The 288,358-nt window shown below is 41.6% G+C and overlaps 1 long non-coding RNA gene across 2 annotated transcripts; it reads right to left on the bottom strand.

The window, feature by feature from the left end:
* Positions 1–58,506: 58,506 nt before the first annotated feature.
* Positions 58,507–280,655, bottom strand: LOC149983252 (uncharacterized). 2 transcript variants are annotated; one of them, XR_016495995.1, is made up of 3 exons: positions 279,964–280,655; positions 279,534–279,595; positions 58,507–58,628 (listed from the first exon to the last, which is right to left on the bottom strand). It is a non-coding gene; the product is annotated as an uncharacterized LOC149983252 (long non-coding RNA). The 2 variants fall into 2 exon arrangements; XR_016495996.1 differs by lacking the exon at positions 58,507–58,628 and adding an exon at positions 254,961–256,164.
* Positions 280,656–288,358: the final 7,703 nt, after the last annotated feature.

Here is a 288,358-nt window from a genome sequence, read left to right as displayed (position 1 = left end):
AGAGGAGAGGCTGCAAATAGAAACAAGTTTGATGAAGTGACTGATCATCATCAGTTAAATATGTGGGAAATCTGTCAATGAAAAAATGATAAGTCTGAATTATGTTCAGTTACCTGAAAGTGAGAGTTATGAGAGAAAATATAATTCTCATAAACACGGCTGTAGTTCCGTTGGTGGGAGTCATCCGCAGCAGGGAAGAGGAAGGCAGAAGAGTGATTGACAGCTGTCTGGGTCTGGGTTCTGTTGGAGCCGGTGAAAGTGAGGAGGAATGAGCTTCCTGTGTACTTTGGCTGAGTGGAACAGGTGATGGTGAATCTGTGGCCCCTGAACACCTCGGGCCCCTAGTGGCCCCTGGAGACTCCTCACATTTAGTAATTTAGGACGATATGAGGCTGGACCAGAAGATCTGTAACAATAGAAGAGAACAGGAACAAACGCTTCAACTAGTTTCCTATAGATATGACAATAACATCAGCATGTACCAGTGCTAGCCACCCTCCTTCACAGGGCAACATGAGTAGTGTCACTAAGACACCATATGTTAATATCAGGTTTAAGCAGGACATCTGTAACAAGAGGAGAATAAAAGAAAATGTAGCTACTGAACTACTTTCCTCCGTTGGATATGACAATAACATTGTTGTGTCAGTGCTAGCAAGCAGCGACGTTCACTGAGATGTGCAGAGGAAGTTGTATGCATGAAGGAAATCAGTTGAATATAATGTCACATATCAATGTTATTACCTGAGCAGATCACTTCTTATCCAGGAAGGAGATCACAAGTCCTTGATTAACAGTGGAGCCACAACCCAGTCCTATCTGGCTAGCCGACTGGTACTTGCTGGCCGGCCGGAACCGGCTGGTCCAAAGAGTTCCTCTTTGGGATGTGAAAGGTAGTAAGTATCCCTCTGTCTGTGTGGGGGCCAACGCTGGGGTGTGCGAAGAGGCATGCAGCCTCCTAAATCTCTGCTAGCTGTCCCTGCCCTTGTGCACACTCTTGACAACAGAGGCATTCCTCATCTGTGACCATCACCGTTAGAGAAGTAGCTATGGCTATGATGTTGCTAGGTAGTTGTTGGTTGCTGGGATGGGACTTTTAACTCTAGATCCTGCTAGCTAGCAGCAGTTAGTTAGCTGCTACCTAGCTACAACATAAGTTAACAGAAACATATTCAAATGCAAACATTCTGGCTTTAATAAAATTGTGAATATTGCTGAGAATAAAACAAAATATATTGAGCGTCAATGTCCATGCTATCAATTGGGTATTACAGTCAAGATTAAGACCATGCTGATAGATGCCTGGGAGAGGAGGGAAGGCTGGAGTGTATCCATTCTGACGATTCTGTGGCAAAATGTTTCATAAACAGCAGCAAATGGAATGGGTAAGGACCTACCTGAATTTGTCCAATAGAAACTCTTGTTTTGCTCTGTTTGCTTCCATTTGGTAAACGGTTTCTGTTATGAACACGCCCCTGTTTGTTTGGCTGGCTAACTTTATGGAGAGAGCATCGATGCAGCTGCAGGGAACAGTGTGACTTTTTCTCTAAATAGTACAGAGGTGTAGATGGCTTTGCCTAGGTAACTGCTATTTGACTTGACATGAAACTACACTAGAATTTTAATCCCGGTGCTGAGTTAGTGCATAGCAGCTAATTCTTGTATGACATGTATTTGTAGAACGTTAAGTCCCCTATTAACTAAGGTGAATGAAGCGACAAGATAATAATGGCTGGAGTAAATGTTGCTTGTTTTTGCTGTTCTCCAAAAAGCATTTGAGTTTTTAGCTTTCCTTCATTTTATTTATGGTAAAGATAGCAGAGAAAATATTTATTTTAATTACATCAACAACATCTTTCTCAGATATTCAAACGGAAGGCACTTCTGATATTTAATCTTTCTTTATGATTTGAATGTCACTGTTGACAACTTAATGGAATTTCTTAAATGTCTCCTGAGATCTTGCTTATGGGATAATGCTAATATTTCAACCCCTCTTTTTGCAAGAAAACTAGCGACCATTAAGGGGATACAGTTCTCAGCTGAGGTGCAAAATTTAGTTCAGGAATATGGAAACTCACTTTAACATTCATTGGCCAATCAAAACAAAATATTTTCTGGACTATCATCGATGATGTTCTCTTTCCAAGAACTAGACTTTTCACTTGAGAAACAGATATGACTAGCACTGTTGATTATATAATATTGCACTGAAAGCTGCAGAACGTACAGTGCACTAACAAACTGTGCTTCGGAGTGAATTTAGTGTGTGTTTCTTCATCTGGACAAATGTATTGTGGTGCTAAGAAAAGTAAAGTACCTAGACGAAGGCCTTGGGTAGTTCTTCTCAGAACTGTTTTCTGTATAAACACTTTTGGGTTAACGTCAGCTGTCCTCCAGGCTACTGGAACCACAGAAGGACACTTGATGTTACCATAGCAACTCGCTGCCTTCCTCAAACTCCCTTTGTATTCATTTGTTATTATGCAAAATGAGAGGGATTAGAACTGGAGTGACTGCAGGCAGACATTATTGTTTTTGTCCAACACCCATCATTATGCAAAGAATGCAGCCTTGATTTGTTCAAGTCTTTTATTTTCATATACTGACAGTTCCTTCGTTTCCTTATGCCCCCAGAGTAATTACAAGGTAATACTGGAGTAAGTAAAAAAAAGTTTCAGACAATATGATGCTAATATGATACAACCATATATATTCTGCTCTATGAAAGCATAGAGGTCACTGCCTGGGGAGACTCATTAAAAAAACTATAAAGCTCCTGAAACCAGGCACCTCAACGTTATAGAAAATATAAGTGTTGTGACTGTGGAAGGTTTTCCCTGACACTTGCGAAATGGATGCTGTTGATGTGTCTCCGTCTTACCTTTCACTTGGGGGATTGTGAGAGAAGAGAGGGACCAGACAGACAGCTCCTACTAGGCTGGGCTCTCGGAAGCCAGAGCTCTGATGTAAAGGTCACTTATGCTCTGAGATAAATAAAACAACACCTGGCTCTGAGAGCAGCTGCAGGCCTCCAGCCAAGTCCTACAGAGAGACAGACAGGTCTCCCAGGTGCCAAATACAGCAGCGAACTGGACTGGCCTGGGGATGGACATTAAACACTTTATCCTTGGGGATGGCTGAGGGCTGGGTGCTGCTCTCCCATGCTAGATTATCTAGGACATGGTTTAAAGTTCAAATGAAGCCACTGTCTGGCTGTCTAAATAACTAGTCCATCATCTCTAGAATGATTATTCCCTACAGGCTGATCTACGCAAATCTGAAGGATTTGGGCCAAAACACGGTTCATTCTGTGCTCAGTCATTCTCATAATGTGCAATACACTGAGTGCTCCAAAGGTAAAAACCTTTTGAATCCAGTCTAATTTGAAATATTGAGCAAATGTCTCCATCTATTTAGAGACATGGTGCCTCGGCTGAAAAAAATGTTCTCCATGTTTCATTGAATTGTGTTAGCCTTGAAATGAACTAGATCTGTAACAATTGTTTGTCATGCAGAATGGAGCAAATTAACAAAAAGAAAGAGACAAAGTAAAAAAATAAGCAAGTTCCCTCTATTTTGTGAAATATCTGTAACGGAAGAGTCCATAAGTAGAGGGGTTCCAGGCTCAGGGAGGAGAGGTGTCAGGTCCTCTTGAAGTTCTATGCATGGAAACCTAGGTGGACAGCTGCTGGTGTCGGGATGCATACAGACACTGAAAATACTGTATGTGAGGAACACACACAGATCTGACCCAAGAGAATAATAGTGAGTGACAGGCAGCTCAACCGCATTGCCACATCACCCTCACACACACACACACACTGTTGTGTCTGAGTAAAGATAAGGCTTGGGGAAATACTGACAGACATCTTATGCTGCAAGCAAGGAAAGAAGTGAGCATGGCATGTATTGATGAGTAACCATGTCTATCATTGTTTTATTAATATTCTAACTGCCTTCTTATAGTGGGTTGTAAGGTACAGCTAATAAATGGCTGCCTAATGCCTTCTTTTGCATAATTCAGAGAGCAATACACCCATAGCAAGCAAATAACACTTGAAATTGGTACACCCCGTATGCCTAAATGTTTTTATTTCGTCTGTGGGGGGGGGGGGGGTGGGGGGGGGGTTCCATGAGTTTCCCTGACTACTTCCTCTCCTGTCCCGGTGAAATATTTCTGAAAAACAGCACCTAAAGAGATAGTTTGGGGTTTTGTCAAGTTTGGGGTTTTGTCAATGAGGTCCTAAATGTACTTCCCCAGAGTCAGATGAACTTGTGGATACCATTTTAATGTACTTAAGTTTATTATGAAGGAAGTTAGAGGTACAGTACCAGTCAAAAGTTGACACACCTACTCATTCCAGAGTTTTTCTTTATTTTTACATTGTAGAATACAATGTACATTGTACATTTCTACATTGTAGAATAATAATGAAGACATCAAAACTATGAAATAACACACAACCAAAAAAAGTGTTAAACAAATCAAAATATATTTTATAGGAGATTCTTCAAAGTAGCCACCCTTTGCCTTCATGGCAGCTTCGACCATGAAGGCCTGATTCACGCAGTCTCCTCTGAACAGCTTATGTTGAGATGTGTCTGTTACTTGAACTCCTTGAAGCATTTATTTGGGCTTCAATCTGAGGTGCAGTTAACTCTAATGAACTTATCTTCTGCAGCAGAGGTAACTCTGGGTCTTCCTTTCCTGTGGCAGTCCTCATGAGAGACATATTCATCATAGTGCTTGATGGTTTTTCCGGGTTCTTGACATTTTCCAGTTTGACTGACCTTCATGTCTTAAAGTAATGATGGACTGCCATTTCTCTATGATTATTTGAGCTGTTATTGCCATAATATGGACTTGATCTTCTCTATACCACACCTACCTTGTCACAACACAGCTGATTGGCTCAAACACATTAAGAAAGAAAGAAATTCCACAAGTTAACTTTTAACAATGCACACCTGTTAATTGAATTGCATCCCAGTTGACTACATCATGAAGATGGATGAGAGAATGCCAAGAGTGTGCAAATCTGTCATCAAGGCAAAGGGTGGCTACTTTGAAGAATCTCAAATATAAAAATAAAATAAAAAATTTAACTTTTTTTGGTTGCTACATTATTCCATATGTGTTATTTCATAGTGTTGATGTCTTCACTATTATTCTGCAATGTAGAAAAATATATATATAAAGAAAACCCTTGAATGAGTAGGTGGGTCCAACATTTCGGCAGGTACTGTAGTTTTCAAGCCCATGACTATTAGCTGTTCCCATAGACTTCCAGTCAATGTGCTAACGCTAGTTAACAACATCCTTCAAACTTCCTTCACTACTGATTTGAAACAACGGAGCGATGCTTGTATCAAAGTAACAAAACCAGGTGATAATGACGTTCAAAGTCGCACCACCACTATCTGACAGGTGTTGGAAGTTGGATTTGACAAGATCATAATCATGAAAAAGGGGGTAGTAAAAAAAAAAGCAAGTGTAGTGTTTTTGCGGACTGTAGTGTTTTTGGAGACATTACTGTAGTATTTACTTCAGTATTTTTTGTGGAGAATACTGTAGTATTTACTTCAGTATTTTGTGTGGAGAATACTGTAGTATTTACTGTGGTATTGTACAGTATACTAGAACATTCTATAGTAAGTAATACATAAAAAAAATGCTGGGTTAAAAACAACCCAATTTGGGTAAATATTGGACAGAACACATAGTTATTTTGACCCAGCCAATTGGGTTGTTAGGTTGTTGAGCTATTACGCACTGGGTCAGATCAGAAGGCTGGAGTGGCTTAGTAGGGACATGACTTTTAAATAGTTATTTTTGGCCATCCGTCATTCCAATTCATGTTCATGTATTACATCTTAAGGTTGAGCACTGACACTTTTTTTGTACCCCTTTTCCTCCCCAATTGGTAGTTACAGTCTTGCCCCATCGCCGCAACTCTGTACGGACTCGGGAGAGGCTAAGGTCGAGAGCCATGCGTCCTCCAAAACAAAGCCCTGCTATGCCACATTGCTTCCTGACACTCCTCGCTTAACACGGAAGCCAGCCGCACCAATGTGTCGGAGGAAACATCGTACAACTGGTGACCGAAGTAAGCATGCAGGCCCGCCACAGGAGTCTACAAGGGCATCCCGGCCATCCTAACCCGGACATTAAATATGTAATGTGCCAGACTATTGAAGGAAAACATACATTTGCAGTATAGAAACTTAAAATTATTAAAAGGAATGACATTTATTCTCATGTGGCCAAAAAGAGCTATCTGAAAGCCACACCACAATAGGCCACACCTCCTGGAAATTACCTGATTACCCAAACAATGGTTGTGACCCAACTCTGTTCTGTCCACTATTTACCGAGCGCTGGGTTGTTTGAACCCAGCCTTGATTGAGGGATACTACAGTGTGTAGCATAGTATTCTACAGTACACAACAGTTTACTACATAATTCTATAGTAAGTACTGTAGTATTTCGAAATTAAACTGTAATATTTTTTCAAATGGGTTTCTTTGTATATGCCTATAATCATTTTATTAGTATGGGTTAGCCAGAGTGCAAAGGCTTGAATGAATTCACCCTAAAATGCAATGACACCATTAGTTCAAATTGTCCACTTGAGTGTTTGTAAACAACTATGTAATTGAGTTGAAGATTATGGCAGTACAAACTCACATGCTTTGTGCTCATTTTGTAGTCTGAAAATCTGTTTAAGTGCAGCTGAAGGAAAAAACTATTTATATTGTTGAAAACGGCCTATATTGATATTAGTCGTAAACATTGTACTAGTTGCAAAATTGACAAAATTGTAAGTGGTAGAACTCTGGACATAAAGTGAGTATCTTTCAAAACAGAGTTTTGACTCACTGTTCAAAGTGTGTTTGTCACAGCTTATTGGAGTGTTGAGTTTGAATTACAATTATGTCATGCTACCTCTTGCCCATCAACATGTGTGGCAACCCCCAGTTACCATGCGGAACACGTGTGGTCTGCTCCAGCAGCAGTAGCACGACATGTTATACATTACATTAACCAGGTACTCAATTGGCCGCTCGAACAATGAAAAATGGAAGGGATAAGATAACAAGATAACAACCTAAGCACTATGAAGCTTCTATTCGATCAAATAAACCTCATATTTATTTTATTTTTATTTAAACTTTATTTAACTTGACAAGTCAGTTAAGAACAAATTCTTATTTACAATAAGAACAGTGGGTTAATTGCCTTGTTCAGGGGCAGAACAACAGATAATTGCCTTGTTAGCTCAGAGATTCAATCTAGCAACCTTTCGGTTACGGGCCCAACGCTCTAACCACTAAGCTACCTGCTGCCCCAAATAAGCAAATAACATTTTTTATGACCTCTCACCTGCTGAAGAATACAGACTTTGGGCCGAGTTATCCCTCTCGCTTTGTCTCTTCCTCACTAGTAGCAGCTTGGTGTGCAATGCACATAATACTCAACAATCTTGAGCAGATGGCCAGGAGCCCTAGGACCATGCCTCAGGACTACCTGGCCTGATGACTCCTTGCTGTCCCCCGTCCACCTGGTCATGCTGCTGCTCCAGTTTCAGCTGTTCTGCCTGCGGCTATGGAACCTGTTCACCGGACGTGCTACCTGTCCCTGACCTGCTGTTTTCAACTCTCTAGAGACAGCAGGAGCGGTAGAGATACTCTGAATGATCGGCTATGAAAAGCCAACTGACATTTACTCCTGAAGTGCTGACCTGTTGCACCCTCTACAACCACTGTGATTATTATTATTTGACCCTGCTGGTCATCTATGAACATTTGAACATCTTGTACATGTACTGTTATAATCTCCACCCGGCACAGCCAGAAGAGGACTGGCCACCCCTCATAGCCTGGTTCCTCTCTAGGTGTCTTCCTAGGTTCTGGCCTTTCTAGGGAGTTTTCCTAGCCACCATGCTTCTACACCTGCATTCCTTGCTGTTTGGGATTTTAGGCTGGGTTTCTGTACAGCACTTTGTGACATCAGCTGATGTAAGAAGGGCTTTATACATACATTTGATTGATTGATTGATATGGATTACAGCTGTCACTAGCTACTATTTATGTGGGCTGTCAACTGTCAAACCCGAGACTGGTGTGTTGTTGGTAAGTTTGTTTATGTTATAGCTAGCTAACTACATAATTTGGTAATGCTAGCGAGCCAAGCTGACTATGATACTGTGATGTAACTAGCTAAATAATAGCTCTCCCTAACATGTAATGTCAGAGAGGAAGATTTGCAAAGCTAACGTTACACCTGACGAAAGGTTGATAAGATGTAGCCAGCTTGCTTTCAATAATGTTTCACCTCAAACTGGGTAGCTAAGATCCCTGCTAGCTAACATCAGCTAGCTAGCTCAATTATCAAGAAAACCTGATGACATGTTTTACGCATATAGCCAGCTTACTTTCAGCAATGTTTCTATTCGAACTGGCTAGCTAAGCTAGCTACCTCAAATAATCAAGCAATGCTGATGACATGTTTGATGTAGCCAGCTTGCTTTCAATAATGTTTCAAGCTAGCCACAAAAGCTATCATTGGGGAAGCTAGGTAGGTACGTCTCAGTGACTAGATGACACAGACCTAAATGCTGTATGGGATGAGTATTTTGTTTGCCACCTAACTCTGGTTTGTACAGTCTTGTACTTTTTACGGCAATTTCTACCATTTTGTATTAATGGTTCACCCCAGAGATTTTTGTACATATTAAATGTTAGGAACCATGATAACCAGCATGTTGTTGAAATCTGTATGCTGAAAATGAGTGGCCATGTCAATTCCGGAGCCATAACCACGAAAAGAGGGGCACGACCCGTTGAATGACACCCAAGAAACACCCACATCAAACGACATCCCCAAGACAACTCACGTTAGGCTTCAGTCATGGCCACTAGCATTTCTTAATGAGCAAGCTAAAGAACGAGGCCAAAGTTCAGCCCTCGTTTAAAGAATGAGGAAGAGTGCCAATGTGCCTGCTACATTATGTGAAGTTTCCCTCCATTTCTCCCCACACAATGTTTGTTTGCTAACCTACAGTAGCTACTATGCTATCACTAATTAATTCAAACATTGTGTTTAGTATCACAAACATCAAGTAAAAGCACAAACGGCAGAGTTAGGTAATCATATAATGTAGGCAATTTAAACGTATATAGGCTATTTCTTTTGTTCAAATACAAACCAGCTTTCCTCACCAATGAACTGGCTCCTAGGTGAGCAAGCATAGGTAGAGTTCACATTTTTAGCCACAAGCTGTGCGCCTCTAGTTATTTGGTTTCTCCCGTTTCATTCAAAGTTAATCAAAAACATTCATGTTTATGCAAATTATTTTTTAATGTTTTGATAAAATGTTTAATTGTTTACCATTGTAATATAGAGTGAGCATAAATATTGCCTTTCAAGCAAGTTATCACTGTTTATTAAGAATTGAGGCTGCCTGTGTAGGTGATTGAATGGTTAATGGCATGTTATAGTAGATTTTTTTTTAAAGACGCTTGTTCTCCTCATTCATCCATTGATGTGAACGCAATTATACAAGAGCTCCTGTTCCTCTTATAGAATATTAGCGCATAAGTATTGTGGAGCTCCTGCACCAAAATATAAACAGTACCAGCACCCAAAATCAGTACCGGAACCTGCAATATTTCAGGCTGTGGCCTAATAAACTGCATTGGTTTCCCAAGTCGTAGTGGGAGGACCACACATCATACCATCACACGAATCTAAGTTTTTACGTCTTCAATATGATGGTTATTATATCAACAGTTGCACATAAAACCGTTTCCACCACCATTTCTCGCATAATTAATTTGACGAAATAACAAATTATCTGTAGGAATTTATACAATTGTAACGAAACTACTTATTTCCATCAAATATGTTTATTTTTTTTAAATACGGTATGACTTTATTCACATAAAACTGTGGATGGAAATGTGGTTAATGGCTGTGAAACAACTTTAGGACATCACCATAGGACAGGGGGGCCATAGGATCAAAAGGAAACGGTGGTGGGTCCCCTCATCATTTTAAACTATAGTGTGTGTGTATGTGTGTGTGTGTGTGTGTGTGTGTGTGCCTGCATGCGAGAGAGAGATTGTAAACACTGATTTGTATGTATACTGAGAAAATAAATAAATGCAACATGTAAAGTGTTGGTCCCATGTTTCATGAGTTGAAATAAAAGATCCCAGAAGTGTTCCATACACACAAAAGCTTATTATTCTCAAATTTGGTGCACAAATGTGTTTATATCCCCGTTAGTGTGCATTTCTCCAAAGCCAAGATAGTCCATCTACCTTACAGGTGTGGTATGTCAAGAAGCTGATTAAACAGCATGATCATTACACATTTGCACCTTTTGCTGGGGCCAATAAAAGGCCACTTTTGTCACACAACACAATGCCAAGGATGTCTCAAGTTTTGGCAAATGGCATGCCTACTGCAGGAATGTACACCAGAGCTGTTGCCAGAAAATTGATGGTTAATTTCCTTACCATGAATTTAGCAGTACGTCCAACCGGCCTCACAACCGCAGACCACCTGTAACCACCCCAGCACAGAAGCTCCACATCATGCTTATTCACCTGCGGGATCGTCTGAAACTAAACCTCCCGGAGAGCTGAGGAAACTAAGGAGTATTCTGTCTGTAAGAAAGCCCTTTTGTGGGGAAAAACACAGTCTGATTGGCTGGGCTTGCTCCCCAGGTGCTGGGCCTGGCTTCCAAGTGGATGGGCCTTCCCAGGCCCACTCATGGCTGATTCCCTGCCCAGTCATGTGAAATCCATAGATTTGGGCCTAATGAATACATTTCAATTGATTGATTTCCATTGTTGTATGTTGTGTTTATATTCTTCTTTCAAATTCTCTTGAGGCTGTTTTTATTAAAGGTGTTATGTCCATGACATGGTAAAAGTACAATCCAATAATGAGTAGGTAGGGAGGTAAGTTTAGGCTAATGACTATGGTGCAGGCAATGTACATGAACGTCTGGTCGGCAGGTGACCGTAAACTTCCACATCTATGGGGTGCGCACGCTATGGAAGTGTCTGTGCACGTTCCATAATGTGCCCACCACCACTATACGCAATACACAACAAAAGGGACACATGCATTAATGATTGATCATAGTGCAGTCCAAAATGGAAAGCACATCCCCCTCTCATCTATCCACCATGAATCCATTCTTTCACCTTTCACAGTTGGTCAGTTATGGGAAATAGCCTTCTTTTTGCAATCAGTCAATCATGACAAACTGTAATTTTTAAAAGAAGGAGGGAGTCTTGGGGAAATGGGGAAGAAAAATGCATGCAATTGGCACTTGTCGAGGGGGTATAGTGTATTTCAGACCGTATTTCACTGTATGTTAATGTGAGATAATATGTAGCTTGTGTGGGAGTTGCAGGACTTTAGAGATGAATTAACATGTCCCTAATGACAGAGGTGGCCGCCTCGCTTCGCGTTCCTAGGAAACTATGCAGTTTTTTGTTTTTTTAGGTGTTATTTCTTACATTAGTACCCCAGGTCATCTTAGGTTTCATTACATACAGTCGAGAATAACTACTGAATATAAGATCAGCGTCAACTCACCATCAGTACGACCAAGAATATGTTTTTCGCGATGCGGATCCTGTGTTCTGCCTTACAAACAGGACAACGGAGCGGATCCCATGCAGCGACCCAAAAAAACGACTCCGAAAAAGAGTGAAACTTCTGGTCAGACTCCGGAGACGGGCACACCGTGCACCACTCCCTAGCATTCTTATTGCCAATGTCCAGTCTCTTGACAACAAGGTTGATGAAATCCGAGCAAGGGTAGCATTCCAGAGGGACATCAGAGACTGTAACGTTCTTTGCTTCACGGAAACGTGGCTCACTGGAGAGACGCTATCCGAGGCGGTGCTGCCAACGGGTTTCTCCACGCATCGCGCAGACAGAAACAAACATCTTTCTGGTAAGAAGAGGGGCGGGGGCGTATGCCTTATGGCTAACGTGACATGGTGTGATGAAAGAAACATACAGGAACTCAAATCCTTCTGTTCACCTGATTTAGAATTCCTCACAATCAAATGTAGACCGCATTATCTACCAAGAGAATTCTCTTCGATTATAATCACAGCCGTATATATCCCCCCCAAGCAGACACATCGATGGCTCTGAATGAACTTTATTTGACTCTTTGCAAACTGGAAACCATTTATCCGGAGGCTGCATTCATTGTAGCTGGGGATTTTAACAAGGCTAATCTGAAAACAAGACTCCCTAAATTTTATCAGCATATCGATTGCGCAACCAGGGGTCGAAAGACCTTGGATCATTGTTACTCTAACTTCCGCGACGCATATAAGGCCCTGCCCCGCCCCCCCTTCGGAAAAGCTGACCACGACTCCATTTTGTTGATCCCTGCCTACAGACAGAAACTAAAACAAGAGGCTCCCACGCTGAGGTCTGTCCAACGCTGGTCCGACCAAGCTGACTCCACACTCCAAGACTGCTTCCATCACGTGGACTGGGAGATGTTTCGTATTGCGTCAGATAACAACATTGACGAATACGCTGATTCGGTGTGCAAGTTCATTAGAACGTGCGTTGAAGATGTCGTTCCCATAGCAACGATTAAAACATTCCCTAACCAGAAACCGTGGATTGATGGCAGCATTTGTGTGAAACTGAAAGCGCGAACCACTGCTTTTAATCAGGGCAAGGTGTCTGGTAACATGACCGAATACAAACAGTGCAGCTATTCCCTCCGCAAGGCTATCAAACAAGCTAAGCGTCAGTACAGAGACAAAGTAGAATCTCAATTCAACGGCTCAGACACAAGAGGCATGTGGCAGGGTCTACAGTCAATCACGGACTACAGGAAGAAATCCAGCCCAGTCACGGACCAGGATGTCCTGCTCCCAGGCAGACTAAATAACTTTTTTGCCCGCTTTGAGGACAATATAGTGCCACTGACACGGCCTGCAACGAAAACATGCGGTCTCTCCTTCACTGCAGCCGAGGTGAGTAAGACATTTAAACGTGTTAACCCTCGCAAGGCTGCAGGCCCAGACGGCATCCCCAGCCGCGCCCTCAGAGCATGCGCAGACCAGCTGGCCGGTGTGTTTACGGACATATTCAATCAATCCCTATACCAGTCTGCTGTTCCCACATGCTTCAAGAGGGCCACCATTGTTCCTGTTCCCAAGAAAGCTAAGGTAACTGAGCTAAACGACTACCGCCCCGTAGCACTCACTTCCTTCATCATGAGGTGCTTTGAGAGACTAGTCAAGGACCATATCACCTCCACCCTACCTGACACCCTAGACCCACTCCAATTTGCTTACCGCCCAAATAGGTCCACAGACGATGCAATCTCAACCACACTGCACACTGCCCTAACCCATCTGGACAAGAGGAATACCTATGTGAGAATGCTGTTCATTGACTACAGCTCGGCATTCAACACCATAGTACCCTCCAAGCTCGTCATCAAGCTCGAGACCCTGGGTCTCGACCCCGCCCTGTGCAACTGGGTACTGGACTTCCTGACGGGCCGCCCCCAGGTGGTGAGGGTAGGCAACAACATCTCCTACCCGCTGATCCTCAACACTGGGGCCCCACAAGGGTGCGTTCTGAGCCCTCTCCTGTACTCCCTGTTCACCCACGACTGCGTGGCCACGCACGCCTCCAACTCAATCATCAAGTTTGCGGACGACACAACAGTGGTAGGCTTGATTACCAACAACGACGAGACGGCCTACAGGGAGGAGGTGAGGGCCCTCGGAGTGTGGTGTCAGGAAAATAACCTCACACTCAACGTCAACAAAACTAAGGAGATGATTGTGGACTTCATGAAACAGCAACATATATTAGCAATTTTTGACAGATTTTTTTTCCAGTTTACTAGGGGTACCCAATCTCTCCAAAGGGGGCGTATGTCTGCCATATCCTTAACAGGCTATGCCACTTTGTTTACATACTCATCTCATATGTATATACTGTACTCGATACCATCTACTGTATCTTGCCTATGCTGCTCTGTACCATCACTCATTCACATATCCTTATGTACATATTCTTTATCCCCTTACACTGTGTACAAGACAGTAGTTTTGGAATTGTTAGTTAGATTACCTGTTGGTTATTACTGCATTGTCGGAACTAGAAGCACAAGCATTTCGCTACACTCGCATTAACATCTGCTAACCATGTGTATGTGACAAATAAAATTTGATTTTGATTTGATTTGAATAATTCAACATGAATCATGATTCATTGATCTTTAGCACAACAAGCACAGTTAGGAGTAAAAAGGCACAGCCCAGGTGTAAGGACTCACTGTACCACACGTTGATGGGCGGTGTTACTACACTCATTACTGGGCCTGTGGGCCATGATACTGAAGGCACAATCATGGCATAGCCCAAATCACCTACAAATCACCTTCTGCAGCTTACTGTATCAACCTCAGTAATGAAACATGATACCGCAGCCCAATAAATGTATATTCTACTGAGGGCACAGTAACAGTCTCACCAGCTCACTGGGCTGTGACAAAACGCTTGGGCTATTTTAGAATATATCTGCGTAAACATTTCTCATCTAATGCAATGTTCAGCCACTTCTATTTAAAGGAGAACACTGCCGACCCAAACACGCTAAATTATACTGCCGAAGAAGGCATGACAAATGAATGTGGATTCTCAAAGAGCTGCTTAGCAATAGCAGTATTCAATGGGAATTAACTTGGTTTAGCTTCACTAGTGTATGGTTGGAAGGACATTAAATATGGTTGCTTTGCCCTGTGCCCTGTGTCTGTCTGGCTAGAGGAAAGAGAAAAATGGGGTTGACATGATTATGCCCTCTGGTTTATTAATACGCATCACTTTTTAATTCCACATAATAAATAATGTATTGGAATTGTGACAATATGCACCTTGGCCATTCCCCACGGGCAATCAGATTGATGGCAGGGGCTAGCACCAGGCCTTGGCCCCTGCTGACAACATTAGCCATAAATTAATGTTCAGACACTAACGCAGAAAATTTGTGATGTAAAAAACACAAGGCTTACTAAGAACACTGCAGCTGCTGCCCCTGACACCAAAGGCTTAGCACATAATGTCCTTAAGTGGGATACTGTACATTTACTGTATTTGTGCAAATATGCAACAGAAGTTTTGCATGTGGGTAGACAGTATTGTATGATACCAGGGAAGCTGACGGTATTCTCAGAATATGTGTGAGTGTGTATGATTTGCGTTGGCACCAGAGCTACTGTAGCTGAGTGTATTATCAGTGTGTGTGTGCGTATGTTAGAGAGTGTTTTTGAGTAAGTGTATGTTCTATTTTGTACTAGGGGTACAGTACTAGTGAGAGCCAGATGTGTTTTGTCCTGGGGTACAGTACTAGTGAGAGTCAGTTGTGTTTTGTCCTGGGGTACAGTACTAGTGAGAGTCAGTTGTGTTTTGTCTTGGGGTACAGTACTAGTGAGTGCATGATCTGTTTTGTACTAGGGGTACAGTACTAGTGAGAGTCAGTTCTGTTCTGCACTAGGGGTACAGTACTAGTGAGTGTATGTTCTGTTTTGTACTAGGAGTACAGTACTATTGAGTATATGTTCTGTTCTGTACTAGGGGTACAGTACTAGTGAGTGTATGTTGTGTGTGGTACTACTGTAGGGATAGCTGGTGAGGCTTGGTAAGAGCATCTGTTTCAAGAATAATGCGCGTCCCTCCCTCCTCTCGCACACTCTCATCATTAACAGTGTTTATATAAATCTGCAGCCCACTCCTGTGGTTGGTGAGGGTGCTGTTAGGGAAAGTGAGGGGTTAGATGACACACACAGGGATATCAAACTCTATCAGTTCCGGGGATGAGCAGCCTTAAAGCTGGAATCCGTTTGGGAAATTAGAACAACAAAGACATTACTTCAAACAACGACCACTGTATTTTCTCTCTGACATCATTGCACGCTGGATAGAACAGCAGAGTATGCTCTACAATTTATTTTTTTACAACAATGCTGGATGCTCATTTCCTCAAAACAAAAACAATAACAAAAGGCACCTGGGGCGGTCAGTGACGCTGTCAAAAATGTTATCAAATCAAATGTTAGTAGTCACATTCAACGACATACAACACTTTGGGGACGGCAGGTAGCCTTTTGGTTAGAGCGTTGGACTAATAACCAAAAGGTTGCAAGATTGAATCCCCAAGCGACAAGGTAAAAAATCTGTAGTTCTGTTTGTTTATTCCATGTGTAACTCTGTGCCGTTGGTGTCGCACTGCTTTTCTTCATCTTGGCCAGGTTGCAGTTGTAAATGAGAACTTGTTCTCAACTGGCCTACCTGGTTAAATAAAGGTGAAATAAAAAAATAAACTTGCGCCAAATACAACAGGTGTAGACCTAAGAGTGAAATGATTACTTACAAGCCACTAACTACCACAGCAGTTAAAAATATGAATAAGAATAAGAAATAAAAGGAACAAGTAATTAAAGAGCAGCAGTAATATAACAATAACGAGACTACAGTTGAAGTCGTACATTTACATACACTTGGAGTCATTAAAACAAATTTTCAACTACTCCACAAATTTCTTCTAAACATATTATAGTTTTGGAAAGTAGGTTAGGACATCTACTTTGTGCATGACACAAGTTAGTTAGGAGCACGTAAAACATCAGCCATCTTCTCTAGCGCCATGATAAAGTGTTGCGCCCATCACGAATCTCAGCTTAAAAATTGGTGATCGCTTCAACAGTACCAGTCAAAAGTTTAGATACGCCTAATCTTTCAAGGCTTTTTCTTTAGTATTACTATTTGACATTGTAGAATAATAGTGAAGACATCAAAACTATGCAGTAACACATATGGAAAAAGTGTTAAACAAATCAAAATATATTTAATATTTTTGATTATTCAAAGTAGCCATCCTTTGCCTTGATGACAGCTTTGCACACTCTTGGCTTTCTCTCAACTCTCAAAGGAATTCCCACATATGCTGGGTCTTTTTTGGCTGCTTTTCCTTCATTCTGTTGTCCAACTCATCCCAAACCATCGCAATAGAGTTGAGGTCAGGAGATTGTGGAGGCCAGGTCATCTGATGCAGCACGACGTCACTCTCCTTCTTGGTCAAACAGCACTTACACAGCCTGAAGGTGTGGGTCGTTGTCCTGTTGAAAAACAAATGATAGTGGGACAAAGCGCAAACCAGATTGGATGGAGTATCACTGCAGAATGCTGTTGTAGCCATGCTGGTTAAGTGTGCCTTGAATTCTGAATAAATCACAGACAGTGTGTCCAGCAAAGCACCCCCACAACATCACACCTCCTCCTCCATGCTTCACGGTGGGAAACCACACATGCAGAGATTATCTGTTCACCTTCTCTGCGTCTCACAAAGACACGGTGGGATGAACCAAAAATCTCAAATTTGTACTCATCAGACCAAAGGAGATATTTCCATTGGTTTAATGTCCATTGCTTGTGTTTCTTGGCCCAAGAAAGTCTTATTATTGGTGTCCTTTATTAGTAGTTTCTTTTTAGAAATTCAATCATGAAAGCCTGATTCACGCAGTCTCCTCTAAACAGTTCATTTTGAGATGTGTCTGTTACTTGAAATCTGTGAAGCATTTATTTGTGCTGCAATATTATGTGCAGTTAACTCTAATGAACTTACTCTGTGCAGCAGAGGAAACTCTGGATTCTTTATTTCTGTGGTTGTCCTCATGAGAGTGTCACGCCCAGATCTGTTTCACCTGTTCCTGTGATTGTCTCCACCCCCTCCAGGTGTCGCTTATTTTCCCAGTGTATTTATTCTAGTGTTTCCTGTCTCTCTGTGCCAGTTTGTCTTGTATGTTAGTCAAGTCAACAAGCATATTTTTCCCCATACTCTTTTTGCAATTCTTTTTTTCAATTGTCCTCCCGGTGTTGACCCCTGCCTGACTCTGGACTTCTTTCCTGCCTGCCTGATCATCCTGCCTGCCCTTCGGTACCTTTAGGACTCTGAACTGGTTTTGACCCTTTTGCCAGTCCACAACCATTCTCTTGTCTTCCCCTATTGGATTAATAACTCTTGTAAGACTCCAACCATCTCCCTCCTGTGTCTGCACCTGGGTCTCACCTTGTGTCATGATAAAGAGCCAGTTTCATCATAGCGCTTGATGGTTTATGCGACTGCACTTGGAGAAACTTTCTGCATTGACTGACCATGTCTTAAAGTAATGATGGACTGTCGTTTCTCTTTGCTTATTTGAACTGGTCTTGCCATAATATGGACTTGGTCTTTTAACAAATAGGGCTTTCATCTGTATACCACCCGTACCTTGTCACTACACAACTGATTGGCTCAAATGTAAGGAAGAAGGAAAGAAATTCCACAAATGAACGTTTAACAAAGCACACCTGTTAACTGAAATGCATTCCAGGTGACTACCTCATGAAGCTGGTTGAGAGAATGCCAAGAGTGTTTAAAGCTGTCATCAATGCAAATGGTGGATACTTTGAAGAATCTCAAATATAAATATATATTTTGATTTGTATAACACTTTTTGGGTTATTACTGTACATGATTCCATATGTGTTATTTCATAGTTTTGATGTCTTCTATTATTCTACATTGTAGAAAATTAAGAAAAACCCTGGAATGATTAGGTGAGTCAATTCATGTTAGAATCTCCTTTGGCAATGGTTACAGCTATGAGTCTTTCTGGGTCTCGAAGATCTTTGCACACCTGGATTGTACACTTTGTAATTAAATATATATTCTTCAAGCTCTGTCAAGTTGGGTGTTGATCATTGCTAGACCGCCATTTTTAAGCCGCTTTTAGTCAAAAGTGTAACTAGGCCACTCAGGAACATTTAATGTTGTCTTGGTAAGCAACCCCAGGGCATACTTGGCCTTGTGTTTAAAGTTATGGTCCTACTGAAAGGTGAATTTGTCTCCTAGTGTTTGCTGGAAGCAGACTTAAATAGGTTTTCCTCTAGGACTTTGCCTGTTCTTAGCTCTATTCCATTTATTTGTATTAAATACAACTCCCTAGTCCTTGGCAATGACAAGCATACCCAAACTCGGTGATGTGTTCTGTTGGATTTGCCCCAAACATAAAGCTGTGTATTCATGACTAAGTTAATTTCTTTGCCACATGTTTTGCAGTTTTACGTAGTGCCATATTGCAAACAGGATGCATGTTTTGGAATATTTGTATTCTGTACAGGCTTCGTTCTTATTATGTGACTTGTTAAGCAACCTTTTACTTCTGAACTTATTTTGGCTTGCCATAACTAAGTGGTTGAGTACTTATTGACTCAAGACATTCAAAAAAAAGTAGAATCCCACTTTGACATTATGGGGTATTGTGTGTAGGCCAGTGACACAAAATCTAAATTTAATGCATTTTAAATTCAGGCTATAACACAATAAAATGTGGAAAAAGTCAAGGGTGTGAATACTTTCAGAAGGCACTGTATTGCTCTCTTTCTCCCTCTTCCAGAATGATCTTAATTAATTATGGAGCTCCTTTCTTTCTCCCCAGAGACTACTGACTGTCACATCAACATACTGCTATGATTAATTGGAGTGTCATTTACATTTAGACCTGATGTGTATGAGCATTTAAACCACTAACATTTAAACCACATATTTCCATTTGAACACATACCTAAAAATACCCCAAACCTTTTAACAAGATGCTGTGATCAGAGATGGTGAATTTCTAAGTGTGAGAAAAATGGTTATGTGATGACATAATGGATGATGTATATTAGTGGTTCCCAACCTTTTTCGATTACTGTATCACCAAGTATATTTTGCTCTGCCCAGACTTCCCCTGAAGTACCCCCTCATGTGCATTTTACCAGTAAGCCTATGGTCTCTTGATTCTTCTCTAGTACCCCCTGTGGATAGGCCAAGTACCCCCAGTCCTAGTACCTCTGGTTAGGAAACACTGAGCTAAAGGACAAGTCCTCTTTGAGATTCAGAGGGCAAACCTTGCCTGTCTTTCTCTGCTCATATCAAGCTGCTGATTAAAACCTGCCCCCACACCTCTCCTCTCCCAGTGTTGACAGAACCTCAGGACGGGATGTCTGAATGCCCTGGAACTGGAAACCTGCAAGGTGTGACACTGATTTACTGCATGCATGGTGTTCTACCTACAGTACACAACATACACTACTATCACTTACATGTGTTTACCCTAAAGATTCAAGGTTTGGGTTTCCATGGATTTTAGTCACCCACATCCCAGGTTAGTCTCTCGCTAGTCCCTGGTGTTTAAATCAACTGACAGGTTCAGCATTAACCCAGATTGTGAACATAAAGGGCACAGAATCCTACATTATCTCCCTCCCACAGAGCGGGGACATGGCACATTAATCACAGGCAAAGCTACCCACAACACATGCACGTACGCCCCCCCCCCCCCCCCCCCCCAATTCACTGGTCAATTCACTCCACGTAACAATAGGAGTACACAGCGCCGCAAGGGTCAAAGATGATGCTCTTTAATTACAAGAATGGATGAAAGGTTTTCTTCCTCCCTTTTCTCCTCAATGAACTGCAATCACACCATAATCAGCCATTCTGAGGTCAAAATGTACTGTGTAGAATATAACTGCTGCTATCAAATGCCCTTAGGATTATTTCATTCTAATGCAACGGGGCTCTTTGTAATATGAAAATGAAAAATAACGTTTAAAATGTCAGTGCCTGATTCAGTCGAACACTGCCTTCCCAGGCCTTTGTACCTATCTACTGGAAATGTGTATGAAATGTTGATTTTCAATTACTTATGGTATTGACCTCATGACTGAGAATTGTAACTGAGAATTAGCTAATGACTACTTGTTAAATATTCCAAAAGTTTCATGGTGGGATAATTAATGATGTAATTAAATGCAGAGGGTGCAGTGCAGAATTATCTGAAAATTCATGGGAGTATATTTCATACATTACCTCTGTCTCCAACAATATCTGATTATTGTAACATTATTACATTTGTTGAAAATGAATGTGCAGGCTCCTTATGTGCCTCTTTTCAAGCAACCATCTGGAACATCAACACATATTAATCAATCACAGACCGGTATTGTGGAGAGATTGGCTACAGATGGTTGGTAGAGCCGGCCTTCAGTTCATTCGGATCCATAATTTGACCATCTTTATACAAATCAGACACAGTCCAAACTCTCATTTTAGAATACTTCAGATTGTACAGGCAGTCAAGTCGGCAGATAGTACAATTACATTTAAACATGTTTCATAAAGGATGTCCATTCCAAAACCCACCTGCATCCAGGGTCTATACATTCTTAAACTAAAAAACAAGGGGACTAGACCCTCCCTATAAAAATGGGTAAATATTTGAAGATTATTATTCAACAAATTGAATGGAAAAAGGTGTGGACATTTTTTATTTTAAGTGAAGAGAATCTAAAACACAAATGGTTCAGTACATCATAATAAATATAACTTATTGGACTCCTAAAATGTACAAGGCATAAATGACAACTGACAGCAAATGCTGTAATGTTAATCAGATGATGGTGGACTTGTACATATTGGACATAAGTTGGAAGCATGCTGGCATTTCTTTCTCCTTGACAGCAGTTTTATTGTGACTGCAAATGTATCATGATTACCAAATATATCCTTATTACATCAATGACGTATTTCATTATTATTTACATTTTGTTGCAGCCCTCCCATATATGCAACATTCTTGTTTAGACTTTTTGTTAGGATGGAATTGTGATATCTAAGGGAAGAAAAGTATAGATAGTGTATGTTTGATATGTTGTAAATAAATCATTGTTAGTAAAAACAAACAAAATATTTCACATATGTCTTTCTCTCTTTGTGTATTTTCTTTGGCTTTTTAAACATTTTACACAGCGACCATAAACAACATACTTGAATTAATATAATATGAATGATATTGCAAGTAAGCATGTTAATTATGGCCATTAATGAAAATGCTGGGTGAGATTTTTTTTTGGTGTAAACCTGTTAATACCTCATCATTGCTTCTGTCACACCTACAAGCTTTAAGCCATCTTACATAATGTCACATTGACAAAAGCCTTATATAATGGACAACCTGGCACATGGATAAGCTCCTCTTTATTGGAATGGCCCTCTGTGTATATTGGCATAGTGTCTTACAAAAAGTGGTACAGTTAGTCTGGTAACAGAACAACAATGGAATGAGAATATCATGTTACATTCAACATTTCAATTACTTTGTTTTGAATTACATTATTACTAAGATTATGTATGCAGTTGGCATAATCCATGACCGTTGTACATAATGAACTGGGTTTAATGTTTTATGCAGTTATATTTTCTCCGTTTTTCTTTTCTTTTTGTTTTATGTGTCAAACTCTAACACCTACTAATGAAGTACACTCACACTGCATTTTAAGTCACTTTTTTAACAGTGCATAAACATTGCTGTTGCAGTCACAATAGAGGCATGGAATACTGTAGATGTAGAATACTGTACATTTCCCAGCTCACATTCTCTAAAGCACAGTGTAATTATACAGGTACACTGCTGACTTTACGTAAAGTGATGAGGAATGATCTTCTGATGAAGACCTTGCCTGGGGCGGCTTAGTGGATTTATATCTTGCTCTATGGGGGAGGGAAGAGGGGAGCAGGCGGGAGCAAAGGGGAGAAAGGACAAACGCACTTTATTTTAATAAGGTGTTGTCACAGCAGATAGCCAGGTCCTATATCAGCTATGCAGTGGCTTTGGGAGCTCTGCCAGCCATGCTGAATACAGCTCTGTTTCACTGGAGCTCTTGTGTGGGTGTCATGGACCCCAAATAAAAGTCTCCCACCTGCACCAACTGTTTAATCTGTAGCATGTCGTTTGGCACTGCAATTTGTTAGGGTGGCAGGTAGCCTAGCGATTAGAGTGTTGGGCCAGTAACTGAAAGGTTGCTGGTTTCTAATACCCATGCTGACAAAGTGAAAAACTCTCACTTGCTCCAGGGGTGCCAAACTACTATGGCTGACCCTGTAAAACAACACATTTCACTACACCTACCTGATGTATGTGACAATAAAACATCTTATTTTTTCGGAAATATGAATCCAGCTCTGTATAGCTAACTCCGCCACCCTGTAGAGTACTAATAAAATCTAAAAATCAATCCCTCATTCTATACACTGCCTGCTGGTGCTCCCTGATGAACTGAGTGTACAAATCAGCTCTATAGGAACCAGGGAACTAAGAGATTGGTCCTGGCCACTACATGGCCTGTTTGGTTATTCTGAAAGACCAGGATAAGGAGGAATGCATCTCTTGCCACTGCATCTAATAGTCACTGAGAGAAATAATGCATAGGAAAGATAGAATACACAATTAGCTTACTTCCATATAATAGCACAAGATACTGGGACAGTGAACCATGTACAGTACAGTGTGTTCCTCTAAACAATAAACATACTACCACCACTAATCCATCCACCTCTCGATTAGTACTAGACTAAGTCAGTTCTTAGAAGTCATTATGGTCTAATCACTCAGTAAACACCAAGTCAGCCATTCCTCTGAGAGTGAATCACTCTCTGCTATGTCAATATCATAATCACTATTTATCCCCTATGTATCCAACACACAATAGATTGCTTAACTGCAGCTAGAAGCTGCTTGATAAATATTTATTGACATGATCACACGGCCTATTTGCTGGCATAGCAATATTTCCATGACATTGGATTCGGTTTATATGAATGCATATTTCAAACTCATTGTCCATTCATGCATATGATGCGCTAACTGTGCATTATGACCACATAACACGCATTTTACCTCGCTTTAGGTAAAGGGTTACAAGCTCATCTTTCATTGCATATGTGTTAATGACTATTTTTTGAGAAATGTAGAGTCAAACGGTGGTGTGAGGCTGTGTTATAATTTCAGATCAAATATATTCTCTGCCTGTACAAACGTGGGAATAGGTTACAACAGAAAATAATATGTCACACAGGGGAAAAGGAACTTTTTTTTTCACTTAAAATATTCAGGGTATGGTTGAAATGTAAATCTAAAAAAATAAACTATATTAGTATGTAAACTAAATATTTCTGTATTTAATTTTCAATACATTTGCTAATATAAAAGAAAAAAAACTTTGTCATTATGGGGTATCGTGTGTAGATGTATAAACTGTGTCATGTATAAACTGCTAATATAATCAAAATCACTTATCCTTGATTAGACACTCTCCTGAGGCACAAAAAGGTGCTATCTAGAACTTAAAAGGGTTATTCAGCTGTCCTTGTAGGAGAACCCTTTTGAGTTCCATGTAGAACTATTTCCACAGAAAGATCTACATGGAACCCCAAAAATTCTACCTGGAACCAAAAAGGGTTCTAGAACTAGACGTGTTTAATTCTATGGTAGAGATAGCGTTTACTGACAATTACACGTTGGGAGCACGTGGCCAAAGAGCTCTATTTTTATGTAATCTGACCATAGCACCGGTTCCAATGCAAGTGCCAATGCGGTTTCTCAAACTCCAGGCGGTGCTATGGTCATATGACATTAAAATAGAGCATTTTGGCCACGTGCTCCGAACGTGTAATTTTCAGTAAACGATAGGGAAGTCCATGAAAGCAGATTGAGGATATCAAGGATCTGGAAAGATTATATATGGAGGAATGATCTGAGATCCCTCCCAATGTGTTCTCCAATCTCATAAAACCTTTTAGAAAAAGTCTCAGTTTCGTTATCCTAGCAAGAGCAGGGTACTAGGGTATTGAAATCAGGTGTGCCAATAACTTTGACACCTATCGTTTTCACATTTGGTTGTATTACTTGTTAAACAAAATATATTTCTCTGAGCAATTGTATTTGTTTAAAATCATATAATTTCCCCCAAATAATTAGCATACACTACAGCTCAGTAATTGTATTATTTATTTTATACAGTCCTTTTTGATCATCTTTATCAAGGGTACCAATAATTATGTACCTGGCTGTATATAGGCCTACACAATTCAGTTTTTCGCTAATGTTTTTCTACTTTTCCATCGATAGTCAGCCAATAATTTATGTATAAGTGAACTCTCCTATCCATCAATCCAGTCAGGAAATGTGACAGGAGTGTCACATTTCCCTGCTCAAATCATCAAAGGCCTCCTCCTTGCCAAGCTCTGAACCTGCCTATGAGCATAAACATAACTCAGAAGAGAAGAATCAAAGACTGCTGTGTCAGCGAATGGTGTTCTGTAGTTCATTTTCTTGTATGATTGTCTTCATAAACAGCTGCTCCTCACACTTTAAAAGGCTGGCAGCAGTAGGTAAAGCATGTTTCAGTGGGGTGGTGCTAGGCCCCGGTGATTTATCCTAAACTCACCCTGCATTGGGAGGAGAAAGGATGCCAAGTCATAGGAGATTTATGAGTCTGCGTCCTGTGCCCTTTTACATGATAAGTATGAGAATGCTCTTATTGATTTATCCCTTGCTGCCACAGTGGAAATCAAAATGGATTTCTGAATCGGCTCGACTCTTAAATCCCGACCTGGAGAATTGTGATTTATGGGCCTGACGACAGGGGCGGGGCACTCTACAGACCAACTTATTCAATCAAACCGGTTGAGCTGCCTTTTGAATACCGTAAAACTTAAAAATCCAAGTCTCAAACAGACGACCGACCGTACGTTATAATAGCCGGGCAATGGCACAAATTTCAGCAAATAAATGCAAGGTCTAAATTAATTATTTATGAGGTTACCATGAATTAACATGAAATATAAAAAAATAAGCTATATGGTATTTATGTTACTTTTTGGGGGCCTTATTGTTATTAGCCCATACCAACACACGGAATAACAGATTCACTACATGGAACAACAGGAAGTCCCCCCCCAAAAAAATGTAAAGGAAGTTGGTTCTGAAGTGTCTGTCCTATATCTGAGAGATATAACAAAGATCAGGAAACATTTATTTTATTTTGTAGATGTATTTAACCCCTTATTTTTGGCACTAAACAGTCTCCATAACAAAACTCATATGGACACCTGCTCGTCGATCATCTAATTCCAAAATCATTACCTTTAATATGGAGTTGGTTTCCCCTTTGCTGCTATAACAGCCTCCACTCTTCCAAGGCTTCCACTTGATGATGGAACATTGCTACAGGGACTTGCTTCCATTCACCCACAAGAGCATTAGTGAGATTGGGCACTGATGTTGGGTGATGTGGCCTAGCTCGCAGTCGGAATTCCAATTCATCCCAAAAGTGTTTGATAGGGTTGAGGTAAGGGCTCTGTGCAGGCCAGTCAAGTTTTTCCACACCAATCTTGAAAACCAGTTTCTAAATAGACCTGCCTTTGATCACAGTGGCATTGTCATGCTGAAACAGGAAACGACCTTCCCCAAGCTGCCACAAAATTAGAAGCATAGAATCGTCTAGAATGTCATTGTATGCTGTAGTGTTAAGATTTCTCTTAACTGGAACCAACGGGCCTAGCCCGATCCATGAAAACAGCCCCAGACCATTATTCCTCCTCCACCAAATTTTGCAGTTAGCACTATGCATTTGGGCAGGTAGTACTCTCCTGGAATCTGCCAAAGCCAGATTCGTCCATCGGACTGCCAGATGGCGAGCTCTACACCACTTGCACATGGGGATCTTAGGCTTGTGTGCGGCTGCTCGGCCATACCTCAAACACTAAAAACATCAGGTAGGGCAGCAGCTGGTCCCAGTTCCTCCCATCTCTCTCGATGACCTTCTCAGCATCTGTTTCAGGGTCTTATTGAAGCATTTCACCAGCCCGTCGGTTTGTGGATGGTACATACTAGTCCTCACCTGTTTGATTCGTAACAGATTGCAGACATCCTTCATCACACGAGAGATGAACGCAGTGCCCTGGTCCATCAGGATTTCCCAAGGTTTACCCACCCGGCTAAATAAATGGAAGAGCTCCTGTGCGATACCTTTTGCTGCCGCCGTGCGTAGCGGGATTGCCTCAGGATACCGGGTGGTGTAATTAATGATTACCAGGATGTATTGGTGTCCCCTCGCGGTTTTCACCAACGGACCCACCAGATCCATTGCCACCCGCTCGAATGGCACTCCTATAATGGGCAAGGGAACCAAAGGGTTTTGATACTGCACCCTCGGAGCTATGATCTGGCACTCCGGGTAACTACGGCAGTAATCCTCAATGGTGAGCTTGACTCCGGGCCAGTGGAACCGGTTCCCAATCCGCTCCCTGGTTTTCTCCATCCCCAGATGTGCCCCAAGCAGGTGGTTTTGGGCAAGCCGCAACACAGTCCTAACATACTGGCTGGGTATGAGTTACAAGTCTTTTGTCTCCCCATTATGCTTTACAACCTGACACAATAAATTATGCTTGATAGCGAATTGGGGGTAGCACTAATCACTTACCCCAGGTAACAGTACGCCATCCACCGCAATCACCTGGCCCCTAGCGTTCTGGAGATTTGGGTCTTCTAATTGGGCCGTGAGGATTCCCGTGTTGGGAGGTCCATCTAGGGCCTCCATAAAGGGGAGCCTGAGGTCTTCCTCGCATGGTGGCTCGCTTGTCGGAGCGGGGTCGTCTCCGACTCGGGCCCAGTGGACACCTGTTGTGGTGGGGGTTGGGTTGCACAGGCCACCGTCTTTTTTCATTTTCTTCCTACCTCCCGTGCTCGCCTCCCCAGGACCCTCTTCCACAGTGCCTGGATGAGAGGGCAGTCTCAACCAACCTACACAGGTAGGTTAGGAACAGCTCCCACGTGCATCTGGCACTCCCCCTTTGGGGTTGTTATCCTCACGGGCACCGTTGGGTACCTCTTCGTGTCCCCATGTACACAGGACACTGTCACCTCCTCATCCCCGGTTCCTCCTTCCCCTCTCGTATGAGCCACTGCGGGTGGGCCAGGGTCACCATGCTGCCAGTCCAGCAGAGCGCTGGTGTTGATGCCATCGATTCATACCGGAACCATCGGAGGGGCCATCTCGGTGTGCGCCCAACAGGAGGTGACGTAACTCGCCATCCGGGTTATTCCAGAGCTAGGGAGTGCGGAGGGCATGGCCTCCTCCCGGCCGTGACAGCTCCACGCGTGGTGCCCCGGCTCACCTCACTCATAGCAGCGTCTCTGATTGGAGTCCAGCAGCCGCTGGCGTCGTCGGTTTGGGTCACCCTCCCGCTTCACAGCCTCGGCTGGTTCCGTCCGGGACCCCTTCAGCTCCTCGCCTCTCTTTGTGTTGGTCTCCCCTCTCAGCAGGTCCTGTGTGTTCTGGTGAATTTCCACCGCTGTCAGCAATTCCTCCAGGCTCTGGGGGTTCTGCATGCTGTTAACCGAATTATGTTCTCAATGTTCATAAACCAATTCAATTAACTTCTTGCTCCTACCTGAGACGCAGATGTCTCAACTAGACACCCGGAAATGCAAATGCGCTACGCAAAATGCTAAATGTACTCGTTAAAACTCAAACGTTCATTAAAACACACAAGCAGGGTATTGAATTAAAGCTACACTCGTTGTGAATCTAGCCAACAAGTCAGATTTTTAAAATGCCTTTCGGCGAAAGCATGAGAAGCTATTATCTGATAGCATGCAACACCCCGAAATACCTGAAGGCGACGTAAACAAAAGAATTAGCGTAGCCGGCGCTACACAAATAGCAGAAATAAAATATAAAACATTCATTACCTTTGACGAGCTTCTTTGTTGGCACTCCTATATGCCCCATAAACATCACTATTGGGTCTTTTTTTTCGATTAAATCGGTCCATATATACCCAAAATATCCATCTATGGAAACTGTGTGATTCAGAAAAAAACACTGTTTCAAAACGCAGCGTCATTTTTTTTAAATTAAAAAAGTTGACGATAAACTTTCACAAAACACTTCGAAATACTTTTGTAATCCAACTTTAGGTATTAGTAAACGTTAATAATCTATCAAATTGAACACGGGGCGATGTGTATTCAATAGCTCCACGTCTTCAAATCATGTTCGGGAAATCTCTCTTCCAAGACGTCCTGTCGGAGACCGGATGGAATGGAATCTCTCTCATTTGTTTGACCAAGAAATAACTCCCAGGAAATTAACAAGACTGGCGACATCGTGTGGAAGCTGTAATCTCTCTTGCAATCTCGGCCCCATTTAATTTGGTGTCCCTTAAACAATACATGCAAGTGGCGCATGGATATTTTTTTCAGTTTTCAGTGACCAGGTTTTCTTGCGCTTTTCGATGAAACACACGCTCTGTTATAGTCACAGCCGTGATTTAACCAGTTTTAGAAACTTCAGAGTGTTTTCTATCCACACATACTAATCATATGCATATGCTATATTCCTGGCATGAGTAGCAGGATGCTGAAATGTTGCGCGATTTTTAATGTTTCGAAAAAGTAGGGGGTAGACTGAAGAGGTTTTAAACTGCTCATTCTGCTAAATAAGGATTTGTAAGATACTGATTGACATGAAACAGACAAAGGCCCAGCTAAAATAGTCAATAAGGTTTATTCACGGGAAAGTCCTAAAGTCAAGAATACAAAGACATTTTAAAGCTGCGCACATACTTCCACACAAACAGTAGATATCCTACGCACATACTGTCTCACTACCCAGCCGACAGAGATTAGAGAGAACTTGAGACGTACTCCCCGTTCTCTCCCAAATCTCTAGTTAGGTCGGCACCGAATTTTACTCAGACAGTCTGTGTTTAAAATACAATAAAGACAGAAATATTCGCTATATTGTTTTACCCTAATTCTGACTAGGACTACACATTTATTGATTCTAAGTTTATACATTCTAATCATTTCCATACAATTATATGGTTTCAGGGTGGAATATTCTAATCATTCAATTAATAGATAAATCCCATTAACAATCCACCCTTAATGACTAAATATCATATCCTGCCATACGTTACACCATCTATTGCAAGCCCAACGGTTTATCCCCTCTCTGGGTGGGAAGACCTCCTTCCCTGTTATCAGATTCACAGTGGTCAAATCAAATTTATTTATATAGCCCTTCGTACATCAGCTGATATCTCAAAGTGCTGTACAGAAACCCAGCCTAAAACCCCAAACAGCAAGCCATGCAGGTGTAGAAGCACGGTGGCTAGGAAAAACTCCCTAGAAAGGCCAAAACCTAGGAAGAAACCTAGAGAGGAACCAGGCTATGTGGGGTGGCCAGTCCTCTTCTGGCTGTGCCGGGTGGAGATTATAACAGAACATGGCCAAGATGTTCATAAATGACCAGCATGGTCAAATAATAATAATCACAGGCAGAACAGTTGAAACTGGAGCAGCAACACGGCCAGGTGGATTGGGGACAGCAAGGAGTCATCATGTCAGGTAGTCCTGAGGCATGGTCCTAGGGCTCAGGTCAGAGAGAGAGAGAGAGAGAGAGCACACAGGATAGAACAGGAGAAGTACTCCAGATATAATAAACTGACCCTAGCCCCCCGACACAAACTACTGCATAAATACTGGAGGCTGAGACAGGAGGGGTCAGGAGACACTGTGGCCCCATCCGATGACACCCCCGGCCAAACAGGAAGGATATAAGCTCCCCACTTTGCCAAAGCACAGCCCCCACACCACTAGAGGGATATCTTCAACCACCAACTTACCATCCTGAGACAAGGCCGAGTATAGCCCACAAAGATCTCCGCCACGGCACAACCCAAGGGGGTGGCGCCAACCCAGACAGGAAGATCACATCCGTGACTCAACCCACTCAAGTGACGCACCCTCCTAGGGACGGTATGAAAGAGCCCTAGTAAGCCAGTGACTCAGCCCCTGTAATAGGGTTAGAGGCAGAAAATCCCACTGGAAAGAGGGGAACCGGCCAGGCAGAGACAGCAAGGGCAGTTCGTTGCTCCAGAGCCTTTCGTTCACCTTCACACTCCTGGACCAGACTACACTCAATCATATGACCCACTGAAGAGATGAGTCTTCAGTAAAGACTTAAAGGTTGAGACCGAGTTTGCGTCTCTCACATGGGTAGGCAGACCATTCCATAAAAATGGAGCTCTATAGGAGAAAGCCCTGCGTCTTGTGACCGTAGCGCTACGTGTAGGTATGTACGGCAGGACCAAATCAGAGAGATAGGTAAGAGCAAGCCCATGTAATGCTTTGTAGGTTAGCAGTGAAACCTTGAAATCAGCCCTTGCCTTGACAGGAAGCCAGTGTAGGGAGGCTAGCACTGGAGTAATATGATAATTTTTTTTGGTTCTAGTCAGGATTCTAGCAGCCGTATTTAGCGCATACTAAAGTTTATTTAGTGCTTTATCCGGGTAGCCGGAAATTAGAGCATTGCAGTAGTCTAACCTAGAAGTGACAAAAGCATGGATACATTTTTCTGCATCATTTTTGGACAGAAAGTTTCTGATTTTTGCAATGTTACGTAGATGGAAAAAAGCTGTCCTTGAAACAGTCTTGATATGTTCTTCAAAAGAGAGATGAGGGTCCAGAGTAACGCCGAGGTCCTTCAGTTTTATTTGAGACGACTGTACAACCATTAAGATTAATTGTCAGGTTCAACAGAAGATCTCTTTGTTTCTTGGGACCTAGAACAAGCATCTCTGTTTTGTTCGGGTTTAAAAGTAGAAAGTTTGCAGCCATCCACTTCCTTATGTCTGAAATGTTTTGGCAAAGTTTACAGGTAACTTTTGAGATATTTTGTAGTCACATTGAGCAAGTTGGAACTGGTGTTTTTCTGGATCAAATGTGCCAAATAAATGGACATTTTGGATATATATCGAAGGAATTAATCGAAATAAAGGAACATTTGCTATGTTTATGGGACATATTGGAGTGCCAACAAAAGAAGCTTGTCAAAGGTAAGGCATGAATTATATTATTATTTCTGCGTTTTGTGTCGCGTGTGCAGGGTTGAAATATGGTTTTCTCTCTTTGTTTACTATGGTGCTATCCTCAGATAATAGCATCGTTTGCTTTCGCCGAAAAGCCTTTTTGAAATCTGACATCTTGGCTTGATTCACAACAAGTGTAGCTTCAATTTGCTATCTTGCATGTGTGATTTAATGAAAGTTAGATTTTTACAGAAATGTATTTGAATTTGGAGCTCTGCTAGCGTCTCACATATCCCAGAGAGGTTTTAACAAAGAGAAGCCGTGCAAGGTTATTACACAGAGGTGCCTAGTTATTATTCTTTTGTTGATATCAGGTAACGTGCAACCTAACCCTGGCCCTGATATGCAATGTCTCCAAACCGCCTCTGATTTTAAATCAAGATCTGGTTTTGGGTAAAAGGGTTAAAGGGCGGGATAATCATTGGTTTTCTTCTGAGCTGTCTTGTATTATTTACGACCGTAATCTAGCCTGGGCTAAAGCAAGGAAATCATGTTCTGATGCTGATTGGCTTATTTTTAGGCAGTTACGAAACAAGTGTTTTTTTCTTCTCAGGAAGGCCAAGTCTGAATATTTTACGTCTGTTACCACTGGGGCTATTAAGTCTATGTCTGGTAACAGTAATGTTACTGAATTACCGTCATGTGTTTTGAAGGACTCTGTTGCTGTATATGACAAAACTGAAATGCTGAATTGTTTCAATGAGCACTTTGTATCATCTGGTATGCTGTTTGATTCAGTGTCCTCTGTCGCTGTACCATCCTGTGTGGAGGAATCAGTGAGAGCTGGTCAAACTTTTAGCTTTTTGCCCTTCTCAGTGCAGGTGGTACATAAAGCCCTGAAATCCTTAGATCCTTAGAAAGCCTGCAAGTCCTGATCTTTTGGATCCCTGCTTTTTAAACCTGGCAGCTGATTTCATAGCTGAACCACTTACATATCTGTTCAATCTAACCCTGGAATGTAATGAAATTCCAAAAATCTGGAAATCAGCATTTGTCCTACCACTTTTAAAAGGGGGAGATCAAACACGTTTAAATAATTATAGGCCAATCTCAAAGCTGTCACCCCTGGTGAAAATACTTGAAACCCTTGTAAGTGAACAGCTAAAAGTGTTTTTATTTAATAACTCTTTTTTATCAATGTACCAATCGGGCTTCAGGAAGAAGCATAGCACAATTACAGCAGCCATGAAGGTTTTAAATGATATCACTGAAGCCCTTGACAAAAAAACAGCACTGTGTCTCACTTTTTATTGATCTCTCTAAGGCTTTTGATACAGTTGATCATGCTATACTAAGGCAGAGATTGTCGAGTGTAGGTCTTTCAGAGCATGCAGTTGCATGGTTTGCTAACTATCTGTAACCATCAATTTGATTGGCTTAGGTCTGTTAAATTGTCCGTCTTTAATGGTGTTCCCCAAGGATCTGTACTTGGTCCTCTCTTATTCAGTATTTATATAAATGATTTAGACAAAAATGTCCAAAATGCGCAACATTTTTTGCTGATGACACTGTTATTTACTGTTGTGCCTCGTCTCTTACAAAAGCTTTCCAGAACTTGCAAACTGCTTTTTATACTGTTCAACATACCTTGTGTCAATTGTAGCTTATCCTCAATACTGACAAAACTAAACTAATGGTGTTTTCTAAAGCAAGAAATAGACCTCTGAACCTTTGACCTGACTACCTGTCAGGGCAAGGAGATTGAGGTTGCAACCTCATAAATATCTTGGAATTTTAATTGATGACGGCCCCTCTTTTAAATTGCATATTCATTCAACAACTTAGAAAAAAATTGAAGCGGAAATTGGGATTGTATTTTAGGAATAAGGCCTGTTTTTCTTTTGAGGCCAGAAGGCTAGTATCAGCTACATTTATGCCTTTACTATACTTTGGGAATATTTTATACATGAATGCTTCCGCTCAGTGTTTGAGATCAATTGACACCCTTTACCATGGCACTTTTAGATTTATTTTAACCTGCAAAACCTTTACGCACCACTGCACTTTTTATACCAGGGTTGATTGGCCTTCTCTAGTCACTTTATCCTGCTAACTGTTCCAAATGTCCGAACTGAATTTGGTAAAAGGGCTTTTATGTACTCTGCGCCATCATCTTGGAATGCCTTACAAAATACTTTTAAACTGGAAGAACTTGTCCCGATTGGTATTTTTAAATCACTGATGAATGATCTTGAGACTGATTCCCTGACCTGTCCAATGTTTTTAATTTGCTGTTTTTAATTTTGTTATACTCCTGTGAATTCGATTTACTAGATTACTTGTAGTTTTTCATGTTGATTGTCTGTCATTTTTTAATGACATGGTGCTGCCTATCTTGGCCAGGATGCTCTTGAAAAAAATATTTTAAATCTCAATGAGCCCTTCCTGGTTAAATAAAGGTTAAATAAAATAAAAATAAATACTTTCACTTCTATGAACGCCACATGGAGGATAGGGCGGGGTCAGGGAATTTTCGTTAGAGAGGTAAGCTCCGAACCCTATTGGTATTCTGTTCTTCTCCTAACTCTGATTGTTCACCAGTGTCAGCGTGACTTACCCTCTTGCAATGTGTGACATGAACCCAGGCAGCTTTTTCAGCTATTCTCACTGCGAAGGCTGTCACCAGGAGTACTTGGTATGGCCCCTCCCAACTGGGCTGCTTCCCGTCTATTCTCCTTAGGGACTGGATCCACACCCCGTCTCCTGGTTGGATTGAGTGAATCACCTTCTCCTGTAATTCACCTGTTGGACACAAAATCCTGGACATACAGATTTGGTTATCAAACAGTCTTATGTGTTCTGCTAGTATATCTTCAACTTCTATGTCTACTTGTTCTGGTCCCTAACTCTGTCATTCTGTTTGTTCTCTCCGATTAGCTAGAACGTCATCAATTATTTAAATAAATAGATCCTAGTAAACCAACTCTAGGTATAATATCTTGACCTAATATTTCAGTTACCATAATCGTGTCTGCCAAATAAGTTGGGAACGCTATAAAAAAAAGTTGTATTAGTTTATTATTCAATAGGCCACAAAGTGTCCTATCCTTTCCCCCCTTGGATACAAGGCCCTGCCCATGTATCAAAGTCAGTATCAAATAGGTGTCAAAAAGTATCAAAAAGGTGTCAGTCTTCAGACATAGTTTCAGGCTTTTATTTTGAAGAATGAGTGTGAACGACCACATTGCGTAAGTGGATAGGTGGGGGCTGTGAGTGAATTGTGCGCAAAAGAGAAAGGCGGCCATTGTTACTCCCGGTCCTAGTGAAAAGCCAACTGTCCCGGTTGATATATTATCGAATAGATATTTGAAAAACACCCTGAGGATTGATTATGAAAAACGTCTGACATGTTTCTGTGGACATAATTTTAAACTTTTGTCTGCGTTGTCGTGACCGCTCTTTCTGGTGGATTCCTGGGCATAACACACTAAACTAACGGAGGTATGTGGATATAAAATATATTTTTATGGAACAAAAGGAACATTTGTTGTCTAACTGGGAGTCTCGTGAGTGAAAACATCCGAAGATCATCAAAGGTAAACGATTAATTTGATTGCTTTTCTGATTTTCGTGACCAAGTTACCTGATGCTAAGTGTACTTATTGTTTTGTCGAGCGATCGATAAACTTACACAAACGCTTGTATCGCTTTCGCTGTAAAGAACAATTTCAGAATCTGAGACAACAGGTGAATTAACAAAAGACTAAGCTGTGTTTTGCAATATTGCACTTGTGTTTTCATGAATATGAATATTTTCTAGCAATATTATTTTATTGTGGCGCTATGCTATTCAGCGTTGCTGATGATCCGGTATGGGTGGTTCAGAGATGTTAATCTCGCTCTTGTTGTCTCTGCCTCTCTCTTTCTCTCCCGATTGTGGCGCTTATGTTTAAAATCTTTCCTGCTCTTTCCCCAAGAGTGGCGATGAAATATTCTGCTCCTGTCTGTTCTTTCTTCCGTTTCTTTTCCTTAAAGCCTCCTTTATGCTTATCTACAATTATCTCGAGGGGATCTGCTTCTTTCTTTTCCTCCTCTGGGTCTGGCTGTAGGCCTTTGACCCTCTCTATGTCTAACCCCTCGGCTTGTTGTTTATCTGCCTTGTCTCCACATGCCTTATGTGTCTGTCTCATTCTCACAATCTATGTGTATGTATTTCTATGATCTATGTATGTGCTCTTTAATTTTATCCAATTACTATAGTTGCTCTCCTGCCTGACTGTGTGTGGTCTCTCTAATCTCTTAATCTATGTGGGTATGTCCTTTCGTGGAATAGTCAGACCTGTTTTGCGCCTATGTTGCTGATTTCCTTTCTTGAAACTTTATCTATAGAGGTTTTGATCGGACATTAGGTCTCAACCGTATACAACTATAAGCTATTTTCCAGAGGTCATAAATCCCTAGTCAGCAGCCTATTTTTCTGTTGTTGCTTGTTCTTTTGATGTTAATATCTCGTATCTCCCTCCCCTATATTCTTCTTCGTTGGATGATCAGACCTAGATGTGCGTAGATCTGACTCTCACCTTTCTGCTAATATACTCTAGATCAAATGCTGTTAGATCTTAGTATGTTAGACCGGCTAATGTATCTTGACCAATTTAGCGAAACTGACAGATTTTTCTGGGTGTTTTTATATTGTATTATTTAGATTTCTGTGGGAGCGTGGACATCAACTCTAGCAAATAAACACCTAGGTTAGTAATTTAAGTTTTACGATAAGTCAAAAACATTTGTTCCTGCAATTCCTGCAGGAATATGTTTAGAATCACATACTCGACTCTAAATTACTAGCTTACTCCAGTGTCAAATAAGAACAAGATCAACTGTTCATTCATTCACATGCTTTCCCCTCTCAAGAGGAATGTTATGTTTCAGTTGAATAGGGTCCTTAAAATGAAAGTGAACATTCTGGATTCTCCCAAGGTCCCAAAGGAAACACCTTCCGCTCTCTGCACAGGATTAATAAACAGATTTGATACAGCACACCTGTCAACTCACATGATTAATGGACTTACAATCATAAATAAAACAGTTCTTGAAACTAGATATGAAAATATCCTAGCATGAAAATATTAACATCAAGTTAGAGCACTTTAGGGATATTTGGCCTTTTTGTCTCAAATGTTCACTGACCCACAAACAACTTATTCTGGATATAAAATATGACATTTCTCAGGAGTGTGAGAAGTGATTTCAACTGCTGATGCTCATGTTCATTGACATTTGAACTCAAAGTTTAGAGTTATAGTAATTTCTTTGCTACCGTTATTTGAACTGTGCATAGAAACATTTCCAGTAAAATTGTTTAGCTTTAGAATCAATGGAAATGCAAAAGACAACTGTCCCACGGTCTGACTTTTTCACACCTGAAGAATGGAGACAGACAGCATAGCTGCGCAGTCTCTTGGAAAAATAAAAAAATTATTATTCATCACTTGTCACCAAAACAGGAGAGAGAAGTAGCTCTTCTGAACATGAAAGCTTCTAAGACCAAGGACTTTGATTTGAAATGTGTTCCTGTCTTGCCAACCTACTTTTCTGACAAGACAGAACTACATCCTTTCATCCAAATGTGTGTGAAGTACGACGTAACAAGTGTTTGATCAAGTTGTAGGGCCACTGCTTCTAAAAGCTGAATTAGCTCCATGTATCCATGTCAACACAATGTCATGTGTTCCCACGGGGGACCAGTACGAAAGTATTCTGAAAATGTATGCACTTTCTACTGTAAGTTCCTCTAGATGCAGTAAGAGCGTCTGCTAAATGACTAAAATGTAAATGTGAAAATGTAATGTGACATGTATTTAATACTAAGGATTCATCATGTTATCCACATCGAGGGCCAGCTTTGTTTTGTTTTATGCAATTCTTTGTCATTTTGATGACAGAAGACATTAGCTGAATCTTTTTTAATACCACACAAATGACCGAAATGAGTGGCTACTCCAACACTGACAAACTGAGATAAATCTGGTCTTTAATTCAAACGAACAATAACCTAGGCAAATGAAGAAACACAAATTGTACAATATTAAAAGGTAATACAGTTGTAGTCGGAAGTTCACATACACCTTAGCCAAATAGATTTCAACTCAGTTTCTCACAATTCGTGACATTTAGTCCTAGTAAAAATACCCTGTATTAGGTCAGTTAGGATAACACTTTATTTTAATGTGAAATGTCTAGAATAATAGTAAAGATAATTATTTAATAAGCTTTTATTTCTTTCATCATATTCCCAGTGGTCAGAAGTTTACAAACACTCAATTGGTATTGGGTAGCATTGCCTTTAAATGGTTAAACCGTTTTGGGTAGCCTTCCACAAGCTTCCCACAAAACATTGGGTGAATTTTGGCCCATTCCTCCTGACAGAGCTGGTGTAACTGAGTCAGGTGTGTAGGCCTCCTTGCTCAAACATGCTTTTTCAGTTCGGGCCAACACATGTTCTATGGCATTTAGGTCAGGGCTTTGGAATGGCCATTCCAACACCTTGACTATGTTGTACTTAAGTAATTTTGCCACAACTTTGGAAGTATGCTTGGGGTCATTGTCCATTTGGAAGACTGATTTGCAACCAAGCTTTAACTTCCTGACTGATGTCTTGAGATGTTGCTTCAATATATCCACATAATTTCCCCTCCTCATGCCATCTATTTTGTGAAGTGCACCAGTCCCTCCTGCAGTAAAGCACCCCCACAACATGATGCTGCCACCCCCGTACTTCACGGTTACGATGGTGTTCTTCGGCTTGCAAGCCTCCCCCTTTTTCCTCCAAACATAAAGATGGTCATTATGGCCAAACAGTTCCATTTTTGTTTCATCAGACCGGAAGACATTTCTCCAAAAAGTATGATCTTTGTCCCCATGTGCAGTTGCAAACCGTAGTCTTCCTTGTTTTTTTAATGTCCGTTTTGGAACAATGGCTTCTTCCTTGCTGAGTGGCCTTTCAGGTTATGTTGATATAGGACTCATTTTACTGTGGTGTCACAAACCGGCTCGAAGCCCATAACAAAGTGAGACAACGTGGAGATAAGGAATAACAAAATTTATTTATTAACTAAGAATACGGCAGACAGAGTGGGAGGGTTAGCACAGTGGATATAGATACTTTTGTACCTGTTTCCTCCAGCATCTTCACAACATCCTTTGCTGTTGTTCTGGGATTGATTTTCACTTTTCGCACTGAAGTAAATTAATCTCTAGGAGACAGAACGCGTCTCCTTCCTGAGTGGGATGACGGGTGCGTGGTCTCATGGTGTTTATACTTGCGTAGTATTGTTTGTACAGATGAACCTGTTACCTTCAGACGTTTGGGAATTGCTCCCAAGGATGAACCAGACTTTTGGAGGTCTAGCATTTTTTTCTGAGATCTTGGCTGATTTCCCATGATTTCAAGCAAAGAGGCACTGAGTTTGAAGGTAGGCCTTGAAATACAACCACAGGTACACCTCCAATTGACAAATTATGTCAATTAGCCTATGAGAAGCTACTAAAGCCATGACATAATTTTCTGGTTATTTTCCAAGCTGTTTAAAGGCACAGTCAACTTAGTGTATGTAAACTTCTGACCCACTGGAAATGTGATACAGTGAAATAATGCTGTCTGTAAACAATTGTTGGAAAAATTACTTGTTTTATACACAAAGTAGATGTTCTAACTGACTTGCCAAAACTATAGTTTGTTAACAAGAAATTTGTGGAGTGATTGAAAAACTAGTTTTAATGACTCCAACCTAAGTGTATGTAAACTTCCGACTTCAACTATATATATATACTCAGAAAAAAATATATGTCCTCTCAGTGTCAACTGCGTTTATTTTCAGCAAACTTAACATGTTTATATTTGTATGAACATAACAAGATTCAACAATTGAGACATAAATTGAACAAGTTCCACAGACATGTGACTAACAGAAATGGAATAATGTGTCAACAAAGGGGGGGGGGTCAAAATCTAAAGTAACAGTCAGTATCTGGTGTGGCCAGCAGCTGCATTAAGTACTGCAGTGCATCTCCTCCTCATGGACTGCACCAGATTTGCCAGTTCTTGCTGTGAGATGTTACCCCACTCTTCCACCAAGGCACCTGCAAGTTCCCTGACATTTCTGGGGGGGAATGGCCCTAGCCCTCACCCTCTGATCCAACAGGTCACAGACATGCTCAATGGGATTGAGATCCGGGCTCTTCGCTGGCCTTGGCAGAACACTGACATTCCTGTCTCGCAGGAAATCACGCATAGAACGAGCAGTATGGCTGGTGGCATTGTCATGCTGGAGGGTCATGTCAGGATGAGCCCGCAGGAAAGTTATCACATGAGGAGAATGTCTTCCCTGTAATGCATAGCGTTGAGATTGCCTGCAATGACAACAATCTCAGTCCGATGATGCTTTGACATACCGCCCCAGACCATGACGGACCCTCCAACTCCAAATTGATCCCACTCCAGAGTACAGGCCTCGGTGTAACGCTCATTCCTTCAACGATAAACGTGAATCCTACCATCACCCCTGGTGAGACAAAACCGTGACTCGTCAGTGAATTGCACCTTTTGCCAGTCCTGTCTGGTCCAGTGATGGTAAGTTTGTGCCCATAGGCGACGTTGTTGCCGGTGATGTCTGGTGAGGACCTGCCTTTCAACAGGCCTACAAGCTCACAGGGACCATGGGCATCTTTCTTTTGGTGTTTTTAGAAGTCAGTAGAAAGGCCTCTTAGTGTCCTAAGCTTTCATAACTGTGACCTTAATTGCCTGCCGTCTGTAAGCTGTTAGTGTCTTAACAACGTTTCCACAGGCGCATGTTCATTAATTGTTTATCGTTCATTGAACAAGCATGGGAAACAGTGTTTAAGCCCTTTAGAAATAAAGGTCTGTGAAGTTATTTGGATTTTTACGAATTATCTTTGAAACACAGGGTCCTGAAAAAGGGATGTTTCTTTTTTTGCTGAGTTTATTTGATAGGCTACAGTATGGTACTAAATACATTTTCCATTAGCACACTGCCTCACCTATTGATAAAGATGAAGCCATAGGCTACTTCTCACAGTGATGCCCGATGCGCTCCTCCTGGCCATAGCCTATCTTAAGATGAGCTACTTTGAATAACAGTGCTGCTGGTCGCAAAAAGATAGTTGAAAAAAGTAGTTTCTATTGGTTCTACAGACAGATTAGTTATCTCTTCGTAGCGGTAGGAATTTCATTTCCAAACTGTATGTTTTTCCTGCGATTCTATTTTGACATTTGCAACCATAGAAATGTAATCCATAGATGGGAGATCCTATTTAAGTCTGGCAGCCATTCAAGAGTGGCAGCCATTGTTAGCATACCCATGAGTTTAACACTCAAATTGCCAGGGTGAGAGGTTCCAAAACACATCAATGGATTATATTGTATGTCTATGGAAACAATGCCACAATCTGTATATTTGGCTCGCATGCTGCCAGTGGTGTAAAGTACTTAAGTAAAAATAGTTTAAATTATACTTAATACTTAAGTCGTTTTTAGTGGGTATCCGTACTTTAGTTTACAATTTACATTTTTTACTACTTTTACTTTAACTTCACATCATTCCTAAAGAAAATGTTTTACTCCAAACCTTTTCCTTGACACCCAAAAGTACTCGTTACATTTTGAATGCTTAGCAGGACAGGAAAATGGTCCATTCACATACTTATTCACACACTGGCAGACTCACTAAACACACGTGCTTAGTTTGTAAATGATGTCTGAATGTTGGAGTGTGCCCGTGGCTAACCATAAATAATAATACACATTTTTAAATGGTATTGTCTGGTTTGCTTGACATAAGGAATTTTAAATACTTTTGATACTTATATTTTAGCAATTACATTTACTTTTGATACTTAAGTATATTAAAAACATAATACTTTTAGACTTTTACTCAAGTAGTCTTTTACTGGGTGACTCACTTTTAATTGAGTCAATTTCTATAAAGTGTCTTTACTTTTATTCAAGTATGACAATTGGGTACTTTTTCCACCACTGGATGCTGCACAAATTGCGGCCTACATAACTGTAGCCAATTAGTAATCAAAATAAAGAAACCACTTGAGTAAATAAGGGATACAAAGTTTGTTATAGTGTACAAGGTGCATTTTCCTGGTATGGTTTAGGTCCACTTGTAGAATTTATGCCAAGGCACATTGAAGCTGTTCTGGGAGCTCATGGTGTCCTGACAGCCTTTTAAGACACTTTATGTTATTGTTCTTTTTATTTTGGCAGTTACCTGTATGCGCTTGTGATAACTTTTAATCGACAGTTATTTAAAAAATATATATATTAATCCTCTTTGGCACAATTTGCTCTCTGGTGTATTTTGAACATTGAGAGTGGGCTCCTGTGGTTGGATAAAAATAAATAATAATCATAATAACAATAACGTAATTGTTTTGTTTTTGTCTCTTGGGCCCCTTGTGGGCTTGGGCCAGCCCTTTACTCATACAATTGACTAGTCACATGTATTTATCATGCAGTTTATTTTGTTTATTTTTTATTTATCAGTCACCCAATCAAGGCAGGGCCCCCTCAGTTACCCATGTTGTCCCCCTAGCTCCTCTCCTGCCCCGTCTGACGATTATCAAAGCGGCAGCAGACAGCACCAGGCTGTCTACACTCATTGAGAGTGGGCTCCTGAATCCTCTTGTGGTTGGCTCTGCCGTACATACCTACACGTACGCTACGGTCACAAGACGCAGGCCTCCTAATTGTCCCTAGAATTTCTAAGCAAACAGCTGGAGGCAGGGCTTTCTTCTATAGAGCTCAATTTTTATGGAACGGTCTGCCTACCCATGTCAGAGACGCAAACTCGGTCTCAACCTTTAAGTCTTTACTGAAGACTAATCTCTTCAGTGGGTCATATGATTGAGTGTAGTCTGGCCCAGGAGTGGGAAGGTGAACGGAAAGGCTCTGGAGCAACAAACCGCCCTTGCTGTCTCTGCCTGGCCGGTTCCCCTTTTTCCACTGGGATTCTCTGCCTCTAACCCTATTACAAGGGCTGAGTCACTGGCTTACTTACTGGGGCTCTCTCATACCGTCCCTGGGAGGGGTGCGTCACCTGAGTGGGTTTAGTCACTGATGTGGTCGTCCTGTCTGGGTTATATCTGGAGTACTTCTCCTGTCCTATTCGGTGTCCTGTCTGAATTTAAGTGTGCTCTCTCTAATTCTCTCTTTCTCTCTTTCTTTCTCTCTCTCGGAGGACCTGAGCCCTAGGACCATGCCTCAGGACTACCTGACATGATGACTCCTTGCTGTCCCCAGTCCACCTGGCCGTGCTGCTGCTCCAGTTTCAACTGTTCTGCCTTATTATTATTGGACCATGCTGGTCATATTTGAACATCTTGGCCATGTTCTGTTATAATCTCCACCCGGCACAGCCAGAAGAGGACTGGCCACCCCACATAGCCTGGTTCCTCTCTAGGTTTCTTCCTAGGTTTTGGCCTTTCTAGGGAGTTTTTCCTAGCCACCGTGCTTCTACACCTGCATTGCTTGCTGTTTGGGGTTTTAGGCTGTGTTTCTGTACAGCACTTTGAGATATCAGCTGATGTACGAAGGGCTATATAAATACATTTGATTTGATTTGTTGGCGGTTGCAGTAAACAAATCCAAAATATATATTACATAGCTAATGCAGTATACACATACTGCATTAGCTATGTAATATATATTTTGGATTTGTTTACTTATTTATATATATATATATATATATATATATATATATTCTTCTAATAATCTTTTGTGAATTTTGGGGCCACCATGGGCCTGGGCCTAGGGGCTTCAGCCTGTCCACACCAACCAAATAATGGGGAAGCCTACATTTAATGTCAGATAAAGGATTATTTGTTCAAATAGACATGACTGAGTGGGAGGTCATCGGTTTGGACATGACTGACATGATTGAAGTGGGACAGATGTGAATTTATCTTTAACTATTGATGGTTGCCCTCATTGCAAAATAACAATCATGTTTCCTAACCTTCATAGTCCATCATCCTGTATGCCATTCGTCCCATTTAGCTCTTTGTTAGTCACCTTGCAAATACAATTCCACTCTGTTTGGAAATATGCCAAACACACAACCATCTGAAGCTATAACCTGACAGCAAACTGGACAATGATGAGTTTGGATGTTCACAAGCTGTTCAATAACATGTTACATTTTAGCCCTCTTTGCATTAGTAGATAACGGCTGCTAAACCTATTTCTGGGAGCAATTCTCCCTCAATGACAGTAACCCCCCCCCCCCCTCCCTAAGAAAAAGAGAGTTGAGCTAACCATAATCAACAACTCACTAAAAAAAATACTCACCATAAAAAGCACAAACCAAATATATATAAAAACACAAGAAACAAGAATCAAAAGTACTGTATGACACAGAAACAAATGTCCTGGATGTGTGGATCCCTGGCCTTATCCCAGGGAAGCCAGGAGAAAATGTAGTATGGGATAGTAGATTTCAGGCCCTGTCTGTCTATCTGTCAGGGTGGTCTCACCTCCAGGGGCCTCATTAGTGGCTGGACACTCTACTTTCCACTCCCCAAATATCTGACTCCACTGGCCATAGTGTAACTTGCATTGATTAATTAAGCAATAGCACAGGCCTTATCTAGCAGCCAAGAAACCAGCACACCACATAAAGAGAGGGGGCAGAGAGAGAGAGAGAAAGAGTGAGACAGAGAGACCACCATAAACGTCCCACAATGTTGCAGTATCATCATATCCAATACTCCTCAGACCCCTTGTCTTGTGCCTGTTCTAACTGTGGACGTCTCAGCTCTACTGAGGTAATTAATGAGGACCCAGCTGGCTGATGCCAGAACATCAGAGTTCTCAACAAGAACAAATGACCTCACCAGAGTGCTGCTGGCCTCTCACACATCCTCTCCTCAGAAACAGGACACATGCATAGGAGAGTTTAATCATGCTAACAGCAGTCAAACCACTTATGCTGGAACTCCAGGCAACATCCCTCAGTGGATGCTCAGTCCTATAGTAAAATTAATGTAAATTAGACCTTTTGAGTTCATACCAAATTAGCATCATAAATCATTGTAATTTTCTTCATGGCAAACCTCTAAAATATATCAGTATACAATAATGAAAACCAGTAATTGAAATAATGTATTATATAACAACACTAGTATATTTTACATTAGATACAGTGGGGCAAAAAAGTATTTAGTCAGCCACCAATTGTGCAAGTTCTCCCACTTAAAAAGATGAGAGAGGCCTGTAATTTTCATCATAGGTACACTTCCACTATGACAGACAAAATGACAAAAAAATCCAGAAAATCACATTGTAGGATTTTTAATGATTTTATTTGCAAATACCCTTTGTTGGCAATGACAGAGGTCAAACATTTTCTGTAAGTCTTCACAAGGTTTTCACACACTGTTGCTGGTATTTTGGCCCATTCCTCCATGCAGATCTCCTCTAGAGCAGTGATGTTTTGGGGCTGTTGCTGGGCAACACGGACTTTCAACTCCCTCCAAAGATTTTCTATGGGGTTGAGATCTGGAGACTGGCTAGGCCACTCCTGGACCTTGAAATGCTTCTTATGAAGCCACTCCTTCGTTGCCTGGGCGGTGTGTTTGGGATCATTGTCATGCTGAAAGACCTAGCCACGTTTCATCTTCAATGCCCTTGCTGATGGAAGGAGGTTTTCACTCAATCTCACGATACATGCCCTCATTCATTCTTTCCTTTACAAGGATCAGTCGTCCTGGTCCCTTTGCAGGAAAACAGCCCCAAATCATGATGTTTCCACCTCCATGCTTCACAGTAGGTATGGTGTTCTTTGGATGCAAGTCAGCATTCTTTGTCCTCCAAACACGACAAGTTGAGTTTTTACCAAAAAAGTTATATTTTGATTTCATCTGACCATATGGCATTCTCCCAATCTTCTTCTGGATCATCCAAATGCTCTCTAGCAAACTTTAGACAGGCCTGGACATGTACTGGCTTAAGCAGGGGGACACGTCTGGCACTGCAGGATTTGAGTCCCTGGCGGCGTAGTGTGTTACTGATGGTAGGCTTTGTTACTTTGGTCCCAGCTCTTTGCAGGTCCCCCTGTGTGGTTCTGGGATTTTTGCTCACCATTCATGTGATCATTTTGACCCCACGGGGTGAGATCTTGCGTGGAGCCCCAGATCGAGGGAGATTATCAGTGGTCTTGTATGTCTTCCATTTCATAATAATTGCTCCCACAGTTGATTTCTTCAAACCAAGCTGCTTATCTATTGCAGATTCAGTCTTCCCAGCCTGGTGCAGGTCTACAATTTTGTTTCTGGTGTCCTTTGACAGCTCTTTGGTCTTGGACATAGTGGAGTTTGGAGTAAGACTGTTTGAGGTTGTGTACAGGTGTCTTTTATACTGATAACAAGTTCAAACAGGTGCCATTAATACAGGTAACGAGTGGAGGACAGAGGAGCCTCTTAAAGAAGAAGTTACAGGTCTGTGAGAGCCAGAAATCTTGCTTGTTTGTAGGTGACCAAATACTTATTTTCCACCATAATTTGCAAATAAATTCATAAAAAATCCTACAATGTGATTTTCTGTATTTTCTTTTCTCATTTTGTCTGTCATAGTTGAAGTGTACCTATGATGAAAATTACAGGCCTCTCTCATCTTTTTAAGTTTGCAAACTTGCACAATTGGTGGCTGACTAAATACTTTTTTGCCCCACTGTACTTTATTTTCTCTGAGGACTGTACTATGGTGAAGGTGGGAAAGGCAATAGAATAGAATGACTGGAAAATGGGGTTTGTAATGATGCATTTTATTCCCAGAAGAGTCTTCATAACTGCTAGAGAAATGGAATGGTTATTGTGCTGAGTTGGCAAATGTGTGTGTGCACTCTCAATGCATGTTCAGAAGCAATATATTCCCAGCAATTATATGACTTCAGAGTGCAGTTCCGCCAGATAGGTGTGTGAGGCAGAGAGAGCATGACTGGATTGAATTAGGGGCTCTGAAACATGCCGTGGCAGACAGAAAAAGCCCTAGGTGTTTCTCAATATGCATACTACTGTGCTCCACACTCTCATGCTCCGAGTGCATTTTCCGACCACATTCTCTTTATGTTCTTGTGAGGACAAGGGTGTGGAGAATGCATAAAATAATACATTTGAGAAGCACTCACAACCCCCCTACTGTATTACCTCACGTTTCACCTCCCTGTTCACTGAACCTCCTTCCAAGATATACACATAGAAAATATTTTACTTCAGAATTATCTGCTAGATATGTGAATAATAATAATCTAGCTAGCCAGCCAGTTAAACAGGCAAAAAGGACATAAACATAATGTTATGCAAGGCAGATGTACATTTTTTTGTGGTTAGCTACCAATTATTCGTAGCTAGCTAGCTAGCCTTATTGACTTACTCTGGACTCACCCACTCACTGAACCGTCTTCCAGCTAGGACAACAATGCCAATCGAGACAAAACAAGATATACACAAAGCAAACGTTTTATTTCCACACTCGATTAGCTAGCTGTATTTGAATCGCAATAATGTTGCTAACCAAACACATTTCATGACCAAAAGTATATGGACACCTGCTCGTCGAACATCTCTTTCCAAAATCATGGGCATTCATATGGAGTTGGTCCCCCCTTAGCTGCTATAACAGCCTCCACTCCTCTGGGAAGGTTTTCCACTAGATGTTGGAACATTGCTGCAGGGACTTGCTTCAATTCAGCCACAAGAGCATTAGTAAGGTCGGGCACATATGTTGGGCTCGCAGTCGGCATTCCAATTCATCCCAAAGGTGTTCGATGGGGTTGAGCTCAGGGTTCAATGCAGGCCAGTCAAGTTCTTCCACATGGTTCTCGACAAACCATTTCTGTAAAGACCTCGCTTTGTGCACGGAGGCATTGTCATGCTGAAACAGGAAAGGGCTTTCCCCAAACTGTTGCCACAAAGTTGGAAGCACAAAATCGTCTAGAATGTAATTGTTTGCTGTAGCGTTAAGATTTACCTTCACTGGAGATAAGAGGCCTATACCAAACCATGTAAAACAGTCTCAGACACCTTTTCCTTCTCCACCAAATGTTATACACTGCTCCAAAAAATAAAGGGAACACTTAAACAACACAATGTAACTCCAAGTCAATCACACTTCTGTGAAATCAAACTGTCCACTTAGGAAGCAACACTGATTGACAATAAATTTCACATGCTGTTGTGCAAATGGAATAGACAACAGGTTATAGGCAATTAGCAAGACACCCCCAATAAAGGAGTGGTTCTGCAGGTGGTGACCAGAGACCACTTCTCAGTTCCTATGCTTCCTGGCTGATGTTTTGGTCACTTTTGAATGCTGGCGGTGCTTTCAATCTAGTGGTAGCATGAGACGGAGTCTACAACCCACACAAGTGGCTCAGGTAGTGCAGCTCATCCAGGATGGAACATCAATGCGAGCTGTGGCTGTTGCTGTGTCTGTTAGCGTAGTGTCCAGAGCATGGAGGCGCTACCAGGAGACAGGCCAGTACATCAGGAGACGTGGAGGAGGCCGTAGGAGGGCAACAACCCAGCAGCAGGACCGCTACCTCCGCCTTTGTGCAAGGAGGAGCAGGAGGAACACTGCCAGAGCCCTGCAAAATGACCTCCAGCAGGCCACAAATGTGCATGTGTCTGCTCAAACGGTCAGAAACAGACTCCGTGAGGGTGGTATGAGGGCACGACGTCCACAGGTGGGGGTTGTGCTTACAGCCCAACACCGTGTAGGACGTTTAGCATTTGCCAGAGAACACCAAGATTGGCAAATTCGCCACTGGCGCCCTGTGCTCTTCACAGATGAAAGCAGGTTCACACTGAGCACATGTGACAGAGTCTGGAGAACGTCCTGCTGCCTGCAACATCCTCCAGCATGACCGGTTTGGCGGTGGGTCATTCATGGTGTGGGGTGGCATTTCTTTGGGGGGCCGCACAGCCCTCCATGTGCTCGCCAGAGGTAGCCTGACTGCCATTAGGTACCGAGATGAGATCCTCAGACCCCTTGTGAGACCATATGCTGGTACGGTTGGCCCTGGGTTCCTCCTAATGCGAGACAATGCTAGACCTCATGTGGCTGGAGTGTGTCAGCAGTTCCTGCAAGAGGAAGGCATTGATGCTATGGACTGGCCCGCCCGTTCCCCAGACCTAAATCCAATTGAGCACATCTGGGACATCATGTCTCGCTCCATCCACCAACGCCACGTTGCATCACAGACTGTTCAGGAGTTGGCGGATGCTTTAGTCCAGGTCTGGGAAGAGATCCCTCAGGAGACCATCCACCACCTCATCAGGAGCATGCCCAGGCGTTGTAGGGAGGTCTTACAGGCACGTGGAGGCCACACACACTACTGAGCCTCATTTTGACTTGTTTTAAGGACATTACATCAAAGTTGGATCAGCCTGTAGTGTGGTTTTCCACTTTAATTTTGAGTGTGACTCCAAATCCAGACCTCCATGGGTTGATAAATTTAATTTCCATTGATAATTTTTGTATGATTTTGTTGTCAGCACATTCAACTATGTAAAGAAAAAAGTATTTAATAAGAATATTTCATTCATTCAGATCTAGGATGTGTTATTTTAGTGTTCCCTTTATTTTTTTGAGCAGTGTATATTTGGCACTATGCATTGGGGCAGGTAGCTTTCTCCTGTCATCAGTTGTGTTGTGACAAAGTAGGGTTGGTATACAGAAGACAGCCCTATTTGATAAAAAAACAGAACAGCTCAAAGAAGCAAAGAGAAATGACAGTCCATCATTACTTTAAGACATGTAGTTCAGTCAATCCGGAACACTTCAAGAACTTCAGAAGTTTCTTCAAGTGCATTTGCAAAAACCATCAAGCGCTATGATGAAACTGGCTCTCATGAGGACTGCCACAGGAAAGGAAGACCCAGAGTTACCTCTGCTGCAGAGGAAAAATAATTATAATTATCGGCACCTCAGATTGCATCCCAAATAAATGCTTCAGAGTTCAAGTAACAGACATATCTCAACAGCAACTTTTCAGTGAATCAGGCCTTCATGGTCGAATTGCTGCAAAGAAACCATTACTAAAGGACACCAATAATAAGAAGAGACTTGCTTGGTCGAGGGAAACACGAGCAATGTACATTAGACCAGTGGAAATCTGCCCTTTGGTTTGATGAGTCCAAATTGGAGAATTTTGGTTCCAACCTCCATGTCTTTGTGTGACGCAGAGTCGGTGAACACATCATCTCTGCATGTGTGGTTCCCATCATGATGCATGGAGGAGGTGTGACGGTCTGTGGCATGCTTTGCTGGTGACACTGTCTGATTTATTTACAATTCAAGGCACACCTTACCAGCATGGCTACAACAGCATTCTGCAGCGATACGCCATCCAATCTGGTTTGCGCTTAGCGGGACTATCATTTGTTTTTCAACATGAAAATGACCCCAAACACACCTCCAGGCTGTGTAGGGCTATTTGACCAAGAAGGATGGTGGAGTGCTGCATCATATGACCTGGACTCCACAATCACCCAACCTCAACCCATTTGAGATGGTTTGGGATGAGTTGGACCGTGGAGTGAAGAAAAGCAGCCAACAAGTGCTCAGCATTTGTGGGAACTCCTTCAAGACTGTTGGAAAAGCATTCCTCATGAAGCTGGTTGCCAAGAGTGTGCAAAGTTGTCATCAAGGCAAAGGGTGGCTACTATGAAGAATCTCATATTAAATATTATGATTTGTTTAACACTTTCTTTGTTACTACATGATTCCATGTGTTATTTCATAGTTTTAATGTCTTCACTATTATTCTACAATGTGTAAAATATAAATTAAGAAAAACAATTGATTGAGTGTCTAAACTTTTGACTGGTAGTGTACTTTCATATATATAGTGTAGTTTAACATGCAGAAATGACCAAAAATGAATATTATGCAAGATAATGTAAATTCTTTGTGCATAGCTAGCTAATAATTCTTCATGGCTATCTGGCTAGCTAACAGTACTAGTAGCTAGCCAGTTAAGCCTACTGACAAAATTAATACAGCATGTATAAAATAACGGATTAAGATAAAAACATATGAGATGTGAACGGGCATGTAGCGCCTGTCGTCGGAAAGAGTGGACCAACGCGCAGCGTGAAAAGTGTTCATGATTTATTTTCTTATCAAAAATCACTCTAACAAAGTAACAAAACGAAAGAGACTAAACAGAAAATAACTACCCACAAAACACAGGTGGGAAAAAGGCTACCTAAGTATGATTCCCAATCAGAGACAACGATAGACAGCTGTCTCTGATTGGGAACCACACTCGGCCAAAAACAAAGAAATAGGAAACATAGAATGCCCACCCTAATCACACCCTGACCTAACCAAATAGAGAATTAAAACAGCTCTCTAAGGTCAGGGCGTGACAGGGCAACATTGCATTAAGAGTTTATTTTCTCTTGCTTCAGCTCAAATAATATCCGCCATAGATTTCAAGACATTTTGGGTCATTTTTTACATGGTTGTCATATTTCTTTGCTTACTTTCCATTAATGCTTGCATTGATGCATGCTTGGGCTCCAGATTGGCGCAGAGGTCTAAGGCCCTGCATCTTAGTGCTAGAGGTGTCACTACAGACACCCTGGTTCAAATCCAGGCTGTATCACAACTGGCTGTGATTGAGAGTCCCATAGGGTAGCACACAATTGGCCCAGCGTCATCTGAGTTTCTGTAGGCCATCATTGTAAATAAGAATTTGTTCTTAACTTACTTTCCTAGTTAATTAAAGGTACAACTAAATTCAAAATATGTTAAAACAGAGTGTGCATTTGAGAAATGCCATCTGGGCTGCCTATGGAAATGGCACAGAAAAAAATTAAATAAACATATGGATCAGACTCACAGATTTTAAAGGCCGCCAGTTTCTGTGGAAAGGTAGACAAATTATTTACCACACTAAAATAGAGCAAAGAGAAAAAGATACAACTGCTAAAATATTTGGTATGCATTTAAAGGCACAATAAGATTTGTGAATGAAAACAAGTTATAGTGTACATGCATGTACACTGAGTGTACAAAACATTAGGAACACCTTTGCCCTCAGAACAGCCTCAATTCATTGGGGCATGGACTCTACAAGGTGTCCAAAGCGTTCCACAGGGATGCTGGTCCATGATGACTCCAATGCTTCCCACAGTTGTGTCAAGTTGGCTGGATGGGTGGTGGACCACTCTTGATACACACGGTAAACTGCTGATACCCCGTTCAAAGGCCCTTCAATATTTTGTCTTGCCCATTCACCCTCTGAATTCCACATATACACAATCCATGTCTCAATTTAATAAAATATTCTTAAGGACCTGCCCCTTTTTTTCTTCAATTTTCACCTAACATGACATACCCAAATCTAACTGCCTGTAGCTCAGGCCCTGAAGCAAGGATATGCATATTATTGATAGCATTTGAAAGACAACTTTGAAGTTTGTGGAAATGCGACATTAATGTAGGAGAATATAACACATTAGATCTAGTAAAAGATAATACAGGGGAAAAAAACAACAGTTTTTTTGTATTTTTTGTACCATCATCTTTGAAATGCAAGAGAAAGTCCATAATGTATGATTTCAGCTGAGGCACAATTTAGATTTTGGCCACTATATGGCAGCATTGTATGTGTAAAGTTTTAGACTGATCCAATGTACCATTGCATTTATGTTCAAAATGTTGTATCAAGACTGCCCAAATGTGCCTAATTTGTAAAAAAAAAAAATGCATGTTCAAAACTTGCAACCTCATGCTAATCGCATTAGCGCACATTAGCTCAACCGGGACACCGATCTGTAGAGATCATTAAGAGGTTTTAAACTGTAACCCCCCCCCCCCCCCATTTAACAGGTGACATCAATAAGGGATCATTGTCAGTGTATGTCATGGGAAAATTTGCTGAACTAAACCCTGTACTCTTCGCTTATGTTCTCTAGCACTCATTTTTAATGACCACAAAGAGGGTGAATCCCAACTGAGCATTAGTTCCGGCAAACAAATCACTGGCAAATATAACCCAAATACAATCGTAGCTGTGGGAAATTTAGCTCGGAATGTATTTAATGACTGGGTCGGATGTGTTGGCTTGAATGTATCTACCCCTCACTTTCCCTGTCTGCAGGATCTGTGTGACGGCATTGGGCCGGTAGTTAACGGCCCGTGGTGTACCTGAACACTGTGTTTTTCTCATTATATTTTTCATTTCTAAATTACTGTCCCACCAACCAGTTAGGCTCCTGGCACCTGTAAAATTATAAATGGGGTTGCAAGGCAGACTGCACTTGCACAGATGATGTGTTAGAGCAGTAAGACGCAACTGTATGTAAATTAGCAATTTATCACATCTGTATGGAACATAATGAAAGGGGAATCTCTTACCCATGACAATAGCAGAAAGGGTAATCAACATCCATATGTCTGTCTCCCAGGACAGATGGGGTAAACAGGAATGCATTTTGCAGATGGAATCTGTCTGCCTCCTAGCCGATGCACCTGAGGGGTTTGAAGGGGATGAACAGAGCCGTGCCCCTGCTGGGCTTCACCTGCTGAGCAGCTATTACGGAAACACAGCTTCCTTTGGGGGGTGGGGGTGGGGTCTTATTCATTAGATCCCCTGTCTGGAGCTTCACTGGCAGACCTAGATGAGAAAGTTCAGAGGCGTCAGAGATTGAACAGGCTACATGAAATGGAGGCTTCAGGAGTAAATCTCCCCAGAATACTCAACGTCTCTGATCTCAGCAGGTGAGGCCTTCTGAACATGTGTCTCACTGCAGGGGTCTGATGCCCCCAAACCATCATCATGCTCTGAGGGGAGAGGTTATGCAAAGAGACAAGACAGCCAATAAAAAATAAAAAATCCCATTTGAAGATAAAGGCCCGCCCCCTCATCACTCCTCCTCCTCATCCTGATGCCCTTGTCGTGTCTCTGACTATGATTAAATTATATGACATGCTATTTTCTCAAATCGATTACCTAACGTTTAATTGATTACGTGATTGAATTAAACCATGCAACAATTAAACTATTAATAACCTGGGGCACCATGGAAGCATTCATTTATATAGAGTGGATATCTCCCGAATCTACTCTCTTAAAGATCTTTTACATCAATAGCAGTCAATTATTTATCGTCACCTCGATCAGTCTCATTATGACTGTCGTAAGTACTTGGTTATCTGCACGAACCCTAGCTAACAAGTTGAATCAGCAATACATAAATTGGCTTAATTATTTATTTACTAAATACCTAAATAATCACACAGAATTACATATATATACACAGGATAAATCATACATCGATTACAAATCATGTTATGAAAATCCCCTAGTGGGCTAACCCGATATGACGGCTGGTTACAAAAGGAAGGGGGTTGTGTTTGAATGAAAGTGTTGGACGACCTGAGGGACAAAGGGATTGGGTCTCTATCGGACCTTGAGAATCTATGCTACCGTAAATACAGAATCTTGTGCATTTTAATAACCGCCCATTCGGAAAAGGAAAATGCAGATATATATTTACTCTGAACTGCGCTTCAATAGATGGGTTGAAGATGGAAGACTGGTTTGCCCAGCAGAGATCGCCACTGTCCTTCGAAGAATCTTTCTGGTCGTAGTGTTGTAGAACAGATACGTTGAAATACTCTGTCATTCTTAGGAGATTGTCTGTCCTTTCCTAGGCCACGTACATTTACAGCTGCAGCTGATGACTCGACGTCTAGGATGTATCACTTCTTTAGTAAATAACAGTTCAAAGTTCATACTAATCAACTCATGCCGTATTCTGGCTGGTCTAGTCGAAATTCACCATTCCAGCATGCCGATCGTCACCTCCACGTGATCTGGTCTCATGTAAATTTAGTTAGAGTAGTCGTTTAAACCATTCGCAACTACAGCTCACACCAGGGTTTGCTTAGTCTAATGTGAATTGGGTCACGGGGGCTTTTGTACTGGGGATGAGAAGGGTGTGTTTCATCCCTCTCCAACCAATGTCTGTTCACTTGGGCGTGGCCACTGAGTGAGCATAAGTTTACTTATGAAAACAATTCCCTCATTTAGAAGCTGAAATCACATTTTGTCTTCTCACAAATTGTTTCATATTTAAACATATAAATTGCACAACAATTCCATGTGAAACTGAACTAGAAAGTGTAGACTTTCCAAGATCCAATTTATGCCATCCTATCATCAGATATGATGTCCCAGACAACAACTCATCTGACATCATATTCTTTAAGTACCAACAGACACTTTCAACTGATTGAGAAAGGGTAATTATTGTTCCATAAAACCCTCCTTCTGATGTTACCATACTTTCTCTGTGGTAACAAAGGGCTTTCCAAGAGTCCATTCTGTGGAGTGGAAAGAATATGGGGAAAGGTATTTATGGGGGTGTCATAAATGTCACCCAACAGGGCAATGTCATGATACCCTCCTCTGGGTGGAGATGGAGTTCAGGGAGGAACAACTTTAAGGTGACTATGAATAATCTAGTCATCCTGACACTTATTAACCTCTCTAGGGTAGGTGAGACGCTAACGTCCCACCAGGCCAACATCTGGTGAAACTGCAGATAGCTAACATTCTAAATATACCATTTGTTAGAGTAAACATTCTTGTAAATACATGTATCTTACATAATTTAAAAGATGAACATCTTATTAATCCAGCCGCTGTGTCAGGTTTCAAAAAGCCGTTACTACGAGGACGGCGCCACACACACACACAAGTATTACTAGCATTTTCCAACCAAGCATTAGTGTCATGAAAGTCGGAAATAACAATAAAATAAATTGTTTACCATTGAAGATGTTCCTCTGGTGGCAATGCCAAGTGTCCTAACTACACAGTGAATGTTCGTTTTGTTACAAGCATTTATAAACCGCTTGCGTCATGATTTCCGTCTCATTCAACTTTGGACAATGAGATTTGTGGTAATTACACACAATAAACAAACGTTTATCCAGTCATGATTGGTTTCATTGCAATCCTCTGGTTGTTACTAACACAACCATACTTGATTTGAAGACACCAATCAATGACATCATTGCGCACCAATGGTAGGACCAGTCTATTGTTGATTGACTGTATTTTGGCCCAATGACCGCTGATCATCTTGAAATCTAGCTTGGAAGATAGCCAATGAGCTGAGGTTAACGGCAATATGTAACGGTTATATGTTTGAAGACCAGCCTTTGTCGTAAATTCTGGCGTAAAAGAGGTTCATTCGCCATTGCAAATCCTACTTGACAGAGCCACGGGTGTTACGCATAGCAGTACACATTCAATAGCATTTTCAATAAGTTTATATATTTAAAATATGGCGAATAAATCAGGAAAAGCTAAAACAAAGTCTAGGTATACAGATTTAACCAAAATTATAGAGGAAATAAATAGATACGTCGTCAGGCGTGTGAAGGACAGTGCCGTGGCACGGACCACAAAAAATGTCCCCATTCCAGCTGTTGTGAAGGACTACAACAAAAGCATGGGAGGTGTGGACTTGTCAGATGCGCTGATATGATACTACAATGTTCTCCACAAGAACATGAAATGGTATCAGACATGTTTCTATCATTTCATTGACATTGCTGTGGTGGATGCCTTCATCCTCCAGAAGGAAATGGCTAAGAGCTGTGGACAGCCCCCCATCTCACAGCTAGCCTTCAGGGAGCTGCTCATCCAGGAGCTTGCTAGCCACAGCAAGTCCACTGTAGCACCTTCTGTCCCCTCTACCTCTGTCCCTTCTGCTCCAACCAGTGGTGTTCACCTGCCCAGATTCATCTCTGCAGGCATGAATGTGCCTCAGGGCAAAACGGGCACAGTAAGGAGACGTCGTTGTGCCCTTTGTCACAGGAAATTCCCCATCACCAGGACCACCTGTTCAGTAAGCCTTTACTTTACAGCAGAAAGAGACTGCTATGGGCCATGGCACCAGCAGCACAATATTGTGTAGAGGACTGAGGTTCTTCACAATATTGTAAATAGAAAATATGTAAATAGTTGCCCTTGTTAATTGTTTGTATTATTATTATTTTTTTATTTTTTTAAATATTTATGTATATTTTTTTTTTTTGGGGGGGGGGGGGGTGTTAGAATAGCATTTATGTATTTTGTATATAGTTCTTTCCTTCCAAATGTATCACTGTACCAATTTGGCCACTTGGGTACATTTGGGTACATTTATGTGGGACTCCTGGGTGACTTCATGCTAAATGTCATGTAGCTCGCTAATTTTTGAAGTTCTGTCCAAAAATTTGCTCAGCTATTGTTGCCATCTTATGTTCTTCATTCAAATCATCCCCAGCATCCTGTCTGTATGTTTGGCTGTTCTTGGTCATTTGAAAGATGATGCAGCAACAATAAAAAACAGAACATGTATGTTTATTTCCTTGTATTTTCTTCTACCAGATCTATTGTGTTATATTGTCCTACATTAAATTCACATTTCCACAAAATTCAGAGTGTTTCCTTTCAAATGATACCAAGAATATGCATATCCTTGCCTCTGGGGATGAGCTACAGGCAGTTAGATTAGGGTATGTCTTTAGGTGAAAATTGAGAAATAAGTTAACATAGGCATGCATGTGTTTAAAAGAAAATTCACACACACAGCAGTTGGCGGAATTTACACAGGCATGTACTTCAGCGGTTCAACAGTGTTGGGTCAGTAACCAAAAGCTCACTGGTTCAAATCCCTGAGCCGGCAAGGTGCAAAACTCTGCTGTTCTGCACCTTGAGCAAGGGCAGTTAACCCCAAATAACAACTGCTCCTGGGGTGATGATGTTGTTTAAGGAAGCCTCCCACACCTCTCTGATTCAGAAGGGTTGGGTTAAATGGGGAAGACACTTTCAGTTTAACTTCTTGGCGCACCCATCCGGTTAGCGGGATAATTTTCGTCAATATCCTCTGAATTGCAGAGCTCCAAATTCAAAATAACCTCTTGAAGCTAAGGGGCGCTATTTGTATGTTTGGAAGAATCACGTTCCCAAAGTAAACGGCCTATTTCTCAGGACCAGATGCGAGAATATGCATGTAATTGACATATTAGGATAGAAAACACTAAAGTTTCCAAAACTGTCAAAATATTGTCTGTGAGTATAACAGAACTGATATTGCAGGCGAAACCCTGAGGAAAATCCATTCAGGAAGTGCCTCTTATTTTGAAACCCTTATTTTCCTATGCATGCCTATCCTCCATTTAAAGGGATATCTACCAGATTCCTTTTTCTCTGGCTTCCCTAAGGTGTCAACAGTCTTTAGACATCGTTTCAGGCATTTATTTAGGAAAAATTAGCGTGAAAGATCACACTGCGTAAGTGGATAGGTGGGGGCTCTCAAATCAAATCAAATGTATTTATATAGCCCTTCGTACATCAGCTGATATCTCAAAGTGCTGTACAGAAACCCAGCCTAAAACCCCAAACAGCAAGCAATGCATGTGTAGAAGCACGGTGGCTAGGAAAAACTCCCTAGAAAGGCCAAAACCTAGCAAGAAACCTAGAGAAGAACCAGGCTATGTGGGGTGGCCAGTCCTCTTCTGGCTGTGCCGGGTGGAGATTATAACAGAACAAGGCCAAGATGTTCAAATGTTCATAAGTGACCAGCATGGTCAAATAATAATAATCACAGGCAGAACAGTTGAAACTGGAGCAGCAGCACGGCCAGGTGGATTGGGGACAGCAAGGAGTCATCATGTCAGGTAGTCCTGATGCATGGTCCTAGGGCCCAGGTCCTCTGAGAGAGAGAAAGAAAGAAAGAGAGAATTAGAGAGAGCATACTTAAATTCACACAGGACACCGGATAGGACAGGAGAAGTACTCCAGATATAACAAACTGACCCTAGCCCCCCGACACATAAACTACTGCAGCATAAATACTGGAGGCTGAGACAGGAGGTGTCAGGAGACACTGTGGCCCCATCCGACGACACCCCCGGACAGGGCCAAACAGGAAAGATATAACACTACCCACTTTGCCAAAGCACAGCCCCCACACCACTAGAGGGATATCTTCAACCACCAACTTACCATCCTGAGACAAGGCCGAGTATAGCCCACAAAGATCTACGCCACGGCACAACCCAAGGGGGAGCGCCAACCCAGACAGGAAGATCACATCAGTGACTCAACCCACTCAAGTGACGCACCCCTCCTAGGGACGGTATGAAAGAGCCCTAGTAAGCCAGTGACTCAGCCCCTGTAATAGGGTTAGAGGCAGAGAATCCCACTGGAAAGAGGTGAACCGGCCAGGCAGAGACAGCAAGGGCGGTTCGTTGCTCCAGAACCTTTCCGTTCACCTTCACACTCATGGGCCAGACTACACTCAATCATATGACCCACTGAAGAGATGAGTCTTCAGTAAAGACTTAAAGGTTGAGACCGAGTTTGCGTCTCTCACATGAGTAGGCAGACCATTCCATAAAAATGGAGCTCTATAGGAGAAAGCTCTGCCTCTAGCAGTTTGCTTAGAAATTCTAGGGACAATTAGGAGGCCTGCGTCTTGTGACCGCAGCGTACGTCTCTCAGAGAGATAGGTAGGAGCAAGCCCATGTAATGCTTTGTAGGTTAGCAGTAAAACCTTGAAATCAGCCCTTGCCTTGACAGGAAGCCAGTGCAGGGAGGCTAGCACTGGAGTAATATGATAATTTTTTAGGGTTCTAGTCAGGATTCTAGCAGCCGTATTTTGCACTAACTGAAGTTTATTTAGTGCTTTATCCGGGTAGCCGGAAAGTAGAGCATTTCAGTAGTCTAACCTAGAAGTGACAAAATTATGGATACATTTTTCTGCGTCATTTTTGGACAGAAAGTTTCTGATTTTTGTAATGTTACGTAGATGGAAAAAAGCTGTCCTTGAAACAGTCTTGATATGTTCTTCAAAAGAGAGATGAGGGTCCAGAGTAACGCCGAGGTCCTTCACAGTTTTATTTGAGACGACTGTACAACCATTAAGATTAATTGTCAGATTCAACAGAAGATCTCTTTGTTTCTTGGGACCTAGAACAATCAACTCTGTTTTGTCCGAGTTTAAAAGTAGAACGTTTGCAGCCATCCACTTCCTTATGTCTGAAACACATGCTTCTAGCGAGGGCAATTTTGGGGCTTCACCATGTTTCATTGAAATGTACAGCTGTGTGTCATCCGCATAGCAGTGAAGGTTAACATTATGTTTTCGAATGACATCCCCAAGAGGTAAAATATATAGTGAAAACAATAGTGGTCCTAAAACGGAACCTTGAGGAACACCGAAATTTACAGTTGATTTGTCAGAGGACAAACCATTCACAACTGATATCTTTCCGACAGATAAGATCTAAACCAGGCCAGAACTTGTCTGAGTGAGTTTTTGCGCTACAGAGTAAAGCCGGCATTGTTCCTCCTGCTGTTATTGAAAAACCTACACGCTCGGTTGATATATTATCGACCGCTCTTTCCTGTGGATTTCTGACCATAACGCCACAAACAAACGGAGGTATTTTGGGTATAAGAATAATCTTTATTGAACAAAAGGAACATTTGTTGTGTAACGGGAAGTCTCGTCAGTGAAAACATCCAAAGATCATCAAAGGTAAACGGATAATTTGATTGCTTTTCTGATTTTCGTGACCAAGCTTCCTGATGCTAAGTGTACATAATGCTATGTTAGGCTTTCGGTAAACTTACACAAATGCTTGGATTGCTTTCGCTGTAAAGCATAATTTCAAAATCTGAGACGACAGGTGGATTAACAAAAGGCTAAACTGTGTTTTGCAATATTGCACTTGTGATTTCATGAATATGAATACTTTTATGTAATATTATTTGACTGTTGCGCTGTGCTATTCAGCGGTTGCTGACGAAAATGATCCCGCGACAGGGATGGGTAGCGTCAAGAAGTTATTAAATTACTGAAAATATTTAATTTTCACGAAATCACAAGTGCAAAACACAGCTTAGCTTGTTGTAAATTCATCTGGTGTGTCAGATTTCAAAAAAGCTTTACAGCAAAAGCTATCCAATCGTTTATGTAAGGACATCTCTCCTAGCAGACAAAACATTACAAAGAGCTAGCAGCAAAGTAGATTGGTCACGAAAGTTAGAAAAGCAATAAAATGAATCGCTTACCTTTGATGATCTTTGGGTTTTTGCACTCACGAGACTCCCAGTTACACAATAAATGTTACTTTTGTTCGATAAAGACTATTTTTATATCCAAAAACGTGGTTGGCACGTTTTGTTCAGAAATCCACAGGCTCGAGTGGTCACGACGGGGCAGACGAAAATTCCAAAAAGTATCCGTAAAGTTCGTAGAAACATGTAAAACGTTTTTATAATCAATCCTCAGATTGTTTTTACAATAAATAATCGATAATATTTCAACCAGACCGTAGCTCTTTCAATAGGAGAGAGAGAGAAAATGTCTGCTCCAAGCTGTTGCGCATGCAAAGCTCTGCTGGCACCCAGCCATCCACTGACGCAATGTAATCGTTCTCGCTCATTTTTCAGAATAAAAGCCTGAAACTATGTCTAAAGACTGTTCACAACGTGTGCAAGCCATAGGGAAATGAATATGGTTGATATCCCTTTAAATGGAGGGAAGGCATGCAATGGAACAGGGAGATTTGTTTCTCTTAGGCACTTCCTGGTTGGATTTTCCTCAGGTTTTCGCCTACAATATCGGTTCTGTTATACTCACAGACAATATTTTGACAGTTTTGGAAACTTTTCTATCCTAATCTGACAATTATATGCATATTCTAGATTCTGGGCCTGAGAAATAGGCAGTTTCATTTGGGTACGTTTTTCATCCAAACATCATAATACTGCCCCCTACACTCAACAGGTTAAATAACTGGTGGGGGTTAACACCTCACACCCTGTTGTAAATCAAGGACAGAACATTCAGCATCTCCCTCTCCAATGTTCACCAGAGGAATGTGCCTTTGTTTTAAGAAAACTTTTACAGACTAAACTCGAACACATTCTAAAGCGAAAATTAGAACAATATTTATAATATAGATCATGGGGAAGGGTCAGAGGGGATCTAAAGACCTCTAATGTCATTTTGGTTGTTATTTTGTGATGTCGTTAAAACAATTATAAAGGAAATACAGCAATGGGACATTAAAAACTGTAATATCTTATTTTTCACAGAGTCGTGGCTGAACGATGACATGAATAAAATACAGCTGGTGGGTTTTACACTTTTTCGTCAGGATAGAACAGCAGCCTCTGCTAAGACAAGGGGTGGTGATCTATGTATATTTGTAAACAACAGCTGGTGCATGAAATCTAAGGAAGTCTCAAGGTTTTGCTCGCCTGAGATAGAGTATCATGTTAAGCTGTAGACCACACTTTTTTACCAAGAGTGTTTTCATCTATATTCTTCATAGCTGTCTATTTACCATCACAAACCAAAGCTGGCATTAAGAGCGCACTCAATGAGATGTATACGGCCGTAAGCAAACAGGAAAGCGTTCATCCAGAGGCAACGCTCCTAGTGGCCAGAGACTTTAATGCAGGGAAACTTAAATCCGTTGTACCTAATTTATACCAGCATGTTAAATGTGCAACCAGAGGGGGAAAAAACTATAGACTACCTTTACTCCACACACAGAGATGCGCACAAAGCTCTCCCTCGCCCCCCATTTGGCAAATCTGAACATAATTATATCCTCCTGATTCCTGCTTACAAGCAAAAACTAAAGCAGGAACCACCAGTAACTCTGTTAATAAAAAAGTGGTCCGATGCAGCAGATGCTAAGCTACAGAACCGTTTTGCTAGCACAGACTGGAATATGTTCCTGGATTCTTCCGATGGCATTCAGGAGTACACCACATCAGCCACTGGCTTCATCAATAAGTGCATTGATGACTTTGTCCCACTGTGACTGTACATACAGACAGCTGCAGCTTTCAAGGAACGGAACTCTAACCCGGAAGCTTATGAGAAATCCTGCTATGCCCTCCGACGAACCATCAAACAGGCAAAGCATCAATACAGGACTAAGATTTAATCTTACTACACTGGCTCCGATGCTCGTCAGATGTGGCAGGGCTTGCAAACTATTACAGACTACAAAGGGAAGCACAGCCGTAAGCTGCCCAGTGACATGATCCGACCAAACTAGCTACATTTCTTCTATGCTCGCTTCGAGGCAAGTAACACTGAAACATGCATGAGAGCATCAGCTGTTCCGGACGACTGTGTGATCACGCTCTACGTAGCCGGTGTGAGTAAGACCTTTAAACAGGTCAACATTCACAAGGCCACAGGGCCAGACGGATTACCAGGACGTGTACTCCGAGCATGCGCTGACTAACTGGCAAGTGTCTTCGCTGACATTTTCAATGTGTCCCTAAGTCTGTAATACCAACACATTTCAAGCAGATCACCATAGTCCCTGTGCCCAGGATTACTAAATCACTACCGTCCCATAGCACTCACGTATGTAGCCAAGAAGTGCTCACATCAACACCATCATCCCAGAAATCCTAGACCAACTCCGATTTGCATACTGCCCCAGCAGATCCAGAGATAATGCAATTTATATTGCTCTCCAGATTGCCCTTTCCCACCTGCACAAAAATAATTTTCTATGTGAAAATGCTTTTCATTGACTACAGCTCAGCATTCAACACCATAGTGCCCTCAAAGCTCATCATTAAGCTAAGGACCCTGGGAATCTGCCACTGCATCCGGGTTTGGCCGCCCCCAGGTGGTACAGGTAGGTAACTACACATCCGCCACTCTGATCCTCAATGCAGGGGCCCCTCAGGGGTGGGTGCTCAGTCTCTTCCTGTACTCCCTGTTCACTCATGACTGCATGGCCAGGCACGACTCCAACATCATCAAGTTTGCTGATGACACAACAGTAGGCCTGATCATCGATAACGATGAGCCAGTCTATAGGGAGGAGGTCAGAGACCTGGCCGTGTGGTGCCAGGACAACAACCTCTCCCTCAACGTGTTCAAGACAAAGGAGATGATTGTGGACTACAGGAAAAAGAGGACCAAGCATGCCCCCATTCTCATCAATGGGGCTGTAGTGGAGCAGGTTGAGAGCTTCAAGTTCCTTGGTGTCCACATCAACTATTGTGGTCCAAACACACCAAGACAGTCGTGAAGAGGGCACGATAAAGCCTATTCCCATTCAGGAGACTGAAAAGATTTGGCATGGGTCATCAGATCCTCAAAAAGTTATACAGCTGCACCAACGAGAGCATCCGGACTAGTCGCATCACTACCTGGTATGGCAACTGCTCGGTCTCCAACCGCAAGGCACTACAGAGGGTAGTGAGTACAGCCCAGTACATCACTGGGGCCAAGCTTCCTGCCATCCAGGACCTCTATACCAGGCGGTGTCAGAGAAAGACCCTAGAAATTTTCAAAGACTCCAGCCACCCTTGTCATAGACAGGATGCATGTTTTGGAATATTTTTTATTCTATACAGGCTTCTGTCTTTCCACTCTGTCAATTAGGTTATTATTGTGGAGGAACTACAATGTTGTTGATCCGTCCTTAGTTTTCTTCTATCACAGCAATTAAACTCTAATTGTTTTAAAGTCGTCATTGGCCTCATGGTGAAATCCTTCTTTTCCTTCTTCTCTGGCATCGGAATTAGGAAGCTTGTCTGTATTTTTGTAGTGACTGGGTGTATTGATACACCATCCAAAGTGAAATGAATAACTTCACCATAGTCAAATGGATATTCATTGTCTGTTTTTTGTGGTTGTTTCTTTTATCTACCAATACTGTAGGTCTCCTTCTTTGCGAGGCATTGGAAAACCTCCCTGTTCTTTGTGGTTGAATCTGTGTTTGAAGTTCCCTGCTCAAATAAGGGATCTTACAGATAATTGTACGTGTGTGGTACAGCGATGAGGTAGTTATTTTAAAAAAGCATATTATTTAAACACTATTATTGCACACAGAGTCCATGCAATTTATTATGTGACTTGTTAAGTACATTTTTAGCCTGAACTTTTTTAGGCTTGCCATAACAAAGTTACTTATTCAATCAAGACATTTCAGCTTTTCATTTTTTATTAATTTGTAAGATAATACATTTTTTTAAACATAATACCACTTTTACATTATGGGGTATTGTGTGTAGGCCAATGACCCCAAAATGTAATCAATTTTAATTTCCGGCTATAACAACAAAATGAGGAAAAAGTGAAGGGCTGTGAGTACTTTCTGAAGGCACTGTTTATTATCCACAATAGATGTATCGTCGAGTGGGTTAAGAGTGCAGGACATGGTATGGTTTATATTGTTTTAAATGTATAGAGCACCTGTCTATTGAACTATGCTACCCTTTGATATTTGCACTATATTACCGGAGTGATCATCATGTAATCAAGGACATTGTTCTTTCTCTACACTCATAGCAAAACACCACACTACATCAGAAATTATACACATCATTACGTTTAATCGGAAAGTATTCTTTGACTTCATAAAACCTAATTTAGACTGACTACAATATTTTACCCTGTGGATATTAGTATCACTTTGTATAATGATAAGAGACAGGCGCAGGAATTTGTTTATTTCTCTACCAAAAATAGCGTACGTCATGAACATGACGGGGACGAAGCCCAAAACAAACACGTGTATATATATATATACTGTATATATAACACAGGGCCCAAACAAACAAAGAGCGAATAAACATACGGGACGAGACCGGTAATAACAATACACGGGATGAGACCTGTAGTAACAAATGCACACTAACACGCAAGCCGATACAACATAGCACAGGTACTCACAAGACCAACGGACATGGAACAGAGGAAACATATACAGTTGAAGTCGGAAGTTTACATACACTTAGGTTGGAGTCATTAAAACTAGTTCTTTCAACCACCTCACACATTTTGGACATCTACTTTGTGCATGACACAAGTGATTTTTCCAACAATTGTTCACAGACAGATTATTTCACTTATAATTCACTGTATCACAATTCCAGTGGGTCAGAAGTTTACATACACTAAGTTGACTGTGCCTTTACACAGCTTGGAAAATTCCAGAAAATGATGTCATGGCAGGTAGTCAGGTAGTCCTGATGCATGGTCCTAGGGCCCAGGTCCTCTGAGAGAGAGAAAGAAAGAAAGAGAGAATTAGAGAGAGCATACTTAAATTCACACAGGACACCGGATAGGACAGGAGAAGTACTCCAGATATAACAAACTGACCCTAGCCCCCCGACACATAAACTACTGCAGCATAAATACTGGAGGCTGAGACAGGAGGTGTCAGGAGACACTGTGGCCCCATCCGACGACACCCCCGGACAGGGCCAAACAGGAAAGATATAACACTACCCACTTTGCCAAAGCACAGCCCCCACACCACTAGAGGGATATCTTCAACCACCAACTTACCATCCTGAGACAAGGCCGAGTATAGCCCACAAAGATCTACGCCACGGCACAACCCAAGGGGGAGCGCCAACCCAGACAGGAAGATCACATCAGTGACTCAACCCACTCAAGTGACGCACCCCTCCTAGGGACGGTATGAAAGAGCCCTAGTAAGCCAGTGACTCAGCCCCTGTAATAGGGTTAGAGGCAGAGAATCCCACTGGAAAGAGGTGAACCGGCCAGGCAGAGACAGCAAGGGCGGTTCGTTGCTCCAGAACCTTTCCGTTCACCTTCACACTCATGGGCCAGACTACACTCAATCATATGACCCACTGAAGAGATGAGTCTTCAGTAAAGACTTAAAGGTTGAGACCGAGTTTGCGTCTCTCACATGAGTAGGCAGACCATTCCATAAAAATGGAGCTCTATAGGAGAAAGCTCTGCCTCTAGCAGTTTGCTTAGAAATTCTAGGGACAATTAGGAGGCCTGCGTCTTGTGACCGCAGCGTACGTCTCTCAGAGAGATAGGTAGGAGCAAGCCCATGTAATGCTTTGTAGGTTAGCAGTAAAACCTTGAAATCAGCCCTTGCCTTGACAGGAAGCCAGTGCAGGGAGGCTAGCACTGGAGTAATATGATAATTTTTTAGGGTTCTAGTCAGGATTCTAGCAGCCGTATTTTGCACTAACTGAAGTTTATTTAGTGCTTTATCCGGGTAGCCGGAAAGTAGAGCATTTCAGTAGTCTAACCTAGAAGTGACAAAATTATGGATACATTTTTCTGCGTCATTTTTGGACAGAAAGTTTCTGATTTTTGTAATGTTACGTAGATGGAAAAAAGCTGTCCTTGAAACAGTCTTGATATGTTCTTCAAAAGAGAGATGAGGGTCCAGAGTAACGCCGAGGTCCTTCACAGTTTTATTTGAGACGACTGTACAACCATTAAGATTAATTGTCAGATTCAACAGAAGATCTCTTTGTTTCTTGGGACCTAGAACAATCAACTCTGTTTTGTCCGAGTTTAAAAGTAGAACGTTTGCAGCCATCCACTTCCTTATGTCTGAAACACATGCTTCTAGCGAGGGCAATTTTGGGGCTTCACCATGTTTCATTGAAATGTACAGCTGTGTGTCATCCGCATAGCAGTGAAGGTTAACATTATGTTTTCGAATGACATCCCCAAGAGGTAAAATATATAGTGAAAACAATAGTGGTCCTAAAACGGAACCTTGAGGAACACCGAAATTTACAGTTGATTTGTCAGAGGACAAACCATTCACAACTGATATCTTTCCGACAGATAAGATCTAAACCAGGCCAGAACTTGTCTGAGTGAGTTTTTGCGCTACAGAGTAAAGCCGGCATTGTTCCTCCTGCTGTTATTGAAAAACCTACACGCTCGGTTGATATATTATCGACCGCTCTTTCCTGTGGATTTCTGACCATAACGCCACAAACAAACGGAGGTATTTTGGGTATAAGAATAATCTTTATTGAACAAAAGGAACATTTGTTGTGTAACGGGAAGTCTCGTCAGTGAAAACATCCAAAGATCATCAAAGGTAAACGGATAATTTGATTGCTTTTCTGATTTTCGTGACCAAGCTTCCTGATGCTAAGTGTACATAATGCTATGTTAGGCTTTCGGTAAACTTACACAAATGCTTGGATTGCTTTCGCTGTAAAGCATAATTTCAAAATCTGAGACGACAGGTGGATTAACAAAAGGCTAAACTGTGTTTTGCAATATTGCACTTGTGATTTCATGAATATGAATACTTTTATGTAATATTATTTGACTGTTGCGCTGTGCTATTCAGCGGTTGCTGACGAAAATGATCCCGCGACAGGGATGGGTAGCGTCAAGAAGTTATTAAATTACTGAAAATATTTAATTTTCACGAAATCACAAGTGCAAAACACAGCTTAGCTTGTTGTAAATTCATCTGGTGTGTCAGATTTCAAAAAAGCTTTACAGCAAAAGCTATCCAATCGTTTATGTAAGGACATCTCTCCTAGCAGACAAAACATTACAAAGAGCTAGCAGCAAAGTAGATTGGTCACGAAAGTTAGAAAAGCAATAAAATGAATCGCTTACCTTTGATGATCTTTGGGTTTTTGCACTCACGAGACTCCCAGTTACACAATAAATGTTACTTTTGTTCGATAAAGATTATTTTTATATCCAAAAACGTGGTTGGCACGTTTTGTTCAGAAATCCACAGGCTCGAGTGGTCACGACGGGGCAGACGAAAATTCCAAAAAGTATCCGTAAAGTTCGTAGAAACATGTAAAACGTTTTTATAATCAATCCTCAGATTGTTTTTACAATAAATAATCGATAATATTTCAACCAGACCGTAGCTCTTTCAATAGGAGAGAGAGAGAAAATGTCTGCTCCAAGCTGTTGCGCATGCAAAGCTCTGCTGGCACCCAGCCATCCACTGACGCAATGTAATCGTTCTCGCTCATTTTTCAGAATAAAAGCCTGAAACTATGTCTAAAGACTGTTCACAACGTGTGCAAGCCATAGGGAAATGAATATGGTTGATATCCCTTTAAATGGAGGGAAGGCATGCAATGGAACAGGGAGATTTGTTTCTCTTAGGCACTTCCTGGTTGGATTTTCCTCAGGTTTTCGCCTACAATATCGGTTCTGTTATACTCACAGACAATATTTTGACAGTTTTGGAAACTTTTCTATCCTAATCTGACAATTATATGCATATTCTAGATTCTGGGCCTGAGAAATAGGCAGTTTCATTTGGGTACGTTTTTCATCCAAACATCATAATACTGCCCCCTACACTCAACAGGTTAAATAACTGGTGGGGGTTAACACCTCACACCCTGTTGTAAATCAAGGACAGAACATTCAGCATCTCCCTCTCCAATGTTCACCAGAGGAATGTGCCTTTGTTTTAAGAAAACTTTTACAGACTAAACTCGAACACATTCTAAAGCGAAAATTAGAACAATATTTATAATATAGATCATGGGGAAGGGTCAGAGGGGATCTAAAGACCTCTAATGTCATTTTGGTTGTTATTTTGTGATGTCGTTAAAACAATTATAAAGGAAATACAGCAATGGGACATTAAAAACTGTAATATCTTATTTTTCACAGAGTCGTGGCTGAACGATGACATGAATAAAATACAGCTGGTGGGTTTTACACTTTTTCGTCAGGATAGAACAGCAGCCTCTGCTAAGACAAGGGGTGGTGATCTATGTATATTTGTAAACAACAGCTGGTGCATGAAATCTAAGGAAGTCTCAAGGTTTTGCTCGCCTGAGATAGAGTATCATGTTAAGCTGTAGACCACACTTTTTTACCAAGAGTGTTTTCATCTATATTCTTCATAGCTGTCTATTTACCATCACAAACCAAAGCTGGCATTAAGAGCGCACTCAATGAGATGTATACGGCCGTAAGCAAACAGGAAAGCGTTCATCCAGAGGCAACGCTCCTAGTGGCCAGAGACTTTAATGCAGGGAAACTTAAATCCGTTGTACCTAATTTATACCAGCATGTTAAATGTGCAACCAGAGGGGGAAAAAACTATAGACTACCTTTACTCCACACACAGAGATGCGCACAAAGCTCTCCCTCGCCCCCCATTTGGCAAATCTGAACATAATTATATCCTCCTGATTCCTGCTTACAAGCAAAAACTAAAGCAGGAACCACCAGTAACTCTGTTAATAAAAAAGTGGTCCGATGCAGCAGATGCTAAGCTACAGAACCGTTTTGCTAGCACAGACTGGAATATGTTCCTGGATTCTTCCGATGGCATTCAGGAGTACACCACATCAGCCACTGGCTTCATCAATAAGTGCATTGATGACTTTGTCCCACTGTGACTGTACATACAGACAGCTGCAGCTTTCAAGGAACGGAACTCTAACCCGGAAGCTTATGAGAAATCCTGCTATGCCCTCCGACGAACCATCAAACAGGCAAAGCATCAATACAGGACTAAGATTTAATCTTACTACACTGGCTCCGATGCTCGTCAGATGTGGCAGGGCTTGCAAACTATTACAGACTACAAAGGGAAGCACAGCCGTAAGCTGCCCAGTGACATGATCCGACCAAACTAGCTACATTTCTTCTATGCTCGCTTCGAGGCAAGTAACACTGAAACATGCATGAGAGCATCAGCTGTTCCGGACGACTGTGTGATCACGCTCTACGTAGCCGGTGTGAGTAAGACCTTTAAACAGGTCAACATTCACAAGGCCACAGGGCCAGACGGATTACCAGGACGTGTACTCCGAGCATGCGCTGACTAACTGGCAAGTGTCTTCGCTGACATTTTCAATGTGTCCCTAAGTCTGTAATACCAACACATTTCAAGCAGATCACCATAGTCCCTGTGCCCAGGATTACTAAATCACTACCGTCCCATAGCACTCACGTATGTAGCCAAGAAGTGCTCACATCAACACCATCATCCCAGAAATCCTAGACCAACTCCGATTTGCATACTGCCCCAACAGATCCAGAGATAATGCAATTTATATTGCTCTCCAGATTGCCCTTTCCCACCTGCACAAAAATAATTTTCTATGTGAAAATGCTTTTCATTGACTACAGCTCAGCATTCAACACCATAGTGCCCTCAAAGCTCATCATTAAGCTAAGGACCCTGGGAATCTGCCACTGCATCCGGGTTTGGCCGCCCCCAGGTGGTACAGGTAGGTAACTACACATCCGCCACTCTGATCCTCAATGCAGGGGCCCCTCAGGGGTGGGTGCTCAGTCTCTTCCTGTACTCCCTGTTCACTCATGACTGCATGGCCAGGCACGACTCCAACATCATCAAGTTTGCTGATGACACAACAGTAGGCCTGATCATCGATAACGATGAGCCAGTCTATAGGGAGGAGGTCAGAGACCTGGCCGTGTGGTGCCAGGACAACAACCTCTCCCTCAACGTGTTCAAGACAAAGGAGATGATTGTGGACTACAGGAAAAAGAGGACCAAGCATGCCCCCATTCTCATCAATGGGGCTGTAGTGGAGCAGGTTGAGAGCTTCAAGTTCCTTGGTGTCCACATCAACTATTGTGGTCCAAACACACCAAGACAGTCGTGAAGAGGGCACGATAAAGCCTATTCCCATTCAGGAGACTGAAAAGATTTGGCATGGGTCATCAGATCCTCAAAAAGTTATACAGCTGCACCAACGAGAGCATCCGGACTAGTCGCATCACTACCTGGTATGGCAACTGCTCGGTCTCCAACCGCAAGGCACTACAGAGGGTAGTGAGTACAGCCCAGTACATCACTGGGGCCAAGCTTCCTGCCATCCAGGACCTCTATACCAGGCGGTGTCAGAGAAAGACCCTAGAAATTTTCAAAGACTCCAGCCACCCTTGTCATAGACAGGATGCATGTTTTGGAATATTTTTTATTCTATACAGGCTTCTGTCTTTCCACTCTGTCAATTAGGTTATTATTGTGGAGGAACTACAATGTTGTTGATCCGTCCTTAGTTTTCTTCTATCACAGCAATTAAACTCTAATTGTTTTAAAGTCGTCATTGGCCTCATGGTGAAATCCTTCTTTTCCTTCTTCTCTGGCATCGGAATTAGGAAGCTTGTCTGTATTTTTGTAGTGACTGGGTGTATTGATACACCATCCAAAGTGAAATGAATAACTTCACCATAGTCAAATGGATATTCATTGTCTGTTTTTTGTGGTTGTTTCTTTTATCTACCAATACTGTAGGTCTCCTTCTTTGCGAGGCATTGGAAAACCTCCCTGTTCTTTGTGGTTGAATCTGTGTTTGAAGTTCCCTGCTCAAATAAGGGATCTTACAGATAATTGTACGTGTGTGGTACAGCGATGAGGTAGTTATTTTAAAAAAGCATATTATTTAAACACTATTATTGCACACAGAGTCCATGCAATTTATTATGTGACTTGTTAAGTACATTTTTAGCCTGAACTTTTTTAGGCTTGCCATAACAAAGTTACTTATTCAATCAAGACATTTCAGCTTTTCATTTTTTATTAATTTGTAAGATAATACATTTTTTTAAACATAATACCACTTTTACATTATGGGGTATTGTGTGTAGGCCAATGACCCCAAAATGTAATCAATTTTAATTTCCGGCTATAACAACAAAATGAGGAAAAAGTGAAGGGCTGTGAGTACTTTCTGAAGGCACTGTTTATTATCCACAATAGATGTATCGTCGAGTGGGTTAAGAGTGCAGGACATGGTATGGTTTATATTGTTTTAAATGTATAGAGCACCTGTCTATTGAACTATGCTACCCTTTGATATTTGCACTATATTACCGGAGTGATCATCATGTAATCAAGGACATTGTTCTTTCTCTACACTCATAGCAAAACACCACACTACATCAGAAATTATACACATCATTACGTTTAATCGGAAAGTATTCTTTGACTTCATAAAACCTAATTTAGACTGACTACAATATTTTACCCTGTGGATATTAGTATCACTTTGTATAATGATAAGAGACAGGCGCAGGAATTTGTTTATTTCTCTACCAAAAATAGCGTACGTCATGAACATGACGGGGACGAAGCCCAAAACAAACACGTGTATATATATATATACTGTATATATAACACAGGGCCCAAACAAACAAAGAGCGAATAAACATACGGGACGAGACCGGTAATAACAATACACGGGATGAGACCTGTAGTAACAAATGCACACTAACACGCAAGCCGATACAACATAGCACAGGTACTCACAAGACCAACGGACATGGAACAGAGGAAACATATACAGTTGAAGTCGGAAGTTTACATACACTTAGGTTGGAGTCATTAAAACTAGTTCTTTCAACCACCTCACACATTTTGGACATCTACTTTGTGCATGACACAAGTGATTTTTCCAACAATTGTTCACAGACAGATTATTTCACTTATAATTCACTGTATCACAATTCCAGTGGGTCAGAAGTTTACATACACTAAGTTGACTGTGCCTTTACACAGCTTGGAAAATTCCAGAAAATGATGTCATGGCTTTAGAAGCTTCTGATAGGCTAATTGACATCAATTGAGTCAATTGGAGGTGTACCTATGGATGCATTTATATGCCTACCTTCAAACTCAGTGCCTCTTTAATTGACATCATGGGAAAATCAGAAGAAATCAGCCAAGACCTCAAAGAAAATTGTAGACCTCAAGTCTGGTTCATCAATGGGAGCAATTTCCAAACGCCTGAAGGTACCACGTTTATCTGTACAAACAAAAGTACGCAAGCATAAACAACATGGGACCATGCAGCCGCCATACCGCTCAGGAAGGAGACGCATTCTGTAGAGATGAACTTACTTTGGTGTGAAAAGTGCAGATCAATCCCAGAACAACAGCAAAGGACCTTGTGAAGATGATGGAGGAAATAGGTACAAAAGTTACTATATCCACAGTAAACAAGTCCTTTATTGACATAACCTGAAAAACCGCTAAGCAAGGAAGAAGCCACTGCTCCAAAACGGCCATAAAAAAAGCCAGACTACGGTTTTCAACTGCACATAGGACAAAGATTGTACTTTTTGGAGAAATGTCCTCTGGCCTGATGAAACAAAAATAGAACTGTTTGGCCATAATGACCATCTTCATGTTTGGAGGAAAAAGGGGGAGGCTTGCAAGCCGAAGAACACCATCCCAACCGTGAAGCACGGGGGTGGCAGCATCATGTTGTGTGGGTGCTGTGCTGCAGGAGGGACTGGTGCATTTCACAAAATATATGGTATCATGAGGGACGAAAAATAGGTGGATATATTGAAGTAACATCTCAAGACATCAGTCAGGAAGTTAAAGCTTGGTTGCAAATCGGTCTTCCAAATGGACAATGACCCCAAGCATGCTTCCAAAGTTGTGACAAAATGGCTTAAGGACAACATAGTAAAGGTATTGGAGTGGCAATCACAAAGCCCTGACCTCAATCCTACACCAGCTCTGTCAGGAGGAATGGGTCAAAATTCACTCAACTTATTGTGGGAAGCTTGAGTGTATGTAAACTTCTAACCCACTGGGAATGTGATGAAATAAATAAAAGCTGAAATAAATAATTCTCTCTACTATTATTCTGACATTTCACATTCTTAAAATAAGGTGGTGATCCTAACTGACCCAAGACAGGGAATGTTTTACTAGGATTAAATGTCCGGAATGGAGAAAAAAATTGTTTAAATGTATTTGCCTAAGGTGTATGTATACTTCCGACTTCAACTGTATATACATACTAATCAGGGGGAATGGGAACCAGGTGTGCGTAATGAGACAAGACAGTCCTGGGTTGGTGATAATGATCCAGTTCAGTGACGCCTAGAAGGCCGGTGACGTAGACCTCCGGAGCTGGTGAACGGAATGAGCAGCAGTACTGGGGGAATCCAAGACAATTAGCAGGGATTATCAAAAACAATATCTATTTTTTATTAGCTTCATCGGTGGAACAGCAAAGGACTAAAATATGAAGAGCGAGAGAGAGAGGTTATTTTCTTGTATTCTGAGCAAATCCAATGAGTTAATATGCATGCACAGAATACAACGACAGGATGGTGGGTTGTTCTGGTTGTGTGAGCACAAGAGTGAATTTACAGACCTGCTTGTTCCTCATTTCTTCTTTACCAGTTCCTAAATTACCCACTCATAGCAGCTTGTCCTGACAGAAGGGTATCATCATCTGTATCGGTGTGTGTTTATTGGTCTAAAGTAGAGAGGGACTCACACCGAATACAAATTACACTGTCATATGGGTGGCAGCTACATTTAAATCATCCTTTCCTCTAGCTTTGAGGCTACATAGAGAGCCATAGAGAGCTACAAATCAAGTAAAAAAAACAGTGTAAAGCTAAATGTATTGTAAATGACTGAATTAATCAAGAAAGTGAATATACTGTTAAGCAGCATGCTTAAACACACCTCAGCAGTGTTTTAGTGGGGAGAGTAATGTATGATGAGCCATTATCATGAGTGAATCAGGGAGGAGGAAGAGGAGGAGGAGGCGACCCTCTGTCGTGGTGAAGAATGCAGCAATAATGAATGTTTTGGATGATTCATCCCTCCACCAATGCATCCTGCAGACATGGGATACAGTAATAGCTATCATGTAGAGGTTCAGCACTGAGAAATCAGTTTATCATAACATATTACAGCAACATACACTAATATGACCCCATACTCTTCCCCCACACTCATCAGACCTACTGCAATACATGCAAAGGGGAGCTCTGAAGAATCAAATAGACACATACAATTATGTACGGGATGATTTATCCACCTTAAGGTTTCACTACTTTCCTTATCCATTGTTGACTAATCACAACTTGCAAATAGGGAAATAAGGCATTAACATAAGGATGATGTGGTGATAGTCTGGTCCTTGTCCCTGTGTGTAAACCCAGCCAGGGCTTCCCCTGCTCCATGCCCCTGATCTCTCCTGCTCTCTGTGTTCCCGACAGCTGTTGTAGCCAGCAGGTCCCCAAGCAGCACACAAGCGCCATCTGATATCATTTTGTCTGGTGTTCAGCAGGGCAAGAGGCTTTGTTTCCCCATCAACACCTTCACCCCAGGGCCAAGCAACGTCTGGATGTGAGAGGATCCTAACAAACACTAATAATGAGACATGCACGATTCTCAAATCTCACAAATTTCACTTAATCCATATACAGTCAAGATGGCCAGACGTTTTCCTCATTACCAAATAACAACAAATACATTATAAGCATATTAGAATGAAATCAGCTGAAGCCATGTGGTGTAAAGTAACTGTATAAACTCAAAGGGATGATAAACCGTATTAATACCTGCCCTGCTGGAGAGAGGCTTGAAAGAGCTATTTGCCTTTAATGATGAATAGGTGCAATAAACAACAATGAGCTTCATGACAGGAGTAACACATTATCTATGTAACTTATAGCCCATGTAGCTCAATTGTGTCTTTCCCCAGCTCTATCACATAATGAATGAGCTGTGTTGATGTTGCCACCTTTCCTACAGGTGCCTTTTCACTGACATTCAAAGGTTACTAGCTTAAGTAGTTGTTTAGAGAGAGCATTGGGGGGTATGATTCCTTCATATTGAGTCCAAGGTATTATCTCACAACACACAATTATAGTTCATGGAGTATATTTTCGCCCTTACAAAAAAAAGCATAAAAAAATCATGTGACAAAACACGTGTGAACAAATCATGTGAAAATTGACCCGTGCATCAATCTAAGTAACATAATAAAAAAAAATACCTTCAAAATCTATCACGTTAAGCTATCCATCAGTTTAAGCATGGGCTGGGTCTCAATCCACCTCAACCATCTATGTCGGCCTTGCGCATTTGCGATGGAAGGTGGCCGAGCTACAGTGGTGTTTGTCATACCATGAGACCTCCCGAAAATCGTGTCTTCTGGTGAAAACGTCTTTAGTGTCCGTTTGAGCTACAAACTCATATGACTCCACTATTGAAAGGAGAGACTCTCACAAACACAATATAGTTCTCAGTTTTGCTCTATGAACCCATGAGTGTCATGGGACTCATCTGAAGATAACCCATACAAACAAATGGAAGTATGAGGTAGTTTTGTGCCCCCAAAAAGCAAGGGGTAAATGTGTGTACAAATAAGGCCTTTCTTATATCTCCTTGATATATTGTACTGTAGGACAGACACTTCAAAACCTTATTCCTTATGATTTATTTTGACTGTCTGTTTTTGCCATTTAAGAATGTGTTATTCAATGAGTTTTTGACATTGCATTGTTGTTTTTACATTTACAGAGTAGATTATATATTTTGCATGATTACAGTGAATGTTTTACTCTTTCAGTGCGATCAAAAAAGTCCACTAAAATTATAAAAAGTTAACTTGAGTTAGGTCAGGGTGTGACTAGGGTGGGTAGTCTAGTTTTTTTTAAACTAAGGTAATATGTATATATATTTATATAATAAAAACATTCACTTATTTAACCCCTTTTTTTGGGTAGGCACAAAACTACGTTCATACTTCCATTCATTTAAAAAAAAATCCGGTACTGGTTACCTTCAAAAAATCCGTTACTGGTTACCGTCATGTTACACTTTTAGGGGTCAAGAGCAAAACTGAGAACACCATCATGTTCGTGAGAATCTCTGCTTTCCACAGTGGGGTTAATTTGTAGCCCTCCATATTAGTTTGTAGCCCAAACAGTTTGGAAGCTATTTACATTTTCGTGAGAAGACCGATTTTTTTTTTTCACCGCAGACGCGGAAGTGAAAATCTGGTGAAAATTGTCGACTGAGACACATCCAATGAAAATACAAGATACAATATCACCTCCTCTCTTCAAATGTCACAGCACGCTCATATGGGTATTTGATTCCTAGAATCACATAGCCAAGACATGGATGGTGGTCATTGCTCATGACATAGACTGGTCCATGGTTTAATACGATACGATGGACATGGAAGATATAAAAACCTTGTGATATCTCCTTAGGGATGAATAATAATAACTAGACAACAAGATGGAGGTAACAGCAATGTGGTGACTTACTGATAACCTTGGACTTTGCCGTTATCGTTATAATGACTTCAACAGAGCTAAAAGAGTTTGACATCCACATCCATAATATCGGGACAGTAGGAGAGTCACAAAAGTCCTCTTTCGACACAGAAGTGTATATGACTTAGATTAACATATTATTTTTATTTTTATTTATTTATTTTAACCTTTATTTAACTAGGCAAGTCAGTTAAGAACAAATTCTTATTTACAATGATGGCCTACCAAAATGCAAAAGGACCCCTGCGGGGATGGAGGCTGCGATTAAAAAAAAAAATGCAAGAGAGACAACACAACACTACATAACGAGAGACCTAAGATGACAACATAGCATGGCAGCAACAGAGATTGAGATAAAACTGTCCAGTTTGAGTGTTTGTTGCAGCTCGTTCCAGTCGCTAGCTGCAGCGAACTGAAAAGACGAGCGACCCAGGGATGTGCATGCTTTGGGGACCTTTAACAGAATGTGACTGGCAGAATGGGTGTTGTATGTGGAGGATGAGGGCTTCAGTAGATATCTCAGATAGGGGGGAGTGAGGCCTGAGAGGGTTTTATAAATAAGCAACAACCAGTGGGTCTTGCGACAGGTATAGAGAGATTATCAGTTTACAGAAAAGCATAGAGTGCAGTGGAGTGTCCTGTAAGGAGCATTGGTGGAAAATCTGATGGCCGAATGGTAAAGAACATCTAGCCACTCGAGAGCACCCTTACCTGCTGATCTATAAATTACATCTGCATAATCTGGCATGGGTAGGATGGTCATCTGAATCAGGGTTAGTTTGGCAGCTGGGGTGAAAGAGGAGTGATTAAGATAGAGGTAAAAAGTCCAAATTGAACTTTAGCCTGTAGCATTGATATGTGCTGAGAGAAGGACATTGTGCCGTCTAGCCATACTCCGAAGTACTTGTATGAGGTGACTACCTCAAGCTCTAAACCCTCAGAGGTAGCAATCACACCTGTGGGGAGATGGGCATTCTTCTTACCAAACCACATGACCTTTGATTTAAAGGTGTTCTGAACAAGGTTAAGGGTAGAGAAAGTTTGTTGGACACTAAGAAAGCTTTGTTGTAGAGTGTTTAACGCGAAGTCCGGGGAGGGGCCAGTTGAGTATAAGACCGTATCATCTGCTTATAAATGGATGAGAGAGCTTCCTACTGCCTGAGCTATGTTGTTGATGTTAATTGAGAAGAGAATGGGGCCTAGGATCGAGCCTGTTGTACACCCTTGGTGACAGGCAGTGGCTGAGACAGCAGATGTTCTGACTTTATACACTGCACTCTTTGAGAGAGGTAGTTAGCAAACCAGGCCAAAGTCCCCTCAGAGACACCAATACTCCTTAACCGCCCACAAGTATCAAAAGCTTTGGCCAAGTCAATAAATATAACTGCACAACATTGCTTTAAATCAAGGGTAATGGTGACACCATTGAGGATCTTTAACATTGCCGTGACACATCCATAACCTAAGAGGAAACCAGATTGCATACCAAAAAGAATACATCAAGAAAGCCAGTCAGTAGATTTTTGATACGTTTTTCCAACACTTTTGATAAACAGGGGAAAATAAATAGGCCTATAGCAATTAGTATCCATTTTTTTTTATCTAGGCAAGTCTGTTAAGAACAAATTCTTATTTCCCCTACTTGGGAACAGTGGGTTCAAGGCAACTGCTTTGTTAACACGACAGATTTTTAACTTGTCAGCTTAGGGATTTGATCCAGCAACCTTTTGGGTTACTTGCCCAATGATCTAACCACTAGGCTACCTGCTAGAGCCCCCCTCTTTAAATAAAGGACTTACCATGGCTGCCTTCCAAGAGGTAGGAACCTCCCCAGAGAGGAGAGACCGGTTAAAACTGTCAGAAATAGACTTGGCAATTATAGGGGTAGCAACCTTAAAGAAAAAAGGGTCTAAACCATCTGACCCATATGTTTTTTGGTCAAGTTTAAGGAGCCCCTTTAGCACCCAAGACTCAGTGACAACCTGCCGGGGAAAAAGAGGGAGGAGCATCGTGGCTAGTCGCATTAGAAGGGTGGGAGATGAGGAAATGTTGGACGGGCAAGGAGGCATGACTGAGTCAAATAGGAATCCCGACCTAATGAAGTGGTGATTAAAGAGCTCAGACATGTGTTTCTTGTCAGTAACAACCACATCATCAACTTTAAGGGACATGGGCAGCTGAGAGGAGGAGGGTTTATTCTCCAGGTCATTAACCATTTTCCAGAACTTGGGGTTAGACCAACAGAGAGAGAACTGCTCCTTAAAGTAAATAACTTTGACCTTCCGGATAGCCTGAGTGGACTTATTTCTCATTTTCCTGAACAAGAACCAGTCAGCCTGAGTATGCGTGTGCTGAGCCTTTCGCCAACTGCAATTATTGAGGTGGAGTAGCTCTGCAAGATCATGGTCGAACAAGGGGCTGAACCTGTTTTATATTCTCAGTTTCTTTATGGGGGCGTGTTTGTTAACAATATCACTGAAGATATAAAAAAAGAAGGTCCAAGCTTCTTTGACAGAGGAGATTAAGCTGATTCTATTACCAATTTGCTCATAATTTTTTTTTAGCATGTGTCTATGACAAATCAGGACAGAACATTTCACTGAGCAGCCATTACGAACACAGGCTGTAAAACAGTGATCAATAAGGTCATTACAGAAAACACCAGATGGGTACCTATCAGGATTATTTGTGAGGATAACATTATATAGGAAGATATTATCTTCAGGTGTCACTAACTGCTAAAAATACCTCTAATGGCCTTTAAAACGATTTCCTGTGGATGCCATGATATTGGGTCATAATTTATGAAGGTTTGGCTTTCTGGATCCTGTGTCATGTTTTATTTTATTTTATTTAACCTTTATTTAACCAGGAAGGGCTCATTGAGATTTAAAATCTTTTTTTCAATAGAATCCTGGCCAAGATAGGCAGCACCAAGTCATTACAAAAATTACAGACAAACAACATGAAAAACTACGAGTAATCTAGTAAAAACCATTGAATTCACAAGAGTATAACAAAATCAAAAACAGCAAATTAAAAACATTGACAGATCAGGGAATTAGTCTCAATATCATTTATCAGTGATTTAAAAATACCAATCGGGACAAGTTCTTCCAGTTCAAAAGTATTTTGTAAGGCATTCCAAGACGATGGCGCAGAGTACATAAAAGCCCTTTTACCAAATTCAGTTCGGACATTTGGAACAGTTAGCAGGATAAAGTCCAGCGAACGAAGAGAGTACCGACCACATTTCTGAACAATAAAAATGCCCAAATAAAAAGGTAGTAAACCCAAAATGGCTTTGTAAATAAAAGTATACCAGTGCCTGACTACGAGTGACTAGAGAAGGTCAGCCAATCCTGGTATACAAAGTGCAGTGGTGCGCAAGGGTTTTGCAGTTTAAAATAAACCTCAGTGTCACACCCTGACCGTAGAGATCTTTTTATTCTCTATGTTTGGTTGGTCAGGGTGTAACTCGGGTGGGAAACTCTATGTTCTGTGTTTTTTTTATTCTTTGTTTTTTTTCTATGTTTTGGCCGGGTATGGTTCTTAATCAGGGACAGCTGTCTATCGTTGTCTCTGATTGGGAAATATACTTAGGCAGCCTTTTTACTTTTGTATTTTGTGGGTCGTTGTCTTTGTTAGTGGCCTGTGTAGCCCTAGTAAGCTTTACGTTCATTTTTGTTGTTTCTTGTTTTGTTGGCGACATTATTATAAAGAAAAATGGAAGCTCACTACACTGCACCTTGGTCCGGTCATTTTCAAGACAACGATCGTGACACGAAGTGCCATGGTAAAGGGTGTCAATTGATTTCAAACACTGAGCGGAAGCATTCATATATACAATATCCCCATAGTCTAGTAAAGGCATAAATGTAGCTAATACTAGCCTCCTTCTGGCTTCAAAAGAAAAACGGGCCTTATTCCTAAAATAAAATTAAAATTTCAGCTTCAATTTTTTTTGTAAGTTGTTGAATATGCAATTAATAAAAGAGAGGCCATCATCAATTAAAATTCCAAGATATTTATATGAGGTTACAACCTCAATCGCCTTGCCCTGACAGGTAGTAAGAGGTGAAAGGTGCAGAAGTCTATTTCTTGCGTTAGAAAACACCATTAGTTTAGTTTTGTCAGTATTGAGGATAAGCTTCAATTGACACAAGGCATGTTGAACAGTATAAAAAAAAGTAGTTTGCAAGTTCTGGAAAGCTTTTGTAAGAGACGAGGCACAACAGTAAATAACAGTATCATCAGCATAAAAATGAAGTTGTGCATTTTGGACATTTTTGTCTAAATAATTTATTTAAATAGTGAATAAGAGAGGACCAAGTACAGAGCCTTGGGGCACACCATTAAAGTCAGACAATTTAACAGACATAAGCCCATCAAATTGAGTGCACTGTTCTATCAGACAGATAGTTAGCAAACCATGCAACTGCATGCTCTGAAAGACCTACACTCGACAATCTCTGCCTAAGTATAGCATGATCAACTGTATCAAAAGCCTTAGAGAGATCAATAAAAAGTGAGATACAGTGCTGTTTTTTGTCAAGGGCTTCAGTGATATCATTTAAATCCTTCATGGCTGCTGTAATTGTGCTATGCTTCTTCCTGAAGCCCGATTGGTACATTGATAAAATAGTTATTAAATAAAAACACTTTTAGCTGTTCACTCACAAGGGTTTCAAGTATTTTCACCAGGGTTGACAGCTTTGAGATTGGCCTTTAATTATTTAAACGTGTTTGATCTCCCCCTTTTAAAAGTGGTAGGACAAATGCTGATTTCCAGATTTTTGGAATTTCATTAAATTCCAGGGTTAGATTGAACAGATATGTAAGTGGTTCAGCTATGAAATCAGCTGCCAGGTTTAAAAAGCAGGGATCCAAAAGATCAGGACTTGCAGGCTTTCTCTGATCTAAGGATTTCAGGGCTTTATGTACCACCTGCACTGAGAATGGCAAAAAGCTAAAAGTTTGACCAGCTCTCACTGATTCCTCCACACAGGATGGTACAGAGACAGAGGACACTGAATCAAACAGCCTACCAGATGATGCAAAGTGCTCATTGAAACAATTCAGCATTTCAGTTTTGTCATAGACAGCAACAGAGTCCTTCAAAACACATGATGGTAATTCATTAACATTACTGTTACCAGACATAGACTTAATAGCCTTCCAAATCTTTCTACGGTCATTCAGGGTATCAGTGGTAACAGACGTAAAATATTCAGACTTGGCCTTCCTGAGAAGAAAAAAACACTTGTTTCGTAACTGCCTAAAAATAAGCCAATCAGCATCAGAACATGATTTCCTTGCTTTAGCCCAGGCTAGATTACGGTCGTGAATAATACAAGACAGCTCAGAAGAAAACCATGGATTATCCCGCCCTTTAACCCTGAACCTGAGGAATGGGGCATGTTTGTTTACTATTTGGAAAAAAACATAATGAAAGAATTTCCAGGCAGTTTCCACATCAGGGATAAGCTCAATCTAGCTACAGTCTAAATAAAACAAATCATGAAAGAAAGCCTGCTCATTAAAACACTTCTAATATCTCTTACGAATAAAACGTGGGTTTGTCCACGGAACCTTAATATTTCTAAACGGCAACAACAACAAAATGGTCGATTAAATCAGTACAAAAAACACCAACTGCAGAATATTTATGTGGAACATTTGTGAATATCAAATCTATCAGGGTAGATTTATCTGGGCATTTAAGATTTGGGTGAGTGGGTGAGTTAATCACCGGAGTAAGATTCATGGAATTACAAAACATTTTTAAATCATCAGACACCGGCTTTAACCAACACCAGTTGAGATCACCAATCAAGATAATTTCACTGTAAAGAAGTTTAGACATAAATGTATCACGAGAGCAGAGGATGGTCTATAACAGCCAATCACAGTTATAGAGAGACCCTTTCAAACCTCAATATTCAAAAAAAGAAATTCCAACTGTTTACAAATAGTTTCAGACTTTGCCACACTTACAGGGAATTTAGTTTTGACATATATAGCCACACCCCCACCTTTCTTAACTCGATCAGTGAGATAAACATGTAACCACTTATACAAATATCCTTATCAAAAACAGACTTGCTGAGCCAGGTTTCAGAAAACACAATTACATCAGCATCAGTTGACTTAGCCCAAATCCTAACCCCATCAATTTTTGACAACAGACTGCGTACATTTAAATGAAAAATACCAGAACCAGATCTTGATTTAAAATCAGAGGGAGTTTGAAGACATTGCATATCAAGGCCAGGGTTAGGTTGCACGTTACCTGATATCAACAAAAGAAGAATAACTAGGCACCCCTGTTTAATAACCTTGCACTGCTTCTCTGTTAAGAGACCTACTGCAAGTGAATTCTACAAGTGAGTTTCCAGACAATACAAAACAGTCATTTAAAACCATTAGACTTTGGTAGTGACACATTCGTACTGTTCACATCATGCCACAAATGCATCGGCACTTGGACGAGTGGACTGAGTGAAAAAGAGCGAGTTCCTGCAGACAAAATGTCTAATGGACTGGAGAGCACATTGTCAGATGTACTCACCCAGCGACAATGTTCGTTTTCTCCAGAGTTCAGTAAAGTTCAGTAACAATCATGAGGTAATGCCTATTTTGACTAAATGTCTCATAATTCCCGGAAAATATCTGTTCCTATAACCATATCCTCAAAAGAAAATCTACCTTGTAGTGCAGAGCCCGGAGCCTGTCCCCTTGATAAGCAGTTCCACAGATAGTGGCCTGGGGGCTTTGATAATGCCACCGCCGATTGGAATCCTTGACATAAATCCCAGCGCCTATTTGAAGTTGTGGGCCTTCTCGCTTCACTATTATTTTCTCTGGGTTTTAGGTGTCTGTCAGCCTCAAGAACAGAAACACAGATAAAGTGGATTCTCATGAACTATTACCAGCAGTTTGAATGACCTGTCAGATCAGCATCCCTCTTCTCCTGTTTCTGTCAAATCTGACATGTCTGCATTTCCCTCTGACTCCAATTTACATGTGCAGCAAGATAAAGTAGTCCCATCAGTTTTTCTTTCCTAATAAGCCGTATAGGTATATGAGGCAAACATATTATACATTGAAAAAGCAAGCAATGTCATCTGTTCAATTCTGCTGAATTAAATGCTGTTAGCTATTGAAGACATTATCTTTATTCAATCATTGTTTGACTCATTGTTGAACGTCACTTCTCACTTCATACTGAAATGAAATCCTGGCCAGAAAGATCAGAGGTAAATTAACACAGTAATATGGTTGCTATTCTCTTTCATCCACTGGCCATTAGAACATCAAACAGTCAAACCCAGGCTGTTTTCTCCTGAATGTTCTTTGATGGCTTCTCTCCCTGTGCATTAGCTTATCAGGCAGTCAAAGGGATCAGGACTTCCCTCTATAGCAAAGTGCTGCAGAGTTACATCTGTCACCTTTTATTCCCCACTGCGCTTATCATATTAACATATTATACAAGGCCCACGTGCAGAGAGGGGGCACAAATCAAAAGGTCATGGGCACATCAAATACGTATATCAAATAGCTACCTTCTCATTTTCATACTGCAGCACTTCCAAGCACTTGTAACAAGAGCCCTTGTACTCTACACATATCCACGTAGCTAGCCCAGCACAAGGCTCAGCACCAGATAGTTCCATCAGCCTTCGTTCCCTCTTCAGTTCTGGGGGTCTCTGCCTCATTCCCTCTATCCATATCCTTCACAATAAATATGGAACTCATAGGAGGGCCCAGACCGATTGGTTATGATGACCTCTGGCAACAATAAACAGTTGTGGTTCCCAGTACTGAGCGTAAAATGGTCTGTCGGCTGGACCATTAGAGCTATATCACAAGGAAAATCAAAAGAATAATGCATGGGGTCTAATGCAACAGTAATGTTGGTGGGTTGGCTATCATTCTCCATATATGATACATCATATAGTGCCAGTTAGTATACAAAACATTAAACATTAAGAACACTTTCTCTTTCCATAACATAGACTGACCAGCAGAATCCCTTATTGATGCCACTTGTTAAATCCACTTCAATCAGTGTAGATGACAAGGATCTGCCCCTCTTTTTCCATTTTCGCCTAAAGTTACATACCCAAATCTAACTGCCTGTAGCTCAGGCCCTGAAGCAAGGATATGCATATTCTTGGTACCATTTGAAAGGAATGTAGGAGAATATAACACATTTGATCTGGTAAAAGATAATACAAAGAAAAAACAACATTTTTTTTGTATTTATTTGTACCACATCATCTTTGAAATGCAAGAGAAAGGCCATAATGTATTATTCCAGCCCAGGTCCAATTTAGATATTGGCCACTAGATGGCAGCAGTGTATGTGCAAAGTTTTAGGCTGATCCAATGAACCATTGCATTTCTGTTCAAAATGTTGTATCAAGACTGCCCAAATATGCCTCATTTGTTTATTAATAACTCTTCATGTTCAAAATTGTGCACTCCCCTCAAACAATAGCATGGCATTAATTTACAGTAACAGCTACTGTAAATTGGACAGTGCAGTTAGATTAACAAGAATTTAAGGTTTCTGCCAATATCAGATATGTCTATGTCATGGGAAATTTTCTTGTTACTTACAACCTCATGCAAATCGCAATACCCTACGTTAGCTCAACCGTCCCGCAGGGGTGGCTTTGAAAGGGGTATGGTCATAGGTGCCAGACGCTGCTGGGTTTTTCATGCTCAACAGTTTCCCGTGTGTATCAAGAATGGTCCACCACCCAAAGGACATCCAGCTAACTTGACACAACTGTGGGAAGCATTGGAGTCAACATGGGCCAGCATCCCTGTGGAACGCAGTTGGGCACCTTGTAGAGTCCATGAATTGAGGCTGTTCTGAGGGCAAAAGTTGGTTCAATTCAATATTAGGAATGTTTTCTATAGCCTCCCACAAAGGAAACAAAGTACACTGCAGTGTATGTACAGGCCTGATTCATCTTTTACTGCTCACAGGTATTCAAAGACCAGAGGAAAGGCCTGGTTATCAATCCCATAGGTTCAAATCCTTTGGGTTCTGCATTTCCTAAGATCTCCTTAGCCATGAATGTCTCACCAGTGGGTTCTGCTTCTACCCTGGTCCAATTCCAGGCATTCCCTGATGGCCACAGCAAAGCAAGCACAGTTCTGAGAGTTAATTGTATGTGACACCCATAACACAACGCTGCTCAACCGTTATCTGCACTCTGGTAGAGATTATTGATAAGTCGAACCAGCTGTCTTTCTCGCTAGCCAGCTGTCTGACCTGCAGGAAGGCTGTGATACAACTTATAATTAATCAAAATAAAGGAGAGAAATGCTAAATTGAACCTTAACACTTCAAAAGCCTGAGGAATTCAGAGTAATTGAAACTTTTTTATAAACACTCCTAACATCGTTAAGAACTAGTCATTGAGACATTAAGAGATATCAGACAGGAAAAGGCCAAATTCTGATGAGAAAAACATTTGAATGACCTTTTTGATGTAAGGCTCCGTGAGAATAACCTGCATGGTTACAGAAATGATTCAATGACTTGGCAAGATACATAACATTTCCTGTACACAAATGTACACATCTTCTACAGCTCGTTATAAAGCATCAACCTGCCTATACCATAACAAATGTTGAGAATGCCCTGATCGAGATAAAGTAAAAATGTCCCATTTATGGGTGTCCTCAGTTGAACTCTCCTAAAATAATGAGAAGTGTGTGAATGAACAGTCCCATGGCTATTGCCCTATATTAAGCAGGGGGAGTTAGACAAATGTGCAGGGGATTGGAAATGCCGGGTTAAGTGTCTTTCTCCTGCGGGAGCTTTATCTGTGTCTCGCAGCTAAAGTGTACCATTTTAATTGCCCTCTCAAACACTGCACTTTACATACAATCACACACAGGACACACATTTGCCAACTGCCTCCTTCAGTGAAGGGAAAACATTTTCTGACTATTACTTCCCAGTCTAGTGTGAAAATGATGATAATGCCCTTTTTGTGTAAGATCTGTTTGGGGGAAAACATTTCAAACTGTTCAGGTCGGAGTTTTTGGCCCGCCTCATAACGTCACAAGTTGATCTGATTATAACAGACCAATGACTGTTCATCTTTTATTTGCTTGTATACTCCTACACTGCTTCTGGCCCCGCCCAGTCATATTGACAATCCATTCCTCATCGGTGGCAGCGTCCAGAGCTTGCTAGGCCGGGGGGGGGGGGGGGGGGGACCCTGAGTGAGTTACTTCCTACTTTAAAGCAATGAGCAAAACAAGATACAGTTGAAGTCAGAAGTTTACATAGACTTACAGTAGGTTGGAGTCATTAAAACTTGTTTTTAAACCACTCCACAAATGTCTTGTTAACAAACTATAGTTTTGGGACATCTACTGCATCACACAAGTATTTAGATTATTTCACTTATATTTCACTGTATCACAATTCCAGTGGGTCAGAAGTTTACGTACACTAAGTTGACTGTGCCTTTTAAACACCTTGGAAAATTCCAGAAAATGATGTCATGGCTTTAGAAGCTTCTGATAGGCTAATTGACATAATTTGAGTAACTCGGAGGTGTACCTGTGGATGTATTTCCAGGCCTACCTTCAAACTCAGTGCCTCTTTACTAAACATCATGGGAAAATCAAAAGAAAATAGCCAAGACCTCAGAAAAAAAATTGTAGACCACAACAAGTTTGGACAATCCCTGAGAGCAATTTCCAAATGCCTGAAGGTACCACGTTCATCTGTACAAACAGTATGCAAGAATAAACACCATGGGTCCACGCAGACATCGTACCGCTTAGGAAGGAGACGCGTTCTGTCTCCTAGATGAACGTACTTTGGTGCGAAAAGTGCAAATCAATCCCAGAACAACAGCAAAGGACCTTGTGAAGATGCTGGAGGAAACAGGTACAAAATTATCTATATCCACAGTAAAACGAGTCATATATCGACATAACCTGAAAGGCCGCTCAGCAAGGAAGAAGCCACTGCTCCAAAACCGCCGTAAAAAATCCAGACTACGGTTTGCAACTGCACATGGGGATGAAGATCGTACTTTTTGGAGAAATGTCCTCTGGTCTGATGAAACAAAAATAGAACTGTTTGGCCATAATGACCAGTTATGGTTGGAGGGAAAAAAGGGGGAGGTTTGCAAGCCGAAGAACACCGTACCAACCATGAAGCTCAGAGGTGGCAGCATCATGTTGTGGGGGTGCTTTGCTGCAGGAGGGACTGATGCACTTCACAAAATAAATGGCATCAATGAGGATGGAAAATTACGTGGATATATTGAAGCAACATCTCAAGACAGTCAGGAAGTTAAAGCTCAGTCGCAAATGGGTCTTTCAAATGGACAATGACACCAAGCATACTTCCAAAGTTGTGGCAAAATGGCTTAAGGGCAACAAAGTCAAGGTATTGGAGTGGCCATCACAAAGCCCTGACATCAATCCTATAGAAAATGTGTGGGAAGAACTGAAAAAGTGTGTGCGAGCAAGGAGGCCTACAAACCTGTCTCAGTTACTCTAAGCTCTGTCAGGAGGAATGGGCCAAATTTCACCTAATTTATTGTGGCAAGCTTGTGGAAGGCTACCTGAAACATTTGACCCAAGTTAAACAATTTAAAGGCAATGCTACCAAATACTAATTGATTGTATGTACTGTAAACTTCTGACCCACTGGGAATGTGATGAAAGAAATACAATTATTATTATATTATTCTGACATTTCACATTCTTAAAATAATGTGGTGATCCTAACTGACCCAAGACAAGGCATTTTTACTAGGATTAAATGTAAGGAATTGTGAAAAACTGAGTTTAAATGTATATGGCTAAGGTGTATGTAAACTTCCGACTTCAACTGTACCAACAGTAGATTTTAACTGGAGTACTGTCTGGTCCAACATCACCAAATGACCGACTACCATTTTGCCCATATAATTTATGTGACTCCAAAAAAAACATTTCCAGAACAACCTCAACTCAACCCTTGTCTGTATGCTCTACCCCCAGCGTACTTCTGGCACATTTATTCTTATGGTCCGGAAGTGTCCAGAGGTTTTTTCCTTTTGTCAATCTGTGGCTTCATAATTTTTAGGCATTTTGTCTAAACCCATCCCATGTCTGCCCAATGTGCCACTGCTTAATGATGACTATTCACTGAATTTAACATACAGGCAGAGAAGGATTTGGCTTGCTGGCCTAACAGCAGCCAAGAGAATGATTGCCTTATGATGGCAAGCCCCACACGCTCTGCCACATCAGAAATGTATGCATTTATTCATGGACATAGCTCATCTTGAACAGTCAATCGCTCGACTACATGGTGCAAAATCTGAGAATATTAGCATGCGGACTACAACACTTGGCAGTATGAAATCATTACTTTAAGATATGTAATTAAGTTAGCAGTTCCTGTGGGTGGAATGGGGAGGGGGTTTGGTAGTCTTGTCAAATAAAAAATAATACCATCTATATCACCAAAAAAGAGAACATTCCAAAATGTGTATTTCAAGAGTGTTTACTCATTAGTCAAACTGAAACTTTTCAATATCATCAGTATTATTCAGTATTACTTACTGTGTTTAGCCTCTAAGACGCAGAGGCTATAGTCTGCCCTACAGATTATCATGGCGTTCTGCAATGAATAGATGGCAGATAGGGTACAGGCCAGAATGGTCCACCATGCAAACAGGCTGTTTTGGGACTTGTCTTCAACTGCTGGTGAAAACAGTACAACAATGATATGGAAAATTAAGATGCATGACTATTTTGATGACAAAACAATGTGTAATTCCGTTGCTTTCAGGGTTCGACCCTGCTCTATTTTTGTTCCATAAGAACAAAGCCTCAGTGGAATAGATCCTTAGTGCAGAGTTATCCAATATCATTACATGGCTTTCAGACAACAAACTTTGTCTGCATCTTGGAAAAACAGAATCCATCTTATTTGGTTTCAGAATAAAGCTTGCAAGGTCCCCTGGTTATATTGTCTAAGTGGGCAACTCAGTGGTTACAACAAAAACCACAGTCAGCTATCTTAGGTGTGAATTATATAGGTATCTGACTGGTGAGACTATTGCCCTAAAGGTGTTAACCAAGATAAACCAAACAATCTATTTCCTAGCTCGGACCTCAACATATCTTAATAGTGTCATGCTAAATACTCTGGTAGTTCAGTGTCACTTAGATTGTGTGCATATCATGGTTCACTAGCAACCCCTGTTCCTGGGAAGCTATCCTCCTGTAGGTTTTCACTCCAACCCCAGTTAACCTGATTCAGCTTAATAACCAGCTAATTATTAGAATCAGGTGTGCTGGATTAGGGTTGGAATGAAAACCTACAGGATGGTAACTCGCCAGGAGCAGAGTTGGAGAGCTCTGATCTAAAGAATAAGCTACAGACCAGCCAAAACAAGCTTGTGAGAATTGTACAGAAACTCCCCCGTCATACTCATCTGGAGGTTGAGCATTCTAGCTGCTTATCTGTAGATATGTAATATTAGTTCAACTTGGTCTGGTCCATAGCATTATTACTGACTCAGCACACAGGTAGCTATCAAATGATTTGACTTATATTAGAGATGTCCACTAACACAACACCAGAGCCAGAGACTCTGATATTGCCTGTTTTAAATTTAAGAGTCTATCTGGTAAGAACTCACTGGCAGTTCTGAGTGGACAAACTACCACAGTAACTCAAAGCAACGCCGAACATCAATCAATCAATCAAATGTATTTCTGTAGTCCTTTTTACAACAGCTGCTGTCACAAAGTGCTACACAGAGACCCAGCCTAAAACCCCAAATAGCAAGCCATGCAGATATAGAAGTACGGTGGCTAGGAAAAACTCCCTAGAAAGGCAGAAACGTAAGAAGAAACCTAGAGAGGAACCAGGCTCTGACGGGTGACCAGTCCTCTTCTGGCTGTGCTGGGTGGAGATTATAACAGTACATGGCCAAGATGTTCAAACATTCATAATAATATTCACAGTGATTGTAGATGTTGCAGCAGGTCAGCACCTCAGGAGTAAATGTCAGTTGTCTTTTCATTGCCGAGCATTCAGAGTTCAAGACAGCAGGTGCGGTAGAAAGAGTCGAAAACATCAGGTCTGGGACAAGGTAGCACGTCCGGTGAACAGGTCAGGGTTCCATAGCCACAGGCAGAACAGCTGAAACTGGAGCAGCAGCATGACCAGGTGGACTGGGGACAGCAAGGAATCAATAGGCCGGGTAGTCCTGAGGCATGGTCTTAAGGCTCAGGTCCTCCGGGAGGGGAGGGAGAGTGAGAGAATTAGCATTCTTAAAATCACACATAGGACACACGATAAGACAGGAGAATTACACCAGATATAACAGACTGACCGTAGCCCCTGACACAAATTATTGCAGCATAGATACTGGGGACTGGAGGATGAGGCAGGAGGGGTCAGGAGACACTGTGGCCCCATCCGACGACACCCCTGGACAGGGCCAACCAGGCAGGATAAAACCTCACCCACTTTGCCAAAGCACAACACCACATCCTTAGAGGGATATCCACAAAACACCAATTTACTACCCTGAGACAAGGCTGAGAGTAGCCCACAAAGATCTCCCTCGTGGCACGAACCCAAGTGGGTGCAATCCTCTTCGTTCAAAAATTATGTCAAAAGCTGGCTGATGACCGAACAATATAAGTATTTTTTTATGTATTTATCTATGTAATGTGTCTGTATATATTTAATGTATCTGTATCTATGTAATATTGTAATGTTTTTGCACCATGGAATATAGAGACCACGATGGAAATACTGCACCTTTCTGAATTTTTTGTCATATTTGTGTCACGTTTTTAAAATGTATGTACTGTGTATGTTTTTTTTTACTAGCAAATAAATCAATCAATCAACCTTTTGGTTTGAGTGGAATCAGAGGGTAGTAGTGATTTAGTTCTTGCTTGTTGGTCATTCAGTCTGCTCTAGGGACCTGGAGCACTTCTCACATTAGCAGCAGTACTGTTCCCCTGAGCCTTGGTGACAGGGAAAAGGTAATTACAGAACATAATGTTATTAATTACCTCCTGCAATCACACTCCTGTTGGAACTGAACTCTGTTAATAGGTACAGAGAACTGTTACACCTCATGTTGTGATGCAGTCTGAACTAAAAGTTGGGGAAATGTTCACTACATCAATCACAGCTTATTCAAAGTTCCCCAACTCTAGAGCAGGGAAACAATTCTCAGAAACATAACTAACATCAACATAAAGTAAAATAACACTTTTAAGACAGTATTCTCTCAAGTCAAGGTATCACAGGAATTAAAAATAATACACACAAACATTGTAATATATTATCAGCAAGTAGTACTATTGAGATTCCTTTTCAAGAGAGCCCTTTAAAGACAGACTTTTGGCGAGATACGTTCAGAAGGCAGTTCCAAAGTCATGAATAATGTAGTTGTGTCATTCCATGACTTGTGTTTAATTTGTCTGTGTTTTTAATGAGACTCCCCACACTTGTTAGTGTGCACAGTTCAGAGGAGGACGTCGTGTTCCTTTTGTCTGGGTATGAAAGTCCTTTTCTTCCACTGTGTGGACCCGATAGGACAGAGCAACAGCAACAGCAGCAGCAGCAGTAGCAGCAGCAGCAGCAGCAGCCACTATTCTGTATTGTGTTGCAACCATTGTGTTCGCCTCCCACTCATGCATAGGATACAGTATGAATAGTGCCTTCATTCTCTCTCAGAATTCTAAAAATGGCCATTCAAACCATGAATGACTGGACAATACAACATCTACTGAGGAAATATTGAGGGTGTTGTGAGGGTAGGTATTTTTTTTAGTTAGTTAGTGAGTTACAATCCCCATTGCTATTGCTATTGGTAGCTGGCAATACTAAATCATGTTGTTTACCAAACAGCTGTTACTGAGCACTTTGTTCCAGCCTCAAAAGCAGAAAGAAAGAACAGTTAAAGCTAACCAATGCAGTGTCCATGGGGAGGAAGGAATGACAGTTGCAATTGTCCCCAAAGGCCTTTTTGGCAGCTATGTTGCATTTAGTTATTTACCTGGCTAGAAATCATTTCCCCTCTGAGCATTTCTCATCTCTGTCCAGGCCTTACAGAGTACCAATAAGATACATCTGTTCTTCTTTTGCAGTGCTGGTGTCTTGAAACGTACTGTATGTCAACTGTGGCCATCCTCTCCATGCATCACACAAGAGTGTAAGCATGGGGAGGATAGCTGGATATGACAGTCCTATTCCTTACTGCTGGATACTCGACTACATCCATAATAATTGGATGCCTGAAACAGTAGAGTAAATCCAATGCAAGATGATGCTATTGATGTTGATTTTATTGACAGTGGCCATTTTAATGATATAGATCATGATGACGATGATGATAATGATGACGATGATGATCATCATCATCATCATGTTGAATTTATTCCGCCACTGTGTGACTATTGTGTTTTTGTTGTGACAGCCTTATTGTATATCACAGTGGCGAATGAACGGGTTATAGAGCAAACAACGCAATTTTCAAAACATAGGTTGTAATATGGATTTTTGCTGGCTTGGCTTCCTCAGTCATTTTACCCACGTACCGCTACTGCAGTAGAGTTGCCAGCATGATGAAATGTAACACCGTACATCTGCAGAACAGAATGTGTTATTTGATATTGTCTACTGGATCTTTGTTGTTGCAAAGAAATGTCAGATGTTGCTACACCTCATGACAGATTCCTCTACCTCATCTTCCTCTGATGGCAACACATTTGCCACCTGTGTTTTCTTACAGTTCACGCCCAGGGTGCTATTCTCTTATTGTGAGTGAGACTAAGAACAAAGCAAAATTTAACACTGTGTTTACTTCCAGTTCCCTGCACTACAGGCAAATTACACATTTTAATATCAGGTTCATTTTTGGTATTTTGGTAATTTTGTTAGGATCCCCATTAGCTGTTGCAAAAGCAGAAGCTACTCTTCCTGGTGTCCATACAAAACATGAAACATAATACAGAATGACATAATACAGAACATCAATAGACAAGAACAGCTCAAGGACAGAACTACATACATTATTTAAAGGCACACGTAGACTACATATCAATGCATACACAAAAACTATCCAGGTCAAATAGGTGAGAGGCGTTGTGCCGTGAGGTGCTGCTTTATCTGTTTTTTAAGCAATATGAGATGGAAGGAAGTTCCATGCAATAAGTGCTCTATATAATACTGTATCCTTTCTTGAATTTGTTCTGGATTTGGGGAACGTGAAAAGACCCCTGGTGGCATGTCTGGTGGGATAAGTGTGTGTGTCAGAGCTGTGTGTAAATTGACTATGCAAACAACTTGGGATTTTCAACACACTGTTTCTTATAAAAAGAAGTTATGCAGTCAGTCTCTCCTCAACTCTTAGCCAAGAGAGACTGGCATGCATAGTATTTATATCAGCCCTCTGATTACAATGAAGAGCAAAACATGGCACTCTGTTCTGGGCCAGCTGCAGCTTAACTAGGTCTTTCCTTGAAGCACTGGACCACACAACTGGACAATAATCAAGATTATTGATTCCTCTAGGCCTGAGGACAAAGACTTTCCTTGAGGCTCAGATTAAAAATGACAGATAGGAGTGGCTATAGAGTCAGCTACCATCCTCAGTAGCGTTCCATCTAAGTTGTCAATGCCAGGAGGTTTGTCATTATTGATCGATAACATTTTTTCCACCTCTCCCACACTAACTTTACAAAATTCAAACTTGCAATGCTTTTCTTTCATTATTATTATTTTTTATGCGTGAATACAATTGCTCACTGTTCGTTGTTGGCATTTCCTGCCTAAGTTTTCCAACTTTGCCAATTAAATAATCATTAAAATAATTGCCAACATCAAATGGTTTTGTGAATTTGTCTTTCTGCCCATAATTTAATTTAAAGTACTGCAATGTTTTTTCCCATCAATCTTTATATCATTGATCTTGGCTTCATGATACAGTTTCTTCTTCTTTTAGTTGAGTTTTGTCACATAATTTCTCAGTTTGCATTAAGTCAACCAGTCAGATGTGCAGCCAGACCTATTAGCTACTCCTTTTGCCCCATCTCTTTCAACCATACCGTTTTTCAATTCCTCATTAATCCATGGAGCCTTAACAGTTCTAAAAGTCAGTTACTTAACAGGTGCATGTTTATCAATAATTGGAAGATGCAATTTCATGTATTCATCAAGTGCAGTGTCTGGATGCTCCTCATTAATCACATAAGACCAACAACTATTTTTAACATTCCCAACATAAGAGTCACAGCAAAATCGAATGTATGATCTATTTTAGCCCCAGCTATTGGAACTTTGGCTTTGCTGGGTATAGCCACTATATTGTGATCACTGCATCCAATGAGAATGGATACAGCTTTGGAACAAAGTTCTAGAGTATTAGTAAAAATGTGATCGATACATGTGGATGATCGTGTTCCTGTAGTGTTTGTTAACACCCTGGTTGTTTCATTAATAACCTGAACCAGATTACAGGCTCTGGTTACAGTACGAAGCTTCCTCTTGAGCGGACAGCAGTTGTGGATCTTAATGTTTTTCCTCATAATCCTGGACTATCGGACCACCATTTTATTACGTTTGCAAATGCAACAAATAATCTGCTCAGACCCCAACCAAGGAGCATCAAAAGTCGTGCTATAAATTCACAGACAACACAAGATTCCTTGATGCCCTTCCAGACTCCCTCTGCCTACCCAAGGGCGTCAGAGGTCAAAAATCAGTTAACCACCAAACTGAAAAACTCAATTTAACCTTGCGCAATACCCTAGATGCAGTTGCACCCCTAAAAACTAAAAACATTTCTCATAAGAAACTAGCTCTCTGGTATACAGAAAATACCCGAGCTCTGAAGCAAGCTTCCAGAAAATTGGAACGGAAATGGCGCCACACCAAACTGGAAGTCTTCCGACTAGCTTGGAAAGACAGTACCGTGCAGTATCGAAGAACCCTTACTGCTGCTCGATCATCCTATTTTTCCAACTTAATTGAGGAAAATAAGAACAATCCGAAATGTATTTTTGATACTGTCGCAAAGCTAACTAAAAAGCAGCATTCCCCAAGTGAGGATGGCTTTCACTTCAGCAGTAATACATTCATGAACTTCTTTGAGGAAAATATCATGATCAGTAAGAAAGCACATTACGGACTCCTCTTTAAATCTGCGTATTCCTCCAAAGCTCAGTTGTCCTGAGTCTGCACAACTCTGCCAGGACCTAATCATGGCCTCTAAACCTTCAAGCTGCATACTGGACCCTATTCCAACTAAACTACTGAAAGAGCAGTTTCCTGTGCTTGGCCCTCCTATGTTGAACATAATAAACGGCTCTCTATCCACTGGATGTGTACCAAACTCACTAAAAGTGGCAGTAATAAAGCCTCTCTTGAAAAAGTCAAACCTTGACGCAGAAAATCTAAAAAACTATCGGCCTATATCGAATCTTCCAATCGTCTCAAAGATTTTAGAAAAGGCTGTTGCACAGCAACTCACTGAAGTGAGCAACTCGCCTGAAGACAAACAATGTATACGAAAAGCTTCCGTCTGGTTTTAGACCCCATCATAGCACTGAGACTGCACTTGTGAAGGTGGTCAATTACATTTTAATGGCATCAGACCGAGGCTCTGCATCTGTCCTCGTGCTCCTAGACCTTAGTGCTGCTTTTGATACCATCGATCACCACATTCTTTTGGAGAGATTGGAAAGCCAAATTGGTCTACACGGACAAGTTCTGGCCTGGTTTAGATCTTATCTGTCGGAAAGATAGCAGTTTGTCTCTGTAAATGGCTTGTCCTCTGACAAATACATTTCGGTGTTCCTCAAGGTTCCGTTTTAGGACCACTATTATTTTCACTATATATTTTACCTCTTGGGGATGTCATTTGAAAACATATTGTTAACTTTCACTGTTATGCAGATGACACACAGCTGTACATTTCAATGAAACATTGTGAAGCCCCAAAATTACCCTCGCTAGAAGCCTGTGTTTTTAAACACGGACAAAACAGAGATGCTTGTTCTAGGTCCCAAGAAACAAAGAGATCTTCTGTTGAATCTGACAATTAATCTTAATGGTTGTACAGTCGTCTCAAATAAAACTGTGAAGGACCTCGGCGATCTCTCTTTTTAGGAACATATCAAGACTGTTTCAAGGACAGGTTTTTTCCATATAACGTAACATTGCAAAAATCAGAAACCTTCTGTCCAAAAATTATGCAGAAAAATGTATCCATGCTTTTGTTACTTCTAGGTTAGACTACTGCAATGCTCTACTTTCCGGCTACCCGGATAAAGCACTAAATAAACTTCAGTTAGTGCTAAATACGGCTGCTAGAATCCTGACTAGAACAAAAACATTTTTAGTGCTAGCCTCCCTACACTGACTTACTGTTAAGGCAAGGGCTGATTTCAAGGTTTTACTGCTAACCTACAAAGCATACAATGGGCTTGCTCCTACTTATCTCTCTGATTTGGTCCTGCCGTACATACCTACACGTACGCTACGGTCACAAGACGCAGGCCTCCTAATTGTCCCTAGAATTTCTAAGCAAACAGCTGGAGGCAGGTCTTTCTCCTATAGAGCTCCATTTTTATGGAATGGTCTGCCCACCCATGTGAGAGACGCAGACTCGGTCTCAACCTTTAAGTCTTTACTGAAGACTCATCTCTTCAGTGGGTCATATGATTGAGTGTAGTCTAGCCCAGGAGAGTGAAGGTGAACGGAAAGGCTCTGGAGAAACGAACCGCCCTTGCTGTCTCTGCCTGGCCGGTTCCCCTCTTTCCACTGGGATTCTCTGCCTCTAACCCTATTACAGGGGCTGAGTCACTGGCTTACTGGTGCTCTTTCATGTCGTCCCTAGGAGGGGTGCGTCACTTGAGTCACTGATGTGATCTTCCTGTCTGGGTTGGCGCTCTCCCTTGGGTTGTGCCGTGGCGGAGATCTTTGTGGGCTATACTTGGCCTTGTCTCAGGATGGTGGTTGAAGATATCCCTCTAGTGGTGTGGGGGCTGTGCTTTGGCAAAGTGGTTGGGGTTATATCCTTCCTGTTAGGCCCTGTCCGGGGGTATCATCGGATGGGGCCACAGTGTCTCCTGACCCTTCCTGTCTCAGCCTCCAGTATTTATGCTGCAGTAGTTTGTGTCGGGGGGCTAGGGTCAGTTTGTTATATCTGGAGTACTTCTCCTGTCTTATCCGGTGTCCTGTGTGAATTTAAGTATGCTCTCTCTAATTCTCTCTTTCTTTCTCTCTCTTGGAGGACCTGAGCCCTAGGACCATGCCTCAGGACTACCTGGCATGATGACTCCTTGCTGTCCCCAATCCACCTGGCCGTGCTGCTGCTCCAGTTTCAACTGTTCTGCCTGCGGCTATGTAATCCTGACCTGTTCACTGGACTTGCTACCTGTCCCAGACCTATTATTTGACCATGCTGGTCATTTATGAACATTTGAACATCTTGGCCATGTTCTGTAATAACCCTGATGAAGAAAGCTTGGCTGTCGAAACGTTGGTAATTACATTTTTGCATTTGAGCTCCTAGAGTGTGCGGCTCTCTTTTATTTTCAAACTGTTATAATCTCCACCCGGCACAGCCAGAAGAGGACTGGCCACCCCTCATAGCCTGGTTCTTCTCTAGGTTTCTTCCTAGGTTTTGGCCTTTCTAGGGAGTTTTTCCTAGCCAACGTGCTTCAACACCTGCATTGCTTGATGTTTGGGGTTTTAGGCTGGGTTTCTATACAGCACTTTGAGATATCAGCTGATGAAGGGCTATATAAATAATTTGATTTGATTTGACAGCTTGATGAAAACCAGTCAATATTCAGGTCCCCAAGAAAATAGACCTTTCTGTTGACATCACATATACTATCAAGCATTTCACACATAGTATTTAGATACTGACTGTTAGCACTTGGTGGCCTATAGCAACACACCAAAAGAAAAGGCTTTAGATGTGCCAAGTGAACCTATATATACAGCAACATCTCCCCTATAAGCATTTTTCTTCTATAGATGTTATATTCTTGTATTGCTACTGCCATGTCATCAAATTAATTATTTAAGTGAGTCTCAGAAATGGCTAATATATGAAAGTTAGCAAGTTATTGATTTCATGAACCTTATTTCTAAGGCTACATATATGGGCTATTTTCAGCGCTTTCAAATCAAAATTTGTCACGTGCGCCGAATACAACAGGTGTAGTAGACCTTACAGTGAAATGCTTACTTACAGTCTCTAACCAATGGTGCGAAAAAAAGGTATGTGTGTGTGTGTAAAGAAATAAAACGGTAAAAATACATTTGAAAAAAGAGTAGCAAGGCTATATACAGACACCTGTTAGTCAGGCTTAGTGAGGTAGTATGTACAGTGCCTTGCGAAAGTATTCGGCCCCCTTGAACTTTGCGACCTTTTGCCACATTTCAGGCTTCAAACATAAAGATATAATACTGTATTTTTTTGTGAAGAATCAACAACAAGTGGGACACAATCATGAAGTGGAACGACATTTATTGGATATTTCAAACTTTTTTAACAAATCAAAAACTGAAAGATTGTGCGTGCAAAAGTTTTCCAGTCCCGTGGGCACGCTCCACCTCAATCTTCCTGTGGTCCGTCTCAGAGATAATTTCCCTCACTTTGTTCTCAGACTCCATCCAGGTCTCATGTGGAGATTCATTAATTCCATCCACCATGTTGTTCTGCCTTGATTGTCCCTCAAGATTTATCTGGCATTGTTATCATGGATTCACACACAGAACTGATTTCCTCTCTCAATGACTTACAGATTGTTTTAATCTTGTCGCTCTCCTGTTTCAGCTCATCAAGCTGACCCTGGGAGAACTGCAAACTGTTCTTCACGTCCTGGACCTCTCTGGTCAGGTCATCCATTATTTTATTAGTAGAATCCACAAGTATTTGGAAAAAAACAATTGAAGCTATTTTCTTGTTGCTTTAGCAACTGCTTGTAGGTACATTTTTGTTTGTTTAAAAGATCCTTCACATGTGATAGAGAGACACTACGGTCCTCAATGGTACTCCTGCCGGTTTTGGTCTTTGTCATGGTAGCTAGCAATGTACAGTGCCTTGCAAAAGTATTCATCCCCCTTGGCATTTTCCTATTTTGTTGCATTAGAACCTGTATTTTAAATTGATTTTGATTTTATGCAATGGACATACACAAAATAGTCCAAACTGGTGAAGTGAAATGAAAAAAACGGAAAAGTGGTGCGTGCATATGTATTCACCCCCTTTGCTATTAAGCCCTAAATAAGATATGTTGCAACCAATTACCTTCGGAAGTCCCACAATTAGTTAGATTGTACACAGGTGGACTTTATTTAAGTGTCACATGATCTGTCACATGACCTCAGGATATATACACCTGTTCTGAAAGGCCCCAGAGTCTGCAACACCACTAAGCAAGGGGCACCATCAAGCAAGCGGCACCATGAAGACCAAGGAGCTCTCCAAATAGGTCAGGGACAAAGTTGTGGAGAAGTACAGATCATGGATGGGTTATAAAAACATCAACCTTTTATGGAGGTGGTCCCTGTACAGGGACCGCTCATCGGAAATTTCAGAGCGCCACCTATAGTACTTTACTTAGTACTCGTTAAATCTCAAACTTTCATAAAAATACACATGCAAGGTACTGAATTAAAGCTACACTCGTTGTGAATCTAGCCACCAAGTCAGATTTGTAAAATGCTTTTCGGCGAAAGCATGAGAAGCTATTATCTGATAGCATGCACCCCCCAAAATACCAGCACGACACGTAAACAACAGATTTTGCGGTAGCCGGCGCTACCCAAAACGCAGAAATAAAATATGAAACATTCATTACCTTGGACGAGCTTCTTTGTTGGCACTCCTATATGTCCCATAAACATCGCAATTGGGTCTTTTTCCCGATTAAATCCGTCATTGTATTCCCAAAATGTCATTTGCTGAAGGTCAGTCTGATGCTGCAAAAAGTCCATTTACAAGACGCAACGTTACTTTTTAAAATTACAAAAGTCGCCTATAAACTTTTACAAATCACTTCAAACAACGTTACAGTTCCCTCCTTGATGCGCGGCTCCAGCAGCGCGCCAACACCGGCCTCGGGGACGACCCAGAGGACGAGGCGCAGGACGATCCGGGTAGAGACAGTGAAATTCCTGCAGTATGGAAGGGTCCAGGATGTCCTCCACCGGCACCGAGCATCTCTCCTCTGGACCATACCCCTCCGACTCCACGAGGTACTGAAGGCCCCTCGCCCGACGTCTTGAGTCCATGATGGCTCGCACAGTATACACCGGGGCCCCCTCGATGTCCAGAGGGGGCAGAGGAAACTCCCGCACCTCAGACTGCTGGAGCGGACCAGCCACCACCGGCCTGAGGAGAGACACATGGAACGAGGGGTTAATACGGTAATCAGGGGGAGCTGTAACTTATAACAAACGTCATTCAGTCTCCTCAGGACTTTAAATGACCTCACAAACCATGGACTCTGCTTCCGGCAGGGCAGGCAAAGGGGTAGGTTTCGGGTCGAGAGCCAGACCCGGTCCCCCAGTGCATACACCGGGGCCTCACTGCCGTGGCGTACGGAATTCGCCTTCTGCCGCCTGATGGCGGCAGACCCTGATCAGAAACTATATCCTCAGGCACCCCGTAGTGCCAGAAGACATGGGTGAACAGGGCCTCCGCAGTCTGTAGAGCCATAGGGAGACCGGGCAAAGGAAGGAGACGATGGACTTAGAAAACCAATCCACAATGACCAGGATTGTGGTGTTTCCCTGTGACGGAGGAAGATCAGTCACGAAATCCACCAATAGGTCTGTCCACGGCTGTTGTGGAACGGGTAAGGTTTGTAGTTTCCCTCTGGGCGTACAACGAGCACTGGGCATACACCGAGCAGGAGGAAACATAAACCCTCACGTCCTTAGCTAAAGTGGGCCACCAGTACTTCCCACTAAGACAGTGCACTGTCCGACCGATGCCAGGATGACCAGAGGAGGGCCCAACAGATCAAACGATCGCACCACCGGTGCCACCAGGCAAGGAGCCGGAAGTATGGGAGTGGGATCCGTGGACCGCTCCTCTGAATCATACATCCGGGACAGTGCGTCTGCCTTAGCGTTCTGGGAACCTGGTCTGTAAGACAGGGTGAAAACAAAACGGGTGAAAAACATGGCCCACCTTGCCCACATCATGGTTTCGCTTTTGGTGGCGTACCCTCGAACGAGTCCACCTCTACTATAAATGCCAAGGAGGGATCAGGATAAGCCAGCACGGGAGCCGAGGTACACAGAGCCTTCAGGTGACCAAAAGCCCTGTCCGCCCCAGCTGACCACTGCAGTAGCACCGGTCCCCCCATCAGTAAGGAGGTAATGGGAGCTAAACCTTTGGTAGTAGTTGGCAAACCCTATGAACCGCTGCACCTCCTTTATCGTGGTTGGAGTCAGCCAATTACACACGGCTGAAAAGCGGTCATTTTCCATCTCCACCCCTGATGAGGACAGGCGGTACCCTAGGAAGGACTTTTGGAAGAACAGACATTTCTCAGTCTGGACGTACAGGTCAACAGTCGACCAAGGACCTTGCGCACCAGGGACACATGCTCAGCGCATGTAGCGGAGTATATTAGAATGTCATCTGTATACACCACCACACCCTGCCCATGCAGGTCCCTGAAAATCTTGTCTACAAAGGATTGGAAGACTGATGGAGTATTCATCAACCAGTACGGCAGGACGAGGTGCTCATAGTGCCCAGAGGTGGTACTAAATAAATGCCGTCTTCCACTCATCCCCCTCCCGGATAGGCACCAGGTTGTAAGCACTCCTGAGATCCAATTTTGTGAAGAAGCGCTCCCCGTGCAATGACTCTGTCACACTGGCTATGAGAGGCAACTGTACTTCACCGTGATCTGATTTATACCTCGATAGTCAATACACGGGCGTAAACCTCCATCCTTCTTCTTCACAAAAAAGAAACTCGAGGCATGTGAAGTGGAAGGCCGAATGTATCCCTGTCCCAGAGATTCGGAGACATATGTTTCCATAAATAAATTATAACGTAATAGAAACCAGGTGTGTACAATCAAGACAAAACCAATGGGGAAAAAAACGGCTAGAAAGCCGGTGACGTCGACCGCCGAACGCCGCCCGAACAAGGAGAGGCACCAACTTCAGCGGAAGTCGTGACAGGGGTGAGTAGTTATGCACACTCAAGTTTTCAATTTTTTGGTCTTATTTCTTGTTTGTTTCACAAGAAAAAAAAGAAAAAATATTTTGCATCTTCAAAGTGGTAGGCATGCTGTGTAAATCAAATGATACAAACCCCAGAAAAAATATATATTTTAATTCCAGGTTGTAAGGCAACAAAATAGGAAAAATGCCAAGAGGAGTGAATACTTTCGCAAGTATTCCATATTGGGCTTTTCAATCATTTACAAAAAGACTTAGAAATCTATTTCAATTTACAAAAAATAAAATGACAGTAAGGATCTTTAAAAATATCTTGCAGTGTTTTGTGTCGGTTCCAGACAGAGCAAGTCACAGGGAAGATTGAAAACAACAAACATCACAGCCACAAACCCGTGACAATCTGTGGTCCCAGCCACAATGGCTAGCTGCGTTGCGGGCTGCGTTCAAGAAAACCCCACTAACTTGATATGTGACGCCAAATAGCTCCTCAGACCCGTCCTTGGTCGGCAGGATCGCTGGAAAGAGACAAGCAGTCCCAGCAACTGATGCCAACTCCTAGCTACCAATAACTTTCCAATACACTTTCAAACAGCAAACTTAAAAAAAAACTAAACGGAGCTCTTCCTCGTTACGCGTTCAACAGGAAGTGATGTGGACATGGCTGAACAGGAAGCTCATTGGACATGGCTTAACAGGAAGCTCAGTGTACGTGCCTGAATGGGAAGCTCAGTGGACATGGCTGAACAGGAAGCTCAGTGGACATGACTGAACAGGAAGCTCAGTGGACATGGCTGAAGGAACTAGTCTAATATAATTGAGCTATACAATCATGGTCCACATTGCAGTCAGGGAATTAGTTCAACCATTCAACATTTTATGGACGACACCATTTGGAGAGGAGAGAAGGCTAAAATTCAAAGGTCATTCTATACCTGACCTCTACACCTCATTCACAAGCAGCTTTAACCTCCAATTCAACGGCAAAACCGAGAGATTTTAGCCAATTAAGGGGTTGTTTATGTCCCTCTGTCTAATAAACGTCACTTGTATTTTTTTTGACTTGGAAACAGAGTGTGATTAAAATTACGCCCCTCAGGGTGACCAAACGTGAAGCAGAGCCACCACTTCCATGCTGGCGGTTCCTCATGTGACATGGCTGCCCTATCCCCACTATTATTGGAGGTTAGGAAAATTGAAATAATAATCGAGAGCTTCTCCACCTTCTTTATAACATATCCAGAGCAACGAAGTCACTGGTGTAATATTATGAAAACCAACCACGGCTAGAAAAAACCTCTCGTAGCCTACTTACTTTCATGTAATTACAACAAAGGGCCTTTTTAATGTAAACTGTTTTCATGGAATACCCATTGCTTAATTTCTATTCATATCCTTAGCAGAACAATGCTCAAGTTTTCTGATTGAATGGTATGTTATAGAAAGCTATTAAGCATCTTTGATTGCATGAGGTGTCAACATGTCTTCGTGCTCTTAAGAGATCTTGTAATGACATCTAATCAGACTAACTGGCGCAGCACACACACCCCACAATGCTATGGGAAATTCGCTTTAAAACAATTTTTTTCTCTCAGCCTCATGGCTAAATGTGGAGAATAGCAGGAATTTAGCTATGGAATTCTTGAAAGTCAGGTCAATCCTTGCCAAGCAAAAAAAAAATGTATGTTTGAGCTTAAAATGTACATTTACAGGATTTTGGAGGGGGGGAATATTTGTTTTGGAGATTTTCTAAATACTGTAGCGACCCGCATAGACAGCTGTGTGTTATGTGTTAGGCTAGTTGTTGTTAGTTGTTAGGCTAGGTGGTTGTGTTGTACTTACCAGTACCCAGTGTTCGCGGGGTCCGACATGCCAATCAACCTGCTATCTGCCAATCTTGGGAATGCCTGGAATGTTCTGATGCCAGGCATCCTGGCGGTTGGCGGAGTGGCGTAGAGGGGGGTTGGGCAGGGGGATGGAGCATTGGAAGTTAAGACCAGGTTTAGCCTTTGTTCTCTCTCTTACGTCTGGGCTTCACAAGAGAAGGTCCCGATTGGCTTGTGGGTTATCTTTCATTTATTTGGCGTGGGCTACGGCCAAACAGTAGCCTGTGTAAAGTTGGTTTAATAAAGCGTCAATTCGTAAACTCAATCCTCTGTCTGGACAATCTAGTCAGGTCATTACAATACATTCAATATTATAAATGTCCATGTCGATTGTATTCCTGGAAATGCCAGGAGCAAAGGATACCAATTTCAAACTCTCCAGAAAAAGCAATAATGGGTATTAACTGAAAAATGAACTTATGTAGTTTCTTGCAATAGCCTTCTGTGATTTTAAATAATGTTTATCTCAAAACTGCGATTCCTAAAAGATGTGTCCAGAGATTTGGTGAACTCAGATTTATCTAAAATCCTAAATTAATCAGGAATGAGCTACACCATAAGTACCCTATATTCATGTCCATATTACATGTAGTGCGACAAGACCACTCGTGGTCAGTAAAGTTATCTACTTTTGATAGATTAAAATAAACAATATGTGACTCATTTCAGGAAGCTAAGCATATGTTGAGCATCACTGCTTCACAGGAGAGACATTTGTACGTACATTTTTTGGGGGGCAGAAATGCCTTCTGGAACGTGTGAACTTTAATTTGCCTTAATAACAAACTGCCATCTGTAAATACGAATAAAATGGTTAAATTACGAGCCAAGTTGGTTTAGCCATGGAAAACAGGACTTACAACTTACAGCTAGCAATGATTGACTAAGATAATGGGTGGGCTGGACATGCCGAGAAATTAGTTCGGATTGGTTTGCCATGTAGCATAATTCTGTCTATAACATAGACTAAATATGTGTAGGTAATCCTTTCTAACGAGGTTTAAAAATATATACAGTTGGGAGAACAATTATTTGATACACTGCCGATTTTGCAGGTCTTCCTACCTACAAAGCATGTAGAGGTCTGTAATTGTTATCATAGGTACACTTCAACTGTGAGAGACGGAATCTAAAACATAAATCCAGAAAATCACATTGTAAGATTTTTAAGTAATTGATTTGCATTTTATTGCATGACATAAGTATTTGACACATCAGAAAAGCAGATCTAAATATTTGGTACAGAAACGTTTCCTGTAGTTCTTGACCAGGTTTGCACACACTGCAGCAGGGATTTTGGCCCACTCCTCCATACAGACCTTCTCCAGATCCTTTAGGTTTCGGGGCTGTTGCTGGGCAATACGGACTTTCAGCTCCCTCCAAAGATTTTCTATTGGGTTCAGGTCTGGAGACTGGCTAGGCCACTCCAGGACCTTGAGATGCTTCTTACAGAGCTACTCCTTAGTTGCCCTGGCTGTGTGTTTTGGGTCGTTGTCATGCTGGAAGACCCAGCCACGACCCATCTTCAATGGTCTTACTGAGGGAAGGAGGTTGTTGGCCAAGATCTCGCGATACATGGCCCCATCCATCCTCCCCTCAATACGGTGCAGTCGTCCTGTCCCCTTTGCAGAAAAGCATCCCCAAAGAATGATGTTTCCACCTCCATGCTTCACGGTTGGGATGGTGTTCTTGAGGTTGTACTCATCCTTCTTCTTCCTCCAAACACGGCGAGTGGAGTTTAGACCAAAAACCTCTATTTTTGTCTCATCAGACCACATGACCTTCTCCCATTCCTCCTCTGGATCATCCAGATGGTCATTGGCAAACTTCAGACGGGCCTGGACATGCGCTGGCTTGAGAAGGGGGACCTTGCGTGCGCTGCAGGATTTTAATCCATAATGGCGTAGTGTGTTACTAATGGTTTTCTTTGAGACTGTGGGCCCAGCTCTCTTCAGGTCATTGACCAGGTCCTGCCGTGTAGCTCTGGGCTGATCCCTCACCTTCCTCATGATCATTGATGCCCCACGAGGTGAGATCTTGCATGGAGCCCCAGACCGAGGGTGATTGACCGTCATCTTGAACTTCTTCCATTTTCTAATAATTGCGCCAACAGTTGTTGCCTTCTCACCAAGCTGCTTGCCTATTATCCTGTAGCCCATCCCAGCCTTGTGCAGGTCTACAATTTTATCCCGGATGTCCTTACATGGCTCTCTGGTCTTGGACATTGCGGAGAGGTTGGAGTCTGTTTGATTGACAGATGTGGACAGGTGTATTTTATACAGGTAACGAGTTCAAACAGGTGCAGTAAATACAGTTAATGAGTAGAGAAAATCTAACAGGTCTGTGAGAGCCGGAATTCTTACTAGTTGGTAGGTGATCAAATACTTATGTCATGCAATATAATGCAAATTAATTACTTAAAAATCATACAATGTGATTTTCTGGATTTTAGATTCAGTCTCTCACAGTTGAAGTGTACCTATGATAAAAATTACAGCCATCTACATGCTTTGTAAGTAGGAAAACCTGCAAAATCGGCAGTGTATCAAATACTTGTTCTCCCCACTGTATACTGCATATCATGAAGAACTGCAAAAGTGTTGCTAAGGCTCTCCACTTTCTGGAGGACCTAGTTTTGAAATCAGTGGAATGCCCAGTGGAAGCAGAGTACAATAGCTAAGGAGATGGAGAAAAATTTGGTCAGAAAATAATTTTCATTGCAAGTTAAAGTGTACTATTAGCTAGCTAGCTTACATTAGCTGGCTCGCTAGCTAACGTTATTTGTATGATCTGTGTAGTAATATTATTTGTATCTCAGAGCCATTTGCATTGCTAGTTATAGCAATGTTTGCTACCTAGCCAATATCGAACCTAGTTGGTGGTTAGCTTTTAGCTACCTGTAGATTCACGCAGGAAAGTAACGTTTTTAGTTGGGATTATGGTTCATTGTTTAGCTAGCTATACAAAAGACTCCATAATGCAAGTAATCATTTCACTGTACCATCTTCTGTATCCTGTGCATGTGACAAATACACTTTGATTTTACTTGATATGGTGTTTGTTTCCCACAGACCGTATGTGAAGAACAACATGACCTGCAACAAAGTCAAATTAGGATATAACTGTAGGACAACAAGACAGTGTCCAAGTTCTAAAATTCTCTGGTAGAATGCCCTGCTTTTATTTTGTCACACTCACAACCATAAGCTATTTTCTGTAATTGTGTAATGAAACCGTAAATAATGATCTTGTTGTGAGTTTATTTTCCTGTAATAATAAATACAAACAAGCTAAAGTTAAGACATTGTCATCTACATGATATGGTCATTATTTGAACTGGATAGCCAGCTAACTTAACGTTAATACTTTTTCATAACAACAATGACAAGTTTGATGTTGGACGACAATGCTCATGATGTCACTGTGACAACTGTATACGGACATATCGATAGACGTGGTATAAACCAGCCTTTAGTCTTGAAAGCTTTGGTTGTTTAGTACACTACCGTGCACATGGCCTCACATGTGAATACTTAAAGAGATGGGTCGAGCTAAGGCTTAAGAGGGTGTAAACAATTCTGAATGGGTGTAGACAAAAAAGAGCTCTCCAGTAGGTGTACCAAAGAATTCAAGGGCCATTTTCTCAAAACTGGGATTAGTTTAGCAACTTTCAAAGCAGAATTACTTTCAAATTGTTCCTACAATTGTCTAGCTCTGAGTCTCTACTCTGATCCAATGTAAAATGCACCATTTCAAATTTTGCTATATAAGACCGAATCGAGCCAGTCGGTCATACAGTACATTCGGAAAGTACTCAGACACCTTGACTTTTTCCCACATTTCATTTCAGTACAACCTTGTTCTAAAATGGATTTAAAAAAATTATACCCTCATCAATCTAAACACATTACCCCATAATGACAAAGATATTTTTTTTACATACAGTATGTATTAAGACCCTTTCCTCAGAACTTTGTTGAAGCACCTTTGGCAGCTTTTACAGCCAGAAGTCTTCATGGGTATGACTCTACAAGCTTGGTACACCTGTATTTCTTCTCTGCAAACCCTCTCAAACTCTGTCAGGTTGGATGGGGAGCATCGCTGCACAGCTATTTTCACGTCTCTCCAGAGATGTTCGATCAGGTTCAAGTCCAGGCTCTGCCTGGGCCACTCATGGACATTCAGAGAGTTGTCCCAAAGCCACTCCTGGGTTGTCTTCGTTGTGTGCTTAGGGTCATTGTCCTGTTGGAAGGTAAACCTTCGCCCCACTCTGAGTGCTCTGGTGCACGTTTTCATCAAGGATCTCTCTGTACTTTGCTCTGTTCATCGTTCCCTCGATCCTGACTAGTCTCCCAGTCCCTGCTGCTGAAAAGCATCCCCACAGCATGATGCTACCACCACCATGCTTCACCGTAGGGATGGTAACAAGTTTCCTCTAGACGTGACGCTTGGCATTCAGGCCAAAGAGTTCAGTCTTGGTTTCATCAGACCAGATAATCTTGTTTCTTATGCTCAGAGAGTCTTTAGGTGCCTTTTGGAAAACACCAAGCAGGCTTTTATGTGCCTTTTACTGAGGAGTGGCTTCCATCTGGCCGCTCTACCATAAAGGCCTGATTGGTGGAGTGCTGCAGAGATTGTTGTCCTGGAAGTTTCTCCCCACTCCACAGAGGAACTCTGGAGCTCTGTCAATGTGACCATTGGGTTCTTGGTCACCTCCCTGAACAAGGCCCTTCTCCCCCTATTGCTCAATTTGACCGGGCGGCCAGCAGTAGGAAGAGTCTTTATGGTTCCAAACTTCTTCCATTTGGAAGGTGAACCTTCGCCCCACCCTATATAATGCTCTATGGAAATTAACCATAGAGCATTATATAGCGCTATAAAACAAAACAAAAAGAAGGTTGGAGATTTGTATAATCTAATGTTAGAATGAAACAATCAAGGCTTAAACATTGCTTTTTATTTTGTCTGATGGCATTGACATAAATCCAGTTAGTTGATCTGTTAGCAGTTGATGTTACTCTTCAATAACACAGACCCCAAAGCAAATCAGGGGGAGAAAAATAGGTTTATTCAATGAGGACAAATCATAGATGTTATGCTGAGAGGTAGATATGCATTCTCCCCTGTCCTCAGTGTTTCTCTCCACAGAACAAAGTCACAGGATGTTGTTTTATACCCCAACCCTAGCCTGTGGTTTACCAATTAGAATTCCTGATAATAAAGTTAGGCCAATGGTCATAGAACAAGTATCCCATTTCAGGCTCTTTGCATAGACAATTTGGACCAATGAGAACTTGTCATGTATCTATGAGTCCCGGACTGAAATTCCTCATGTCTCTGACCCATTAGTCATTCATTCCCTATTACAAAAAAAACACAATTTCTGTCAGGACTTCCACCGAAGTCGGCTCCTCTCCTTGTTCGGGCGGCGTTCGGCTATTGACGTCACCGGCTTTCTAGCCATCGGTGCTCCATTTTTCATATGTCCATTTGTTTTGGCTTGTCCCTGGTTTTCATTCCCTAATCAATTTACATGTATTTAGTCCTCTGTTTCCCATAATGTCCTTGTGTGTAATTGTTTGTGTGTGTTGTGGATTATTGTCGGGCGCTTTACTTTTGCCATGTTCTGTGTTTTTGGCACGTTATTGTTTTTATGTGCTGTATTTTGTAGAATGGAATTAAAGTGTGCCTGTTCACTACACTGCTTTCCTGCACCTGACTTCACCTCCCGTACACAACGTTGACAATTTCCATTGATCGTTAATTCCCTCTTGACCTCTAGCCCTCTGCAATTTGTGTATTTATCTTAAAAATATTCTGACACGTCTTATGAAAAATAAATACATTAGGAGGTTGTTCCTTGACATGGAGTGATATCTGATACTTTGGTCTATCAAAATCTATATTTCAAATATTAAGACAAATATTTTTGGAAAGAAAGAATCCCTGAGCTTTAAAACAGCAACATTTTCTCCAAGCATCATGGCAAAATCTGTGAAATAGCTTGAGATTAGCTATAAAAATGTAAATGTTTCTCTCTGCCCCATGACTCGAATGTTACGAGGTGCGCTATGCCACTGATCAGACTTTCATAACCTTTTTCATGTTGTCAGACTAATCCCTTTATGAAAAAGGAGAACTATTGAAAGACATATCGACCATTTCTATTAAAACAGCTTTTTCTAAGATAAAAGGAAAAATGGTATTGGTAAATGATAGTTTTCAGAAGGCCTATCGATACATTTTTTTTTATCTGCACATAGGACAATAAGGAGTCCTTTATGTAGGCATTTTCCCACTTCTCAATGGAAAGTCATGTGGCAATGGAACAGGCCTGAAGTCGTTTGACAGACAATGCAGGTTTAGCTGCCAAATTGTCTTTTGTTATACCCTGAAGTATGAATGATGGTACACATGATCACCCTTACAGCTGTTGATGTGTACTGTATATTAAAGATAGTGTGACACCGGCACTAGCATTTTCACAGTGATGTGCAAGGAAAGCATGTAAGATCTATTCATGAACCTAGAAAAAAGGGTTCCAAAAAGGTTCTTTGCTTGTCCCGATAGGACTATCATTTGTTTTTCAACAGGACAATGACCCAACAACCGTCAGACTGTGTAAGGGCTATTTGATCAAGAAGGAGAGTGATAGAGTGCTGCATCAGATGACCTGGGCTCCACAATCACTTGACTTCAATCCAATTGAGATGGTTTGGGATGAGTTGGACCGCAGAGTGAAGGAAAAGCAGCCAACAAGTGCTCAGCATATGTGGGAACTTCAAGAATGTTGGAAAAGCATTCCAGGTGATTACCTCGTGAAGCTGGTTGAGATAATACCAAGAGTCTGCAAAGCTGTCATCAAGGTAAAGAGTGGCTACTTTGAAAAATCTCAAATATAAAATATATTTTGATTTGTTTCACATTTTTTTTGGTTACTACAAGATTCCATATGTGTTATTGGATAGTTTTGATGCCTTCAAAATTGTTCTACAATGTAGAAATTAGTAAAAAAAAATAAAGAAAAACCCTTGAAGGAGTAGGCGTGTCCAAACTTTTGACTGGTACATATATATATTCAGTATATACACAGTTATTTTTTATTTTTTGTTGTTGCCTTACAACCTGGAATGAAAATGTATTTTAATTGGGGGGTTTGTATCATTTGATTTAGACAACATGCCTACCACTTTGAAGACAGAAAATATTTTTATTGTGAAGCAAACAAGACAAAATAAATAGAAAACTTGAGCATGCATACCTATTCACCCTCCAAAAGTAAATACTTTGTAGAGCCAGCTTTTGCAGCAATTACAGCGGCAAGTCTCTTGGGGTATGTCCCTACAAGCTTGGCACATCTAGCCACTGGGATTTTTTGCCGATTATTCAAGGCAAAACTGCTCCAGCTCCTTCAAGTTGGATGGGTTCCGTTGGTGTAAAGTAATATGTAAGTCATACCACAGATTCTCAATTGGATTGAGGTCTGAGCTTTTCTAGGCCATTCCAAGACATGTAAATGTTTCCCCTTAAATAACTGGAGTGTTGCTTTAGCAGTATGCTTAGGGTCATTGTCCTGCTGGAAGGTGAACCTCCATCCCAGTCTCAAATCTCTGGAAGACTGAAACAGGTTTCCCTCAAGAATTTAAGCACCATCCATTATTTCTTCAATTCTGACAAGTTTCAAAGTCCCTGTAGATGAAAAACATCCCCACAGCATGATGCTGCCACCACCATGCTTCACTGTGGGGATGGTATTCTCGGGGTGAAGTGAGGTGTTGGGTTTGTGCCAGACATAGCATTTTCCTTGATGGACAAAAAGCTACATTTTAGTCTCATCTGACCAGAGTACCTTCTTCCATATGTTTGTGGAGTCTTCCACATGTCTTTTGGTGAACACCAAAAGCAATGGCTTTGTTCTGGCCACTCTTCCGTAAAGCCCAGATCTGTGGAGTGTACGACTTAATGTGGTACTATGGACAGATACTCCAATCTCCGCTGTGGTGCTTTGCAGCTCCTTCAGGGTTATCTTTGGTCTCTTTCTTTCCCCTCTGATTAATGCCCTCCTTGCCTGGTCCATGAGTTTTGGTGGGTGGCCTTCTCTTGGCAGGTTTATTTTGGTGTCATATTCTTTCAATGTTTTTATAATGGATTCTGAGTTCAAAGTTTTGGATATTTTTTGTACCCAGGTGGACTTTTTTAAAACTAATTTTGTGACTTCCGAAGGTAATTGTTTGCAACATATCTTATTTAGGGGCGTAATAGCAAAAATGGTGAATACATATTCACGCACCACTTTTCCATTTTCATTTAATTTTTATTTTATTTTTTCATTTCACTTCAGCAATTTGGACTATTTTGTGTATGTCCATACAATCCCCCCCAAAATATATTTAAATTACAGGTTGTAATGCAACAACATAGGAAAATCTCCAAGAGGGACGAATACTTTTGCACAGCACTGTACATAGCCTCTAGCCATGTTATCTGTTGAGAGACAAAAGGAGAATCCTTGCCTGCCTCCCTGACCTTGGGATCTCATCAGACATCCCTCCTCCTCTCCCTTCTCCACCTGTGTGCTGAGGGCCAACATTATGCCAAGCTAGAAAGCGGTGTCTGAGAAAGATAGAGCACTTTGTCAGATCAGCTAATTGAGTAATTGGCCAAAACCAGGGGCCATTCATTAGTACCCTCCCTCCCACCCCCTCCTCTCAGTCTATGTGCCCCCAGCCTGTTCGCTGTGTGCTGCTCTGACATAGCACCCCCCCCCCCCACCCCCCCTCAATTTATCACTGTAGGATGATTCCCTGGTTTAAGTGAAAGTGATGAAGATGACTGCATTCCCACTGCGGACACAGCAGGACCCTTCAGGCTAAAGTGTCCCGATCAATCACAGGCCTATCTGGGACAGGCTGCTCCAAAGATATCAGAGGGGATATAGGACACTCTTCCACTGCTATAGACACAAAACAAACACTCACAGAAGCACTACACAATAAGATACATGGACAATACACAAGGGGCACTGGGCAACCTTTCAACAAAACAAATACAGTAACTAATGGGAAATGCCAATTTATGGGCAAATCGACGCAGAATGGTGTAGTCAGTCCACAACTCCTTATCTTGTGAGACTACACCCAGTGGAAGAGCACTTGTGCCCGGTAGGAGATTCAAATTAGAGGGCCATCCATGTGTAATCAGTGTTCCAGTGTTCTAATCAGCGTCCACAGCCGCCCTCTATTCACATTTAAACAGCTGTGAGGCCAGTGCTACTGTTGGCAGGCCTCCATTCTCCTCATGCTTCATTTGGATGATGCTGCCTCCCTAAATGCTTGTTTGGTGAGGATGCACACACATCAGAGGATTCAAAGACAAAATTGATTGAAGACAAATATAACTTCCTTTCTTAATTCAAAGAGGTGTAACATTCTAGTCTTCCAGCCTAAGCTCTGTCCATCTCCAGAGGAGGGCAGCCATGTTGCAGTATCTCATTAACCGTCGTTTAGCAGAGAGCTCTGGGACTTAGACAATAACAATATTAGTTTGGAGCAGTTGTGAAGAGAAAAAAAGTCTCTGTCTCAGAAAGATCCCTGTGGACCTGCCATCTCATGAAGCGCTGTCAGGGTCCACGGAACGGAGGTGCCAGAGGAGAGGATCAAATGAGAGCTTCAGAGAAGAGAGTGGGAAATGAAAGCTTCACAGAAGATCTTGAGAACTGGCACAAAGACACACAAACACCTCTGACACTTACTGCATTCTGGGTGCTATTCAGGCTGATAATGGGGGAGAAACTATCATGTTCACAGCAACAGAAACCTTGTCCATAATAAAGGGTACTGTGGGATCATTACTGTGTGATATGGGTTGCCCCCATGTCCCTGTCATCTTTAATAAAATAACTTAGAAAGCAGAGAGAGTAGCTAAATGGGTTGTTCTTGAATTATGGTGGCATTTGGGCATGGCCTTTTGGAAATAATTTGCATTGATTTAATGTATTTCGTTACATCTTCCTATTCTAAATCAAGTAATAGGTAGCTTAACGACATTAAATTATGTTTACCATTATGATAACATTGTGGCACCAGTAAATGTAGTAATACCAATGAGACATTTATTCTATATGAGGATTTTCTGAAATGGATGCCACAAATGCTAAAATCTAAGGTTATTAAGCCTTTAACATAAATTTCTTCATTTTTCTTAATTTAACCTTTATTTAACTAGGCAAGTCAGTTAAGAACAAATTCTTATTTACAATGATGGCCTACCGGGGAACAATGGGTTAAATGCCTTGTTCAGGGGCAGAATGACAGATTTTTACCTTGTCAGCTTGGGGATTCGATCCAGCAACATTTCGTTTACTGGCCCAAAATCTGTCGTAACCGAAATCTGTCGTAACCACTCGGCCACCTGCCGCCTAGTGTTATGATTAATTGTTTTTGCTCACAGTGTTATTTCCCTTAATTTAAGTTAAATTGAGTAACACCAAGTGACAGTAGATTTAGACACAACAAATGATCAATGGAATCCCCAAATGTATGACATATCAAAAGGGTGTGATTAGCTAATAACATTTTAAAATATAGACCCCTCCGTCAGTTTGCCACTGGAGAGAATGCTCAAGTCAAATCAAATGTATTTATAAAGCCCATCAGCTGCTGTCACAAAGTGCTGTACAGAAACCCAGCCTAAAACCCCAAACAGCAAGCAACGCAGGTGTAGAAGCACGGTGGCTAGGAAAAACTCCCTAGAAAGGCCAAAACCTAGGAAGAAACCTAGAGAGGAACCAGGCAATGAGGGGTGGCCAGTCCTCTTCTGGCTGTGCCGGGTGGAGATTATAACAGAACATGGCCAAGATGTTCCAATGTTCATAGATGACCAGCAGGGTCAAATAATAATAATCACAGTGGTTGTCGAGGGTGCAACAGGTCAGCACCTCAGGAGTAAATGTCAGTTGGCATTTCATAGCCGGTCATTCAGAGTATCTCTACCGCTCTTGCTATCTCTAGAGAGTTGAAAACAGCAGGTCTCAGACAGGTAGCACGTCCGGTAAACAGGTCAGGGTTCCATAGCCACAGGCAGAACAGTTGAAACTGGAGCAGCAGCACAGCCAGGTGGACTGGGGAGTGCAAGGAGTCATCAAGCCAGATCGTCCTGAGGCAAGGTCCTAGGGCTCAGGTCCTCAGAGAGAGAAAGAGAGAGAGAAAGGGAGAAAGAAAGAATCAGAGAGAGCATACTTAAATTCACAAAGGACAAGACAGGAGAAATACTCCAGATATAACAGACTGACCCTAGCCCCCCGACACAAACTACTGCAGCATGAATACTGGAGGCTGAGGCAGGAGGTATCAGGAGACACTGTGGCCCCATCCGATGATACCCCCGGACAGGGCCAAACAGGCAGGATATAACCCTACCCACTTTGCCAAAGCACATCCCCCACACCACTAGAGGGATATCTTCAACCACCAACTTTACCATCCTGAGACAAGGCCGAGTATAGTCCACAAAGATCTCCGCAACAGCAAAACCCAAGGGGGGATGGGGGGGAAAGGGGGGGGTGCCAACCCGGAAAGGAAAATCACGTCAGTGACTCAACCCACTCAAGTGACGCACCCCTCCTAGGGACGGCATGGAAGAGCACCAGTAAGCCGGTGAGTCAGCCGCTGTAATAGGGTTAGAGGCAGAGAATCCCAGTGGAGAGAGGGGAACCGGCCAGGCAGAGACAGCAAGGGTGGTTCGTTGCTCCAGTGCTTTACGTTCACCTTCACACTCCTGGGCTAGACTACACTACTGAAGAGATGAGTCTTCAAGAAGGACTTAAGGGTTGAGGCCGAGTCTGTGTCTCTCACATGGTTAGGCAGACCATCCCATTAAAATGGTGCTCTATAGGAGAAAGCCCTGCCTCCAGCTGTTTGCTTAGAAATTCTAGGGACAGTAAGAAGGCCTGCGTCCTGTGACCGTAGCATATGTGTAGGTATGTACGGCAGGACCAAATCGTAAAGATAGCAAAGAGCAAGCCCATGTAATGCTTTGTATGTTAGCAGTAAAACCTTGAAATCAACCCTTGCCTTAACAGGAAGCCAGTGTAGAGAGGCTAGCACTGAAGTAATATGATCCATTTTTGGGGTTCTAGTCAAGATTCTAGCAGCCGTGTTAAGCATTAACTGAAGTTTATTTAGTGGTTTATCTGGTTAGCTGGAAAGTAGAGCATTGCACTAGTTTAACCTAGAAGTGACAAAAGCATGGATACATTTTTCTGCATCATTTTTGGACAGAAAGTTTCTGATTTTTGCAATGTTACGTAGATGAAAAAAAGCTGTCCTTGAAACAATCTTGATATGGTCGTCAAAAGAGAGATCAGGGTCCAGAGTAACGCAGAGGTCCTTCACAGTTTTATTTGAGACGACTGTACAACCATCAAGATTAATTTTCAGATTCAACAGAAGATCTCTTTGTTTCTTGGGACCTAGAACTAGCATCTCTGTTTTGTCTGAGTTTAAAAGTAGAACATTTGCAGCCAACGAGGGAAATTTTGGGGCTTCACCATGTTTCATCGAAATGTACAGCTTTGTGTCATCTGCATAGCATTGAAAGTTAACATTATGTTTCCAATTGACATCACCAAAAGCTAAAATATACAGTGGGGCAAAAAAGTATTTAGTCAGCCACCAATTGTGCAAGTTCTCCCACTTAAAAAGACGAGAGAGGCCTGTAATTTTCATCATAGGTACACTTCAACTATGACAGACAAAATTAGAAAAAAACAATCCAGAAAATCACATTGTAGGATTTTTAATGAATTTATTTGCAAATTATGGTGGAAAATAAGTATTTGGTCAATAACAAAAGTTTCTCAATACTTTGTTATATACCCTTTGTTGGCAATGACAGAGGTCAAACGTCTTCTGTAAGTCTTCACAAGGTTTTCACACACTGTTGCTGGTATTTTGGCCCATTCCTCCATGCAGATATCTTCTAGAACAGTGATGTTTTGGGGCTATTGCTGGACAACACGGACTTTCAACTCCCTCCAAAGATTTTCTATGGGTTGAGATCTGGAAACTGGCTAGGCCACTCCAGGACCTTGAAATGCTTCTTACGAAGCCACTCCTTCGTTGCCTGGGCGGTGTGTTTGGGATCATTATCATGATGAAAGACCCAGCCACGTTTCATCTTCAATGCCCTTGCTGATGGAAGGAGGTTTTCACTCAAAATCTCACGATACATGGCCCCCATTCATTCTTTCCTTTACACGGATCAGTCGTCATGGTCCCTTTGCAGAAAAACAGCACCAAAACATGATGTTTCCACCCTCATGCTCCACCGTAGGTATGGTGTTCTTTGGATGCAACTCAGCATTCTTTGTCCTCCAAACACGACGAGTTGAGTTTTTACCAAAAAAGTTATATTTTGGTTTCATCTGACCATATGACATTCTCCCAATCTTCTTCAGGATCATCCAAATGTTCTCTAGCAAAGTTCAGACGGGCCTGGACATGTACTGGCTTAAGCAGGGGGACACATCTGGCACTGCAGAATTTGAGTCCCTGGCGGCGTAGTGTGTTACTGATGGTAGGCTTTGTTACTTTGGTCCCAGCTCTCTGCAGGTCATTCACTAGGTCCCCCCGTGTGGTTCTGGGATTTTTGCTCACCATTCCTATGATCATTTTGACCCCACGGGGTGAGATCTTGCGTGGAGCCCCAGATCGAGGGAGATTATCAGTGGTCTTGTATCTATTCCATTTCCTAAGAATTGCTCCCACAGTTGATTTCTTCAAACCAAGCTGCTTACCTATTGTAGATTCAGTCTTCCCAGCCTGGTGCAGGTCTACAATTTTGTTTCTGGTGTCCTTTGACAGCTCTTTGGTCTTGGCCATAGTGGAGTTTGGAATGTGACTGTTTGAGGTTGTGGACAGGTGTATTTTATATTGATAACAAGTTCAAACAGGTGCCATTAATACAGGTAACGAGTGGAGGACAGAGGAGCCTCTTACAGAAGAAGTTACAGGTCTGTGAGAGCCAGAAATCTTGCTTGTTTGTAGGTGACTAAATACTCATTTTCCACCATAATTTGCAAATAAATTCATTAAAAATCCTACAATGTGATTTTCTGGATTTTTTTTCCTCATTTTGTCTGTCATAGTTGAAGTGTACATATGATGAAAATTACAGGCCTCTCATCTTTTTAAGTGGGAGGACTTGCACAATTGGTGGCTGACTAAATACTTTTTTTGCCCCACTGTGTAGTGAAACCAATAGTGATCCTAAAACAAACCTTGGGGAACACCGAAATGTACAGTTGATTTGTCAGAGGACAAACCATCCACAGAGACAAACTGATATCTTTCCGACAGATAAGATGTAAGCCAGGCCATAACTTGTCCGTGTAGACCAATTTGTGTTTCTTATCTCTCCAAAAGAATTTGGTGATCGATGGTATCCAAAGCAGCACTATGGTCTAGGAGCACGAGGACAGCTGCAGAGACTCAGTCTGATGCCATTAAAAGGTAATTTACCACCTTCACAAGTGCAGTCTCAGTGCTATGATGGGCTTTAAAACCAGACTGAAGCATTTCATATACATTGTTTGTCCTCAGGAAGGCAGTGAGATCCTTGTATAAAGTACATTCAGAAAGCATTCAGACCTCTTGACTTTTTCCAGATTTTGTTACATTACATCCTTGTTCTAAAATGAATTAAATAAAAATCTCCAAAACATGTCACTGCAACTCTACACATCACTATTGGGACAAGTCAATTTGCTTACCCTAAGTACTTTACACATTGCATAAACATAAAGTTTGCTATTTACATGACTTGCATTGTGTTTTTATCATTGATAAACAGTCCAATATAAACAAATACATGTATGTTGTGTAACTATTTGTAATTTGTTGTTTTTCATGATTACAAAGGCAAGGGACACAAATGCCACCGCAATTCAAGAATGACCCAATTATGTCCATCTGTGCAATACTGTTATAGTTCCGAGGAGAACTCCTCTACTACCTATCACATTTCAGATGCTTTGTTGTTATGTTTATTCATATTGCTTCATAAACAAAATGTTGACTACAGCAATATGACATCATAAAATGGAATGAAAACCGCAAATAGCACAGACCTCAGCAATTAAGATCAAATCAAAGTTGACTTGTTGCATACACAGATTAGCAGATGTTTAAGCAGGTGCTGTGAAATGCTTTTGTTTCTTGCTCCAGCAGTGCAGTAAATTTCTAACAGTACAATGCTAATACACAAATAATCCCAAGAAAAAAAGAATAGAAAAAGAACACATAAACAAGAGATTCAGAAATGTCAGAATGTGCAATATCAGAATCCGGGATATAGATATGTGGTGTGTATATGAACTGTAACTCAGTAAATCTTTGAAATTGTTGCATGTTTCAACAATATTTTTGTTTAGTATAAATTCAAATCTTGGTAATGTTTTCAGTATTTAAAAACTTGTTTGGCCTCATAGCAGTGTAGCTAACTACATATTACTTTATTTTTCAAAAATAAAATATGCGTGATGTAGGAAATAATTTCCTTTCTTTTTTGGCATTAACCTGGCCGATTCTCACTACAAACATAGTTTTTGTGTTTAATAGGATAAATTACACATTCTGTTAACATCTGACTCACGAGTGATCTTTTCTTACAATTTCTAGTCTATGACATTTCGGATTTAGATGAGATAGATAATATATTACGAAATAGTTTGGATGTAGTGAACTACTTTTTCAAAGTAACTAGTTAAGTCAAAATGTAACTAAATGTAATATATAATGTAATCTACAACTCCCCAAAAGCTATTATTTATCATGAGAAGGCCATAAACAATAACTAGTAATGCTGCATACTCCAAGAAAGGTTCAAATACATTTGTAAATAGTTATACATTGCTGAGGTGTAGTCACTTTTGAGGACACAAGCTCAAGTACACAGTACAAATACTATAAAAATATAAAAATTCCATTTACATTTAAGTCATTTTGCAGACACAGTTACATCTTAAGATAACAAGGTGGGACAACCACATATCACAGTCACAGTAAGTAAAAATGATCCTCAATAATGTAGCTATGGAGAGATGTGCAAGGACTCTGCTGTCCTAGCTTCAGGGGGAAGCTGGTTCCACCATTGCGGTGCCAAGACAAAGAAAAGCTAGGACTAGGCTGAGTGGGAGCATCCCTTCTGTAGGGGTGGGAGAGCCAAGAGACCAGAGGTCGCAGAACAGAGTGCTCAGGTTGGGGTGTAGGGTTTGAGCATAGCCTGAAGGGAGGGGCAGTTCCTCTTGCTGCTCCGTAGGGAAAATACATTGGTCTTGTATTGGATGCGAGCTTCGACAGGAAGCCAGTGGAGTGTGCAGTGTGCAGAAGAGCGGGGTGACATGGGAGAACTTGGGAAGGTTGAACACAAGGCGGGCTGCAGCATTTTTGGATAAATTTCAGGGGTTTATTGGCACATGCGGGGAGCCAACAGCGAATTGAAGTAGTCCAGACGGGAGATGACAAGTGTCTCGATTAGGACCTGCACCACTTCCTGTGTGAGGTAGAGCCATATTCTACAGCTGCTTTAGAGCATGAACCTGCAGGAGCGAGTCACTGCTTTTATGTTTGCAGAGAACAACAGGGTGTTGTCCAGGGCCACGCCAATGTTCTTTGCACTCTGAGAGGGGGACACCATGGAGTTGTCAACCGTGATTTGAATGAGCAGGCCTTCCCGGGAGGAAGAGCAGCTCTGTCTTGTCGGGGTTGAGCTTGAGGTGGTGGGCCGACAACCAAGCTGAGATATCTGACAGGCATGCAGAGATGCGTGTCACCACCTGGGTGTCAGAAGGGGGAAGGAGAAACGTAGTGGAGTGTCATCCGCATGGCAATGATAGGAGAGACCATGTGACAGAGCTGAGTGACTTGGTGTATAGAGATAGGAAGAGAGGGCCTAGAACCGAGCCCTGGGAGACACCAGTCTTAAGAGTACGTGGTACAGACACAGATCCTCTCCACGTTTCACTGTGTTGAAGGCAGCGGATAGATCTAGGAGGATGAGATTTGTCAGTATGGAGAGCCTGCATAACATAAAGAAGAGTAGTCTTGGTTGAGTGACACATCTAGAAGCCTGACTAGTTAGGGTCAAGAAAATAGTACTGAGAGAGGTAAGGAGAGAGTTGGTCAGAGACAGCATGCTCAAGTGTTTTGGAAAGAAAAGAAAGGTGTGAATGGGACCAGTGAACTCAAAAGGCTGAGATAATGAGGAGCGGATGACGTCAACCTTCTTTTAAAAGTGGTTGACAAAGTTGTCCGCCGACAGGGAGGAGGGAGCGGGTGTGGGTGGAGGATTAAGGAGGGAGGAGAAGGTGGTAAATTGTTTCCTAGGGTTAGAGGCAGAAGCTTGAAATTTAGGATGGTATAAATTGGATTTAGCAGTGGATACAGAGGAAGAAAAGGTAGACAGGAGGGTGAGGAAGGTCTCCCTTCATTTTGGATGAGCTGCCACAGCCCTTTTCTGTAAGCTCACAATGAGTCACTCAGCCACGGAGCAGGAGGGGAGGGCCGAGCCGGCCAGGAGGGACAGTACGAGTCATAGGATGCGGAAAGGGAGGAGAGTAGGGTTGAAAAGGCGAAATCAGGAGACAGGAGGGAGAAGGATTTAGCAGAAGGGAGGGATGATAGGATAGAAGAGGAGAGAGTAGTGGGAGAGAGAGTACAAAGATTGTGACCATCAGCGCATGACCATCAGGGTAGGGACGGAGTGGCTAGGGTTGGAGGAAAGGGAGACCGAAAAGGAAACAAAGTAGTGATCAGAGACCTGGAGGAGGGTTGCAGTGAGATAAGTAGGCGAACATTCTCTAGTAAAGATGAGGTCAAGCGTATTGCCTGCCTTGTGAGTGGGAAGGGACTGGGAAAGGGTGAGGTCAAAAGAGGCAAGGGCGTTGGAAAGAAATGAATCGAAGGCAGATGTTGGGAGGTTGAAGTCACAAAGTTTGAAGAGTGAAATGATACATATTATGTATTCACCAAATCTGTATGAATACAGCTTGAAATGACTTAAATGCTTTTGAAATATAGTATAATCAAATTATAAAATGACTAACTATTACATTTCACCTACCTTATAACTGTAAAATAAATATTTTGTATTTTTAGTATTAGAGAAAATGTGCATATTTTCTAACGGTCTCTCTTGATCAAAATGTTTGACCCACCACTGTGAAAGTCACACCGAGCTCTAGCTTGACTTCCTGAACTCATTAGGAACTTGCATTTCATCACATATTAATCTTGTCTGAGTTGATGGGCAGTCGGAGGAGCGAATGGAATAGTTGGAAGGACATCCCAGCTTCAAGTGGTGTCAGATTTCACATCCTACGTCACATAAAATACTCCTGTGTCCCTGAAAACCAGGGCTACTGCTCAATGCAATCCATTTTAATCTACGTTGTCCCCAGATTGATTTCTAAGCAAAAATGTCAGTCAGATAGGGTACCAGAACCACGCAGGTCCCCTAAACAGGGGACTTTACATCTGTGAGGTTATTAAGGGTAGCTTTAGTGTAGCTTAACTTCTTCCAGTGTGAAGTAATTGGTAGCTTGTTCGAGAGCAATGATTTATCAATGAAAACATGCGTACATGTTATGTGCGACAGTTTGATAAATCCCAATAATTTGCTGCGCACACAAGTCCTAGAATCTCCACATACGCCTGAATTTTGTGAGTAATGTATGCACTGTTGATAAATTGGGTCTCTGTTTCTGTGCCTGTATGCTTGTCTACTAACAGTCTCTATGTGGTGTTTTTCTATTTCAGGTCTGAACAGATCAGAGAATGGCCCAGTATGAAGAAGCCTGTGGTGCAATCAGTTCCATGGTAGGTTTGTGAAAAACACAAAGAGACAGACATGAAAGCTGCTGGTTCACCTGCAGAGTGGTGATGATAATAGTGTAGTTTACTATCTTTCACATTCATTTCCTTATGGAGAGATTGGTGCTGGGATGAGAATACATGTATTATGAACTCACTGGATTGTGTGTGTGTTTGTGTGTATTTATATAAGCTGCAAAGGGCCCTGTAGCGTCAAACAGATGACTAGACATTCAGATATCCAAAGAATATTTGTTTATTTGTCAAATCCTAAAATACAGGGGAGTGTACACAATTTAGCTCAGGAGAACTGGGAATTCAACAAGAATGTTATTTGGTAAAAGTATGAACAATGTAATACAGTTTAGTGTTTCCGAGTGTGTCTCAGGTGCAGAGACACACAAGTGCAGTGAAATGTAGCTATAGATTGCTACACCAGCTAATGTGATTTACCCAAAGAAATCTTCTCTATTTCAAGTCTTCACTCATTGACTGAGACAGGTGGCTGTCCACCCCAAAGTACTTCATGTCATGATGACAGATAACTTGATCAATGAGTGATAAAATGTTAAATAGACACGATGGCGGCACACGTATTGTTGGATTACTTTATGGAGCAAAAAAGTTATTTTAATAGTGGAGCATTTTCTAAATTAAAACTGAACCCCTGCAACTGGACACTATCATGCCACAAGGCGAGACCCAGATGCAGACACAGGAGGCAGATGGTTGGAGTCTTACAATGTTTATTAATCCAAAGGGGTGAGAATGGTCGTAGACAGGTAAAAAGGTCAAAACCAGATCAGAGTCCAGGAGGTACAAAGTGGCAGATAGGCTCATGGTCCAGGCAGGCAGAATGGTCAGGCAGGCGGATAAATGGTCCAGAAACAGGCAAGGGTCAAAACCAGGAGGACTAGAAAAAGGAGAATGCAAAAAGCAGGAGAACGCGAAAACCGCTGGTTGACTTGGAAACATACAAGACGAACTGGCACAGAGAGACAGGAAACACAGGGATAAATACACTGGGGAAAATAAGCAACACCTGGAGGGGGTGGAGACAATAACAAGGACAGGTGAAACTGATCAGGGTGTGACAGACACAGACAAGTTATGAGACTCCTGTTCCCCTAAATCGAGGACGGCATCGCCAAGGTTGGTTGAAAATGATCTGTGCTACACCAATCAGTACCTATCCTGTAACTCCCAGTAATGGATACCGAAAATCTGTGGTTAAATCACATTATCTGGTATAACCATCTGTAGCTAAGAGAACTGGTAATCAGCAGATGATGGGAGAGGTGGTCATGATGAAGTTGACATTTCAGTTAAACATACAGTAAGTTTAGGGAATACTTGTAAAGCTTTGGGAGGAGTGTTGTCATGATCAAACTGTCTTTCAGGTCATGAGTCATCTGTTTGAAATCCAGCATAATGTCTAATCTCTCGAGAAGGATACAGTTCACGGAATACAGTTCTGCTACAATGAATGTTCTGCAGTTCTGCGAAGGAATGATGTTTCTGTATCTAGAATCCACTCCAGGAAGAAGCCCAGGCACCACACACTATTTTCTATAAGACAAAAAATATAATCAAAAATATAATTAAAAATATAATCAACATTAGGGTAAACTTGTCGAACATGCATACATGTGCACAGACACATAGATTACGTTTACAACAATATCAAGCCTAAAAGAAATATGGCATAACCCTCAACCTTTCCACAGTGACCAGACCTTACAAATGGTAGGTAGGCAGACAGTATCTACCTACTGTCAAGTCTATCAGGCATACTTAGGCAAATATTTTTTATAGTAAATCCAGCTTCAGTTTTAGAGATTTACATCAGTAAATTGTTGTATTATTGTTTCTCCTCACTGTTTTCAAGTAAACTTAGCCTTCTAGCTTGCTGGACATGCCATATTTTTTATTTATGTCTGATTGAAATCCTATCTTGCATCATGCCTATAATTTTGTGAGATTGAAATGCATCCAATGTCATAACTGTTACCAATGTTAACCCTCGTCAATTTTGTTACGCAGATAGCTAGTAAAATGATTTACAGTTGCTGAAGTTACACGTTTGCGAACAAGTTACAAATGCTAGGCATGGCGCATAACAAGTTAGCAGGCGCCAGGCTAACTAGCTAGCCAACTCCAGTCATGTGCTAACGTTAGCTGGTAAGCTTAGCTTTAGGTTGCTGGTTGTAACATTGTAGCTTGCTGTTTAGTAGCTAGCCATATCTATGCCTATAAAGTGAACAGGTTTTTACAATCGAGATACAAAATATCTTGATTGTAAAAACTCTACTATTTTTAGTCATAGATATGGATACCGGTAGTGGTTTAGCTAGCTAACTTAGTTATATATTGATGAGAGGAATCACTTGAGGCCATTGTGTCTAGTCAGTTCTTTCAGTTTTGCCCAAAGGATTGTTGTCAGTGTCTGTCTCTTTTTCATAAAAGGCCACTTTGGGCGAGGGACGGCGACCAGAGCATGAAGAGCACCTCCCAACTCAAGTTGTATTCTTTCAGAGACTGGAAAAAATGTGTCTGCTTGAATACTTAGCAATGAATTTTCCTATAGGAACATCGCTGAAAGACGTCCAATGGTTCTATTGAACAAGGACAACCATATCTACACCCACAAAAATGTATAGTGGGATCAGTACAACATAGAGCCTTCGCAAAATGCCACAAAGCAGGACTACATTAATTTTTAGATCCCCCCCCCAATGCACCAGAAGCTGTCATAGGGTGTATCATTCAAAATGCAAAGCCCTGACCTGCTTTCTTCCTGGAAAATTATGTGTGGAACACATCTCACTGTCCTAAAACTGCCTCAGACATGATGAAAACAAGCTCAGATTCCCACGGGGTGAAATTTCCTTTTAATGGATGACCCCATGGGATCATTTGACAGCCAGCCTCATAGGATATCACCACCCTGTCACATTCATTATCACCCTCTCTGCCTCTTATCTCCAGCACCGACACTTAACTGGATCTATAGACCAACACATGACATGTTGATCTCAGGTGTTACCATTCTTATGGCAGTCTGAATGAGTGACCACACAAACGGATCTGATTATTAGAATTCGTATGGGGTTTCTGGTGGGAATGATCAGGCTATAGACTTAACTTGGAGGGACTGGTAAAGTGTATGTAAGACTCATTGGGGACTGCCTGCTTTTAAATAAAAAGGTATCCTCTCACTAGTCTACTGCATGGGATGATCAGAGCTCACATTAAGAGTGGAACAAGATTCTGTAAATCTCAGTCTCATTCTGGTTTAACTAGAACAGTGACATGTTCAGTGACATGGCTGCATGCTCTCCCTGTTGCATGCAGCCATGTCACTGAACATATCTCCTGTCTCTACTGTTTACTACCTCTGAGGAAGAGGAGGAGGACACCTCTCTGAATCAACTTAATGTTTCTGTCAATACAGCATGTGCTGGAGAGGTGGATGTGTACAAATATTTAATGTGATCATTGCCAATCTTTCTCTTAAGTAAAGGATACAGCATACACTCTGTCTAATAATTTTAGAAAATTTCATAGGAATAGCAATACAAATATCAATGCATTAACAGAGATCCTAGTGGCCGAATCATGCTGTCCTTGACACTAATACTGTGGAATAAGATGCCTAACTGACCCATTTTCCTCCTAATCATAATTACACATGGCACAGGATGTGTGTGGCCACTGTGAGTGCTGCATGTGAATGGATTGGTTCTCTGGAGAATTAAAGTCTCCTTTTGGCCCAATGGGTCTGCGTTTGCTGCCAGATCAAAGGGGTCTCTGTGTCTCAAAGGGGCAGGTTCTGTGTCTCTGGCCTCTCCTCTCCTTTTATCTCTGGCTCCACTACACCCTCAAAGTGCCAGCCCTGAACCAGAACCTTCTTCATAAGGTGCAATCTTGTGATTTTCCTCTCCTCTTTCTCTCAAGATTATGACTTTTTTTATTGATCCTGAATGTCACTCCTTTTCGTTACATGACAGAACCTTCTGTCTATTACGCAGGAAGGCCTTCTTAGAAGAACACCCACATATACTACCCATAATTAGAGGTCTTCACGGATCTGCCTGTACTCAAATACCCGAGACCCGATCCAAGACCCTAGTGGGTCTAGATTCAGAATTCTAAATAATGTCGTGGGTCTGGGTCAGATCTGACATGATTTTCACAGGTCTCGGATGTGTGTAATTTTAACAGACTTGTCTGGAAGGGCCAGTACAGTTCCAAACTTGACTGCTGCAATAGAAAGAGGCATTTTATAATTCACGCTGCTGCTCTTACTATTCACAAGAGTGGCGTGTGTAGCTTGTTGATTTTGTTGGCCAATCACAAGTCATCAAAGCGGCAATAGGTAGTCAGAGAATCTCCGTGTGTTACGGGATATCAAAACAATGGAAGATGGAATTCCAATCAAGGAATTAAAAGTCAAAGGAGAAGGATAGGCTACAACGACCAAGAGCCAACAGCTAGGCTGCTATTTAAGGGAGTTGTTGTTATTTGTAACTGTAGGATGAGAAAGTGCATGCACTGCAGCCTCAATTAGCCTAGCTAGCAAACGTTAGTTACTGTATTTGTCTACTAAAGCGTGAGTCAGCTTGGTTGGTTGCTGTCTCTCTTCTCTCCCTCCCAGCTCCTCATGTCACTCGCTCACAGTACGGCCCCTCCCCCACCTACTAGAGCAGCACCTCTCTCCCTCCTCTCAGCTCCGGTTGATAAAAGTAGCTTTCTGCTTCTTCCCTCACTCAGATAGGACTGGGTCTGGATCCCAACAGGTCTATATGGAATAGGTATAGGGTTCCTCTTGTTCATTCGGAAGGGGTCTATATTTAAAACATTTACTTATGCATATTGGGTCCGGGTGGGAAAACACCAGGTCCATTTGGGAAGAAGGAGATCTCTACCTACATTCACACACTGTACACACACACATACAAACCCATATATATACACAAAAAAGAACCCCTCAATTGATATGGATAAACAACTTGAAAATAGGAGATACAGTCACAAGGAGAATACTCATGAATAACCTGCAGTGTCACCTGGGGATAAGTGATGAGAAAGAAAAATGTAGCAGGAGAAAGAGAGTCGATCAATAGTTTAAAAAGGTCCCAAATGAAATATGCTTCCTAAAATATGAGAGGTGCTCAGTCTCTCCTAGCCATCATCTCATCCACACCATGATGGACAGGAACCTTGAGGGTTGGCACTGAGCTCAGGGGAGTTTGGCTTCGTTTTGCCCTTGGTCCAAATTAGTGTTGACCGAGTGATTAATCCCTGTCCAGATCTCCGTGCTTCGTCAGCCTCACTCCCAGTTGAGATAAATCAGGCCGTCCCACTTTTTAACGAGAGTACTCTGATGGTAAAGTCTCCCTCACTACCTCATTAACCTGTCTGGGAGAAAAGGACACAGAAAAGAAGAACATTAATTGTGTCTTAATCTCTCACATTCAATACATACTTTACCTATCGCACTCTGGTTTGTGTAAAACACAGGCTTAGTAGTATTTTATTTTCAAATGTTTGCGTCTTTAATACAGTAAGCAACAGTTTCCCATTGGCAATGATGATATGATTGAAGTACCATCCTTCAGAACACTATGGCCGTGGAAGTAGGCTTTCATGGAGATGTCTCTGCTAGGTCTTGAGCTTTAGCGGAGTGCAACAGATATTAGCACACAACAAAAACATTTTTTTATCTCTGATCCTAAGATCTGAGATCATATACAGTTGAAGTCGGAAGTTTACATACACTTAGGTTGGAGTCATCAAAAAAAAATGTTTCAACCACTCCACAAATTTCTTGTTAACAAACTATAGTTTTGGCATGTCGGTTAGGACATCTACTTTGTGCATGACACAATCCTCTAGAAAAATGTGTGGGCAGAACTGAAAAAGCGTGTGCAGTGCAAGGAGGCCTACAAACCTGACTCCATTACACCAGCTCTGTCAGGAGGAATGGGCCAAAATTTACCCAACTTATTGTGGGAAGCTTGTGGAAAGCTACCCAAAACATTTATCCCAAGTTAAACAATTTAAAGGCAATGCTACCAAATACTAATTGAGTGTATGTAAACTTCTAACCCACCGGGAATGTGATGAAAGAAATTAAAGCTGAGATAAATAATTATCTCTACTATTATTCTGATATTTCACATTCTTGAAATAAAGTAGTGATCCGAACTGACCTAAGACAGCAATTATGAAAAAGTTTAAATGTTTTTGGCTAAGGCGTATGTAAACTTCTGACTTCAACTGTAAATGGGACATCTGTGAAGTCCAGTCCAATGATTCAGTGATAAATAGACCAATTGGAATCTAGAAATAGTGATACTGAATATTGAGATTTAATGGGCGCCAAAGGCGCTTTCAGAGAAAATGATCTAAACTTGACCTCGCCCACAGGCTTTCACACCACTCACTTCTTAGGGATATAGTCGTGAAGAGGGCATGACAAAGCCTATTCCCCCTCAGGAAACAAAAAATATTTTGCATGGGTCCTGAGATCCTCAAAAGGCTCTACAGCTGCAACATCGAGAGCATCCTGACTGATTGCATCACTGCATGGTACGGCAATCACTCGGCCTCTGACCGCAAGGCACTACAGAGGGTAGTGCGTACGGCCCAGTACATCACTGGGGCTATGCTGCCTGCCATCCAGGACCTCTACAGTAAGGCCCTAAAAATGGTCAAATACCCCAGCCACCCCAGTTATAGACTGTTCCCTCTACTACCGCATGGTAAGCGGTACTGGAGTGCCAAGTCTAGGACAAAAAGGCTTCTAAACAGTTTTTACCCCCAAGCCATAAGACTCTTGAACAGGTAATCAAATGGCTACCCGGACTATTTGAAATTATGTTGCTGCTGCGCTGCTCTGCTCTGTTTATTTTATACAACTGTCACTTTAACTATACATTCATGTACATACTACCTCAATTGGGCCGACCAACCAGTGGTCCTGCACATTGGCCAACCGGGCTATCTACATTGTGTCTCGCCACCCACCACCCGCCAACCCCTCTTTTACGTTACTGCTACTCTCTGTTCACCATATATGCATAGTCACTTTAACCATATCTACATACTACCTCAATCAGCCTGACTAACTGGTGTCTGTATGTAGCCTCGCTACTTTTATAGCCTCGCTACTACATATGGCCTGTCGTTTTACTGTTGTTTTATTTCTTTACTTACCTATTGTTCACTTAATACCTTTTTTGCACTATTGGTTAGAGCCTGTTAGTAAGCATTTCACTGTAAGATCTGTTGTATTCAGCGCACGTGGCAAATACACTTTGATTTGGTTTGAGTCCACTCGTTTTTGAGAATCATAAAAACTCCATTCCGTCTTTGGGAAGAGTAACTGGGGAAATTTAAATACCTTTTTTTTCGTCTGTGTGTTTCATGTTGAAGAAATGTGGACAGGGCAAACAAAAGGCAACCCATATTAAACCATAATCAGTCTACAGTGTTATGTCATTTTAGTTCTGCACACACTGTGCAAACTGCTTCTGGTGTACCCTTAACTGTCTCAATGAATAAACCAAATGAATGTTTCCTTAGAAAACTGTCATATGATGACACCTAGAATGGGATCTTTGTATAAATGCCTCATTTAGTGAAGGATCTCCTTGAAGGCACTGTGAATCATTAACCAACTGCTTGTAATTATACAGTGTGCTCACCCTCACACTGTTTTCAATTAGAATAAAAAATGCTGCAAATGCAATAACAGTTTAGATACTATCAATTCTGCAAGCACATTTTTAATCAGGTTTCCATACACACAACGTACCCACATTGGTTGCACTATTATCTATTAAAAAGGAAGTAATGAATACAATGAACCACATCATTCTCACACTTGTACAACTGTTATCCATGCCGAATGAAAATTATTGTATTGGTCACATACACATATATAGCAGATGTTATTGCTGGTGTAGTGAAATGCTTACCCTCTGTGCTTCAGATAAATACGAATCTGTTCAATGTCAGACTATACCACTTCCTAAGACCTCATGGTATGGGTCAAATTTAGGACAGGGCCCCTTGGAATACCAATGGGGAGGAGGCTGAGAGAATAATATCACGTTAACAGTAACCTTCACCATTGACTCTTCATCCCTCCATCTACGAGCCCTACCTCCCACCACAGCTCCCCTCTGATGACCCTGGGTGTCTAACTTAATCTCACTTGGCCAAATGTCAATAGTGCCGAGACCTTTAAACAGCAAGCTCTCTTCCATGACCTTGATAGCATTTTGGATAATTCAATACATGGCAATGTGGAACTGTGGTACAGGAACCACACTGTGCCATTCAAAAGTTAGGCATAGCATTAGATGGAATTCTGTTGTTTTTAGCTTAGAATTCTACAAGTAATACAATGTCACACATTAAAACATCTGATCCCTTGTGTGTATTCTTAGAACCGTCACCGTTAATAACAAATTCAAGCTCTACAGCCATTTAGCTAGAAATCAAATGAAGCTAGCCATATGAAAACTATTGGCTAAAATTGATTAATTACACAAGTGATGTCCACTGGGACTGCTCTGCAGTGATTGGAGCTTGGCTTTGACCCTTGGTTAATTTAGAACAAGGGGGAATTACAAAGAATTGGCTACTGGCTCCAAGGTCTGCAGTCATGGAGCAGTGGCTCTTGCTTGAAAATTAAACTTCTAATGAAAATGGCTGAATCTATTTCAGAGAACTTTGACTGAACACCTTGTCTCGTCTTTTTCGTGGCATCATCTAAAATGTTATTTTTTTATTCAAATACACTATGACGTTATTTATAATTACATTAATTATTTCTATAATCTGAACAGGGTTATATTTGGGTATTTGTAACCTTTCACTTACTGTTTGAAAAATGACCTGCCTATCCACCCCATAAGTTATAAGTAAGAACAACTTCCCCATGTATTCTCACCTTTCAGAAAAGGGATTGATTAGAATGAACCCAGCATAATTGCTTTCCCACCCATAGTGAACCAGGAATCAAGGAGGTAAAGTTTAATTCATTTCCTTTCCTTCATTTAAGGCAGAGATATCAATCTTCCTATTTGTGATTATTCCTCTTTTCAATTAAAGTCAAGGACTGTTCATTTCCAGCTGCTGTTGGGGAAGAGCACGGATGGACGGGTCCAGGGAGAAAGGGCCCGTTCTGTCAGGCTGACAGGTCTTATTGAAAAGGAGATGCCTCTGGGTAGTTACTCCTTAAAACGAGATACACAAGACTCTCTGTCTTATACCTGCAGAGATTCAAAGCATCTATTCAAATCCGGAACCCCTAAATCAATCAATTAGATTCCAACACATGGGATTTGACCACTGATATGATGGGAGAGTGATGTCAATAACAACCTACTTTTCTATTTCCCACATGTGTGTAATGATGATTACAGAATGATTCTCTGACTGACATAGACGGATGATGTCTTCATTCTGTCTCAGCGCATCAGACCTGATGATACAAAACCAGGCAAATTGAAGTTGTTACCCATGAAAGGTGGTATCTTTAACATGTTTAATTATAGACTACTATCCTGAAGGCAATAACACGAGACCTAAGGATTGGACATTTTTCATTACGAGTTTAAATTGGGTTATTGCATTCTCAGAGCATTAAAAACCCTAAAGCATTGCAACTTAAAGGGTGTTAAGATTTTTTCCAGGCACCTTTTGACAGAGTAAAATGCTCTAAAGTTTGTTGAGCCTGCAGATGGTCTATGGGAGTTAATTGGTCACAGAAAAAGACAACGTGTTGTGGTAGACACAGATAGAAGCATGTATTAATGCTGTGCACGTGTTGGTCTTGACGTTTTTGCATGGTTCCATTTGGGGTTATGACTAACCATGTTTCCATCCAACCATTTCATGTGGATGAATTACCTGACGCATGAAAAAGTAATGACAGGGCTGATGTAAACATGAAATGCCGGTACAATTTTATAAATGCCTACAGACAATTTGTTCATTTGACACGGTGGGATCTTTTTGTGTCTGCAAAGAAATGGCAGTGGAAACAACTTTATGCCCAAATATTGATAAAATAACTATCATATCGAAGTAAGCTTGGAGTCACGCGAGAAAAGGTTGTGTGGTCCTCCCACTACGACTCATCGGGAAACCATGTAGTTTATTAGGCTACAGATGAAATAAGTTACGATGAACTTGGTGATGGTGATGAGCTTGATGCTGCCTTCCAATAAATATTGGGGGTCTTATTCTGGTGACAAGATCATGTGCTTTACTCATGTAAAAAGGTTGGATGGAAACCTGGTTATTAAACTTCCGGCGCCGACAGAGATGGCCGCCTCGCTTCGCGTTGCTAGGAAACTTTTCAGTATTTTGTTTTTTTACATGTTATTTCTTACATTGGTACCCCAGGTAATCTTAGGTTTTATTACATACAGTCGGGAGGAACTACTGGATATGAGAGCAACGTCAACTCACCATCATTACGACCAGGAATACAACTTTCCCGAAGCGGATCCTGTGTTTTGCCCACCACCCAGGGCAATGGATCGGATCCCAGCCGGCGAACCAAAACAACGTCGCTGTAAAAGGGGCAGACGAAGCGATCTTCTGGTCAGGCTCCGGAGACGGGCACATTGCGCACCACTCCCTACCATACTACTCGCCAATGTCCATTCTCTTGACAACAAGGTTGATGAAATCCGAGCAAGAGTTGCCTTCTGGAGAGACATAAGAGACTGTAACGTTCTTTGCTTCACGGAAACATGGCTCACTCAAGACACGCTATCGGAGTCGGTACAGCCAGCTGGTTTCTTCACGCATCGTGCGGACAGAAACAAGCATCTTTCTGGTAAGAAGAGGGGCGGGGTGGTATGCCTTATGATTAACGAGAAATGGTGTGATCATAACATTTCCGGTCAGAACTTGCAGACTTGTTTACGTGTTGCTGTGCGTTTTTGTTGCCAACCTTACTTTGCTACCTGACAACTTTACGGTTTTTACTACTCAACTTTTTTTCATTCAACTTTTTCACTCCGGGCGATTTATCTGGACATGGTTCGTCAGGACCTCCAACAGCCGAAGCTAAGTACTAACATTAACATGATGACTTCTAATTGCAGTCGCTGTACTCATAATATACAGGAGAACGATCGCCTTACTGCAAGGATAGCTGTGGTATAAGCATAGTTACAGACGCAATCGTTATGCAAGGGTAATTTCAGTGTAGGAAAGGATGAAACAGCGTTTGTGCCACCAGTAAGTACAGATAGTAACGTTAGTATAAATCCCCTTGCATGGTCACCGCAGCCGGACAACTTTCTCATGGCTTCTGGAGGGAAATGCTGTAGGAAAGATCAACCGGTGTCGCTCATTCAGCCTACAGAAACTTTCAACCGGTTTTCCATATTAAGCAGCAAGTCGGGAGTCTGAGGCCGAGCCTTCTCTTGTCTGTACTCCTCCCGTTACAGGGTCTGAGATGCCGAAGCCTCCCACCATTAGCTATGACAAATTGAAAACCCTAGTCATTGGCAACTCCATTACCCACATTATTAGACTTAAAACAAATCATCCAGCGATCATACACTGTTTACCAGGGGCAAGGGCTACCGACGTTAAGGCTAATCTGAAGATGGTGCTGGCTAAAGCTAAAACTGGCGAGTGTAGAGAGTAAAGAGATATTGTTATCCACGTCAGCACCAACGATGTTAGGATGAAACAGTCAGAGGTCACCAAGCGCAACAGAGCTTCAGAAAGATGTGTCGGCATCGAGTAATTGTCTCTGGCCCTCCCAGTTAGGGGGAGTGATGAGCTCTACAGCAGAGTCTCACAACTCAAACGCGGGTTGAAAACTGTTTTCTGCCCCTCCCAAAATATAGAATTTGTAGATAATTGGCCCTCTTTCTGGGACTCACCCACAAACAGGACCATGCCTGGCCTGCTAAGGGGTGACGGACTCCATCCTAGCTGGAAGGGTGCTCTCTTCTTATCTACCAACATAGACAGGGCTCTAACTCCTTTAGCTCCACAATGAAATAGGGTGCAGGCCAGGCAGCAGGCTGTTAGCCAGCCTGCCAGCTTAGTGGAGTCTGCCACTAGCACAGTCAGTGTTGTCAGCTCAGCTATCCCCATTGAGACTGTGACTGTGCCTCGACCTAGGTTGGGCAAAACTAAACATGGCGGTGTTCGCCTTAGCAATCTCACTAGGATAAAGACCTCCTCCATTCCTGTCATTATTGAAAGAGATCATGATACCTCACATCTCAAAATAGGGCTACTTAGTGTTAGATCCCTCACTTCAAAGGCAGTTATAGTCAATTAACTAATCACTGATCATAATCTTGATGTGAATGGCCTGACTGAAACATGGCTTAAGCCTGATTTTACTGTGTTAAATGAGCCCTCACCTCCTGGTTACACTAGTGACCATATCCCCCATGCATCCCGCAAAAGCGGAGGTGTTGCTAACATTTACGATAGCAAATTTCCATTTACAAAAAAATAAAATGTTTTCGTCTTTTGTGCTTCTAGTCATGAAATCTATGCAGCCTACTCAATCACTTTTTATAGCTACTGTTTACAGGCCTCCTGGGCCATATACAGCATTCCTCACTGAGTTCCCTGAATTTCTATCGGACCTTGTAGTCATAGCAGATAATATTCACATTTTTGGTGACTTTAATATTCACATGGAAAAGTTCACAGACCCACTCCAAAAGGCTTTCGGAGCCATCATCGACTCAGTGTGTTTTGTCCAACATGTCTCTGGACCAGCTCACCGTCACAGTCATTCTCTGGACCTAGTTTTGTCCCATGGAATAAATGTTGTGGATCTTAATGTTTTTCCTCATAATCCTGGACTATCGGACAACCAGCATCAAAAGTCGTGCTATAAATTCTCAGACAACACAAAGATTCCTTGATGCCCTTCTAGACTCCCTCTGCTTACCCAAGGACGTCAGAGGACAAACATCAGTTAACCACTAAACTGAGGAACTCAATTTAACCTTGCGCAATACCCTAGATGCAGTTGAAATCCTATAAGCTAAAAACATTTCTCATAAGAAACTAGCTCCCTGGTATACAGAAAATACCCGAGCTCTGAAGCAAGCTTCCAGAAAATTGGAACAGAAATGGCGCCACACCAAACTGGAAGTCTTCCGACTAGCTTGGAAAGACAGTACCGTGCAGTATCGAAGAGCCCTCACTGCTCCTCGATCATCCTATTTTTCCAAATTAATTGAGGAAAATAAGAACAATCCGAAATGTATTTTTGATATTGTCGCAAACCTAGCTAAAAAGCAGCATTCCCCAAGTGAGGATGGCTTTCACTTCAGCAGTAATACATTCATGGACTTCTTTGAGGAAAAGATCATGATCAATAAAAAGCACATTACGGACTCCTCTTTAAATCTGCGTATTCCTCCAAAGCTCAGTTGTCCTGAGTCTGCACAGCTCTGCCAGGACCTAGGATCAAGAGAGACACTCAAGTGTTTTAGTACTATATCTCTTGAAACAATGATGAAAATAATCATGGCCTCTAAACCTTCAAGCTGCATACTGGACCCTATTCCAACTAAACTACTGAAAGAGCTGCTTCCTGTGCTTGGCCCTCCTATGTTGAACATAATAAATGGCTCTCTATCCACCGGATGTGTACCAAACTCACTAAAAGTGGCAGTATTAAAGCCTCTCTTGAAAAAGACAAACCTTGACCCAGAAAATATTGAAAAAACTATTGGACAATATCGAATCTTCCATTCCTCTCAAACACTTCAGAAAAAGCTGTTGCGCAGCAACTCACTGCCTTCCTGAAGACAAACAATGTATACGAAATGCTTCAGTCTGGTTTTAGACCCCATCATAGCACTGAGCCTGCACTTGTGAAGGTGGTAAATGGCCTTTTAATGGCGTCAGACCGAGGATCTGCATCTGTCCTCGTGCTCCTAGATCTTAGTGCTGCTTTTGATACCATCGATCACCACATTCTTTTGGAGAGATTGGAAACCCAAATTGGTCTACACAGACAAGTTCTGGCCTGGTTTAGATCTTATCTGTCGGAAAGATATCAGTTTGTCCTCTGACTAATCAGCTGTAAATTTGACTACTGTTTTCACTATATATTTTACCTCTTGGGGATGTCATTCAAAAACATAATGTTAACTTTCACTGCCATGCGGATGACACAAAGCTGTACATTTCGATGAAACATGGTGAAGCCCCAAAATTACCCTCGCTAGAAGCCTGTGTTTCAGACTTTAAAGGAAGTGGATGGCTGCAAACGTTCTACTTTTAAACTCGGACAAAACAGAGTTGATTGTTCTAGGTCCCAAGAAACAAAGAGATCTTCTGTTGAATCTGACAATTAATCTTGATGGTTGTACAGTCATCTCAAATAAAACTGTGAAGGACCTCGGCGTTACTCTGGACCCTGATCTCTCTTTTGACGAACATATCAAGACTGTTTCAAGGACAGTTTTTTTCCATCTACGTAACATTGCAAAAATCTGAAACTTTCTGTCCAAAAAATTATTTAGAAATATTAATCCATGCATTTGTTACTTCTAGGTTAGACAACTGCAATGATCTACTTTCCGGCTACCCGGATAAGGCACTAAATAAACTTCAGTTAGTGCTAAATACAGCTGCTAGAATCCTGACTAGAACACGAAAAATGTATCATATTACTCCAGTGCTAGCCTCCCTACACTGGCTTCCTGTTAAGGCAAGGGCTGATTTCAAGGTTTTACTGCTAACCTACAAAGCATTACATGGGTTTGCTCCTACCTATCTTTTCGATTTGGTCCTGCCATACATACCTACACGTATGCTACGGTCACAAGACGCAGGCCTCCTAATTGTCCCTAGAATATCTAAGCAAACAGCTGGAGGCAGGGCTTTCTCATATAGAGATCAATTTTTATGGAATGGCCTGCCTACCCATGTGAGAGACGCAGACTCGGTCTCAACTTTTAAGTCTTTACTAAAGACCCATCTCTTCAGTGGGTCATATGATTGAGTGTAGTCTAGCCCAGGAGAGTGAAGGTGAACGGAAAGGCTCTGGAACAACGAACAACCCTTGCTGTCTCTGCCTGGCCGGTTCCCCTCTCTCCACTGGGATTCTCTGCCGCTAACCCTATTACAGGGGCTGAGTCACTGGCTTACTGGTGCTCTTTCATGCCGTCCCTAGGAGGGGTGCGTCACTTGAGTGGGTTGAGTCACTGACGTGATCTTCCTGTCTGGGTTGGCGCACCCCCCTTGGGTTGTGCCGTGGCGGAGATCTTTGTGGGCTATACTCGGCCTTGTCTCAGGATGGTAAGTTGGTGGTTGACGATATCCCTCTAGTGGCGCGGGGGCTGTGCTTTGGCAAAGTGGGTGGGGTTATATCCTTCCTGTTTGGCCCTGTCCGGGGATATTATCGGATGGGGCCACAGTGTCTCCTGACCCCTCCTGTCTTAGCCTCCAGTATTTGTGCTGCAGTAGTTTGTGTCGGGGGGCTAGGGTCAGTTTGTTATATCTGGAGTACTTCTCCTGTCTTATCCGGTTTCCTGTGTGAATTTAAGTATGCTCTCTCTAATTCTTTCTTTCTTTCTCTCTCTTGGAGGACCTGAGCCCTAGGACCATGCCTCAGGACTACCTGGCATGATGACTCCTTGCTGTCCCCAGGCCACCTGGCCGTGCTGCTGCTCCAGTTTCAACTGGAGCCTGCGGCTATGAAACCTGCCTGCAGCTATGGAACCATGACCTGTTCACCGGACATGCTACCTGTCCCAAACCTGCTGTTTTCATCTCTCTAGAGACAGCAGGAGCGGTAGAGATATTCTTAATGATCGGCTATGAAAAGCCAACTGACATTTACTCCTGAAGTGCTGACTTGCTGCACCCTCGACAACTACTGTGATTATTATTGTTTGACCATGCTGGTCATTTATGAACATTTGAACATCTTGGCCATTTTCTGTTATAATCTCCACCCGGCACAGCCAGAAGAGGACTGGCCACCCCTCATAGCCTGGTTCCTCTCTAGGTTTCTTCCTAGGTTTTGGCCTTTCTTGGGAGTTTTTCCTAGCCACCATGCTTCTACACCTGCATTGCTTGCTGTTTGGGGATTTAGGCTGGGTTTCTGTACAGTACTTTGAGATATCAGCTGATGTAAGAAGGGCTTTATAAATACATTTGATTTGATTTGATAACAACATACAGGAACTCAAGTCCTTCTGTTCACCTGACTTAGAATTCCTCACAATCAAATCTCGACCGCATTATCTACCAAGAGAATTCTCTTCGATTATAATCACAGCCGCATATATTCCCCCCCAAGCAGACACATCGACGGCCCGGAACATACTTTATTTGACTCTATGTAAACTGGAAACCACATATCCTGAGGCTGCATTCATTGTAGCTGGGGATTTTAGCAAGGCTAATCTGAAAACAAGACTCCCTAAATTCTATCAGCATATTGATTGTGCTACCAAGGCTGGTAAAACCCTGGATCATTGTTACCCTAACTTCCGCGAAGCAAATAAGGCCCTCCCCCCCTCTCCTTTTGGAAAAGATGACCACAACTCCATTTTGGTGCTCCCAGCCTATAGACAGAGACTAAAACAGGAAGCTCCCGCGCTCAGGTCTGTTCAACGCTGGTCCGACCAATCTGATTCCACACTTCAAGATTGCGTCGATCACGTGGATTGGGATATGTTCCGCACTGCGTCAAACAACAACATTGGCGAATACGCTGATTCAGCGAGCAAGGTTATTAGCAAGTACATCAGCGATGTCGTACCCACAGCAACTATTAAAACATTCCCAAACCAGAAACCGTGGATTGTTGGCAGCATTCGCGCAAAATTGAAAGCGTGAACAGCTGCTTTTAACCAGGGCACGGTGACTGGAAACATGACCAAATACAAACAGTGTAGCTATTCCCTCCGCAAGGCAATCAAACAAGCTAAGCGTCAGTATAGAGACAAAGCAGAGTCGCAATTCAACGGCACAGACACGAGGTATGTGGCAGGGTCTAGAGTCAATCATGGATTACAAAAAGAAAACCAGTCCCGTCGCGGACAGGGATGTCTTTCTCCCAGACAGACTAAACAACCTCTTAGTTCGTTTTCAGGACAATACCCTGCCACTGACACGGCCCGCTACCAAAACCTGTGGACTCTCCATCAATGCAGCCGACGTGAGTAAAACATTTAAACGTGTTAACCCTCGCAAGGCTGCAGGACCAGACGGCATCCCCAGCCGCGTCCTCAGAGTGTGTTTACGGACATATTCAATCAATCCTTATCCCAGTCTGCTGTTCCCACATGCTTCAAGAGGGTCACCATTGTTCCTGTTCCCAAGAAAGCGAAGGTAACTGAGCTAAACAACTACTGCCCCGTAGCATTCACTTCTGTCATCATGAAGTGCTTTGAGAGACTAGTCAAGGACCATATCACCTCCACCCTACCTGACACCCTAGAACCACTCCAATTTCCTTACCGCCCCAATAAGTCCACAGACAACGCAATCGAAACCACACTGCACACTGCCCTAATCCTCCTGGACAAGAGAATACCTATGTGAGAATGCTGTTCATCAACTACAGCTCAGCATTTAACACAATACTATCCTCCAAACTCTTCATTAAGCTCGAGACCCTGGGTCTCGACCCCGCCCTGTGCAACTGGGTACTGGACTTCCTGACGGGCCGCCCCCAGGCGGTGAGGGTAGGTAATAACAACTCCAACCCGCTGATCCTTAACACTGGGGCCTCACAAGGGTGCGTTCTGAGCCCTCTCCTGTACTCCCTGTTCACCCACGACTGCGTGGCCATGCACGCCTCCAACTCAATCATCAAGTTTGCAGACGATACTACAGTGGTAGGCTTGATTACCAACAACAACGAGACGGCCTACAGGGAGGAGGTGAGGGCCCTCGGAGTGTGGTTTCAAGAAAATGACCTCACACTCAACATCAACAAAACAAAGGAGATGATCGTGGGCTTCAGGAAACAGCAGAGGGAGTACCCCCCTACCCACATCGATGGGACAGTAGTAGAGAGGGTAGTAAGTTCCTCGGCGTACACATCACGAACAAACTGAATTGGTCCACCCACACAGACAGCGTGTTGAGGAAGGCGCAGCAGCGCCTGTGAATTCGGCTTGTCCCCAAAAGCACTCACAAGCTTTTACAGATACATAATCGAGAGCGTACTGTCGGGCTGTATCACCGCCTGGTACGGCAATTGCTCCGCCCACAACCGTAAGGCTCTCCAGAGGGTAGTGAGGTCTGCACAACGCATCACTGGGGGCAAACTACCTGCCCTCCAGGACACCTACACCACCCGATGTCACAGGAAGGCCATAAAGATCATCAAGAACAACAACCACCAGAGCCACTGCCTGTTCACCCCGCTATCATCCAAAAGGTGAGGTCAGTACAGGTGCATCAAAGCAGGGACCGAGAGAGTGAAAAACAGCTTCTATCTCAAAGCCATCAGACTGTTAAACAGCCACCACTAGCATTGAATGGCTGCTGCCAACGTACTGACTCAACTCCAGCCACTTTAATAATGGAAAAATTGATGTAAAAACATTTCACTAGCCACTTTAAACAATGCCACTTAATATAATGTGTACATACCCTACATTACTCATCTCATATGTATATACTGTACCCTATACAATCTACTGCATCTTGCCATCTTTATGTAATACATGTATCACTAGCCACTTTAAACAATGGCACTTTTATGTTTGCATACCCTACATTACTCATCTTGCCTATGCTGTTCTGTACCATCACTCATTCATATTTTTATGTAGATATTCTTCATCGCTTTACACTTGTGTAATTGTTGTGTAATTGTTAGGTTAGATTACTCGTTGGTTTTTACTGCATTGTCGGAACTAGAAACACAAGCATTTCGCTACTCTCGCATTAACATCTGCTAACCATGTGTATGTGACAAATAAAATTTGATTTGATGCAAATTGTTGATGACAATTACAATTATGTGGATAGGACCGATTGGCTTAGGTTTCTCTTTGAAATGTGTTTTAATTTTTGCATTTAAACAGAGGCAAAAGCAGATCAGAGATACAAATTAACCTCTTCACCAACCTGGAAAACCAAGTGTGTTGAATGTAAGTGTCACGACTTCTCCCGAAGTCGTTGCCTCTCCTTGTGCGATCGGTGCTTGGCGGTCGACGTCACCGGTCTTCTAGCCATCATTGATCCATTTTCCATTGGTTTTGTCTTGTCTTCCCACACACCTGGTTTCAATCCCATTCATTACCTGTTGTGTATTTAACCCTCTGTTTCCCCTCATGTCTTTGTTTTATGGTTATATAGGTGAGCGACGGGGTCCTTGTACCCATGTTTATGTATGTACTTATTAGTGTTTGGAGCATGTTAAGTGGGCATTTATTGAAAGACTTGTTTGACTCTCCTGCACCTTACTTCCCTGCCACCTATACACACACGACTCTGACAGTAAGCAATCACTGAATTGATCAATTAACTCAGTTAGTCAGGTGTGGTGTCTATTTTGAACAAAATTCTGCAGTACCTGCAGCACTCCAGGAACAGTGTTGCCTACACCTGCTCTAGAGTCTTCCTTTAAACCAGACCGCCAATGCATCACCATTGGCAGCTACTTAGCAATATTCTTTTGGCCGACAGCCTCAGAAAATTTGATTTCTCTCACTACCTTTTTAATTTCCTTATTTTCACCTCGAACGGTGTCTATATGGACCTAAAGGCTTCCTCTTCCCTCTTGTGTGCCCACTTTGCTGTGTTTATGACTGGAATAGCAGGGTGTGTTTATTTCCACAAAGGCCTGGTCAAAGCATGATGTAGATGTCTTCATCCTTTTGTACAGTTTCGGCCTCTGATCTAATCTCTACTTAATTAAACATCCTGCTCACCGAAGGGGACGAGCAGTCATATTTAATCAGAGACGGCCATAGGGTTCTCATTAGTTGGCAATGCTGTGTCGGAATAACATATAGCCTCTAGCACAGGACCTGTTCCAAGACCATCAACCAAAAAATGAAATGTGTTTGTTTTAGGTCAGCTACTTCAAACCTGGTGTTCCCAATGGGCTTCACAGGAGGTTCATAAACAAGTAAATGAACTACCGAAGCAAAGTCATTTTAGGGCTATTTTGTAACTCAAACTATTTTATTTAAACCCAAGCTATCAAAGGATTACTGCTATCAATATCCACTGAACATTTTACAGAAACACATTTACTTGACCAACAGTGGAGATGAAAAGTTTGGTAAAATAATAAGGTTTGTGCTGTTAGTGCTGTCATTCTGTTATGCATCAGCACTGTTCTCAAGTAAATGTGTTTTCTAAAATGTTCAGTGGCTATTTTGTAACGAATTAACTGTTTTTTTAAACCCGAGCTATCAAATTAGCCTCAATCTGCAAACACAGCTAAAGTAGTGCAAATGACAAACTATTTAAAGCATTCAAGAGATGGAAAACGTTATTCAAACACCTTCGGCTTTTGTTGGCAGTGATTATATAGTAGGCAATTACCTAACATGAGATTTGGAGCAGAATTTACTGTCCTACTATTGAAAACCACAATGAGAAAGGCTAGCAAGAACTCTGAGAATGAATGATGACTCAAGAAAAAAACTGAGTGTGACTGACTTCATGCCTCACTGACCTCACAGCAATGACCACACAAAAGACCCCTATGGGAAGAAGTGGAATGGAGAGACTATGCAATACATGGGGAATAAAATAGAAACTACATAAAGAGAGAAATTAATAAAAACTATCTATTACTGCAGAGAGTGAAAAGAACAAGAAGATAAAGCGAAAAAATAAAAATAAAGATTTGTTACATCTTTATTCATTAATGCATTGAAATGTTCATTAAATTCCTTGATGGGCCTCCCAGGAGATGTGGCAGGTTGTGAAGTGGTGAGCTGAGACTTTGAGTCTACGTGACCGATGAAGTGAAATCTTAATTTCGTTATTCCTGGAAATAGTATCTCTTTATTCATTAATGCATTGAAATGTTCATTAAATTCCTTGATGGGCCTCCCAGGAGATGTGGCAGGTTGTGAAGTGGTGAGCTGAGACTTTGAGTCTACGTGACCGATGAAGTGAAATCTTAATTTCGTTATTCCTGGAAATAGTATCTCTGTCTGCCAGCTGAGTGACTCCTCTCTCTTATTTCACAAAGAGTGTTCTCTGTTATGGGGAAGGCGTGTGGCTCAGATTAAGCATGCTCATGTACTGCCTTTGGAGAACTAGGGGAAAGGGACAGAACGAAAAAGACAAATTAAATTATTTATATTCTATCTTTGAAGGACATATAGAGAAAGACCCAAAATATAATTCAAAACTATTTCAGTGAGATCCATTGGCGGGTTCTCCTTGGCATAACGTCTGTATACTAGGACAGAGATGTTAGGGAAAGAGACTTAATTGCCAACATTTTCTGATGAATGGGAGGTGTGAAATATAATCAGCTTGACCTCTCATAACCATTGACCAGTACATGTATTGTAAAAACGTATTAATTAAGAAGACAAACACAAGTAATGAGAGTCATTATGAAAGGGTATGAACATTTGTTAGGAAAAGGAGCAGGATTAGATGTGAGTAACTATGTTCTAATTTGCATTCCTAATCTAGTCCATGTATTCATTCTGACAACGTCATGCATATTGTAAAACTATTTAGTTACTATATGCCTGGTTTTCATTTCCATGTACTTGGGTTTAATTTAAATTATACTGTGGTGCATTTGGCAGCAATGCATTGTACCATTCAATTAAATGGGATGAGGAGAGACAAGTGAGGGTAGGCCTTAACACTCACACCCCATGTCATCCCGTATACAGGTTGAAAATGGCAGATTTTGTAATTGATAAGCCCCTAAATTGGAACTCAGTGGCTGTAGAGTAAAATACTATGCATGACGTCAGAGCTCAGGTTCCTTGCTTCACAGTGCTGTATGGGTTTATACTGACAACCATTCTAATCTTGAGAACCATGCACGACAAGGAGAAGCCCCTATCCCTCCTGCTAATTGGCCAACTTTTGCACATTTGTTTTTGCCTGAGTGAAGGAAATGCTGTAAATCGAGAGGAGTCAATGTGTTCTGAAAAATGAGAAGTTGAGGAATATCAAAAAATACCGCTTTGATGTCATACAAGCTAATCACACATTGAATGTGCACTTCACATTTCCATATTTGAAAACCCATATCATTTACAGTATCAATGCTAATGATTGCTATGTTTGATCCACAGTTACAAGGATAACATGCATTATACCCCGGATTGTCCTGAACAGAAAGAGCCTATGTTTGTCGTATTGTGAAGGACATTTTCCGTGGAACAAACACTTGAATGCACTCATGACTCCATTTTATGCACACCAAAACTGAAGTGTCTTTTGAAAGCCTTATGCTGTAAAATGGGGCGGCAGGTAGCCTAGTGGTTAGAGCGTTGGACTGGTTGTAAGATCAACATCCCCGAGCTGACAAGGTAAAAAGATGCCCTTCTGCCCCTGAACAAGGCAGTTAACCCACTGTTCATAGGCTGTCATTGAAAATCAGATTTGGTTCTTAACTGACCTGCCTAGTTAAATAAAGGTAAAAGAATATAACATTTTATAACTTAACTAGGCATGTTGGCAATATAATTAGTCATTGTAAATAAGATTTTTTTTCTTAACTGGCTTGCAAAGTTAAATAAAGGTGAAATAACAAAAATAAGCTTTCAAATGACGCCCACCTGACCCAGACCGCGATTTATAATGGAAGGTTTCTGGACTGCGTAAACGACAACATCAATGTCAAATCAAATCAAATTGTATTTGTCACATGCGCCAAATACAGTGAAATGCTTACTTACAAGCCCTTAACCAACCATGCAGTTCAAGAAACAGAGTTAATCAAATATTTACTAAATAAAATAATGTTTAAAAAAAATTTATCAATAAAAAGTAACAAGAAATGTACATAACAGTAACAAGGCTATAAACAGGGGGTACCGGTACCCAGTCAATGTGTGGGGGGTACAGGTTAGTCGAGGTAATTTGTAAAGTGACTATGCATAGATATAAAAAACAGTGAGTAGCAGCAGAGTAAAAACAACGGGGGGTGGGGTCAGACAATGGAAATAGTCTGGGTGGCCATTTGATTAGTTGTTCAGCAGTCTTATGGCTTGGGGGAAGAAGCTGTTAAGGAGCCTTTTGGTCTTAGACTTGGCGCTCCGGTACCGCTTGACTGGAGTCTTGACAATTGTTTGGGCCTTCCCCTGACACCGCCTAGAACAAAGCCTTGGAATATTATTCATCCCCCTTGGCGTTTTTCCTATTTTGTTGCATTACAACCTGTAATTGAAATAAATATTTATTTGTATTTCATGTCACTGACAAACACAAAATAGTCCATTGGTGAAGTGAAATGAAAAAAAATCCTTATAATTGTTAGTTTTTTTTAACATTTAAAAACGGAAAAGTGGTGCCTGCATACAGTGCCTTGCGAAAGTATTCGGCACCCTTAAACTTTGCGACCTTTTGCCACATTTCAGGCTTCAAACATAAAGATATAAAACTGTATTTTTTTGTGAAGAATCAACAACAAGTGGGACACAATCATGAAGTGGAACGACATTTATTGGATATTTCAAACTTTTTTAACAAATCAAAAACTGAAAAATTGGGCGTGCAAAATTATTCAGCCCCCTTAAGTTAATACTTTGTAGCGCCACCTTTTGCTGCGATTACAGCTGTAAGTCGCTTGGGGTATGTCTCTATCAGTTTTGCACATCGAGAGACTGACATTTTTTCCCATTCCTCCTTGCAAAACAGCTCGAGCTCAGTGAGGTTGGATGGAGAGCATTTGTGAACAGCAGTTTTCAGTTCTTTCCACAGATTCTCGATTGGATTCAGGTCTGGACTTTGACTTGGCCATTCTAACACCTGGATATGTTTATTTTTTAACCATTCCATTGTAGATTTTGCTTTATGTTTTGGATCATTGTCTTGTTGGAAGACAAATCTCCGTCCCAGTCTCAGGTCTTTTGCAGACTCCATCAGGTTTTCTTCCAGAATGGTCCTGTATTTGGCTCCATCCATCTTCCCATCAATTTTAACCATCTTCCCTGTCCCTGCTGAAGAAAAGCAGGCCCAAACCATGATGCTGCCACCACCATGTTTGACAGTGGGGATAGTGTGAGCTGTGTTGCTTTTACGCCAAACATAACGTTTTGCATTGTTGCCAAAAAGTTACATTTTGGTTTCATCTGACCAGAGCACCTTCTTCCACATGTTTGGTGTGTCTCCCAGGTGGCTTGTGGCAAACTTTAAACGACACTTTTTATGGATATCTTTAAGAAATGGCTTTCTTCTTGCCACTCTTCCATAAAGGCCAGATTTGTGCAATATACGACTGATTGTTGTCCTATGGACAGAGTCTCCCACCTCAGCTGTAGATCTCTGCAGTTCATCCAGAGTGATCATGGGCCTCTTGGCTGCATCTCTGATCAGTCTTCTCCTTGTATGAGCTGAAAGTTTAGAGGGACGGCCAGGTCTTGGTAGATTTGCAGTGGTCTGATACTCCTTCCATTTCAATATTATCGCTTGCACAGTGCTCCTTGGGATGTTTAAAGCTTGGGAAATCTTTTTGTATCCAAATCCGGCTTTAAACTTCTTCACAACAGCATCTCGGACCTGCCTGGTGTGTTCCTTGTTCTTCATGATGCTCTCTGCGCTTTTGACGGACCTCTGAGACTATCACAGTGCAGGTGCATTTATACGGAGACTTGATTACACACAGGTGGATTGTATTTATCATCATTAGTCATTTAGGTCAACATTGGATCATTCAGAGATCCTCACTGAACTTCTGGAGAGAGTTTGCTGCCCTGAAAGTAAAGGGGCTGAATAATTTTGCACGCCCAATTTTTCAGTTTTTGATTTGTTAAAGAAGTTTGAAATATCCAATGAATGTCGTTCCACTACATGATTGTGTCCCACTTGTTGTTGATTCTTCACAAAAAAATACAGTTTTATATCTTTATGTTTGAAGCCTGAACTGTGGCAAAAGGTCGCAAAGTTCAAGGGGGCCGAATACTTTCGCAAGGCACTGTATGTATTCACCCCCATTGCTATGAAGCCCCTAAATAAGATCTGGTGTAACCAATTACCTTCAGAAGTCACATTGTTAGATTGCACACAGGTGGATTATATTTATCTAAGTCTCACATGATCTCAGTATTTATACATGTTCTGAAGGGCCCCAGAGTCTGCAACACCACTAAGCAAGCAGGGCACCACCAAACAAGATCAAGGAGCTCTCCAAACAGGTCAGGGACAAAGTTGTTGAGAAGTATCGATCAAGGTTGGATTATTTAAAAAAAATCTGAAACTTTGAACATCCCACAGAACACCATTAAATCCGTTATAAAAAAATGGAAAGAATATGGCACCACAACAAACAACAAACCTGCTCCACAGCGGAGATTGGAGTATCCGTCCATAGGACCAGTTTAAGCCGTACACTCCACAGAGCTGGGCTTTACGAAAGAGTGGCCAGAAAAAAAAGCGATTGCTTTAAGAAAAAAAAGCAAACACGTTTGGTGTTCGCCAGAAGGCATATGGGAGACTCCCCAAACATATGGAAGAAGGTACTCTGGTCAGATGAGACTAAAATGTAGCTTTTTGGCCATCAAGGAAAACCTTATGTCTGGTGCAAACCCAAAACTTCTTATCACGTCGAGAATACCATCCCCACAGAGAAGCATGGTGGTGGCAGCATCATGCTATGGGGATTTTTTTCATTGGCAGGGACTGGTCAGAATAGAAGGAAGGATGGATGGTGCTAAAAACAGGGAAATTCTTGAGAAAAAATGTTGAAGGAATTTAATTCCTATGTTTTAATTCCCAATTAAAATGAAACACTGTCAATTCATAAGAATTTGTAAGACCCTTATTTTATAGGAATGGACAGAGCCCCGGTCTTAAAGTCAAGTAACAGACTTTAATCAAGAGAGTACTGCCACAATACAGGTTATCACAGGTTATAAACTGAAAATGACGTCCTTAGTTCCAGCCCCAATCCGTGCCATATCCGTTCCAGTACAAAGGCTGTCTCTCCAGCCTTCCCACATTCGCCTCCCTACCAATTTAATATAATTTACTAGTCAAGGTTTTCTTGTGTAGATAAGCACTCTAGCCAGTCTGATTCATTTGTACCAAGGAACAGACAGTCATTGTTCTAACTTTTGCCCACGTTCACACACATTATTTTCAGTACTGGGATCAAGAAAGGAAACTCATACATATACAGTAACATTTAGTATTCTGATTAGTACATGTACAGTGACATAATAGTATTCGGATTAGTCAGTCCTGATTAAAATGTATACATAATTAGTCATCATTGATAAAAATTCCCTTAACAGAAACCTGTTTCAGTCTTCCAGAGATTTGAGACTGGGACAACAGTTTACCTTCCAGCAGAACAATGACCCTAAGCATACTGCTAAAGCAACACTCGAGTGGTTTAAAGGGAAACATTTAAATATCTTGGCGTGGCCTAGTCAAAGCCCAGACCTCAATCCAATTGAGAATCTGTGGTATGACTTACATATTGCTGTACACCAGCAGAACCCATCCAACTTGAAGGAGCTGGAGCAGTTTTGCCTTGAATGGGCAAAAATCCCAGTGGCTAGATGAGCCAAGCTTATGGAGACATACCCCAAGAGACTTGCTGCTGTAATTGCTGCAAAAGGTGTCTCTACAAAGTATTGACATTGGGTGGGTGAAGAGTCGTGTTTTTTTGTCTTATTTCTTGTTTGTTTCACAATAAAAAAATATTTTGCATCTTCAAAGTGGTAGGCATGTTGTCTAAATCAAATGATACAAGCCCCCCAAAAATCAATTTTAATTCCAGGTTGTATGGCAACAAAATTGTTAAAATGCCAAGGGGTGAATACTTTCGCAAACCACTGTTTATAGGTGCCGGATGTCAGGAAGCTTGGCCCCAGTGATGTACTGGGCCATACGCACTACCCTCTGTAGCACCTTACGGTCAGATGCAGAACAGTTGCCATACCAGGCGGTGATGCAACCTGTCAGGATGTTCTCGATGATGCAGCTGTAGAATTTATTGAGGATCTGGGGACCCATGTTAAATATTTTCCATCTCCTGTGGGGAAAAGGTGTTGTTGTGCCCTCTTCACAACTGTCTTGGTGTGTTTGGACCATGATAGTTTGTTGGTGGACACCAAGGAACTTGAACGAACATGAAACTCTTGACCCGCTCCACTTCAGTCCCGTCGATGTTATGGGGGGCCTGTTCGGCCATCCTTTTCCTATAGTCCACGATCAGCTCCTTATTTTATTGCTCATATTGAGAGAGATGTTGTTGTCCTGCACCCCATGTCTCTGACCTCCTCTATTCAGGCTGTCTCATCGTTGTTGGTGATCAGTCCTACTACTGTTGTGTCGTCAGCAAACTTAATGATATTGTTGAAGTCATGCTTGGCCATGCAGTCGTGGTTGAACGGGGAGTAAAGTAGGGGACTAAGCACGCACCCCGGAAGGGCCCAAGAAGAATAGCGAGGCATATGTGTTGTTGCCTACCTTACCACCTGTATCCAGTCCCAGGGTCCTTAGCCTAGTGATGTGCTTTGTGGGTAATATGGTGTTAAACGCTGAGCTGTAGTCAATGAACAGCATGCTCACATAAGTGTTCATTTTGTCTAGGTGGGAAAGGGCAGTGTGGAGTGCAATTGAGATTACGTCATCTGTGGATCTGTTGGGGCGGCATGCAAATTGGAGTGGGTCTAGGGTTTCTGGCATGATGGTGTTGGTGTGATGACGTAATGGTGGGGATGCAGGGCTGTGTTCCAAACAACTACAAGTGTGCTTGATTCAGTTCCTCAATGGCAAAAACAGGAAGAGCTAAAAAAAAAAATAATAATCTTATAGTTGAAGGCTCTATCCTTTAGTCATGAAAGTACATTGAAAATACTTAGGAACTGTGCCCCGTTTTGGATAGGTATGTGGCCACAAGCAGACACCAGTTAGACCCCTCATTCAAACCCTTGTAATTGTATTTGCTTATCTTGCACCTACTCCAAAATGTCAATGACTATTCTTATTATGTTACTAAATACATCCAGAGTATTTTCTGATTTTGATATTGACAAATGCTGTGAAAAGTACAGGTAATGTAAAATGCACATAAAATCAACAGTGTAATGTTAGGATTCAGTAGTGTCAGGTAAACTGTTGTCTCCTCACCTTTGGTTTGATACATTCCCCATTATGTCCTGAATGTTCTCTTTCAATTGCTAACATGGTCCTGAATATGATTTTTATAGTTCTTCTGTTCGAAACGTTTCAATTTGACCCTATCCATATAGGCCAATTTCCATGAGTGTAAGGTTAACAGAGACCCCAGAACCTTGGTATAATAGACAAACATTTAATAGATCAACTCTGGTGACATAATCGAGGTAATCCACTTGTACATGTGTTCATTTTGTTATATGACATATTTTTTATAGAGGAGACACCAGTATAAAAAGTAACTGTGTGAATGTGCATGCTGATTTTAGAAGCACAAGCACATATTAAAGTAACATAACAAAATATTTTCTTCTGGGGGTGCTCTTGGGCCACACCGGGTCCCCTAAAATGCAATGGATTTGACAAAGTTGGGATACAACTCTTGGAAATATCGACACCTAAATGTTAAATAAATATTCTAGAGGTAATCTGAACATGTTCTCAGTAATATAAAGTATCAAAACAATACTGCTCAATCGATATTCAGTTACGGATTACTGTTCAGAGAAATCTGCCCTACCCCGAATAATGTTTTTCTGTGAATAAGAACGAGCAAGAGAGAGAATGTCAGGGAGAAACAACAGTGAGGGAGGAGAGTAAACAAAAAATGCAATTAGGTATAAAAAAAATTCTAGAACTTGAAGTTGCGATGCATGCACCAAGTTGTAGATAATGTCACACTGGCTTTCTGATCAATGTAACCGCATGTAACCTGAGCTTGTGTCCAGACTCCCTGCCTCTCTTACATTCTGCTCCCGCCCGATACCACAACTAATTAACTCCTTGGATGAAACACAAGCGGTTGAGGTAGTGGGATGCGGGAAGATGCAGGGTGAGCAGTCTTGACAAGGTAATCAGAATCCGCCCTCCCTTATTTACCAAAGGTACTAGTGTACAGAACAAAGGGAAAAACAAATGAATAGCAGTGACAGAGCCTCTGCAGTATAATGAAACTGCATGGGCCACCAATGGCATATGATACAGAGCATGGTGACTGTGTTTCTTGAAAACGGATTATCAATAGAATTGCAATCATAGCCAGTTTGTGTGAAACCAGTAAACAGTAGCCATGGTATAGTCTGTGTTTGGCCCTGTACTATAGTATACAAGACACTCTCTCTGAGGAATGAACCTGCTGAGGTTCTCATTTGAAATACAAAGCAGATGCTAATTATACAATGAATTACTCCGTGCTCCAGCAAATGTTTTTTAAAAAAGTGCCTAAGTTTCTGCTATGATTGTATCTATTGTTTTAATTAAGGACAAGAGACAGAATAAAATGCAGTTCCCTTAGGAGTACAAGAACTAGCCAAGAAATACTAAAACACTTTAATGGGCCCATTGAGAACTTACACACTGGTTATACCCTATGTTAATCAACTGTAACATGCACCGTCTATTGGACATGCCCACATACAGTACATGTAATGAACATGACACATACACCCCCACACACCAGATTTTCTGACCCTCATTGTTCTCCCTTAACTTTCTGTTTATTAGCTTTCCTTCATAATTCCAATGCAGTACCTTAGGGATGATTATCTGCCTGCTTCTTCTGAGTTCAGCAGTACACTGTCCCAATTGAAGTGAGGGGAATGCATTAATTTGGCACATAAGAGGAAGACTGACTTTTAAGCTGGGACATGAATTAAAGTATTTCTGGCTGATTGTTGCTGCTCCTTTTGTCATAGATTTATGCAAAACAGGAGAGCGACCACATCACAGTCAAAATGAATCCTCTGCCAATTTAGTAGAGTAGATACAGAAATCAAGAACACAATATCTAATTTAGCATGTTACTTTAGAATGTATTATTTGATAGAAGGAGATACTGTACTTAAAAATTGCTCCCTGGTATTTGAGATGGCTAGGATATCTCAAGAATATAACACAGCAATGTATTCCTGTGAACTGTAGAAACAGCGGGTAGCTACAGCTGGGCAATTCCACGTGAAATGTTGATGCTGAGACGCTGATTTGTCCATTTTAAAAGTATGTCAAACAAAAACAAAGTTAAAGAAAATATACAACTCTATGCACAAGGATTACTTTAATCAATTTCCACTGAGCATTTTACAAAAACACATTTGCTTACAGAACAGCGCAGATGCAAGTTTGGTAAAAGAGTTACGGTTTGCGTTATTTGTGCTGTCATTCTGTTAGGCATTGGCACTGTTTGTCAAGTAAATGTGTTTTTGTAAAATTTTCAGTGGAAATTCTTTAAACAAGTCCTTGTGAATAAAGTTTTATGGTTTGTTTGAAGTTGCAGTCATTGGTTTTTGTTTTACGTACATTTTAAAGTGAAAATGTGACTCTCAGCATCACTATGTAACCATGGAATTGATCAGCTTCTGATAGGCCTAATCCTGACTCAAAGTCTTATAATGGATGTTCAAAATGAGCTGATTCACAAAATATTTGCAAAAATTATAATTGTCTTTGGAAAATGATAGTATAGCTCTTAGGTACATAAGAATCATTGATCATTGATCAATCAATGTTCAATACTTCTATATCTTACTTCAATGAATTCCTGCTATGATATACAACATGTAGCATCTCCACAAAACATTACACATGAAACTACATGTCGTCATTAGAAGCCCGGTAATTGCGTTTCAAATCAGGCAAGAATTATGTATTCCTATTAAAAAAAATGTATCTAAGAGCTATACTATAATTTTCCAAGGACAATTATAATTTTATGCTAATTTTATGCTTTATCCTTTTTCATTAAAATGGAGTAGGCCATGTTTGCACACTGTCTGTTTAATATAGAAATTCTAACTCACTCTGGAGAATTTTATCCAGAGTGCCTTAACCACATGTCATTCAGAAGAATTTTACTTCATTGATCACAGAATCCTGTTAGAGCTAGAATCATTAATTAAAACCGCAATAAAATGACACCACACTTCGGTTTTGGTAAATTACTGATGGATGGGCTTGGAGAAATATACTCTCAAATTCATAGACAGAGCAATGGAGGCAAGACTGATCATCCATTTTATCAAAATTATATTTTTCACAATTTTTTGATAGTTTGTTTACATTTACATTGTTTAAAAACAATGGAGTAAATAAACTACTAAGCTCAAGATATAAGTTATATTCTTCAAGAATCATTGGGTAGATATCATTAGTTTAAAAGTCAACAAAATGTATGTAGCAACTAAAATGCACTATGTACATCGAGTGCTTTGTAGGCTACTATATTATCTTCTAGGGAAAATGTCTGAGTGTTGTTGGGCTTTGAGCCATGCTTCGTATATCATATCCAATCTGATGATCTTGGGGAAACTGTGCGACTAAATGAAGAGAGTTTTCTGGGCGTCACCTTGTAAGAGAAGGACCTTCAGTTTCAGTGGAGACAACAAAGTAGTCTCAAGTTGGAGAGGGAGAAATTAAATAGAATCAGACAGAGACTTGGGCAGTGGAAGAAAGATCAGTTAGACAGACAGAGCTGTTGGAATGGTAAACCAGCCTTGGGCATTAAAGGAAGTGGAGAAAAGAGTACAAATTGAAAATGAAAGAGGCACCTGAGAAGTGGTGGGGCTCTAGTCTGGTCAATTAGCAATACTGAACAAAAACAACAAACCGACAAACGAACAGTTCTGTAAGGTGCAACAAAAACACTAAACAGAAAATAACTACCCACAAATCATAGTGGGAAAACAGGCTGCCTAAGTACGGTTCTCAATCAGAGACAATGATAGCCAGCTTCCTCTGATTGGGAACCATACCAGGCCAAACACATAGAAATAGAAAACATAGAACACAAAACATAGAATGCCCATCCCAACTCACGCCCTGACTAAGGGTCTGGGTGGGCATCTGTCCGCGGTGGAGGCTCTGGCGTGGGACATGGACCCCACTCCACCTTAGTCTTGGCCCAATTAGGTGGTGCCTTAGGAGCGGCAACCCTCGCCGCCGACCTCGGAATGGGGACCCATTGCAGCGGGCCCCAAATAGGTGGGAGAATCCAGCAGCGCCGGAGTGAAGAGCGGCTCCGGCAGCTCCTGACTGACGGGTGGCTCCGGCAGCTCCTGACTGACGGGTTACTCTGGAAGCGCCGGACAGGCGGGAGACTTTGGAAGCGCCGGACAGGCGGGAGAACCTGGAGGGAGGAGACGGAGAGACATTCTGGTGCGTAGGGCTGCCACAGGACCCACCAGGCTGGGGAGACCTATAGGAGGCCTGGTGCATGGAGGAGGCACCAGATGGACCGGGCTGTGCGGGAGCACAGGAGCTCTGGTGCGCATCCTTGGCACCACTCCTTTAGGCTGGATGACAACTTTAGCCAGGACCCTCCAGATTGCAGGCACAGGTTGAACTGGGCGGTGGGTGAGCACTGGAGATCTGGTGCATACCACTCGCATCTCTCCCTTAGGCTCAATGCCCACATTCACCCGGCACGGGCGGAGCGCAGGCATAGGGCGCACTGCACCCTCCCAGTGCCCGGGAGTCACAGCACGCAGAGCCGGCGTAGGATACCCTGTGCCGAAACGGCGTACCGGAGACCAAACACGTTGAGCCAGCACAATACACCCTGGCTGGATGCCCACCCTCGCATGGCACTTGTGGGGGGCTGGCCTATAGCGCACCTGGCTATGAGCGCGTACTGGCGACACCGTGCGCTTGACCACATAACACGGTGCCTGCCCAGTACTTCTTCCGGTAAGCACGGGGAGTTGGCTCAGGTCTATCGCCTGACTCCGCCAATCTCCCCGCGTGCCCCCCTACACATTTTTGGGGGGGCTGCCTCTCGTGCCTGTTGCGCTGCCTTACCTCATATCGCCACCGCTCAGCTTTCGCTGCCTCCAGTCATTCCTTGGGGCGGCGATATTCCCCAGCTGGTGCCCAGGGTCCCTTGCCATCCAATATCTCCTCCCAAGTCTAGGAGTCCAGAACCCTCTGCTCCTTGTTACCACGCTGCTTGGTCCTTTGGTGGTGGGTAGTTCTGTAATGATTGTCGTTGGGAGAAGGAGAAGAGGACCAAAGTGCAGCGTGGTACGTATTCATAATAATTTCACTAAAGATGAAACTGAACAAAACAAACAAACCGACAAACAAACAGTTCTGTAAGGTGCAACAAAAACACTAAACAGAAAATAACTACCCACAAATCATAGTGGGAAAACAGGCTGCCTAAGTATGGTTCTCAATCAGAGACAACGATAGCCAGCTGCCTCTGATTGAGAACCATACCAGGCCAAACACATAGAAATAGAAAACATAGAACACAAAACATAGAATGCCCACCCCAACTGACGCCCTGACCAAACTAAAATTGAGACATAAAAAAGGAACTAAGGTCAGGACGTGACAAGTTCTAGATAAGTGCATCAATATGTATTTAATCTAAAGCCAAGGATCCATACTGAAATACTTTACAGTATCTAAAAAATGTTATGATTTACAAAATGTTATGTCACTCACTAAGTGGGGTGCAATGATCAATTCTGCTCATTATAGAAGCATTTCATTGTATCGTGGTCTCTATTTTAGAAAACCTATTGCAGGGTTAAATATTAGCCCTTACGGCAGAGTTATATACAGTACCATTCAAAAGTTTGGGGTCACTTGTTTTTGAAAGAAAAGCACATTTTTGTCCATTAAAATAACATAAAATTGGTCAGAAATCCAGTGTAGACATTGTTAATGTTGTAAATGACTACTGTAGCTGGAAACGGCAGATTCCTTTATGGAAAGTCTACATAGGCGTACAGAGGCCCATTATCAGCAACCATCACTCCTGTGTTCCAATGGCACGTTGTGTTAGCTAATCAAAGTGTATCATTTTAAAAGGCTAATTGATCAGAAAAGCCTTTTGCAATTATTTTAGCACAGCTGAAAACTGTTTTCTGATAAATAAAGCAATAAAACTGTCTTTCTTTAGACTAGAGTATCTGGAGCATCAGCATTTGTGGGTTCGATTACAGGCTCAAATTGGCCAAAAACAAATAACTTTCTTCTGAAACTCATCAAAATATTCTTGTTCTGAGAAATGAAGGCTAAGAAACTGCCAAGAAAATCTCGTACAACGCTGTGTACTACTCCCTTCAAAGAACAGCGCAAATTGGCTCTAACCAGAATAGAAAGTGGAGTGGGAGGCCCCGGTGCACACCTGAGCAAGAGGACAAGTACATTGGAGTGTCTAGTTTGAGAAACAGACACCTGACAAGTCCTCAAATGGCAGCTTCATTAAATAGTACCCACAAAACCTGTCTCAACATCAACAGTGAAGAGGTGAATCCAGGATGCTGGCCTTCTAGGCAGAGTTCCTCTGTTCAGTGTCTGTGTTGTTTTGCCCATTTTAGTCTTTTCTTTTTGTTGGCCAGTCTAAGATATGTTTTTTTCTTTGCAACTCTGCCCAGAAGGCCAGCATCCCGGAGTCACCTCTTCACTGTTGATGTTGAGACTGAGGTTTTGTGGGTACTTTTTAATGAAGCTGCCATTTGAGGACATGTCAGGTGTCTGTTTCTCAAACTAGACACTCTAATGTACTTGTCCTCTTGCTCAGTTGTGCACCGGGGCCTCCCACTCCTCTTTCTATTCTGGTTAGAGCCAGTTTGCGCTGTTCTGTGAAGGGAGTAGTTTTTTGGGAGTAGTTGTTTTGATTTGATTTGATCTGGGTCTGATAAAGAGTGTGAACACAAGAACCAAGGGAGAAATAGATCAGTTTCTTGACGTAATCGCCCAAAGTGGTTTCAACAGGTTCTTCGGTTGTGATTTCGCCCGAAGGCCCATCTGCTAGCCCCGGCCCTCTAGCTGTGTGATTCGCCATGTCTCCAGCTCGCCTAGCGTAGTACTGAACGGCTCCTTGACTCACCTATTGCTGCTCATTGGACCCTATGATCACTCGGCTACACATGCCTCTCCCTAATTTCAATATGCCTTGTCTATTGCTGTTTTGGTTATTTATTATTGTCTTATTTCACTGTAGAGCCCCCAGCCCTGCCCTTCATGTCTTAGATAGCCCTTTTGTCCCACCCCCACACATGCGGTGATCTCACCTGCGTCGTGTCTTTGGCTATGCCGGATTAAGTTATATGACATGCTATTCTATAAAATAATTTCCTTGTAATTCATATTACCTGATTAAGCTAATCATGTAAATGTAATTAACTAGAAAGTCGGGGCACCACAAAATAATGTTTATAGAGCTGTTATCTTCTGAATAAACTCTTAAAGACCTAGTAATCTTTTACATCAATAGCAGTCAATATTTAATCGTCACCTTGTTTAGTTTCATCTGAAAGTTGTAAATTATTTGTTATCTTCACGAACCCTGGCTAACAAGTCGAATCAGCAATGCAAAATTTGGTTCAATTATTTATTTACTAAATACCTAACTAATCACACAGAATTACATATACACGAATGAATCATACATTGATGTACCTTACTATCAATTTGGAAAAGGAAAATGCAATAAATATTTACTCGGAGCTGCGCTTCGATCGGTTGGTCTTAAATGGGAGGCCCGGTTGTCCTATGAAAAATTTCTCTTGGTAAAATGGGTACTTGGTAGTACCATCGTCTTGTGGTAGGACAGATACTCTGTCCGTCCTATTATCTGAGCCCTTTTAACGTAGGACCGTCGCCTTAACGTCCTCGGAACAGAAAGTTACATTTTCGTCAAGGGGCTTATATAGGATTGGGAGAGAGGGCTGTGTTTCATAGTTTACAACCACTGTCTGTTCACATGGGCAGGGCCACTGAGTTGGCAGAGTTAACTCTATGACAAACCGTTCTCTAATTAAGAAGCTAAATTACATTTCAACTTTCACATATAGTTTCATATTTAAATATTTAAATTGCACAACAATTCCATTTGAATCTGATAACTATGATGTGTAGACTTTCCAAGATACAGTTTATGTCGTCCTATCATCAGTAATCATGTCTCAGACGCCAACTGAACTGACATCATATTCATTAAGTCCCAACGCATATTTTTAACTGGTTGGACTACCGAAATATGGTTCCGTTTCCCATTTTTTGATGTCACCAGACTTTCTATGTTAACAAAGGGATTTTCAATAGTCACATTGGTAGAGTAGAGAGAGGAAAAAAGTGGAAAGGTATTTATGGGGGTCAAAAACCTCCCCCAACAGGCCAGGTCATGACACCTGGCTTAACTGGTGCCTCTAGAGACAAAACCTCTGTCATCATCACTACATGCCTAGGTTTCCACTGTACTCACATCACACCATACACTTGTCTGTACATTATGCCTTGAATCTATTCTTCCACTCCCAGAAATCTGCTCCTTTTACTCTCTGTTCCGAACGCACTAGAAGACCAGTTCTTATAGCCTTTAGTCGTACCCTCATCCTACTCCTCCTCTGGCCTATTTATTGCCTTACCTCCCTAATATTCTACATTTGCAAACACTGTACATAGATTTTTCTATTGTGCTATTGACTGTACGTTTGTTAATGTGTAACTCTGTGTTGTTGTTTTTGTCACACTGCTTTGCTTAATCTTGGCCTGGTCGCAGTTGTAAATGAGAACTTGTTCTCAACTGGCCTACCTGGTTAAATAAAAGTTAAATAAAAATAAATAAATAAAGATGACTATGAGTGGTGGATCAATAAGTGATCCACCACTCATATGTAATTTAGTGTCTGTCTCTACGGCATCTGCAGTTATCCTTTTTCTTTTTAATTCAGAATATTAATACTGCCTCCCGAGTGGCACACTGGTCTAAGGCACTGCACCGCAGTGCTAGCTGTGAGATTCTGGTTCAAGTCCAAGAGATTCTGGTTCAAGTCCAAGCTCTGTTGCAGCAAGCCGTGACCAGGAGACCCATGGGGCAGTGCACAATTGGCCCAGCGTTGTGAGGGTTTGGCCGGCAGGGATGTTCTTGTCCTATCGCGCTCTAGTGACTCCTGTGGCGGGCCGGGCGCAATGCAAGCTGAAATGATCGCCAGGTGTATGGTATTTCCTCCGACACATTGGTGCGGCTGGCTTCCGGGTTAAGCGGGCATTGTGTCAAGAAGTAGTATGGCTTGGCTGGGTTGTGTTGTGGTTTGGAGGACGCATGGCTCTCAACCGTTGCCTCTCCTGAGATCGTACAGGAGTTGCAGGGATGGGACAAGACTACCAATTGGATACCACGAAATTGAGAAAAAGGAGGAAAAAATTATTTTAATACCACCAGTCCAGCTCAGGGGAACTTCACAATAGATACAGTAGGTTAATAGTGGTCTGCCTGACTGTGGAATATCGATTACATAATTTCGGCACTAGTAACCAACCTTCATGGAGTTTTCTTTCTCTCTGTTCCTTCTAAAACACATAATGTGCATTTCCTTTATAACCCACAGATAATTAACTAGCTATATGTTTTAATCTACCAAGTCTTTTCAAAATATAGAAATTGAAACGACTCATTAACCTCCTATTTGATGAATGTTTGAGTGTGGATGTTTTTCAACACAGTGGTTGGCTTTATGGGCCTAGATCTTGGTAAATCAATGCTGAATTTGAAAAGCAGTTTTAAACTATTTGATTTATTATTTATTAATTTTATTAGTCGTATGTACGGGATACGTAGGGTATACATCATCCAATGAAATGCTTACTTGCAGGTTCCTTCTCAACAATGCATCAATTAAGAAATAATAAAATATAAGAATATTAACATAAAGTAAATGTCATTTTGGCATAAGTATATTACAGGAAGGCACAATTTATAGTCCAATATTTACACGTGTATTGGGGAAGTGGGGGATGTGGGGCAGTGTTTAAACTGAGCTGGATAATACGAGTCTGGTAGCAGCAGTTGTGATGTGGGTGTGTTAATTAAGGTGCAGAGAATCAGAGCAGCTGGTCAGTCCAGTTCATGTGTTCAGCGGTCTGAGGGTTTGTAGATAGAAACTGTCTCTGAGCCTGTTGGTATCAGACCTCATGCTCTGATACGGTCTGCCCGGCAGTAAAGGAGAGAACACCTCGTGGCTGGGGTGTGTGGGGTCCTTGATGATGCTGCAGGACTTCCTCAGGCACCGTTTCAAGTAGATCTTAGATGGGTGACAGCACAGTCCCAGTGGTGTACTGGTCCGTCTTCACCACCCACTAGAATGCCTTGCGGTTGGTTGTGGATGGAGCAGGTCATGATGCAACTGATCAGGACGCTCTCAAAAGTGTGGCAGTATATTCTGCAGTCCCTTTAATGTGGACCGGGGCATGTTCCCTCCTCTCCTTCCTGACGTCAACTATTTTGTTTTGCTGACGTTGAGGGAGAGGTTGTTGTCATGATATCACAACGCCAGTTCACTTAACTCCTCCCTATACTAGTTGTAGGCTATCAGGCCTACAACCATGGTGTCATCAGCAAACTTGGAGTTGGTGTTGAAAAGCCATGCAGTCGTGGGTGAACAAGGAGTACAACAAAGGACTGAGGACACACCCTTGGGGCCCCTGTTTTAAGAGACAGTGTGGAGGAGGTGACTGCCTACCGGGCTGGGTTAACTGCCTTGTTCAGGGGCAGAACGACAAATTTTTACCTTGTCAGGTCAGGGATTCGATCCTGCAACATTTTGGTTGCTGGCCCAACCACTAGGCTACTACTAGGCTATTTCATAGTTTTGATGTCTTCACCATTATTCTACAATGTAGAAAATAGTACAAATAAAGACAATCCCTTGAATGAGTAGGTATGTCCAAACTTTTGACTGGTACTATATACAACAACAACAAAAAACACAGGCAAAATCCTAGAGGAAACTTGGTTCAGTCTGCATTCCCTCAGACACTGGGAGACAAATTCACCTTTCAGCAGGACAATGACCTAAAACACAAGGCAAAATCTACACAGGAGTTTCTTACCAAGACGACATTGAATGTTCCTGTGTGACCTTGTTACAGTTTTGACCTGAATCGCCTTGAAAATATCTGTCTTGCAACGATCAGTAATCAACTTGACAGGTCTTGAAGAATAAAAAAAAATAACTATGGGCAAATATTATACAATCGCGTTTATGACTGGAAGAGCAGGATATGTTTATTTTCACAAAGGCCTGGTCAAAGCATGATGTAGATGTCTTCATCCTTTTGTACAGTTTCGGCCTCTGATCTAATCTCTGCTTAATTAAACATCCTGCTCACCTAAGGGGACGAGCAGTCATATTTAATCAGAGACGGCCATAGGGTTCTCATTAGTTGGCAATGCAGTGTCGGAATAAGATATAGCCTCTAGCACAGGACCTGTTCCAAGACCATCAACCAAAAAATAAAATGTGTTTATGTTTTAGGTCAACAACTTCAAACCTGGTGTCCCCAATGGGCTTCACTGGAGGATCATAAACAAGTAAAGAAAAGCCATTTTAGAGCAATTTTGTAACTCATAAACCACGTTTAAACCCAAACTATCAAAGTATTACTGTTTTCAAATTCCACTGACCATTTTACAAAAACACAAAAACAGTGCAGATGCAAAGTTTGGTAACAGAATGACAGTTTGTGCTGTTTGTGCTGTCATTCTGTTATGCATCAGCACTGATCTTCAAAGAAATGTGTTTTTGTAAAATGTTCAGTGGAAATTGTTGAAACAAGTCCTTGTGGATAAAGTTGTATGTTTTGTTTAACTTTGCAACCATTGGATTTTGTTATGACATACATTTTTTAAGTGAAAATGTGAACCTCAGCATCACTCTGTAACCGTGGAATTAATCAGTTTCTGATAGGCCTAATCCTGACTCAAAGTCTTATAATGGATGTTCAAAATGAGCTGGTGCATTTATTTTCTCTAAACCGGTACATGATTGGGCAATCAATTTTCAATACTTCCATATCTCCCTTCACTGAATTCCAACTATAATGTCCAGTATGTAGAATCTCCACAGAACATTACACAGGGAAATAAAGTTGAAGTCGGAAGTTTACATACACTTAGGTTGGAGTCATTAAAACTCCACAAATTTCTTGTTAACAAACTATAGCTTTGGCAAGTCAGTTAGGACATCTACTTGCATGACACAAGTCATTTTTACAACAATTGTTTACAGACAGATTATTTCACTTATAATTAACTGTATCACAATTACACTGGGTCAGAAGTTTACATACACTAAGTTGACTGTGCCTTTAAACAGCTTGGAAAATTCCAGAAAATTATGTAATGGCTTTAGAAGCTTCTGATGGGCTAATTTATATCATTTGAGTCAGTTGGAGGTGTACCTGTGGATATATTTCAAGGCCTATCTTTAAACTCAGTGCATCTTTGCTTGACATCATGAGAAAATCAAAAGAAATCAGCCAAGATCTCAGAAAAAAAGTGTAGACCTCCACGTACACCGGGTACTACGTTCATCTGTACAAACAATGGTACGCAAGTATAAACATCAGGGAACCACGCAGCCGTCATACCGCTCAGGAAGGAGACGCGTTCTGTCTCCTAGAGATGAACAGACTTTGGTGAGAAAAGTGCAAATCAATCCCAGAACAACAGCAAAGGACCTGCACACGGGGATAAAGATCGTACTTTTTGAAGAAATGTCCTCTGGTCTGATGAAACAAAAATAGAACTGTTTGGCCATAGTGACCATTGTTATGTTTGGTGGAAAAAGGGGGAGGCTTGCAAGCCAAAGAACACCATCCCAACCGTGAAGCACGGGGGTGGCAGCATCATGTTGTGAGGGTGCTGTGCTGCAGGAGGGACTGGTGCACTTCACAAAATAGATGGCATGATGAGGATGGAAAATGAAGTGGATATATTGAAGCAACATCTCAAGACATCAGTCAGGAAGTTAAAGCTTGGTCGCAAATGGGTCTTCCAAATGGACAATGACCACAAGCATACTTACAAGGTTGTGGCAAAATGGCTTAACAAGTTAGAGCTCTAGGGGCGCTATTTCATTTTTGGATAAAAAACGTTCCCGTTTTAAGCGCGATATTTTGTCACGAAAAGATGCTCGACTATGCATATTCTTGACAGTTTTGGAAAGAAAACACTCTGAAGTTTCAGAATCTGCAAAGATTTTGTCTGTAAGTGCCCCAGAACTCATTCTACAGGCGAAACCAAGATGATGCATCACCCAGGAATTAGCAGAATTTCTGAAGCTCTGTTTTCCATTCTCTCCTTATATGGCTGTGATTGCGCAACGAATGAGCCTACACTTTCTGTCGTTCGCCCAAGGTCTTAGCAGCATTGTGACGTATTTGTAGGCATATCATTGGAAGATTGGCCATAAGAGACTACATTTTCCAGAGGTCCGCCCGGTGTCCTTTGTCTAAATTTGTGCGTAATCTTCAGGTGCAGGCATTTTCTCCTGGGATTCAGGAGAGAAAGCATGTTTCCAAGAACGATGTATCAATGAAGAGATATGTGAAAAACACCTTGAGGATTGATTCTAAACAACGTTTGCCATGTTTTCAGTCGATATTATGGAGTTAATTTGGAAAAAAGTTTGCGTTTTGAGGACTGAATTTATGGATTTTTTTTGGTAGCCAAATGTGATGTATAAAACGGAGCTATTTCTAATACACAAGGAATCTTTTTGGAAAAACTGAGCATCTGCTATCTAACTGAGAGTATCCTCATTGAAAACATCAGAAGTTCTTCAAAGGTAAATGATTTTATTTGAAGGCTTTTATGTTTTTGTTAATGTTGCGTGCTGGATGCTAACGCTAATGCTAACGCTAAATGCTAACGCGAAATGCTAACTCTAGCTAGCTACTTTTACACAAATGATTGTTTTCCTATGGTTGAGAAGCATATTTTGAAAATCTGAGATGAGTGTTGTTTACAAAAGGCTAAGCTTGAGAGATGGCATATTTATTTCATTTCATTTGCGATTTTCATAAATAGTTAACGTTGTGTTATGCTAATGAGCTTGCTGATAGATTTACACAATCCTGGATACAGGGTTTTTTTCATAGCTAAACGTGACGCAGAAAACGGAGCGATTTGTCCTAAACAAATAATCTTTCAGGAAAAACTGAACATTTGCTATCTGAGAGTCTCCTCAATGAAAACATCTGAAGTTCTTCAAAGGTAAATGATTTTTTTGAATGCTTTTCTGTTTTTTTGTGTAAATGTTGCTAGCTGAATGCTAATGCTAAATGCTACGTTAGCCATCAATACTGTTACACAAATGATTGTTTTGCAATGGTTGAGAAGCATATTTTGAAAATCTGAGATGACAGTGTTGTTAACAAAAGGCTAAGCTTGAGAGCTAGCATATTTATTTCATTTGATTTGCGATTTTCATGAATAGTTATCGTTGCGTTATGGTAATGAGCTTGAGTCTGTATTCATGAACCCGGATCCGGGATGGGGAGATCAGAAAGGTTAAGGACAACAAAGTCAAGGTATTGGAGTGGCCATCAGAAAGCCCTGACCTCAATCCTGTAGAAAATCTTGGGCAGAACTGAAAAAGCGTGTGTGAGCAAGGAGGCCTACAAACCTGACTCAGTTACCCCAGCTCTGTCAGGAGGAATGGGCCAAAATTCACCCAACTTATTGTGGGAAGCTTGTGGAAGGTTAGCCAACACTTTTGACCGAAGTTCAACAATTTAAAGGCAATGCTACCAAATACTAATTGAGAGTATGTAAACGTCTGACCCACTCGGAATGTGATGAAAGAAATAAAAGCTGAAATAAATCATTCTCTCTAATATTATTCTGACATTTCACATCCTTAATATAAAGTGGTGATCCGAACTGACCTAAAACATGGATTTTTTACTAGGATTAAATGTCAGGAATTGTGAAAAACTGAGTTTAAATGTACTTGGCTAAGGTGTATGTAAACTTAAGACTTCAACTGTCATGTCGTCATTTTATTTTTAACAGGTAGGCTAGTTGAGAACAAGTTGTCATTTACAACTGCGACCTGGCCAAGATAAATCCAAGCAGTGTGACACAAACAACAACACATGGAATAAACAAACATACAGTTGATAATAAAATAGAAAACTCTATATACAGTGTGTGCAAATGAGGTAGGATAAGAGAGGTAAGGCAATAAATAGGCCATAGTGGCAAAATAATTACAATATAGCAATTAAACACTGCAGAAGATGAGTGTGCAAGTAGAAACCATTAGTATGGTTTAAAAAAGGTAATTGTGTTTCAAATCACAGGCAAACAACGATTTTATTATCCATTTTCTTGATAATGCTTAATAATGTGGAGCAGGCCATATATGCACAGTGTTTGTAAAATAGGAATTCTAACACACTCTGGAGTAAGTTGTCCACAGTGCCTCAACCTCATGTCATTCAGAAGAATTTGACTTCATTGATCACAGAATCCTGTTTAAGTTGGAGTAGAATCCTAAATTAAAATAAAAACAAAGTGTTACCCCACCTCAGTTTTGGTAAAAATCTGAGGGATGGGCCTGACGAAATGAACTCTCAAATTCAAAGACAAGGCTATGGAGGCAAGGACTGACCATACATGATATCAAAGTTGTAGTTTTACCATGTTTTGAATGTGTTTGTTTATGTTTACATTGTTTAAAAACATTGGAGTAAATAAACTACTAAGCTCAGGAGGCATTTATAAGTTATATTCTTCAAGAATAATTGAGTCAATGAGCAACTAAGGATACTAGCAAAATGCACTAGTACACAAAGTGCTTTGTAGACTATGTTAACTTCTAGAGAAACTGTTTGAGTGTTGATGGGCTTTGATCCATGCTTTGTCTATCATATGCAATTTGTTGAAGTTTAGGAAACTGTGACTAAATGAAGGGAGTTTCTTCTAGTCTTCACCTTGTCTTAAGAGAAGGACCTTCAGTTTCAGTGGAGACAATGAAGTCGTCTCAAGTTGGAGAGGGAGAAATTAAATAGAATCTGACAGAGACTTGGGCAGGGGAAGAAAGATCAGTTAGACAGACAGAGCTGTTGGAATGGTAAACCAGCCTTGGGCATTAAAGGAAGCGGAGAAAAGAGGACAAATTGGAAATGAAGGAGGTACCTGAGAAGTGGTGGGGCTCTAGAGTCTGGCCAAATAGCAACATCAACCTCCATCTGTTGAGAATACAAATCATTCACACACTCGCTCTACCAGCATACATTTTCAGAAATGTTTTAAATACATAAAATCAGGATACTAATATCTCAGTCCATACCTTTTTCCATTAATCTTTTCCATATGCACCATTCGTTCAATTGCCTTAGAAGGACCCTGCATTATAAAATAAACAAACTACCAACGGGACATTAAAAACTGGAATAGCTTATGCTTCACTGAGTCATGGCCGAATGACGACATTATCAACATACAGCTGGCTGGTTATACGCTGTTGCGGCAGGAAATAACAGCGACGTCTGGTAAAACAAAGGGTGGCGGATTATGCATTTATGTAAACAACAGCTGGTGCACGATATCTAAGGAAGTCTTAAGGTTTTGCACGCCTGAGGTAGTATCTCATGTTAAGCTGTAGACCACACTATCTACCTAGAGTTTTCCTCTGTATTTTTCATAGCTGTCTACACACCACCACAGACCGATGCTGGCACTGAGACCACACACAATGAGCTGTATTCCACCATAAGCAAACAGGAAAACGCTCATCCAGAGGTGGCGCTCCTAGTGGCTGGGTACTTCAATGCAGGGAAACTTAACCTGTTGTGTGTAGGGGGAAGTATTTGATATTTGGATGAAAAACGTACCCAAATGAAACTGCCTATTTCTCAGGCCAAGAATCTAGAATATGCATATAATTGTCAGATTAGGATAGAAAACACTCTAAAGTTTCCAAAACTGTCAAAATATTGTCTGAGTATAACAGAACTGATATTGTAGGCGAAAACCTTTGCATGCACAACAGCTTGGAGCAAACATTTTCTCTCTCTCTCCTATTGAAAAAGCTATGCTCCGGTTGAAATATTATTGATTATTTATTGTAAAAACAACCCGAGGATTGATTATAAAAAACGTTTGACATGTTTCTACGAACTTTACGGATACTATTTGGAATTTTCGTCTGCCCGTCATGACCTGCATGAGCCTGTGGATTTCTGAACAAAACGCGCCAACCAAATGGAGGATTTTCGATATAAAAATAATCTTTATCGAACAAAAGGAAGATTTATTGTGTAACTGGGAGTTTTGTGAGTACAAACATCCGAAGATCATCAAAGGTAAGCGATTAATTTAATTGCTTTTCTGACTTTCGTCACCAATCTACTTTGCTGCTAGCTGTTTGTAATGTTTTGTCTGCTGAGAGAGATGTCCTAACATAAACGCTTGAATAGCTTTTGCTGAAAAGCTTTTTTGAAATCTGACACGCCAGGTGGATTAACAACAAGCTAAACTGTGTTTTGCTTTATTGCGCATTGTGATTTCATGAAAATTAAATATTTTTTGTAATTTCATTTGAATTTGGCCCTCTGCAATTCAGCGGGTGTTGGCGAAAATGATCCCGCTAACGGGGTGGGTGCGCCAAGAAGTTTTAAATCACTTTTACCAAATTTCTATCAGCATGTTAAATGTGCAACCAGAGGGAAATACCTCGAGACTACCTTTACTCCACTCACAGAGACACTTACAAAGCTATACCTCGCCTTCCATTTGGCAAATCTGACCATAATTCTATCCTCCTGACTCTTGCTTACAAGCAAAAATTAAAGCAGGAAGCACCAGTGACTCGGTCAATAAAAAAGTGGTCAGATGAAGCAGATGCTAAGATACAGGACTGTTTTGCTATCACAGACTGGAATATGTTTTGAGATTCTTCCTGTGGCATTGAGGAGTTCACAACATCAGTCATTGGCTTCATCAATAAGTGATTTGATGACATCGTCCCCACAGCAACTGTATGTACATACCCCAACCATGGCTTACAGGCAACATCCTCACTGAGCTAAAGACTTGAGCTGCCGCTTTCAAGGAGCGGGATTCTAACCTGGAAGCTTATAAGAAATACCACTATAACCTCTGACGAACCATCATACAGGCAAAGTGTCATTACAGGACTAAGATCGAATCGTACAACACCGGCTCCGTCGCTCGTCGGATGTCGCAGGGCTTGCAAACAATTACAGACTACAAAATGAAGCACAGCCTAGAGCTGCCCACTGACACAAGCCTACCAGAAGAGCTAAACCACCTCTATGTTCGCTTCTAGGCAAATAACACTGAAACATGCATGAGAGCACCAGCTGTTCCGGATGACAGTGTGATAACGCTCCCGCAGCCGATTTGAGTAAGACCTTTAACTTCTTCGATATAGGGGGCGCTCTTTTCATTTTTGGATGAAAAACGTTCTCGTTTTAAACAAGATATTTTGTCACGAAAAGATGCTCGACTATGCATATAATTGACAGCTTTGGAAAGAAAACACTCTGACGTTTCCAAATCTGCAAAGATATTGTCTGTGAGTGCCACAGAACTGATGTTACAGGCGAAACCCAGATAAAAATCCAATCAGGAAGTGCCGCATTTTTTGAAACCGCCTCATGGCATTGACTCCTTATATGGCTGTGGAGGAGCTAGGAGTCAGCTTACCTTTTCCACGTTTTCCCCAGGGTGTTTGCAGCATTGTGACGTATTTGTAGGCATATCATTGGAAGATTGACCATAAGAGACTACATCGACCAGGTGGTCGCTTGGTGTCCTCCGTTGCAATTACTGCGTAATCTCCAGCTGCAGTATTTTTCAGTTTTCTTCTAATGAGAAGCCAGCTGCCACCACTGATAGATTATCGAACAGTTATGTGAAAAACACCTTGAGGATTGATTCTAAACAATGTTTGCCATGTTTCTGTCAATATTATGGAGCTAATTTGGAAAAAAGTTCAGCGTTGTAAGTGACTGCATTTTCCTGTATTTTTCTTAGCCAAACGTGATGAACAAAACGGAGCTATTTCGTCTACACAAATAATATTTTTGGAAAAAATCAACATTTGCTATCTAACTAAGAGTCTCGTCATTGAAAACATCCGAAGTTCTTCAAAGGTAAATGATTTTATTTGAATGCTTTTCTTGTTTTTGTGAAAATGTTGCCTGCTGAATGGTAGGCTTAATGCTATGGCTATGCTAGGCTATCAATACTCTTACACAAATGCTAGTGTAGCTTTGGTTGAAAAGCATATTTTGAAAATCTGAGATGACAGTGTTGTTAACAAAAGGCTAAGCTTGCGTTTCATTTGCGATTTTCATGAATAGGAATAGGAAACGTTGCGTTATGGTAATGAGCTTGAGGCTATGATTACGCTCCCGGATGTGGGATTGCTCGTCGCTATAGGTTAAACATTTCAACATTCACAAGGCTTCAGGGCCAAACAGATTGCCAGGATGTGTACTGTGAGCATGCACTGACCAACTGGCAAGCGTCTTCACTGATATTTTCAACCTCTACCTGTCTGAGTCTGTAATACCAACATGTTTTAAGCAGACCACCATATTCCCTGTGCCCAAGAACACTAAGGTAATTGCTGAAATGACCACCGACCTGTAGAATTCCCGTTTGTAGCCTTGAAGTACTTTGATAGGCTGGTCATGTCTCACATCAACACCTTTGTCACAGAAACCCATGACCCACTCCAATGTGTATACCGCCCTAACAGATCCACAGATGACGCAATCTCTACTGCACTCCAATCTGCCCTTTCCCACATGGACAAAAGGAACACCTATGTGAGAATTCTATTCACTGACTACAGATCAAAGTTTCAACACCATAGTGCCCTCAAAGCTCAGCAATAAGCTAAGGACCCTGGGACGAAACACCTCCCTCTGCAACTGGATCCTGGACCTCCTGGCGGGCCGCCCCCAGGTGGTAAGAGTAGGTAACAACACATCTGCCATGCTGATCCTCAACACAGGGGCCCTTCAGGGGTGCGTGCTCAATCCCCTCCTGTACTCCCAGTTCACTCATAACTGCACGGCCAGGCACGACTCCTACACCATCATCAATCAAATTTATTTCAATCAAATTTATTTTATATAGCCCTTCGTACATCAGCTGATATCTCAAAGTGCTGTACAGAAACCCAGCCTAAAACCCCAAACAGCAAGCAATGCAGGTGAAGAAGCACGGTGGCTAGGAAAAACTCCCTAGAAAGGCCAAAACCTAGGAAGAAACCTAGAGAGGAACCAGGCTATGTGGGGTGGCCAGTCCTCTTCTGGCTGTGCCGGGTGGAGATTATAACAAAACATGGTCAAGATGTTCAAATGTTCATAAATGACCAGCATGGTCGAATAATAATAAGGCAGAATAGTTGAAACTGGAGCAGCAGCACAGTCAGGTGGACTGGGGACAGCAAGGAGTCATCATGTCAGGTATTCCTGGGGCATGGTCCTAGGGCTCAGGTCCTCCGAGAGAGAGAAAGAAAGAGAGAATTAGAGAGAGCATATGTGGGATGGCCAGTCCTCTTCTGGCTGTGCCGGGTGGAGATTATAACAGAACATGGCCAAGATGTTCAAATGTTCATAAATGATCAGCATGGTCGAATAATAATAAGGCAGAACAGTTGAAACTGGAGCAGCAGCACAGCCAGGTGGACTGGGGACAGCAAGGAGTCATCATGTCAGGTAGTCCTGGGGCATGGTCCTAGGGCTCAGGTCCTCCGAGAGAGAGAAAGAGAGAAGGAGAGAATTAGAGAACGCACACTTAGATTCACACAGGACACCGAATAGGACAGGAGAAGTACTCCAGATATAACAAACTGACCCTAGCCCCCCGACACATAAACTACTGCAGCATAAATACTGGAGGCTGAGACAGGAGGGGTCAGGAGACACTGTGGCCCACTCCGAGGACACCCCCGGACAGGGCCAAACAGGAAGGATATAACCCCACCCACTTTGCCAAAGCACAGCCCCCACACCACTAGAGGGATATCTTCAACCACCAACATACCATCCTGAGACAAGGCTGAGTATAGCCCACAAAGACCTCCGCCACGGCACAACTTAAGGGGGGGGGGGGGGGGGGGCGCCAACCCAGACAGGATGACCACATCAGTGACTCAACCCACTCAGGTGACGCACCCCCTCCAGGGACGGCATGAGAGAGCCCCAGTAAAGCCAGTGACTCAGCCCCTGTAATAGGGTTAGAGGCAGAGAATCCCAGTGGAAAGAGGGGAACCGGCCAGGCAGAGACAGCAAGGGTGGTTCGTTGCTCCAGAGCCTTTCCGTTCACCCTCCCACTCCTGGGCCAGACTACACTCAATCATATGACCCACTGAAGAGATGAGTCTTCAGTAGAGACTTAAAGGTTGAGACCGAGTTTGCGTCTCTGACATGGGTAGGCAGACCGTTCCATAAAAATGGAGCTCTATAGGAGAAAGCCCTGCCTCCAGCTGTTTGCTTAAAAATTCTAGGGACAATTAGGAGGCCTGCGTCTTGTGACCGTAGCGTACGTGTAGGTATGTACGGCAGGACCAAATCAGAGAGATAGATAGGAGCAAGCCCATGTAATGCTTTGTAGGTTAGCAGTAAAACCTTGAAATCAGCCCTTGCTTTGACAGGAAGCCAGTGTAGAGAGGCTAGCACTGGAGTAATATGATCAAATTTTTTGGTTCTAGTCAGGATTCTAGCAGCCGTATTTAGCACTAACTGAAGTTTATTTAGTGCTTTATCCGGGTAGCCGGAAAGTAGAGCATTGCAGTAGTCTAACCTGGAAGTGACAAAAGCATGGATTAATTTTTCTGCATCATTTTTGGACAGAAAGTTCCTGATTTTTGCAATGTTACGTAGATGGAAAAAAGCTGTCCTTGAAATGGTCTTGATATGTTCTTCAAAAGAGAGATCAGGGTCCAGAGTAACGCCGAGGTCCTTCACAGTTTTATTTGAGATGACTGTACAACCATTAAGATTAATTGTCAGATTCAACAGAAGATCTCTTTGTTTCTTGGGACCTAGAACAAGCATCTCTGTTTTGTCCGAGTTTAAAAGTAGAAAGTTTGCAGCCATCCACTTCCTTATGTCTGAAACACATTCTTCTAGCAAGGGCAATTTTGGGGCTTCACCATGTTTAATTGAAATGTACAGCTGTGTGTCATCCGCATAGCAGTGAAAGTTAACATTATGTTTTCGAATAACATCCCCAAGAGGTAAAATATATAGTGAAAACAATAGTGGTCCTAAAACGGAACCTTGAGGAACACCGAAATTTACAGTTGATTTGTCAGAGGACAGACCATTCACAGAGACAAACTGATATCTTTCCGACAGATAAGATCTAAACCAGGCCAGAACTTGTCCGTGTAGACCAATTTGGGTTTCCAATCTCTCCAAAAGAATGTGGTGATCGATGGTATCAAAAGCAGCACTAAGGTCTAGGAGCACGAGGACAGATGCAGAGCCTCGGTCCGATGCCATTAAAATGTCATTTACCACCTTCACAAGTGCCGTCTCAGTGCTATGATGGGGTCTAAAACCAGACTGAAGCATTTCGTATACATTGTTTGTCTTCAGGAAGGCAGTGAGTTGTTGCGCAACAGCCTTTTCTAAAATTTTTGAGAGGAATGGAAGATTCGATATAGGCCGATAGTTTTTTATATTTTCTGGGTCAAGGTTTGGCTTTTTCAAGAGAGGCTTTATTACTGCCACTTTTAGTGAGTTTGGTACACATCCGGTGGATAGAGAGCCGTTTATTATGTTCAACATAGGAGGGCCAAGCACAGGAAGCAGCTCTTTCAGTAGTTTAGTTGGAATAGGGTCCAGTATGCAGCTTGAAGGTTTAGAGGCCATGATTATTTTCATCATTGTGTCAAGAGATATAGTACTAAAACACTTGAGTGTCTCTCTTGATCCTAGGTCCTGGCAGAGTTGTGCAGACTCAGGACAACTGAGCTTTGAAGGAATACGCAGATTTAAGGAAGAGTCCGTAATTTGCTTTCTAATAATCATAATCTTTTCCTCAAAGAAGTTCATGAATTTATCACTGCTAAAGTGAAAGTCATCCTCTCTTGGGGAATGCTGCTTTTTAGTTAGCTTTGCGACAGTATCAAAAAGGAATTTTGGATTGTTCTTATTTTCCTCAATTAAGTTAGAAAAATAGGATGATCGAGCAGCAGTAAGGGCTCTTCGGTACTGCACAGTACTGTCTTTCCAAGCTAGTCGGAAGACTTCCAGTTTGGTGTGGCGCCATTTCCGTTCCAATTTTCTGGAAGCTTGCTTCAGAGCTCGGGTATTTTCTGTGTACCAGGGAGCTAGTTTCTTATGAGAAATGTTTTTAGTTTTTAGGGGTGCAACTGCATCTAGGGTATTGCGCAAGGTTAAGTTGAGTTCCTCAGTTAGGTGGTTAACTGATTTTTGTCCTCTGGCGTCCTTGGGTAGGCAGAAGGAGTCTGGAAGGACATCAAGGAATCTTTGTGTTGTCTGTGAATTTATAGCACGACTTTTGATGATCCTTGGTTGGGGTCTGAGCAGATTATTTGTTGCAATTGCAAACGTAATAAAATGGTGGTCCGATAGTCCAGGATTATGAGGAAAAACATTAAGATCCACAACATTTATTCCATGGGACAAAACTAGGTCCAGCGTATGACTGTGACAGTGAGTGGGTCCAGAGACATGTTGGACAAAACCCACTGAGTCGATGATGGCTCCGAAAGCCTTTTGGAGTGGGTCTGTGGACTTTTCCATGTGAATATTAAAGTCACCAAAGATTAGAATATTATCCGCTATGACTACAAGGTCCGATAGGAATTCAGGGAACTCAGTGAGGAACGCTGTATATGGCCCAGGAGGCCTGTAAACAGTAGCTATAAAAAGTGATTGAGTAGGCTGCATAGATTTCATGACTAGAAGCTCAAAAGACGAAAACGTCATTTTTTTTTTTGTAAATTGAAATTTGCTATCGTAAATGTTAGCAACACCTCCGCCTTTGCGGGATGCACGGGGGATATGGTCACTAGTGTAGCCAGGAGGTGAGGCCTCATTTAACACAGTAAATTCATCAGGCTTAAGCCATGTTTCAGTCAGGCCAATCACATCAAGATTATGATCAGTGATTAGTTCATTGACTATAATTGCCTTTGAAGTAAGGGATCTAACATTAAGTAGCCCTATTTTGAGATGTGAGGTATCATGATCTCTTTCAATAATGACAGGAATGGAGGTGGTCTTTATCCTAGTGAGATTGCTAAGGCGAACACCGCCATGTTTAGTTTTGCCCAACCTAGGTCGAGGCACAGACACGGTCTCAATGGTGATAGCTGAGCTGACTACACTGACTGTGCTAGTGGCAGACTCCACTATGCTGGCAGGCTGGCTAACAGCCTGCTGCCTGGCCTGCACCCTATTTCATTGTGGAGCTAGAGGAGTTAGAGCCCTGTCTATGTTGGTAGATAAAATGAGAGCACCCCTCCAGCTAGGATGGAGTCCGTCACTCCTCAGCAGGTCAGGCTTGGTCCTGTTTGTAGGTGAGTCCCAGAAAGAGGGCCAATTATCTACAAATTCTATCTTTTGGGAGGGGCAGAAAACAGTTTTCAACCAGCGATTGAGTTGTGAGACTCTGCTGTAGAGCTCATCACTCCCCCTAACTGGGAGGGGGCCAGAGACAATTACTCGATGCCGACACATCTTTCTAGCTGATTTACACGCAGAAGCTATGTTGCGCTTGGTGATCTCTGACTGTTTCATCCTAACATCGTTGGTGCCGACGTGGATAACAATATCTCTATACTCTCTACACTCGCCAGTTTTAGCTTTAGCCAGCACCATCTTCAGATTAGCCTTAACGTCGGTAGCCCTGCCCCCCGGTAAACAGTGTATGATCGCTGGATGATTCTCAAGTCTAATACTGCGGGTAATGGAGTCGCCAATGACTAGAGTTTTCAATTTGTCAGAGCTAATGGTGGGAAGCTTCGGCGTCTCAGACCCCGTAACGGGAGGAGTAGAGACCAGAGAAGACTCGGCCTCTGACTCCGACCCGCTGCTTAATGGGGAAAACCGGTTGAAAGTTTCTGTCGGCTGAATGAGCGACACCGGTTGAGCGTTCCTACAGCATTTCCTTCCAGAAACCGTGAGAAAGTTGTCCGGCTGCGGGGACTGTGCCAGGGGATTTATACTACTATCTGTACTTACTGGTGGCACAGACGCGGTCTCATCCTTTCCTACACTGAAATTACCCTTGCCTAGCGATTGCGTCTGAAGCTGGGCTTGTAGCACAGCTATCCTCGCCGTAAGGCGAGTACAGCGACTACAATTAGAAGGCATCATGTTAATGTTACTACTTAGCTTCGGCTGTTGGAGGTCCTGACGAATCGTGTCCAGATAAAGCGGCCGGAGTGAAAAAGTTGAGTAGGAAAAAACAAAAATATAAACGGTAATTAAAAAGTAAAAACCGTAAATTTGTCAGGTAGCAAAACAGGTTGGCAACAAAACACACAGCAACTCAAAAACAAGTCTGCAAGTCGTGACCGGAAATGACGTAAGGATCGTCATACGTTTTCAGATGACACAACAGTGTCTCATCGACAACGATGAGACAGTCTATAGGGAGGAGATCAGAGACCTGGCCGTGTGGTGCCAGGACAACAACCTCTCCCTCAACGTGATCAAGACAAAGGAGATTATTTTGGACTACAGGAAAAGGAGGACCGAGCACGCCCCGCATTTGCCGGGCGAAAGTAACCATACAGCCAGGACGGGTTGTGCCAGTTTTACGCTTGAGACCATCCAGTGAGCCTCCACGGCCCAGTGTATCCAGGGGCAGCTCCACGCACCAGGCTTCCAGTATGTCTCCTAAGTCCAGTGAGACCTGTTCCGGCTCCACGTACAAAGCCTCCAGTGATGATCCATGGCCCGAAGCCTCCAGTGATGATCTATGGCACGAAGCCTCCAGCGACGGTCCCTGGCCTGGAGCCTCCGGCGACGGTCCTCTGTCCGGTACCTGCTGCGAGGATCCCAGGTCCGGGGCCTGCGGCAAGGGACCCTGGTCCGGGGCCTGCGGCGAGGGTCCCCGATTAAGGAGAGGTATATCTATATTTCCATGTCTAACAATTGTATTTATCGACATTTATAATGAGTATTTCTGTAAAATGATGTGGCTCTCTACAATATCACCTGATGTTTTTGGAACTAGTGAACATAACATGCCAATGTATACTGAGATTTTTTTTATATAAATATGAACTTTATCAAACAAAAATACTGTATATGTATTGTGTAACATGAAGTCCTATGAGTGTCATCTGATGAAGATCATCAAAGGTTAGTGATTCATTTTATCTCGATTTGTGCTTTTTGTGACTACTTTCATTGGCTGGAAAAATGGCTGAATTTTTCTGTGAGTTGGTGGTGACCTAACAATCGTTTGTGGTGCTATCGCTGTAAAGCCTATTTGAAATCGGACAGTGCGGTGGCATGAACAACAAGATTACCTTTAAAATGGTAAAAGATACATGAATGTTTGAGGAATTTTAATTATGAGATTTCTGTTGTTTTGAATTTGGCACCCTGCCCTTTCACTGGCTGTTGTCATATCGATTCCGTTAACAGGATTGCAGCCCTAAGACGTTTTAAAGGTGAAATGCTGAAAAATACTGTTTTTAACAGTAAAAATTACTTTAACAACCTGTATTTCTCCACAGCAATAGCTTATGCCTCCTGTGGATTCAAATTATGTGTCTCATGCAGTCGGGTGAGACATTAACTCAGACTGTTTTAGTAAATATATTCTTGAAGCAGCTGTGAAGTGGAATAATATTTTCAGCTGCTGGGTAAGTACAGTTGAAGTCAGAAGTTTACATACACATTAACCAAATACATTTAACTTCTTGGTGACACGGGGCAGTATTTTCACATCCGGATGAAATGCATGCCCAAATTCAACTGCCTGCTACTCATCCCCAGAAGTTTTTTTTATTTATTTTACCTTTATTTAACTAGGCAAGTCAGTTAAGAACAAATTCTTATTTTCGATGACGGCTTAGGAACAGTGGGTTAACTGCCTGTTCAGGGGCAGAACGACAGATTTGTACCTTGTCAGCTCAGGGATTTGAAATTGCAACCTTCCGGTTACTAGTCCAACGCTCTAACCACTAGGCTACCCTGCCAGATATTGCATATTATTAGTAGATTTGGATAGAAAACACTCTGAAGTTTCCGAAACTGTTTGAATCATATCTATAACATAACTTATTTAGCAGGCGAAACCCCGAGGACAAACCATTCAGATTTTTTTTTTTTTAGGTCACTCGATTTTCAATGAGATTTCTTTCGGAATCCAGATTTCTAAGGGACCTTCTTGCAGTTCCTATCGCTTCCACTGGATGTCAACAGGCTTTAGAAATTGGTTGAGGTTTTTCCTTTGTGTAATGAAGAAGTACGGCCATCTTGAACGAGGGTAACTTGAAGTGTACTGTTAGATAGAGGCGTGTGACCAGAAAGCATGCTACAGTTTGTTATCCTCCTGTATTGAACACAGATCATCCCGTCTTCAATTTTATTGATTATTTACATTGAAAAAATACCTAAAGTTGTATTACAAAAGTAGTTTGAAATGTTTTGGCAAAGTTTACAGGTAACTTTTGAGATATTTTGTACTCAGATTGCGCGAGTTGGAACCGGTGTTTTTCTGGATCAAACGCGCCAAGTAAATGGACATTTTGGATATATATGGACGGAATTAATCGAACAAAAGGACCATAATTGAGTGCCAACAAAAGAAGCTTGTCAAAGGTACGGAATTAATTATACACTGCTCAAAAAAATAAAGGGAACACTTAACTAAACAACACAATGTAACTCCAAGTCAATCACACTTCTGTGAAATCAAACTGTCCACTTAGGAAGCAACACTGACTGACAATAAATTTAACATGCTGTTGTGCAAATTGAATAGACAACAGGTGGAAATTATAGACAATTAGCAAGACACCGCCAATAAAGGAGTGGTTCTGCAGCTGGTGACCACAGACCACTTCTCAGTTCCTATGCTTCCTGGCGGATGTTTTGGTCACTTTTGAATGATGCCGGTGCATTCACTCTAGTGGTAGCATGAGACGGAGTCTACAACCCACACAAGTGGCTCAGGTAGTGCAGCTCATCCAGGATGGCACATCAATGCGAGCTGCGGCAAAAATATTTGCTGTGTCTGTCAGGGTAGTGTCCAGAGCATGGAGGCGCTACCAGGAGACAGGCCAGTACATCAGGAGACGTGGAGGAGGGCAACAAACCAGCAGCAGGACCGCTACCTCCGCCTTTGTGCAAGGAGGAGCAGGAGAAGCACTGCCAGAGCCCTGTAAAATGACCTCCAGCAGGCCACAAATGTGCATGTGTCTGCTCAAACGGTCAGAAACAGACTCCATGAGGGTGGTATGAGGGCCTGACGTCCACAGGTGGGGGTTGTGCTTACAGCCCAACACCGTGTAGGACGTTTGGCATTTGCCAGAGAACACCAAGAATGCAAATTCGCCACTGGCGCCCTGTGCTCTTCACAGATGAAAGCAGGGTCACACTGAGCACATGTGACAGACGTGACAGAGTCTGGAGACGCCGTGGAGAACGTTCTGCTGCCTGCAACATCCTCCAGCATGACCGGTTTGGCGGTGGGTGGCATTTTTTGGGGGGGCCGCACAGCCCTCCATGTGCTCACCAGAGGTAGCTTGACTGCCATTAGGTACCGAGATGAGATCCTCAGACCCGTTGTGAGACCATATGCTGGTGCGGTTGGCCCTGGGTTCCTCCTAATGCAAGACAATGCTAGACCTCATGTGGCTGGAGTGTGTCAGCAGTTCCTGCAAGAGGAAGGCATTGATGCTATGGACTGGCCCGCCCGTTCCCCAGACCTGAATCCAATTGAGCACATCTGGGACATCATGTCTCGCTCCATCCACCAACGCCACGTTGCACCACAGACTGTCCAGGAGTTGGCGGATGCTTTAGTCCAGGTCTGGGAGGAGATCCCTCAGGAGACCATCTGCCACCTCATCAGGAGCATGCCCAGGCGTTGTAGGGAGGTCATATAGGCACGTGGAAGCCACACACACTACTAAGCCTCATTTTGACTTGTTTTAAGGACATTACATCAAAGTTGGATCAGCCTGCAGTGTGGTTTTCTACTTTAATTTTGAGTGTGACTCCAAATCCAGACCTCCATGGGTTGATAAATTTGATTTCCATTGATAATTTTTGTGTGGTTTTGTTGTCAGCACATTAAACTATGTAAAAAAAAAAGTATTTAATAAGAATATTTCATTCATTCAGATCTAGGATGTGTTATTTTAGTGTTCCCTTTATTTTTTTGAGCAGTGTATTTTTATTTCTGCATCTTGTGTCGCGCCTGCAGGGTTGAAATATGCTTTTCTCTCTTTGTTTACTATGGTGCTATCCTCAGATAATGGCATTGTTTGCTTTCGCCGAAAAGCCTTTTTGAAATCTGACATGTTGGCTGGATTCACAACAAGTGTATCTAATTTTCTATCTTGCATGTGTGATTTCATGAATGTTAGATTTTTATAGCAATTTGTTTGAATTTGGCGCTCTGCATTTTCTCTGGCTTTTGGCCAGGTGGGACGCTACTGTCCCACATATCCCAGAAAGGTTAAACTCAGTTTTTCACATTTTATCCTAGTAAACAATACCTGTTTTGGGTCAGTTAGGATCACCACTTTATTTAAAGAATGTAAAATGTCAGAATAATAGTAGAGAGAATGATTTCTTTCAGGTTTTATTTCTTTCATCACATTCCAAGTGGGTCAGAATTTTACATACACTCAGTTAGTATTTGGTGGCATTGCCCTTAAATTGTTTAACTTGGGTCAAACGTTTCGGGTAGATTTCCACAAGCTTCCCACAATAAGTTGGGTGCATTTTGGCCCATTCCTCCTGACAGAGCTGGTGTGACTGAGTCAGGTTTGTAGGCCTCCTTGCTTGCATGCTTTTTCAGTTCTGCCAACAAATTTTCTATAGGACTGAGGTCAGGGCTTTGTGATGGACACTACAATACCTTGACTTTCTATTTTGTGAAGTGCACCAGTCCCTCCTGCAGCACAGCACCCCCACAACATGATGCTGCCACCCCCGTGCTCCACGGTTGGGATGGTGTTCTTTGGCTCGCAAGCCGCCCCCTTTTTCCTCCAAACATAACAATGTTCATCATGGCCAAACAGTTCTATATTTGTTTCGTCAGACCAGAGGACATTTCTCCAAAAAGTAAAATCTTTTTCCGCATGTGCTGTTTTGTGCAGGCTTTTTTTTATGGCGGTTTTGAAGCAGTGGCTTCCTTGCTTAGCAGCCTTTCAGGTTGTGTCGATATGGGACACGTTTTACTGTGCAGGCTTTTGTATGGCGGTGTTGGAGCAGTTGCTTCTTCCTTGCTTAGCGGTCTTTCAGGTTGTGTTGATATAGGACTCGTTTTACTGTGGATATAGATACTTTTGTACCTGTTTCCTCCAGCATCTTCACAAGGTCCTTTGCTGTTGTTCTGGGATTGATTTGCACTTTTCCCACCAGAGTATATTCATCTCTAGGAGACAGAATGATTCTCCTTCCTGAGCAGTATGATGGCTGCGTGGTACCATGGTGTTTATACTTGCGTACTTTGGTTTGTACAGATGAACGTGGTTCCTTTATGCATTTGGAAATTGCTCCCAAAGATGAACCAGACTTGTGGAGGTCTGGTTCATTTTGATTTTCCCATGATGTCAGGCAAAGAGGCACTGAGTTTGAAGGTAGGCCTTGAAATACATCCACAGGTACACCTCCAATTGACTTAAATTATGTCAATTAGCCTATCAGAAGCTTCTAAAGCCATGACATAATTTTCTGGAATTTTCCAAGCTGTTTAAAGGCACAGTCAACTTAGTGTACGTAAATGTCCGACCCACTGGAATTGTGATACAGTGAATTAAAAGTGAAAAAAATCTGTCTGTAAACAATTGTTGGAAAAATTACTTGTGTCATGCATAAAGTAGATTCCCTAACCGACTTGCCAAAACTATCAATTGAGTGGTTGAAAAACAAGTTTAATTAACTCCAACCTGAGTGTTTGTAAACTTCCGACTTCAACTGTACCTTGACTTGTTTGTACGTGTATTTATTGCTAGCCAATGTTGAATTACTGCATGTTTCCTTGGCTAAGATTTGCTATCTAGCTATAGCTCTATCTGAAAAAAACATTTAGATGTGGGGGTCCGGGAGCTGTTGGCTGTCGTCAAGGCTCTGAAGGCGTGGAGACATTAGCTTGAGGGGGCGAGACACCCTTTTTTCATCTGGACTGACCTCCACAATCTGGAGTACATCCGGGCGGCGAGGAGACTGAACCCTCACCAGGCAAGGTGGGACATTTTTTTTATCTGTTTTGTGTTCACCTTGTCCTACCGACCAGGTTCCCAGAATGCTAAGGCAGACTCACTGTCCGGATGTATGACACAGAGGAGCGGTCCATGGATCACACTCCCATACTCCCGGCCTCTTGCCTGGTGGCACCGGTGGTGTGGGAGCTGAACGCAGACATCGAGCGTGTATTATGTACAGAGCCCACTCCTCTCCAGTGTCCAGCTGGGAGCCTGTACCTTCTGTCTGCTGTTCTCCGACCGGTTGATCTGTTGGGCCCACACGTCACCCTCCTCTGGTCATCCTGGCATCGGTCGGAATGTGCGCTGTCTTAGTGGGAAGTACTGGTGGTCCACCTTGGCCAAGGACGTGAGGGTTATGTTTCCTCCTCCTCGGTGTGCACCCAGTGCAAGGCTCCCAGGCACCTGCCCAGAGGGAAGTTACAACCCCTACCCATTCCACAATGGCCGTGGTCGTACCTGTCGGTGGAATTCCTGACGGATCTTCCTCCCTCACAGGGTAACACCACGATCCTGGTTGTTGTGGATCGGTTTTCTAAGACCTGCCATCTCTTCCCTTTGCCCGGTCTCCCTACGGCCCTACAGACTGCGGAGGCCCTGTTCACTCACGTCTTCCGCCACTACGAGGTGCCTGAGGACATAGTCTCTGATCGGGGTCCCCAGTTCACGTCCAGGGTCCATGGTTCTGGCACCTTGGCATCAGAGCCAGATCGAGGCTCCTGCGGTGGACGAATGGTTTAAGCGCTTGGAGGAGACCTGGGACGCCATCCATGTGCACATGCAACGGGCCGTGAGGCGGCAGAAGGCGAACGCCGACCGCCACCGCAGTGAGGCCCCGTTGTTCGCACCTGGCTCTCGACCCGAAACCTGCCCCTCAGGTCTGGCTCTCACCCGAAACCTGCCGCTCTGCCTGCCCTGCCAGAAGCTGGGCCCGCGGTTTGTGGAGCCATTCAAGTCCTGAGGAGACTGAACGAGGTATGCTACAGGTTACAGCTTTGTACGTAAATGTTTTTTGGGGGCAGAAATGCCTTCTGGAACATGGAAACTTTCATTTGGCTTAATAACAAACTGCCATCTGATGAGTTCGGATTGGTTTGCCATGTAGCATGCTTCTGTCTATAACAGACTAAATATGTGTAGGTAATCCTTTCTAACTAGGTTTAAAAATATATACAGTGGGGAGAACAAGTATTTGATACACTGCCGATTTTGCAGGTTTTCCTACTTACAAAGCATGTAGAGGTCTGTAATTTTTATCATAGGTACACTTCAGCTGTGAGAGACGGAATCTAAAGATCCAGAAAATCACATTGTATGATTTTTAAGTAATTGATTTGCATTTTATTGCATGACATAAGTATTTGATACATCAGAAAAGCAGAACTTAATATTTGGTACAGAAACCTTTGTTTGCAAATACAGAGATCATATGTTTCATGAGTTCTTGACCAGGTTTGTACACACTGCAGCAGTGATTTTGCCCACTCCTCCATACAGACCTTCTCCAGATCCTTCAGGTTTCGGGGCTGTCGCTGTCGTACCTCCCATGAGCGACGTTCAGAATCAGAACGAACGCCAAAGATATGGTCATAAACAGACAGAGTTTACAGGGGGTAATAGTAAACATAGAATGCCAAACGACGTAACATATCATTACTGTGGTGCATTACATGCCAAAGCAAAATGCTCAGCATACGGCGTCACCTATAAAGCATGTGGCAAACGAAACCATTTTACCAGAGTTTGTAAACAAGCACAACACAAACCTCAACTCAATCTAGTAGAGGAAGGTAATGAGTCGGATGACCAAACAACACATGCAATATGGTCTCACAGGTTAATTCTGTGGACAGCAAGGCAAAATAAGTGTTCATTAACCTAGCACCACTGAGTGATGAGCCATTGACATGGTATGACCCCAGCCATACAATTAAATGTCAACTAGGCACAGGATCAGCAAGTCAGCAAGTCAGTCAAGATGGCAATCCAGTTGTCCTACCAAGGAAAGCTACACTCAAGCTATATGACGGCACACTGATAAAGCCAACAGGAGAGTGCAATCTCAAAGCAAATCATGATGGGAATATATTTCATATCAAATGTCAGGTCATGGACACATCCCAGCTTCCTCTGCTGTCAGCTGACACATGTGAAAGAATCAGCCTACTACATGTGAAACACAGCCATGTTTTACATCACATCAACACCCCAAGCACCACATCCACTGAGGTCATCATGACAACTGAGGAGATCATCTCCAAGTAGAAGGACGTGTTTGATGGGCTTGGATGCCTTCCTGGAGAGCTACACCTAGAAGTAGACAATGCAGCCAGGCCTGCGCAGCAGCTACCAAGACGGATACCTATTCCGCTGAATGAAAGTTACACAAAGGTCATACATTCAATAGACAATGCAGACATTATCACGGAAGTCACAGAGCCTAAACCTTGGATCAGCAACATGGTTGTCATTGAAAAACCTGATAAGCTACGAATATGCATGGTCCCCAGTGCACTCAACAAAGCCTTACTGAGATCACACTTCCAGATACCCACAATCAAAGAGATTCTACCAGAGATATCCAATGGAAAGGTATTCTCAGTACTCAATGCCAAAGATGGATATCGTCAATTCAAACTTGATGAAGTGAGCAGCTATCTAACAACCTTCTGGACACCTTTAGGCAGATATAGATGGCTGAGAATGCCATTTGGACTCAAGCCAGCAGCTGCAGAATGCCAGCACAGACAGTGTGAAGCACTACAGGGACTAAAAGGAGTGAGTGTGATCGCGGATGACATTCTACTCTATGGATATGGTGACACACACGAAAAGGCGATGGCAGATCATGACAGAAACCTTACAGCTCTCCTGCAGAGAGCAAGAGATGTCAACCTGAAGCTGAACAAAAATAAACTCCGGTTAAAGCTGCCGAGTGTGACATACATGGGTCATCTTCTCAACACAGAGGGCCTTCGCCCTGACCCAGAGAAAATAGTCATTCAGAGCATGGGTACACCGACTGAAGGCAAGTCACTATAGCGGCTGTTGGGGTTTGTGAACTATCGTGAAAAATGAATGCACTGCCTATCTGATGTGTGTGAGACGTTCAAAAGACTAACATGGCTACCACAGCATGACGCAGCAGTTGAGACTATCAAACGGTTAGTCTAACAACACCCAGTGCTCAAAAACTATGACTTGAATGAGGAAGTCACACTGCAGTGTGATGCCAGTGAGACAGGTTTGGGCGCAGCCCTTCGACAGAAAGGACAACCTGTTGCATTTGCCTTCAGAACATTGACTCAGACAGAACAAAGATATGTCCAGATTGAGAAGGAATGTCTCTCCATAGTTTTTGCATGTGACAAGTTTGACCAGTACCTGCATGGCAGAGAGTTAATCACAATACACAGAGACCACAAACCACTTGAGACTATCGTCAAGAAATTCCTACTCATAGCACCTAAGCGACTGCAGAGAATGTTGCTAAGGCTACAATGATACCAACTCCAAGTGCAATACAAACAAGGCAAGGAACTACATGTAGCTGACTTCCTGTCCAGAACAGCTCAATCAACCACAGAGCACAGACAAATGCAGACACCAGCCACAGTCTATGCTATGGGTCTATCCACAACTGTCCTGAACAGGTGGATCACACCAGTGATGTCAACATCTCAACTAAGACAATGGAGTCAATCAAAGCTCACTGTTCCCAGGACCCACTGTTTCAGGCTCTGCACTCACAAATCAACAACGACTGGCCTGGAACCAAACAGGCTGTGAGTCACGCGCTGAAAGATTTATGGACGTACCAAGAGGAGCTCACCACAGAAAAGGGTCTGATAATTAAAGGAAACAATGTCTTCATCCCTGACATGTTATGCACTGACTTTCTACGCAAAATACACTCTGGCCACTCAGGCATAGAGGCCAGTCTCAGAAAGGCACGCAATGCTGTTTTCTGGCCAAGGATTACGGAGGACGTAAAAGTCTTTATCAGCAAATGTGCCACATGCAAATCCATCCAGAAGAGACAACAAAAGGAAACACTCATCCCCCACCAAATCCCTCCCATCCCATGGTCCAAGATCAGGATGGACTTACTCACAGTCAACAAAAGCAACTACCTCATCATGGTCGATTATTACTCGGACGACTGGGAGCTCGACGAGCTGAATGACACCACATCAGACTCCATCATTGAATGCTGCAATAAGCTGTTCAGCAGACATGGCGTTTCCCATACTGTTGTTTCTGATAATAGACCCCCCTTCTCTGGAACGGACTTTCAAAAATGTGCTGATGAGTGGGACTTTAACCATGTGACGTCATCACCCTATCACCCACAAAGTAATGGCAAAGCGGAATCAACTGTGAAAATTGCCAAAACACTCCTAAAAAAGGTTGCGATGGATGGTGAAGACCCATGGAAAGCAGTTTTGGTATGGCGTAATGCTCCAGCAGAGGGACTTAACAGTTCTCCCGTACAGCAACTCATGTCCAGACGCACACGCACGATCCTACCCACCATGAAAAGACTGCTCAAATCCCAAGTGTTACAAAATGTGACTGACCAGCTCAAATCAATCTTATGCAGCGCTACAAAATGGTACATCATACACTGCATTTTTGAGGAACAATTGCAAAGTAATTCTGCTTTGAAAGTTGATAAACTTTTGAGAGAAGGGCCTTTGAAAGTTTTAGTACATACTGGAGAGCTCTCCTTTGTCTACACCCATTCAGCATTGTTCACACCCTCTTAAGCCAGCCCCACTCATCTCTTTAAGGATTCACATGTGAGGTCATGTAGTGTAGTAAAGATTAAGACAAAAAATGGTAGTAGCCTACAATAAGGAACAATTCCATGTAAAAGAAAGTGTCCAGATAAAAATATGTTATAAATATTAGATGACACTTACCCAGACACACTTGTCTAAATTGATGGGTCATGTGAAATAAATGCTACAACCCCCAGCCACATCCAGTGGTAGAAAAAGTACTAAATTGTCAAACTTGAGTAAAAGTATAAATAATTTCAAATTCCTTATATTTAACCAGACGGTACAAATGTATTTATTTATTTTTTGATGGATCGCCAAGGGGCACAATGCACTTAAGTATCAAGAGTAAAAATATAAACCATTTCAAATTCCTTACATTAAACAAATCAGATGGCATCATTGTTTTATTTTAGATTTTTGACAGATAGCCAGGGGCACACTCCAACACTCAGACATAATTTACAAATGAAGCATTTGTGTTTCATGAGTCTTCCAAATCGAGGCAGTAGGGAAGACCAGGCATTCTCTTGATAAGTGTGTGAATATGGCAATTTTCCTGTCAAAATGTAATGAGTATTTTTGGGTGTCAAGTTAAATGTATAGAGTAAAAAGTACATTATTTTCTTTACAAATGTAGTGAAGTAAAAGTTGACCAAAATATAAATAGTAAAGTAATGTACAGATAACACAAAAAACTACTTAAGTAGTACTTTTACTTAAGTACTTCACACCACTGACCAAATGCCTTCACACCAGTACATTAGCATACTTTATATACTGTTACACATGCACTTATCACATAGTATTCCATACAGGAGTTAAGGCCATGCAACCTAAGTTGAAACCTGAGTGAGGTGCACATGTACAGTACATAAACAGATACATGCGCCATATATTTATGTGTTGGACACTTGATACGGTCACATTATATTGTTGTGGTATGTTACAAAATCATGTTACGACCACACATGTCAATATTCATTTTATATATCAACATTATGCTAAGTGGATGGTCTCTACAGAAGGTGTAAACGGTACAGACAAATGGTTACTTGCACAGTAGCAATATCAGAAATAGATTGTGTCAATGTAAATAAAATATACAGTATGTACAAGAACCATATCAATAACGGTATCAGTGATAGACGAGGTAGTTATATGCATACAATCAGGGGTAAAGTGGCTGAGCAGCAGGATAAAAAATATTGTAGCAGCAACGTATGTGTTAGGAGAGAGTCATTTGAATAGAGTCACTGCAGAGAGTGCTGATGACTGGTCCGTCCAAACCACGCATGAACAAGCAAACCTATATTCGGAGAGCCTGTTTGTCCTGCCCTTGACCTTGGTGCAAGGCATGTGATGTCTATAGCCTCTTCATCGCAAAACTTCCTGATCTTGCTAAAAATATAGTTTGTCTATCTGTGTCCAGTCCAGGTGGTGCTTTTACAGGCAGACCATCTACGGGAGGAAGGATGTCAGCGTTTCACAGCAACTGAAATCTGGTCCCGACAGTCCGAACCCTCTTTGGCGACAACGCCAGGCTCCAGAGCACCGGGGCTGTAAAACAGGGAATAACACAAAAAAAAAAAAAATCAGAAGACATTACAACCCTGCGCCACATCAATTCACCTAGCGAGGCTTCAGACACAGGTTAGTCAGTCTGACTGAGGTAGAATATACATGTAGATATGGTTAAAGTGACTATGCATATATGATAAACAGAGAGTAGCATAAAAGAGGGGTTGGCGGGTGGGACACAATGCAGATAGCCAATGTGCGAGAGCACTGGTTGGTCGGCCCATTTGAGGTAGTATGTACATGAATGTATAGTTAAAGTGACTATGCATATATGGTAAACAGAGAGTAGCAGCAGCGTAAAAAGAGGGTTTGGGGGGCACACAATGCAAATAGTCCAGGTAGCCATTTGAATACCTGTTCAGGAGTCTTATGGCATAGGGAAAAAGAACTGTTGAGAAGCCTTTTTGTCCTAGACTTGGCACTCCGGTACCGCTTGCCATGCGGTAGTAGAGAACAGTCTATGTCTAGGGTGGCTGGGGTCTTTGACACATTTTAGGGCATTCCTCTGACACCGGCTGGTGTAGAGGTCCTGGATGGCAGGCAGCTTAGCCCCAGTGATGTACTGGGCCGTACACACTACCGTCTATAGTGCCTTGCGGACAGAGGCAGAGCAATTGCCGTACCAGGCAGTGACGCAAAAAGTCAGGATGCTCTCGATGTTGCAGCTGTAGAACCTTTTGAGGATCTCAGTACCCATGCCAAATATTTTTAGTTTCCTGGGGGAATAGGCTTTGTAGTGCCCTTTTCACAACTGTCTTGGTGTGTTTGGACCATTCTAGGTTGTTGTTGATGTGGACACCAAGAAACTTGAAGCTCTCAACCTACCTACACCCTTCCTACAGAATAACGTTACCAGCAATACAAACTGATTGTCATAGCAAGCTAAAGTTAAACAAATAACATTAGGTTCAATGTTAGTTAGCAAGCCAGCCATCAAATGGAAAACAACTTTCTGATAAAATTAGAAATGTATAATATCTGTATTTATCTGTAGCTAGATTCTTACCTGTATACATGGATGAAAGCTTCACGGCAGACTGCAGCCTCTCTTATAAGACATCCTGTGTTGTTTCCATTTAGTTTGCACAGATTGTATGGCCTGTTGTGATCCACTGATTTCAAAACGTGTTATTTTCAGAGTGAGAGAGAGTCAGCATGTCACGAATCCCGCCGAAGATGGTGCCTCTTCCTGTTCGGGCGGCGGTCGTCGTCGCCGGCCTACTAGCTGCCACCGATCCCCTTTTCTGTTTCATTTAGTTGTGTCTGATTTGTTGGACCTGATTCGTGTTTCAGTTTGGTTGTGGGCTATTTAACTTCTTCGAGATTGGGGGCGCTCTTTTAATTTTTGGTTAAAAAACGTTCCCGTTTTAAAGAAGATATTTTGTCACGAAAAGATGCTTGACTATGCATGTAATTGACAGCTTTGGAAAGAAAAAACTCTGACGTTTCCAAAACTGCAAATATATTATCTGTGAGTGCCCTAATGCTACAGGCGAAACCAAGATGAAGTTTCATACAGGAAATGCCCCAGATTCTGAAGGCGCTGTGTTCCAATGTCTCCTTATATGGCTGTGAATGCGCCAGGAATGAGCCTGCCTTTTCTGTCGTTTCTCCAAGGTGTCTGCAGCATTGTGACGTATTTGTAGGCATATCATTGGAAGATTGACCATAAGAGACTACATTTACCAGGTGTCCGCCCGGTGTCCTGTGTCAAAATTATTGCGTAGTCTCTAGGTCCATGCGCGTTCCATTTCTTCAGAAGAGAAAGTCAACTGCCATGAAGGATTTATCATCGATAGATATGTGTAAAACACCTTGAGGAATGATTCTAAACATCGTTTGCCATGTTTCTGTCGATATTATGGAGTTAATTTGGAAAAAAGTTCGCGTTTTAATGACTTTTTTTTTCTTACCCAAACGTGATGAAGAAAACGGAGCAATTTGTCAACACAAATAATATTTTTGTAAAAACGGAACATTTGCTATCTAACTGAGAGTCTCCTCATTGAAAACATCTGAAGTTCTTCAAAGGTAAATTATTTTATTTGAATGCTTTTCTGGTTTTTGTGAAAATGTTGTATGCTGAATGCCAGGGATAATCCTATGCTAGGCTATCAATACTGTTACACAAATGCTTGTTTAGCTATGGTTCAAAAGCATATTTTGAAAATCTGAGATGACAGTGTTGTTAACAAAAGGCTAAGCTTGAGAGCAAATAGATTTATTTAATTTCATTTGCAATTTTCATGAATAGTTAACGTTGCGTTATGCTAATGAGCTTGCGGATAGATTTACACAATCCTGGATACAGGTTTTTTTCGTAGCTAAACGTGACGCAGAAAACGGAGCAATTTGTCCTAAACAAATAAACTTTCAGGAAAAAATGAGTGTCCTCATTGAAAACATCTGAAGTTCTTCAAAGGCAAATGATTTTATTTGAATGCTTTTCTGTTTTTTGTGAAAATGTTGCCTGCTGAATGCTAACGCTAAATGCTATGCTAAATGCTATGCTAGCTATCAATACTGTTACACAAATTCTTGTTTTGCTATGGTTGAGAAGCATATTTTGAAAATCGGAGATGACAGTGTTGTTAACAAAAGGCTAAGCTTGAGAGCTAGCATATTCATTTCATTTAATTTGCGATTTTCATGAATAGTTAATGTTGCGTTATGGTAATGAGCTTGAGGCTGTAGTCACGATCCCGGATCCGGGATGGCTCGACGCAAGAAGTTAAACCCAGTAGGCCCGTCTGCTTTTGTGCGGGCTTGTTTTTCTGTTTATGGTGTTTGATTATTCTTGTGGTTTCTTTTTTCCAATCTGTTCCGTCCTGTTTGTTTGGAATGGGACTTTACGAGCCCTTGTGTGTGTGGCGTGACCGTCTCTCCGTTTTTTTGGAATATTAAAGACCCACATCTTTTGAACTACCCTGCTCTCTGCGCCTGACTCCTGCACTCACTACTTATTGAAGCCGTGACACAGCATCGAACGGCACAATCGTCATCCAGAAAGTAGTCCATCACAACTTTTTTCCACTGACCTTTGTTGATAGCGCCTGATAAATTCAGGGCAGCAATGTTATTGAGAGCAGTAGCAACATATTTGCAGTTCTCCATAGCTAACGTTATGTCTTTAAAAAAACTGCAGGAGAAAGGATTATCTATGCATTACGAGCAGCTCATTTTATGGACACAAGATGCAAAACCGTAGACCACTGCAAACTTATCTCTCGGCATGTCCAGCCCACTCATTATCTCAACCAATAATGGCTAGTGGGAAGGATGCTGTCTTTCTCTGTGGCTAAACCAACTAGGCTTGTAATTTAACAATTTTATTAATATTTACAGATGACATTCAAGTCTGATATTAAGGCACATGAAAGTTCACATGTTCAAAAGGATCTCCTGTGAAGACTTGACTTGTGACATACGCCTACTTTCCTGAATCGGGTCACAAATGCCATTCCAAGAAAAGAAGCAAAAGGGCTGACAGCAAAACACCACTATGACACACATGCTTGTGACATGTCCAACATCATCCAAGGACAAACAGCAAGGGCTCTTCTCCACCCCAACAACTCAGCCAGAAATTGGATGCTGGGCATATGCACAGATCAAATCAGTGACTGGTCATATGAAGTACTAGCGAATGGTAAAAAATATATAGCAGAAACAGACATTCGTGCAGTGACTGAACAACTCAGGATCCCCCCGAATGACCAACAAACAAACACGGTGAGGATGACTGAGGACCATGGAATGAACCTGCCATCCAAGCAGGTGGTGAACCACAGGCTGCTGATCTGGAAGCAGCCCCACTATCTGAAAATGTAACTCTGAGACACACCAGAACCAGGGCAAATATCAAGCCGCCCGTGAGATACTCCAGAGACTATGTTGTTTAATCTTAAAGGTTATTTTTTTTGCAAGAGGAAGAGGGTAGTCTGCTTAATGACTTTAAAGTTTATGCTTATTGAAGGTACTTGAATAAGAACACAGTTCTATGTTTTTGTTAACAGTAATGTTTTCACTGGCAATGGTCTAACCCCAGTTCTCCTGTTTATGAGTCGAGGAGCAGTTATCTTCATTTGTTGTGTAAAGGAAGATGTTACTAGATGTCGCCAAGCCAACAGGCGCTGCTGTTATGTGTATCTGAGTGTGATACTAGAGAGCCAAGTTAGGCATTACTTACTATGCACTGAATGGAGCTGTATGCACGCTACCGAGTGATGCTTAGGTAAAGACCTTCTAATCAACATGACCTTGGTCTTGAATAGAACAAATAGCACATAACAGTAACATGTGGAAAAAGGGAAGGAATCTGAAAGCTTTCTGAATACACTGGTCAAATCGATGCCATAACCAATTGAGTCTTGAATATCACCAGTAGCACTGCTTGAAATACATGGGGTAACGAGGTCAAGCTCCACCAAAACAATGGAAATGTCATGGAAACACATTGGGGGAAATGCAGTAGGGGAAGATCTCAACTCTCATCCTTGAACCCCAGCAAAATTAGCCTAAATTTAGGCTATTGTTTACATTAGTATTTCTCAGTATGTTGAGGTAAAAATCTGAGTATAATGCTTGTATGGATGTTAACACCACTATATGGGCATGTCATCGACACCAATCAACTGCATTAAAGTAAAACATTACTGATTACCAAAACCAATTTCTCTATGCTAGCTATGATACCAGCTTATATGAATGTGAGTTAGCATTTATCAGTCCCTTCTTCTAAATCTGAAAAGGGACTACTAAATGTTATGCAGTGGAAACAGACAAATATGTAAAAATCTGACTTTAGCAACCACATTGTGGGCATTTTAGTTGATCAATTATGACGAACACCAGATAAGACAGGAGAATTACAGCAGATGTAACAGACTGACCCTAGCCCCCCAGCACATAGGCTATTGCAGCATAGACAGGGCCAGCCAGGCAGGATTTAACCCCACCCACTTTGCCAAAACACAGCCCCCACACCGCTAGAGGGATATCAACAGACCACCAACTTACTACCTTGAGACAAGGCTGAGTATAGCCCACGAAGATCTCCTCCACCGCACAAGCCTGAGGGGGAGCAAAACCGGACAGGAAGATCACATCAGTGACTCAACCCACTCAAGTGACGCACCCCTCCTAGGGACGGCATGGAAGAGCACCAGTAAGCCAGTGACTCAACCCCAGTAAAAGGGTCAGAGGCAGAGAATCCCAGTGGATAGAGGGGAGCCGGCCAGGAAGGGACAGCAAGGGTGGTTCATCGCTCCAGTGCCTTGCCATTCACTTTCACAGCCCTGGGCCAGACTACACTCAATCATAGAACCTACTGAAGAGATGAGTCTTCAGTAAAGACTTAAAGGTCGAGACAGAGTCTGCGTCTCTCACATGGAAAGGCAGACTATTCCATAAAAATTAAGCTCTGTAGAAGAATGCCCAGCTTCCAGCTGTTTGCTTAGAAATTCTAGGGACAATAAGGAGGCCTGTGTCTTGTGACAGTAGCGTACGTGTAGATATGTACAGCAGGACCAAATCGGAGAGATAAGTAGGAACAAGCCCATGTTGTCACGGTTTTCGTAGTCTGAAGAGGAACCGGTAAGCACGGGGAGTTGGCTCAGGTCTATCGCCTGCCTCTCGTGCCTGCTGCGATGCCTTGCCTCATATCGCCGCCTCTCAGCTTTAGCTGCCTCCAGTTCTTCTTTTGGGCGGGGATATTCCCCAGCCTGTCTCCAGGGTCCCTGTCCGTCCAATATCTCCTCCCATGTCCAGGAGTCCTGAACCCTCTGCTCCTCCATACCACGCTGCATGGTCCGCCTGTGGTGGGTCGTTCTGTCACGGTTTTCGTCGTCTGAAGAGGAATCGGACCAAAGTGCAGTGTGGTAAGTGTTCATTACTTTTTATTTGCACTGAACACTAAACAAAAATAACAAAGAGAATAACCGAAACAGTCCTGTAAGGTGCAAAACACTAAACAGAAAATAACTACCCACAAAAACCATGTGGGAAAAAAGCTACCTAAGTATGGTTCCCAATCAGAAACAACTATAGACAGCTGTCCCTGATTGAGAACCATAACCGGCCAAAACAAAGAAATACAAAAACATAGAAAAAAGAACATAGAATGCCAACCCAAATCACACCCCGACCAAACCAAAATAGAGACATAAAAAGCTCTACGGTCAGGGCGTGACACATGTAATGCTTTGTAAGTTAGCAGTAAAACCCTGCATCTCCTCTAGCCTTAACAGGAAGAGGCTAGCACTGGAGTAATATGATCAAACGTTTTGGTTCTAGTCAAGATTCTAGCAGTTGTGTTTAGCACTAACTAAAGTTTATTTAGTGCTTTATCCAGGTAGCCTGGAGAGCAGAGCATTGCAGTAGTCTAAACTAGAAGTGACAAAAGCATGGATTTGCTTTTCTGCATCATTTTTTGACAAAAAAAAATCTGATTTTTGCAACGTTATGAAAATGGAAAGAAGCTGTCTGTTAAATATTCTTTATGTTTATCAAAAGAGAGATCAGGGTCCTTCACAGTTTTATTAGAGACAACTGTACAACCATCAAGATTCATTGTCAGATCCAACAGCAGATCTCTTTGTTTCTTGGGACCTAGATCTAGCATCTCTGTTTTGTATGGGTTTAAAAGTAAACCATTTGCCCCCATCCACTTCCTTAGGTCTGAAACACAGGCTTCCAGGGTAGACAATTTGGGGCGTCACCATGTTTCATTGAAATGTACAGCTGTGTGTCATCCGCATAGCAATATAAAAGTTGACATTGTGTTTCCGAATGACATCACCAAGAGGTAGAATACAGTGCCTTGCAAAAGTATTCATCCCCTATAGTGTTTTTCCTATTTTGTTGCATTACAAACTGTGATTTAAATATATTTTTATTTGGATTTCATGTAATGGACAAGCACAAAATAGTCAATTTCTGACGTGAAATGAAAAAAATTACTTGTTTAAAAAAAAAAAAAAATTGAAATAGAAAAGTGATGCAGGCATATGTATTCACCCCCTTTGCTATGAAGCCCCTAAATAAGATCTGGTGCAACCGATTACCATAAGAAGTCACATAATTAGTTAAATAAAGTCCACCTGTGTGCAATCTCAGTGTCACATGATCTCAGTATATGTACACCTATTCTGAAAGGCCCCAGAGTCTGCAACACCACTAAGCAAGGGGCACCACCAAGACCAAGGAGATCTCCAAACAGGTCAGGAACAAAGTTGTTGAGAAGAACAGGTCAAGATTGGGTTATAAAAAAATACTTTGAACATCCCACATCCATAATTTAAAAATTGAAAGAATAATGGCACCACAACAAACCTGATGGGCCGCCCACCAAAACTCACGGACAAGGCAAGGAGGGCATTAATCAGAGGCAACAAAGAGACCAAAGATAACCCTGAAGGAGCTGCAAAGCTTCACAGCGGAGATTGGAGTGTCTGTCCATAGGACCACTTTAAGCCATACACTCCACAGAGCTGGGCTTTACGGGAAGAGTGGCAAGAAAAAAAGGCATTAATTCAATAAAAAATGATCAAATACGTTTGGTGTTTGCCAAAAGGCATGTGGGAGACTCCCCAACATATGCAAGGAGGTACTCTGGTCAGATGAGAATTAAATGGAGAATTTTGCACATCAGCTTTTTGCAGCTATAATTTCTGTTAAAGGTGGCTCTACAAATAATTGACTTTGGGGGGAGGTGAATATTCAAATTTTCTGTCTTATATCTTGCTTGCTTCACGGTAAAAAATAAATCAAATGATACAACCCCCCCCCCCCCAAAAAAAATGGTTTATTTTAATTTCAGGTTGTAAAGCAACAAAATAGGAAAAATGCCAAGGGGGGTGAATACTTTCGCAAGCTACAATATATAGTGAAAATAATAGTGGTCCTAAAACGAACACCGAAAAGTACAATTGATTTATCAGGACTAACCATCCACAGAGACAAACTGATATTTTTCCGACAGATAAGATCTAAACAAGGCAAGAACTTGTTAGTGTAGACCAACTAGGATTTCCAATTTTCCATAAATGTGGTGATCGATGGTGTCAAAAGCAGCACTAAGGTCTAGGAGCATGAGTACAGACTCAGAGCCATGGTATGACGCCATTAAAAAGGACATTTACAGCCTTCACGAGTGCAGTCAGTGCTATGATGGGGTCAAGGTTTGGCTTTTTCAAGAGAGGCGTTATTACTTTATTACTGAAATTAATATTATTCAAATCTAAAAGTTCAAATTCAACCAGATGGTACCCTTAGATCATGGTAAAAGGCCGCACTTGACCGTTGCACTTGAATCATTCCCACAGTGAATCGCTAAGCTACGCTATGAAACCACACACTATTGCAGAGACTTTGATATTACCAGCCGCAAATTATATGATGAAAACATTGTACCTTTGTCAGATAACACTGTGAAACTAAGAATCGATGCAATAACTGAACGATTCAAAAACTCCCCACCTTATACTCTCCAATTGGACGTTAGTGTCACGAGATACTAGGAGTGGTGGGTGGAATCAGGCGCAGAGAGCAGGGTTCAGTAGATTGTCAATTTATTCTCCGGCGCACAAAAACGGTCACGCCAACACACAGGGCGCATACAATTGACCAGCCCAAACACAGGACCAAAATAGTCCGGAGAATACACACACGAAAACCACCATACAACAGAGTAACAAAAAACAATCCCGCACAAAACAAGGGCGGGACAACCTACTATATATAAGGACGCTAATTAAACTAAAATACACACAGGTGAAACTAATAAGACAAAACCAACAGACAAACGAAAAAGGGATCGGTAGTGGCTAGTAGGACGGTGACGACGACCGCCGAGCACCGCCCGAACAGGCAGGGGAGCCAACTTCGGCGGAAGTCGTGACAGTTAGCTGTGAGAGCCGAGATGCAGTGACTTCTGTTAGCTACATGTCGGAGCATGCTATTCACAAGGACACATTGTTCTGTCTCACAATTCCCAAGGATGAAATGGCACAGGGGATGTTCAGTGTTCTGCGTGGCTATATTGAAGGAAAATTGATTCCATGGGCTCGAATGGTGGGCTTTTCCACATATGGGTGCAGGCCTCTGCACTGGAGTTATGAATGTGTCTCCCTCTGCCACATGGACGAATAAGAGGAAAAACTGTTGTCATTCACAATGGATGAAAAAATGTATACTTTGTTGAATTTCTGTGTAATGAAAAGAAAATGTTGCTGACTGGCGAAGCAGTTAAAAGCTCTGCATCGCAGTGCTGAGGTGCCACTACAGCCAGGGGGTTCGATCCTGGCTGTGACCGGGAGCCCAATAGGATGGCACACAATTGTCCATCCATGGTAGGGGGGATTTGGTCAGGGGGCTTTCCCTGGCTCATCGCATTCTAGCGACTCCTTCTGGCATGATCGGGCACCTGCAAGCTGACATTTCAGTTGTCAGTCGAACTGTGTTTCCTCCGACACATTGGCGAGCAGTGTGGTAAGAATTACCGCGTCCAGGTGGGTCATGGAGGATACATGACTCGACCGTCACCTCTCTCGAGCCCATTGGGGAGTTGCAACGATGAGCCAAAAAAATATATATGATTGTGGCCATACCACCCTGAACATGTCTGATCTCGGTAGCTAAGCAGCCTGGTTAGTAGTTGGTTCTTAGTCCACCTGGGAAAAACAGGTGCTGTAAGCTAAAAAATAATTTGCTTAACTTTTATTTTAATTAAATAAACATGTCTTCTTGCCTATGTAACAGACATATTTGGGAAACTTAACAAACTGAACTCAAGCATGCAGGGGAAATACCCCACAAAATCTAGCGATGAGTGATCAAGTCAGCTAAATCTGTTTGACTGTGATACTGGCTCAAAAAACATGCCAGTAAGTGAAATCCAACAGCTGATCGATGTGTAATGTGACAGAATGCTGCAGACAACGTATTCATGGGTCCCTATGGAGGAGTTCTCGTTTCTAACTCAAAGTGAATAATGTACCGTCCCTCTCCAAGCATTAAAACTCATGCTGATTCCGTGCTCTCGTCTGCATTAAAAACATATCGATCCAGGTGGGATGTGACACGAGAGATTAGGTGTGCACTGTCGACTATGCCCCCTGACTTTGAGATGCTCCGACGCGACATTCATCAAGCACACCCATCTCATTAGTGGTGGTGAGATAAGAGAGATTATGTCAGACTGATTTGCAATTCACTGTAATAGATCCACATAAAAAAAGATATGGTGAGTTGATAATACAATTAGAAAAACTGTTTAAATGTTTAACAACTGACTGCCTCAGGCCGATTAAAAAAATGAAACATTGATCCGTTGGTCTTGTGCTTTGTTGTTTCGGCTTTCGTGCTACGTATATTGTGCACTTGTTATTTCGGGTCTCGTCCCGTGTAATATTTAGAGGTTTAACCTCGCTCTTTTGTTTGGGTTACATGCCTGTGTATTTTATATACGTGTTTGTTTTGGGCTTCGTCCCAGTGCTTTTTTCATGACATGTTGTATGGGTGGAGTAATAAAAAACCCTATTACCTATTCCTGTGCCTGTCTCCGATCCTTATACAACGTGACATATTCTCTCAAATATCACAGTTAAATATAAATCAATGCACTTTTAACAATAAGATCCATAAAATAGTGCACCCGAATATTTTGTCACTCTTGCCCTCAGAAATTTTTACCTCAGGGTTCCATGCTAGCACAGAGTATACTGGGACCAAATCTGTGACTTTCAGGAGCTCCAACCTCCTACTATGAAAGATAATCTTCTTCCATAGTATCTGGCCCAGTGGATCTTTCATGGGCATTGCGTTGCCCCTGATACAGTATCTCATCAGAGATCCTGGATTTAAGAGCAGTCCTGACTTGACTCCCCCAGCATCGACAGAGGCTTTGCTGGGCCACAGACCCCACATATTTACCTTTGTTTATTTGGTAAACATTTTCTTAACTCTTTCTTGAACTGCACTGTTGGTTTAGGGCTTGTACGTAAGCATTTCACGGTAAGGTCTACACATGTTATATTCGGCGCATGTGACAAATAAAGTTTGATTTGATTCAATTCAATTTCAGGCTGTGCTTCATGCTTTATTGCTCTTTCTGTCTGCGGGTTCATCCGGTCTGTTCCCCTTCAGAAAAACATAAGGAATGGCTTCTGTCACGGAGTGCACTCACTCCGAAAGCACAGATAATACATTTGCTCAGTTACAGCATGAATTTAAAATTGATTAAATTTAGATTTTTTTTCTCTCACTGATGTACATACAATACCCAATAGAGTGAAAAGAAGGACGCCTGAATAGAATCCTTATGTTGACTGAGGTTACCTCATTTATTGGTAGAAGGTACAGTATTGTAGATCAATCGTATTACCTTTTTCTCTACCTCTCAACAAATATCAAATGTATATTCACACCACATAACTTCTTCCACCATTTTTTTGTGGTACAGCCTGAATTTTAATGGATTAAATGGAGATGTTTGTGTCACTGATCTACATACAATACCCCATAGAGTGAAATTAAAGGAGACTGTACAGAATTAAAAAAATTCTAAACATGCATCCTGTTTGCAATAAGGCACTAAAGTAAAATAGCAACACATGTGGCAAAGAACATTTCTGTCATGAATACAATGCATTATGTTTGGGGCAAATTCAATACAACACGTCACTGATCACCACTCTCCATATTTTCAAGCATGCTGGTGGCTGTTTCATGTTATGGGTATGCTTTTCATCAGCAAGGAATAGAGAGTTTCTTAGAATAAAAACAAACAGAATACAGCTATAAGCACAATCAAAATCATGAAGGAAAACCTGGTTCAGTATGATTTCCAACAGACAATGGGAGACGAATTCACCTTTCAGCAGGATGATAACCTAAAACGGCCAAATTTATGCTTGAGTTGCTTACTAAGACGACATTGACTGTTCTTGATTGGCCTAGTTACAGTTTTGACTTAAAACAGCTCTAAAATCTATGACAATATTTGAAAATGTCTGTCTAGCAATGATCAACAATCAACATGACCAAACTTGATTATTTTTTGAGAATGGGCAAATCTTGTACAATCCAGGTGTGCAAAGCTCTTAGAGACTTACCCCAAAATAATATACATTCAAAGCTGTGTGAATACTTATGTACTGTATATGAGATACTTTTGTATATAGTGTGTGTGGACACTCCTTCAAATGACTAGATTCGGCTATTTCAGCCACACCTGTTGCTGACAGGTGTATGAAATTGAGCACACAGCCATGCAATCTCCATACACAACAATTGGCAGTAGAATGGCCTTACTGAAGAGCTAATTGACTTTCAACGTGGTACCGTCATAGGATGCCACCTTTCCAAAAAGTCAGTTTATCAAATTTCATCCCTGCTAGAGCTACTCCGTTCAACATAAGTGCTTTTCTTATGAAGTGGAAACCTCTAGGAACAACAACAGTTCAGCCGTGAAGTGGTAGGCCACACAAGCTCACAGATTGGGACTGCTGAGTGCTGATGCATGTAGCACGTAAAAATCATCTGTCCTCGGTTGCAACACTCACTACTGAGTTCTAAACTGCCTCTAGAAGCAACGTCAGCATAAGAACTGTTCGTCAGAAGCTTTATGAAATGGGTTTCCATAGCCAAGCAGCTGCACACAAGCCTCCGATCACCATGTGCAATGTAGGGTGGTGGCTAGAGTGGTGTAAAGCTCACCACCTCTGGACTCTGGAGCAGTGGAAACGTGTTCTCTAGAGTGATGAATCACACCTTACCATCTGGCAGCCTGACAGATGAATCAGGGTTTGGTGAATTACAGGAGAATGCTACCTGCCCCAATGCATAGAGCCAACTGTAAAGTTTGGTGGAGGAGGAATAATGGTCTGGGGCTGTTTTTCATGATTCGGGCTAAGCCCCTGGTTCCAGTGAAGGAAAATCTTAATGCTACAGCATACAATGACATTCTAGACAATTTTGTGCTTCCAACCTTGTGGCAACAGTTTGGGGTAGCCCCTTTCATGTTGACAATGCCCCTGTGCACAAAGCGAGGTCCATACAGAAATGGTTTTTCGAGATCAGTGAGGAAGAATTTGACTGGCACTCACAGAGCCCTGACCTCAACCCCATCGAACACCTTTGGGATGAATTGGAACGCCGACTGCGAGCCAGGCCTAATCACCCAACATCAGTGGCCAACCTCACTAATGCTCTTGTGGCTGAATGAAGCACGTCCCCGCAGCAATTTTCCAACATCCAGTGAAAAACCTTCCCAGAGGACTGGAGGCTGTTATAGCAGCAACGGAGGGTCCATATTAATGCCCATGATTTTGGGATGAGATGTTCGATGAGCAGGTGTCCAAATACTTTTGGTCATGTAGTGTATTTCTGTATTTTATTGTCAGTATATACACTGCTCAAAAAAATAAAGGGAACACTTAAACAACACTATGTAACTCCAAGTCAATCACACTTCTGTGAAATCAAACTGTCCACTTAGGAAGCAACACTGATTGACAATACATTTCACATGCTGTTGTGCAAATGGAATAGACAACAGGTGGAAATTATAGACAATTAGCAAGACACCCCCAATAAAGGACCACTTCTCAGTTCCTATGCTTCCTGGCTGATGTTTTGGTCACTTTTGAATGCTGCCGGTGCATTCACTCTAGTGGTAGCATGAGACGGAGTCTACAACCCACACGAGTGGCTCAGGTAGTGCAGCTCATCCAGGATGGCACATCAATGCGAGCTGTGGCAAGAAGGTTTGCTGTGTCTGTCAGCGTAGTGTCCAGAGCATGGAGGCGCTACCAGGAGACAGGCCAGTACATCAGGAGACGTGGAGGAGGCCGTAGGAGGGCAACAACCCAGCAGCAGGACCACTACCTCCGCCTTTGTGCCAGAGCCCTGCAAAATGACCTCCAGCAGGCCACAAATGTGCATGTGTCTGCTCAAACGGTCAGAAACAGACTCCGTGAGGGTGGTAATGAGGGCCGATGTCCACAGGTGGGGGTTGTGCTTACAGCCCAACACCGTGCAGGACGTTTGGCATTTGCCAGGGAACACCAAGATTGGCAAATTCGCTGCTGGTCTGGAGATGCCGTGGAGAACGTTCTGCTGCCTGCAACATCCTCCAACATGACCGGTTTAGCGGTGGGTCAGTCATGGTGTGGGGTGACATTTCTTTGGGAGGGCCGCACAGCCCTCCCCGTGCTCGCCAGAGGTAGCCTGACTGCCATTAGGTACCGAGATGAGATCCTCAGACCCCTTGTGAGACCATATGCTGGTGCGGTTGGCCCTGGGTTCCTCCTAATGCAAGACAATGCTAGACCTCATGTTGCTGGAGTGTGTCAGCAGTTCCTGCAAGAGGAAGGCATTGATGCTATGGACTGGCCCGCCCGTTCCCCAGACCTGAATCCAATTGAGCACATCTGGGACATCATGTCTTGCTCCATCCACAGACTGTCCAGGAGTTGGCGGATGCTTTAGTCCAGGTCTGGGAGTAGATCCCTCAGGAGACCATCCGCCACCTCATCAGGAGCATGCCCAGGCGTTGTAGGGAGGTCATACAGGCACGTGGAGGCCACACACACTACTGAGCCTCATTTTGACTTGTTTTAAGGACATTACATTAAAGTTGGATCAGCCTGTAGTGTGGCTTTCCACTTTAATTTTGAGTGTGACTCCAAATTCAGACTTCTATGGGTTGATTCATTTGATTTCCATTGATCGTTTTTGTGTGATTTTGTTGTCAGCACATTCAACTATGTAAAGAAAAAAGTATTTAATAAGAATATTTCATTCATTCAGATCTAGGATGTGTTATTTTAGTGTTCCCTTAATTTTTTTGAGTAGTGTATTATCAACCATTTCTAAAAACATGTTTTTGTCTTTGTCATTATGGGCTATTGTGTGTAGATGGGTGATTTAAAAAATATATTTCATTAATATTTAATTCAGGCTGAAACAACAAAATGTGAAATAAATCAAGGCGTATGAATACTTTCTGAAGGCTCTGTAAATTTAAAAAAAAGTAAAAGATATAGATACTCTGTTGCAATGTCAACCCGCATTGACTAAGTTTGGCAGCCAGTACATGGAGACAGAAACACAAAAAAGTGATATTCCATGCAATGGAGAATAACGAATAATTCTACAGTCATGAATCAATCATATTTTAAAGATAACTGAATATGTATTCTAATGTCAATCTTACTCGAGAATTCTTTAATGCGAGTAAGATTGTTGTAGTCAGTCTGAGTTGAGATATCACCATGTTTCACAACAACCCACAGAAAACCCCAAATCAAAACACATTGTGTTTGTCACATGCGCCGAATACAACAGGTAACCTTACAGTAAAATGCTTACTTACAAGCCCTTAACCAACAACGCAGTTGTAAGAAAAAATAAGCATTGAGTAAAAAATAGATAAATAAAAAATAACAGTAGCAAATAATTAAAGAGCAGCAGTAAAATAATAATAGCGACACTATGTACAGAGGGAGAGGGAGGTAAACTGTGTAACGGTTCTGGAAATCAAATTTGACTTCTCTGACTGGAAGTGTCTACCCCCTGTACAAATGATATCAAAATGAAAGATCCGCCATTTCCACACCCGTGAGGGTTCTTTTTCCTCACTGCAGACAGAGAGATGTGCCAACTGAGACCAAACGCCAGTGGAGGAAGGGGTAAGTTCTACACGCCAAAGCATAATGAATACACAAAGGGACGAGACCGCCAGAAGCAAAGCAAATGAGCCAGCTTCGGATGCATTTCACTGTCAAATATACTCATGCTTCTTCCAAAGCGCACATTATCAGTGAGGGGGAAAAAAAGGACTTCACCATTTTGCTGTGGTTACAGAAAAGCAGAAACATTTTTTCCAAGTCCCAAACTGTAATAGGAATAAAAAATAGGCTATATTTGCAGTTGAAAGGTTGCTGCTGTATATTTGAAAGTAGGAGATGTCATAGAGATGCTACAGCTGTACTGCAATGCCAGAGACACTAATTGCCCTCCCTCCAGCTGATCACATCCTTGCTGGTGTCTCCTCAGATAGAGGAGCAGTGTGTGGCAGCGGCCTGAGATGGATTATTTGTGAGAGACGTGATCAGGGGGAGGATAAGAGAGAAGGACAGCCTTGGGCTGGGCAAGGAACGGGAAGCAAGGGGACCCTTAGAATACTGACTCAACTGAAAAGCTCAACCTCCTACTAGGAATTTCTCTATCAGTCCGTTATGTATGGAAGATAATTGAGACTAGGCAGGGGAAAGCCTGAAAAATATTGCCTTTTGACGTTAATCCTTGATCATGTCCACTTGAGGAAAAAAGCCTGTAGCTATAGAGGAAGAAATTGTTTTAGGTAACAGGATAACTCCTCACATGGTTACTGTATCGCACAGACTGGCTGATATAATGAGCACCTTGGAGATACAAGGGCTAGGCCTCACTTTGATGTGACACACAGAAATGTGTCATTATCCGAGATAAGGGTCACATCTCCAATGACTGTCAACTGGCACTTTCCTATGCAACAGTTGTAGTTACTTTTCACAGCATACCGTATCTCCTGTGGGTGCTTCTACATGTACAGGCTACAAAGGGTCCTAGCCCCTGCCTTTGGCCCAGTCGTGTGAACAGTCACTCAGAGGTCTGAGGAAAGTGAATCCCACAGCTTGTAATTAAACAAACTACCTCATTAAACATGGCTGCTGACCTGCTGAGCTCATCCACACACTGGAATCTGTGTTCACCACCACCAGACTGGCAGCCTTCACCCATTTTTTGTAGACTCATCAAACAAGGTAATGAGCAACAGAGAAAGAAAATACACCAAACCATCAGCCTTTTTCAGAACGGAGCTGGATGAAATGTCTCCTGGAAGAGATACATCAAGTTATGACCTCTGCTGCTCCCTCCATCTTGGGCTGTGATCACTGATCATGCCTGACTGACATTCATTGGATATCTGATTAAGCAGAAGTGTTTACCTACTGTTCAATTTGCCACATATTACTGAAACTATTCGGGAAAGTCAAGCACGTACCTACTGTAACCTCTACAGTTGAGACATTCGCTTTATGAACATAAAAGGTGTAGGAATTAAAAAAGTTGAGGTTCAAATAAACAAGCCAACATGCATTGGTTCCCATTAACTTGATTTTGGATGCTATTTTCTGCTGTGATGTTCAGCTCCATTTACCATGGTCACCCTTACGAAATAGCACCAAGATCTGCCTGCAATTTATGAATCGCTCCCAGCTTCCGGCCGGCCAAGCTAAATCATTTACGTTGTGCCGAACTCTGCGTGCCTAGAATCGCTAATACCAAGATTGAAGCATCAAGGGAGGTGGATTACACATTCAGACATGTAGAGAGAAGGGCTTATATTACATGCAATAGTATTACCTTGTATGGTAATGATTCTCAATCATGATGACGTATTGTCATCGCCCTTGAGATCTTTCTAGAACTGGGCTCAAAGTCCTGGAATATGTCTCAGTAGTAGAACAATGACTGTCAACAGTTTCAAGGTGGGAGGATCGAGTTTGTTGAGATCAGTCATATTTTTGAGGGTCCCCTTCCTTCTCCTTGCCCAGATCAAGGCTGTCCTGCACATGTATTCTCCCCCTGATCACGTCTCTCACAGAGAAACCATCTCACGCCACTGCCACACACTGCTCCTCTACCTGAGGAGACCAGCAGGAACATGTTCAGCTGGAGGGAGGGCAATTAGCGTCTGGCATTGCAGGACAGCAGCTCTAGCACCTCTTTGGCATTTCTTAATTTCAAGGTGGTTAACATCCCTTATGAAAGCTAATTTATATGTACAGTACATGGGTTAAGAGAAGGAAGCTTTATGTGCGTTTCAGAATCTATCTGCTGCCAGCGGATTAAAGTACAGGCTAGCACGGATTGAACCACGGGCCTGATATTTATACTTATAACAACTTTTAGACTTATTACAGTTACTAAATAACACAAGCATTTATATCAGGCATGTCACCCACATGAATCTGACAATTGAACACCTTTGCAATTCATTTGAAGAAGCCTAATTCAGCCTCTTCAGCCTATCAACAACACGGTTGCTGCTTGTACATAGTGAGTGTACAAACAGACTGACATAGACAGTCTAGGTGAAAGCTATGATCCCTTATTGATGTCACCTGTTAAATTTCCATCAGTGTAGATGGTAGAAATGAGACATGGATTGTATATGTGTGCCATTCAGAGGGTGAATGGGCAAAACAAAATATTTAAGTGCCTTTGAACAGTGTATGGTAGTAGGTGCCAGGCGCACCGTTTGAGTGTGTCAAGAACTGCAACTGCTGAGTCAACATGGGCCAGCATCCCTGTGGAACGCTTTCACCTTGTAGGGGGGTGCAAATCAATACTAGTAAGGTGTACCTAATGTTTTCTACACTCAGTGTACAGTATATCAATTAAGCTCGTGGGGGTCCCATGGGCGCCCTATGACGGTTCGTGGGGGCCCCATGGGTACCCCATAATCTCCCATGGGGGTATCATGGGGGCACCATGAGTTTACATGGAATTCCCATGGTGATCCAGGAATATCCCATTTAACTACCATTTATATCCAATGGGAATTTTTCATAAGTGCAGTAAGCTCCTACCTTCTCCTTCTCCTTGTCTGGGGCCTTCCAGAAAATAACACATCGCTTGTCTTTATAGTTGAAAACAAATGGTGTTCTTCAGGAGAAGAACCTGTCCTATGATGAGTTTCCTGACAACTTTGTAGCTAGGGCGGTACTTTATATCTCCTGATAACCCAGACCCACGCCTCTTGAAATACTACAAAATAACTCATTGATTTACCATGATCACCCACTAATAAATGCAATCATTCAATCAAATGTATTTATAAAGCCATTTTCACGTCAGCCAATGTCACAAAGTGCTATACAGAAACCCAGCCTAAAACCCCAAACAACAAGCAATGCAGAAGGCAGGAACCTAGGAAGAAACCTAGAGAGGAACCAGGCTCTGAGGGGTGGCCAGTCCTCTTCTGGCTGTGCCGGGTGGAGATTATAACAGTACATGGCCAAGATGTTCAAACGTTCATAGATGACCAGCAGGGTCAATTGATAATAATCACAGTGGTTGTAGAGGGTGCAACAGGTCAGCACCTCAGGAGTAAATGTCATTTAGCATTTCATAACCGAGCATTCAGAGTTAGAGACAGCAGGTGCAGTAGAAAGAAAGAGTCGAAGAAAGCAGATCCGTAGTAGTAGTACATCCATGGTAGTACATCCAGTGAACAGGTCAAGGTTCCATAGCCAAGGCAGAACAGTTGAAACTGGAGTGGTAGCACGGCCAGGTGGACTGGGGACAGCAAAGAGTCATCGGGCCAGGTAGTCCTGAGGCATGGTCCCAGAGCTCAGGTCCAGCGGGATTGGAGGGAGAAAGAGAGAAAGAGAAAGAGAGACCTTACGTCATTTCCGGTCACGACTTGCAGACTTGTTTTTGAGTTGCTGTGTGTTTTGTTGCCAACCTGTTTTGCTACCTGACAAATTTACGGTTTTTACTTTTTAATTACCGTTTATATTTTTGTTTTTTCCTACTCAACTTTTTCACTCCGGCCGCTTTATCTGGACACGATTCGTCAGGACCTCCAACAGCCGAAGCTAAGTAGTAACATTAACATGATGCCTTCTAATTGTAGTCGCTGTACTCGCCTTACGGCGAGGATAGCTGTGCTACAAGCCCAGCTTCAGACGCAATCGCTAGGCAAGGGTAATTTCAGTGTAGGAAAGGCTGAAACAGCGTCTGTGCCACCAGTAAGTATAGATAGTAGTATAAATCCCCTGGCACAGTCCCCGCAGCCGGACAACTTTCTCACGGTTTCTGGAAGGAAATGCTGTAGGAACGCTCAACCGGTGTCGCTCATTCAGCCGACAGAAACTTTCAACCGGTTTTCCCCATTAAGCAGCGGGTCGGAGTCAGAGGCCGAGTCTTCTCTGGTCTCTACTCCTCCCGTTACGGGGTCTGAGACGCCGAAGCTTCCCACCATTAGCTCTGACAAATTGAAAACTCTAGTCATTGGCGACTCCATTACCCGCAGTATTAGACTTGAGAATCATCCAGCGATCATACACTGTTTACCGGGGGGCAGGGCTACCGACGTTAAGGCTAATCTGAAGATGGTGCTGGCTAAAGCTAAAACTGGCGAGTGTAGAGAGTATAGAGATATTGTTATCCACGTCGGCACCAACGATGTTAGGATGAAACAGTCAGAGATCACCAAGCGCAACATAGCTTCTGCGTGTAAATCAGCTAGAAAGATGTGTCGGCATCGAGTAATTGTCTCTGGCCCCCTCCCAGTTAGGGGGAGTGATGAGCTCTACAGCAGAGTCTCACAACTCAATCGCTGGTTGAAAACTGTTTTCTGCCCCTCCCAAAAGATAGAATTTGTAGATAATTGGCCCTCTTTCTGGGACTCACCCACAAACAGGACCAAGCCTGACCTGCTGAGGAGTGACGGACTCCATCCTAGCTGGAGGGGTGCTCTCATTTTATCTACCAACATAGACAGGGCTCTAACTCCTCTAGCTCCACAATGAAATAGGGTGCAGGCCAGGCAGCAGGCTGTTAGCCAGCCTGCCAGCATAGTGGAGTCTGCCACTAGCACAGTCAGTGTAGTCAGCTCAGCTATCACCATTGAGACCGTGTCTGTGCCTCGACCTAGGTTGGGCAAAACTAAACATGGCGGTGTTCGCCTTAGCAATCTCACTAGGATAAAGACCACCTCCATTCCTGTCATTATTGAAAGAGATCATGATACCTCACATCTCAAAATAGGGCTACTTAATGTTAGATCCCTTACTTCAAAGGCAATTATAGTCAATGAACTAATCACTGATCATAATCTTGATGTGATTGGCCTGACTGAAACATGGCTTAAGCCTGATGAATTTACTGTGTTAAATGAGGCCTCACCTCCTGGCTACACTAGTGACCATATCCCCCGTGCATCCCGCAAAGGCGGAGGTGTTGCTAACATTTACGATAGCAAATTTCAATTTACAAAAAAAAAAATGACGTTTTCGTCTTTTGAGCTTCTAGTCATGAAATCTATGCAGCCTACTCAATCACTTTTTATAGCTACTGTTTACAGGCCTCCTGGGCCATATACAGCGTTCCTCACTGAATTCCCTGAATTCCTATCGGACCTTGTAGTCATAGCGGATAATATTCTAATCTTTGGTGACTTTAATATTCACATGGAAAAGTCCACAGACCCACTCCAAAAGGCTTTCGGAGCCATCATCGACTCAGTGGGTTTTGTCCAACATGTCTCTGGACCCACTCACTGTCACAGTCATACGCTGGACCTAGTTTTGTCCCATGGAATAAATGTTGTGGATCTTAATGTTTTTCCTCATAATCCTGGACTATCGGACCACCATTTTATTACGTTTGCAATTGCAACAAATAATCTGCTCAGACCCCAACCAAGGATCATCAAAAGTCGTGCTATAAATTCACAGACAACACAAAGATTCCTTGATGTCCTTCCAGACTCCTTCTGCCTACCCAAGGACGCCAGAGGACAAAAATCAGTTAACCACCTAACTGAGGAACTCAACTTAACCTTGCGCAATACCCTAGATGCAGTTGCACCCCTAAAAACTAAAAACATTTCTCATAAGAAACTAGCTCCCTGGTACACAGAAAATACCCGAGCTCTGAAGCAAGCTTCCAGAAAATTGGAACGGAAATGGCGCCACACCAAACTGGAAGTCTTCCGACTAGCTTGGAAAGACAGTACTGTGCAGTACCGAAGAGCCCTTACTGCTGCTCGATCATCCTATTTTTCTAACTTAATTGAGGAAAATAAGAACAATCCAAAATTCCTTTTTGATACTGTCGCAAAGCTAACTAAAAAGCAGCATTCCCCAAGAGAGGATGACTTTCACTTTAGCAGTGATAAATTCATGAACTTCTTTGAGGAAAAGATTATGATTATTAGAAAGCAAATTACGGACTCTTCCTTAAATCTGCGTATTCCTTCAAAGCTCAGTTGTCCTGAGTCTGCACAACTCTGCCAGGACCTAGGATCAAGAGAGACACTCAAGTGTTTTAGTACTATATCTCTTGACACAATGATGAAAATAATCATGGCCTCTAAACCTTCAAGCTGCATACTGGACCCTATTCCAACTAAACTACTGAAAGAGCTGCTTCCTGTGCTTGGCCCTCCTATGTTGAACATAATAAACGGCTCTCTATCCACCGGATGTGTACCAAACTCACTAAAAGTGGCAGTAATAAAGCCTCTCTTGAAAAAGCCAAACCTTGACCCAGAAAATATAAAAAACTATCGGCCTATATCGAATCTTCCATTCCTCTCAAAAATTTTAGAAAAGGCTGTTGCGCAACAACTCACTGCCTTCCTGAAGACAAACAATGTATACGAAATGCTTCAGTCTGGTTTTAGACCCCATCATAGCACTGAGACGGCACTTGTGAAGGTGGTAAATGACATTTTAATGGCATCGGACCGAGGCTCTGCATCTGTCCTCGTGCTCCTAGACCTTAGTGCTGCTTTTGATACCATCGATCACCACATTCTTTTGGAGAGATTGGAAACCCAAATTGGTCTACACGGACAAGTTCTGGCCTGGTTTAGATCTTATCTGTCGGAAAGATATCAGTTTGTCTCTGTGAATGGTCTGTCCTCTGACAAATCAACTGTAAATTTCGGTGTTCCTCAAGGTTCCGTTTTAGGACCACTATTGTTTTCACTATATATTTTACCTCTTGGGGATGTTATTCGAAAACATAATGTTAACTTTCACTGCTATGCGGATGACACACAGCTGTACATTTCAATTAAACATGGTGAAGCCCCAAAATTGCCCTTGCTAGAAGAATGTGTTTCAGACATAAGGAAGTGGATGGCTGCAAACTTTCTACTTTTAAACTCGGACAAAACAGAGATGCTTGTTCTAGGTCCCAAGAAACAAAGAGATCTTCTGTTGAATCTGACAATTAATCTTAATGGTTGTACAGTCGTCTCAAATAAAACTGTGAAGGACCTCGGCGTTACTCTGGACCCTGATCTCTCTTTTGAAGAACATATCAAGACCATTTCAAGGACAGCTTTTTTCCATCTACGTAACATTGCAAAAATCAGGAACTTTCTGTCCAAAAATGATGCAGAAAAATTAATCCATGCTTTTGTCACTTCCAGGTTAGACTACTGCAATGCTCTACTTTCCGGCTAACCGGATAAAGCACTAAATAAACTTCAGTTAGTGCTAAATACGGCTGCTAGAATCCTGACTAGAACCAAAAAATTTGATCATATTACTCCAGTGCTAGCCTCTCTACACTGGCTTCCTGTCAAAGCAAGGGCTGATTTCAAGGTTTTACTGCTAACCTACAAAGCATTACATGGGCTTGCTCCTATCTATCTCTCTGATTTGGTCCTGCCGTACATACCTACACGTACGCTACGGTCACAAGACGCAGGCCTTCTAATTGTCCCTAGAATTTTTAAGCAAACAGCTGGAGGCAGGGCTTTCTCCTATAGAGCTCCATTTTTATGGAACGGTCTGCCTACCCATGTCAGAGACGCAAACTCGGTCTCAACCTTTAAGTCTCTACTGAAGACTCATCTCTTCAGTGGGTCATATGATTGAGTGTAGTCTGGCCCAGGAGTGGGAGGGTGAACGGAAAGGCTCTGGAGCAACGAACCACCCTTGCTGTCTCTGCCTGGCCGGTTCCCCTCTTTCCACTGGGATTCTCTGCCTCTAACCCTATTACAGGGGCTGAGTCACTGGCTTTACTGGGGCTCTCTCATGCCGTCCCTGGAGGGGGTGCGTCACCTGAGTGGGTTGAGTCACTGATGTGGTCATCCTGTCTGGGTTGGCGCCCCCCCCCCCCCCCCTTAAGTTGTGCCGTGGCGGAGGTCTTTGTGGGCTATACTCAGCCTTGTCTCAGGATGGTATGTTGGTGGTTGAAGATATCCCTCTAGTGGTGTGGGGGCTGTGCTTTGGCAAAGTGGGTGGGGTTATATCCTTCCTGTTTGGCCCTGTCCGGGGGTGTCCTCGGAGTGGGCCACAGTGTCTCCTGACCCCTCCTGTCTCAGCCTCCAGTATTTATGCTGCAGTAGTTTATGTGTCGGGGGGCTAGGGTCAGTTTGTTATATCTGGAGTACTTCTCCTGTCCTATTCGGTGTCCTGTGTGAATCTAAGTGTGCGTTCTCTAATTCTCTCCTTCTCTCTTTCTCTCTCTCGGAGGACCTGAGCCCTAGGACCATGCCCCAGGACTACCTGACATGATGACTCCTTGCTGTCCCCAGTCCACCTGGCTGTGCTGCTGCTCCAGTTTCAACTGTTCTGCCTTATTATTATTCGACCATGCTGATCATTTATGAACATTTGAACATCTTGGCCATGTTCTGTTATAATCTCCACCCGGCACAGCCAGAAGAGGACTGGCCATCCCACATATGCTCTCTCTAATTCTCTCTTTCTTTCTCTCTCTCGGAGGACCTGAGCCCTAGGACCATGCCCCAGGAATACCTGACATGATGACTCCTTGCTGTCCCCAGTCCACCTGACTGTGCTGCTGCTCCAGTTTAAACTATTCTGCCTTATTATTATTCGACCATGCTGGTCATTTATGAACATTTGAACATCTTGACCATGTTTTGTTATAATCTCCACCCGGCACAGCCAGAAGAGGACTGGCCACCCCACATAGCCTGGTTCCTCTCTAGGTTTCTTCCTAGGTTTTGGCCTTTCTAGGGAGTTTTTCCTAGCCACCGTGCTTCTTCACCTGCATTGCTTGCTGTTTGGGGTTTTAGGCTGGGTTTCTGTACAGCACTTTGAGATATCAGCTGATGTACGAAGGGCTATATAAAATAAATTTGATTGATTGATTGAGAGAGAATTCAAGGGAGCATACTTAAATTCACACAGGACACCGGATAAGACAGGAGAAATACTGCAGATATAACAGACTGACCCTAGCCCCCAGACACAAACTACTGCAGCATAAATACTGGAGGCTGAGACGGGAGTGGTCAAGAAAAACTGTGGCCCCGACAATACCCCCGGACAAGGCCAACCAGGCAGGATAGAAACCACACCCACCTTGCCAAAGCACATCCCCCACACCACCATGTGAAATGTCAGAATAACAGTAGAGAGAATGATTTATTTCAGCTTTCAGCATCACATTCCCAGCAGACAAGAAGTTAACATACACTCAATTAGTATTTGGTAGCATTGCCTTTAAATTGTTAAACTTGGGTCAAATGTTTTGGGTAGCCTTCCACAAGCTTCCCACAAAAAGTTGAATGCATTTTGGCCCATTCCTCCTGACAGAGCTGGTGTAACTGAGTCAGGTTTGTAGGCCTCCTTGCTCGCACACACGTTTTCAGTTCTGCACACAAATTTTCTGTAGGATCGAGGTCAGGGCTTTGTGATGGCCACTCCAATACCTTGACTTTGTTGTCCTTAAGCCATTTTGCCACAACTTTGGAAGTATGCTTGGGGTCATTGTCCATTTGGAAGACCCATTTGCGACCAAGCTTTAACGTCCTGACTGATGTCTTGAGATGTTGCTTCAATATATCCACATAATTTTCCCACCTCATGATGCCATCTATTTTGTGAAGTGCACCAGTCCCTCCTGCAGCAAATCACCACCACAACATGATGCTGCCACCCCCGTGCTTCATGGTTGGGATGTGTTCTTCGGCTTGCAAGCCATGCCCTTTTTCCTCCAAACATAACGATGGTCATTATGGCCAACAAGTTCAGTGGACATTTCTCCAAAGGGTACGATCTTTGTCCCCATGTGCAGTTGCAAACCGTAGTCTGGCTTTTTTATGGCGGTTTTGGAGCAGTGGCTTCTTCCTTGCTGGGCGGCCTTTCAGGTTATGTCGATATAGGACTCATTTTTCTGTAGATATAGATAGTCCTGTACCTGTTTCCTCCAGCATCTTCACAAGGTCCTTTGCTGTTGTTCTGGGATTGATTTGCACTTTTGGCACCAAAGTACATTTATCTCTATCTAGGAGAAAGAACACGTCTCCTTCCTGAGCGGTCTGACGGCTGCATGGTCCCATGGTACTTATACTTGCGTACTATTGTTTGTACAGATGAACGTGCTACCTTCAGGCATTTGGAAATTGCTCCCAAGGATGAGCCAGACTTGTGGAGGTCTACAATTATCTTTCTGAGGTCTTGGGTGATTTATTTTGACTTTCCCATGATGTCAAGCAAAGAGGCACTGAGTTTGAAGGTAGGTCTTGAAATACATCCACAGGTACACCTCTAACTGACTCAAAAGCTTCTGAAGCTATGACATTTTCTGGAATTTTCCAAGCTGTTTAAAGCCACAGTTAACTTAATGTATGTAAATCTCTGACCCACTGGAATTATGATACAGTCAATTATAAATTAAATAATCTGTCTGTAAACAACTGTTGGAAAAATTACTTTGTGTCATGTACAAAGTAGATGTCCTAACCGACTTGCCAAAACAACAGTTTGTTAATTAACAAGAAATTTGTAGATTGGTTGAAAAACTAGTTTTAATGACTACAACCTAAGTGTATGTAAACTTCCGACTTCAGCTGTATGTACGACAGGACCAAATCGAAGAGATAGGTAGGAGCAAGCCCATGCAATGTTTTAATGTTTTGTAGGTTAGTAGTAAAATCTTGAAATCATCCCTAGCCAAAACAGGAAGCCAGTGTAGGGAGGCTAGCACTGGAGTAGTATGATCAAATGTTTTGGTTCTAGTCAAGATTCTAGCAGCCATGTTTAGCGCTAACTGAAGTTAATGTTTTGATTTATCCAGGTAGCTTGAAATTAGAGCACTGCAGTCGTCTAATCTAGAAGTGACAAAAGCATGGATACATTTTTCTGCATCAACTTTGGACAGAGATGGAAAAAAGCTGTCCTTGAAATAGTCTTGATATGTTTGTCAAAAGAGAGATCAGGGACTCCAGAGTAACACTGAGGTCCACAGTTTTATTTGAGACGACTGTACAACCATCAAGGTTAATTGTCAGATCCAACAGAATACCTCTTTGTTTCTTGGGACCTATAACTAGAATCTCTGTTTTGTCTAAGTTTAAAAGTAAAAAATGCCCCCATCCACTTCCTTATCTCTGAAACACAGGCTTCCAGGGAGGGCAATTTTGGGGCTTCACCATGTTTCATCAAAATGTACGGCTGTGTATTGTCTGCATTGAAAGTTAACATTATGTTTCCGAATGACATCACCAAGAGGTAAAACAATAGTGGTCCTAAAACGGTACCTTGAGGAACAACGAAACTTACAATTGATTTGTCAGAGGACAAACCATCTACAGAGACAAACTGATATCTTTCCGACAGATAAGGTCTAAACCAGGCCATAACTTGTCCGTGTAGGACAATATGGGTGTTAATCTCTCCGAAATAATGTGGTGATCGATGGTGTCAAAAGCAGCACCAAGGTCTTGGAGCATGAGAACTATTTAAGTAAGGGAATGTCCTATTTTTAATGATGTTCAGATCAAATTTATTGGTTACATACACATGGTTATCAGATGTTATTGGGAGTGTAGCGAAATGCTTGTGCTTCTAGTTCCGACAGTGCAGCAATATCTAACAAGTATTATCTAACAATTCCACAACAAATACCTGATACACACAAATCTAAGTAAAGGAATAAGATTATATAAATATATTGATGAGCAATGTCAGAGCACGTAGGCTAAGATGTAATAGATGGTATAGAATACAGTTGTCATGACTAGTAGAAAGAGGAGGAAGGGAAGCGCTACTAAGGTACACAATAGTACATTTTGGTAGATAGAAGGTGCTCTTTGGTAAAAGGGGTAAATTGGTCATCAAAAAGAAAGGAGGACCAAGGCACTCTTCATATAATTGATTAAAATGCCTTTATTAGTATGGCATGTTCAATACAAACAAAGTTTAAAAAAAAAAACTTGTTTCTATTGAACATGCCATACTAATAAAGGCATTTAATCAATTATATGAAGACTGCCTTGGTCCTCCTTTCTTTTTGATGCCAGTTGTCATGACGTTGGCCTGGGAGTAAGTTTATGACAGTCATAAATACCTCTTCCCCCCTTTTTCCTCTCTCTCTCTACCCTACTGATGTTACATTTGCAAACTCCTTGGTTAACATAGAGATTCTGGGAACATCAGAAGGTGAGGGGAAATGAACTATATTCTGGTAAACCGACCAATTGAACATATGCGGTGGTACTTAATGAATATGATGTCAGTTCGGTTGCCATCTGAGACATTCTCATCAATGATGAGATGACAAACTATACATTGGAAAGTCTACACATCAGAGTTATCGGATTCACATGGAATTGTTGTTCAATTTAAATGTTTGAAAATGAAATTATTTGTGATGGGATGAAATGTGTTTTTAGCTTCTAAAATGTGAGATTTGGGTTTTCATGAGTGAATTAGGCCCGACTCAGTGGCCCGCCCACGTGAAGAGACATAGGTTGTAAACTATGAAACACACCCCTTTTTTCCCTTCCTATACAAAGCCTTGACGACAATATAACCTCCTGTTCTGAGAATGTGAGGACGACGGTTCGATGTCAGAATGGTTCAGATAATAACTACAGAACGAAGCCAACATCAGCGTGAGCTTTGGTTGCGAATGGTATGAACTTTGAACTCTTATTCACTGCAGAAGTGATACCTCCTAGCCGTTGAGTTAGCAACAGCAGCTGCAAACGCAGGTTAGGAAGGAACAGACAGAGTATCCCATCTACCACACAACGACATTACTACAACGTCTCCAATTTACCAACAGAGACATTCTTCAAAGGACAAAGGACTCGGTTGGGCAACACGGCCTTCCATCTACCACCAACCTACTCAGAGTAAATATTTATTGCATTTTCCTTTTCCAAATGGGCAGTAATGTAGACTGCATAAAATGCTGTATTTACGATAGCACAGCTTCACCCTTTGTTCCTCAGTCTTCCCGCTCTTTCACTCAAACCCAGCCCATTTTCTTTTGTGTAACAAGCTGTCACATCTGTTCCGCCCGCTAGGGACATTTTCCTTTATGACGTAATTTGTAATCAAGTTATGATTAATTATGTGTATATGTCATTTTGTGTGATTAATTAGGTATTTAGTAAATATATTTTGTATTGCTGATTCAACTTGTTAGCCAGGGTTTGTGCAGATAACCAAGAATTTACAATTTTCAGATGAGACTGAATTAAGGTGACGATTAATATTGACTGCTATTGATGTAAAATATTACTAGGTCTTTAAGAGTTTATTCGGAAGATAACAGCTCTATAAATATTATTTTGTGGTGCCCCAACTCTCTAGTTAATTACATTTACATGATTAGCTCAATCAGGTAATATTAATTACGGAGAAATTATTTTATAGAATAGCATATAACTTAATCCAGCATAGCCAAAGACACGACACAGTATATACATATGAGATGAGTAATGCAAGATATGTACTGTAAACATTATTAAAGTGTCATGAAGATGGATTACTGGGCTGAACATGCTAACAACAAGTGGCTATTTGGACATAAATGATGGAACTTTATGGAACAAATCAGTCATTTATTGTTGAACTGGGATTCCTGAGAGTGCATTCTGATGAAGATAATCAAAGGTAAGTGAATATTTATGGTGTTGTTTCTAACTTTGTTGATTCCAAAATGGCGGATATTCCTCTGGCTGTTTTGGGTTCTGAGCGCCGTTCTCAGTTTATGCTTTTTCCGTAAGGTCTTTTTGAAATCTGACACAGCGGTTGCATTAAGGAGAAGTCTATCTTTAATTCTGTGAATAACACAAGTATCTTTTGTCAATGTTTATTATGAGTATTTCTGCAAAATCATCGGATGTTTTGGAATCAAAACATTAATGCAAGTAAGGCGCCAATGTAACCTGAGATTTTTGGATATATGCACATTATCGAACAAAACACACATGTATTGTGTAACATGATGTCGTATGAGTGTCATCTGATGAAGATCATCAAAGGTTAGTTATTAATTTTATCTATATTTCTGCTTTTTGTGACTCCTATCTTTAGCTGTAAAAATGCCTGTGTTTTTTTTTACTTGGCGGTGATCTAACATAATCGCATGTTTTGCTTTAGCTGTAAAGCATTTTTGAAATCGGACACGATGGGAAGATTAACAAAATCTTTATCTTTCATTTGCTGTATTGGACATGTTAATGTGTGAAAGTTACATATTTCTAAAAAATATTTTTGAATTTCGCGTGCTGCCTTTTCAGCGGAATGTTGTCGAGCGCAACCCCTGTGCTAGAAAGATTAATGATGAGCTTGGAGGGTACTATGGTGTTGAATGCTGAGCTATAGTCAATGAACAGCATTCTTACATAGGTATTCCTCATGCCCAGATGTGCTATCATAATATAAGAAATTCCTCGATTATGAATGATGAGCTATAATTTTTCTATTTCGAAGCACCAGTCACAGTATTTCAATGTGGTATTTAGTGTATTTCGGTTTAAGACCAATATTTAATTTAAACTACAATATTTTAGCTGTTACACCAATTTTAGAGTGGTTGTTCTATACCACACAATATCTCAAGAAACATCACCTCTCTAGTTTGAATGACAGTCTTTCATCACTAAGCTCATTTATGAAATGAGGCATACAGAGTCTCACAGGTGCACTTAATCAAATCATCTTCCTACCCATCCATGTTGCAGAATATGTAATTGCCTCAAAACGCCACTGCATTTTGAAATGGAATCAGAGCTTGGGAATAAACATTTAATTTACTGACGAAGGGAATGCAAGGAATTGGACTCCCCGATTTCAAATGTCAATATAATCTTCAAGGCCAACCTCACTTTTTGCATTGTTATGACAGCATTAGAAATGCTTGCGATAATGATTTTGTTTTTTACCGATGCCGGTCTTAATGGCACTTGACAACCCTTTGTGGTCTGTGAGGAGTTTGGGCAAAGGTGTTCACTTTGAGCGCAATCCATGAGAGAAGCCATTATCCATGTTTTTTTTCTAAGGGGAAGAGACCTGATGAAACCACTGGCTCTCAGACATGGAGACAGAAGTTGCAATAAAGCGTGAAGCACTGCTTGAAATTGAAAGGTAAATATGTGGGATGTGTGGCCCAGCAAAGCCTCTGTCGATGCTGGGGGAATCAAGTCAGGAATGCTGTCAAATACAGGACCTCTGATGAAGTATCAGGGGTGACCTAATGCCTGTGAAAACACATCCAATGGGCCAGATATTATGGAACATTCTTTCATCTAGGACATAAATGGGAAAAGAGAGAATATGAATATTAGGTTTAACCTAATGATAAAGCCATACAGATTTCATATTGTGAGGCTGTATGAGTCAGTCCAACTAAAGAAGAAGGCCAAACTGGCATGCAATTTGTCAGAGGATTAATAACCTATGAACACCATATTCTGTGGGCTTATAATCACAAGTTTATCCAGTGTATTTCAGACACTACCCAACATGATTGATGGCCTGTTCACCCCACTACCATCTAGAAGGCGGAGAGGTGTATCAAAGCTGGGACTGAGGGACTGAAAAACAGCTTCTATCTCCACGCCATCAGACTGTTAAAAAGTCATGACTAGCCAGCCTCTACCTAGTACCTTGCACTGAAACGTAGACAGTGTCACTAGCTTGCTACCACCCGATACTCTATCCTGCACCTTTAAGACTGCTGCCCTATGTACATTGAGTCATTTAAAACTGGTACAGTGGTTCCATCCTTTAATAGTTGCGAGCTTACACCACGGACTTAGAGATACCCAGCGTCACTGCTTCATTGCCCCAGACCACCACAAGGGGGAGTTAGAGCACTCATTATGCACTTGTCAACATCAACTGTTCAGAGCAGACTGTGAATCAGGCCTTCATGGTCGAATTGCTGCAAAGAAACCACCACTAAAGGACACCAATAAGAAAAACTGACTTGCTTGGGCAAAGATATTTTGAACAATGGACATTAGACCGATGGAAATTTGTCCTTTGGTCTGGAGTCCAAATCGGAGATTTTTGGTTCCATATGTGTTATTTCATTGTTTTGATGTCTTCACTATTATTCTACAATGTAGAAAATAGTAACAATAAAGACAATCCCTTGAATGAGTAGGTGTTCTAAAACTTTTGACTGGTAGTGTTTATATAGTAGGCCTAGCCTTTAGAGAGCTGATCGGATTATCCTCTTTTTAAGAGGCCATCAGTCTTATTGTACAGGCAATTGCATACCCTATAGAAATTTCATAGCCAATAAAAATGTTGCGCAATATCAGATCAAGGCCTCTCATGAAGTGTTTGATTTGATTTTCAAATATTTGTATTGATGTCAGAGTGATTAGAGGGACAATAGAAGGCAGTTAGCAAGTTTGGTATGTTACAACTGACCTTCAGCTCATCAGAGCTTGGAGAAGTTGAATTACCGTGATTAAACACATGTGGAATTTGACTGCCTTCGTGACCTGTGACCGCCGGTGTGGCTGTAATGGCATCACCGCAACAGCCATACACACGCAGTCATACTTCACTTTGAGTCAGACCTCAATTGTGAAGTTCCCCTGCAGTATTGATATTCTCAGTAAAAAAATAGCAGGTGCTGTAGAGACACTAACGACTCTATTTTCAGCTGGCGTTAAGCCAGCGCAATTGTTAAACTCATGCTCGTTTGCAATTTCCATCTGTTAAAGCCGGCGCTCTTCCATTTTCAAACCCTAGCGCCAGGATTGGTAATTTAGCTGTCTTATATAAAACTCACATGAACTGAGGTGGGAGGTTTGGCTATATTTGAGATATGTCCTTAAAAACTTATGCAAGAGTACAAATTTCTGGCAGCACTGGTAAGGATATTTATGACCAACCAAAAGCTGGTCTTAGCGGTAACACGGTTGGTTGTAGAATATATTTTGACAGCAGAAGCGCAGCATATCAAGCCGTGATGCACAGTGCCCATATGCACATGGATCAACAGAGATGTGCTTTTTGTGTCAGTAAACTGCTTATATAGAAAAATGTAATTTCATTTGATTAAAAACCAAGCATAGCCTCCCTATTGTCCAGCCCTAATGCATTCGCCAAGTAGTCAAGGCTATCATAAAGGGTTTGGCTCATAAGACCGCTTTGAAATAAATCTTAATTACCGAAGCTTTATTAAAGGATTACAATAGCCTACATAGATAAAATATATATACATTTTAGCCAGCTCCTGTTATGATTTTGGATGTGTGTAAAACCCCTCCATATACAGCACATTCAGAAAGTATAAAGCCCACTTTACTTTTGACACATTTTGTTACGTTACAGACTCATTCTAAAAATGTTTTTTTTTTTTTTATCCCTCATCAATCTACACACAATACTCCATAATGAAGAAGCAAAAATAGGTTTTTAGAATGTATATAAAAAAACTCATAACATTTACATAACAATTCAGACCCTTTACTCAGTACTCTGTTGAAGCACGTTTGGCAGCAATTACAGTCTCAAGTCTTCTTGAGTATGACAATGCAAGCTTGGCTCACCTGTATTTGGGGAGTTTCTCCCATTGTTTTCTGCAGATACTCTTAAACTCTGTCAGGTTGGATGAGGAGAGTTGCTGCACAGCTATTTTCAGGTCTCTCCAGAAATGTTAGCTCGGGTTCAAGTCCATTCTTAAGTTAAAGGCTACCCTTATCTGACTATAACAAAGCTGTTGCCACAGCAATGCGCCTGGTGTAAAGGTCTTCAAGGGTCCACAAGACCCGAAATTCCGAGATCCAACCAGAGCAGGTTTGCATCCTTAATTCAGAATAATTTTAATGATCTGGGTCTGATTTAATTGCTATGCATCTTGTGTATGTGCAATTAAAATTGATTTACTGACTGGATGCGCTTGGACCCGTCCTCTGTTAATTGTGAGGTGATTAGAACTGCGTGAGCTTGTTATCTCTGTCAGCCAATTGCAACTCAATAAAATGTAGACCTATAGCTTAGGCCGGCCAGGTCCAACTGCGACTGTTTTTGGATGCTCCCCTTTACATACACCTGCTGCTGAGGAGAGAGAGGCAAACTGACGGCTGTAACCAATCATAGAAATATTGTATTGAATTCGGGGGGCAACCGTGACTTAAACCCAGGTCAAGCAACGGTTAAACCCAGGTCAAGCAACGGTCTTTGGCATCATTAAAGTGAATGTTATTTTATCAAATCAATTCTCTGTAAGTATTATTACGTGATTAAACTAATCATGTAAATGTAATTAACTAGGAAGTCGGGGCACCAAGGAAAATCTTCAGATTACAAAGTTATAATTTTCCTAATATAACTTTTCAGATATTTTAATTAATTAATTATTCTTTACCTCACGTTAGTCTCATTCCAAACGTTGTAAATTGTTGGTTATCTGCACGAACCCAGCCTTTACTATGAATCATCCATACACCAATTCTCTTAATCATTTATTTACAAACTAACTAAATAATCACATAAATGCATAACAAACAAACAGTAGGTATGGTTACAAGGAAATAATAGGGGATGTGCCCTAGTGGGCTAAACCGGTATGGCGGCTTGGTAGACAAAGGGACTGAGAAGGGCGCGAAAGACAAAAGACACTATACAGTTGATAATTATAACAATTGAAATGTTAATACTTTGCACATGAATGCTCACTCATTAGGGAATAATTAAAATCAATATATATATTTACGCTCAGTGTGTCGTCATGATCTCTGTTGGAATCGTCCTTTTCTGTTGGAAAGTTCATCCGAGATTCTCTCTTCATCCCTGGAGTCTTTGGTTAGAATGGCTACTTCAGAGTAACATTCAGAAATGTTCTTATAGAATATGTTTCGGCGGTTGTCGGTCTTCACATTCAATGGTACATCATTCTTAGCTGCAAACTAGTAAATAGTTTCGAAGATTTGCTCTTATTCTGTCGGTATCGATAGTCTCAGGGTTTACCCACGTGGTACGGGTAAGAATTCAGCAACCGAGGAATGCATGGTCTCTACTCAAACATTAGCCTTCTCGGTAATCGAGGTACGCTTGGTCTAAAGTGGGCTTCTCTAGGTGGGTTTTTTATTTGGAACAGCAGAAAAGGCTGTTCCATGATGCCAGTTCAATGTCTGTGCTCATTGGATGGGCCAATGACTTAGTTAACTTTAAAGGGAATTGGATTCTCTTTCATTAAACAGTTTAAAATCACATTACATAATTTCACAAATAGTTCATTCTTTACTCATTCATTTTATACAATAATTAGATCCAAATCTCATAATGGAGACTCTTGTATAAACAGAGTTATGGTAATGTGGCTGTATTGTCTCTCAATGAGGTCACAAACTTTAAGCAAAATGGACCGGTCGTAGCTGGATTCTCCACCAACCGGTTACACATTCTCCAAAATATGGATATGGTTCAGTTCTCAAGTTCTGTGAGGTAGAAGAAGTTCCTTTGTTCTACTGTGAACCTTTCTCTCTCTATACTGCATGAGGGAGAGAGTTTCCTCCAGGAATTTATGACCTGACATAACAGAGCCTGGGTGTAGTGGTGAGAGAGAGACAGAGAGAGAGAGTTGGTGCTTGCTATATCCAAAGAGGGCCACGTCATGACACCGTTCAAGTCAGGTCTGGCAGCCAGTGCTTTTTAACCCATGAGTTTAACAGTCAAACCCCTTCTAGTAGTTCTGAACTCCTATGGATTATATGTCTATGGCCACAATGCAAGAAGCTGTTGGCACATGTGCAGCCCAAAGTACTCGTGATAAAACTGAATTCACAGCTATTTTTAGAAGCTATTATATCCCCTGTGGTAAATGAATTGATTTTAAATATTAATATCATACAGTTAAACCTATAGGTCTATGCATGAAACAGCCGGATGCATTTAGAGATCAAATCTCTGACATCTTAACCGTGAGGTGGACAATTATTGTTTCAGGAAAGTAAAAACCAAGAAAATAGACTATAAAGTTTTTAATATGTTACACATTGAAACATATGGAATCGTTTTTTGGTAATTTGTTCTAGGCTGTTTCTAAGGACACAAATGTAGATCATTTTGCCAATATATATTGTTTATTGATGACGCTGGCTGCTCCAGGTCAGAGGTTCCTTTCTCTCTCTCTTTCTACCCTCGGATCTGAACTGGTCTCTCGGATCCAAATAGGTACAGATCTTTTCCACAGGCCTTTTCGGAAATGGGTCTGACTGTCTTCGGGTCCATTCATTTAAAAAATATATTTATGCATATTAAGTCTGGGTGGGAAGCCACGGGTCCATTTCAGAACGGGTCCAACTTTTTGGACCGTGAAGACCTCTAGTCCTGTGTCTTTCTTATCCTGGCCATGCATTAGCCAAGTAGCCTATCCATAAAAGGTTTCTAAGTGGTCTACTCGTTAGGCTTTTACTGCATGCTTTTGAATAGGCCTACCTGTAGTGCATAGGCTCCTCTATTTGGCTTGTATCCATCCCCATTTCCAAAGAGGGCCACTTGTCCGGTTACCAAAGACACACTCCTCCAAAGATATTCAAAGTGTTCCGTCCTGCAATGCCACATTAACAGCAGGCCTCGGTTATGTCTTGCTTATTTAGAACGTGCCTCACACATACAATACAATTTTACAGGAGCCTAGTAGTTAGTATTTGAGGAGAAGTGCAATGCATAAAAGCTTATACTTACAAATACAACAATGATGACTGTCAACACTCAAAACATATCGAGAAAACGCTGGTTGCTATTACTCGTTGCTGTAGTCCAGTGCTATTGATTAAACTGTGTCTATGAAGATAATATTCTGTGCCCCCGGCTGAATTGGAGTTGATGACAATGCAAACACCGTCATTAACCTACAGAACTTGAGACAAGGGCATGCAGTATTAAGACATGAAAGCCTTTGTCACACTGATAATTAATTAATTAATCAAAACCCAACCCTTTTGCGCCACCACCAGTTATTGCGTTCATAATTCCCGACGTGACCTACAGTCCTGTAGCCCTACCACCAGCGTTTAGATTCACCATTGCATTAAGTTCGTTAAAATAGAGCCCTGAATTACATATTCATAGATTATCATTTAGTGACAGGCCTGGTCTACTGCTCCTCTAGTTCCTGCAATCAAAACTCTAAATTATTTTTTACAATGAATTGGTAATGAGAAAAACCTCTCACCTCTCTGTGAGAAAGTCAAAGGGAAACTAATCAATTGTCGAGAATTTTGGAGCAACATTGTAATGGCATCAGTTCCAGGAATGAATCAGTTCCCCTGCTGGATTTCTTATCCATCATCCCACAAGTCGGATGGATATCGTCAAGCATGATTCCAGTTTGACAGGTCGTCATCCATGTCTGCATGCTCATACCCTCCCATCAGACATTACAATGGACATTTATTCTCTTTTTACATGGCAAGTGGACATTTTGTTGGTCTAGGAGTCTAGATGGATATCACATGGTCAAACGCTGGGGAGGCAAACACTGTTCACAATCCCCTTTTCCTAAATTAAATAACGTGGGTGTTGGAGAAATAATGAATTTGAACATTAGCAATACAAATACATCCGCTATGAGTCAATAATAAAATTATATTTTCTGCTTTTCGTGAGATTCAGTATACTGAGTGCAACACATTTTATCTATATTATCATATCCTCTTTCAGTAATAAAGCTGAGCAACCTCACTTAACCTTTCCTCACTTTGCATAGGAGAGAGATCCTACAAAGAAATCCTGGCAAACTTCTCTTGAGAGTAACTACAAATCAACGGAATGCTCTATGTTATCAGGCTTAGAAATGGGTTCATTACTATTCCAGAATAAGCTTCTGTATATTATTCTACTCTTTTCTTCAATGAAAATAGTTTAATTGTTTAATTTTAGGTCATTTAGGACAGAGCAGGGTGGTTAATTGTGCCATTATCTTCACAATTAAGCGGGTGTTCTCCATGATTACATTCCTTAAGGAGAAGTGCCTACCATTCTATGCTACAGGACAACACGAAGACTAGTCATAAGCCCAAACACTGAATAATAGAGCAGGGTCACAGGACAGTACCAATAACATCCAGTAAGTCAGTGATATTGTTGTTTGTGATAAAGTAAATGGAGTATCATGGTATCAAACTATTGTTGCATTCCATGTAAAATCCTTTACGGAATGTGAACTACAAGTCCAACTGTTTGTTTTATGAAGCCCTTTGTACACAGCTTGACTAAATGAGTAAAGCAGCATGACACTGCTCCCCCTCCTGTGGCAGATGACACTGGTTGCACACAAGTCTCTGTCACTGCTGTTTGGTAATGTTGCTGTAGGACCTGAGGTAAACGATATAAAGGAGGGTAGATCAATTTTTTCCAAAACACTCAAATTACTTAATGAGCTCCTGCTATCCAGACTGGACACAATGTGAGAAAGGCAGGGGACCTGTGAAAAGGTCTAGGTGGGTTGCCAGCTGTCCGATGTGGGACACAATACAGCTCAGTCTGTCAGTCAGTCAACTCAGTATTTACCCAGTGATATTTGACCTCTTATTCATTGTCAGTCTTACCATGTAATTTTTCTTCTGTCTTTGGGTTTATTGTTGAATAACCCAACAATCACAATGCCCGATAAAAAGTCATAGCTGTCAATAAAAAGTAAACAGCATCTCTGTTCGCTTTTTGAATACTGTCAATTGATTCCCTGTCATTGTTTTCCTGTGCGCATTGAAAATTGTCTGGCTGACAGCCAAATGGCAAAGTGTGGCAGCAGTTCCATAATAGCTCTGTGATTGCAGCTGTTTGGGGGGGTTAATCAAGTTGGAGACCACTAGATTCAGTGAGATGTCTTCCGCTTCCCTACATATGACTCTTGACAGTGTATAAGCACATGTCACAAACAATACTGAAATATTAGTCAAATCTGCAACTGTGATTTACAGAGAGCACCATTGAACTGATGATTACTGCTCATCGCAGGAACATAGAAAGTTGTGTAATTAAGTAGGGAGTAGATCAGAGGCAGATAGGAAGCCGAAACAAGACTCAACATAATGAGCTTCATGAGAGTGTCATTGGAATGGACTCTGTCAGAAAGCATTGTTTCTACATCGCTCATCCTGTCATGTTATAGACCACATAGAGGGTGCATACAGAGGACAACGCAGCTACTTCACTCTGGACTTTAAAACGTCAGACTCATTTAAAGCCCTTTCAGAACAAATCAAAGAACCTGCATTGGGTAGAAATGTTTGAAGAAATCCCTTTATGCTCTAACTGTCAAAACCCCATAGGGTGGCACAGTCCGGATTGTGAAAACCGGGTCTTGGATTGATCATTAGATAGCCAAGAATATGTCTTGTGGATATACTACACACAGTACTACTACACACACACACAGTACTACTACACACAGTACACAGTATAGTGGGGGATCATTTCAGAAGGCAGACGAGACTGCTCAATAATCTACTGAGTCACTGTGTCAGTGCACAGTCTCTCACCTCTCATCCTCTGTTTACTTCCTTGTGAAGGTATGAAGTCAGACAGCCCTCCCATGACTGAGCATGGCCCATACTGACACAGTCAGCTCGTTTTAGCCTATAGTGTCCAATCCATAGAATAATGCGATCCAACAAATGTTGCCAAATTCATGCTAAGCTTGTAAAATGTATTGTGATGATGAATTTACATCTGTCAGTATGCTTCTCTCCCTTGAAGGAAATATGGTGATAAAGGAACACATATGATATGAATTAGATAGATATTATATTCTGTAAGTGAATCAGCATTCCATGTGCCCTTCAGTCATGATTGGTTGTGTTGGTACGATCAGCTAGATGCCATAGGCTGTAAGGGCTGACTGTGTTTCCGCTGCATGCACATATCTGGTGGGCTGGCATCTAGAGAATAATGGTTTTCCCCCCCAAAAATGAGAGAAAGCAAATCATTACTCATGCAGAATTGAGAAATATATTTTTTTGTCTTGCCTCTCATCATTATGTGCTCATAACAGGGCTCAGATCCCCTTGGTGACAGTCTAATTCATCAATATGAGATGTAGTTTGATTGGATCGACAGCCAATGAAAATGACAGCAGACTGAGGGATCAAATCAAATTTTGTTTGTCAAATGCTTCGTAAACTGATATTGAGGAGTGATTACCGACAGAGCATGCCTTCCCAATCAAACCTGGCTGTCAGCCTTGGGGAACGAGGCCTTTCTAGCTGGACCTCACCTCTCCCTCCCCTCTCTTCCCTCCAGCCCCTTCGCTTTAATTTTGAAAAGAGTATAAACGCCCATGAAAAGAGTATATCTATTTTTTTTGTTCCCTTTCAGTGAGCAGAAGGACATATTTATTAAGTTTAACTCTGTATTCTTCAATCTGGGCTCCCAGATTATATAAAGGCTATTACATGGGGGATCTTTTTAATCAGTAATTTTGCATCACAAAAGCAGGTAGGAAAATATGGAAAGATTACCCAATTCTGAAAAACCATTCTAGCAGTTCCCTCGTTGAGCTACAGTTTTAGTGTTATATGTGCATATTTTGCTTGAGGTGTGTTGGTGAGTCAATCATTCAGACCATCTTAAACCATTGATTGCATACCACTCAAGCATTGTCAAACTCTTCAATTAAATAGCCATTTGAAGCAACACATTCTTTGTCAGGAGTGCATGCATGTATTTAATTGCTAACAACTTATTTTAGGTTGTCAAGTGTGTTTTGTTTCTCTTATTTACACCCTGTGGATCCTTTGTTTTTGACACTATAATTTTATGAATTGTTATGTAATTGTAATGTAATGTAATGTAATGTAATTACAATGTAATTGTATGTAATTGTAATTTAATGGATCAGTTATTCTTTATTATACTGTGCACCGAATATGTGAAAGTATCATTTTACACTCAATTTAATTATTTTGTTAAAGTGACTATGACATTTGCAATTATATTTCTTAGACCTGTTATCTATAATTGTTATACACCTAAATTTAGCTAAGCTTTAATATTAACTACATGCACTAGTACACAAACTTCAACATTTGAGGTTTCCTTGTCTCAATACAGTGGAAATGTTATCATAGATCACCCAGGGAGATAATTATAGAGCAAACCTGGGACTATAACTTCACAAGAGTTCTCCAAATGCTCCATGTTAGGAGGGCTAAAGGCTACTCAGTTCAAGTACTGCAATGTCATGTCCTGTGTGTTGTCACTGCAGTTCTTAACTTGAGTCCCCGAGGCCAAATCCTGCCTGATTTACAGTTGCTAATGAAAGTCTACACACCCCTTGCGAGGTCTTCATTATTTTTTACCAATCTACACAACCGACTCCACATTTGTTTTTAAATAATTCATGAATAAAGAATAAAACATTTGGATGTACTGATTGTGTATGTCTTCATACCCCAGAGTTAATACTTGGTGGAAGCACCTTTTGGCTGCCATTACAGCTGTGAATTATTTTAAAGAAGATTCTACCAACCTTGAACAAATCTTAGAGCAATGTAACTACTAAATAGTCAAGGACCTGGTAACAACAATGTAACAAGAAACACCCTGTCAAATAACTACCAGTAATTTTCAATTTGTTTATTTCTACACTGAACAAAAATATAAACGCAACATGTAAAGTGCTGGTCCCAATGTAATGTGTTGGTCCCATGTATCATGAGCTGAAATAAAAAATCCCATAAATTGTCCATATGCACAAAAAGCTTTTTGCGTTTGTTTAGATCCCTGTTAGTGAGTATTTCTCCTTTGCCAAGACAATCCATCCACCTGACAGGTGTGGCATATCAAGAAGCTGATTAAACAGCATGATCATTACACAGCTGCATCTTGTGCTGTAGAAAATAAAAGGCAGCTCTAAAATGCGCAGTTTTGTCACACAACACAATGCCACAATGTCTCAAGTTTTGAGGGAGCGTGCAACTGGCATGCTGAGAGCAGGAAAGTCCACCAGAGCTGTTGCCAGATAATTAAATGTGTCTACCATATGATGCCTCCAACATTGTTTTAGAGAATTTGGCAGTATGTCCAACCGGCCTCACAACCACCGAGCATGTGTAACCACACCAGCCCAAGACCTCCACATCCAGCTTGTTTACCTATGCTATCATCTGAGACCAGCAGCTCGGACAGCTGATGAAATGGTGGTTACACACAAATGAACAATTTCTGCACAATCTGTCAGAAACGTCTCAGGGAAGCTCAACTGTGTGCTCGTCATCCTCACCAGTGTCTTGACCTGACTGCGTCGAAACCGACTTCAGTGGGTAAATGCCCACATTCGATTACCACTGGCACACTGGAGAAGTGTGTTTTTCACGGAAGAATCACGGTTTCAACTGTACTGGGCAGATGGCAGACACACTTGTATGGCGTTGTGTGGGCGAGCGGTTTGCTGATGTCAACATTGTGAACAGAGTGCCCCATGGTGGCGGTGGTATTATGGTATGGGCAGGCATAAGCTACGGACAGCAAATACAATTGCATTTTATCGATGGCAATTTGTATGCTCAGAGATACCGTGATGAGATCCTGAGGCCCATTGTTGTGCCATTCATCTGCCGACATCACCTCATGTTTGAGCATGATAATGCACGGCCCCATTTCACAATGATCTGTACACAATTCCTGGAAGCTGAACATGTCCCAGTTCTTCCATGGCCTGCATACTCACCAGACATTTCACCACCCATTGCACACATTTGGGATGCCCTGGATCGACGTGTATGATAGTGTGTTCCAGTGGGACAACATTCCACACTCCACAATCAACAGCCTGATGAACTCTATGTGAAGGAGATGTGTCACGCTGCATGAGGCAAATGATGGTCACACCAGATACTGACTGGTTTTCTGATCCACACACTTTTTTTTAAAGTATCTGTGACCAACAGATGCATATCTGTATTCCAGCCATGTGAAATCCATAGATTAGGGCTTAATGAATTTATTTAAATTGTCTAACTTCCTTATATGAACTGTAACTCTTTGAAACTGTTGCATGTTGCGTTTATATTTTTGTTCAGTATAATATGGCTCTGATTTATCAATGAAAACATGCATATACTGTACTGTCCCAATAATTTATGGCGCAAGCAGATCACAGAATCTCCACGTACACCAGAATTGTTAGAAATGTATGCACGGGTGATTGATTAGGCCCTAATCTATGGATTTCACATGACTAGGAATACAGATATGCAATACAGACATGCATCTAACGAGCTAAACACTGGCACAATGGCAACACATTTTCCAACTCTGTCAATAAACAAAACTGTCACTTGTGAAACGTTTAGTTAAGAATTTTATTTCACTCTGAGACTTACATTGAACTTTTGCACTTTAAAAACATTTATGAACACAAAAACTTTTGAGAGAGAAATAGCATGCTGCTTTTGTGAGAGGTGAGAGGTCAGTGTGCCATTCCTTGTGAACTCTCACTTGTACAAAATTGCACTAAAAAACTAATGAAACATCTAGTTAACCTTTTTGTTCACTATTTAATGACAGACATTGTATGTTTGAACATTCAAAAGAAGAAAAAGTTATGTTTGTGAACTAAATGTTTCATGAGTTTTATGATGATGTCGTAACGTTTATTAACCGAGTTGGAAAAAATGTAATCCTATAGATCCAGAGCGACTTACATGCATACATTTGAATTTGTACTGGTTCCCCGTGGGAATCAAACCCACAATCCTGGCATTGCAAATGCCATGTCCTGCCAACTGAGCCACACAGGACCACACTATTTCCTTTTTACAAAGCTCTAGAGTTCCGCTGTCCAGTGTCTGTATTCTTTTGCCCATCTTTTATTTTTATTGGTCAGTCTGAGATATGGCCTTTTCTTTGCAACTCTCCCTAGAAGGCCAGCATCCCGGAGTCGCCTCTTCATTGTTGAAGTTGAGACTGGTATTTTGCAGGTACTATTTAATAAAGCTGCCAGTTAAGGACTTGTGAGGCGTCTGTTTCTTATACTAGACACTGTAATGTACTTGTCCTCTAAATCAGTTGTGCACTGGGGCCTCCCACCCCTCTTTATACTCTGGTTAGAGATAGTTTGCGCTGTTCTGTTAAACTCTCTGCGCATGGAACCCGGTAGCGGGCTGAAATTCCACAACATACGGTGATCGCTACATACAGTGCCTTGCGAAAGTATTCGGCCCCCTTGAACTTTGCGACCTTTTGCCACATTTCAGGCTTCAAACATAAAGATATAAAACTGTATTTTTTTGTGAAGAATCAACAACAAGTGGGACACAATCATGAAGTGGAACGACATTTATTGGATATTTCAAACTTTTTTAACAAATCAAAAACTGAAAAATTGGGCGTGCAAAATTATTCAGCCCCCTTAAGTTAATACTTCGTAGCACCACCTTTTGCTGCGATTACAGCTATAAGTCGCTTGGGGTATGTCTCTATCAGTTTTGCACATCGATAGACTGAATTTTTTTCCCATTCCTCCTTGCAAAACAGCTCGAGCTCAGTGAGGTTGGATGGAGAGCATTTGTGAACAGCAGTTTTCAGTTCTTTCCACAGATTCTCGATTGGATTCAGGTCTGGACTTTGACTTGGCCATTCTAACACCTGGACATGTTTATTATTGAACCATTCCATTGTAGATGTTGCTTTATGTTTTGGATCATTGTCTTGTTGGAAGACAAATCTCCGTCCCAGTCTCAGGTCTTTTGCAGACTCCATCAGGTTTTCTTCCAGAATGGTCCTGTATTTGGCTCCATCCATCTTCCCATCAATTTTAACCATCTTCCCTGTCCCTGCTGAAGAAAAGCAGGCCCAAACCATGATGCTGCCACCACCATGTTTGACAGTGGGGATGGTGTGTTCAGGGTGATGAGCTGTGTTGCTTTTACGCCAAACATAACGTTTTGCATTGTTGCCAAAAAGTTCAATTTTGGTTTCATCTGACCAGAGCACCTTCTTCCACATGTTTGGTGTGTCTCCCAGGTGGCTTGTGGCAAACTTTAAACAACACTTTTTATGGATATCTTTAAGAAATGGCTTTCTTCTTGCCACTCTTCCATAAAGGCCAGATCTGTGCAATATATTCGACTGATTGTTGTCCTATGGACAGAGTCTCCCACCTCAGCTGTAGATCTCTGCAGTTCATCCAGAGTGATCATGGGCCTATTGGCTGCATCTCTGATCAGTCTTCTCCTTGTATGAGCTGAAAGTTTAGAGGGACGGCCAGGTCTTGGTAGATTTGCAGTGGTCTGATACTCCTTCCATTTCAATATTATCGCTTGCACAGTGCTCCTTGGGATGTTTAAAGCTTGGGAAATCTTTTTGTATCCAAATCAGGCTTTAAACTTCTTCACAACAGTATCTCGGACTTGCCTGGTGTGTTCCTTGTTCTTCATGATGCTCTCTGCGCTTTTAACGGACCTCTGAGACTATCACAGTGCAGGTGCATTTATACGGAGACTTGATTACACACAGGTGGATTGTATTTATCATCATTAGTCATTTAGGTCAACATTGGATCATTCAGAGATCCTCACTGAACTTCTGGAGAGAGTTTGCTGCACTGAAAGTAAAGGGGCTGAATAATTTTGCACGCCCAATTTTTCAGTTTTTGATTTGTTAAAAAAGTTTGAAATATCCAATAAATGTCGTTCCACTTCATGATTGTGTCCCACTTGTTGTTGATTCTTCACAAAAAAATACAGTTTTTTATCTTTATGTTTGAAGCCTGAAATGTGGCAAAAGGTCGCAAAGTTCAAGGGGGCCGAATACTTTCGCAAGGCACTGTAAATAGTCATATTATACATTCATGAAAATACAAACGTCTCACATGTATCGAAAGCCTAGAATCTTGCTAATCCAACTGCGTTGTCAGATTTTAAAAAGGATTTACTGCGAAAGAATACGATGCGATTATCTGAGGATAGAGCCCCATAAAAAACAACAATTTCAACAAGCACAGGCGTAACAAAACCACAAACTGCATTAAAATAAATTGTTTACCTTTGACGATCTTCATCTGTTTGCAATCCCAATGCTCATTGTTACACAATGAATGATCTTTTGTTTGATAAAATCCATTTTTATAGCCTAACACGAAACATTTTGTGAACCGCTTGTGTCTTGAATTCCGTCTCATTCCATTTTCGACGACACCTTCGAGGGTAAATTACTTTTCCAGTCATGTTTGGTTTCATTGCAATCAACTGGTTTGTTTGTAACACAACCAAACCTGATGGGCCATTTCGCGGGACGTATTGACCAGTGATATGACCACCGTTTCGTTGATTGACTGTATTTTAACCCATTGACCACTGATCGTCTTGAAATCTAGCTGGGTAGATAGCCCATGAGCTAAGGTAAACGGCAATATACAATGGGCGTAAAGAGAGTCATTCGCTATTGAAGTTTTATACCGGAAGGAGCTACTGCATTGTTTGGTAAACGCGCAGATTCAGCTGTTTATTTATCAATCAGCATGGCGACTAGTCAGAGAAAGCTAAATCGAAGTCTAGATATACAGGTGTACACACGATTTTAGAAGAAACTGATCGGAAAAGTGAGACAGAGATTGTTGTAGGACGATTCATTTAGCGATTCCCAAGTGGAGGAATATTTTTTTGAACGGAGAGGACATGTTTTGGACTGGTAAGTTCTTCTCATGCTAATGCCCTTGTTTGTAAGTAATAATCTAAAATATTATTGGTGATTTTTTTTTATTTTAGAAGCAATATATAAAAAATGTAATGTAAATTAAATGTGAGATGCATTTGTCTGCCGCCCCACCCCAACCCACATGAAATAGCCTATTTGAGGCTGTTGAGGGGAGGGCAGGCCCATAACAATGGCCGAAGTGAAATGGAGACAGTAGATACAGCTTGTCTGTCATAATATAAGAGACAGTAGATCTAGCTGAAATGTCATAATATAAAAAGAGACAGTAGATCTAGCAGGTTTATAATAATATATTCAACCTTATGTTTCCTGTACTCTATATACAGTTTATTATACCTGTTGATACTCACTTTACAGCAGAAAGAGACTGCTATGGCACCTGGCATCAGCAGCACAATATTGCGTAGAGCTTTGGCAAACTGGGTGGGGTTATATCCTTCCTGTTTGGCCCTGTCCGGGGGTCTCATCGGATGGGGCCACAGCGTCTCCTGACCCCTCCTGTCTCAGCCTCCAGTATTTATGCTGCAGTAGTTTGTGTCGGGGGGCTAGGGTCATTTTGTTATATCTGGAGTACTTCTTCTGTCTAATCCGGTGTCCTGTGTGAATTTAAGTATGCTCTCTCTAATTCTCTCTTTCTCTCTCTCGGAGGACCTGAGCCCTAGGACCATGCGTTAGGACTACTTGGCATGATGACTCCTTGCTGTCTCCAGTCCACCTGGCCTTGCTGCTGTTCCAGTTTCAACTGTTCTGCCTGCACCTAAACTGTTCATATTTACTCTATAGGTGCTGTCCTGTTGCATCCTCTACAACTATTGTGATTATTATTATTTGACCATGCTGGTCATCTATGAACGTTTGAAAATCTTGGCTATGTTCTGTTATTATCTCCACCCGGCACAGCCAGAAGAGTACTGGCCACCCCTCATAGCCTGGTTCCTATCTAGGTTTCTTCTTAGGTTTTGGCCTTTCTAGTGAGTTTTTTCTAGCCACCGTGCTTCTACACCTATATTGCTTTCTGTTTGGGGTTTTAGGCTGGGTTTCTGTACAGCACTTTGAGATATTAGCTGATGTACGAAGGGCTATATAAATACATTTGATTTGATAGAGGACTGAGTGTCTTCCAAATATTGAAAGTGTGTAAATAGTTACCCATGTTATTTTGTAAATGTATATATTTTTTTCTTCATATTTGTATTTCCATATTTTTTTCTCCATTTTTTGGGGGGTGCGTGTTAGAATACCATTTTGGCATTTTGTATATACGTAGTTATTTGTTTCAAAATGTATACCTTCACCAATTTGGGCTCTTGGGTACGTTTGGGCTACTTGTGTGGGACACTTGGGTGACTTCATGATAAACGTCATGTGGCACTCTCATTTTGGAAGTTATCATTCTGAAACTTTGCACAAGTACTGCTGCCCTCTGATATTTTTCACTGAAAAATTCCCCATCATCCTATCTGAATGTTTATTTTATCTTGTTCATTTTAAAGATGATGATACAACAATACAAAAAAAACGTATGTTTTTTTTCATTGTATTATCTAAACCAGATCTATTGGGTTATTTTCTCCTACATTCAATTCACATTTACACAAACTTCACAGTGTTTTCTTTCAAATGGTACCAATAATATGCATATGCTTGCTTCTGGGCCAGAGCTACAGGCAGTTAGATTTGGGTATGTCTTCAGGCGGAAATTGAAAAAAGTAGGGTAGCTCTAAGAGGTTTTAATCAAAACAACAGTTTTCAGCTGTACTAACATAATTGCAAAATAGTTTTCTAATGATCAATTAGCCTTTTAAAATGATAAACTTGGAATAGCTAACACAACCTGGCATTGGAACACAGGAGTGATGGTTGCTGATAATGGGCCTCTGTACGCCTATGTAGATATTTGTCACGTGTGGTCCCTCTCCAGCCTCTAGGTCACCAAGCTGCTCATTATGGCACACACCTGTCACCATCGTTACGCGCTCCTGTGCGTCATCAGACTCACCTGGACTTCCCTGATCACTTCACTGAGTACTTTTCCAATATATGTCACTCCCTTTGGTTCCTTCCTCAGGCGTCATTGTTTCTGTTTCAGTTTTATGTCTGTGTGCTGGTATTGTTTTTTGTTGTTGTATTATGTTCCATTTTGTTTTTTAAACACTCACTCCCTGAACTTGTTTCCCGACTCTCAGCGCACATCATTACAATATTCCATAAAAAATCAGCCATTTCCAGCTACAACAGTCATTTACAACATTAACAATGTCTACACTGTATTTCTGATCAATTTGATGCTATTTTATTGGGCAAAAAAATGTAGGTGACCCCAAACTTCTGAACGATAGTGTGTGTATATGTGTATATATATATATATATATATATATATATATATATATATATATATATATATATATATATATATATACATACACTGCTCAAAAAATTAAAGGGAACACTAAAATAACACATCCTAGATCTGAATGCATGAAATATTCTTATTAAATACTTTTTTCTTTACATAGTTGAATGTGCTGACAACAAAATCACACAAAAATGATCAATGGAAATCAAATGTATCAACCCATGGAGGTCTGGATTTGGAGTCACACTCAAAATTAAAGTGGAAAACCACACTGCAGGCTGATCCAACTTTGATGTAATGTCCTTAAAACAAGTCAAAATGAGGCTAGGTAGTGTGTGTGGCCTCCACGTGCCTATATGACCTCCATACAACACCTGGGCATGCTCCTGATGAGGTGGCGGATGGTCTCCTGAGGGATCTACTCCCAGACCTGGACTAAAGCATCCGCCAACTCCTGGACAGTCTGTGGTGCAACGTGGTGTTGGTGGATGGAGCGAGACATGATGTCACAGATGTGCTCAATTGGATTCAGGTCTGGGGAACGGGCGGGCCAGTCCCTAGCATCAATGCCTTCCTCTTGCAGGAACTGCTGACACACTCCAGCCACATGAGGTCTAGCATTGTCTTGCACTAGGAGGAACCCAGGGCCAACCTCACCAGCACATGGTCTCACAAGGGGTCTGAGGATCTCATCTCGGTACCTAATGGCAGTCAGGCTACCTCTGGCGAGCACATGGAGGGCTGTGCAGCCCCCCAAAGACAGGCCACCCCACACCATGACTGACCCACCGCCAAACCGGTCATGCTGGAGGATGTTGCAGGCAGCAGAACCTTCTCCACGGCGTCTCCAGACTCTGTCATGTCTGTCACATGTGCTCAGTGTGAACCTGCTTTCATCTGTGAAGAGCACAGGGCGGCAGTGACAAATTTGCCAATCTTGGTGTTCTCTGGCAAATGCCAAACATCCTGCACGGTGTTGGGCTGTAAGCACAACCCCCACCTGTGGACATACCACCCTCATGGAGTCTGTCTCTGATCGTTTGAGCAGACACATGCACATTTGTGGCCTGCTGGAGGTCATTTTGCAGGGCTCTGGCAGTGCTCCTCCTGCTCCTCCTTGCACAAAGGCGGAGGTAGCGGTCCTGCTGCTGGGTTGTTGCCCTCCTACGGCCTCCTCCACGTCTCCTGATGTACTGGCCTGTCTCCTGGTAGCGCCTCCATGCTCTGGACACTACGCTGACAGACACAGCAAACCTTCTTGCCACAGCTCACATTGATGTGCCATCCTGGATGAGCTGAGCCACTTGTGTGGGTTGTAGACTCCGTCTCATATTACCACTAGAGTGAAAGCACCGCCAGCATTCAAAAGTGACCAAAACATTAGCCAGGAAGCATAGGAACTGAGAAGTGGTCTGTGGTCACCACCTGCAGAACCACTCCTTTATTGGGGGTGTCTTGCTAATTGCCTATCATTTCCACCTGTTGTCTATTCCATTTGCACAACAGCATGTGAAATTTATTGTCATTCAGTGTTTCTTCTTAAGTAGACAGTTTGATTTCACAGAAGTGTGATTGTCTTGGAGTTACATTGTGTTGTTTTGAGCAGTGTATATTTAAAAAATGCCTTATTAATGTAAGTATTCAGACCCTTTGCTATGAGACTCTAAGTTGAGCGCAGGTGCATCCTGCTTCCATTGATCATCCTTGAGATGTTTCTAGAACTTGATTGTGGTCCACCAGTGGCAAATTATATTGATTTGACATGATTTGGAAAGGCACACACCTGTCTATATAAGGTCACACAGTTGACAGTGCATGTCAGAGCAAAATTTTTGTCAAGGCACAGATCTGGAGAAGAGTACAAAAACATTTCTGCAGCATTGAAGGTTCCCAAGAACACACTGGCCTCCATCATTCTTAAATGGAAGAAGTTTGGAACCAACAAGACTCTTCAGAGAGCTGGTCGCCCAGCCAATCTGAGCAATCAAGGGAGAAGGGCCTTGGTCAGCATTCCTATGTGGAGATTGGAGAACCTTCCAGAAGTACAACCATCTCTGCAGCACTCCACCAATCAGGCCTTTATGGTAGAGTGGCCAGACAGAAGCCACTCCTCAGTAAAAGACACATGACAGCCCACTTGGAGTTTGCCAAAAGGCACCTAAAGACTCTCCAACCATGTGAAACAAGATTTTCTGGTGTGATGAAACCAAGGTTGAACTGTACATGTATATGACATTTGTGGTGCTACAATTAATGAAGCTTTGAATTTTGTATTCTTTACCGGTTCTCGTGTGGTAAAAAAAATGTTACTATTGGTCGTACTGTCACAGTGGACAATGGCCACACTTGTAATTGCATTGGGCGGGCCTGGGAATCTAGTGTCAGCTTCTTGGGTAGCTGCATGCTGTGTGTTACGGAATCGGCTAGATTTCGTGCAAGGCGAAAACAAATGCGAGGGCAATGTCATCGATTTTGATAATTTTTGAGGATGATCCAGTGTTTTAATGTAGTGGATTTTACGCGTTATGGCAGTGGGCTTTACTCCGTGGAAAAACAGAAATGTGTTATCTCTATGATGGCTTTATTTGTCCTATAGCATAGTACATATCTACGGTAAGTCATTATTAGTCATAGTAGATAATAATGTTTGCAATTCTAATTGAAAGGCCCAATCACAGAACAGCTGTGTCTGTTATTCTATTAATTCCAGAGATTGCTTGTCCAAACAATGTGTAGGAACATGTTGAAAAAGCTATTACAGCAGTGTTTTCAAAAACGTATTTATCAAAATGACAGGAAATGATTGAATATTAGCCCATTGAAGTGAGTTCCCTTGTTCAGCTGTGTGCACTAATGTACTGCTTTCCTTTCAATTTATTTGTTTGTTAATACGGTACATAAATCTGCTTCTGGAAAATAGGTGAGCCTTCTCAAGACCTTCAGTTCCCTGAGGGACCAGATGATTGATATAGATAAAGGGTAATGGGCAGCCAGGGTTGGGTAGGTTACTTTCTAAATGTAATCCGTTACAGTTACTAGTTAGTTACCTGTCAAATTGTAATCAGTAAAGTAACTTTTTGATTAACGTAATCTGGATACTTTCTGTAACTTTATCACTTTTCTCTTAAGGGGAATTAGAAGACGACAAACATGATCCATAAAATGCATTTGGTGTGTCATAATAGTGGTCTCTGACTTGTGGTCAGACTCGCTCAGGTGGAACCAATTTAATGCAATTAAGATGCACTATGCAGAAATCACAAAAATTGGAATGGTTTGTCTAATTTCAATTTACTGTGTAGAGAATAATTGTACCATCTACACCGCTGTGAAATATATTTCCATAACCCAAAAATATTGTATAGTCAGCTGTTTGAAGCTGGTGAACAAAACCGAAAGTAAACTACACAAAAACTAAACTCCAGAACGGGAAGCATATAAATAGCACACTTTATTTTAAGAATCTGAAATATCAGAATAATAGTAGAGAGAATGATTTATTTCAGCTTTTATTTCTTTCATCACATTCTCAGTGGGTCAAAAGTTTACATATAATCAATCATAATTTGGTAGCATTGCCTTTAAATTGTTTAATTTGGGTCAAACGTTTCCGGGTAGCCTTCCACAAGCTTCCCACAATAAGTTCGGAGAATTTTGGCCCATTCCTCCTGACAGAGTTTGTGTACCTGAATCAGATTTGTAGGCCTCCTTGCTCGAAAAATTATTTTTCAGTTCGGCCAACAAATATTATATGGCAAAGAGGTCAGGGTTTTGTGATGGCCACTCCAATACCTTGACTTTATGTCCTTAAGCCATTTTGTCACAACTTTGGAAGTATGCTTGGGGTCATTATCCATTTGGAAGACCCATTTGCAACCAAGCTTTAACTTCCTGACTGATGTCTTGAGATGTTGCTTCAATATATCCACATAATTTTCTTCCCTCATGATGCCATCTATTTTGTGAAGGGCACCAGTCTCTCCTGCAGCAAACCACCCCCACATGATGCTGCCACCCCTGTGCTTCATGGTTGGGATGGTGTTCTTCGGCTTGCAAGCATCCCCCTTTTTCCTCCAAACATAACGATGGTCATTATGGCCATCGTTATGTTAACAGTTCAATTTTTGTTTCATCAGACCAGAGGACATTCAGAGGACATTTGTATGTAAACTTCTGTCCCACTGGAATTATGATACAGTGAATAATACGTTAAATAATCTGTCTGTAAACTATTGTTGGAAAAATAACTTGTGTCATGTACAAAGTAGATGTCCTAACCGACTTGCCAAAACTATTTTTTGTTGTGTGGAGTGGTTTAATTTTTTTTTTAATGACTCCAACCTAAGTGTATGTAAACCTTGGACTTCAACTGTTCGTATGAGAACCGTTAGGAAAACCATTTAGAAAAGTGAGGTACAGTATATCTGTCTGGTTTTGTACAGGGCTCAAAACAGGCACTGGCAAGTACAGATTTAAGATCTTTATTTGACCAGTTTCTCACAGCAGAAAAAAAATCCTGCAGCAAAAGGAATTATTAATTATTGTGTGGATTATAATAAATGTACATTTTTAGTTAGGGAAAATCAAGTAAAAAAGTTTGCATTGTCCTGCAACAACTGGGTGGTCAAATTCTTTACTGTAGCAAAAGATACTTATGAAAGGGAATAGTTTTACGATTAAATATACATACAATATTACTTGGAATCAGTAATAATACACATTTTATGAACCACAACTTTTTAGGCAAGATGCTCAATGTATGACTGAGACCTAATATTCAGAATAAGAGAGTTGTTTCCCACAACATATTATGGCAGGGACCATCAACTAGATTCAGCTGTGGGCAGATTTGTTCTTTAACAGATGGTCGGGGGGCCGGAACATAATTATAAACAATTTGTAGACTGCGAATTAGACACAAGAAGCCCAAAGAGATATGTTTGACTAAAACATCATCATTTCTAACCTTGCTTACATTTATATATGACCACCTGTCTCTCCATTAGGTGTGGGAATACTTGAGAACAGACTTCTTCAATTAAAATAACTTGGAGATGATTTCCTGGTGTTTTATAGTATTTTATGTCCATTTATGAAAAAGAAAACAAATATCATTATAATTTTTTGCTCAGAAAACTTGGCATGCCAAATAAAATCCCCCGTGGGCCAAATTCTGCCCTACGAGCCACCAGTTGGGGAACCCTATGCTATAGATACATTGGTGTTGACACCTTGAGGAGGTGGCTGAGGTGATGACTGGACCTGGTAATTGGGCCTGTGCATTCCAGTAGTAAAGTGCTGCTGTAAGCAGAAGGGTGAGAGCGTGTGGGTAGAGGAGCTGTACTAGAATTTAAAAGATGGGTCGAACTCCAAATGAATAGATAGACTTCACAGGCGGGCCGAGGAATTTGACAGTCAGCACTTCAGACTAGTGTGCTTGTTAAAAGTAGCATTAAGCTTAGATCCAGATATGGAGATGAGGAGCATGGTATATTCAGACTCATTCACCTTGGCAGTGTGTGGGTGGATAGTGTCAGTTATGTCATATTTTCATATGTTCTCTGGTCTTATTGCAATGTTGAGGCATTAGTAATAATTCAAACTAAGCCTAAGCAAATTAATAAATGTAATATCGCTTCTCTATTTAGAATTATAATCCATATCAGCAGGATACCTTATCCTGTCTACGATACTGGTTCCCAATTGGGAATCAACCCTCCCACGTGCAGCTGGAACGGTGGCGCATGGAACGCAAAAATATTCTTAAAAATATTTAACCTCCACACATTAACAAGTCCAATAGCTCAAATGAAAGATAAACATCTTGTTCATTTAGCCAGCAAGTCAGATTTCTAAAATGTTTTACGGCGAAAACATAGCACATATATATGTAAAACCACCACCAGACACAGCTCATTTCAATAGCCAAAACATGCAATCAACAAACGCAGGATTAAAAAATAAATCGCTCACTAACCTTTTGAAAATCTTCATCAGATGACAGTAATATGACATATTACACAGTACATATTTTTTTTTTTCAATAATATGCCATTTATATCCATAAATGTCCATTTACAGTGAGTTCACCTTCAGAAATTACTCAAAAACGCCCGCAGGAAATCTATGTAGCGCGGCAAGATAACGTAAAATAGACATCATAAACTTTGACTAAATATACATGTTCTACATATAGTTAGAAAGATACACTGCTTCTTTATGCAACCGCTGTGTTAGATTTATTTTTAACGTTACAGAAATCGCACACTATTCCATATTGTGAGACAGCGCTCAGTTCCAAGCTACATTTCCACGTAATGTTGGAGTCAACAGAAACACAGATTTAAGCATAAATATTCCCTTACCTTCGATGGTCTTCGTTCAGAATGTTCTGGAAGGCTTCATACTTACCCAATACATCGTTTGGTTTCAAGTCTTGCGTCTTTGTATTAGCTACTGCTAATAACATCAGCTGAAATGCACCCAAAACGTCCTCTGGTCCGGATAAGTTGCGCATCAAAACTTCAAAATTACACATTATATGTCGACTAAACAGGTCAAACTAAGTGCAGAAGCAAGCTTTATGATGTTTTAGACGTGCAAAACAAACTTCAATTCAATCGCCCATCGTCTGCCCTTCTCTTCAGTGCTGGAAACAAAGGAATGACTGTGACCAATTCGCGCCCATACGCACAGCCTATTCTCTCGTGGCACGCACTAATTTCACTCCCATAGGGTCAATTCTCGCGCGATTTGAACGGTTTGAAGCTCTAATGAAAGAGGACATCTAGCGGAAGAGATAGAAAGTGTCCCCAGAATCATAGCTGGTTGGGAGGGGTGGGGGCATGACGTCAAAGTTGCTCCAACTTTCATGGCCACAGAAACTAGTTTGGAAGAATGCCTGCCCTGTGAGTTCTGCTATACTTACAGACATAATTCCAAAGGTTTTAGAATCTTTAGAGTGTTTTCTATCCAATAATAATTTTTATTTGCATATATTAACAATTTTTGAAAGATTTTTTTTCCAGTTTACTAGGGGTACCCAATCTCTCCAAAGGGGGCGTATATCTGCCATATCCTCAACAGGTTATTATAGTGAGATTTACATTATATTGATTGTCATAACAAGGTCCCACTTAGGAAACCCACTAGAAGCTTACTGTCTCCTTCATACGTCTAGACAAGCATTTTCTAGCTGAGAGCCTTCTGCACAGTAGCTGACTCCCTGACAACATAAAATGAATGGGAATTTAAAGACATGCTCCGGAACTTTGGCGACCAGTACGTTTTTTTTTTAAATCTCCTACTTTGAGCTGGATGTGTGAATGTATAGTTTATACATGCGTAATCTATAAGAAAAATCACTTTCTTACCTCAATTAGCCATGTGATCCCTAATTTGAATGAGAAGCTGTGCGGAACCATTTTCCCTACATTTCCCCTCACGTGGGCCAGCCCCCTAGCATTTCAAGTTCTATCCAATGAGCGAGAGAGAGAGAGATCCACTCAGTATATTTTTCTCAGACCTAAAAAATGGTCTCCTGATGTGGTTTAAGGATTGTTGTAGACTTAGAACATCACATTTTAGTATTTTCTTTGTATTTTTCCCCTCACCAGATAATTTAAAACTTAACTTCTTGTTGAAAGTTATTCTTGAAAAGGGACAAGCTAACAAATGAACAACATTCTCTTCGATAACACCTGCTGCAGCCGCTGCAAACTAGCCTACAACTAAAGCTAGCTAGCTAGACAGTGGGACAACTACTGCTCGCTATTACACAGTGGCCTGTTAGCCTTCGAGAAGGCAGAAGTTTCCATACATTTTTGTAAAAATGATCACACCCATTACAATTCAATGTGATTGGTTGATGCCTTTTTTTCTCTTCAGTGTTAACCCTTTCCTTTCTAACAAAAACTGATAAGATTAAATCAGAACATTATTGGAAATAATATAATTATGTAAGTATTATTATTTGCGTTGTTTTTTATAAATCCTCAGCCTTTCTCTGAAACCCACTGTGTTTGGGTTAGTAATCATTTGTAGAGTGGCTCTATTTGCCTTCAGAATGCATTTCCTTCACCATTCTGAATGTTTAAAGAATACATATGTTCATCTAAAATATGATCACATAAATAATGAACATTTTGAACTCTTATTATGTTGGTGTTTTGACAAAACTACAATCATGGTCTTGAATTGGACTTGCATTTTTCTGGTCTTAGTCTTGACTCGGTCTCGTTCCCCTCGCCCCCCTCCCGGTCTCGGTCTTGACTCGGTCTTGCCCACCCTCCGGTCTTGGTCTTGGCTCGGACTCGATTCGCTCCAGTCTTGAATCGGTCTCACTTTAGATGGTCTTTCTTAACACAACACTGCACATATGTGACGTAGTCTGCAATTTTTGACCACTTTTGGCTCGTGGGGGCTACTTTTATAACTACTGGCTAAGAAGTATACAAAAGTATCCTAGAATCTCTTTAATAGTTTCTAATGGGGACTGCATTTGCATGGTTGAATTCCACACAAGCTGTTCGGCTGCTCAAAACCACAATCTCACAACCCCCTCTCCCCTCTTTATACATTTACAAGGTTGACACATTCACTGGAGTTGGTTGAAGTGTTTCAAAGGCCTCGTGGAAACCAGGCTTTATGATTGGGCCATATCTGTCAGCTTTTTAAAAAGGGTTGCTCTCTAAATGTATTTTTTTAATCAAGAGAAATAGTTTTTGACCTTTTCAAAGGGGCTGAATAGGATTTTGTATAATGTTCGTTGCTTTTCCATTATCATTATGAAGAGAAATCTGTTCAATATCGCAGTCTCACATTATAAGATGGTGGAACTGTTACCCCATACTCCTAGTCAATGGGCCCTTTTTATTATCTTAGTTGGTCCATATTTGAAGGAATGATGGTCAATTAACCGTTTAATTAGGTGACAAGGTCAGATTCACAAGTAAATAATATGTTTAATCCCAGTAAATAGCAGTTGCAATAGCAGCATATGTATCCTCTAATTGAGGAACAAGCAAGGACAAGCAAACTGTATAATTACTCTGACTTGGTTAATGATTCAAAGTGCCTACCAACGGAACCATGGCAAAATGAAGGCTTTCATGTGAGTTGACAACACATTTAAGTAATATTTTTATAATGTATTTTGTCGGGGGGTGGGGGAGGTAATGTATTCATTCAATTACAGACGATTATGGCAACAGTAGGACTACTTTACTTAACTTTTCCAACAAACTGATATCTGAAATAGCAAATACATATAAGTAGATCTGCCTTTGAGTCACCCTTCAACTGATCATGTCTTTCTCTTCTTTATGACTCACTTCTCTATAGTGCAAAGAGCCAGAATGCAGTCTAAATACAGGCTTTAGTCCTGGTGACGTGTGCTGACACGGGGTGAGATGATTCACCTTATGGGAGTGAAGATGCCTAGAGTTCAAGCTGTCATGGTGGAGTGTATTGAACCAGTAGTTACACTGTTAGCTACTAATTAGTAAAATAATACTTATCTATTTCTTTATTTTCATTCTCTTTTCATAATTTTGATTAGATACATATGTTTATGCATCTGTAAAACCAAATATAAAACATGGTATGTATATTTACTCTTTTGAAATTATAATGGAGTATGTGTACTTTCTCTTTTCACACACACTACAGAGTCAGACTCCATCTATGATACATTCAAAGAGAAATCTGCAGCTACAACAGGAATTACAATAAATAAGCTGGACAATGCTGTGAAATTTAACACAGCTACAGTATGTTCTTAATCAACAGATTCTGACGGGATCATAAGTCAATAGCAGCACCAACACTCACCTCACCTTCTCCCCTTTTCTGAGACCTAGACCACAGTCCAATTTCATGCTATTGACTGCTGTTGACACAATATACTCCAGTTGATCCATGTTGTGTTTGTGTGTGTGTGTGTGTGTGTGTGTGTGTGTGTGTGTGTGTGTGTGTGTGTGTGTGTGTGTGTGTGTGTGTGTGTGTGTGTGTGTGTGTGTGTGTACAGCACAACTATTCCTCCGGCACACATTTGCCCGCATGAAGCCTTTACACTCAATAATATGATTCTCATGTGACCTGAGTTCCAAGCACTCTGCACTTAGTAAATAAGATGTCACAGTAAGATAAATATGAGCCGGCAATTCTGCTTTCCATTTGTGTAAACAGGGAGTGTGAATGAAAGCTGTGCAAGCTTTGATGTGAGCCTCTCTCTAACTGCTGCTGTTGAATAACAGTAAGACGTACCTAAGGTCATAAAGGAAATACCAAGTATTAGTCAAAACTCCAATAAATAACCTACCTTCTTTGAAGGATATAATGTTGGCTAGCTACAGAAGGCTAGCTATAGTTTGGGGGCTTTCTGTAAGCAGTTATTTTTCAGTTAATCATTTTTTCACTAATTGGTCTTTCACCAATCAGATCAGCTTTGAAAAAATCTGATGTGAAAAGATCTGATCCCAGATTCACAAAACACTTATTACACAAAAACGTAAGAAGATCTTAAGATTTCATGATTTCATGATTTTCTTACAAACCAGGGATAGGAAGTCCAGGGGGGGCAGGAGAGGGACAGGGGGAACATGTAGCAGCTGGGGGTAGAAGCTATTGGCCAGCCTGACAGTTTTTGCCATGATGCTCCTACTGTATACTTCCCGCATCTGAGTGATGGAAGAAGGTAGAACAGGCAGTGGCTCGGATGGCTGAGGTCCTTGATGATTTTCTAGGCCTTCCTGCTACTCCTGGTATTGTAGGTGTCCTGTAAGACAGGCAGTGAGCACCCAATGGTGCGTTCGGCTAAGCGTACCACCCTCTGTAGAGCATTGCGGTCCGCGGCAGTGGAGTTGCTGTACCAGGCTGTGATGCAACCCGACAGTATGCTCTTGATGGTACTCCTGTAGAACACTCTGAGGGCCCTTGGGGACAGGTCAAATTTATTTAATCTTCTGAGGCTGAAGAGTCGCTGCCGTGCCTTCTTCAGCACAGTGTCCGTGTGGGTAGACCATTCCAGCTCCTCTGAGATGTGTACGCAGAGGAACTTTACGTTTTTGACCATCTCCACTAGGTATGCTAGCATGCTAGTAGATATACATAGACATAGACTAATTGCGCTAATGCTAGTTAGCTTTACACAGAGACACAAAGACATAAAAATGTTAATTTGACCTTTTGAGGAATATCAGCTTTGCTTAACCTTCTTTGTAAGTCTATAGTTAATGGCAGTTAAGAAGACATTTCTTCTCAAGAAGTTTTGTGAATCCAGGCCTTGATGTGAATTGTCAAAAGACCAATAAGTGGGAAAAATGTATCAACATTTGGCTAACTGTGTAGACGCAGCCTCAGATGTGCCAGCTTATGTGACAACTGCCATCTCACATCTCCAATAGTCACAAATGTAACTTTTGAAATGGTCATTTCACAGGCTTAATCTAAGTAGGCCTACCTTTGCTTTATGTGACACTGTTGCTCTGGGACTTAATTATTGGTGTCAAATTCAAAGCCATACATTCTCTGAGGCTTAATAATGCAGGAGATTGTACGTATCTCTTCTGCAACAATGACTCAAATCAAATGTGAACCATAAATAGCTGTCAGTGGAAGGTGTGGATTAGGATAATCCTACATTTATTTTCTTCTAAATCGGATGTGTGATTGTGCGGCCATCAAAAATACTTTGACATGATCACATGCTGGGTTTAATACACTCTAGGCTTAAAGACATTGGTCCTTTCATGTGTCACAAATTACATTGGCCATGTCCAAATACCCATACTAGTGTATGATATACTGAAATTGCATACTATGTACTCATCGTCACGTACTATTTAGCCTGTACCATTTACCCATCTATTGCAGGATAAATCAATGTTAAAGTTTACATAGCTGGCCATATTTGGATGTTAAATTACTTTATGGGTTGGTTATGTAGGCATCTTCTAACCCATCGCTTTCTACTACAATAATACGATTAAATTATATCTTTACATTAAAAACCAAAGTCTATTAGAATTCCAGTTGTTCAAATAAGTGTTATACCCCTTGGTATTCAAGAATAGGACTTGGAAATATGGAGGTATAGATTAGCCAAATTGTTTTACCTGAGTATAACCCCAAGACTAAGGACTTATTAGCCAGCCCTACTCTGTTGATTATGATTTTGTTGTCATGGAGGACTGATTGGACTGATTCGAGTTAAAAAAATGTATGCATGCGCTCAGAGAATGGCATGCTTTAAGCACTACTGAAAAGTGCTGTTTACACGTGAAAAATGAATGCCATATGCTGCATTTGCTATAGGCCTATTGTTTACCTTTTTGTTGGTGACACTTTGATATCTTGATAATATGCAGCTGTTAAAAGAGCAAATCCACAAATGAAACAAAACGATATCAAAACGGTTCCATCGCCTCTGTTTTGGTATAAAGGTGAGGGATGAGCCTGGAGAAATGTAAGCTATGGATGAAAGGACTGACCCTCCATGATAACAAAGGAATTGTTTTAACCATGCCATGAGGCTATAAAGTGTTTGTTTACATTTGCAATGTTTACAAACACTGGAGAAAAACAAGATCATATTTGGGGTTTTCAAATGGATGTAGCAACTACAGATTGTCCCTTTAAGTCTATCAAAAGTATGTGAGTTTGAGCATGTGTCCATTAGGCCTATGGATTTATTTTATCAGCATTAATTAGATCATTAAAAAGCCCCAATTTTATTACATAGGCTGGGATCTGCTGTTGCAAGAGTGCATTTTTCACTGGCCGTACACTGGTTTCAAAAACAATGATTGATAGGCAGCTTAAACTTCTTGAATTCAACCATTATTAGGTTCAAATGCACATGTAGTTTTTTTTGTCTCATTTACAACAGTACCCTGAGGACAACAATACAACAAATCATAACAAAAATGCAATAAACTACAAATGACAGAATCAACAATACAGCTTCAAACACCACAAATACAATTATTATTTACGTTAAAATGTCATTAGATTCATCCTAAACTGCCCTAGAGGCACCGGAGAGTCAAGATGTAGGGAGTTTTGTAGGCTATTCTAAAACTGCAGGGCTCTAAAACTGAAGGTGGATTTATCTAGATCAGTACATACTAGTGGAAGCTCGAGAGTTAACCATTCCCGTGAACAGGTTTGGTATCTCATATGTTTTCATTTTAACAGTGAAGTGAGGTAGGTCGGAAGCTTGTGAAGTAGAACTTTGTAAACAAAAAGGGAGTATTGAAGGGATTTGTGGGACTTTAATGAGGACCAGCCAACCTTTTGATACAGGATGCAGTGATGTGTATTAAAACTGTCACCTGTGATAAAGCGAAGGGCGCTGTGGTAGACGGCATCCAAAGGTTTAAGAGTAGTGGCTGCTTCATTCCGATAAATGGTGTCACCATTGTCAAGAACTGGCAGGAAATGTTACTGTACATTCTGATTCCTGCTGTTTAGGAAGAGGCATGATCTATTTCTAAAAAAGAAGCCTACTTTAAATCTCAGCTTCTTAACTAGTTCATCCATATGTTTTTTTAAAGGTCAAATTACAGTATGTCTAAGTCTGAAACCAGACTAGTACACATTAGGAATATAGTGATTCTATAGTGATTCTAATATTTTTGCAAGGCAAAATAGTTTAGGAATTGGGCGAAAGTTATCAAGGTCAGAAGGATCCCCACATTTGTAAAGGGGGAGGACATGCACCGCTTTCAATATCTTTGTGATAGCACCAGAAGCAATTGTTTAAAAAAATGTGGATCAAAGGTTCTACAATTTCTGAATGTGCAGACACATTCAGAAATCAAAAGATTGTATAGTATAAAAGCTCTGACGAAGGCCAAGTGAACAAGAAAAAATGTTCAAGGGGAAAACAGAAATTCAAAAAGACTTCTGTTTTCTAAGATGTAGCCTACGATGCATTACTCGTGATCATTTTAAGGAGAACAGAAACTACTTAGTCTGAATTTGAACACTAGTAGTCTAGCTTTGTTGTTTGGCTACTTGAAGAGAACTAGGTCACATCACTCACAGTCTACCTCTTCCAAAATAATTGTGGCGTGCATCGAAATCTACTAGATGAAGATCCACAATGAGTATAACATTTGGGCATTAAAACCATGCTTGATTTTTGAAAATTAACATACCATAAAATATTATATTTTCGCATACTTAAAATGCATAATGCGAGATTGAGTTGTTTCCTGCTTTTCGGTGACTTCGGGAGTGCATCCCCATATCTAATTGATCAGCTGTTGTCAAAGCCGAAAATGAGACTGACATCAGGGAATTTAAAGTATATTTCACGTGTGCTCCCTCTATGGCCTCTAGGTCACCAGGCTGCTGATTATTGCGCAGACTTGTCACCATCGTCACACGCATCAGCGCCTCATGAAACTCACCTGGACTCCATCACCTCCTTAATTACCTGCCCTATGTATGTCACTCCATTTGGTTCCTTCCCCAGGCGTTATTGTTTCTGTTTCAGTTTCCTGTCTGTGCGTTGTTCGTGTTTCTTGTTTTGTATTATGTTTTGTTCATTTATTATATTATTCACTCCCTGAACTTGGTTCCCGACTCCCAGCACACACGTTACAGTATACTTGATTTTCGAAATGTCGCATACTATTAAACATTCTCTTTTCGCATACTTAAACGTCCTACTATTTTGGATGCAAGTATGGGTATTCATACATTCATACATCCACTCTTGCTAAACTGGAGACTGCCATTCTACCTTGTATTCATATTATCAGCATGTTTATTATATTACTTATTAGCATATCTTATTTTGCTATCATCCCCTATTTTACAAGTGCCTTTCACTCACGTGTGCTGTGTTAATTGCAATGATTTCCTTTCACTTGGCTTTTTACATTCTCACGTGTGAAATTGAATTGAATGAACCATTTTCTTGCTTTGCACGGTGTGCTATGATTATACAGTTTAGCATGGACTATATTGACTATGAGACAGCTGTTGCCAATCCCTATCGCCTCCCCCCGCCCGAAACGAATTGCTTAATGCCCCAGAACTAGGAACAAAAGGAAATGCACACAACCTTCAACATGCCACCTGACTCCTCGCTGCTCCTTGACCAGTGTCCCTCTCCACTGATTGCCTGTGGGAAAAATACTTTATAGAACTACTAAAGGAAAGTGCTTATTTCTAACATGTGATGTGGGACTCTAATTATTGATCAGTATACACTCTAATTGTTTGTTTATTGTCCTCCTCAACTACAGCCTCAAGGGACCCGCCCGACGCAGCACAGAAGCTGCACTGAAAAAATAAAAAAATCCTCAAGATGAAAAAAGGTCAAAGGCTTCAATAAATTTTGCTTTAAAACAGATTCAAATAAAATGGCACCAAAACATGACCGTATTAGGTTAGACTTAGGACAACACAAATCTGTGTAATAGCCTCTTAAATGTAATCTAAAATACAATCTACATAATCCCCAAAATGAATGATTAAACATGAGGGCCAGACACAATAACTACTATAGTATTGATGCATACTCCAAGAAAGGTTCAAATCTCACCTTTCTGTTAAAAATAGTTATACATTTCTGAGGTATAGACACTTTTGAGGACACAAGCTCAATTACACAGTACAAATATGATAAAAATATGAAATATTTGTTATGATGTAATTCCTATTCAACAAAACTGTATGAATAAGGCTTGAAATGACTATAAGATTTAACCTGTAAAATATATATTTAGTGTTAGAGAAAATTTGCATATTTTCTTGATCAAAACGTCTGCCCCACCAAATCAAATCAAATTAAATGTATTTATATAGCCCTTCGTACATCAGCTGATATCTCAGAGTGCTGTACAGAAACCCAGCCTAAAACCCCAAACAGCAAGCAATGCAGGTGTAGAAGCACGGTGGCTAGGAAAAACTCCCTAGAAAGGCCAAAACCTAGAGAGGAACCAGGCTATGTGGGGTGGCCAGTCCTCTTCTGGCTGTGCCGGGTGGAGATTATAACAGAACATGGCCAAGATGTTCAAATGTTCATAAATGACCAGCATGGTCGAATAATAATAAGGCAGAACAGTTGAAACTGGAGCAGCAGCACGGTCAGGTGGACTGGGGACAGCAAGGAGTCATGTCAGGTATTCCTGGGGCATGGTCCTAGAGCTCAGGTCCTCCGAGAGAGAGAAAGAAAGAGAGAATTAGAGAGAGCATATGTGGGGTGGCCAGTCCTCTTCTGGCTGTGCCGGGTGGAGATTATAACAGAACATGGCCAAGATGTTGAAATGTTCATAAATGACCAGCATGGTCGAATAATAATAAGGCAGAACAGTTGAAACTGGGGCAGCAGCACGGCCAGGTGGACTGGGGACAGCAAGGAGTCATCATGTCAGGTAGTCCTGCGGCATGGTCCTAGGGCTCAGGTCCTCCGAGAGAGAGAAAGAAAGAGAGAAGGAGAGAATTAGAGAACGCACACTTAGATTCACACAGGACACCGAATAGGACAGGAGAAGTACTCCAGATATAACAAACTGACCCTAGCCCCCCGACACATAAACTACTGCAGCATAAATACTGGAGGCTGAGACAGGAGGGGTCAGGAGACACTGTGGCCCCATCCGAGGACACCCCCGGACAGGGCCAAACAGGAAGGATATAACCCCACCCACTTTGCCAAAGCACAGCCCCCACACCACTAGAGGGATATCTTCAACCACCAACTTACCATCCTGAGACAAGGCTGAGTATAGCCCACAAAGACCTCCGCCACGGCACAACCCAAGGGGGGGGGGGGGGGGGGGGGGCGCCAACCCAGACAGGATCACATCAGTGAACCAACCCACTCAGGTGACGCACCCCCTCCAGGGACGGCATGAGAGAGCCCCAGTAAGCCAGTGACTCAGCCTCTGTAATAGGGTTAGAGGCAGAGAATCCCAGTGGAAAGAAGGGAACCGGCCAGGCAGAGACAGCAAGGGCGGTTCGTTGCTCCAGAGCCTTTCCATTCACCTTCCCACTCCTGGGCCAGACTACACTCAATCATATGACCCACTGAAGAGATGAGTCTTCAGTAAAGACTTAAAGGTTGAGACCGAGTTTGCGTCTCTGACATGGGTAGGCAGACCGCTCCATAAAAATGGAGCTCTATAGGAGAAAGCCCTGCCTCCAGCTGTTTGCTTAGAAATTCTAGGGACAATTAGGAGGCCTGCGTCTTGTGACCGTAGCGTACGTGTAGGTATGTACGGCAGGACCAAATCAGAGAGATAGGTAGGAGCAAGCCCATGTAATACTTTGTAGGTTAGCAGTAAAACCTTGAAATCAGCCCTTGCTTTGACAGGAAGCCAGTGTAGAGAGGCTAGCACTGGAGTAATATGATCAAATTTTTTGGTTCTAGTCAGGATTCTAGCAGCCGTATTTAGCACTAACTGAAGTTTATTTAGTGCTTTATCCGGGTAGCCGGAAAGTAGAGCATTGCAGTAGTCTAACCTAGAAGTGACAAAAGCATGGATTAATTTTTCTGCATCATTTTTGGACAGAAAGTTTCAGATTTTTGCAATGTTATGTAGATGGAAAAAAGCTGTCCTTGAAATGGTCTTGATATGTTCTTTAAAAGAGAGATCAGGGTCCAGAGTAACGCCGAGGTCCTTCACAGTTTTATTTGAGACGACTGTACAACCATTAAGATTAATTGTCAGATTCAACAGAAGATCTCTTTGTTTCTTGGGACCTAGAACAAGCATCTCTGTTTTGTCCGAGTTTAAAAGTAGAAAGTTTGCAGCCATCCACTTCCTTATCACTGTGAACGTTTCACAGAGCTCTAGCTTGGCTTCCTGAACTCGTTAGGAACTCGCCTTTCATGACACACAGGAAGTGTTTATTGTTTCAAATATATGAATTATTTTAGATTACTGACTATAAATCAATCTCTGAATGTGTTACAGTGACGAAACCACTATCTCCTGCTGCTTTATTATGTAAGGACTTCAGGCAAATTGTTAGTTGCTGTGAAGTAGGGTTCAGCCAGGAGGTGATGGGCAGTCAGAAGAGCAAATTAAATGGTAGGAGGGACATGCCAGCTTCAAGAGGTGTCAGATTTCACATCCTGCTTCTGTTGGTCAATTTCTTCAACGGATGATCAGGTATATGATAAGTATCAAACATATATATATATATATATATATTGGTAGTAGAAATGAAACACAGACTCTTTGTTTAAGTATTCAAATTATCATGGGTGACGCACAATTGGCCTAGCGTCATCCGGGTTAGGGAGGGTTTGGCCTTGAGGGATATCCTTGTCTCATCGCACACTAGCGACTCCTGTGGCGGGCCGGGCACAGTGCATACTAACCAGGTCGCCAGGTGCACGGTGTTTCCTCCCACACATTGGTGCGGCTGGCTTCCAGGTTGGATGCGCGCTGTGTTAAGAAGCAGTGCGGCTTGGTTGGGTTGTGTTTCCGAGCCCGTACGGGAGTTGTAGCGATGAGACAAGATAGTAACTACTAACAATTGGAAACCACAAAATTGGGGAGAAAAAGAGGGTAAAATTTAAAAAAGAATAATAATATCCTGTAGATATACAATTACAGGCAGAAATTGGTACAGTATATGACAGCTCTCCCCAGGTTCTGCAAAATGTCTAAGACATCCTGTAACTCATATAGCCTCTCCCAGTCCTCCTTGCGTGAGTTTCCCTGGCAACAACATTTTAATAAATCTAACCTCCCCCTGACAGCAGAAACCATCTTGTCAGCAATTAAAAGCTCAGAAGTGGGTTTGACCGAAACTTGACCTTTCATCACAAGTATAGGGTCATAACAAGGTGAACGAGTCCAAGCATCTTCTGACAGGTGGCTGTTTTCATCAGGCCTGTGGCAACCTTGTGTTCTCACAAAACCAGTCGTATTCTCAGAACCTCAGATAGCAAGGTGGGGCCCAGACAGGAGGAGTATGAACGCAGGCAGTTTCCGCCTTCTGATGGTGTCTGAAGGGCACAACACTCAAAACACTCTTCAGCTTCTCCTAAAAGACAAGACCTTACAGTTAGTCATAACACAATTTATTAACCCTTTAAAAAGGTATGAGGTCTTGGTTTAACCCCTTCAATCCCCCCTTTGAGGCCACCAGGCCTCAACAAAATCTAAGTAACTCAAGCATAGTGATTATAAGAATCATCCATAAAAGGTGTATTAGATTGCAAGCAATCCTCAGGAGATTGAGGATAGAAATAAGGGTCTGGGGGATGAAGAACATGAAGCATAAACATGCCTGGCCTTATGAAGTACACATATGCCAGCTGCACAGAATGCATAAATGCAAATTAACAAAACGATCAGTGGGAGCAGTAATGGAACCAAAATGGAAAACAACTTAAATCCAAAATGTCCTAGTTTATCTTTCAACCACCCAAACGGGAACCAGGAGTCTTCTCCTGTGGGGGTGTAGGTATCAGCCAACTGTGTTAATTATTTCAAAAGCTCTGTCATATTATCAGAGGAGTCAGGGAGAAGCATAACACATTCCGTGGGGGAAAGAGAATTTAGGGCCCTGCAATATCCACCCTCCTTATCCAGGATGTAGTCTAATTCCAGGCTATGCCTGGCTGTAACAGCTTTAAGATTTTGAACATCAGTAGAAAGAAGGGTAAAACCAGCAATAGTCAAATTCATATGGGCCTCCATTGAGTAGGTGATGTTATTATTCCAATCTCCTAACACTAATTCCAGACCCTGGGAAGAGTGCCAATCCGAAAAGTTCACCATTGCTACGAGAAAATCCACTAGCCAAGCCATTATCTGCCATTGCTCATTTCACAAGGCTACTGCGGTGCGCTGTGGATTTATGCTTAGCCTCCAATAGGTTCAGCAGGGGTATGATTGCAACTTTAATTTGAGTTTAGCCTAAATAACAGCAACCATCCCACCTATTAGGCAATTATAGGTAGCCATATTCACCGCAAACCCACATAACACCATTAGGAGCCCCCAATCCAGACCCAAAACGGATATGGGTATTCCAGGTATAGAGTCAGAGAAGGTTAATGCATGATTCATATTAAGGGAGGGTTCGGTAGTTGGTGGCACACCTGCGTAACTCCTAAGGTTGTCTGAAAGGCCCATGGTAATACTACCTCTACCACAAAGACAAAGTTGGGGTTCGGTTACAGGTCTCAAATTGTTCAAGACAGGTTATATCTTCATATTTCCAAATGAAAAAGGCAGTGGATGAACGGGATATTTAGGCCATTCAATAGCAGAGGAGACATTTATATAACTTAGAATCATACGTACTACCCCTAAACATAAGGGCGGATCCTTCTTATTTGAACACATGGATTGCTAAGCTGAACTGGGGTTCCGCTAGCCAACAGCCAATGAAATTGCAGGGAGCCAAATACAAATCAACAGAAATCTCATAAATCAAATTTCTCAAACAGACAAGTATTAGGCACCATTTTAAAGATACAATTCTAGTTAATCCAGCCACAGTGTCTGATTTCAAAAATGCTTTACAGCGAAAGTGCCACAAACGATTATGTTAGGTCACCACCAACTAACAGAAAAAAACAGCCTTTTTTCCAGCCAAAGAGAGGAGTCACAAAAAGCACAAATAGAGATAAAATGAATCACTAACCTTTGATGATCTTCATCCGATGACACTCATAGGAATTCATGTTACACAATACATGTATGTTTTGATCGGTAGAGGTCATATTTTATATCCAAAAATCTCATTTTACATTGGCATGTTATGTTCAGTAGTTCCAAGACATGCAGTGATATTGCAGAGAGCCACATGAATTCACAGAAATACTCATTATACAGTGGGGAGAACAAGTATTTGATACACTGGTGATTTTGCAGGTTTCTCTACTTACAAAGCATGTAGAGGTCTGTAATTTTTTATCATAGGTACACTTCAACTGTGAGAGACGGAATCTAAAACAAAAATACAGAAAATCACATTGTATGATTTAAGTAATTAATTTTCATTTTATTGCATGACATAAGTATTTGATACATCAGAAAAGCTGAACTTAATATTTGTTAAAGAAACCTTTGTTTGCAATTACAGAGATCATTAGTTTCCTGTAGTTCTTGACCAGGTTTGCACACACTGAAGCAGGGATTTTGGCCCACTCCTCCATACAGACCTTCTCCAGATCTTTCAGGTTTCGGGGCTCTCGCTGGGCAATATGGACTTCAGCTCCCTCCAAAGATTTTCTATTGGGTTCAGGTCTGGAGACTGGCTAGGCTACTCCAGGACCTTGAGATGCTTCTTATGGAGCCACTCCTTAGTTGCCCTGGCTGTGTGTTTTGGGTCGTTGTCATGCTGGAAGACCCAGCCACGACCCATCTTCAATGCTCTTACTGAGGGAAGGAGGTTGTTGGCCAAGATCTCGCGATACATGGCCCCATCCATCCTCCCCTCAATACGGTGCAGTCATCCTGTCCCCTTTGCAGAAAAGCATCCCCAAAGAATGATGTTTCCACCTCCATGCTTCACTGTTGGAATGGTGTTCTTGGGGTTGTACTCATCCTTCTTCTTCCTCCAAACACGGCGAGTGGAGTTTAGACCAAAAAGCTCTATTTTTGTCTCATCAGACCACATGACCTTCTCCCATTCCCCCTCTGGATCATCCAGATCACATATGTCAGAGTCAAGGCCCGCGGGCCACATCCGGCCCGCAAGAAGGTTTTTTACGGCCCCTGGGATGATCTTGATTTATTATTAGAACCGGCCCGCAGCAAGCCGGCAGCCCGCAGATCTTTTACACGCACCAATACTACATTTCCCACAATGCAAAGGTGACGCACCGAGCAGTAGGCTGCTTCATTTCAATATTTATTGGCACAGCAGTCGTCAGCATCACAGTAAAATTAACTTTCAGATACCCATCAAAAATGGCAAAACGGAAGGTGGATACTGAGAACCGGGGGTTTCAAACAAGGTGGGAGTCGGAGTATATGTTCACGAAGGTAGCTGGAAAACCTGTGTGTCTTCTGTGTGGAGAAAGTGTGGCGGTACTGAAAGAGTATAATCTGAGACGACATTATGAAACGAAACACGCGGACAAAAACAAGAATATGGACATGGAACAAAGGCTACAAAAGGCAGAGGAATTAAAACGAGGCCTCAAATCTCGACAGGCTCTGTTCAAAAAAGCCAAATCACAAGGCCAGGCTGCTGTCAAGGCCAGTTTTATTTTGGCAGAAGAGATCGCTAAATCAGCCCGGCCATTTACGGAGGGGGATTTCATCAAAAACTGCATGATTAAAGTTTGTGACGAAGTTTGCCCAGAAAAAAGGCAACTCTTTTTAAATGTGAGTCTGAGCAGAAACACCATTGCCGAGAGAGTAGACCAGTTGTCCATCAATCTAAAAGAGCAGCTTGTGAAAAAGGGAAAAGATTTTATTGCATATTCCTTGGCTGTGGATGAGAGCACCGACATTTCTGACATTGCCCAGTTGTCAATTTTCATCCGCGGAGTGGACTCCAGCCTAAGCGTGACAGAGGAGTTTTTGGCTTTACGTCCTATGCATGGCACAACTACGGGGCATGATTTGTATGAAGAGGTGTCAAGATGTGTAAATGAGATGGAGCTGCCTTGGGAAAAACTCGTGGGTTTGACAACCGACGGAGCACCTGCGATGTGTGGACACAGGAGCGGACTGGTGGCGAAGATACGGGAAAAGATGCAAGAGGAAAATGCGACAGGTGAGCTGACAGCTTATCATTGTATCATACACCAGGAAGCGTTGTGCGGTAAAGCCTTGAAAATGGAGCATGTAATGAGCATCATCACGCGCACAGTTAACTTTATCAGAGCCAAAGGTTTGAATCACCGCCAGTTCAAGGCATTTCTGACGGAGTTAGAAACGGAGCATGGTGATTTGCCTTATCACACAGAGGTGCGATGGCTAAGCCAGGGAAAGGTGCTTCAAAGATGTTTCGAGCTTCGTGAGGAGATTTGTCTATTCTTGGACAGCAAAGGGAAAGACACAACACAACTCCGAGACGAAATGTTTCTGTGTGAAATGGCTTTTCTGTGTGACATTACGAGTCATCTGAATGCAATAAACTTGCAGCTGCAGGGTCGGGATCGTGTCATCTCTGATATGTACAGTACAGTGAAGGCATTTAAAACCAAACTGACTCTGTGGGAGACGCAGATGCGGAAAGAAAATTTGAGCCACTTTCCCAGCTGCCAGACCATGAAAGAGAAGCTCTCTACCAGTGCGTTCCCGAGCACACAGTTGGCTGATAAAATAGGTATGCTTACCACTGACTTTCGACGCCGATTTGCTGACTTTGAAGCACAAAAAAGCAGGTTGGAACTGCTCGGTAACCCATTTGCTGTTGACGTGGAAAGCTCACCACCAAACCTCCAAATGGAGTTGATTGACCTCCAATGCAATGATGCACTGAGGGAAAAATATGCGGCAGTGGGTGCTGCGGAGTTTGCCCGTTTCCTCCCCGGCACAATGCCCCAGCTGCGCATCCAGGCTGCTCAAACGTTGTCTATGTTTGGCAGCACATACCTGTGTGAACAACTGTTTTCTTTGATGAACCTGAACAAAACATCACACAGAAGTCGACTTACTGCTGAACACCTCCACTCAATTCTGAGGATTTCTTCAGCTCAGAGCCTTACCCCGAACATTGATGAACTTGTGGAAAAGATGGGACACCACCAAGTATCACCCTCAACCTCAAACAAGTGAACATTACTGTGCAATCACATATTTAGAGTTTTTACTCAGTTCAAGTTTAAAAGTTAAAATTTAATATTTGTTTTCACTGCATGTTACTTCTCCTTAAACAAAGTGTTGTTTTTGATTAATAGATTTTTGCACTTTATTTTTTTGTATTTCAATCCAATTATATTTTAAAAATATTTCAGTTGAGTGGATGATAGAAAATTGCTATTATTGTTTTTTCTTTGAAGTAAATTTAGCCCACTTTTGCTAAAATAGAAAATATAGTCTACTGATGGTGCCTTGAATACCGGTTTCTTTCATTTAATGTTCATGTTATGGGGATATTTATATAAAGGAAATTTGTCTTTTGTGTCTGTTGAAAATTAAAGATTACTGACAGAGCCATAAGAAAATATTGCTTTATTTATCTGATCATATTGTAATATATTTGTTAGGTTTTCAGTAGGTTCAATTAGGTTCACTAGACTATATGCGTCATTTAAAAATTTTTCAATGAACATTCGAACAGTCCGGCCCTCGTCTTGTAGCTGATTTTTTTATTTGGCCCTCCGTCCATTTGACTTTGACACCCCTGATCCAGATGGTCATTGGCAAACTTCAGACGGGCATGGACATGCGCTGGCTTGAGCAGGGGGACCTTGCGTGCGCTGCAGGATTTTAATCCATGACGGCGTAGTGTGTTACTAATGGTTTTCTTTGAGACTGTGGTCCCAGCTATCTTCAGGTCATTGACCAGGTCCTGCCGTGTAGTTCTGGGCTGATCCCTCACCTTCCTCATGATCATTGATGCCCCACGAGGTGAGATCTTGCATGGAGCCCCAGACCGAGGGTGATTCACCATCATCTTGAACTTTTTCCATTTTCTAACAATTGTTATTGCCTTCTCACCAAGCTGCTTGCCAATTGTCTTGTAGCCCATCCCAGCCTTGTGCAGGTCTACAATTTTAACCCTGATATTCTTACACAGCTCTCTGGTCTTGGCCATTGTGGAGAGGTTGGAGTCTGTTTGACTGAGTGTGTGGACAGGTGTCTTTTATACAGGTAATGAGTTCAAACAGGTGCAGTTAATACATGTAATGAGTGGAGAACAGGAGGGCTTCTTTAAGAAAAACTAACAGGTCTGTGAGAGCTGGAATTCTTACTGGTTGGTAGGTGATCAAATACTTATGTCATGCAATAAAATGCGAATTAATTACTTAAAAATCATACAATGTGATTTTCTGGATTTTTGTTTTAGATTCCATCTCTCACATTTGAAGTGTACATATGATAAAAAATTACAGCCCTCTACATGCTTTGTAAGTAGGAAACACTGCCGATTTTGCAGGTTATCAAATACTTGTTCTCCCCACTGTAAATGTTGATGAAAATTCAAGTGTTATGCATGGAACTTTAGATACACTTCTCCTTAATGCAACCGCTGTGTCAGATTTTTAAAAAAACTTTATGGAAAAAGCATAATCTGAGAACGGCGCTCAGAGCCCAAACCAACCAAAATAAATATCTGCCATTTTGCGCAGTCAACTTTAGTCATAAATAGCATTATAAATATTCACTTACCTTTGATGGTCTTCATCAGAAGGCACTCCCAGGAATCACAGTTCCACAATAAATGTTTGTTTTGTTCGATAATGTCCATTATTTATGTCCAAATAGCTTCTTTTGTTAGGGCGTTTGGTAAACAAATCCAAAAGCGCGTTCTGGTCCAGCCGGATGAAAAGTTCAAAAAGAAAATGAAAATGCTGCCCCCTATCCCAAACACACGCTAGCGTCCAATCTGGCTAACATCCAGTGAGGTTGCAGAGCGCCAAATTCAGAAATGCTCATTATAAAAGTTCAGAAAACAAAACATATTTTACATAGGTTTAAAGATTAACTTCTTGTTAAACCAACCACAGTGTCATATTTATAAAATGCTTTTCGGCGAAAGCATACCTAGCCCAGAACATACCTAGCCCAGAACATAGCCCAGTTGACAAATTATTACAAACAGTAACCAGCCAAGCAGAAGTGTTACAAAACTCAGAAATAGAGATACAATTAATCCCTTACCTTTGATGATCTTCATATGGTGGCAATCAGAAGACATTAATTTACTCAATAAATGTTCCTTTTATTTGATGAAGTCTCTTTATATCCAAAAACCTCCGTTTTGTTAGCACGTTTTCTTCAGTTATCCACAGGCTCAAACTCAGTCAAAACAATCAGACAAAAAAATCCAAATTGTATCCGTAAAATTCATAGAAACATGTCAATCGATGTTTATATTCAATCCTCAGGTTGTTTTTTTGCATAAATTATCTATAATATTTCAACCGGACAATAACGTCGTCAATGTAAAAGGTAAACAAGAAATGCACATGCGCCTGAAAAAACTCTGTGTCACGTTATGGTCTTCTCCTTTCAAGGGAGGAACTATTAAAACTATTTATTTTTAAAATAACATGGGTCAGTAACACACGGGTAGGTCTATTTCCTAATACAGCAAGGGTGTATGCATTAAGGTTTATACCCACACAGGCAAATCTTCGAGTATCTTTTCGAATGTCCACTAAACAAATACACAATACACACACATTATATTGCTCATAACTAACTCCTGGTTTAATGTCCGACCATCCAGTCATACCACACAGAAAACATAATACATAGAACAATTACAAAATACATAGAACAATTACAGAATACCTTATCTGAAAAATATTCAAACACTTAACTCTATCGCAACAATCAGCGTTTATACTTGGAATTTGTGACCTAAGTCCTATCACCAAGTCTCATCACAATAGTCTCAACAATTGGCGTTTATACTTGGAATTTGTGCCCTAAGTCCTATCACCAAGTCTAATAATCATAAACATTTAACACAGGAATTCATAACCTATTTCCACCTAGGTGGTCTGTGCTTCCTCCCATGAATAGCACAATAGGTTCACACTTTAAATTATTTCATCATTACACAGAAATGTAGGTTCGTATAAATTTAACAGCGAGGCGCCACTTACTTGCCAGAATGACTCATTAACCACAACGTGCTACAGCAAATTACAGACATTAGATATAACAGGCGTCCGCTTACCTTATAATTTTGTAGCGCTTGCACGTGGGTCAATGGTCAGTCCAGCGAAGTGGTCACCCGCTCCTGGCAAGCTCGCCAAAGTGTTGATCAATTTGTTCAACAGATGATCAGGTCTATATAATTATCAAACATATATATATATATATATATACTGTATTTGTGTATTGATTTCAGTGTGAGACAAGGTGCATAAAACCAGCATGATATAAAGCCCTTAAGTCCATTTCACCAGCCCCCTGTATCAGCCGTATCAACAGTTCATTAGATCCTTGATGAAATAATCTGCAACCCTGTTAATGAGTTGTGGTCTTATCCCCTGACCCTGCATTATCTGAAAGCTCGTAGCCTTTGATAGTACCTCCACTTCAATCAGGGTTGTTCAAAGTAACACCTATGTAATTTCCTCTGGACTACATTCTTAGAAAAAAAGGTGGTAAGTAGAACCAAATAGGGATCTTCGGTTTGTCTCCATAGGGGAACCCTTTCTGGTGATAGGTAAAACCCTTTGTATTTGCATTTATTAGGGATCCCCATTAGCTGTTGCCAAGGCAGCAGCTACTCTTCCTGGTGTCCAAACATATTAAGGCACATAGATTACAAATAAAACAAAAGATAAAACAGTACATCATATACATATCTACAATACAAAATTTATTTTTTTCTTAAACTAGGCAAGTAAATTAATAACAAATTCTTATTTACAATGACGCCTACGGCGGCCAAACCAGGACGACGCTGAGCCAATTGTGCACCGCGCTATGGGACTCCTAATCACAGCCGAATGTGAAGCAGCCTGGATTCAAACCAGGTATAGTAGTTATGCCTCTTGCACTGAGATGCAATGCCTTAGACCGTTGCACCACTCGGGAGCCATAATATATAATATGCCCAATGTATAATACCACCATATAACAATACTACAATGTACACTACCATTCAAAAGTTTGGGGTCACTTAGAAATGTCCTTGTTTTTGAAAGAAAAGCTATTTTTTAAAATTTAAATAAAAAAATGTATCCATTAAAATAACAGCAAAGACATTGTTAATGTTGTAAATGACTATTGTAGCTGAAAACAGCTGATTTCTAAAGTAATATCTTCATAGCCGTACAGAGGCTCATTATCAGCAACCATCACTCCTGTGTTCCAATGGTACGTTATGTTAGCTAATCCAAGTTTATCATTTTAAAAGGCTAAATGATCATTAGAAAACCCTTTTGCAGTTATGTTAGCACAGCTGAAAATTGTTGTCTGATTAAAGAAGCAATAGACGTGGACTTCTTTAGACCAGTTGAGTGTCTTGAGCATCAGCATTTGTCGGTTTGATTACAGGCTAAAAAAAGCAGGAAACATAGAACTTTCTTCTGAAACTCGTCAGTCTATTCTTGTTCTAAGAAATGGAGGCTATTCCATGATAGAAATTGCCAAGAAACTGAAGATCTCGTTTAACGCTGTGTATTACTCCCTTCACAGAACAGCGAATCTGGCTCTAACCAGAATAGAAAGAGGAGTGGGAGGCCCCGGTGCACAACTGAGCAAGAAGACAAGTACATTAGTGCCCAGTTTGAGAAACAGATGCCTCACAAGTCCTCAACTGGCAGCTTCATTAAATAGTACCCACAAAACACCAGGCTCAACATCAACAGTGACGCCAAAAAGGCCAGCATCCCGGAGTCACCTCTTCACCGTTGACGTTGAGACTGGTGTTTTGCATGGTACAACTTAATGAAGCTTAAAATAAAGTGGTGATCCTAACTGACCTAAGACAGGAAATTTGACCAGGAATTAAACTGATTTTAAATGTAGTTGGCTAAGGTGTATGTAAACTTCCAACTTCAACTGTACTTCATTGTCCCCAAGGGGAAATTGGACAATAGAGAGTGCTTTTGCTTCCACATATATACCATAGAGAATAACCCCCCATCAAACACCCCTCTCCCCATCCACACAATAAATTCTTATGTTCATGCCAGGCAAAGCTTCAGTCCGTCATTGCCGTGAAATGCTTACTTACAAGCCCTAACCATCAGTGCAATTTTAAAGGAACAAAATTGGTATTAGGTAAACAATAGATAAGTAAAGGGGAAAGATAGAGTGAAAATAACAGCCGCGAGGCTACATACAGCTGGTACCGGTACAGAGTCAATGTGCAGGGGCACCGGATAGTCAGGCTAATTGAGGTAATATGTACATGTAGGTATAGTTAAAGTGGCTATGCATAGATGATAAACAGAGAGTAGCAGCAGTGTAAAAGAGGGGATGGCGGGCGGAGGGTGGCGGGTGGTGGGACACAATGCAAATAGTCCGGGTAGCCATTTGATTACCTGTTCAGGAGTCTTATGGCTTGGGGGTAAAAACTGTTGAGAAGCCTTTTGGTCCTAGACTTGGCGCTCCGGTACCACTTGCCATGCGGTAGCAGAGAGAACAGTCTATGACTGGGGTGGCAGGGGTCTTTGACAATTGTTTTGGCCTTCCTCGGACACCGCCTGGTGTAGAGGTCCTGGATGTCAGGCTGCTTAGCCCCAGTGATGTACTGGGCCATCCTCACTACCCTCTGTAGTGCCTTGCGGTCGGAGGCTGAGCAGTTGCCGTACCAGGCAGTGATGCTCTCGATGTTGCAGCTGTTTAACCTTTTAAGTCTGCGTACCCATGCCAAATCGTTGAGGGGGAATAGGTTTTGTCGGGCCCTCTTCACGACTGTCTTGGTGTGTTTGGACCATTCTAGTTTGTTGGTAATGTGGACACCAAGAAACTTGATGCTCTCAACCTGCTCCACTAGTCCACAATCTGTCACAATTTGTCTTGATTACATTGAGGCATGGGTTGTTATTCTGGCACCACCCAACCAGGTCTCTGAACTCCTCCCTATAGGTTGTCTCATTGTCGTCAGTGATCAGGCCTACCATTGTTGTGTCATTGGCAAACTTAATGATGGTGTTGGAGTCGTGTCTGGCCATGCAGTCATGGGTGAACAGGGAGTACAGGAGGGTACTGAGCACGCACCCCTGAGGGGCTCCAGTGTTGAGGATCAGCGTGGCAGATGTGTTGCTACCTACCTTCACCACCTGGGGGCGGTCTGTCAGGAAGTCCAGGATCCAGTTGCAGAGGGAGGTGTTTAGTCCCAGGATCCTTAGCTTAGTGATGAGCTTTGAGGGCACTATGGTGTTGAACGCTGAGCTGTAGTCAATGAATAGCATTCTCACGTAGGTGTTCCTTTTGTCCATGTAAGAAAGGACAATGTGGAGTGCAATAGAGATTGCGTCATCTGTGGATTTGCTTGAGTGGAATGCAAATTGGAGTGGGTCTAGGGTTTCTGGGATAATGGTGTTAATGTGAGTCCTTACCAGCCTTTCAAAGCACTTCAAAGCTATGTACGTGAGTGCTACCCGTCTGTAGTCATTTAGGCAGGTTACCTTAGTGCTCTTGGGCACTTGGGCACAGCATGTTGGTATTACAGACTCAATCAGGGACATATTGAAAATGGCAGTGAAGACACCTGCCAGTTGGTCAGCACATGCCCAGAGCACACATCATGGTAATCCGTCTGACCCAGCAGCCTTCTGTATGTTGACCCGTTTAAAGGTCTTACTCATGTCGGCTTCTGGTTGACTCCATATACTGAGTCGATGCAGGAAGTGCAAATGCTGTTGGATGTTTGAGCAAACGCACTCCATATGTTTGAGCCAGCACAGCCCACTGTCAGTTTGGATCCACAGGTAGTTGTATGAGTTCACCTGCTCAACGTTTTCCCCATGTACCACTATGGTGATGTGGTCCCCAATGGATTCAAGGATCAACTCTGTTTTTTGTTCATCACATCATATGACGAATCCTTAAATATTTGCCCTGCAGCCGTTGGTTTCAGAGCCTTTGTTTAAGAGCCCGAGGACAGCGGTGCCATCCGAGAACTTAACCAGGTAGTTGGACATCAGAGAGCATAGAGTTAACTCTGACTTGCTGCATCCTGTTGGTAAGGAAGGAGTGGTACCACCGTATTATGAATGGCGAACTCAGCTTCTCCAGCAGGACATGCACTTGGATAGTATTTAAGGCGGAGCTAAAGTCAATGAACGTGAGCCTTAAGTATGCTGATGGGCTTTCACTGTGTTTTAGGATAAGATGCACTATTGTGCCAATAGCGAAGTCTAAGAACTTCGTCACTACGGATGTGAGCGCGATTGGTCTAAAGTCATTCATTACAGGGCATGGTTTCTTGGGGACTGGAGTGATAATTGATTTCTTCCACAGCAGGTGGACCGTGTGTGTGTGTCAACGGAGAGTAGAGAAAGATACTCAATTGAATGCCACAGGACCCACAGATTTTTACTATGTTGCTGGAATTCCTGGAGCTGATCTTGCTCTAGTAAAGATGTTATCCTCCTAAATATTTCTTGTGCCAATGCCAATGGAATCACTCGTTGAAATATAATTTCAATCAAAGAAAACCACTCCTTTCAATTAGCACGAGAGGAAAACGTGTTTAAGTTAGAGATTAAGACTAAATTAATGTTCTCCTTTTCTGTGTCCTTTTCTCCCAGACAGGCTAATGAGGTAGTGAGGGAGACTTTACCATCGGCATCCCCTCGTTAAAGACTGGGCCGGTCTGATTTATCTCAACTGGGAGTGAGGCTGACGAAGCACAGAGATCTGGACAGGGATTAATCGCATAGCCAACACTGATTTGGACCAAAGGCAAGCGGAAGCCGAACTACCCTGAGCTCAGTGCCAAACCTCAAGGTTCCTGTCCATCAGGGTGGGGATGAGATGACGGGCCAGGAGAGACTGAGCACCTCTCATACTTTAGGAAGCATATTTCATTTGGAGCCATTTGTTTCCTCTCTTTGTCACCTGCACAATTTCTCTTACTCGTTATTACTCTTCAATGTATCATGTTCTCTAGTGAGAAGGCAGTCTCATCCATAACATCTCACACTTTATAGTTATAGCTCACATTACGAGGCATATATTTACATTTGACAAATTAATCATCAATCTCTGTAGGAGATGCACACAGATGCATTGTAACAGCACCCCTGAATTCTGTGTGTGTGTGTATTTGATGCAAAACCTCTCAGGGCAATAGAGTGTGTCATCTCAGGCAACAGTACCTCCTGTAGGCCTTAGGCATTATGGTGAAAGAATGACACGGACAGCCAATGAAAAAAGCTATAACCTTATGAAATGGGTGAGGAAAATGAGAAGATTGAACTTTGTGAAGAAGGGTCTGGTTCAGCGCTGGCACTTTGAGGGTGTAGTGGAGCCTGAGATAAAAGGAGAGGCCAGAGACACAGAACCTGCCTGAGTCCCCTTTGATCTGGCAGCAAACGCAGACCCATCCGGCCAAATGGAGACTTCAATTCTCCAGAGAACCAATCCATTCACAAGCAGCACTCACAGTGGCCACACACACCATGCCATGGGCAATTACAGTGCCTTCAGAAAGTATTCACACTACTTGACATTTTCCACATTTTGTTACGTTACAGCCTGAATTTAACATGGATTAAATTGAGATTTTGTGTCACTGATCAACACACAATACCCATAATGTCAAAGTAGATTTCTTTTAAACGTTTACAAATTAATAAAAATGAAAAGCTGAAATGACTTCAGTCCATAAGTATTCAACCCTTGTGTTACGGCAAGCCTAAATATATTCAGGAGTAAACATTTGCTTAATATGTCACAATAAAGTTGCATAGAGTCACTCTGTGTGTAATAATAATGTTTAACATGATTTTTAAATGACCTCCCCATCTCTGTACCCCACACATACTGTACAATTATATGTAAGGTCCCTCAGTTGAGCAGTGAATTTCAAGCACAATTTCAACCATGAAGATCAGGGAGGTTTTCCAATGATTTGCAGAGAGGGGCACCTATTGGTAGCAGAAACTCTGTCATTGAATATCCCTTTGAGCATGGTGCAGTTATTAATTATACTTTGGATGGTGTATCAATAAACCCAGTCACTACAAAGATACAGGTGCCCTTCCTCCTTCTCAGTCGCCGTAGAGGAAGGAAACCCCTCGGGGATTTCAACCTTGAGGCCAATGGTGATTTTAAAACAGTTACAGAGTTTATAGGCTGTTGTCACGCCCTGACCTTAGAGAGACTTTTTTTTATCTCTCTTTTTGCTTTGGTCAGGGTGTGATTTGGGTGGGCATTCTATGTCCTTTATTTCTATGATTTGTGTATCTATGTGTTGGCCGGGTATGGTTCTCATACTTAGGAAGCCCTTTTTCCCTCCTTTTTTCCCTCCTTTCAGTGTGGGTAGTTAACTTTGTTTGTGGCACTTAGCCCTATAAGCTTCACGGTTGTTTCTTTCGTTTGTTGTTTTCTTTCGTTTGTCCTTTTTAAATAAAAAGGAAAATGTGTGCTCACCACGCTGCACTTTGGTCCACTTCTTTTGATGGCCGTGACAGCTGTGATAAGAGAACTGAGGATGGATCAACAACATTATAGTTACTCCACCATACTATCATTGTAACGAACGTCGGTGGAACGAGGTGAGAACCAAAGCGCAGCGTGGTATGTGTTCATGATAATATTTATTTACACTCAGAACACTAAACAAAATAACAAAGAGAAAGAAATGAAACCAAAACAGTTCTGTAAGGTGACAAAACACACTAGACAGAAAATAAACACCCACAAAACACAAGTGGGAAAAGGCTACCTAAGTATGATTCTCAGAGACAACTAACGACACCTGCCTCTGATTGAGAACCATACCAGGCCAAATGCAAAAACACAACATAGAAAACGGAACATAGACAACCCACCCAACTCACGCCCTGACCATACTAAAACAAAGACATAACAACGGAACTAAGGTCAGAACGTGACAATCATAGGATATTACAGGATATTAAAGATGCCAAAACGTGCATCCTGTTTGCAATAACACACTAAAGTAATACTGCAAAAATGTTGGTAAAATGTTTTTAAAAAAATCCTGAATACAAAGTGTTATGTTTGGGGCAAATCCAACACATCACTGAGTACCACTCTTCATATTTTCAAGCATGGTGGTGGCAGCTCATCCTGTTATGGGTTTGCTTGTCATCGGCAAGGACTGGGAGTTTTTATAATAAAAATAAATGGAATAGAGCTAAGCACAGACAAAATACTAGAGGAAAACTTGGTTCAGTCTGCTTTCTAACAGACACTGAGAGACGACTGCACCTTTCAGCAGGACAGCAATCTAATACACAAGCTCAAATATACACTGTAATTTCTTACCAAGAACGACATAGAATGTTCCTGAGTGGCCTACTTATGGTTTGGATTTAAATCTGATTGAAAATGTAAGGCAAGACTTGAAAATGGTTGTCTAGCAATGATCAACAACCAACTTGACAGAGCTTGAATAACTTTTTAAAGAATAATGGGCAAATATTGTACAATCTAGGTGTGCAAAACTCTTAGAGACCCAGAAAGACTCACAGCTGTAATTGTTCCCAAAGACAATTCTGACATGTATTGACCCATGGGATTGAATCATTATATAATCACGATATCTTAGTCTTATATTTTCAATTTAAAAAATATATAATATATATATATATATATATATATATATATATATATACATGAATTTTTCTTCCACTTTGATAGATTATTTTGTGTATATCGTTGACAGAAAATGACAATTAAATCCATTGTAATTCCACTTTTTAACGTCAAAATATGGAAAAAGTAAACGGGTGTGAATCCTTTCTGAAGGCACTGTATGCCCGACACAGTTCAGAACACACAACACAAAATCAAACGGTTCAGCCATCCAAACAAATAGTCAAGACACTGACCACTGTTGTAAAATGCCAAAAATGCAATCTAAGAAATCCATTACCCTTTCATCAACCAACATGGAGCCATTTTCCTTCAAAACTTCTTCATTAGAATGTTGATCATTCACAACCTCTTTTAGAGTCAGGAAGAGAGGCTTACATTGTAATAGACCTTCCCTCTTACCCACTCTCCTCTGAACTATATTATGAAGTAAGCATGTGTTCCAATTTTGCGCAGATGAGGAAAAATAGCTCTGCCCTGACCTCGGTCCAGTGTTGGGAATGATGGATGTAGACTACAGAAAAGACACAGATCAGAGTACAAGGGGGTCACGGGACAATACATCATCTCTACTGCACAGGTGTGCTCTTAATAACAGTATATCCCTGAATAGTACTCTTCCTTGATGTTAAATTACAAAAGGGTTAAATATGGTTAACACACACAGAAACACTAACAAAATACCCTACACTGTACTAGGCTATATCCTGGGAAGGCACTGTCCATGCTCCAATGCTCCATGCTCCCTCTGCTGCACGCACACAATACAGATAAGTCAGGTCAACATAAGTCATCATTAACTTGTTGAGTGTAGGGGGCAGTATTTCGATTTTTTGGATGAAAAACGTACCCATTTGAAACTGCCTATTTCTCAGGCCCAGAAACTAGAATATGCATATAATTGTCAGATTATGATAGAAAACACTCTAAAGTTTCCAAAACTGTCAAAATATTATCTGTGAGTATAACAGAACTGATATTGCAGGTGAAAACCTGAGGAAAATCAAACTAGGAAGTGGCTTCTATTTTGAAAGCTCCATGTTCTATAGCCTGCCTTCGCATCATTTAAAGGGATATCAACCAGATTCCTTTTCCTATCGCTTCCTCAAGGTGTCAACAGTCTTAGTTAGTTTCAGGCTTTTATTTTGAAAAATTAGCGAGAAAGATAACATTGCGTCAGTGGATAGCTGGGTGTTCGCATGAGTTTTGCTTGCGCAACAGAGTGGGGTAGCCATTGTCTCTCCCTCTCCAATTGAAAAAGTGATTGTCCCGGTTGTTATATTATCGATTATATATTTTAAAAACAACCTAAGGTTTGATTATAAAAATAGTTTGACATGTTTCTGTGGACATTACGGATACTATTTGGAATTTTCGTCTGCGATGTCGTGACCACTCGAGCCTGTGGATTTCTGAACATAATGCGCCAAACAAATGGAGGTATTTAGGATATAAAAATAATCTTAATTTAACAAAAGGAACAGTTATTGTGTAACTGGGAGTCTCGTGCGTGAAAACATCCGAAGATCATCAAAGGTAAGCAATTAATTTTATTGCTTTTCTGATTTTCGTGACCAAGCTACTTTGATGCTAGATGTTCATAATGTTTTGTCTAGTGATCATTAAACTCACACAAACGCTTGGATTGCTTTCGCTGTAAAGCATATTTAACAACAAGCTAAGCTGCGTTTTGCTATATTGCACTTGTGATTTCATGAAAATTAAATATGTTTAGTAATTTTATTTGAACATGGCGCGCTGCAATTCAGCGGGTGTTGACGCTAACGGGATAGGGTGCATCAAGAATTAACAACTGCCTCCCTATACGTCATAAACAGCCACAGTAACTTTTTCATCATTGTTTGAGGTGCACAGCAGGACACACACATGCTGTAAGACACACACATGCTGTATTGACAGAAACATTAAGTTGTTTTACAGGGATGTCCTCCTCTTCCTCAGAGGCAGTAAACAGTAGCGACGGTCTGTGTTCATGGCTGTTCATGGATGCTCCCTGTTACACTGTTCTTTTAAACAAGACTTAGATTTACACACTCTTGTTCAACTCTTAATTAATGAGACCGGTAAAATTAGAACAGTAAAATTATTTTCTAACCTTTTCTAACCTGCTTTGCACAGAAGTAGCAAAGCAGTAATTGAGTTTCAAACTAAGTTTGCCCATTTTGAACTGAAATGTGGAAAGGTAAAACTTTACAATTAAAAGTCTCGAAAGGCTTGAGGGCACAAGCACTGTTCATGATACAAACTGTTCACACCTCGTTGGTGGGAGAATTTTGCAGGTTTAAAGCTTATTTCATGCAATTCTATACATTTTGCCATATTTAATGTGCATTCATGTAATATTTGAGTGACTAAAACATTACAATATATCTGGGCTAGAAAACCTCAATAAAAAAAACGTTAGCTAACATGGGCGAGTTGATCTGGACATTTATAACGAGCTCTCTGCAATGACTAAGATTACAAGAGGAACTGGTGAAGCACTGCCCAAGAGTAAGTTGAAAGCTGGATTTACTTCCTTCTTCCCCCTGCTGACCCCTGGGGCACACCCCACAGTTTTGGAACCACTTGACTCAACCCTCAGAAGGCATCTGATGTTCAACTGCATTAGGGCAGAATTTTGGAGTGAAGGCTGACAGATCTTGAAGGCTGACAGATCACTGCCCAATAGCAATATGATGTTCTTCCACGGTCTAGCTAGCTAGCTTTTGTTTAAGGCTGTTGTGCAGCGTCTGCAACAGCAGCAGGTGATACTGAAGAGGATGTTTTCAAGATTAACTTTCAACAAGAAGTTAAGTTTCAAATGGTCATCAACTGGTTAGTGGAACTGTTTTTTTTTATTGCAGCCCGCTTGCTGATGTTAGCTAGCTATCTCTGTAAGAAAGAAAATTATGCATGTGAAACATTGTTGCATTTAAAATTTAGATCATGCACTGCATGAAAAGTTCTGGGTGAAATCGGATCTGCTATATTCCCGTGAAATTTGATGTGAACAGTTGTAGGTGGGAATTTCCAATATGAGAGTGTGTAATCCCGTGCATCGATGAACACTTGCGCGATAATGGAATTTCTGGGATAGAAGATTCCTAATTATACATTAACATGTTACTGGAAATTTCCAGACTGCTCATCTCATAAACTCTCAACGGTTGCAGGCGTGTGCCTCTCTACTTCTTCATGTGTTGGAAGAGAAGCACAGTGAAAAAAAAGCCAACTTTCCGTGTCTCCTTCTTTATCCTTTTTCAGGTTTGTAAGATTTCTTAACATGGTTTTGTTTAAAATAATTTAGAGATACATGTGTATCTAAACTGTGATGAGCCTTCTGGTCATTATGATGTATAAGTCTGTCACGACCTCTGCTGAAGTCAGCCCCTCTCCTTGTTCAGGCGGTGATCGACATCACCGGCTTTCTAGCCATCGCCGCTTCATTGTTTGTATATCCATTTGTCGTCTTGTTTCCATACACATCTGGTTTTCATTTCCCCAATTAAGCTACTTGTATTTAACCCTATGTTTCCCATCATGTTTGGTGTGTAATTGTTTTCATGTTAGGTGGTGTTAGTTTACACGTGCTACTTTTATGTTCCGTTTTTTGAGCGCGTTTGATTCATATAGGGCTCTCGTTTTTTGGAACTATAATAAAAGTGCGCCTGTTCATTATAATCTGCTCTCCTGCACTTGACTTGGCCTCCAATACACTATCCTGACAAAGTCATTGTTGTCATAGCGTCATGAGCGGTCTCGGTCTACTTGTCATTTCGTAACTCCTTCCCAAAAGCAGCCGAGACCAGCTAAGTAAAAAACTCAGAATTATCAGCTTCCATTCAGTCAGTGCATAAAACCGCTTCGCTATCTTAACAGCCCTTATATCTATTATAGACATGTTTGCGCAGTGGCGAACCTATAGACCTTCAGTGTGTGACAGGTTCATGATTCTGAAAGGACAGCAACCATAATACCAGCACACTCATGTAGGAGAGAACACTTTTGGTTAAACACAAAGGGCCAGTGGTGTAGTGGAGAATATGCACCGTTTTTTTTCAGTTGGCATTGCTTATACTCACTTTTTAAACCCTACTGATGCATATCAAAGTAGTGTAGTGGAGGTATACGACTTATCAATTATGTAGTATAACAGAGAAATCATGCACAAAGTAGCCTACACAATCGCAAGGCACATGAAATATATTCACATGCTCGCAGCACACACAGCCCAGTTTCAGAGGAATATCATCTGCAGGCAGCAAGAGTGTCGCAGCTGTCATCTGGTTTTGGAATGGAGCAGCTCACAGAAGAATGACATCGGTACCCTGTAGGGTAGGAGAGACATTTCAACTCATGATATCTACCAGTAAATGCTTAACTAAAGCATCAATGGGTATGCAAATCAAGTATTGAAAAAGTTTAATCCGAAATGTTGGTTAGTAGGCTATTTGTGATACGCTATTGCCATCATGCACTATTTGAATCAGGGGTGTAGACATGGATGGGCCTGGGTGGACAGAGGCCCACCCACTGGGGAGCCAGGCCCTGACAGGCCCACCCAATCAGATTGATGTGTTTTAACAAGAAACAAAAAATGTCACTATTTTTCTATTTTAAAAAATGATGACAAAAGTACTGCAACTGTCACGCAGTCCCTTCTCCAAAAACTATAACTGCCAATAGTAAGCTAAACAGGGGGGACTCTACTCTTCGCATTTTCTTACAGAAAGCTGTACCAACCTATTGCTGTACCATTCAAGGTTACTTTGATTGTGAAAATTTGAAAAATCTAAAGGATAACAAATGAAAAAACATAGGAAAACAGGATTTTTCCCAGAGGGTGCATTTCCTTCGCTGAGAGGCCATTTGGGAACTTTTTGGCAAAATTGAGTATACCCACTTCTCCAGGCACAGCTACACCACTGTATAGGGCCGATGGAAAGACAGCAGTAACACACAGCATGACGTTAAAACTTGTTTGGGATAGGGGGCAGCACTTTTAGATGAATAGCGTGCCCAGAGTGAACTACCTCCTGCTCTGTCCCAGATGCTAATATATGCATATTATTATTAGTAGTATTGGATAGAAAACACTCTGAAGTTTCTAAAACTGTTTTAACCTTTCTGATCTCCCCATCCCGGATCCGGGTTCGTGAATACAGACTCAAGCTCATTACCATAACGCAACGTTAACTATTCATGAAAATCGCAAATGAAATGAAATAAATATGCTAGCTCTCAAGCTTAGCCTTTTGTTAACAACACTGTCATCTCAGATTTTCAAAATATGCTTCTCAACCATTGCAAAACAAGCATTTGTGTAACAGTATTGATGGCTAACGTAGCATTTAGCATTAGCATTCAGCTGGCAACATTTACACAAAAAAACAGAAAAGCATTCAAATAAAATCATTTACCTTTGAAGAACTTCAGATGTTTTCAATGAGGAGACTCTCAGATAGCAAATGTTCAGTTTTTCCTGAAAGATTATTTGTTTAGGACAAATCGCTCCGTTTTCTGCGTCACGTTTAGCTATGAAAAAACCCCTGTATCCAGGATTGTGTAAATCTATCAGCAAGCTCATTAGCATAACACAACGTTAACTATTTATGAAAATCGCAAATGAAATGAAATAAATATGCCATCTCTCAAGCTTAGCCTTTTGTAAACAACACTGTCATCTCAGATTTTCAAAATATGCTTCTCAACCATAGGAAAACAATAATTTGTGTAAAAGTAGCTAGCTAGAGTTAGCATTTCGCGTTAGCATTTAGCGTTAGCATTAGCGTTAGCATCCAGCACGCAACATTAACAAAAACATAAAAGCCTTCAAATAAAATCATTTACCTTTGAAGAACTTCTGATGTTTTCAATGAGGATACTCTCAGTTAGATAGCAGATGCTCAGTTTTTCCAAAAAGATTCCTTGTGTATTAGAAATAGCTCCGTTTTATACATCACATTTGGCTACCCAAAAAAATCCATAAATTCAGTCCTCAAAACGCAAACTTTTTTCCAAATTAACTCCATAATATCGACTGAAAACATGGCAAACGTTGTTTAGAATCAATCATCAAGGTGTTTTTCACATATCTCTTCATTGATACATCGTTCTTGGACACATGCTTTCTCCCCTGAATCAAATGGTAAAGTAGAAGCAGCTGGCAATTGCGCACCGAATTCGACGCAGGACACCAGGCGGACACTTGGAAAATGTAGTCTCTTATGGTCAATCTTCCAATGATATGCCTACAAATACGTCACAATGCTGCTAAGACCTTGGGCGAACGACAGAAAGTGTAGGCTCATTCGTTGCGCAATCACAGCCATATAAGGAGAGAATGGAAAACAGAGCTTCAGAAATTCTGCTAATTCCTGGGTGATGCATCATCTTGGTTTCGCCTGTAGAATGAGTTCTGGGGCACTTACAGACAAAATCTTTGCAGATTCTGAAACTTCAGAGTGTTTTCTTTCCAAAACTGTCAAGAATATGCATAGTCGAGCATCTTTTCGTGACAAAATATCGCGCTTAAAACGGGAACGTTTTTTATCCAAAAATGAAATAGCGCCCCTAGAGCTCTAACAGGTTAATGATGTCTGTGAGTATAACAGAACTCAGATGGCAGGCGAAAACCTGAGAAAAATCCAACCAGGAAGTCGGAAATTTTAGGTTTGTAGTTTTCCAAAGCTTGGCCTACCGAATACACAGTGTCTATGGGGTCAAGTTGCACTTCCTAAGGCTTCCACTAGATGTCAACTGTCTTTAGAAACTTGTTTCAGGCTTCTGCTATAAAGGAGGGGGGAATGGGAGCTGAATGAGTCAGTGGTCTGGCAGATTGTCTCAGGCTCGTGATGCACGGTCCCGACAAAGTTAGCTCTCGTTCCAGTGCAATGGAATTCTCTGGTTGGACCGTTATTGAAGTTTTATGTTAAAACATTCTAAAGATTGATTCCATACATCGTTTGACATGTTTCTACGACCTGTAACAGAAATGTTCAAGTTTTTGTGTGGACGTAGTGCTCGCACCTCATGAAGATGTATTACTGGGCTGAACACGCTAACAACAAGTTGCTATTTGAACATAAATTATGGACTTTATGGAACTTTATAGAACAAATCAGTCATTTATTGTCGAACTGGGATTCCTGCGAGTGCATTCTGATGAAGATCATCAAAGGTAAGTGAATATTTATAATGTTATTTCTATCTTCTGTTGACTCCAACATGGCGGATACTTCTTTGGCTGGATTGGGCTCTGTGCGCCGTACTCAGATTATGCTTTTTCCGTTATTTAAAAAAAGAAATCTGACACAGTGGTTGCATTAAGGAAAAGTCTATCTTTAATTCTGTGAATAACGCTTGTATCTTTTATCAATGTTTATTATGAGTATTTCTGGGATTTGATGTGGCTATCTGCAAAATCACCGGATGTTTTGGAATCAAAACATTACTGCACGTAACGCGCCAATGTAAGCTGAGATTTTTGGATATAAATATGCACATTATCGAATAAAACATACATGTATTGTGTAACATGATGTCCTGTGAGTGTCATCTGATGAAGATCATCAAAGGTTAGTGATTAATTTTATCTATATTTCTGCTTTTTGTGACTCCTATCTTTGGCTGGAAAAATGGCTGTGTGTTTTTGTGACTTGGCTCTGACCTAACATAATCATATGCTGTGCTTTCACTGTAAAGCCTTTTTGAAATCGGACACGATGGGTAGATTAACAAGATGTTTATCTTTCATTTGCTGTATTGGACTTGTTAATGTGTGAAAGTTACATATTTCGAAAAAGTACTTTAGAATTTTTTGCGCTACCTTTTCAGCGGAATGTTGTCCAGGGGTTATGCTAGCGGAAAGCCTGCGCTAGAAAGGTTAAAGGATAAGCAGTCCATAAAGCCAGTAGGTCCCGAAGATAGGAATACAGAAACACAACCATTAAGCATTTCCCGATTGAAATGCGCAACTATTACTTCCCATTGCAAAAACTATTTTAGCACACAAAGTAACAAGTGACCTCAAGTTTAAAGTGGAACTGACAGCGTTTTAACTACTTGCAGATATGAAACAAACAGACAATCATAATATCAGTCAGAAATATCAAATTCACAGTTTATGCTACAAACCCAACTTACAAGAGGTTTTAAAAAACAGGTTTTATTTGACTCAACATTCTATGACGTACACTAAGGCAGTTCAATGCATGATTAATGTAATTCACCATTACATTTCTTGCTAGTCCAAAAATATTGCTATCAGGTTGTAAATCACAGCTGGCGATGTACATTGTTTGCTGCCTCCATTCTGGGTGCACTGTTTCAGTTTCAATAGCTCAATATTCTGGATAGAAAAAGACAAATGTAATTATGCTGGGAATGTCAATACAATCAAACTCGCAATGGTAATGATCACAAATCATTCATAACATGGCTAATAGGCTAGCATATCTATTCATGTAGAAATCTAAAAACATGGAGCCTCACGTTAGCTGCATTATCAGTCAAAGGTTTAGACACGCCCACTCATTCCAGGGTTTTTCTTTATTTTGACTATTTTCTACATTGTATAATAATAGGGAAAACATCAAAACTATGAAATAACACATGGAATCATGTAGTACCCCAAAAAGTGTTAAACAAATCAAAATATATTTTATATTTGAGATACTTCAAAGTAGCCACCCTTTGCCTTGATAACAGCTTTGCACACTCTTGTCATTCTCTCAACCAGATTCATGTGGTAGTCACCTGGAATGCATTTCAATTAACAGGTGTGCCTTGTTAAAATGTAACTAGTGGGACTTCTTTCCTTAATGTGTTTGAGCCAATCAGTTGTGTTGTGACAAGGTAGGGTTGGTATTTGTATTTGTGTTTGTATTTATTAGGGATCCCCATTAGCTGCTGCCTTGCAGCTACTATTCCTGGGGTCCAAACATATTAAAACGTTACATATAAATAAAAAAATTAAATGAATGATTTGTCCCAAATACAATGCTTTTAGTTTAAGAAATGTTTAGGACTAACTTGTTTCTTCCTACCCATTTCAAAACTAACTGCAGCTCTTTGTTAAACTTCTTGATGCACCCATCCCGTTAGCGGGATAATTTTCGTCAACATCCTCTGAATTGCAGAGCGCCAAATTCAAATTAAATTACAACAAAATATTACATTTTCATGAAATCACAAGTGCAATATAGCAAAACACAGTTTAGGTTGTTGTTAATCCACCTAGCGTGTCAGATTTCAAAAAAGCTTTCCGGCGAAAGCATACCAAGCGTTTATGTAAGGATATCTCTCTCAGCAGACAAAACATTACAAACAGCTAGCAGCAAAGTAGATTGGTCACGAAAGTCAGAAAAGCAACAAAATGAATCGCTTACCTTTGATGATCTTCGGATGTTTGCACTCACGAGACTCGTAGTTACACAATAAATGTTCCTTTTGTTCCATAAAGATTATTTTTATATCCAAAATACCTCCATTTGGTTGGCGCGTTATATTCAGAAATCCACAGGCTCGAGCGGTCACGACGAGGCAGACGAAAATTCCGAATAGTATCCGTAAAGTTCGTAGAAACATGTCAAACGTTTCTTCTAATCAATCCTCAGGTTGTTTTTACAATATATAATCAGTAATATTTCAACCGGACTGTAGCTTCTTCAATAGGAGAGAGAGAGAAAATGTCTGCTCCAAGCTGTTGCGCATGAAAAACGCTGCTGGCACCCAGCCATCCAATGACGCTCATTTTTCAAAATAAAAGCCCAAAACTATGTCTAAAGACTGTTCACACCATGTGGAAGCCATAGGAAAAGGAATCTGGTTGATATCCCTTTAAATGGAGGGAAGGCATGCAATGGAACAGAGAGTTTTCAGTAAAAACAGCACTCCCTGGTTGGATTTTCCTGTTATACTCACAGACAATATTTTGACAGTTTTGGAACTTTAGTGTTTTCTATCCTAATCTGACAATTATATGCATATTCTAGATTCTGGGCCTGAGAAATAGGCAGTTTCATTTGGGTACATTATTCATCCAAACATCAAAATACTGCCCCCTACACTCAAGAGGTTAAGTGTTGCAGTCATTTCAGTTGCTGTAGTAGCTGACATGTATCGTGTTGAGTAATCCGCATACAAAGCCAGTGGCATATCGTTAGTAATGATTGAAAACAGTAAGGCGCCTAAACAGCTACCCGGGAGAATTCCTGATTATACCTGGATTATGTTTAGAGTCTTCCATTAAAGAACACCCTCTGTGTTCTGTTAGCCATAACACATACGTTTTTCCACCAGAAAACTATGATAATGTCAAAGCTGCATAGACATCTAACAAGACAGCCCCCACAATCAATTTTATCATCAATTTCTTTCAGCAAATCATAAGTGCTTTTCTTGTTGAGTGTCCATCCCTAAAAGCGTTATGAAAGTCTGTTGTCAATTTGTTTATTGTGAAATAGAATTGTATCTGGTCAAACACCATTTTTCCCAGAAATGTACTAAAGGTTGGTAACAGGCTGATTGGTCGGCTTTTTGAGCCTGTAAAGGGGGCTTTCTTTATTCTTGGGTAGCGGACTGACAGTATATCTTCCGCTATTATCCTAGTAATTTTCCATCCAGATTGACAGACACCGGTGGCTTGCCATTGTTGATAGACAACAGATGATAGTCCTATTTGGTCCATATTATGGCAAGAATAGCTCAAATAAGCAAAGAGAAACGACAGTCCATCATTACTTTATGACATGAAATGTCAGTCAATCCGGAAAATGTCAAGAACTTTGAACATTTCTTCAAGTGCAGTCGCAAAAGCCATAAAGCGCTATGATGAAACTGGCTCTCATAAGGACCACCACAGGAAAGGAAGACACAGAGTTACCTCTGCTGCGATGGATAAGTTCAGTGGAGTTAACTGCACATCAAGTTGCAGCCCGAATAAATGCTTCACATTGTTCAGGTAACAGACTTATCTCAACATCAACTGTTCCGAGGAGACTGGTCGATTGCTGCAAAGAAACCACTACTTAATAATTTTAAGGACACCAATAGTAAGAAGAGACTTGCTTGGGCCAAGAAACACAAGGAATTCACATTAGAAATCTGTACTTTGCTCTGATGACTCCACATTTGAGATTTTTGGTTCCAACCGCCGTGTCTTTGTGAGACGCAGAGAGTAGGTGAATGGATGATCTTTGCATGTGTGGTTGCTACCGTGAAGCATGGAGGAGGAGGTGTGATGGTGTGGGGGTGCTTTGCTGTTGACACTGTCAGTGATTTATTTAGAATTCAAGGCACACTTAATCAGCATGGCTACCACAGCATTCTGCAGGTATATGCCATCCCATCTGGTTTTTGCTCAGTGGGACTATCATTTGTTTTTCAACCGGATAATGACCCAGGCAGTGTAAGGGCTATTTGACCAAGAAGGAGAGTAATGGAGTTCTGCATCAGATGACCTCCACAATCACCCAACCTCAACCCAGATGGTTTGGGATAAGGAAAAGCAGCCAACAAGTGCTCAGCATATGTGGGAACTCCTTCAGAGAATGCCAAGAGTGTACAAAGCTGTCATCAAGGCAAAGGGTGGCTACTTTGAAGAATTTAAAATATAAAAAATATTTAGATTTGTTTAACACTTCTTTGGTTTCTACATGATTCCATATGTGTTTTTTCATAGTTTTGATGTGTTCATTATTATTGTGACAATAAATAAAAACCCATGAATGAGTAGGTGTGTCCAAACTTTTGACTGGTAGTGTAGATGGCTAGCTAGCTAGTTGCTAGGAAGCTGTCATTTCATGCCATTAGAGGAGTAGATGAGTGACTTCCCTCATATAATTTTTCCATGGCTATACACAGCTACAGATGCAGGTGTAATTTGTTTAGCTATCAAGAACTTGACAACTGTTGTACAGTAAATTTCACCCTGGCTATCTTCTACGATTTCAGATCACTCTCGTCTGTGTGTGCCATAGCGCAGAACACCTGAGGAATTTACGAATGCGCAACACCTGCTGAATATGACCGGTGTCAGTAAATGTAGGCCAAAAAAGCAATAGCTAGTCAAAAACGCACTAGATAACATCTCAACAGCCTAACCAGCTCTGTTATGGTGAATAAAAGGGTCCGAGAGGTATACTCTCATCTGTGTCTGGAAATAGCTAGCTAGCAAACTAGCCAACTTTAGCCAGTTAGCTTGGGTTATTGGTTGGGAAAGTATACATTGGCAGGAAAGCTGCAGAAGGACGAGGAGGCTACAATTCAATGTTGTCTTGTTGGAAGGTGAACCTACTCCCCATTCTGAGGTCCTGAGTGCTCTGTAGCAAGTTTTCATCAAGGGTCTCTATGTACTTTGCTCCATTCATCTTTCCCTCGATCCTGACTCGTCTCCCTATCGCTGAAAAACGCCCCCACTGCATGATCAAATCAAATCAAATCAAATCAAATGTTTTATATAGCCCTTCGTACATCAGCTGATATCTCAAAGTGCTGTACAGAAACCCAGCCTAAAACCCCAAACAGCAAGCAATGCAGCTGTAGAAGCAGGGTGGCTAGGAAAAACTCCCTAGAAAGGCCAAAACCTAGGAAGAAACCTAGAGAGGAACCAGGCTATGTGGGGTGGCCAGTCCTCTTCTGGCTGTGCCGGGTGGAGATTATAACAGAACATGGCCAAGATGTTCAAATGTTCATAAATGACCAGCATGGTCGAATAATAATAAGGCAGAACAGTTGAAACTGGAGCAGCAGCAAAGTCAGGTGGACTGGGGACAGCAAGAATACATCATGTCAGGTATTCCTGGGGCATGGTCCTAGGGCTCAGGTCCTCCGAGAAAGAGAAAGAAAGAGAGAATTAGAGAGAGCAGATGTGGGATGGCCAGTTCTCTTCTGGCTGTGCCGGGTGGAGATTAAAACAGAACACGGCCAAGATGTTCAAATGTTCATAAATGACCAGCATGGTCGAATAATAATAAGGCAGAACAGTTGAAACTGGAGCAGCAGCACGGCCAGGTGGACTGGGGACAGCAAGGAGTCATCATGTCAGGTAGTAGGTATGTCTGGCACCAACCCAGACAGGATGACCACATCAGTGAATCAACCCACTCAGGTGACGCACTCCCTCCAGGGACGGCATGAGAGAGCCCCAGTAAGCCAGTGACTCAGCCCCTGTAATAGGGTTAGAGGCAGAGAATCCCAGTGGAAAGAGGGGAACCGGCCAGGCAGAGACAGCAAGGGCGGTTCTTTGCTCCAGAGCCTTTCCGTTCACCTTCCCACTCCTGGGCCAGACTACACTCAATCATATGACCCACTGAAGAGATGACTCTTCAGTAGAGACTTGAAGGTTGAGACCGAGTTTGCGTCTCTGACATGGGTAGGCAGACCGTTCCATAAAAATGGAGCTCTATAGGAGAAAGGCCTGCCTCCAGCTGTTTGCTTAGAAATTCTAGGGACAATTAGGAGGCCTGCGTCTTGTGACCGTAGCGTACGTGTAGGTATGTACGGCAGGACCAAATCAGAGAGATAGGTAGGAGCAAGCCCATGTAATGCTTTGTAGGTTAGCAGTAAAACCTTGAAATCAGCCGTTGCTTTGACAGGAAGCCAGTGTAGAGAGGCTAGCACTGGAGTAATATGATCACATTTTTTGGTTCTAGTCAGGATTCTAGCAGCCGTATTTAGCACTAACTGAAGTTTATTTAGTGCTTTATCCGGGTAGCCGGAAAGTAGAGCATTGCAGTAGTCTAACCTAGAAGTGACAAAAGCATGGATTAATTTTTCTGCATCATTTTTGGACAGAAAGTTTCTGATTTTTGCAATGTTACGTAGATGGAAAAAAGCTGTCCTTGAAATGGTCTTGATATGTTCTTCAAAAGAGAGATCAGGGTCCAGAGTAACGCCGAGGTCCTTCACAGTTTTATTTGAGACGACTGTACAACCATTAAGATTAATTGTCAGATTCAACAGAAGATCTCTTTGTTTCTTGGGACCTAGAACAAGCATCTCTGTTTTGTCCGAGTTTAAAAGTAGAAAGTTTGCAGCCATCCACTTCCTTATGTCTGAAACACATGCTTCTAGCAAGGGCAATTTTGGGGCTTCACCATGTTTCATTGAAATGTACAGCTGTGTGTCATCCGCATAGCAGTGAAAGTTAACATTATGTTTTCGAATAACATCCCCAAGAGGTAAAATATATAGTGAAAACAATAGTGGTCCTAAAACGGAACCTTGAGGAACACCGAAATTT

Source organism: Oncorhynchus mykiss, chromosome 5 (genome assembly GCF_057628025.1).
Source record: "Oncorhynchus mykiss isolate SJ-2025 chromosome 5, ASM5762802v1, whole genome shotgun sequence".
NCBI lineage: Eukaryota > Metazoa > Chordata > Actinopteri > Salmoniformes > Salmonidae > Oncorhynchus > Oncorhynchus mykiss.
The sequence above is the reverse complement of the archived record's forward strand: the minus strand, read 5'-3'. Positions and strand labels throughout refer to the sequence as shown.